This window comes from Homo sapiens, chromosome 9 (genome assembly GCF_000001405.40).
Source record: "Homo sapiens chromosome 9, GRCh38.p14 Primary Assembly".
Taxonomy (NCBI): domain Eukaryota; kingdom Metazoa; phylum Chordata; class Mammalia; order Primates; family Hominidae; genus Homo; species Homo sapiens.
In genome coordinates this window covers 118,768,953-119,057,310 of record NC_000009.12, presented here as the reverse complement: position 1 = coordinate 119,057,310, position 288,358 = coordinate 118,768,953, and the positions used below count along the sequence as shown (strand labels likewise).

Genomic DNA, 288,358 nt, shown 5'->3' with positions numbered 1-288,358 from the left:
GAGGGACATCTTGACCTCCTGAGCCTCATATTCATTGATCCTTTAGCTTCAGTTTTGAAAGCTAGCTGCCATATCAATAAAATCTCTACTATTATTTGGTTTTTCACTAAGTCATCATAACAGTGGGCGATCAAGATGGAAGACAGGTTTTAGGTTAGAATCAACAGGACTTGGTGCTTGATAAGAGGGTAAGGAAGACACTGAAGGAAACACAAGAACCTAAGGTGACTGTGTATGGTTTGTTTTACACAAGACAGGGACAAACAGCATAATTAATAATAATGGTGATGATCGATAGACAGGTGACATTTATTGAGAGCTTACTACATATGAGGTCTTATTTTAAGAACTTTAATGTATTAACTAATTTGAATCTTATACTAACTCTTTAAGAAAATTATTAGCATTCTCATTTTACACTTGCAGAAATTGACATAGGGGAGACGAAGCCACCTGCCTGGGGCAGAAGATTAAAAAGAGAGTAATCAAGAGTCTAGTTTTGTGTTTGAGTTCCAGGGAGTGGTAGGATACCCAGCTGGAGTTCCCTAAAGCACTTGTGCATGTTCAATTACACATAGTTGAAGGAAGTGTGAACTGGTAAACGTGCATCAGCTCTAGTATTTCCCTGAACACTAGCCTTTTGACCTGAAACCTTCCTGAACTGCAAAACAGGATTAATAATTAAATTATGATGCTCTGAAGTATCCCCAAATCTCAATAAGGTAAAGTAAATGAAACGCCTAGCCTCTTGTAGATTTATGGCCAATGCTTCCTTCCTCCTGCATTCTCTTTTCCCCTTCATCCCTCCTTCACAGGAGTACCTGTGAGAATCAAATAAATAATGATTATAAAAGTGATATATCAATATTGATACGATTTTGCTGTGTCCCCACCCAAATCTCATCTTGAATTGTAGCTCCCACAGTTCTCACGTGTCTCATGGGAGGGAGCTGGTGGGATGTAATTGAATCATGGGGGTGGGTATTTCCTGTGCTGTTCTCATGATAATGAGTAAGTCTCATGAGATCTGTGGTTTTATAAAGGGGAGCTTCCCTGCTCAAATTCTTTCTTCCCTTCCACCAGGTGAAACATGCCTTTCATCTTCTGCCATGATTGTGAAGTCTCCCCAGTCATGGAGAGCTGTGAGTTAATTAAACCTCTTTTGCTTCATAAATTACCCAGTCTAAGATATGTCTTTATCAGCAGTGTGAAAAGGAACTAATACACATATATACTTACTTACCTACAGAACTTTTTAGATTGCAGAAGTAAAACTATTTCCCAATGCACATAAAAAAGTAGAAAGGAAGAGATGAAATCGTGTTCAATACTATTAGTCAAATACAACAGCTCTTACCTAGGTGAGACTGTAAGTTCCCTGAAGGCATCGTCCACACCTGTATCTACTAAGTGATGTATTGCCAGCATCTAGAATAATGCCTGGCACAGAGTAGGAACTCAGTACAGATTTGATGAACAAATGAATATAACTGCAGGTGTTTTATTACACATTAGAAAGGTTTCTTCAGCACCCACCATGTTCCTAACCTGATATTTCTTACTGTTATAATTCTAGTGTTTCATTTTCTTAGCTTGTGTGGGTGTGCATTTCCGTTGTAGATATAAGATGCACTATAATAGATGTAATCCATTCCCTACTGTGGATCATTCGGTTCCTCCTTTTTTTTTGGTTTATTTAATTAATTTATTTATTTTTGAGCAAAGTCTCACTGTGTTGTCCAGGCTGCAGTGCAGTAGTGCGATCTTGGCTCACTGCAACCTCCGCCTCCCAGATTCAAGAGATTTTGCTGCCTCAGCCTCTCGAGTAGCTGGGATTACAGGCACACTCCACCACACCCAGCTAATTTTTGTATTTTTAGTAGAGACGTGGTTTCACCCTGTTGGCCAGGCTGGTCTCAAACTCCTGACCTCAAGTGATCTGCCTTCCTCGGCCTCCCAAATTGTATTTTATTTTATTTTAAATAATGCTAGTATAGTCAGAGGCATTTGAACCAGAGCCACTCCATCTTCGATACAGTCTGGTTAAAATGAGGCTGAGAACCACTGGGCCACATTCCCAGAAGGTTAGGCATTCTCAGTCATAGGATGAGATAGGAGGTCGGCACAAGATACAGGTCACAAGACCTTGCTGATAAAGCAGGTTGTGGTAAAGAAACTAGCCAAAACCCACCAAAACCAAGATGATGAAAGTGATCTCTTGTCATCCTCACTTCTCACTGTATGCTAATTATAATACATTAGCTTCCAAAAGACACTCCCACCAGTGCCATGACCATTTACAAATGGCATGGCAACATCAGGAAGTTACTCTATATGGTCTAAAAAGGTGGGGGGGACCCTCAGTTCTGGGAATTGCCCACCCCCTTCCCAGGAAACTCATAAATAATCCACCCCTTGTTTAGCATATAATCAAGAAATAGCTATAAGTCTAATCAGTTGAGCAGCCTGCACCACTGCTGTGCCTCTGGAGTAGCCATTCTTTTGTTTCTTTACTTCACTAATAAACTTGCTTTCACTTTACTCTATAGACTTGCCCCAAATTCTTGCTTGAATGAGATCTAAGAACCCTTTCTTGGGGTCTGGATCGGGACCCCTTTCCGGTAACTGTACTACTGTGCTGCTTCTAGTGATCCTTGATACGTTTGTGATTATTTCTTCAAGGTAAATTCTCAGAAGTAGAATCGCTAGGTCAAAGAGTCTGTGCATTTTCTAAGATTTTGACATGTATTTCCAACTTACCTTCCAGGAACTTTTCTTTATCCACCTAACTAACATATATGACATTTAAAAAATGTTTTGTTTCATTTGCTTGTTGTCATCTCTTATAAATTGTTTCTGTCCTTTACAACTCTTAGGGCTGTGTTATATACCATGAGAAGCCTCAGAGAACAATAAACATGCAAGTAGAAAATTTACCTTTTTTATATTCATAACAGAAGAAAAAAATTCTTACAATATTGTATGAGAAGATAAAAAAGGGTGACTTGAAACAGAGTAATAATTTTGAAATCTACAGTGGGCTCTTATATAGGAGAAGGCTATAAAATATTCTGCCAAAATGCTAAAATTGGAGAAGAAAGAAAAGTGGATATGGAATTTAGTTATCAAAAATGGCTTTCTGGTTATAAAGAATTTGCTCATTCAAAAAGTTTGCTGAATATATTAAAGAACCTCTTTTTTGAGGTGTTTTTTTTTCAGTTCCCCAGAAGTCTAGGTTTTTTCCTGTTTGGGACATTAGAAGCTATATTCCACTTAAACACAGAGAAAAGGATGGCTTGAGTTGTTGGATCAGGTCTGTGTCAAATTTCCTGTGTGAGATTGGGCTACCTGCTTGCCTGTTCTGGGCCTCAGTTTACCCATTTCTAAGATGAAACACATGGCTTGTCTGGTCCTGCTCACTTGCCCCATCAGCTCCCTTGCTCTATGTATAGTGGCTGTCTTTATCTTCCTAAAACTTGTCAGCCTTATTTATAGCTTAGGACCCAGGGTGCTCACCCCAATCCAACTGGTTTGACTCATTTTCACTGTCTTTCAGTTCTCTTTCTCTGAGAGACCCTTTGGTATATTATTTCTTCATCCTAATTCCTAACCATTAAGCATCTTGCCCTTTTTCTTAGCATGATCCACATTGAAATTAAATAATTATTTATGATTTAAAAAATTGACCACTTTTACTGCATTCTAAGCTCTGTGAGACAACAACCACATGGTCATTTCCCTTATTGTCTTCAAGCAGCTGCTCCTATGTCCAGTATGAGCTAGATTCTCAATGTTGCTGAGGGAAAGAATAAATAAATGAACGAATGAATGGGCTGATTCACATCATTTTAACACCTGAACTATCCCTTGAGTCCATGCCATGACCGCTAAAGGCTAGTCCTAGTGGCTCTTACACTTAGGACACAAGATTTCCAGTAAAGAATATTTTTCTCAACTTCCCCTTTGCAATTCACCAAAACTTGTAAACAAACTTCTGGCCAGCAAACCCCAGGCAAGTAAAATATTACTAAACTCCTTCAAAGGGACTTAGCTGCTGGTGGTTGACACATCCTCTCAGGAATGGAGCAAGAGGCTCTCTCTAGTCCTGTGGGGCTGCAGGAAGAGGAAAGGTGGGAAAAAGCAAGACTAACTTCTGCAAAGTTAGGGCTGGTATACAAACACACAGACAGACACACACTCACACAGGTGACCATTGAGTGATTTTTCTTTCTTAAACAGTAGCAGAAATATAGTGAAAGACAGGGATGCACACATTCTTTGGGCGATTTATGGAAGCATGAACAGTGTCCCCCAACCTAGCATAAGATGTAAGGAAGCAAGAGCCATAGTGATTTCAAGAGTTGCCCCACTTGCTGTCTTAGGTGAAGGGCTGCTGTAGCTCACTTCAAGTGGAGGATGGGTTAGCCTGCCTTACGACTGCCCTACTTCAATCTAAACTCCTAGGGGGGTTATTCTAAAGACTCCAGCAAGGCAGCATAATAATTCCTCTGCATTGCTGCTGCTCCTTCCTCCGCTGCGCAGGATGCAAGCAGGGTTCTGTCTCTGCTTGTCCCTGCTCCTCTAGTAGTTCACTTTTCAAATGGCGGAGGTTAGTTGGAAGATAGAAAAGTTCACCTAGCCATTTTTTCCCCTCCCTGTCCCGCTTTCTCACCCTTCCTGGCTCTTTGGAATGCAGCCAGGTTTGAGAAACAGCAGTACGCAGAATTGAGGTGCTGCCAGGTGCCCCGAGGCTTCCGTAAACTGGGTTCTGGGCCTCTGGCAAATCGCCCTCAAGCAGCTAAACTTAGATCATCATAACTTCTCTATGAGTTCACCCTTCCCTCCCCTGCTCCAATTTTATTCCCCCACTAAAAGACAGTTTTAAAGTGCCCTCCTTCACTGTCCAACTTTATGCATCATCTAATACTTCTTTTCTCAATGTCATGTGGACCTCCTGTGATTTACCCCATTTCCTTGCTTAAAATACTGTGATGTTGGCTCATGGACTATAGACTAAAGCCCACACAATTTAATATGGTAAGCCCTGTTTCCTACTTTCTTTATTTACTTTTCTAGCCTCACCTTCTGTCCTCGTCTTTTCATTTAGAATGTCTTGCAGTTCTTGAAATGTATCATATTATTTATTCTTTTCAGATACTTGTGCAGTCTCATTTGCTGGTAATGCCCTGTACTCCCTCCGTCCACAGCTTTTATGTGGCCCACTCCACCTGTTCTTCAGGTCTTATTATGGGCCTTGCTTTTTCATTGACCCCTATTCACAGCAAGAATAATTGTCCATGGTCTATCTCCCAAGTCCATCATACATGTTCATGAGGGCAGGGGCCATGTCTATCCTTTACACTGTTGTCTGTTGAGTATAGTTCTTATGGCAAAGAATGCTAATTGTTCACCAATATCTATTCTCCCCTTATTTAGCAGTGTATATGGACATCCTAAATTTTAGCAGTGTATATGGTCACCCAATTACAGACTATATATTCTAGCTACTCTTGTAGCTTGTTACTGTCAAATGATTAAATAGTAGTCATTAGAATGTAAGTAGAAATAATGCATATCATATAAAATAAATAGTTGCATACCACCTTGACTTTTAACACTTCCTTGATGGCCAGAAAGGGATGAGAGCTGAAAAGTCACTTTAGACCCAGAGATTATATTATGCATAGTTTATATGTAAATATAAATTATATGTACATATGTACACATGTAGATATCATATACACACAGGTATCTGATATAATACATATATATTTAGAGAGAGAGAGAGAGACGGGGAGAGATGAAATAATAGTAAACTTTTATTATATTCTAGTTATCAAGATATCAAAGTGATAGGCATTGCTCTAGGGACTTTACATGCATTAATTCATTGAATCCTTACAAACATTTTATGAATAGGTACTATTAATATCCTCATTTTACAAATGGGGACATTGAGGGCCAGAGAGGGAAGTGACTCACCTGAAGTTAAATACAGGTGTGATACTTTAAACCCACATAGTCTGATTCAGAGCCTAAATTCTTAATCATTGTGCCACACTGTCTTCTGAAGAACAAAAATCACCAAAAACATAGAATGTCAGAGTCAAAATAACATTAGAAAATACCTAGTCCAATTTCTTCATTTTACAGATGAGGAAACCGAGCCCTAGTGAGAAGAAATGATTTCTTCATAGTGACACAACTAGAAAGAGATTTTTTATTTCCCAGAACAATAATTAATTCCAGGGGTAGCATTTCCATCAGTTGCACATTGAAAATAAGCAAGGAAAGAGTGCCATGACAGGAGGAGTGATGCATGCCAGGGGTAGAGAGGAATGAATGGCAGAAGGCACATATGCTACATTGGATATTTGGTCCCAAATCTTCACTTCTCTGTTACAGAATTATACATTTGTACCTTTCATCACACCTTTCATCATACAAGTTTATGGTGCTCTCCTACTGTGTACAAGAGTACTGTCCTATGCTATAGATAGTGAGCTTGGTTATGTAATCTGTTTTGGTCAATGGAGTGTTAGCAGACATGCTTTGAGAAAAGGTAAAAATGTGCTTCTGTATGCTGACTTGTTCACTTGCACTCCTTTGATTTACCCTGAGAAACACATGCCTCACAATTCTGATTCAAGGAGAGGACAGAGGTACATGGAGTAGACCAAAATGGAACCTGAATCCTGGGAATGAATCCACTGGACCTGGACACTAAAACAAAGCTTCCAGAGCCACCCACAAACCCACAGGCAAGAAAAAGAAATTCTTGTTGTCATCAGCCACTGAGATTTGGGGTGGTTCATTATTACATCATTATTATGGCAATAGCTAACTAATGCAGTATGATTCATCTTTGCCATCTGTGCCTAAACACTACACCATTTTATAACCATTGCACATTCTCTTGATATCAGTTTACTTGCTAGAGCTTCCAGAATTTTGAAACTTTTGAAAGAAGATGAGTATTATCCAATGTGCTTTTATAAACTTGTAAAAATTTGGAGGGATGTGGAAAGTAGAGACTGGGAGAAGTTTTGAACACCTTCTCCTTTAGAGAGCATGGAAACTCTTTTAAAGGCCATGGGACAAATAGCTGTTATCCTATGGGATTTCCAAATATGGAATATAAGGAACATAATAGTGCAGCCTATAGAGGAAGCAGCATGGAAAACTCACGTGTTCTTTAAGATCATTCATGTAATAATCTGGTTGAATACACCATTGCTAATTCTTATCACTCTTTATGTACTTTGTTCACTGTGATGTAATTTTTGTGTTCAAGGCTGTCTCCATGACTAGCAAGTCAACTAGGTAAGGGCTTAGACTTATTTCTTTGAAATAAAGGTTAAAATCTTGGTAGTATCAGATGATGTTAGGGTCAGAAATCTCAGAATCCCTGATCTCTGTTGTGCTAATCACTGCTGCTTCTATGGGATCCCAAGGAGCTAGTAAATAAACAAGTCATAACACAACAGGATTAATAATTACCTAAGCACCTGATACTGCAGCACAGCACTCTAGGTAAAGACTGGGCTGGTGCACATGACTTTCGTTTAAGGTCTAAACAGGGAATTTACTTCTCTTATTGCACACACTCTCTCCATTATAAATCTTGACATCTGCTGATTTTCTGAGAGCTGCTTGAAAGAAGTATAATGGAGGGTGGGTAACAACGTGGCTAGGCTTGAGGAGTAGAGTGTGACTCAGTTTACCTACTCTACCATGGGGTGTAGAAAGCAAAGCACAAAAGATTAGACTTGATTGCCCTAAGGATGCTACTTTTTGTCTAAGTATGTACATGAGAAGCATGAAATGCTGTATTTAAGGCATAGTAATCTCACACCTTAGAGAATGTGGCCTCTGCTCCCATCAATCAGATGACTCTTCTTTCTTTGCTGAGTGTCCCAGGCAGGATTGACATAAAGATAAGGGACTGAAGCTTTGCCTCTCCTATGCTGTGAATCACTATACCTCATCATTGATGTTAGGTCCAAGTAGATTGTAGCCACACAAGTGTATTTGTTGAACAAATGAAGAGTTGTGCTAGAGACAGTGGAGTCCAGCAAAAAGTAAATAACAATTCACAAACTGAAAGAACTGATAATCTATGAGGAAAGATTAGAAATGCTCCAATATCAGTTGGTCAACACACATCTGTTATGTTCTCTGTGCTAAAATTTGGGAATACAAAAGCAAATGAGATTGAATGTCTGCCCTCAATAAATTCATGGTCTGGGGAAGAACATAATTACATTGATAACTCTGGCAAAAGCCATGATAGAGCTAATAGAGGAATCTATGGGATGACAGAGAGATAGATGAACTTCACATCACACAAGTGAGGACTTTGTTTTTGAAGATGAGGAGGTGAAATCTAAGCTGGTTTTAGAGAGTTAATTAAAATAAGAAAGGAAGACAGGTAAGCAGACAAACCAAGAAGGCTTGTGTCTTAGTCCGTTCAGGCTGCTATGGCATGAATTCCTAAGGTTCCACTTCTTAATACTATTGCATTAGGGATTAGTTTTCAACAATTGATTTTGTGTGTCTGTGTGTGTGTCGGGGGGTGGGTAACAAATATGGAGACCATAGTAGCTTGCAAAATCCTGGCATGTTTGAAGAATGAATGTAAAATTCTGTATGATTAGATTGTAGGTTGTATACGTATATGTTGGGGTTTTGGTCTGGAAGAGGGTATAACAAGCTGGACAGTTAGAAAGTGGCAAATGATGTTCAGAAAGTCTATGAACAAGATCAGATAAGTGCAGTAGAAGGTTGGCATGAGGTTGTAGAGTAAAAAAGAAATTGTTTATGAGTGAGACAGTATTATTCATATTGTTTATGAATAATAACAAAAATAGACAAAGCCACGACTCTTGCATCTTTAATATGTGCTAAATATTTTATATATACCATCTCATTATATCCTCACTATCTCTTTGCAATAGATATATTTGTTTTCCACTTTTTAATAGAAGAAAACACAGCTCAGAGAGGTTATATGACTTGCCCAAATCACACGGCAGCAACTCCAGCCCATGCCTGTCTGCTCCTAAAACATATGATCCTAACCTTCAGCTCCTGTAACTGTGAAATGCATTTTAATGACGGGCAAGATGTGGGAGGCAGAGATGGGGATTATACATTTTATATAAAGACTACAGCATTGGCCACCTCCAGAGTTCTGAGGTACTGGGCCCCACAGGGAGCCTGAGAAATTACAAAGATTATGAAATGGATCCCCAGGTGTCAGCACTTACCTCCCCAATGCATTATCCCAGAAGAGTCTGCTGTCGTCTATTACAAGAGACACATATTCACCCTGAACTTGTAAAGAGCAATTTATAAAATGTGCACCAAAAAAAGTAAAACCTAGTACTGGAAGCTGACACTTGGACAAACTAGGGCAGAGAATAGTTTATTATTATGCTTTAATTTTCCAAAAAGAGAGTGCAGAGTTTTATCCTATTTATAATAAAAGTCACTGATATAATAAAAGCATCTCATCACATCAGCAGTCATTTCTACAAATAGAGCATTGACGGTTTAGATATTAACATGTGTTATAAATGTCATTGATATATTAAGACATTTTAGACTGTCTATCTAAAAATAGAAGGAAAGCCATGGGGAGGGAGAGGAGGACACAGAACTAATTCAATCAGAATATGGAGAACCTATTCTTGCACAATTAAGTCTTATATTTGTGAGCAATGCAAGTAAACACCTGAATCTGACTGATGATTTGAATTTGATTTGCCAGCAAAGTGTGATGCAGATAGGGGAAAAAAGGCAGGGAGAGAGGAAACAGAGAGTGGGGGACAAAAATATGTGGAATCAAATAATTTTAATATTGAAAAAGACTCAGTTTTATATTCTTCAATCATATTCCTTTGCAGCTGTTGAAACTGAGTCTTGGGAAGGTTATGCAATTCATCCTAGGTCAGAATTTCGTGGTGAAAGTCTTCTTAAATCTGACCTGCATGTCAAATCTTAAAGGGGGTAATAGGTATTTTTCTCTAATGAAAACCGGAAAGCTCTGCGGGTCAGGGAGAAAACAACTGAAAAGGTGTGGGCATAAGAATTAAGAAGAAAGAGAAGCGGAACATCAACGATATTTCGTACCTACAATCTGATGAAAGTATTTCATATAATATCCAATTTGATATTCAAAACACCCTTGGAAAGGAGGGCAATTAGATTCATTTATGAAGACACTCATTTTATTCATGAAGGCTCAGAGAAGTTAAGTCATACGCTCATGGATTGATAATTAAACTGGCATCACTGATTCCTGTCACCTGAGGTGCCAGGCTCATTCTTGACTGTCGAGTCCAAGGACAGAGTTCCTGCTTTACATTTCAACCTAAGCCTTGACCTTGGCTTCTCAGTGCCCTAGAGTGACAGGGCAATCACCTGCACTGCCGCCTCACTGCACAGGAGGCAAGGCTGAAGGTCAGAGGGGAAGGGCTTTCTTGAGGTCTCACAGAACCCAGTTAGGAGTTCTGTTTTCTCTGCCTGGCACAAATCTTTAGCATTGTCTCCTTTCCTTCTTTCCCTTGGATACAACTGTAGGACAGGTCAATTCTTGTCCTGCATTAAAATTTCCAAACTGTCCAAAAACAGGAAAAAAGTAAGAGGACAGGGAAAGTGCTGGATGGGTGGCCTAATTAAATTAAATTTTACTTTATTTTATTTATTTCTTGAGACGGAGTTTTGTTCTTGTTGCCCAGGCTGGAGTGCAATGGCGTGACCTCAGCTCACTGCAACCTCCGCCTCCTGGCTTCAAGCGATACTCCGGCCTCAGCCTTTGGAGTAGCTTGGATTACAGGTGCCCGCAACCATGCTCAGCTAATTTTTTTGTATTTTTAGTATGGATGGGTTTCACCATGTTGGCCAGGCTGGTCTAGAACTCCTGACCTCAGGTGATCCGCCCACCTTGGCCTCCCAAAGTGCTGGGATTACAGGTGTGAGCCACCGTACCTGGCCTGCCTAATTTAATTTTAAAAGAATAGAAACCAGTTATTGTACAATTAAGTCTTGTATTGGTGAACTATATAAAAAACTAAAAGTCTAGTTTATGCCTTGAATGCAACTCATTATCACAGTATGTTTTTAAGCAGGTTGAGAGATGCCACCTGGCGTGGGGAAGGGCACATGGGAAGAGGGAAGGAAAGAAGTAGAGAAAATAGAGATTTTGTGGGATTTAAAAATAAATGCTATGATCATTATAGTTGTAGTTTGCTAGTGTAAACTAGTGTTGTTCCTGTTGTTATTATTTTAGGCTCCTCTTAAGCTTTCCTGGAACTCTATAGCCATAAAAAAGCAAAGGAGGCTTTTTCTGCTCCTCCTCCTCTTCCTCTTTCTTCCACTTCTTTCTCTGCCTCTATATCCTCTTTAACCTTAGCCTTGCCTTCCTTTTTTTCACTTACCTGGTCATTAAAATTATAAATATGTATATATTATATTTCCCCTACGTGGAAGACTTAGCTCGATAGCTTAAAATGCCTACCAAAGCATTTCACCTCTGCATTTTATTTTTTCTAAATACAAATTACTTTTCTGATAAAGACAATACTTGCTTAATGTGAAAATAAACTAAACAAAATGAAGGCCTATACCACAGAAAGTGAACGCTCTTCAATGATGTTTACAGGCTGTATAGAAGCAGCACTCAGTGGTGAACCCCACTGCTCTGCCTTCCTTCCACCTGGGTCTATTTCTCAACTTTACCACTTTCCCCGTGTGACTTTGGGAAAGTCACTTAACTTCTTGAGACTCAGTTTCCTTAGGTGAAAAAATTGGGACTCAACCTCATAACCTGCCTCTCAGGATTACTTGTGAAGATTAAGTACAATAAGACACGTTAGCACAATGGCTGACAAATGGTGGAAACTCTCACATGTTAGCTACTCCAGTGAATCCCTCCAGATATGCAAATGCATGTGAGCAATAGGCTAATTTTAAGTATTGTATGCAATGAATGCTTTTTCCTCCTAAAATATTACATGGCCTCTCCCGATGTCTGTAGACAGGTCTCATTTTAAAAAATATTTAGTTCATTTTGTAGCTATACCTACTCAGTTCCTCAATGACAGTAATGGAGAAGATATGCTTTGTAACTTGGTTTTCTTTTGTAAGCAATGTTGCAGAAAACGTGCTAACTCAAGCATCTGAAAACTACTCAATTCTATCACTTAATTGGTCTGGTTGTTGTATGAGGCCTGCTGGGTTGCATAATCCCTTTTGAAAGGGGAAAAGATTTCCACAGTTCTTTTGCTTGGACTTTCCCTGACTGGGCCTCCCAAGACAACTCATTCAGCAAACATTTATCAGGACATCCCATGTATTTGAAGACAAACCCAGAACAGTTCTGGGTGTGGAGACTCACAGTCTGATGGAGGAATGAGATGAGATACTATAGAGACACTGAGAAATTAAACAGCAAAAACAAACTTGAAGTTATCTCCCAATTCTGATAGAAAATGGTCAGAATTTACATTATGATTGTTCTATAACTATCTCCCAGATTTTTGGCTACTCTTGAGGTTCTTTGAAAAGGATAATTTGGCCTCAGGATCCCTGGGGCCTGAGGATGACCTGGGTCTCAGAAGAGTCTGGCTGGGTTTATCTAATTCTTGTCTTTGTCCTGTTTCCTTGGTCCCCATTACAACCACAACCAAAGGGCGCTATTAGAGACCTCTGATTTTCTACTTCTCAGCAGCTAAACTCTGCTGTGCTTAGGGAAATATTTCCTTCAAACTTTTCTATTTCAAAATACCGCAGGCAAAACCTCTGAGACTTGGGTCTGTAGCAGTGACTGGAAGGAAAACCAGAGAAAACAATAACTAGGGAGAGGAAAGGGAAGAGCTGACATTTTCTTTGAGACTGAATAATGCATTTGAATGTTTCATTTTGCTGTAGATTGAAAGGGGCTTAAGGGGGAAAGAGGTGACAGGGGGAAAGAATGAGAAAGACAGAGAGATGCAAAAGCCCCAAGAGATGGGCATTGCAATCTAGAAAGTTATTTCTCAGCTGTGCTTAGTTCTAAAGTTCACCACTGAATTATGTGTTGGATGTTTGGAGACTTATCCCTGGTGTACTTGCAACACCTGTAATAGAATATTCTGGGTGTGGAATGATTCTTCCACTTCAGGACATATTGCAACTTGTTCAGTTTCCTTCTGTGGGTTTTGTTTCTTTTTTTGTAACTCTTATTTAATTTCCCGTCTCTTTTTTTATCATTATAGTTATTTTTAAGTTATAGCATAGAGGCTTAGAAAATGTTTTCTTACAAACATTTGAACATCCCCTTTCTGTAATAGAAATTATTATTATTATTATTATTATTATTTTTTTTTTTTTGAGACGAGTCTCGTTCTGTCGCCCAGGCGGGAGTGCTGTGGCGCGATCTCCGCTCCCTGCAAGCTCCGCCTTCCGGGTTCACGCCATTCTCCTGCCTCAGCCTCCCGAGTAGCTGGGACTACAGGCGCCCACCACTGAGCCCGGCTAATTTTTTGTATTTTTAGTAGAGACGGGGTTTCACCGTGGTCTCGATCTCCTGACCTCGTGATCCGCCCGCCTTGGCCTCCCAAAGTGCTGTGTAATAGAAATTATTTAAAACAATAAGACTAGATTTCCATTATACTAAAAATACTTCAGACAACGTGTAATCCCTGTGGAACAAAATATGCTTTAATTTATCCCAAATGATTATTTTTAAAAGGTATATGAAGAAAGTCTTCATTTACTTAGTCAGAGTCTCTCATATATTATGAAAATGTTCTTTCGGGAAAATAAGAGGTCAGAGGTGGATGAAAATTACAGTTACTTCTGTAAACCTTCTTAAGTAGGTTATAATATAAAGAAAAATATTAATTTATCAATTTGATTTTAACGACACAAAATCAGTTACAAAATATAAATGCAAGGTAGAAGAAAACATTTCTTAATTCTGGCACAATGGCTTAAAGACTTGAAAGGGGAAAAATGCAATGGCAACTTAAGCAAAATATAGTGAGAATGAAGACCCTATTTCAGCTTCTAGCAAAACTTAGCTCATCATGGATGCTCTAAATTTGTGGTGAGGAGGGAAAGAAGAAGGACAGAAAGGAGTAAAGAAGAAAAGGCATAAAATGAAGAAAGGGAGAGAATGAAGGATTGGGAAGGGAAAGAAAGACAAGAGTGCAGAACAAGTAGATGAAAGTAAATAATTGCCTTGACTTCCTTATTTGGATTGAAAAAGCAAAGGAGAAAATATTCATTGTGAATTGGTGCTAGGAGAAACCGCTAAAGAGAGTCCAAAGGAAAATTACTTGAAAATCTGTAAGATTATGGCCACGTCAACAGCAGGAAGTAAAGGGGAGTGTTTCAGGGCCTGGCTTAATTAACCACCTTCAATATCAGACTAGACTGTGGTTCCTTTCCCAGTTTTTCTATTTACTAAATGCAGGGACTTGGACCAGTTATTCAACTTCCCTGTGCCTCAGTTTCCTCAAATATAAAATGGGACTCATAATACTTAGTGCCATAGAAAGAATGAAATGCTGAGAGTTTAGTACAACATCTGTGCAGATTAAGTGTCCCTTCTTGATATTATTATTTATTTATTATTATTACCCTTTTGGAAAGCAATGGCTCAATATGTAGAAAAAGCCCTTCATGTATTTATTCACTTCGCCCCAGGAATCCCCTTCCTGGAAATAAATCCCAAGAAAATAATACAACACAAAGATAAAGTGCTGAGTGACGATCACTATACCATTAGCATAATTGCCTCCCAAAATGAAACAACTTAAATGTCCATCAATAAGGGAATAATTTATAGTAAATTATGATATATCAACATTATAGGATATTATGTGACCATTACGATGATAATTATGATGACAATGTAGTGTCACGAGCAAATGCTTATAATTTAATGGTAAGTGAAAAAATGACATATATCATACAATTGTAGCTTTGTAAAAATATGCATACATATGGGCAAATACTGGCATCTTACAAGCAAAAATTGAAATAATTATGTATGTGTGTACACTTAAATTTTTTTTCTCTTTACAGATTGTTTTTTAATATTGTTTGGAAATCATCTATTCAATAATAAAAACATGCAGCAGGAGATGACTAAATAGAGAGGCATACTTGTTTTAACTCACATCAGCGAATTAATGGTAAAAACAGATTTGCTTAGAGAGACACATACAAGGGCTTTGGGACATTTGCGTGGAAATATGAATAAATAATAAGCAAATAGCTAACACATATAATTTTTACTCTGTGCCAGGCACTAGTCTGAGTGCTTAATTCATTTTACACTCTGAATTTTCCCAAAGATGCTATTTTACAGATAAGAAAACTAAGACACAGTGTGGTTGAGAAACTGGCTAGAAGTCGCATAGCTATTAAATAATGGCCTGGGATTTGAATACAGGCAGTCATATTCCAATATCCATGCTCCTAAGGTTGCACACACAGCCTTCAGCTATGGCTAGCTTCACGGGTGTGCAGCACAGGGCTCTGCACTCACAAGGTTTGCATACATGGGGTTTCATGCTCTGCTGTTGCTGTCCTCAAATTGTTAATTTTGTCTTTGAAATTGCTTTTTGGAAGTGAAGTGTGATGGGACAGTAGAGCACATGCTGAGCTCTGAGAGCCACTGCTCACATGTGGCTCTGCTTCCTTGGGATGTACTCAGCTCCTAGTCTCCATTCCTGGCGACCTGGGCCCTGCCCAGCCTCCATCTCCCTACCTCCACACCATGGCTACTGCCATTTTCAATCCAGAGTGGCAACCAGATCACACTGGTAGGATGGAGACTGAGTTCCACCATCAGCCTCTTTCTCAGTGGAGCTCTGGCATATTCCCTGGGCACCTTGGGGTGGGGTGAGGTGGTGGGCATCTTTGCCTCCACCTGGCATCACTGTGATGCATTTAGTGGGTAACTCAGCAGCAGCCTCTTGCCTACGTCTTATCTAGATACTGAAAGTGTGCTGTTGTATTCAGAGGTTGTAATACCTGGGGTGTTGCCTGTCTGCAGTGGGTTAGGATAGTGAACCTGTGTGAACTTGGTATTCTCACCCCTCATCAAGACCTAATAGAACTTTGTTGCACTGGTTCCTACAAATTGCAGAGCTCTTCCTACTTCCATCATTATTTTATGAAAAAAACAAAAACAAAAACGTGAATATGGTTCAAAGGTCGACTCCTAGGCTTGGCCTACCACAAATCAGAGGGCACAAAAGAGGGGAGAATTACAGAAATGACACTTCCGCCAGTGCCCTGAAATCACATGTTTGCATAACTTTATTCTGATGATATGACTTAACCCATGGCTAGAAGTTATATTATCTTAGCTGTCTCAAAAGCCAGAAGTTGGCAGTAAGTTTTGGCAGCCACTGTGTCATCAGGAGGCAATACTGCTCCATGGTTAACACCTATGCTTCTCACCATTGTCTTTGTGTTGACATCCCAGGTATATCATAACTGTGTTACCTGAGTGACATTTAATTTGCCACTTTATTCATACAAAAGGGATAAGATTACCTTCTCACAGACTAGTTCTGAGGAGCAAAGCAGATAATGACTGTAGAGGAGCTCTTAGCATAGTGCCTGACACAGAGTGACCACTCAGCAAATGTGACTTTTTATCCAGAGCTGAAGCTTATACAGCACTGCAAGCATGAAAGGAATAACACTGTGCTTCAGATGTCACATGAAGGAGGGGACAGTGGTGGTTGGCATGCTGCTAGGAAAGTTTAAGAACCAGATAACCAGATATTTCAATGTTCCCATAAGTTAAACACAGATGAACAGCAGGTTCTAACAGGTATACATACATACATATGTGCATATATATACACACACACATATATACCTGTTAGAACATATATAATGTATATATATACACACACAAACACATATATATATACACATATATATGTGTATATATACCTGTTAGAACATATATACATACACACACACACACACACATGCACACACACTCACACACATGCACACACACACAAACTTTTTTCCTTCAGAAATATGTTTTGAATGCTTTCAGGTACTTTTGAACAATTGCTTCAAAGAGAATAAAATACCTAGGAATCCAACTTACAAGGGACGTGAAGGACCTCTTCAAGGAGAACTACAAACCACTGCTCAATGAAATAAAAGAGGATACAAATGAATGGAAGAACATTCCATGCTCATGGGTAGGAAGAATCAATATCGTCAAAAAGGCCATACTGCCCAAGGTAAATTATAGATTCAATGCCATCCCAATCAAGCTACCAATGACTTTCTTCACAGAATTGGAAAAAATGACTTTAAAGTTCGTATGGAACCAAAAAAGAGCCCGCATTGCCAAGTCAATCCTACGCCAAAAGAACAAAGCTGGAGGCATCACACTACCTGACTTCAAACTATACTACAAGGCTACAGTAACCAAAACAGCATGGTACTGGTACCAAAACAGAGATATAGACCAATGGAACAGAACAGAGCCCTCAGAAATAATGCCACATATCTACAACTATCTGATCTTTGAGAAACCTGACAAAAACAAGAAATGGGGAAAGGATTCCCTATTTAATAAATGGTGCTGAGAAAACTGACTAGCCATATGTAGAAAGCTGAAACTGGATCCCTTCCTTACACCTTACACAAAAATTAATTCAAGATGGATTAAAGACTTACATGTTAGACCTAAAACCATAAAAACCCTAGAAGAAAACCTAGGCAATACCATTCAGGACATAGGCATGGGCAAGGTCTTCATGTCTAAAACACCAAAAGCAATGGCAACAAAAGCCAAAAGTGACAAATGGGATCTAATTAAACTAAAGAGCTTCTGCACAGCAAAAGAAACTACCATCAGAGTGAACAGGCAACCTACAGAATGGGAGAAAATTTTTGCAATCTACTCATCTGACAAAGGACTAATATCCAGAATCTACAATGAAATTTTACAATTTCATTTACAAACAAATTTACAAGAAAAAAACAAACAACCCCATCAAAAAGTGGGCAAATGATATGAACAGACACTTCTCAAAAGAAGACATTTATGCAGCCAAAAGACACATGAAAAAATGCTCATCATCACTGGACATCAGAGAAATGCAAATCAAAACCATAATGAGATACCATCTCACACCAGTTAGAATGGCGATCATTAAAAAGTCAGGAAACAACAGGTGCTGGAGAGGATGTGGAGAAATAGGAACACTTTTACACTGTTGGTGGGACTGTAAACTTGTTCAACCATTGTGGAAGGCAGTGTGGCAATTCCTCAGGGATCTAGAACTAGAAATACCATTTGACCCAGCCATCCCATTACTGGGCATATACCCAAAGGACTATAAATCATGCTGCTATAAAGACACATGCACACATATGTTTATTGCAGCACTATTCACAATAGCAAAGACTTGGAACCAAGCCAAATGTCCAACAATGATAGACTGGATTAAGAAAATGTGGCACATATACACCATGGAATACTATGCAGCCATAAAAAAGGATGAGTTCATGTCCTTTGTAGGGACATGGATGAAGCTGGAAACCATCATTCTCAGCAAACTATCACAAGGACAAAAAACCAAACACCGCATGTTCTCACTCATAGGTGGGAATTGAACAATGAGAACACACAGACACAGGAAGGGGAACATCACACACCAGGGCCTGTTATGGGGTAGGGGGAAGGGGGAGGAATAGCATTGGGAGATATACCTAATGTTAAATGACGAGTTACTGGGTGCAGCACACCAACATGGCACATGTATACATATGTAACAAACCTGCACATTGTGCACATGTACCCTAAAACTTAAAGTATAATAAAAACAAAATAATAAAAAAATAAAAGGCTTGGTTGAATTCCCAGTCATATGAAATGCCACATCAGGGGGCAATTTTGATTTGACAAATCAGAGCAAATGCTTGGTCATCCTTTTGTCCATTAAAAAAACCAAAAACTTAGCATTTCCACATGGATTTGGACAGTTTCATAATTTCACGTAGATTATTAAACTCACAATCGCGGGAGGCTTTTTCTAGCCCCTTCTAATGAGTAAGTAAACAATGAGATAGCTAAGACTATGAGGGAAGAAAGGGGATGTTGTTGACAACATTTAATGTGATAAAATCTTTGTATATGCTTTAAAATCAGTTTTATTGAGGCATAATTTACACACAGTAAGATAAATGTGTTCATTTTAAGTACTCTATACAATTCAATGAGTTTTAATTATGTGTACATACCTATGATCACCACCTTGGTTAAAATAGAGACTACATCCATCATCCCCGAAAGATCCATTGTGTCCTTTGCCACTGAATTCCCCACCCCTGACTCCAGGCAATCAGTAATCTGATTTCTATTACTCTAGATTAATTTACCTATTCTAAAACTACGTGTAAGTAGAGTCATACAGCATCTCCTCCTAAGTCTAGTAACTCTTGTTCAGTGTAATGTCTCTGAGATGCACTGACACTGCAGATACTAATAGTTTATTAGTATTGCTGAGTAGTACTGCGTAGTAGGGATATATCATATTTTGTTCCTTCATTCTACTGTTGATGGACATGTTTCCAGTCTTTAGTGATTTAAGATAAAGGTGCATGAACATTCCTATATAAGTCTTTTTTGTGCATACATATTTTCATTTCTTTGGGGCAAAGAGACATTTTCATTTCTATTGAGGAGATTGTTGAGTCATGGCATAGGTGTATATTTGTACACACCTCTATGAGAATCTTTATAAGGGCTTGCCCCACTGCTTTTCAAAGTACTTATACCATTTGATACTTCTACCAGCAATGCTCAATAAAGATTTGTTAAATTAATACATTATTTCTTAATTAAATACTTTATTAATAATGAGGAAAGGAATCAGAGGACTTCAATTTTCCACCCAGCATCTCTGTGAGAAATTGTTTCCTTTTTCTTAATAGTGTAACAAGAATCACCATACATATCAAATTTATACCTGCACCAGTTAGGGCTATTCCAGAAAAGTACCATAGACCAGGTGGTAGATAAACAATAGAATTTATTTATCCCAGTGCTGAAGGCTGGGAGCCCCAGATCAGGGTGCTAGCATGGTCTGTTCTAAGAGGGCCCTCTTCTGGGTACAGACTGCCATCTTCTAGTTGTATCCTCATATGGTGGAAAGAGGATGAGAGAGAGCACTCTGGGGTCCTTTTTGTAAGGCATTAATCCCATTCACGAGGGCTCTACACTCAAGACTTAATTACCTCCCAAAGGCCCTGTGTTCTACTACCGTCACATTGGGAGTTAGAATTTCAACATATGAATTTTGGGGGGACAAAAACATTTGGTCCACAATAATAACCAAACTGTTTTTAGAAATAAGAAGTCCTCAGATGTTATGCATGCTTTAAACATTGATTTTGGCATAATGCTATATATAGACAGTTTAGCATATCAGTTTGACAAAAAAGATTCAGAGTGAGCAATACAGGTAGTATATTATTAAGCAAGAGAAGCTGTTTATATTTCAACTGCAAATAACCAACTTTGGATATATACCGCTTTTGTCCTCTGTGATGTGTTAGTAGGATCTTATTCTCTGTTACAGAAAATCATACCCCCTCTCATGGGGGCTGGCTATATCACATATTGTAGTTGTGTTTGCACTGTCCATGAAACGCAAAAAAAAAAAAAAATAGAGAATGATTATAGAAATGCAACCAGTGCTAATTAACATTTTAATATTTGCCGTCATAGTTTTCTTGCATAGACCCAAAGAGGCAGAAAGCCCTCAGAGAATGATTGTATTCACCTTTGCATCTTCCATATTCAGGAGACCTAGGTGCTCAATACTCAGTAGGAGCATAGCATATGAAATTAAACTGATTTTTATATCCAGCAGGTCATCATGAGCTCAAGTCATAGTGGCATGCAAATACTAACCTTTGCATAACACTTTATGGGCCCCCTTTGTTCCTTATGGTCTGATGTGATTGTACAAACCTTCTGGAAAGTCTGCAGAACAGAAATTCTTATTATCTTTACTTCCAGATCTATTGCACTGCATGGTGACGACACTTAATAATAATGTATTGTATTTTTCAAAATTGCTAAAAGAATAGATTTTTAATGTTCTTGCCACAAAGAAGTTGGTGAGGTGAGGAATATGTTAATTAGCTTCCTTGAATCTTTCTACAATGTAGGCATAGATCAAGACATCACATTGTACCCCATACATATACACAATTATTATTTTTCAGTTAAAAATAAATTGATAAGAAGTTGATGTTTAGGGAGTTTAACATGCTTGCCCAAGGCCACACGGACAACAGCACTGCTGTAACTTGGTGTCAATGGCAGGTCGAAGACCTTTATCTTCTGTCCTCAACTCCAGCACTCCTTGGGTGACCATCACTCTACAAACTGAATTCTGTATGTCAAGAATATTTCCCTTTTTGCTCCATAGGAGAAAATTCATGATCTGAATCATAATATCATCCTTTTTTATCTTTCTGATAGCCTTTGTACCAGTAGCCTGAGGTCCATTGTGAAGGTGTGAATTGAACTTACAACTTCTGATGACAAAATTCCCTGGGCCACGCACAAGGCTGTGTTTATACTTAATAATCTCATCAGGGGTTGTAAGGCCTAATTAATTACTGTTGGTACAGCAGCCTGATATATGAAACTGAAAGATTTTACCAGAGTGCACAATATTCATAGTATAACTGTAGCATGTATAGAACTAACACAAATGTCACATAGTCAGTGAGGCAGAGAGAGTCAGTGGGAGGACCTAATCAGTGGAGCGCATGTAACATCCTGTGAGATTCCTGGGAACCACAAGTTTAAATCCCAGAAGCTAAACTCTAGTCTCTTCATCTTCTGATTATAGTCAGATGAATGAACTAATGATGGAACTTAGTGGTAGCTTGGATTTGACCTTGGAGTCTGACTGCCTATGTCTTTCATTTTGACGGACTGTGTTTGTAGAAGACAGATCAATGGGATAATAGTTTCATGGTCATTTTCATTTATAAGATCACACTTGGAGATGTCTTTTATCTTTTAAGAAGAATGAGTACTCTCTTGAAAAGAATATTTAAACTGTTGTAAGGAATTGTGGTTGAGACGTAGGCTTGGGGTCAGATCTGGGTTTAAATTCCTACTCCTTGCTAGTTGGATTAACTTGGCCTAGTTACTTAACCTCTTGAGCCCTCATTTACCTCATCCGTAAAAGTGTCTGTTGCAAATGAGAAAGTTAAATTAACACTTACTGGAATTTCTGGCACATTGAGACTATTCTACCAATGAGAGCTTTAATAATTCAGAACAAAGACCTCCTAACACCCCCTAACACTTTCTAACTTCACTGTTTAGAAGATGAGGAGTCTCAGAGAAAGAAAGTTGTTTACTGGAGAGAGAGACAAGTCTAAATCTTGGGAAACTATATTTCTCAACCCAAGCTTTGCCTCCTACACTATGAAAACACCAAGATGTATTAAGAGGAAGTGGGCTTCTCATGATTATAAGAGTTTACAGAGAGCTTGAATTATTTTATTATATAATTTTTTATTTTTTAAAAATCAGTCTTGAAATGTATCTGGACTTCTAAGCCAGAAAGACTGGGGTCTATAACTCACTCTACTCACTCACTGTGTAACCTTGGGCTATGTCAGAGCCTTAGTATCCTCTTCTGTAAGAATCAGGATTGCATATTGTTATGGACTGAATGTTTGTGTCTTACCCCAAATTCATATGTTGAAACTTTAAGCCCCAATATGGTGGTATGATGAGGCGGGGCCTTTAGGAGACAATTAGGTTTAGATGAGGTCACAAGGATGGGGCCCCACCATAGGATTAGTGTCCTCATAAGAAGAAGAAGAGACTAGAACTCTCTCACTCTGCATCATGTGAAGACACAGGGAGAGGATGGTTGCCTGTAAGCCAGGAAGAGATTCCTTGTCAGAACTAGACTATTCTAGCACTGTGATCTGGGACTTCCTTCCACTAACCTTTGCATAACACTTTATGGGCCCCCAAACACTTTGTTCCTTATGGTCTGATGTGATTGAACAAACCTTCTGGAAAGTCTGCAGAACAGAAATTCTTATTATCTTTACTTCCAGATCTATTGCACTGCATGGTGACGACAGTTAATAATAATGCGTCGTATATTTCAAAATTGCTAAAAGAATAGATGAGTGAGAAATCAATTTCTGTTGAACAGTGAGAAATCAATTTCTGTTGTTAATGCTACCCATTCTATGGGATTTTGTTATGGTAGCCTGAGATGCCATATTATTAGTACTATTTTATAAATAGTATGCATAAATTATGTGTGTGGGTATATACACGCAATCATTTTGAAGGTCAGATAAGTCTAATAACCTAACTCAGTGTTAATGTGATGAAGTCACAATAGACACTACTTCTCATCTTCTCTTTACTTTTATTGTAAAAGTCAGTAACTTAGCTCTAGTTCTTGGCTGAATGACCTTCCTGGTTCTTGGATAACAGAATTGGATGCTTGACAATCGTTCCAGATGCTAACGTGTTTTAGTATTAAGGAGGGAAACCTCCAAATGAAAAGTGTATTTGTATCTGCAATTCCATTATTATTATTGTTTCCCTGCAATCAGAGAGCTGCTGGTAAGACAGAATTGCCAGCAGGTTAGCAGGGTTGTGATTTATTGGTCTCTTCCCTTTAGTAGGAGTTGAAGTGAACTCTTATTTTTTGGAACAAAACTGCAAGAGACTATGATTTCCTCTAACTGGCAAGCTGAGACAATAGGAGGGGTTAATGTATTTCACAATGAATTCTGATTTATAAAATATGCCTAGCAGCTTATGAATATGGATATGATTTCTGCAAACAAAAGGTCACATGGCTAACAACTGGTGGAAACAATATTTATGAATGCAATGCCATAGCAAGGACTAAGGTTAGAAAAGAAAGACATTTAAGAAGGGAGATACAGGAGTCCAAGAGGATGTGCAGGTTGGCAAAGATAGATAGATAAAAATCCAAAAGAAGGCAGCAAACAGAGGCTGCACTAATGCAATAGAGAGATTGGCCAAGGAAAGTATGAAAGGTCAATCAAGAGAAGTATGAAGAGGTGAGAAAGGTAACGTGGGGGCTCAAAGCAGTTAGGGTAGAGTAGAGAAGAAACAGGTCAAGGCCACCTTGAAGTATTAATGTCTTCAGAGCGAATGAAAAAAATCTTAATAATGGATTGGGGAAAATTTTTTGAAAGTCTTTCTCCTATGGCATTTAAACTAATAAATATGTAAAACTCTGAGGAACTGTATGGTGTGTGGTATATGGAAGCACAGCTATTTTTGATGTATTCAATTAAAGAATACTCAGTAGAATATAGTTAGGCATCCTATAGTACTGAGTTCATGACCATGCTTAAAGAACTTTTTTGAGTGCTTGGGGATTTGATTTAGATTCTAAGAATTGATACCTGGATTGATATTTAGGTGTTAACAGGGCTTCCCAAATTGTTTGATTGGCTCACTAAGACACTAAAATAGCATAGAAGGAGTGACAAAGGAAAGGAGTTGACATTTCATGAGGATCTCTTATGGCCAGGACCCTGTACACAACCATCTAACTTACATTTTCCAAAAAGTGTTGTGTCTTTGTTTCATTTGAAGTTCAATCCAAAAGGAGAGGGTATGATTCTATAGCATACATCCTGTAATTCCTAACTTATGTGTTTCCATTTTGAAAACAGGATGCCAAAATTATTCAATTCCTACTCTTAATTGATGTAGGTAATATGGAAATTATTTTATCTTTTTTTTTTTGAAAAAAAAAAACAAAAAACAAAAAAACTCGCTCTGTCGCCCAGGCTGGAGTGCAGTGGTGCCATCTCGGCTCACTGCAAGCTCTGCCTCCCAGGTACACGCCATTCTCCTGCCTCAGCCTCCCGAGTAGCTGGCACTACAGGCGCCCACCACCACGCCCGACTAATTTTTTGTGTTTTTTTTAGTAGAGACGGGGTTTCACCGTGTTAGCCAGGATGGTCTCCATCTCCTGACCTCGTGATCTGCCTGCCTCGGCCTCCCAAAGTGCTGGGATTACAGGCATGAGCCACCGCACCCGGCCCTGGAAATGATTTTATCTTAAGGTCCAGAGATAGATATATTTAATCAGAGCATTGTATCAATCTGACTATAATCATCATTGGTTAGTTCAGAGATGGGTAAAGGACCCAATACTGTAATAACAGAATAAAAACTTGACAATAATTAGAACCCAGAAATAAACAGGGACTCAGTCTTAATGACTGTGTTTGAACTTCTGAATCTAGGCCCTTCTTTAAAAGAAAAAAATACATATATATTCATTCATTCTCTCTCTCTCTGTCTCTCTCTGTCTCTCTCTCTCTGTCTCTCTCTCTCTCTCTCTCTCTCTCTCTCTCCTGCTTCCACCCTGCCTCCCTATTCTGAGTTTGGCTCTATTGCCTGTAAATAAGAACCTGGCTACCAATGATTTCATTATCAATATTTTTGGAAGACATTGGATCCACATATTTCTTTGATTAATGTTTTTGGGAGACATTAAATCTTACATATCTTCTCTAGAGATTCATAATTTATATTAACATATAGAAGTTTTACAAAGTTCTACCTGAAATAAATCTGTTTAATTTTGTTTAATACAGCAATTCCCAAATACATTTGACCATGACATTTTTTTCCCCAGAATACTTATTATATTTTCTGTAATAAACATTTTACAGAATATTCTTAAGAATCTGCTGGTCTAGATGAATCCTCACAAAAATTATAAGGAAGATATTCTTCTTTTTATATAATAAACTAAGGCTTAAAGAGCTGACTTACTTGATCTAAGTCTCAGAGTAAATGGCAAAGTTGAGAGATGGAACAGGAACTCAGTTCTCATAGAAACTCAACTCTAAAGAGCCTTGAAGCCAAAGGGAGCCTAAGGAAATAGGTAAGAGATCAGAGCCCACGCCTCATTTATTTGTAGTGTCCAGAGGTTAAACAAAGAATATTTGATAAGGTTTCCGTGGAATCGCTACCAAATATTCAATCCTATTGAAGCTGGACCCAATGAATGCACAGAGGGTCCTTCTTCATTTAGTATCCATTGGATATATGTTGGTAACTTCTGGCCACATCCTGTTGCCTGCTTTCCAGAAGTTTAAACTCTAGCTTTTTCATTATCACTCAGAAAACAGGTAAAGAAGTTGGGGTTCTAATTTATACATGTCTGAAAAAGTATATATATATATATACATATACTTTGAATAACTCTCATCTATTTCCTCCTTGAAACTGAGGTAAGAAATATATAGCTATAGCTTTTTTTCTAATGAGTCATGTGAAGAGGTGTTAATGGAAGATGGTCAAAAGATGTGCAGAGGAGTTCAGAGGAGGAAGTGCTTAGTTTAGGCTGAAAAGGATCACAAATAATTTCACACAGAGGTAGCTTTTGAGTTGGGTTTTAAGAGATGGGTGGAATGTTGACTGAGATCATCTCCATATACTGCTTTATTTATCTTGGGCAATGAAGAACTGACATCAAGTTTGGAATCTGTTAACCGGTGAGCATCTTTTCCTAAAGGAATGGCTGGCAGAGACTAATGCTCAGTTACATTCTTAAAAGGGTTTCTCAGTTAAACTACCCTTGACCCAAGGACGCTTACAATTCTAAGAGAGAAGATTGACAGATGCACAAAAATTATAGAAAAGTATCATTTTGGATGGTCCTGGTCAGGAGGAAGGACCTGCCCCGGAGGATAAGAGTCTCACAAACTGTCTAGGGAATGGGTCCCAGCTTCGAGTATCATTTCACTCAATAAACAACACCTAAATGAATATAGGAGAACTCGGATGTCCACATTAGGATGTAGGTAAAGGTGCTTTTGTAATAATTGCTGGTATTTACTTAGTCCTTATGAGTCAGTTACATTGTGCACATGATATCCATCCATTATCTCAATGAATCTCATAAAACATATGCCACTATCAACTCCCATTTTCCAGATAAGTAAATTAAGCTTCAAAGATTAATTACCATACCCAAAACTACACAGTTAAATGCAGATCTTGGATTTGAACTCAGGGTCTCCAAATCCAATTTGTTTTGAATTTTTCTGCTTTATTTCCTTCCAAATGCCTCCTCCTCTCCATATGTCACTGCAGCTGATAGGCACAGAGGCTTCGAGCCGCACAGTGAGTCACAAACTTTCCAACTAGTGCTTATGCTGAGTAACGTGGAACAAATTTTCCTTAGTATTTCAGATCACATTGGAGGTGGCTAGAAAGTAGGAATTAATGACAAGTCAGTTTTATAGTACTTTAAAAAAACAGAATTGTATCAAATACGGGTACATCTTACGTCCCTTTAAAGAGTGTAGAGAAACAATAAAAGGCAGTTATTTGAATTGAGTTGAAAAATTGCTACTTTAACTAGGTCTATGAAGGACCTGCTTTAATAATTATCTAAAATTATGTGTAACTATCATATAGATTCAGAAACACTGCATCTGCCTCAGGGGTTGGTTCCATAGCCAGTGTGTAAAGCAAAAATTGTCTATGTTCTAAACTACCTTTGAAAATTTCTCAAATAATAACAATTACAACCACTACATATATAGTACTTACTATGTGCCAAATACTTTATATAGTAATGCATTCAATCTTATGAGGAAGTCCAACGATCAGCCCCATTTTGTAGATGAGTAAAGTGAGTCACTGAAATGTTAAGTCCCTTCTCTAGTGTCCTATTGTTAACAAGTGGCAGTTACAGGAGTTGAAACTGATCCATTTGGCTCCAAAATGCCATGTTCTTCATTACTATGCTCCATTGCCTGCTATAGGTAATAACACAATGCCATTCCTTATCTCCTTTGCTGACTTGATTTAGGAGCCATGGTGTACAGTTATTTATTTCTTTAAACATCAGAAACACCTCATCATGGCAAGGTGCTCAAACCATGCTTCAAGAACAGCTGATTCAGACTTTTCATACATAGCATAGGCCCTCTGGAGTGTACACACATGAATGGACTGTTGAGACAATTTCCTAAAGTAAATATATTTTTATAATCTCTTTCTTGCTCTCTTATAAAGTTAGTATTTGAGTAAATTTAATGCGTTTAGTTGTACACTTATTATTGCAGAAAGGACTCATCATCCTCTTCACACCATCACTAGAATTCTCTCCAAGTCAAGTATGTTTAGGTTGCAGCTTACTCTATTTTGTGAATTTTTCTCATCCTACTGAAGACTAATAATAAACTGATTCCAAAATTCTTCTTAAAACATTCTATTTTCCTCCTCGGTTTAAAAACCCTGGCTTTATCTTTGAATATGATTAGCTTTCCTATAAACAGACTTGAGCTACTGATATCTCCACTAGAAACTGCAAGCTACTGACGTCTGAATTACAGAGTTAACTTTACTACTGTCTCCTGAATCAATCCATCAAATATCTGCAACACCCTGTCCACTCAGGTGAGTGCAGCCAGTGATAAAATGGATCCATATGACAGTCCTTACCCTTAAGGAGGGACAAGATTTACAAACATGGATTAATTAGTGAATAACAAAATACATGCATTTTGTTGTACTGACTTCAACATGCATAATGCAGGTGATTTGTCGGAAAAAGAGGGGATTACCAATCAACTTTTGCAGGAAATTCTCTTTAGACGGGGTGAGAAACGGGACAAAGTAGAAGCCGACATTTTTGAATATCTACAATAACAGTGATAATTGCATCAGTAATGATAATAGATTTTTCTGAGCACCTATTATGCTCAGTCAGCATTGTGCCAGTCCATGCTTTACCTGCATTGCCCTTATCAGATATGTGATCTCATTTGTCTCATCCATGTATATTTTGAATAGGCAGAAAAATAATCTTAGCTCAATTTTGTAGATAACAAAAGATTGAGAAAATAAATACAAACTGCCCAAATTCACGTTCATTCATTCAAAACTATTCACGCAATGTACTCCGTGAAAAGCCAGGACTATGTGTTCAGCAAACATATAATGGTTGCCCTCTCAGAACACAGAATCCTTCATATATTAATTATGTTATAATAGAAATAAGAATATAGAGGCAAGCTGGGATAAGTGCTACACAGGAAAAGTTGAAGTGTCATGAACATGTAATAGTAACAGAGACTAACCCACTTTGAGAAACTGAGGCAGATGCCCCTGGTGGAGGGTCCTGTGAACTGCTGTCTGCAGGAAGGGGATAGAATTAATTAGTTGGGAGTGGGGTAAGGTAAGCAGGGAAGAATGGGGTTTCTTGAGACTTTCCTGGCAGAGGGAAGACATTGTATGAATAGACTGAAGTTAGGAGAAAATGTTTCCCAAAGACAGAAAGCATCTTTGGAGCTCAGGGGCAAAAGGGAGTATTGTAAAGACTAGACAAAAAAGTCCAGATTATGCAGAGTTCTATGAGTTGTGTTAAGACATTTGTTTTTTTACTGTAGAGAAATGAGGAGCCCTAGATAAGTTTTAAGCAGAGGAATGACTTTTGCATTAAAAAAATCCCTTTGGTTGTAGAGTGGAGAACATATTAATGAGAGCTGGAGTAGAGACAGGGTGCTGGAAGGAGGATCTTCCAGGAGTGAAGAGGGGCGTGGTGGTCTGACCTAGGTGGTGTCAAAGGGACTGGAAAGAAGTCAGTGGGTATGAGAGATTTTTAAGACATAAAGTTAACAAAGCTTGAAGATTGATTGGCATGGGGGTGGAGAAGAGGCTAAGAAATGGCAGAGCCAGTCATCTCAGATTCAAGTCTAGGGCTCTACACAATGTGACAAGGCCTGCTGGAGCCAGGGACCTGTTCTTAATTTAGATCTTAACTATATCTGGGCAATGAACAGTGAGTGTCGGAACTAGGGATACAGAGACTGGTTAGGAAATGAGGCCACTTCCCAAGCTCTGCTGTGGTATTTTGGATGCTGGAGTTGTGGGAATCTGTGGAGGAGGGGTGTGTGTGTGTGTGTGTGTGTGTGTGTGTGTGTGTGTGTGTCAGAGAGAGAGAGAGTTAAGTTTTCTCTCCTGCCCCAGTTTCTATGAGCTGCTCTGTCTTTTGTGTTCTTTGCCAAGAGGAAAGAAAACAGATTGTTCTTGCTTAGAGCATTCAGCTGACTCAACTGATGCCAAACCAAAAAAAGCCCTAAGAACATAATAATAATTGCTCATGTGTACACATCACTTTACAGTTTACCAAGGGCTCCACATTACACTTATAAAACTGCAAAGCCTATGAGGCAAGCACTCTGCCATTAATTCTACTTCAATTTGAAAGAGACAAAGAATGTTCAGAGAGGTTAAAATGACTGGTTTCAGCCATGTAGCATATTTTCATAATCCAGATCTTCTGACTTTACACTGAGGTCTTCTTCCATTAGCTGTAGCAGGCTTGGGTTCACTGTGAAGGGGCCACCAATGACATGAAGGATTCTGTGTAGTCCTTTCTCATTTACAAAGTCCTTCTATATTGGACATTTTACTTTTATTATCACAACAAGACTCAGGTTTTTGGTCTCATCCTATATGAGAAAACAAGGTACCCAAGGTCAAACACAGATACCCAAGGTCAAATAGTCAGCAAGTAGTACAGCTGGAAATTGAGCCCAGTTCTTCTTATTTCATTGCCCATTTTTGCCTCCCAGAACTACTGTTAAGCTAAGGTGCATGAGATCTTAGGTTCAGAGAGAGAGACTTAAATAATTCAGATAAGATGTGTGTTGGGGATGCTCTCACAAATCCAGAGTCCAGGTTAAAGCTCTCCACTGAATGAGGCCAGGTTAGCAGCAGTGAGGAGTGGTTGGGTTAAGAGCAGCTGTCGCTGCTATCTCCTAATTGGAAATAATTGGGATTCTGTCTCAAACCACAGAGCCCTGATTTAGCCAACTCAGCCTCAACCAGGAAGCATCTGTTGCCATCTCCAATGGCAACAGTTCAATCCCCACTCCAGCGCACCATTCTTCCCTGCCAACTGGCAGGCAGTGACTACTCACAGCCTGCCGGCTTCTAGACCCAGCCCTGAGGCCCCGGGAAGAATCAAGTTAGGTCAACATCTCAAGTTAGGATAAAGTGAAGAGGTGGAGGCTGGGAAAGGCTTAGTAGCACAATGCTAAATGACTATCTTGGGAAAAGGGAACTAAGATTTCTGAGGATGTATCAGACACTGTTCTGGGAGACTGACACATGCAAATCTATGTCATGTATAGATTCACAGGATAATGCCATTTTACAGAGGAAGAGACAGACTCACAGAGGTTATACTGTTGGTCCAAGGTCACAGAGCTGGTGAGTGGTAGAGCTAGGATTAGATCTCTTGTCCCTCCTGTGCTAATGGTCTTTCCACATTTCTACTCAAGTTCTTGTTTTGTCGTTTCTATTGCTTTTAGACTCTATCTGGAGTGTTCCTGGTCTCATTTCTACCTCTATCTCAAAGCAGAGATTAAGAGCCACCTGCTTTTTGAAAATGTCCCTTTCCCCTCAGATAAAGGCATGGGCAGCAAGTAGAATCCCAACACTAAAAAAGCTAGGAGAGGACCTTGGGAAAAGAACCCACAAGTTGCTGAGCAGCAAATGATGTTTGTTGTTATCATTACCTTGCTTGTGTGATACTGGAAACAGACTTCTGTTTATTATGTTAATGAATCCTCTGTGATTCTCCATTGCTTGTGCATAATTAAGATGGCCTTTTAAAAAATACCTTCCTCTGAAGTTTGGGAAAACTAAAGTGTTTGTTTGGATTGGTAATAACTAGTAACAAAAAAATATGGCAACTGCTTCCAAAGGAACTGCAGGAAATGAGCTATCTGCTAGCAGAAGGAGGATGCTGAGGAGGACCCAATGACCATAACTCTGTAGGGGTGCAGGATTAGGGAGGCAATTACCTATTCTTCTCCAGTCAACCAACTTTAAGGGATTCTTGTGCCACATTTTAGGAAAAAATTGATAATTGGAATGGGTCCAAACAAGAGTCTCCAGATGGCAAAAAGGCTTGGGATACTTCCACATAGGGCTTGGTAAGATGGATAAACTCCTCTGAAGCTCATTTTTCTCATTTTAAAGATGAGCAAATTTGAGGCAATTGGTGTTTCTCAGTTTTACTTTTTTGTTTGCTGTTTATCGTTTGTTGTTTGTTTAATGTGGATGGAGTGGAGTAATGGATCACAGATCACTCTGAGAATCTACCTAGCAAATATATATTGAGCACCTACAATATGCCTGCTACAATCCCAACTACTCAGAATACATCCATAAACACAGGCCTGTGTGGGATGAAAGAAGCAAATAAACCAACATATGGAGAAGATAATTCTAGACTATGATAGGGGATGTCAAGAAAACAAAACAGAATAATGAGGGTAATGTAACCAACAAGGAATGGAAAAGTTAATACTTTGGATGTGAAGAAGGTACTAGTTAGTTCAAGTTTAGGATTGAATGGTCAGACAGAATCAACCAGGCACAGATCTGGAAGCAAGGTGTTTCAGCAGGGGTAACAGCTAATGCAGATTCCCTGCAGCAGAAGTCAGTTTGCTGTCTTTTTGGAATACAAATAGGCCTGGAGTAGCTGTGGTTCAGTGACTAAGAGGGAGAGGAGAAAAGATGAGGGCAGAGAATAACCAGCGGTCAGATCACATAGGACCCACCATAAGAATGTGTTCTCTTTCAAGTACAATGTGAGGAAGTCTTTTGAGGGTTTCTGTAAAGTAGTGCATGATATTTATGTAATGATATATATGGACTCTCTCCATAATTAAATGTGCATAATCACAAATTCAATTATTGTTTTAGAGGTTCCCTGCTCTCCCTAAATCCCATTCATGCTCCCCCCTATTTGAGAAGATTCTTAGGCTCTTTCTAGTTCTTACATGATGTGAGTCTATATAATGCACATTTGAAGGAATTAGCATTGCCTAGCTAAAAGGCAGTAATTGACAACAATGTTTGATAATATAAAGAATGCTGAGCAAGAGAGGGTTTGTATTTATTAAATGGAATGCTGCAGTAGTTTGCACTGCTGGCTCCCATTTCACACTCCTCCCTGCGTGCCCTTTTCCACTCACTGCTGCATTGCTGTGTTGAGAGTTAACTACTGGATGAAAAGACACAAGTCCTAACTGGGACCAATATTTAGAAAAGACAGGAAAGGAGCGTGTACCTCCTTTTATTCAAATCCTAACATTCTTACTATCTCTTTCACGAAATCTTTCCAAATACTTACATATTTATTTGTAAATATGTTTTGTTTCTTCAGCTTGAATGTAAGCTCCTAGAGTGCTGTATGCTGCATGATTTATATTTAGATAGGGTCTTGCCTCTCCCACTAGCCTGAAAAGATTTCAAAAATAGAGACCGTATTTTCATATTTTTTAAAAATATGCAACACAGTGTATTGTGGGCTGAATAAATTGTGTCTCCCTGCCCCCAGATTCCAAATTCATAAGTTGAAGTTCTAGCCCCAGTATCTCAGAATGTGACTGTATTTGGAGATAGGGCATTCAAAGAGGTTATTAAGGTAAAATGAGGTCATATGAGTGAGCCCTTATCTAATATTACTGGTGCTCCTGTAAGAAAAGTTGGGCAGATCGCCTGAAGTCGGGAGTTTGAGACCAGCCTGGCCAACATGGTGAAACCCAATCTCTACTAAAAATATAAAAATATTAGCTGGGCATGGTTGTGGGTGCCTATAATCCCAGCTACTTGGGAGGCTGAGGCAGGAGAATCACTTGAACCCAGGAGGTAGAGGTTGCAGTGAGCCAAGATTGCACCACTGCACTCTAGCCTGGGTGACAGAGCGAGACTCTGTCTCAAAAAAAAACCCAAAAAACAAAAAAACAAAACAAAAAACAAAAAAAAGGTGGTGGTGGGATTAGGACACAGACATGCACATACACAGAGAAAAGACATCTGAGGACACAGCAAGCCAAGAAGAGAGGTCTCAAAAGAAACCAAACCTGCTTGATATTGGACTCCTAGCCTCCGGAACAGTGAGAAAATAAATTTCTGTTGTTTAAACTACCCAGTCTGTGGTATTTTGTTATGGCAGCCCTGGAAAACTAATACAGCCTGCCATAGTGTGTGTGTGTGTGTGTTTGTGTGTGTGTGTGTGTGTGTACATAGGTGAAACCACTCGCTATTCCAGAAGTTAAATGCCCTAATATTATTGTAAGCTTTGTGAGGGAGACTGTATTTCTTCCTTTCATCGCTACATCTAGTTTAGCACTTAGCACATTGCAGGCATTCAAAGGTATGTTTGTTTAGTCATCAAATGAACCGAGATTTCCTGAAGCTAGAAGGGATCTTCAAGGTCATTTAGGCCAGTAGTTATTAAACTGCTTTGTTCCGGTAGTATCTTTCTGAAAAACAAAATCTTATATGAAGGGCTACTATATAAGGTGGTTAAGAATAGAGCTGCTGTGGTTGAAGAGAGAGTTGATAGACCAGGAGGCCTGGCCTCTCCTCAGCTGACTTGTGGACATTCTTGGGTAACTACGATTGATCTAGAGGCAAGATCAGCTAACTTTTCCCATAAAGGGCCCATAAAGGGCCAGTGAGTAAATACATAGGATTTCTTTATAACTATTCAATGTTACCATTTACCAGAGGTACAGTCATGAGCAGTGTATATAAAAGTGATAGTGACTACATTCCAATAACACTTCATTAACAAAAACAGGAAGGAGGTCAGATTTGGCCCATGGACCATAATGTGCCAACCTCTGATCTAGAGCAACCTAACTATTTCACAAGTGAGGAAATGAGCCCCAGAAAGGACATTGGATGGCTGCATTTATTAAGGCTCTGCTACCAGTTTAATTTCCTGCATTCTATAATAAGAGGTATCATTTTTTTAGGACATACATGATCATATCTCTCCTTAGTTTGTTCAAACTCTGCAAGACTCCCCAACTCCAACGGGAAAAAGTCTCAATTCCATAGACAGGCAAGAAAGTTATTTGTGGGTTGACTGCTAATTCTTCGCATCTCCTCTTCTCTCACTTCTCTATACCATCAGCGGCCTCCACTCCCATTCACATCAGGAGCATTCTGAATTATCCTTTTTCATGTCTCTGGATCTTTTAATAAGCTATTTTCTTTATCTGGAATTATTTTCCTATTTCTCATCATCCTGGATATTCTTTCCTATTATTCAAGACTTTGTGCAAATGTTAATCCCTTCTCTAACATGAAACCATGTATTAGTTAGGGTACAGGATAAGGGCTATAATAACAGAGAGAACCCAAGACAATAGTTCAAACATTTGCTTTCCTGTCCAGAGATAAGTGGTCTAGTCTCAGTTCTATGAGGTCATACAATGGCCCAGGTTACCTCCAAATTATTGCCCCACTGTTCCCTGGGAGTATTTATCTCCCCCAAGCAATTAAGCCTGGCTCACCAGCATCTTGTATTCATTAGGACATGATGGGGTAGGAGGAAGACAGTTCATTGAGGACAGAAATTGTATTTTTAAAGATCACGACCCCACAGTTGGATATATCACTTCCATTCACATCTGTTAATCAGAACTAAGCCCCATGCCTATGACAAGGGGCAGGGGTCATGCAGCCAGCGAAATCTTGGCAGCTTCCATTGTTAAAAAGAAGGGAAGACTGGATGAATCCTGAGGGAATATTAGCTATCTCCACTACATTACCTGTTTAGCCTTAATCTCTTCTTCTCCCACATCATAGACATGCCTTTATTCCCAACCTTATCACCTTGTTTCACAATGAATTCTAAATTTGTCTAGATTGTAAGAACTTCAAGGGCAGCTGTTTTCCCTTACTCAGCTTTGTGACCAAGGTTTTTATCACTAGGCTTAGCACCAAGTGAATGAATCCAAACAATAAAAATGGCAGGCCCAGAGAGCTTAAGTGATGCTTCCAGTTGAGTCAGTACCAGCAGAAGAGCCTGGCTCTTTCCTGCCCTGATTTGTAGAGATCATAAAGAGATGGTTATAAAAGTCAGATTTCAGGTAACAGAGCTAAGGTTTTAGGAAGCACCAATAACAGCTACCAGGAGAGGCTCAAGTCAGTTCACAGGGACAAATGAGGCTCACCCACGCTGCAATGTGTGTACTTGAGGGAGATTGCTCAGTCCCCATATGGCAGATGGGGACAGTTGTGTCCCTCTCTCCATGCCAGCTAGCCACTCTGTGCCCACTTCCTAGCTCTCTTCAAAGGCAGGAAGTTGTTTATCTAACTGGTCAAGTCTGAATGATTAATTGGGCCACAGAAGGAGAGTCGACAGGCTTACTATGCCTGGAAAATCAGAAATCAGATATTAGCACTTTTCTTGCATGTCCTCTACCTCCTCTAGAGGCAGAAAGCACAAGCTAAACCAGCGTCCCCATGGGGAAAAAGCAAAGTCTTTCTCCCTTGGGCAGGCTTGAGTGTGCTAGGGCAAGTTAGACTTCAGGAGCAGGAGAATATACATTTAAGCTTTAACGCTAAGCATCAGCTCCAACCAAGCTCTTTACCAAAGAGCTCAGCATTGTTTTCCTAGACACTTGCACAAGTATTCACACAAAGTGGGACATTTGATTTTCACGGAATCATTGTTCCTTTATCTTCAAAACATAATGCATGGATTAGTGCAGGCTTCAGGTCCCTCTTCATCCAAACCCTCTCTTCAGCTATCCTATCACCTCACAGCCCCAAAGGCTCTCAACATCACCCGAGCTCCGTGATGTTTGCACAGAGACAGTTGGGCTGCAAGTCTGTGGGCGGTTTAAGATCCTGTGAATTACGCAAATCCTGGCTTTTATATCATCAATTATTCTGGTCCTTCGTGTGGGCCTGCGTGGGCTGCAATAGTGCGATTTCTGGTTCTCGCCCTGCAGGGACACTTAGCAGCCTGACCTTTTGAGTCACTTCTTTACTGAATTGCTTTCCTTATTTGTAATGCCCCCGCTCCCACCTTTCTCTACTTGACACCCTTTTTGACTAGCACACTGATTCCTAACTTGCACAATTGTTGTTCTCAGGTTCTCTTTCTCCCTTTTGGGTGTAGAGTTCATTATCTACCTGAAAAAAAAAATGAAGTGCAAATGTTTCCCCTTTAGTTTCCTGATCATTTTAAAGCAATGGTTTGTTTCCAAAAATAATGAGGACAGGGCGATGTTCTACAAGGTTAATAGGGAAAATAAAACAAAACAAAAAACCTTTCTTGTCTTGAGCACTGAATTCGCTTTTGCTTTTAAAATTATATGTATGTGTATATATATACACAATACATATATATATAGAGAGAGAGGCATAAACATATATATCTTACTTAAAGAATAGTTTTCACATCAGAAAAAAATAGTTATCGGAGATAAAATAAAATATATAAATAATATAAATGTGTATATGGGTATAGATGCAATTTTATACCACAGTCTACTGGCAGAAATAGCCTCCTGAGGGTGGCTGCTCTGGGCATTTCATACCCACTTTTTTTGTTGGTTGGTTGGTTTGTTTTTTTAGACAGGGTCTTGCTCTGTCTCCCAGGCTGGAGTGCAGTGGTGGCATGATCTTGACTCACTGCAACCTCTGGCTCCTGGGTTCAAGTGATTCGCCTGTCTTAGCCTCCTGAGTAGCTGGGATTACAGTCACGTGCTACCACACCTGGCTATTTTTTTTTTTTTTGATTTTAGTAGAGACGGGTTTTCACCAAAATGGCCAGTCTGGTCTCAAATTCCTGACCTCAAGCAATCCCTCCTGCCTTGGCCTCACAAAGTGCTGGGATTACAGGGGTGGGTCACTGTGCCCAGCATCATTCTCATTCTAATAGAGATCCAGTGGTACTTACACAGCAATGTGCCACCAGATAACTGCTGCTGTTGCTTCATTTCTATAGTTCTCTGAAGCCAGAATAATGTTACCATCTCTAAAAGCTAGAATCCGGGAGTAGGGGTACACAGGTTGCTAAGTACCCCTTCTCCCAAAACCCTGGATGAGATAGCTGCTGAAACCATGGGGATGAGCAAGTCCCACAACACACATTGGCTTCCCAGCCTGTCCATGTGTGGAAGGATCATACTGCCTAGCTGGTCAGCTGAAATGTGGTCTGGCCCACACTTAACCACACTCACCAATAAAAATCTTTGCAAATCATGGGGTTAAACTTCTGCATCTATATAGATTTAATCATAATTGGCATTCTTTACTTGTAAGTTTCTCTCCTGAATATGCAGATATCAAATAATAATGAAATGCATTAAAATAACGTTTCTCTCCAAAAACCCCCTGAGTATATCACACTGTGGAGAAATCTATATTTAGAATTTGTCTATAAGGCCACCTCCTTGGCTAATACACTGTTTACTCCAGTAGCAGTTTAACCGATATATAATTGGGGCTTTTCTAGATTACTGATTTCTTATATAATTCAATTTATTTAAAGTCTGTACTCTGTAAGATATTGATTTTGTAAAATTTATTGAGACTAATTTAATAATCCAGCATATGGTCTATCTTGGCGCACATCCCATAAACACTAGAAAAGTTTCTATTCTTGGTAGTTTCTAGGTGTAAGGTGGCAAAATTGTCAATTACATCAATAGATCTAAAAGTGTTACTCATGTCTATATCATTACTGATTTTTTTTAGTTATCTATTAATCATTGAAGAGGGGCATTATGATATTCAATTACGATTATGGATTTGTCTTTTTTTGCCTTTAATTCTGTCGGTTTTGCTTCATGTTTTTTCAATAAGGCATGTATATATTTATGATTACTATGTCTTCCCAATGAATTGGCCATTTTTCAGTCTCAATTGTTGTTCTTTATACCTGGTTCTTTATACCTCTTGGCTTTCATTTGGCAACCACCATAGTAATAATTGCTTCAGTAAGCATCATCTATGATTGCTAAAACAGGTAGGTGAAAGTTTAATGAGAACTAGGATATTTTCCTGTTGTCAAAGTATCTCCCAATAAGATACTTCTTATTGACAAAACAAAAATAGTAACCTTAGAGAAAAAACTTGGCAGGAAACACCTTAATCAAGTGACTAAAGTTAATGACCAGAAATAGGACAAATTGATACAATTTTCTTCTGGATGTTTTGCAGTGAAAAAGACACAGTATTACTCCCAAGGTACTCCTGCCAAAAATGCATAACCTCAGACTAATCATAAGGAAACATCGCGTAGGCCTAATTTGAGGAATATTCTACCAAAGAAGGCCTGTGATTTCCCCAAACCTTAAGGCCATGAAAGACAGGCTGAGGGAACCATTCCACAATAAAGGAAAATAAAAGGGCATGACAACTAAGAGCAACATTTAATCTGGGATTAAATTCTGAACTAGAAGAATTATTTTTACTATAAAAAAAGCTTAGTGATATAATTGGGAAAAATTAAATGGGATCTGTAGGTTAGACACTACTATGTTATCAATGTTAATTTCCTGATTTTGATTTTTGTATTGGTGTCTATGTAATGTCCTGGTTTTTCAGAAACATATAATGAAATATTTAAGCATGAAAAGGAATTATGTATGCAGCATATTCTCAAATGGCACAGAAAAAAATCTGCCGGCATATGTGTGTGTTTGTGTGTGTGTGTGTATGTGTGTATGTATGTGTACAGATCTACACAGATAAAGACAGAAAAGGAGAGGGAATTGGAGGGAGGCAGAGATATGCAGTGAGAAATGCGGAGAAATGTGGTAAATGTTAATATTTGGTGAACCTGAGTAGACAGCATATGAAAATTATTGCAACTCTTTTGCAGCTTTTCTGTATATTTGGAATATTTTAAAAATAACATTAAATACTCTTGTCTTAAAGTCTATTTTGTCTGATATTAATACAGTTATTCAGCTTTGTTAATCTTATTGTTCACATGGTATTTTTTTTTTTTTTTTTGAGATGGAGTCTCGCTCTTTCACCCAGGCTGGAGTGCAGCGGTGTGATCGCGGTTCACTGCAACCTCCACCTCCCAGGTTCAAGCGATTCTCATGCCTCAGCCTCCTGAGTAGCTGGGATTGCAGGCAGGCACCACCATGCCTGGCTAACTTTTTTTTGTATTTTTATTAGAGACGGGTTTTCACCATGTTGGTCAGCCTGGTCTCGAACTCCTGACCTCATGATCCACCCATCTCAGCCTCCCAAAGTGTTGGGATTACAGGCGTTAGCCACTGCGCCCAGCCCACATGGTATTTTTAATTCCATCCTTTCACTTTCAAACTGTTACTTCATATTTAAAGTACCATGCAGTGACATTACACCTTACTGTTTTTTTTCTCTTAATCTATCTTAACCTTTTAATTGTAGGGTTGAGTTTATTTAGATTTAATATTATTATTCACATAGTTGGATTTAGGTCTACAATTTTCTTATTATTCTGCAGTTTGTCTTTCTGTCTTCATTTGGGTTAATCAAATATTTTCCAGCATTTCATTTTAATTCCTCTATTGGCTTTTCAGCTGTACTTCATATTTTTTTAATGGTTGCCTTAGGGATTCCAATATGCATCCTTGTTATTACAGGCTACTTAGTGTTAATGTCAGTATTTCTATTTCTAGAAAGTAAAAGAGCTTTGCAACCTTACAGTTCTATTTATCATCCTCTTTTTTATGGTGTCATGTCTTCTATATCTGCAATATATATGCAATATTGTAATTTTTGCTCTAATCAAATGCATTTTAAGTAAAATAATAAAATATAAATATACATTTTATATATACTCCTATGCTTACCACTTCTGGTGCTTGTTTTTTTTTTAACTTTTATATTAAGTTCGGGGGTACAAATGCAGGTTAGTTACATAGATAAACTTGTGTCATGGGGGTTTGTTGTACTGATTATTTAATCACTCAGGTATTAAGCCTAGTACCCATTAGTTATTTTTCCTGAACTTCTCCCTCCTTCCACTCTCCATCCTCTGAAAGGCTTCAGTGTGTGTTATTCCCCTCTATGTCTCCATGTGTTCTCATCATTTAGCTTCCACTTACAAGTGAGAACACAAAGACTTAAGTGTAAAACCCAAAACTGTAAAAATCCTGGAAGATGATCTAGGCAGTGCCATTCGGGACACAAGTACAGGCAAAGATTTCATGATCAGGACACCAAAAGCAATTGCAACAAAAGCAAAAATTGACCAATGGGATCTAGTTAAATTAAAGAGCTTCTGCACAGCTAAATAAACTATCAAGAGAATAAACAGACAACCTACAGAGTGGGAGAAAATTTTTGCCAACTATGTATCTGACAAAGGTCTAATATCCAGCATCTATAAGGAACTTAAACAAATTTACAAGAAAAAAGCAAACAACCCCATTATAAAGTGGGCAAAGCCACTTTTCAAAAGAAAACATACATGTGGCCGACAATCATATAAAAAAAAGTTCAACATCACTGATCATCAAAGAAATACAAATGAAACCTACAATGAGATACCATCTAACACCAGTGAGAATGGCTATTATTAAAAAGGTAAACAATAACAGATACTGGCGAGGTTGTGGAGAAAAAGGAACGCTTATACACTGTTGGTGCGAGTATAAATTAGTTCAGCCATTGTGGAAATCAGTGTGGTGATTCCTAGGCGCTTGTGATTATCTTTCTGCAGATCTGTGAATACCTTTTAGCATGAAGAATTACCTTCTGTATTTCCTATAATTCCAGTCTTTTGGAAACAAATTTTCTTATTTTTACAAATCTAAAAATGTTTTGATTTGTATTTATTTGTCTATGTACATTTTTGTTGGATATGGAATTCTAGGTTGACAGATTTTTGTATGCCCACCCCACAGTACTTAAAAAATGTCATTTATTTGTCTTCTATCATCCACTGATTTTAAGAAATCAGCCATCACATACCATTGTTTTATTGATGTAAGGTATCATTTTCTTTGGCTTTATTCAACATTTTCTTCTAATTTTTGATTGACTATGATGTCTCTAAGTATAGTTGTCTTTGTTTTTCTCTTTCTTGAAGCTCACTACTGATGTTCTTGGACGTGTAAATTTTGTTTTCTACAAAATTTTTGGAGAATTTTATCATTATTTCTTTAATTATTTTTCTGTCCTCATTATCTGTCTCCTCTGTTTTTTGGACTCCAGTTATATGGATATTGTAGAGCTTGATACTGTCCCACAAGTCATCGAGGCTTTGCTATATTTTTTTCACCCTTTTATTTTCTCTGTACTTTATTTTGAATTGTTTCTTTTATTATAGCTTTTATCTGCTGACTTGTATCTGCTATTAAGTAAAATCAGTTAAATTTTCATTTTGGATATTATATTTTTCATTTCTAAAACTTTGGTGTTTATAGTTTTTTGTGCTATAGATTAACTTATTATGAACATACATTCCTTAAAGTCCTTGAAAATATTCATAATAACTTTTTTAAGATAGCTTTTTGCTAATCTCTATATCTGGGTTATCTCAGGGTCAGTTTACTGATTTGTGGCCACATTTTTGAGCTTCTTTACATGTCTAGGTATAGTATCATTATTATTATTGCTATAGTATGCTGAACATTATGGATTCTACATTATTGAGACTGGATTTTCTCGGCCTCCATTTATGGACAATTAATTTATTATAGAAAATGTCATCATCAGCATCCCTGTGAGATTGCCTCCCATCATTTGCTTGAACATGTCTTGCAATGGGGAGCTCACTACCTCCTTGAAGAAGCCTAAATCACTATTTGATGACTCTATTAAAAAGGTATATTTTTGTGTTTAATCGTAATGTGCTGTCTTTTTAATTTCACCAAAGACATGTCCGTTGCCTTTAAAAAAATGAAAGCACTTCTTATATCTAAAAACAGTGATCATATTTCCCATCACTCATTTTTGTAGCTTTTCATTTAGTCAACTGCTTTCCAGTTTCTTTTTTAACAGAGATTTCATGAAAAAACTTTTGAATATTGTTCAGCCCCTGAAATTGTGTGCCAAATTGAGATTGTTTACATACATGTGAGAAATTTTCTGGGAAAGGCTTTCACAACTTTCATCAGATTCTCAAAAACCTCAGTATAGTCTAGAACTTCATAGAATGCAGTTATTCAAATCTTTGCTCATCTTTGGATTATTTGAGACACTATACATAGAGCTTAAGAGAAAAGACTCTGGAGCCAAACTGTCTGGCTTCAAATCCAGCTCTGCTATGTTTCCTTAGACAAATTACATAATTTCTCTGTGCCTTAGTTTCCACACCTAAAATGATAATAATATTAATTACCTACTAATTGGACTGCTGTGAGGATTAAATAAATGGATATATGTAAAACTAATTAATAGTTCCTGGCATATAGTGTTTCATGAAGATCTATTATTATAGAATTAAAATTTCTTTTGGAAACATTTTGCAATATCAAGATAAGTGGATTGATCATGATCTACTTAACACAGAAATTATTTTTTCAACTGCTATGGAGAACAAGTGGATGACACACATTTTAAGGAGAAATCTGGGGCGATACCTGGGGTGGGGGGAAGGAGTGGGGTAGAGGCAGAAGGGGCAGATGTTGAAAAGCTCCCTATAACCTGTAAAAAGGCAAAGATCAGAACAGAGCTTGACCCGCTGTGGGTCCCAAACTGATTACATCAGAATGATCTGGGAAGTGTTTAAAAACTTTGTATTTCAGAGTCCCATCTCAGACCCACTAAATTAGAATCACTAGGATGGGCCCCTGGGAATCCACATTTTTAAACAAACATTCTCTTCCATTCCCCATCCCTCATGATTCTGAAACATCCTAGTGACACATGCCCATGAAGCAGTGTTCAGAGAACTGTAGGCAGATGATTCCTAAGGGCCATGTCAGCATGAGAGTGGATGCTTCTAGGTAAAGGCAGTGATTAGCAGCTCCTTTGTTTTACTGATGAATGCATGAAGAACGAGAAAGAAAAAGTGACTTGATTCTATTCACTCAAAAAATGGAAAGGTCAGTCCAAAAACTTAGGTCTACTGACTTCACAGCAGGTGCTTTCAGTGACACACAATTTTATCTAATGATTGTTTCAGTCGACCCAGAAGCTAGGCTTCTATCATCTGCCAAATGATCCGTCTTGATTTTCTGCTTTATGAGAGTCATTATTATATCAGTTTATCTCTCTCTAAAATTGGTACAGTCCTGACCTCCAGGAATTAGGATGCTGTGAAGTTTAATTAATGTCTTCTGAGCCCCCAGATGCCTGAGATGAAAGGTGCTGTACTGATGCAAAGTATTAGGATTATTATAGTTTACCAGTTGTCAGGGCCAGATCACCTGCTTGGCTGTGCATTGTGTCACATCTGAAAGAACAAGACAGAAACGCTCACATATCAGCCGCTGCCTGGAAATCCAACCTGACCTTGAGCTTGCCAATTCCTTATATTCCTTATACCTGAGCATGGAACCCATGTCATACCAACAGGGGGATGTGCAGCTTTCTATAGCTCCTAGAGAAAGCTTGTTGGGAAGCAATGGGATAAAAAGAAATGAGCTCCAGCTGCAGGGACAGAAGAGTACAGGTTTGGATCCTGGTCTCCTGCTCAGTAACTGAGTAACTACCAGGAACTCTTCACCTCCTCTTGATGTAATAAAGATAATGCCTAACTTTGACAGGCTACTTTAGGTGTGTAAATAAGGTAACATACGCAAACCACTTTAGGTAGCATGTGACGCTTACTAAAGGCTGCCTGCATGATGGATTCTAGAGGAAGAAACTAATGTAAAGATATCAGGAGAGAAAATAATAATGAAAGAGAAGAGCGGAATGCCAGACCATAGCCATTCTGTAAAGATTATATAGCTACATTGAGGCAACCAAGAAAATAATGTTAAGCTGATATTTTCAGACAAAATAAAGGCAGGTATAAGTTGATAAAATTATTCTGTTCTTATATCAACCCTGATAGGTGACTTTTACTGTCTTCATTTTACTGATGTGGTAATTGAAGTTCATAGACAGACCTGAGGTCACAGAAGTCAGGAATGGTGGAGATGTGCTACGAGCTGCATTCTTTTTGCTACATGACAGCTGCCTCTCACTCATATCCACATAGTGGACACAATGTGTGTGATTCATGGTCACATGTTTTGTTTTGATTTTATCCCAATACACGATTTAGTATTTGACAAAGTTACTTTTGCAAATCTTAATAAAACAAACGTAAGGGGTCATTTTAACATCTGAACATTAATTTTACTTTTCTCTCACAACTCAGCAAGGGAAACAGAATGGACATCATTTTTCCCATTTTACTCAACTGGAAACTGAGTCCCAGAGAGCATGAAGACCCAGGGAATTACCAATTAGCATAATTTATACAGAGATCAAACATCTCTAGGGAGCTTACATACATTTTGCTTCCCTATTTTGTTCCTAATCATATCATAAGATGAAATCAGCATTTCCTAAGGATTATTAGGCAGGGCATACATGTGAAAACAAACTCTCCTTTTTATCTCCCAAGAGTAGAAGCAGTCACCTTCTGCCTAAACTGAAAGAGGCTCTAGGAAATAAACACTTTCCCTCAACACAGGCACGGGAGCTCCCAAGTGGGATATTTCGTGTTCAAGATATTCAGCCCTCAGTTCCCCTGTCCCCCTGCTGTGTCCCTGAGCAGCAGTAACACACTATCTGCCATGGTGAATAACAGCCTTCTTCACTGTGCCCCTTAGGGTGGAAATGATTCAAGGGATCCTCAGAGGGCTTGATCCTGCAGGGTAGTTGCAGCTGAGCCTGAGACACGGCAAGGTTTACTGAGGTCTGGGGTTTTATTCTGCTTTTGCTCCCATCCTGATTAATATCACAGCTAATGACTCTCCAGACTTGGTGATATATGATGCTCCACTGAGGACAGAAAAAAATTTTGAGCTTTTACTAATTAAATAGAACATCTTCATATGCTGAAAGGTTTTGCAAACGAACGTAACTCACACAGAATTATGTTGGCAGGAGAGTCCCATGGAAAAAACTTTTAAGACCAGGGAGCAGTGAAACGAAGACCTAGCGTAGAAGAGAGGGAGGGAGACTTTTTTCTAAGGCAGAGGTAAAAAGCTAATGACATGTGTATATTTAGAGAAAAAGAGACACATAAAGGAAACATGTAGCTTAACATAAAGGGATAAAAGGCAAAGTAGAAATCTATACAAAGTCTGATATATATTAATGGCACACTTAATTATTTTAGTGAGTAGACTCATAGAGGTATTCAATAATATTCTGCTGACATTTTGAATACTTATGTCGTATCAAGATGTCTGCTAAACTTCTGTTTGTTCAACAAATGTTTATATCGAGCACCTTCTTTATGTAAGGTACTGTGCTAGAACCTGGAGATACAATGATAAGCCAAACAAACGCAAAACCTCCTCACTGAAGTTTTCACTGAAGTGAAAGACATTGATTAAGCAGAAGAATAGAAATAAATAAATAATTTTGAGGTTGCAGTTACAGTGATGGATAGATGTATGGGTGTAGAAAGACATGTCCAACAACTAAGTTCCATTAAAGTGTAATATAAGAAGGAAAGTAATAACAGAACATAAAATCTATTTTTCTCTTTATACAATTTTAAGGTTCAGATAAGTAGAAGGTTGATCAAATTCATTGAGAAATGTATCTATTACATCCATTTTAAGCAAATTAAACATTTTTGTTTAGAAATTAAATAATTGCGGAATAGCTCAAACATGTAGAAATGCATGGAACATGATACTTGAAATGGCCATTCATCACTGACTGCCATAATTTGGGCTATAATCTGTATATTCACGTCCTCCTGAAATTCATATGTTGAAATCTCAACACCAAAGGCAATAGGATTAGGAGGTGGAGTAAGAATTAGGAGGTGGAGTCTTTGCGAGGTGATTAGATTATGAAGGTAGAGAGTCCTCATGAACAGGATTACTGCCCTTATAAAAGAGGCCCCAGAGAGCTCGCCTAACCTGCCACCTACATGAGGACACAGCTTAAAGGCCTCATGTATGAGGAAACATGTTCTCACCAGATACTGAATCTGCTGGTGGCTTGAGCATGGACTTCTCAGCCTCCAGGATTATGAAAAATGATTTTTTGTCATTTATAAGCTACCAGCTTCCAATATTTTGTTATAGCAGCCCAAACAAAGACATTTCATAATTCTAAATTTCAATCACTTAGAAAAAGGAAAGAGGAAAACTGAGAGCCTTCTATCAGATACCTTACTTGCATTGTTTGATCTTCACAATCTCAAGATGCAAATATCACACCCTTTGTACAGATGAGATAACTGAGACTCAAAAGGTTAAGAAATTTTCCAAGCATGAAACCGTATAAGTGGTATAGTAAATAAAATTCTGCCCGGGCACGGTGGCTCACGCCTATAATCCCAGCACTTTGGCAAGGTGAAGTGGGTGGATCACCTGAGGTCAGGAGTTCGAGACCAGCCTGGCCAACATGGCAAAACCCCATCTCTACTGAAAATACAAAAATTATCCGGCTATGGTGGCGGGCGCCTGTAATCCCAGCTACTTGGGAGGCTGAGGCAGAAGAATCGCTTGAACCCGGGAGGTGGAAGTTGCAGTGAGCCGAGATCGCGCCACTGCACTCCAGCCTGGGTGACCAAGTGAGACTCCATCTCAAAAAAAAAAAAAAAATTCCACCTAGGGTTTGTTAATTTCATGCTCTTTCAGAAATGGCACACTGCTCTGAGTAAAGGGCAAAGAAAGACTAAAGAACGTTCAACCCTGATATTTGGAAACAGGACACCAGAATGCTTTCACTTTCTCTTCTGTCCTGCTTCCCCTCTTCTCATTTTATTGGCTAGGCGATTAGGAGACTTATTTCTGTTCCTTAAGGATTATTCACATGTTCACTCCCACTTCATCTCAGGCCTAAGGAATGTTGGCAGAAAAAGCAGCACACCTGTTCCTCCTTTTCCACTTCTTCCCTTCCTGTTCACATCAACATCTGAAGCTGCCATCCTTTGTTAACTCATTGCCATGATCCCTCACTGAAGGCAATATGCTGCCAACTCACGGGTGTTGCTATGGTGACTATGATGTCATAAGGTGAGGCTATGTGTTCCGGTGAGTGCAAGGATGAATTTTTTCTTAATCTAAGATATTAACTTCACAAATATAGAATGCTAGATATTAAAGTAGAAAGGAAACTGGGTTTTGCAGAAACCCAACATTAGTGTCTATTTTTCTTCTGAGTAATCAAGTTGGACTCAACAACCTCCATATGGTCTTTGCCTGCTCTAAGATTTTGTAATTATGGAAGTTGATGAATAATTACTTCTCTCAGACAGAAGCAGCCTCACTGGCCTAAGGTTGCAAGGGTTACGATTTAAATAGGATTCTCAGTTGAAGAGCAAGATTGTCTTCCGGAAAATCTTTAAGATCTGGGCTCACTTCCACATAGCATCCGCGAGGTCTTTCTTCCTCCTAGCCTCAGTTCTACCATCTGTTAAATAGAAATGAAAGCATCTAGTCTCAGGGAGCTACTGTAAAGACTGCATGAGAAAACATGGTCAAAGCACTTAGCACATAGTGGCTCTACATTGATGTTATTTTCTTTGCTTTAAATTCATTCAAGGCTATGTTACTTCACAGCATTAACTCACGCAAGTCATTCTATTTCTTTTAGGCATAACTATTTTATTGTTGTTTATAAAAATGAGGAAAGTTGGAGAAAATAAAGATAGAGGAGATACAAAAGGTGAAAAAAGAGAGTTATAATTTTATTAAAGTCCTCCTGATTCTAGACTCCACGATCTAGAATCTAAAGCAAATGATTCGAGGAAAAGAATAAATACATGTGTATTGTTCCTTTCATTTATGCAAACAAATCCAATTATTGCCAAATATAACAACTGATAAATGGAGTAAAATACTTGTCTTCTTAGTGAGTACTGATGAGTAGGATAATGCCCAGAAAAGGTGGCTGGGAACTTCAAACCTACTAGAATTATTGGTTGGACTGGGGATGTTGAAATTGAAGAGAGAGACGTTCCAGGGAGAGGCATGATTCTCATTCTCAACTCTTTGAAGGCATTTTATATCCTAAAGGTAGAAGACTTGCTTCATTTGGCCACAGAAGTTAGGAAAAGTGCCCCTGGATGAAAGTTAAAGATTATCAACTATAGGTAGAAATTCCTTATGATCAGACTTCAGCAGTTGATTACGAAAAATTCAGAGAGGCTGAATTCTCCCTTGCTGGAAATGTTTTTTTCAAGGTTAAGAAACATGTTGAGGTGATTTGAGGGACCTAATGCATTAGATGGAAGTGTACATGGCAGGAAGAAAGCTTAGGAAGCAGTGGACCAGAGACCTTCAAGACCAGTAGTCAATTATCTGATCTTAGAAGGACATTTTACTATGAATACATTGCATTTGTCTCAGGAAACAAATTTGGAATTGATACATAGACCATACATGCCTGCAATGGAAATTGCTGTATAAACGCATGTTTTTTTTTCCTCCAGCTTCAATTCAACTGCTAATGTCTTACATTTTGGGGGCATCTTTAAGAGATGAAATCTCTGGTTGACTATGAGAGATGGTTATTTATGAATGATGTAGGGGATAGTCAAGGAAGCAGCTGGACAATGCAAAAGTGAAATATAGTTCATCTTTGAGTAAAAGTAGTTCCATACAAATTCAGTAACTAGCCATGAACATGTAAGTCTCTATCTGTGGCTACCTCAAAGTATTCTGGTGATACTGGAGGCTAAACATGGGACATAAAATAAAATCATTCTAAAAAGAAACATCACAAATATCTTAGTCTAGAGGGATGGGCCTTATAAAGGGGGTTGATATGGTTTGGTTGTGTCCCCACCCAAATCTCATCTTATATTGTAGTTCCCATAATCCCCATGTGTTGTGGGAGAAAACTGGTGGGAGGTAACTGAATCATGGAGGAAGTTTCCCCCATATTGTTCTCATCGTAGTGAGTAAGTCTCACGAGATCTGATGGTTTTATAAACAGAAGCTCTTCTGCACAAGCTCTCTTGCCTGCCACCAGGTAAGATGTGCCTTTGCTTTTCTTTTGCCTTCCACCATGATTGTGAGACCTCCCCAGCATTGTGAACAGTGAGTCAATTAAACCTCTTTCCTTTATAAACTACCCAGTCTCAGGTATGTCTTTATTAGCAGCATGAGAACAGACTAATACAGGGGTTCAGGGTAGAGAGTAATGTTGGCCAAATGTGGTTGAATGGGAATTTTATGCATCATCAGTCATAGCCTTGCTCATCTGTGAAATGCCGTAATGTGTTTTTAAATTTTTATGAATAGTCATTACAAAAATAAGCACACTATTAAGGTGATCATCTCAAACTATAGGTCAGAAAAATACTGGTGGGCAAATAAAAGATAAGCATTTCAGGGTATTAGAAGTTCTGTTGTGATGATCCAATTTTGGGGGTGATTTTTTCATTTCAGGCTTCCTCTCTGTCAGGTGCATGTGTGACTGCAAGGATCAAAATTGCAGACTGTCAACAACTCAATGCTTCATCACGTATATGGGCTTGGGCAAACTTTTCTCTTCTTTGGGCTTTAGTTTCCTCTTCTGGCCATGGCCAGGTTGCTCACCATTTAGCAGGGAGCGTAAAACAGAAGCCAGAAGGAAATATTCTTTACCCTAAGATCAAGGATCACAATCTTTTACTCCGTGACCATTGTTGCTGGTTCTCTATCCTCTATGAATCTCCCTAGATGTAAGACCCCTGCTTCTTTCATCTCCTTTCACCAAATCTTGCAATGTCCTAAGACCAGATTGTTGATGCTGGCTATTTCTTCATTCATTTAACAAACATGTGCCAATAATCATTGAGCTAGGCTGGCCAACTTTTTCTGGAAAGGGCCAGATAGTAAATGTTTTAGGTTTTGTAGGCCTATGGTCTCTGCATCTACTACTCAGTTCTGCCATTGCAGGGCAAAAGCAGCCACAGACAATGCATAAGCCAGTGGGAATGACTGTGTTCCAATAAAACTTTATTTTCAAAAACAGGCAGAGGGCCAGTTTTGTGCCATGTGTTATAGTTGCACCCCTAAGTTAGATGCTGAGCGTTCTATGTTGAATAAAATCTGGTATTTGACAACAGAGTTCAAACTGTCTAGCCCATTCACTTTTGTATTATCCATAGCTGTTTTTTTTTTTTTTTTTTTTTTTTTTTTTTTGAGACGGAGTCTCGCTCTGTCGCCCAGGCTGGAGTGCAGTGGCGGGATCTCGGCTCACTGCAAGCTCCGCCTCCCGGGTTCACGCCATTCTCCTGCCTCAGCCTCCCAAGTAGCTGGGACTACAGGCGCCCGCCACTACGCCCGGCTAATTTTTTGTATTTTTAGTAGAGACGGGGTTTCACCGTTTTAGCCGGGACCATAGCTGTTTTTATGCAACATTGGCAGAGTTGAGTAGTTATGACAAAGGTCTTATGGCCCACAACGCCTAGAATATTTATTATCTTGTCCCTTGCAGAAAAATAGTTTGCCAACTTCTGGTTTAGAATACTAGAAGTGTTATTATTGGATAATAATTAAGAATAAGGAATTAAGAGTGAGATAGATACTGTTTCAAATTCAATAAAAATGCTATTAAAATAACAAAAATAACCATGTGTCAACTATGTGATAAGCATTTTACTAATAATTTCAAAAATTTCATTTAATGTGCTAATCACAGCAATTATATAACATAATTATTGTTGTACTCAATTTACAAATTCAGAGATAGTTTACCTGAGTCACACACCAATTAGAATGTAAGAATTCAAACCCAGCTCAATGTGTCTCCAAAGCTCAAGCTTAATTAATTTGGATCAGGAAGGATGAATAGGGAATTTGCCAAGCTGAGGGAGAGCATCTGAGGCAGAGAAAACAGCCCCTGCAAATGTGCTGAGGCATGAATGCATGTTCAAGAAACAGGAAGGAGCATTGGAATGCAGGAGGAGACTAGACTAGGAAGGGCAATGGACTGGGTAATGGAGAGGCTGGAATGCCAGGAGAGAGTTTGTCCTTGCAGTTTCTTTAGCCAGGACTGGCTGGTGTCGATAAGCTACTTAGTGATGGTGGAGAGTATTAAAGCCCTGGGACATGGATTTCTCCCACTTATGAAACTTTTTTTGTTGCATTATGACACTCTCTAGGAGGTCAAAGGTGACTCTTTACGGCATAACCATCCCTAGCTTATTGTTTAGATCTTTATCCTTTATTGGAGAGAACAGTGCCTCATCCTACTCAGGATGCTGCTCGTACATAGTTGCTCAATTCTGAAATTTACTCACAACAATTAAACAGAAAAAATATTAGCCTGCAGGAGATATAATGGAATTGGAGGCCTGGCTCATTTCAGAGATTGCAGATGCTATATTATTTTAAAAGAGGCGCAGGAATGCTGTAGGACACTGACTTCCAGGGCAAGGTCAAGTGCTCTAAAATGTCATAGCTCTGGGCTTCTGTTCACCAACTAGAACAGTCAACATTAGATATGACCAGTTTGCATTTTTCATGCTGTCCAGAAAAGGAGACTGGGGCACCATAAAAGGAATGGCCTTCCCTGGGTCACAGAACTGGTGGAATGCTGGCTTTGTGCCAGGAAGGTTGTGTAATTTGGATTCTACATGGTTCAGAGTAGCGAGTTGCACTGGTCAAATGATCTGAATATGACTGAGGAACCACTTGACTGCCCAGATAAAATCTGCTTCAAGACTTTGGCTGGACAAAGAGAGAATTATATCCTATTCTGAAAATTATGTTTAGTAAAAGGATTGGGCATTTACAACAGAGGGACTTTCAATATTTAGAGATGGAAGGAAAGGCAGATCTCAACTCAAAATATGGAAACACATTCTGTGAATTAGAAATGATAGTGAAATAATTTTAGTCAGATGATATTTGAGAGCTTGCTCATCACTTCTCCTCTCCCACAAAATTTTATGACACAAGGCCCTAAGTATGTATGCATAGGAATCTAAGGAAGTGTAGCTCGAAATGAATTCTAAAGGTACAAAATGGATTTAAAGTCCTGTTTTATGTTAACATCCCATGCAAACTTTGCATTAAATTGAGCAATATGTCTCTTTTTGTTTTAACACAGCTTTTGGAATACTTATTATCCTGTAACATTGATTCTTGGCACACCCCTGGAGGTATAGATGCTGTAATCTGAAAAGGAGCAACTGATATCATGTAATAATTAAGATAATAACATCCCACAGTTGAAATAGGCTCTTGGAATCACCCTTTCTGATTACTGTCCAGTGCAGATATTTGTGTGCAGGGTAATTTAAGGTCATCTGATGTCCCTTGTAATTCCGAGAGTCTATGAGCTCAGACTTCAATGAATCCCTACACCAATATATTCCCAAAAAGCTGATGTTCTCACCTCTTACATATTTCATATATTTTATATTAATAGTACTATACACATACACACACACATATCATGTTTCATAAAAAGACAAAACTTTAGATTATAGGCTTTGAAGTCAGGGAAATCTGGTTTCAAATTGTAATTCCATAGATTTGGTTAGTGCTGTGATTTCGGGTATGTTTCTTAACCCTGCTTGCCTCAGTTTCTTTATGGTAGAGTGGGAATAAAAACACCTTCCTCCCAGAGTTGGTGTATGTATTAAGAGGTAAGGAACAAAAACATTTTACCACAGTGCCTAGAATATACAACCTGTACAGCAAATGAAAGCTGGAGTTTGTGTGTGTGTGGGCAGGGGAGGTGGGTGTGTGAGTGTGTATGTGTCTACATGCATACCCATGCCTGTTTATGTGTGTGCTGTTTCTTATGGTGATGGGTAAAAACCAAATGATACACTTAATAAAAATGTGTGGACTTGAGCAGAGTTGAGTCACAGTTTGGGAATAGAGGGGTTTATGGATTCCAAGCCTAACATGTAAACTGAAAGAACAGTCCACTGAAAACATTTGTTCCTTTACTTCTTGGCTCCAGGAAGCTCCTGACATAAAAAATTCTGGAATTCAGTTCTGTAAAACTGAGAGTCTGAATTTCTTCTATGCTCAGACATATGCACTGCATCCCCAGACACAACAGATGGCCAGCTCTTTGCACACAAACCAGCTTTGTAGAAAGGCACTGGGCATAACAGGGAGGAGAGAATCTCTACACCAACATTACTCTCCTTGAATTGAAGAATACGTCTCTGTTACTTGTCTTCGTTGACGATGAGGAATTAACTGGACTTTTGGGATACCCTCTAAACCAAGAATTACCGGTGGATAGCACTGATGTCATTCAGTTTCTTCATTAAAATGTCTGCTCCCTAGCTCTAAATGTGAGCTTCAGATCAAGAAGACAGAGCTAATTATTTATTTTTCACTGGGAGAAGGATGGTGCCTGCAAGGTAGTGAATTTCAAAAGTCCTTTATCCACTCTAGGCAAAGGGAACTTCAAGTTATTGAGCTTGTGTGTAGTTCAACTCCCAAGAAAAACACTGTCTCTGGGCAGCTCACAGCAGGTACTCAGTCATCAAAGTGCTGGAAAAAATCTGTACTCCACATAAACTTGATGATATACACTAATAGGAGCTGTGTTATATACAGTGAATGTACATAAAAAATACAACTCTATTTATAAAATCTTTTTTCTGCTTTTTTTCCCCCAAGATGTTCCTTTTTCCAAATTGAGCAGATGGGGTCCTGTTTTTTACTTTGGCAGCTCTGAGACCCTTGGGAATTTCAAGGCATTTGCATATATGTGAATCCTTGTTATATACGTGTTTATTACTTAAGTTCAGTTAGTTATGATTGTGCTAATGTCTTCATTACACAAAAATATTCAATAAAACTATTGTTATAAAATTAACCTCTGCCGGCCGGGCGCGGTGGCTCACACCTGTAATCCCAGCACTTTGGGAGGCTGAGGCGTGCGGATCGTGAGATCAGGAGATCGAGACCATCCTGGCTAACACGGTGAAATCCTGTCTCTACTAAAAATATAAAAAATTAGCCGGGCATGGTGGCAGGCACCTGTAGTCGCAGCTACTTGGGAGGCTGAGGCAGGAGAATGGCGTGAACCCGGGAGGCAGAGATTGTAGTGAGCGGAGATCGCGCCATTGCACTCCAGCCTGGGCGACAGAGCGAGACTCCGTCTCAAAACAAAAACCAAAAAAAAAAAAAAAAAAAAATTAACCTCTGCCTAGGCGTCTACTCCATTTCTTCCCATCTGATAAAAAAACTTTTTGTTGTCGTTTAGGCTGTCATGATTTTATAAAATATTTTGAGCACTAGCATCATAATGAGAATACAATGCATTTCACTTGTAAAGTGAAATTGTAGTCCTGTGAAAGCTATACAATATCATGAAGTTGATGAAAGTGATGCTAAGATTTGCTAAAATCACATCCTAAGCCATTCGCAAATAAGGATTTGGCTGAGTTAAACCAATTAACAATTGAAAAAAAGAAAATCAACATGGAAGATGATTAGAAGCTTCAAAAGAGAAATATTTGAATATCAAAAGCTTAGGAGAAGGCTCAGAAGAAAAATGATGAATCTCTCAAATATTTTTACAAAAATTACCTTTTCTCCTAATTATGATATGAAAGTTAAATGCAAAGTGAAGGATTTCATTTCATTTGATCATACAATTTTGTCAGAAAAATTACTGTCAAAAAATCAAGGCCTGGTTCATTTTCTCATCATTTTATGAATTAGCTTTCAGTTAAAATTATTAAATAAATTCTGACTATATAAGTTAAATATATTAATGCATTTTAGTTTCAAATGCCAAACTGAACTTTTTGCATGCTTTTCGCTGGAATTATGTTTCTATGTAAGGTAGACTCACTTTCTAGTGGTTTTGATTTCAGAGAAGCATGCTGCGTGGTAATTAAGGTAGTTAAGACTGTGCACAGAATCTGGAGTCAGGATGCGAGGTTTTGAATTTAAGGTCTCGTACTTATTACACAACATGGGAAGGTTGTTCAACTTCCCTGTTCGACTTCCCCGTGTCTGGTATTCTTTGTCTTGAAGGTTGAATTAATAGCAGTCTTATTTGAGCAGAGGATTGGGAGTAAGGCAGACAGTATTATATTAAAATGCATCTGGACAGCCTTTGCAGTTGAGTGTGTCTGACTTCTCTGACTGTGGGGTCCATGCTTTCTATGAAGGAATGACTGATTTCATTCCTTTTTGCATCCCTCTCTGGAAACAATGTCCTGTTCCTCTTCTCCTAGTTACACCTTTTCTTCTTAGCTTTGTCATCAACTATTTCCCGAGGCCTTTCCTGACCATTTCTAATGCCATACAGATTAGGTGCCCCTTCACTGCAATCCTTATAAAATTAGTGAATATTTCTATACCTTCTCTGGTTCAATCCTTTTTTACTTCCCCAGTTTGCTGAGGGGTATATGTCTTTCTCAGCTATGAGTAAACATATACCACACAGACACTCACTCACACACAGATTTTCATCTCTGTTTTCCTAGTGCTTATCACAGGCCACCCCTAATCATTATCAATGAAAGAATGATTGTCTCAATGGGACAGGCTAGGGCAGCAAACAAACGAACACGAAAAACAACTCTAGAGTGAGAAGCACTGACCAGGTCTCCCTTGAGTTGCCCTGGAACTTTGAACAATTCATTTATTTATAAGCCTCAGTTTCCATGTACTCTAGAGTGAAGGAGCTAGATTAGTTAAATTCTGTGGGCTCATTCAGCTACAATGCCCTACGGTTTGGAGACATCCATAAAACTAAAGTGACAAACCTGAAAGGGGCTATGTTGATTTTTTTTCTCAACCTGTAAAAGGGAGTTGTCTTGAAATAGTGAATGAGGTCTCATTGCTGTGCTCTGTCTTTACCCATTGATGAATAGTTGAGCCCGGCAGTCTCTCAATTTAGATCAATCTGGGTATTCTCTGCTCTATTAGCAGAACTTCAGCTAAGGTAACGGGAGTCATTAATCCTTGCTTGGGGGCTTGTGCCTCTTGTCTGTGTATCCTAGTCATCCCCACCACCAACACCCCACCACTGGTACCCTTTGTTGTGAGCTACTGTCTTCCAGAAAATGTACTAAAAAAATGCTTTTTATACAATATCTCATTTAATCCATGCACAAACTCAGTGAGACTGACACTATTGTCCCTGCTTAATGATTTAGATCATTGAAGCTAGGAGGGATTAGAAAACATCTTGGAGGTTTCCTTGGCAGTAAATTACAAGGAGTCAAACCATCTCTCTAGCTTCAGAGCCCTTGCTTTTTACCACCACATTTCACAATCCCTTGAGTTGTATTCTATTGTGCCATTCTCTGACAACACCTTGTCATATGAATGTCTCTTCTTCCAGTTGACAAACCATTTGTTGCCTACATGTGTGCATTGTGGGTGCAACTGAATACATGTTGAATTTTTTGGTAAGTCTCCTAAAGGCCTATAGACATGAAAGATAGCAGATACAAGAGAGGCAGAACTTACCCAAGATCACCACTGACACAGCCATTGACAGCATAGGCTTTGAACTGCCAGCTTTGAAACCTAGGTCTGGCACTTGCTAGCTGGGTGGTCTTGGGAAAGTTACGTAACTGTTCATGCTTCAGTTTCCTCATCTGTAAAATGTGAATGTATTTCCTACCTCAAAAGGTTATTGTAAGAATTTAATGAGTCAATGTATGTGAAGTACTCAGAATCGTGTCTGGCATATACTAAATACAATATTTGTTAATACCATTACCTTATACAATTTTCTTTTTAAAATGGCCAGCACAGAGCTGATTTCCTTATCTTGTTGGCCTGATCTCGTGTCTCCTCCCCAGTCCTTTTAGTGAGGGGCAGGTGTAAATCTCTGGGTCATTTCTAATTTTTTTTCTCACAATAGCCTACCACTTTCTAGCTTTCCTGTTTCTAGGTGTTGTTCTTTAGGTATCACAGGCTTTTTAATACACTTTTGAGAGTACAATCAAATGATACTTTCCCCACATTTTTTCCTCTAAAACCCTCACATTTGATCCTCATTCTCTGGTATCTCATCTGAAAATTAAAAATGAACAAACAAATAAATATGAAAAACACCACCACAACCAAAATAACAACAAAATGCTACTAGATGATTTCATGTCCTGGTACTAAAAGTATTTTTTAATTCAATCTATCCCTCATTTCCATGTGTTACTCAGACCTCTGTGCCATAAATCTTCTTTTTGTAGGCTTTTTACTTATGTGCAAAACCAGTATTCTTTTTACTTCTACCTTGTCTTGGCTGCTAGAATGCTCAGAGTCATATTTTGTATCCATTTTAATAACTGGTAAGAACATAGGGTTCTTGCCTGATCTTGAATTTCCATACAAGTTTTAGATTCTCTTATTTTAATCAATTTGTATTTTTTCATTTTATTATGAATATTTTGATAAGCCTGTTCACATTCTCAAGGGAATAAAATAGAATATAATAATATAATAAAGACTATATTCATCTTTGAAATTGCAGTGACTAGCACTGCTTTATATACATAGTTTTAGGTTAAAGCATGTGAACATTCCAAAATATCCAACTATTTTTGACCTATATAAATAGTAGTTCGTGATGATTCAACCTAATTTTTGCCTTAATAAGTGTTTGTCTTATTGAAAATCAGCATAATTCTGATGTATTCGTAATAGAGGGTAAATGAATATATTTTCTTTACTTTTTAAAAAATCAAAATGACATTTCTTGATTGTTTGCCCTCCCCCTTTTCTGCTTGTCAATAGTAACTGTTTATTCAACAAATATTACGCTGTCTGCCTTGGCTCTAATGGGACATGTAGCTGATGCCTGGAACCACTGTTACTTCCAACTACATTCATATTTAATTTATTACACAACTCTCCATTACTGCTTTTATTGATGAACTGTATAGTGTAAAATGATTATATGTTAAATATTTCACAGTGTGTTTTTCTAACTTTATAGCTACCAAAAAATCCATCTCTCTGCAAAGGCATTTGAGAGGAAAAAAAATGCAAGATAAAGAACTTTGCAGATTAAGGATCTTCCCTGCTTACTCTCTTCATCCCCTGCTTCACATAAACAGAGTGGCCTTATTTTTCAAATAGACTTTCACTTAGGAAACAGATAAGAGGGATTCAGTTCATTTCCACCAATATTGGGAATCCATCATCAGTCAGGCTGATGATAAAGTGTTAAAAAATAATCCTGCTTCCTTACTACCAGTGAGGAGCAGGCTGTAGGTTTATGCAAGAGAAAGACACAAACATTTTTCAATGTGATGTCGTATGTGCTCAGTTTCTGATTTTTAACTGAAGTTTGTGTTTTCTTTTGATAAATACATGCTGTGACTAAACACAAAATTAATGACAATTTTATTAAAATGTATTTTTCCAACTAGCTCTGCCCAAGTCTCTGACGGGGTCCCTAAGAGGCAAGCCCCTTCTTCCTGGCCCATACCTTTTAACAATCACTGTAAGTGAGATAAACACAGAGGCCCTTTCAGAAGCTAGAAAAATATACGAATGTCACATTAAAAATAACTAAGAAAGAGTTAACTTTAGAGTGACTGGACTGCAACTCTTTGCATCCACTTATTCTATCTCAAATTCGAGATAGAATTTGAGATGTTGTGGTCACCAAAAACATGTGGTGTTTGTTGTCACAAATTTATGGACAGAATCATGGCCTTTGAGGCTTGAATGAAATCTTAGAGCCCACCTTGTATTAAACTTTGAGTTTACAGATAAAAGAAACTGAGGTTCAAAGAGCTATGAAGTCTTACCCAAGGTTAGGATCCAGGACTCTAAAAATCTAGTGCTCTTTTCATAGTCTCAGATATTTCCTTCCTACCACTGAGGAGCAGCCCATGGGTCTCAGATATCCCCTGAAAGCCTCCATAATTCCCCAGTTGTGACTTCATTGTCTGTATCCTACTCTAGCTTTATTTAATACATAAATAACTTTATTATTAATTATTATTATTTTAGACCTTTTTCTCTGTTTCGATGTCAGTTTAGTGCCCATTAGATTGCATAGTGATGTAAGAAAACATGTCTTGGGTGCTTTTGTCTTTGTGTGTCTCTCTCGCCTTCTCCCTCGTCACCATCTCCCCTGCTTCCATACTCCCCCAAATGGGAAGAAATTGATGGCATATGACAATGAAAGAGAAATGTTGCATGCTTCCTTCAACCAAAGGGCATAACAGACTCAATGTAGCTGTAGAGCTGAAGCAATGTAACAGCAGGACTCATATTTGTAAGCATCTTCGGCTTTCACTGAACCAGTCTAGGGTGGAGCTGACCTGGATGTAGAAGGCCTCCTTGTACAGGTGTGCTTTAATCAGTGAACTTTCAGAACATTCTTGCACATTGCTCCAAAAACAGCTCTAGAGGACAATATCTTGAGTCTGTTTTCAGAATACAACCATGAGTTATGATGATAAGACAATGTTAGAGATGAGGAAGAAGAGGAAGCCAAAGAGGAAGAGGATTCTTTCTCATGCACGTCCACATCTACAATGTTTCATAATTCACTGCAGCTTTTTATGGCCATCATCTTACCCAGTTTTTGCAACCAACTTGTAAAGCATGTAATTTCAAGCCCATAGCATGATTGAGATTGTTTGGCCAGAGTGGCCAGGAATCTCCCTGACAGTGACAAAGATGTAGACTGAACACTTATTCTGTCACTCAGTAAATATTTATTGGCCACTATGATGAAAACCCACAGGAAACAGCAGCAAACACTAGGGATAGGGTTTAACACTTAACTGATCTGAATTCAAGTTTAGAGTAGCTCCCTAGAGTTGCTGAACTAATGACAATCAGAAATGTAGTTGCATTTTAGAAGTTGTGACCAACATGAAGATTATCAAAGGGAATACCAACTTAAAGCTAGGGAAGTTTCACGGCACTTTAAATCTTTAGCTCAATCGTGTATCATTAAATATAGTTGGTGATTCTAGTAAATATAATATTGCTATATCTAAAAAAAGATGTATATTGTTATAGAAAAAAAGCATAACTCAGTAGAAAGACTCTTCAATGCAGATAACCACAATTCAGGAAAGCAAAATTATCAGGATCAAAGAGCAAAACCCAGGCACCCCCATCCATGTGGAAGCAGCTTAACATAGTCTTTGTACATAGAGTGATTAACAATAGCATCTGAAGGGCTAATCTTTCAAACTCAAACTTATAATTATGCAAACATCTCCCCAGGACACTAGTTCACTTAAAAAACAAAGATATTTTAAATATATCCTTTGACTTCTTTTGAAATAGCTTAAGGTGACTTAGCAGTTAAGGCAAGTAAGGAGAAATAACATATAAGGTTATTTGAAAATGCATTTGAGAAAAAGCAGATAGAATTGGCACTTTCAGACACTTCAGTTGACAAGATTATAGTACAACGACAATTAGTTTATTTTCTAGCAGCTAAGCTATAAAAAGAAACATTTGAAATTACACAATAACAGAAAACATACAAATTCATCAACAGAGACAATTCTTTCTGGATCTTAACCCAACCAGAAATTTAGCATGTACACCTATATGTAAAGGAAATACAAAGATAATTCAGTGCACTTTATCTACAACCAGAATTTTACAAAAGATATAGAAATATTCTTCTCTTGGGTGACTCACATACTAACCCTCCATAAAGGCAGAGGGTATGACATTAAATCATAACTCAGGCAGGCAATTTTGTGCAAAGCTGATATAATGGTGTCCAAGCACCGACTTTTTGATGCCCCAACTTAATGCTTGAATAAAACTTGGGAACTTGAGATGAATGGCTAGTTAGCATGTCTATTAGACTGCCTTTCTCAAAAAGAAGGTCTTTAAAGCAAGCTTCGGAAAAGGACTGTATCTCTTAAACTCTTCTGGAGCTATTTAGCAAGTGCTTGTTTTGCCACTATCCCATAACATTCATATAAGGGGATGTTGTGTCCGCTCTTTTGCTCACACATTCCAAGTATGGTTTAAAAATGAAAAGCCAGAGGATGGTAACAATTAATATTCGTATCATCATTTACTGTTTTAAACGTATGTTTTTGGTCCCAAGATAGACAAGCCAGTGACTATGATACCTGTTTAGTGTGATAAGAAAGACTGTTTATCCTAAAGCCTGCAATTCATTCATACCCTTTGCAATTCACCTTCATTCATTCACAACCTGTGCAATGTGGCTTTGTAGCCTCTCCCATCAAGAAATGTAATTCCTTCTACTGCATGAAAACTGTGTTGGCCTTGGGATTTGCTCTGGACAAATGTTTTATAGTTGAAATGACTGTGTTGGTTTTAAGCCTAGACCTCAAGAGGTCTTTTCCACTTCAGCTGGTCTCTTGGAACCCTGCTGCTACCCTGGGAATACAAAGTGGGGCTGTCCTTCTGGATCTAGATAGGCACTAGTCCTAGGCATCCCCATTGCTGCAGCCAATAGCCAGCCAACCTGCAGGAGCAGAGCTGCCTGAATGACCAGTCGCTTACCGCAGGTCTGTGAGGGAGCCTGGCCAATCCCAGAACTGCTCAGCTGAACCCACATCAATTTGCCGACCAACAGAATGGTGAGCTAAACTAATGGTTATTGTTTTAAGTCATTAGCTTTGGGTAGTTTATTTCACAACAATTGCTAACTGCTATATACGGCATTAAGAAATTACTAATACCTGAAATAACATCTTATATTTGTATAGAACTTTATTGCTAAAAGGTATTTGGCACATATTATCTGAGTTGCCTCCTATCCTGAATCTCGTATTAAATAAAGACACTTATCCACAGCTCCCTTACAGCGTTGTTGTGAGGCTTAATGGTAGCATCAGGGCTGCAACACAGTAGGTGCTCAAAGAATATTCCATCCCTGTTCTGTTTCATGGTTTCTCAACTTTTTTCATTACTATACCTCCTGAGGAGAAATTTTAGACTTTTTTTTCCTAATTGCCCCCCCTTTCTATAAAATTTTAATATCACAGATATGCTGAATATCTGTTTCTATGCATTATGCAAGTCCATGCTTTGTATATAAAAAGAGGAAGATTTTTTTTTCTTTTTATAAGAACCAATCATCACCCCCTTGGGGAAGCAGACTGTCTCACTGTCATTGAGAATGCATGCTCTGTTGGTGTCACAACGTGCTTTTTTTTTTTTTTTTTTGACCCTGAATCATGAACTGATTTGTAGTAGGTCATGTCGCTTAAAGACTGCAGGCCCCAAAGATTAACCCAGGGCATTTGACACCAAGCCGAGCACTCTAGGTACTCTATCAGAGTGCTTGGGTTCAAATGCGCATTTAATCTAAGAGGGGATAAATTGAATCATCTATCTTTACAACACTGGGGTGAAAACCAACTAATTAAACTGCTTGTAACTGTTATAGTGAAAGAGGGAAAAGCTCTATACATGCTTAATAATCACATTGACAGAATTGGAAGATGCTATTTGCTTCTCTGTGTATAGAGACTGTTCTTCAGATGAAGAGAATTCATTCTCTGGAGCCATCCATCCAGCCTCTCACTAAATTCACTCATACTACATTTCTTTAAGGATTTATAAGACAGAAAAGAAAATAGCAGTGAGACAGATGAAAACATTTCCTTGATACAGGCATAAAACTCGAAGGACTAAAAGCACGGAGGGGAGCCACAGACAGGGAAAGACTGGAGAAGATTAAGTGTGTATGTGTCACTAATCACCATATTCAACCTTTAGAAATGCTCTTTGTGAGGAAAGGCATTTGCAGAAAGAGCGCTCATAAAGAAATGTGAAACCGACCTCAGTCACAAAGTTCACAGGACGAAATGCAATAGTTATTGAGCTCTGAGTGGCTTGCAGCCAAATGCAGAGCTGTCCACGTCCAGTCCATTTAACCTGACCTTGGTTAAAGAAGCAGTTTTGCCTATGCATACGAGGAAGGGGCCTTGCCAGGAACTAAAATGTAAAAGCATCCAGAATCATCTCAACATCATCGTGTTTTTGTTTTAAGGACCTCAGAGTCTGACTAATTATTAAGCAATAACCAACACGTGTCTAAACTGGTTTCCTCCCAGAGCTCCTGGTTCTCTTTTTGAAGAGCCTCGCCCTTATTACCCAGGTAAAAGTAATTAAAAAAGAAGTGATTTTTCTACCCCCAGTGATTTCCCACAGTAAGAAGGAATGAAAGATGTTGTAAATATTTACAAAGGAGAAATAGAGACAAAATAAAGTAGGTTACGACTTCAAAAATCTTATAAAGCACTAGTATTTTATAGATAGGAAAACTGAGGCTTCAAGGCAGAAAGTGATTTCTCGCAAATCCACGGATAGAACTAAAAGCACAGCATATTCATCTAATGCACTTTGTACCACACCAGATCATACCTCCTATAAAACAGTGATGTGCTGCCCTCTCAAGTATGGATTTAATTCTTCTACAGTTACTTTAGGGAAACAAACAAAAGCTCTTCTGGAATTACCTGTTGCCGTTTTTCACTGAGGTTGATTTTCAAGAAGATCCCTCTTGCTACAGAGATAATTCCAGCCCTTCCCAGTTCTACCGTGAGCTCTTACTCAAGCTCAGAGATAATTCAGGGGAAGAAGCACCTGTGTGTTCTCTGTTCTCATTGGGCCAGAAGAGCAGGTCAGCCCACTAGACCACCCTTTCCTTTGCACCCTTTTAAAGGAAAACTCCTCTTCAAATAGCGCTTCTGATATCAACTGCTCTTTCTAAATTATCTTTCTTTCATATTATTTCTCGTGATTGCCTAGCGCACATGCTGCTGGTCTCACTGGCAATTTCTTTGTGAGATTCATTGATTCTGGAAGAACCCACAATTTCTCTCATTTTTCTCTCCCTTTCATTATCCTGCTTCATTTTTCCTGTCCTTGATATCCTTTCCTGTTTTTGGCTCTTTTGGAAATTCAGCTTGGCAATTTCATAGGGTTGACTTTCTTGCAGCATACATGGAGCTTTCTTGCTTAGTGGAACCTACAACTCCCTCTACACACCTGACCCTGCCTCACCTTGTGAGCATGGACCTCTTATGGTGGATCCAAGGAGTTCATGCACTCATGTACTTTCCTGCCTCTGGGGCTTTCTCATGCCTGGATTTTCCTCTTGATTTACTTCTGAACTCACTAGCATAGATTGAGCCTGAGGGATTTAGATCAAACATTACCTTCATGGTTTATTATGGCATAGCTGTGTCATGACCCCATCCCTGCTCCCTGAGCTTCTTCAGAAGACCTGCTTCTAGTTTTGGCACTATCATTCACTTGCAAAACATTTGGAAAATCTTTTCACTTATTGGCCTTAAGTGTTCTCACTTATAAATTAAAGAGAAGTGCTTCAATCTTTAGTCATTCATTTATTCATTCATCCATTCATTGACTCAGCAAACATATATTGAGCCCCAGCTGCTGGGAAGCTTAAAGATATTAGTTTGAGTGATCTCCAGGGTGCCTTCACAGAAAGCTCATATGAGGTTGCCTCCTTACCTTTTCCTACATAAGCCAGAGTGACTCATCCAAGACAGGCAGCACATCATCCCAGATCAGCCTGTGAAGGGTTGGAGCACCCTTATCTACAGGAATAAGCCAGAGTTGGAGTTGTGGTTTGCAGAAGGGGAGACCGAATTGGGGAAGGAAAGAATGAAGGAACAGCAAAGCTGCTGTTTCACAAGTCCTTCCTACGGCATCCTGTGGTTGAAAATAGACAGGGAGCAGAACAGAAATAGCAGCACCTGCTTAAACCCACAGTCTCTTACAACCTGAGCTTCCTGAATGGGCTCTGCCTGCGGTGAATGCCCCTGCCATGGGGAACTGCAGAAGAACAAGCTGGCCCTTAACATTCTTTCAATTATCCAGCTGCCTGCATTCCCTGGGCCTCTTGTTCCCCTTCCTCTCACAGATAGGGTGGCAGAGAGCACACTGGGAGAAGTATGGAATGGGGTTTGGCTTTGGCCTCAATTTGCTGAGAGACCTAGAGCAGGACTTCTGTTCTTCCTGAGCCTCAGTTTTCCCATCTATAAAATAAAAGATTGGTCTTGAAAATTCTCTGTAATTCTACAGCCTGGACCCAGTGGCTCCCCTCTGACCTACATTCTTTTCTTCTTTTCTTTCTCCTTAGTGTTATGCAATCCTTTCCACTGTTTTTGTTTTTTTTTTTTTTTTTTTTTTTTTTCAGGAAAGGCAGAGCTTTGTGTTCGCAGTGCTGATGTTGGCTAGACAGACCAACAGTGACGCCTCAGCTCACATCTCAGGCCTTGTATTACCTCTCTGTCTTGGGGACTTCAAGGGCCAGAGATGATGTTGGCTTCTGTGGAGAGGCCAGAGTCAGAGAAATCCAAGTTAAGTGCCTAAGTGGGCCAGTTTTGTAAAATCCACTGGGGCTCTTCATGGTTGCTATTTGATCCTGGGATCTCTCAACTGTGCTGCTTCTCCTTCCCTTTCTCATGGTCTCTTTGCATCTACTGTATCCGTTTCTTCCATAGCATACACTCAGACCTTTTAGTTCACCTGCAACTTTCTTACGTCTGCACGACCTTATCATCCTTGCCCACGCTGCTCATTAACTCACTGCCTCCATTCCTCACCTGGGGCCTGCCTTCTCCTAAGAACCAACTTCATTCTTCATTATGTTTCTTTCCTCTCTTCTCTTGCACACTTCCCATCCTCTCACCTTCTATTGATCTTCCCTCCCTTCTCCTCTTAGCAACATAGTGTAATGGAAAGACCATAGTCTTAGATGCAAGATGAACATGGATGGGTTCACATTCTGTGAATTTGAGAAAATTATCTAACTCAAATATGGAATTTACTCACATTCAGAATGTGTCAATAATAGCTATTACTCAATACTGCTGTGTTAATATGAGATAATATCTGTGAGAACCTAGATCAGGAGAGAGAACACTAAAGGCAGTGCCTTAAAAACAGACATTAGCTGTTATAATTATCATCATCATTTTCCTTATCTACATAAACCATGAGGAAATGTTAGTCTGCTCTTGCTTTGTTGTCTTTCCATTTCCTTAGTCTCTATCCCAACTCTAGTTTCTCCTGGAGGAGGTTAAGTGCCCCTATTGTGTGTTCTTGTAACCCCGAGTACCTCCTCTCAAAGGTTGTATCACACTGGCTTATAATTGCCTACTGACCTTCCTTCTGTTTTCTCCATTTGGAACGAGGGTTGTGTCTTGTTAAGCACTATGTCACCAGGGCCTGGGACAGTGCCAGAACATATTAGATACTAGGGCCAGGGCTACAGTGGATCATAACTCTCAAGGAGGTGCTCAGTCTCAGAGTCCTGCACCTATAATAGGTATTCAGTAAAAATGTATCAAAAGCCTGTAGTCCCAGCTCCTTGGGAGGTTGAAATGGGAGAATTGCTTGAGCCCAGGGGTTTGAGGCCATAGTGTGTTATTATGGCACCTGAGAATAGCCATAGCACTCCACCCTGGGCAACATAGTAAGACCCCCATCTCTAATATCTAACTAAATATAGAGAGTAGCAAACAGCCTAGTGGATTTTTTTTTTCTGTCTCCACTTACCCTACATTTTCTCAATCCCATCAGTCTTCTTTTTGTTCTGTCTCTCTTCACTCTGTCTCCCTTCTGTTAACTGCTGTCCTCACCCATGCTTTACATGGCCCAACTCTGTCCCTTGAATAGCATCAGTATTTTATCTCCTTTTCTCCCCCTACACTCCTGCCATCAGACCTTCCCCAGCCCTTGCTCCTTCTACTTGCTTGAATCTGGCAAACTCTCTTCTCACTGCCTCTTCCTTTATTGATTTATGTGAGGTTATTTTGTCCATGGAGGAAAAGGATTTCTTTGATGCTCTAAAGGATAAGACCAGGCACAAAAGCTACGGACAGCTTTTGTTTGATGTGGACAATTTTATTCCTATTCAGTTCGCTGGGTTTTCAAACGGCTGCAGATCTCTGAACTCAAAACATCTGAGCCAGTACATTCTCTCTCTCTCCTGAAAGTGCACAGGCATTTTAAAGTCTTTAACAACCTTTCCTGTATCTCACTGAACGGAGGTCATATCATTAGTTAGGCCTTGAGTTCATACTGAAAAGGTAAAATTGTCAAATTAAGAACAGATCTACGTATTTTAGAATAAAAGAGAAAGGCACCAGTACATATCTAACTACTTCCTTCTTCTTGTCATGCGTTTGTTGCACCCTCCACTTTCTAAGGTCAAAACCTTTTTGAACACTTACTTCTACCATTTAAGTGTTATTCACAATTAGCTGTGCAATTATGTCTCTAATTAGAATATTCCCCCAAATAAAATCACCTTAGAAAGTTTCAAAGGGTGTATATCAAATAGGGCACAGGTGGCTTTACAAATTCTGAGAGCTGATACGTAAGTTTGCAAAAAAAGTTTTTAGGAAAACTGAACAATACATGAGAGAGGGTATGCTTTATTCTCTGTGATATCTCCCACCCCAAATTCCTGTGACTCTCTAGAAGTTTACCATATATTGGCTAGCATACCCTATTTGTAATGCACAATACTGGATTCAATATTTGCTCTAGTAACTCAGGTATAAGGGATTAAATTCAAGGAGGTGAAAATGTAGATTCATGGGAAGCTCCACACTTTGGAGAAATTCTGTCTCCCTGCGGAAGAATAGACAGTGCTGAGCTGGGTGAAACCCAAGCAAAGAAGGAAAAAGGACCATCTTGAGCATAAGGAATGCCTAAGATTTGGTGGAAGGACAAGCTCCTGCATCCTCTCTGAAGAGAAATTTAGCAATATTTGGCAAAATTTTTAAATGCATATATGATTTGACTTCACATTCCCACTTCTAATAATACTGTTTACAAATATATTGGTACATCTAAGAAAGACACATATAAGGTAAATATTGAGGCATTGTTGGAAGTGAGAAAATGACTGGAAATAACATAAATGTCCATCACTAAAAGCAGTTATTACACATATGCCTTGAAATATCGTGTAGCTGCTAAAAAGAGTTTTTTATTTAATAGTATGATAAATCTTTCTGACACAAGACCAAGTACTAACATCACGTACAGCATGGCATCACTGGGATGCTTTTTGATGTAGCAACTTGGCTAGGCTAAGCCATGGTCCCAGGATGTACTTCATAATACATTTCTTATTAGGGACAACTGTAAGGAATATTCTATCAGGAGAGTCGGGAAATATAAAGAAAGCTGTGGCCACTTTTTGTAGCATACCCACACTTTCTTCCAACTATTCAATCAAACACTAATGTAGATGCTACTGTGAAGCGATTTCACAGGTGTGATTTTAGTCCCTAAGCAGCTGACTTTTAGTTAACTAAAAGGAAGATTACCCAGTGTGGCCCTGATTCAGTCACCTGGAAGGCCTTTAGAAAGAGTCTCATGAACTTCCTGAGGCAGATACTCCAAACAGCTGGGTCTATAGTTGTTCTTTCTTGATCTTCCTTCCTGACCACTGCCTGTGCACAATGGGTTTCATCTTGTGTTTGTGAAATTCCAGTTTGCATGTGATCTTCCCTTCCTACCTGTCCTACAGACTTCTGACTTGTTTAGTGAGCCCCCACAATTGGATAAACTAGTTTTGCCTAATAAATCTCTGCATATGCATGTCTGTGTGTATGCATGTATTAGTGTATGTGTGCATAAAAGTGTATGTGTGTCTCATACTGGTTCTCCTCTGATTGAATCCTGATACATCTTCAATGTAAAAAGACAAGAAACAAATATACACACACACACACACATACATGTTTTAGACTCTCTGAGAGGAAACACAGAAATCATTAACAGCTATTGTCTCTGTGGAGGAAATCTATGGATTTAGGAGACAGAAACAATGGTGGAGGATCAATGTATTTGTAAACTTTTATATTTAACCTTGTGCTCTAAGTTTTTGAAAAGGTCATGCTTATTTTTTTCTTTACTGTGGTTAACAAAACACGTTTTATAACATTTACCATCTTAAGCATTTTAAGTGTACAGTTCTCTAGTGTTAAGTGTATTCACACTGCTACGAAATAGCTCTCCAGAACTTTTTTAATCTTGTGAAACCGAAACTCTATACCCTTTAAATAGCAACTGTCCTTTTCCTCAACCTCCAATGACCTATCCCACTTTCTGTTTCTACAAATTGAACTACTTTAAATACCACATATAAGTTTAATCAGAACGCTTGTTGTCATATTTAATTTTAATACAATGTTTGAAAGTGCTGCAAAAGTACAGGGTTTATCCAGTAATAACTTTTCTCTCCAGGGTAAGACTCTCATGAGTATTGGTTGACTGCTTGATTAAATGTTGTCTGTCACTTAAACACAAAACTTACTTTATAGTTAACTTCCATTTATTCCACAAATATTCAATAACTGCCAAAAAGTCATTACCAATAAGCCACTGAGTCGGATAGCTCAGGATATGAAGATGAATAAGGGGAAATAATAAAAGTTTTATTGATCTTATGGGTTGTCTTTGGAGCTACTGAGATAATGGATGTAATGTGACCACCACAGTTGTGGTATTATTAGTAACAAGAGCTAAGGTAGAGACCAAGGAGGAAAATTTTTATACTCTACTGCAAATCTGCTGATTGAATCTGAGGAAGTCATTCACCACTCGTCTGGATGCTTGTAGAGATAGACATTAGAGCTATACACACATTGGGTTGCATTGATTGATAAGTCATGTGCTCTTGTATATAAACAATTGAGGTATGCATTTTACCTTCCTTTAGATAAAGGAAAAGACAGGACGAGAGTGCATAATGCACTAGAGGCTGGTTTATTCTTTGTTGTGTTTAATCCTGATTCTTTGGACAACTGAATATTTTAAAAATTCCCTTTGTTCTTCTTCTTTCATCGAAACAGGCTATTATTACTATTATCAAAATGATCATCTTATGAATGATAATTTTAGCCACTCATTGTGAATATACTCTGTTACAGATACTAGTCAAAGTCTTTACATGATATATTTATTTAGCCTTAACAAAACTCCTATAAAGTAGGTTAGTGTTATTGTACCCATTTTTTCCAATAAAGAAACCAAGGCTTAGAAATGTCATTAAATGTGCATTATGGTCATGCACAGTCCAGATCCTTTGTTACTGTATGTGCTGCTCTACCAGGTCATGTGTTATGGTGGGCAAGGGTGTATGGAGATGAGGAAGATCCAGCCTCTAACCTTGGAGATAAGTGGGAGGCAGCAAATATAAACAATGAATTATAAATCAAAGCAAGACGGCATCAGGGTCTCAAGAAACATGCAAGCAAAGGAAAGCACAACAGAGAAATGTCAGCTCTTGCTGACCTCCTATATGGGAAGCCACATGTGCTTATAACAAAGCTGTCATCATTCAAAACAGATGTCCTTTTGGCAAACACTTTTAGAATCAGTTTAAATTACACTGAATGCATACACACATGTGCAAATAAACACATTATTTGGTAACCTCCTGACCCTTCCAGTTCTATACTAGGATTACTTAGTTTTTCCACTCTCTGGTTCATATTGAGAGGTTATTCAATTAAAATTAAAGAATATATCTTAACAAATAGTATGGATTTTGGATTTCAGAAGATCTGAAATCAAATACTACTGCATGAGGAAGTTATTTAACTTCTTCAGTACTTAAGAGTCCTTGTTTATTAAAAAGGGAAATTACAGTGTGATACCAACCTTATGAAATAAGATAACTCAAACAACATTATTAGCATCATGGCTGGCACATAGCAAGTGCCCAGTAAATATATGCTATGTTTGAGTCCTTAATAAATGACCCAAGCACCTTTTGAAGGATTAAGCCAGTAGAGGTTAAAAAAAAAGCCTGTTATATAAAACCTTACTCCATTTTGTGTGTGTGTGTGTGTGTGTGTGTGTATGTGTGTGTGTAGAGAGAGAGAGAGAGAGGTGCTAAGCCATGTTTCTTTAAAATCTTACTCTGCAAAGTATAAGATACATGGGCTATGTAAATTTTGGATAAAAGCAAAGTAAGTCTGGTTTGTGTAATCCCTTTGTACATTCAGTGGGAAAGTGAGCTAAAAAATGAAACGGTATGTTGGTAAACTCTGAACTAAGTACCAAAGCTGAACTAATCCAAGTCTTCTATATACTCACAGCTTGGAGTTAACCTTGTCAGACCTCAGGATTTCAGCACTGACAAGTTTATTCCTATCTTTCATCAGCTATACCATACTCTCCAGCTGTGGGCATTGTATTCCTCCAAACTTCTCCTTCAGTCACTGATACAGAAGCGGGCTGCCAGGTTGTCAGTGGATGGCTTCTGAATTGGGATGAGGATCAGACATGCACATTCAAATCAACTTGCTTTTCGAAGCAATTTTCTCTCTGCCTTCCCCTCCCAGATGCAAGCTGGAGTCTGGAAACCGCTTGCATATTACGGCTGTTATAGAACCAAGCTATAATTTTCAGGCTAATGGAAGATGTATTGGCAAAAGTTGACATTAAGTGGAACTAATTGCACTGTAACTGCTAAATAACTAAGAAATAACTACCCTGTAATTTATGGTGCAGTGTGGACTATTCAGTAACTTTGGAGCTCTTCATATAGCAAGGAGCTCAGTGATGCATGAGCTGCCCAACTTTCCACCATTCAGAGGGCCTCAGAAGCTGAAGATTGTGTGTTGTGCAAACATGCAAGGCTGCAGTTTATAAAGACAGCCTGCCTTACTTAGGGATAATGGCTTCACTCCAGTACTTAGTGAATGAGAATTGTGCCTGAGAGAGTCTTAGTTGCAGGTCTATAGTAGGTTGAAATCCCAAGCCTAGTGCATACGTATACAGTATGCCTTTTATGCTGTGATTCTGCTAATGGATGGACATTCTTCCATGGACAAAATAAATTAAAGGAGAAAATAAGGGCAAGCGATGAGGCATAAAGGGTGTTACTCTCATCTAAACATGACAGCCCTCACGTCTAGTTCACAACCGTCTTCTAACCATAGCCCTAATACGTGACTCCATTAATTTTAACATTAACTATTGTGATAACCTTCTAACCGGTCCCTCATGACTCATTTGTCTTTCCCACTGCAGGTGTGTCCCCAGTCCATTTCTGCACAGTTACTACTTACCCTCTAAAATCGGACATATGCTCAGACCACTTCCTCTGTTTAACGTCCTTAAATGATCTCCTACTGTCTAAAATGTCATTTTTCAAAGCTGTGATCCATGTAACACTAATCACAAGAGATGCATTTCTAAAACAATATATATCTGGTTAAATATATTTTTAAAACGCTGAATACTATATTCTCCTCTTGGAAAATTACATCTTAAAGTTATAATAAGTCATGTAGTGAAGAATCTTGTTTAATTTTGGTAAGTTTGCTTTGCTCAAAGTCTGACCTCAGGAATCTGTGTGTATGCATAACTGCACACATGTGTGTGTGTCTGTGAGAGACAGTTTGTATATGTGTCTCCTCTAAATCTAATGTTGAAATCTGATTCCCATTGTTGGAGGTAGGGTCTGGTGGAAGGTGTTTGGGTCATGGAGGCAGATTCCTTATGAATGGCTTGGTGCCATCCCCAAGGTAAAGAGTGAGTTCTTTATTAGTTCACATGAGAGCTGGTGGTTTAAAGAAATCTGGCATCTCTCTTGCTCTCTCTCTTGCCAGCGTGACACGCCTGCTCCCCCTTCATCTTCTGCCATGAGCAAAAGCTTCCTGAGGGCCTCACCAGAAGCAGATGCTGGTGCTGTGCTTCTTGTACAGACGGCATAATTGTGAGCCAAATAAACCTCTTTTATTTATAAATTATCCAGCCTCAGGTGTTCTTCTATAACAATGTAAAACGGGTTAACAGTGTGTGTGTGTGTGTGTGTGTGTGTGTGCGCGCGCGCGCGCATGTGTGTTTAATACCTTTATAATCCTATGCCCCTATATACCTTGGTATTCCCTGGAAAGAACTTTCAAGAAATGCTGTCCCTATTTTAGATCCCAGCTTTTTAATGTACATTTTTCTTTGATGACTTTATTTGAATCTGTTCTTTCAGACACAGCCCATGGACACTGTCCCCATGAAACTTCTTCTTTCCTGCCCAGCCAGAGTTTGTTGCTCCTTTGGGTTCTAATAGGGATTTGTCTTGATCCATGCACTTGTTTTGTAATTATTTGCCCTCTTGAAGTAAGCCAAGATTTTACAATTTTGGTACTGTTGACATTTTGGACCTGAACATTTTTTATTGAAGGGAGCTATTCTTTGCATTCTATAATGTTTAACAACATCCCTGGTCTGTACTTTCTAGATGCCAATAACTCCAACACCAGCTCACCATCCCAGTATGACAATAACAAATATCTCCAGATATTGACAAATGTCCTCTGGTGGAGGTTGGGGGGAGCAAAATAACCCCTTGTTGAGAACCACTGGTGTCAGTTGTGAGCTCCTAGAGGCCAGAAGTTTTATCTTCCTCGTTCATGTATCTTTACACCTTATATGCACGGTTGGTTATATATAAATATTTAATGAACAGTTATTTTTCCCTAAATCTTTGCTAACTACAGAAACACTGACAATGAATTAAAAAATTACTTCATTACAATTGATGTCTGCATATAGCATTATAATAATCATTAAATTACTGTCATCCAGCCTCATTTTCAGAAGTTTACTTATTTTTGAGAGATTTATTGGAAAAAAACAAAAAGAAAAAGTGAAAGTATATTGTTGATATGGTAATAGTTGGAGCAAAATATTATGTAATAATAGCTCCTATGTTTAGTGCTTTTGCATTGATCAATTTACCTTCTTATCCTCAATTTCTTCATTTATAAAATTGATATTCTGCTACCTTCTCCATCAATCACAAATAGTTTCTCGGGAGATCAATTAAGACACATGTTTTAGAAAGACTTTGAATATTTTAGAATACTCAAGAAAAGAGATGATAATCTTTGTTTTATTCAACATGTCTGAGGACAAGAAGATGCTATCCTTCATAAGTTCATTTTTCTCCAGATAACTCAAATATAACTCCCTACAGACCAAAAATGGTTTTTAAATTTTAATTTAACAATTTTAGATAGAAGCTTCTGTGAGTTACTTTACTAATTTTCTATTTTTTAGTAATTGCATCATGTTACATGTAATTGAAGTATTATTTTATGAAATGGAATCATCATTACAAACATTCATGTGCATGCTGAATCATTTCAACCTCTTTCTAGAAGGCTCAGAATGCTGTAACTTCTACTATTATTCCTTAGTTCTATTTGTTTTGTATTTGTTTTGTATCATTCTTACTTTCACCCATTAGTTGCATACCTGGAGCAGTCCCTCTTATTGTTTTCATTGTGTATTTGCCTAAAACTTATCTTAAATAGTGCTGATTCTGCCTGTCTTCTATAACGATAAAAAACAAGTAACACAGATATGTTCCATTTACTTAAAAGTAAAGTGAAAATAAATAGGGTCTGAGGATATTTTCTAAAGAATATACATGAACATTACTGCACAGATACTAGGTACCAATTTTTAACTGCTCATAAGTCTTTTACTATTTCACCTTTTAAACTTTCAAGTAGTATTATTATAAGGAAATGACATTGTTGTTTGGGTGGGTAGCACAGGCAAAGTAGGGATTGTGTAATATTTCCTGTAGAGCCAGAAGCAGTGAGAGTAGGGAAGGATGGAAAAGAAGAAGACAAGAAAGGATTTAAAAAAGAATCAATGGAATATCAAAGTCAAATGAAAGGGAGGAGATTTTGGAAATGGATTTGCTCCTTTAGACGATTTATTCCACCTATATTATTATCATGTGGTAGAAAAATATTCTTCAAAGGAGGATTCTTTGAGAATGTGTAAGAACGTTTCTCAGGTGAAGAGGTTCTTTCTGTTTTTACTATTTTTAGCCAGACTAACATCTGGTATATCAAATAACGGTTATCTTGAAAAACAGAATGCCTGCATCCACATGTAACAGCACTTTCCTGGTATCAGAGACCCTCTCTGGAAGGAACTAATTGATTTTCTCTAGGGAGAAAAAAAAATGTAGACTCCAGTTCTTAGTTTTCCCATTGTTCTAGGTTAGGCTTCTGATAAGAAAGCCTTATCAGATACAGTTGTCCCTTGGTAGCTACAGGGGATAAGTTCTAAGACCCACTCCAGGATACCAAAATCTGGGGATGCTCAGGTCCCTTATATAAAATGACATAGTATTTGCATATGACCCATGCACATCATCTTGTACATTTAAATTATATCCAGATTACTTACAATACCTAATATAAATGCTATGTAAATAATTGTTAAGCTTTATTGTTTTTAAGATTTGTGTTGTTTTTTATTGTCATGTTTTTTTTTAAATTTTTGATCCAAAGTTGATTGAATCCACGAATGTGGAACCCATGGGTATGGGGGGCTGATTATATTCTCTTCTCCAGTATTCTCCATCTACTGTTGCAATGAGCTCAATGAAGCAGACAGTTAGTAATCATTAATACCCGCCTCTACCTTTGCTATACTTACTGTCCCAATTGCTTGACAAAACTTGAGAAGATCTTCACAATCTGAGCTGGAAAACTTTTTGTTTCTGAGGATTTTGATCTGTAACATAAGGGTAATCTTATCTAACTCAGTGTTTCTCATTTTAATATAAATAGGGATTAACTAGACATTTTGTTAAAATGTAGATTCTCATTTAACATCCCTGAGATGTGGCCAGATGCTGCATTCCTATCATTCTATTTAGTTCCTCTGTGTCACACACACACACAGAGGCAGAGAGAGAGAGAGAGAGAATTACTGTTATTTTCTAATAACATATACTAAAATAGAACACACAGAGTATAGATGAATTTTTTTTTAAGTATAAAGATGTTGGGATCTGAAAGTCTGGGTCCAGTCCTGTAATTTTAGGCAAATTACTTCCTTTCTTGAGTCACCACTTCCTGACCGATAGAATCAAAATGACTGCCCATATTACAAAAGTTAAATCAGAAAATGTATGTAAATGTCCTGGTATTGATTCCGGCAATCAATATATGACAATTTTATTATATTGTTACAAAAGGCACAAGATGCAGATAGTGGTATCTCATTTTATACAACATGTGTGTTCCAAGATGGTTTCCAATTAGATTCAGAAGACTCAAAGAGGAAAAAAAGCATAATGAGATAATTAGTATGATAAAATGGAAATGTTTTACTTGCAATCAGTACAAAAGACATTTGTGTCAAAGATGATATGGGAAGGAATTTGAGGATGTATAGCCCAACCTTCATTTACTTTCAATAAAAATAATAAAAGGAATATATTTTCATGCTTGTTAGAATTATGAAGTTAAAGTTTATAAATCCATATGTATTTTATTTATTCAGAATAGTTCAGACTGAATTGGGTGGAGGTCTTCCTTGGTGCTATTTATGAAAAAAAAAAAAAAAAAAAAACACGTTTTGCTGTGAAATTAAGAGTGTGAAGCACATCATACAGAGGAACAGGAGTACAGAGAGGGTGCAGAGAGAGAAATAGTTAACTGTTAGATTGAGTCATAGTTTACTGCTCACTCTTTTTATCCACATTAAACCATTTTCCTAGCAGCACATCCAAGCCACTGGATCAGAAGCTTTAAATGTAGCCTTTGCTATAGCAGGTAATATGTAAATGTATGCTCTAGAGCAGGGATTGATAAAGTATGACTGTAGGGCTAAATTTGGCCCTCTTTATCTTGTCATGAATTAGGTTTTATTGTAATATAGCCATGCTCATTAATTAATATATTGTCTATGGCTGCTTACACACTGCAACAGCAGAGTGGAATAGTTTCAATAGAGACTGTATAGACTGCAAAGTCTAAAATATTTGCTATCTAGCCCTTTTCAGAAAATGTTTGTTCAACTCTGCTCCAGAGCAAAATAAATCTAACATCTGTGAACTTCCTACTATATGCCGTGTACGTCATCCATGTAATTTTAATCAAGACCATTCTATAAAAATGTCCTGAATGACTTCTGTTTGCCAGGAAACATTGTGAATGCAGCAATAATCAGTAAGACACAGTTGTTGCTATCATGCATTTTGGAGGTGGGTAAAAGTAATGGCTCTTATTAATGTGAATTGTAGGGTGTTACGGACTCACATAGTTAGGATATGTAACTGATGTGGTCATGGAACACAATACAACTTGAGATAAATATTATCATCTCCATTTTAACAACAAAGAAACTGAGACTCAGAGAAGTTAGAAAATTGCCCAAAGCTAAGTAGCTAATATGTGTCAAAGCTATGTTTTCTTTTTTTTTAAGAAAAAATGTATATAACTAGAGACCCATGCTAATTGCCCAACTGATACCGTGCTTCTGGAGTTTGTCTCAGAATTGTTTTCTCCTTGGTGTCTTATGCCTCACCTTTTCTGCCTTGTTCTATTCTATGGTTTCAGGAAAATGGATTTAATTCTGACCATATTTCTGACATATTGTGATTCCTTAACTCCATTTTCTCTTTTGCATCTATGCTTTCCTAGTGCCCGACCCAACTGCCTTGACATTCTCACTGATATCTCATTTATGTGCCTCGATCTGAAGTTTGTGGTGATCCCTGGTTCTGCTTTGATCACATTTTTTTTTCTCTACTCAGGTTTTCCCTCCATATTTCAGAGCCAAAGGATCTGTGAGCCCCAGCTGTCAATCACTTTGGAACTAATAAATAAGTATTGAATATGTTGAGTCAATTTATCTTTGGGATACAGATGGAAACTACTGATTATAAAAGTCTTGCCTGTTTCTTTTGTAATTCCATAAGAAGTGATATTCTAAAATCATTACAGGGAAGATCCCCGGGCATGGAATTAGTAGATCTGAGTTTAGGTTCTACCTCTAGCATTGAGTGTTATTTTCTCATTTGTAAAATTTAGATAATTATAGGTATCTTACAACTTACTATGAAGTTAAAATAAGCCAACTTTTGTGATGAAACTTTGTATAAATACAGGTAATTGCACATATATAGGACAATGATAATAACATTCATTTTACCATTAGGTATTGTGTAAATGCATTTAAACTGTCATGCTAATTCTTTAATATTGCAATGTGATGAAGAGAAAAAAAATAAGAACATGGAAGATTAGAAGCAAGACTTGAATACAAAATTCTGTTTTAGGAGAAAGCAGTAGCTCTTGGAAGAGCCAAAAGACACAATGTCAGCAAACCTCTAATCCATGGGAAAATCAGGCACAAAGGAGAACATATCCCCTCATGCCCAACTCTTTCTTGAAGACCTAGAAGTCGTTTCTATAGCTCAAAGGAACTAAATGTTTCCTCTTTCCTAATGCATATGTTATTGTTTGTAAAATCAAATGTGTTTTATAAATAAAATAATGTTTTCTTTTTTTATCTGATTAGTTTTCATTAAATCAAAAGTGTAGACAATGACAATTAATGGGTATGGGTTTCTTTTGGGGGTGATAAAAATATTCTAAAATTGACTGTGATTATGGTGGCACAGCTCTGCAAATATGCTAAAAACCACTGAGTTGTATATTTTACACTGATTCACTGTGACACTCACCATGCTATTCACCACATATGTGCTGTAGTTCATTCATCTAGGCACATGGAAGAATTGCATTTTTTTACCACTTTGAAATTAGGCATGCCAGGTGACTTTCTTTGGCCAATGAACTATGAACGAGAGTGCACATGTCACTTAAAGATGGAGGCTTTCATAAGCCAGCATGTGATTTAATGTGTTTTATTTTTCTGCTTTGGTAATCATAGTTGAGAATGTTAAGATTAAGTCTCCATCAGGCTGTGTCTCTACTCACACTTGTTGGACAAGCAGTATAAGCAGAAGCAGAAGTTAAACCTTTATTTAAAATCTACTAGAATGTTGGTGTTGTTTGTTACCCAGCATAACCTAGCCAATCTGGACTGATAAATCTAGTCAGTTATAAACTAAACTGAAAGATCCCAAGCCTTTCTTGCAGAAGAGTTTGCAAGGCAAGTTTACCACCTACCAAAGAGCAGGTCAACATGTTAGGCACCTCTAAAAATAGTAGTAGTTTCAGGAGGGATGAAAAGTAGCAGACATTCTCAATTTCTTCTCTAAAATTCACCAATTAAATAAGCCACTCTTCCCTGAAAGAATAAAGAGAAAGGTCATGAGTTAGTCAAGTGAGAGTTCCATCATAGACACATGATTCCAGAGGAATTCTTCTGACATGGAGGTAATTCACCTGCACTCACTCAAGGGATGTGAGATATCTCAAGTGAGAAGTGTTACGACTCCCCCCACTCCTCTTCATTTCTACCATTCCTTATCCTCTCCTCTTTCGCCTCATGTTGTGAGGATTAAGTGAGGTGACATATAAAAACATGCTTTGTCAATTGCACAGTATTATATTACTATGAGTTATGACTTTCTGTTTTGTGAAATAAAAACAGTGTTCCCTGCCCTGTTAACCTTCCAGAATTACACAGAATCCCATTTGGATTGGTGCATGCAAACACAATAACCTCATAAATTTTAAATGACTACACATATCTAAACCATTAGTATTATTTTAATGTTTTCTTATTAATAATGTATGAATTTATTTGCTACCACACTGTACAAGTTACTAAATCTCTAATATTAAACTAGTGGCTCCTCTTTTGAGGAGTTTCTCTTTTCTGAAAAATGGGGAGAATATGGCATCTACATGTTAAGAACTAAATGAGAAGTTACATGTAAATTGCTCCACAGTGTCTAGAATTTTATCCTTAGTAAGTTATAGCTGTTACTGCTAGGCTTATCTTTATAAAAACTATACAACATTTTGAGTCAACACTCTGTAGATGTAACGTTATTTGCCATTGGCTGAAAGGTTATCTCATTAGCTGAGATAAGGCAGGGTTACACGTGAAGAAGACCACTGTGCATACACATGAAAGCCAATACCTCAATCCATCTTCTGTCTGTAGTAACAATGGTGTGTTCACCTTCTCTTGAATCGTGTTTCCACCTATCAATTTGTCTTCAAATTTCAAAATCAGGCTGGACCTTTTAGGGTCCAAAGTGAAGATTCCCTCTTCCAGTCCTTGTTGGATATGCAATATCAGCAGAAATTAAACTTTTTCTTTAGCCCACTGAATTGTTGTCATTGTTGCCCAATATAACCTATCACATCCTGAAAAATAAATTTAGCCAGTTATAGAGCAAGCTGGACAACTCAAAACCTCCTCTGCAGAAAAGTTTGTTTTGGAGAGGGTGGAAAAAAGAAATGTTACTTATTGACTTCCCAAATTTCCAATTCTTGGTTAATAGAGATGACTAAGATAACTTGAGGTTTGTATGTTTGGATCTTCTCAATTTGCCCATTGCTATTTGTAATACAAAATTCTGGTTAGACTTCTTGGTAGAGGCAATGATAAGAAAAAGGAAATGAATAACAATAGGATGAAGAAAATTAATTAACCTAGGGAATTTTAAGTCTGGAAACTACATGAGGTAGTGTTCAGTTTCATATGTCATACTTGGCAGCCACAGGTAGTGCTGTAACTGAGCTTAGATTTCTTTGCAACAAAGGGAAATAAAACCAATGCTACAAAAAATGTAGCTGCCCCCTCTTGCCACCAAATAAAAGAAATGGAGCTGACTAATCCAAATTCTTTTTGGATTTAACATCACTAGTTTGGTTTTTAATTTAAATTGTGACAAAGGTCAAAAACGTTGCATTTTTATATTCGTTTTTTGAAGTTCTCAGGCAAAAAAACCCTACAATTTTAAAGAAGGAACAACAACAAAAAAAGAACTCTAAGACATGAAGGGAGATTCATTACCTATAGAAAGAAACACAGGTGGGCTTGGGAAAACAAAGACAGAATTTGAACATTAAAACCAGAAAGGCAATAAAACAACTCCCATAAGAATGCATTTACTCAATGTGAAAAGTAAAGAAGATAGTAGAGGCTTTCAGAAATTAAAGTCAATCTACAATTTGTGACATGGCAAGGTAGAGGAGTCTAACATTTACTGAGCACCTACTGTGAGACAGTAATTGCACTACATTACTGTGAGCCTCATTTCCCCAGGAACATGTATTAAACACTTATTTGATGAGTACTTACCAATAATTTTACATACATAGCTTCATTTAATCTATTTTTTAAATTGCCAATCTGCTGACTTAATTTTTTCAGCTTTATTGATGTATAATTGAGAAATAAAAATAACATATTTTTTTAAGGTGTACAAAATAATTTGTTTTTTAAATTTTGTTTTTGGGGCATTTTCTTTGTGTTTTTGGATGTTTTTCTTTGAGACAGTGTCTCATTCTGTCATCCAGGCTGTAGTGCAGTGACAGGAGGATCATTGCTCACTGCAGAGTAGACCTCCTGGGTACAAGTGATCCTCTGGCCTCAGCCTCCAGAGTATCTGGGACTACAGGTGTGCACCACCACGCCTGACTAATTTTTGTATTTTTTGTACAGATGGAGTTTCACCATGTTGCCTGGTCTCGAACTCCTGGACTCAAGTGATCCTCCTGCCTTAGCTCCCAAAGTGCTGGGATTATAGGTATAAGCCACCATACCTGGCCCTTGATATACATATACACTGTGAAATGATTACTATGATCAAGCTAGCTAGCCTCACACAAATAATCTGTGTGTGTGTGTGTGTGTGTGTGTGTGTGTGTGTGTAGTAAGAATACTTAACATCTACTCTCTTAGAAAATTTCAAGTATATAACACATTCTTATTAACCGTAGCCACCATGCTATGCAATAGGTCTCCTGAACTTATTATTTACCTTTTATTAACCTCCCATTTCTCTTTCCTCCTGGCCCCTGGTAACCACCCTTCTATGAATTTGAATTTTTAGATCCCACATATAAATGAGATCATGTGTTATTTTTCTTTCTGTGTCTGGCTTATTTTACTTATCATAATGTCCTCCAGATTAATCCCTATTAAAATTCTAATAAAATTTTTATAGAAATAGAAAAAAATTAAATTATATGGAACTACAAAAGACCTCAAATAGCTAAAGCAATTTTGAGAAAAAACAAAGCTGAAGGCATCACACTTCCTGATTTCAAATTATATAACAAAACTATAGTAATGAAAACAGTATGATACAGGCATAAAAACAGACACATAGATCAATGAAACAGAAAAGAAAGCCCAGAAATAGGTCTATGCATATACCTCAACTAATCTTCAACAAAGATGCCAAGGAAAGGGAGAAAGGATGGTTTCTTTGATAATGGTGTTTTTAGTAAACTGAATATTCAGATGCAAAAAAAAGAAAATTGGATCATTACCTTATACCATACACAAAATTAAAATCAAAATGGATTAAAGATTTAAATGTAATACTCCAAATTGCAACACTTCTAGAAAAGATAGAGGAAAATCTTCATGACATTTGTCTTGGCAATGATTTTTTGGATATGACACCAAAAACAGAGGCAACAAAAGCAAAATTAAGCAACTAGGATCACATCAAATTAAAAGTTTGTTCATAGCAAAAGAAATAATTAACAAAATTAAAAGGCAACCTATGGAATAAGAGAAAATACTTGCAAACTGTGTATTCACTAAGGCTTACTATCCAAAATATACAAGGACTCATACAACTCAATAGTAAAAACACAAATTTTTTAAAAAAGAAAAACAGACAAAGAACCTGAATAGACATTTTTTAAAAAGATATAAAAAGGTATACAAATGGCTAACAGATATATTCAAAGGTGATCAATTTCTCTAATCATCAGAAAGACGTAAATCAAAACTACAATGAGATATGATTTCACACTGTTAGGATGGCTATTATCAAAAAGTCAAAAGCTAACAAGTGTTGGCAAGAATGTAGAGAAAAGGGAATCCTTTTATATTATTGTTGAGATCTAAAATTAGTACCAACCATTATAGGAAACCATATAGAAGTTTCTTAAAAAATTAAAAATAAAAATACCATATGATCCAGCAGTCTCACTATTGGGTATATATCCAAAGGGATGAAATCAATGTGTTGGAGAGTTATCTACTCTCCCATGTTCATTGCAGCAGTAATCACAATGGGCCAAAATATGTACACAACCTAAGTATCTACACACACACACACACACATATACACAAACACACACACACACGTGCAGGAATATTATCCATCCTTAAAAAACAGTAAATCATATCATTTAATCTTAACTACAACTCTAACTAGGCTGTTTTTATTTTCAGATGAGGAAAGATAAAGTTAAGTAAACTCCAATAGTCAGCCAGCCAATAACTTGGTGATGTTAAGATTTGAACCCTAATCTGATTAACCCCAAAGTTCAGGCAGTTTCCACAATGCAGAAGTGTCCCCCGAGCCTCTCTCGTCTCTTGTCCTCCATGGTTTATGAAGCTTATCCACAGCAGCCCTCTGCTGACATACCACTAAGACCAAGGCTAGCAATTTGTCCTGTAAAGCTGGATTCCACAGAATGTTTCCCCTTGAGCTGGAAGAGAATCAGATGCTTTGCAACTTCCATTCATTGGTATTAAAAGAGTCTTCTAAAACAACACAGAACAATAGTCATTTCTAGATTGAAAATAGCAATTTAGGCACTATTCAGTCTTCACTATAATATTTCTTGATCCTTCAAATCATTAGTTCAATGCTCCTTTAAATGTGATGGTTGTAAAGGGACTGTTCTCTGTTTTGTATAGAGAAAATGTGCTTATTTTCTTCTCATTCCCTGAGTACAGCATACAAATTTAAAAGTTTCACTATAAGATTCATAAAACAAATTCTCTATCACTTAAGACTCCTCTATTTATAATTATTTGCATTTCCCAATTGCGAAAGAAGTGATACAAGCTATAGTGAAAAAATGGCATTTAATTGACACACAGTGGAGGATAAAATGACATAATTATGTCCAACATGCATGAATATTTTAGAACTTTGCCCAGAGAATGTTAAATAAATCTCTTAACATTCTGCAACTGCAGCAAGCTTTTGGTTCCTCTCTCAATCTACTTTTGGCTCAGTGGCTTTTTAAGAGAATTTTGTCACTAGACTCATGAGGGCTATTCCTTATATTTAGTCATCTACTCCATTTCTATCATTCTCAAAGTAGCTTAATATATCTATTCCTTTGACTCTCATGGATTATTTATTAAACACAATTTTTAACTTGTGAATTTTAAAATTCATAATTTTGCTGTCTCCTACTTAGAGAAAGTAAAATTATTGTTTGAAGGGTAAACACAAATAGAATCATTTTTATTTTTCAAAAACACTCTTATTCTCATTGCACACCACATGACCACTGTAACTTAAGAGATATGTCCATACCTCCAGCTCTTTTGCAGAATGTTTAACATCCAAAAGACCCTCAATAAATATCTAATAATCAAACATAGTTATGAGAATTTCAAGGGAATTCCAATTGGCTATTTGCATGATGGGAAGGATGGGGCACGGACATGAACTTTTGAACCTTTGCATTTCTAACATTCAGTGATTTTCTTTTTTTTTTTAGATTTTTATTTTTTTATATATATTTTTATTATACTTTAAGTTCTAGGGTACATGTGCACAACGTGCAGGTTTGTTACATATGTATACATGTGCCATGTTGGTGTGCTGCACCCATTAACTCATCATTTACATTAGGTATATCTCCCAATGCTATCCCTCCCCCCTCCCCCCACCCCACAACAGGTCCCAGTGTGTGATGTTCCCTGCCCTGTGTCCAAGTGTTCTCATTGTCCGATTCCCACCTATGAGTGAGAACACGTGGTGTTTCGTTTTTTGTCCTTGCGGTAGTTTGCTGAGAATGATGGTTTCCAGCTTCATCCATGTCCATACAAAGGACATGAACTCATCATTTTTTATGGCTGCAAAGTATTCCACGGTGTATATATGCCACATCTTCTTACTCCAGTCTATCATTGATGGACATTTGGGTTGGTTCCAAGTCTTTGCTATTGTGAGTAGTGCATGTGTCTTTATAGCAGCATGATTTATAATCCTTTGGGTATATACACAGTAATGGGATGGCTGGGTCAAATGGTATTTCTAGTTCTAGATCCCTGAGGAATCGCCACACTGTCTTCCACAATGGTTGAACTAGTTTACAGTCCCACCAACAGTGTAAAAGTGTTCCTATTTCCCCACATCCTCTCCAGCACCTGTTGTTTCCTGACTTTTTAATGATCGCCATTCTAACTGGTGTGAGATGGTATCTCATTGTGGTTTTGATTTGCATTTCTCTGATGGCCAGTGATGATGAGCATTTTTTCATGTGTCTGTTGGCTGAAGGAACTTTGGCACTGTAAGTTTAGCCAATGGCTCTCTGTTGTTCTTCAGATACAATTTTAAAACTTTCGCAAAGCTTACAAGGCCTGGCATAAACTGGCTTCTGACTGTGTCTTCACCCCAACTCCTTTCATACTTGCTTCTGTTATATCCTCCCCTCTAGCCTTGTTTGAGGTTTACAAATAAGTTGAAGTAGTATACACCAGAGCTTTTGCACAGGCTGCTCTCTTCCTGCTTAGAATGCTTTTCCCCTCCCTTGGCTAACTCCCTCACTTCAATGTCACTTTCCTAGAGAGGCCTTCCCTGTATACTCCCAGCATAAGACCAAGCATATAGTGGATCCTCAATAGCAAAGGTCTGAATTATTAAATGTCCATTATCAAATATACCACCCACAACGTGTATTATCTTTACTTGACTGAGAGACATAAGAAATACCCTTGAAGAAGTTTTACATTAAGACTAAATTCAAAAGGATCTTTGCTTGTTTTGATGAAATAATTAGTATTGGGTATGTTCACACAGCACCTTTTCTTGAGGAGGAGCTAAGTTGTTTTTTTTTTTTTTTTTTTGAGATGGAGTCTTACTCTGTTGCCCAGGCTGGAGTGCAGTGGCATGATCTCGGCTCACTGCACCTTTCGCCTTCCCAGTTCAAGCGATTCTCCTGCCTCAGCCTCCCAAGTAGCTGGGACTACAGGCGTGTGCCACCATGCCCAGCTAATTTTTGTGCTTTTAGTAGAGATGGGGTTTCACCATATTGATCAGGCTGGTCTTGAACTCTTGACCTCGTGATCCACCCGCCTTGGCCTCCCAAAGTACTAGGATTACATGCGTGAGCCACCGCGCCTGGCAGGAGGAGCTAACTTCTTTTTTGAAGTCTTAGGATAGCAAATGAGGTTTGGACTACATGTAAATGAGCATGAGAACATATGACTTCTCATCCAAGTTACTTAGAGAACATTAGGGTTTATGTTTTGCTTGGAATAGCACCATGAGGTATGCAAGTCTTTTCTCATTATCCATCTTAATGGATGAGGGAACAAAGAAGTAATGAGGGAGATTACAAAGAAGTAATGAGGGAGAAATGGGATACAGAGGAGTCAGATAAGACGCAATTCTGCTGAATTTTTGGTTTCTGACTTTTTTAAAAAATATAATTATTATTACTCGTAAATAACTCAAGAAGGAGGACAGTGCCAGCTGCCTATAGCAACAAGGAAGCATGAAAGTGTTGCATTCTTCTTGTCTTCATGATGGAAATGGCTATAATCTCAATGAATAGCTGCCAGTCCAGGGTTTGAATTCAGTTTCAGGTGATGGATCACATTGATCAACCAGAGGAGCCCTACCTTATACCTTAAAGTAAAGGCCATTCTATCGTTATAGGAAAAGCATACCTGGAGTTAGGTAACACTAACTCATACCCATGATCAATGCAGAATAGGCAGGTTATGCTGAATTATTAACAACCCCCTAATTTCAGAGGCTGAAAACAACAGAACTTTATTTCTTTTGGAAAATACGTGTCCCTTGCAGGTCAGCAGAGTGCTCTGCTTATTATAGTTAATTAGGGAATCTGGTTGATAGAGGGTACATCCCTACACATATTTCTAGGATCACCAGAGCGCTACAGTGTTTCACCCTGACACTCTAATGTTTCCTCATCAAAATGACACACAGCATGTCTGTTCATATTTTTTGATCAAATCCAGTCGCATGACAATGTCTAACTTGAAGAAGGCAGGAAAATGTGATATTTTTCATGTGCCAGGAACGGAGAAAATCGAGAGTAGTTTTGAACAGTCCTAAAAACTATGGCAGTGTGCCTTTCTGGTGGCAAATATTTCTTTATTTCTTCTTCCTACTTGTAAAACAAATTCATTCCCAAGCCAAGAGTAACCACTTCAGAGACAGCTCATATAGCCAGGGTGACCAACTTGAAGTCCAGATCCCTGAATGGTTTCCTGTTGCTTCTTCATCATTTCCAGAGGTAGTTCCTTTTGGTTCAGAGATTTGAACAAAAAAAATTGAACCAAGAAGTTATATGATAAGCCAGGAAAACGTGCACAGGTTTACTGCAATGAACACTCCCAACCATAAATAGAGGTAATACAATCATTGGTCTATAAGCAATTCTGAAATCCTATGGAGAGATGTAACAAGGTCCTCCTGGGAGTAGAAATGTTCCCATAACTGTGCTCCATTCTGCTCCCTGGTTGGAGCTCCTGATTCTTCATTTCCTAGAGCCCATGATCCTGTCCTCTGGAGTTCTTCCATTTCCATTAGCATCCTTGGTCACATCAAAAGTTGGCATTAGAGAATATGCTCTCAGAGTGGCTGAGCATTGGTTTCAGCCTCTTTTCTGCTTAGGAGTTTGACAGCCCTAGTGTTATTTTAAATCACAAATAGTCACAGACTGTTTGTGATTTATTTGCAGCGCCACTCAACATGTTAGTAGGCTTCATATCTCTTTGGATCGAGTCATTTCTGTGTGCCAATACCACCCTCACTGTTCTTTCCTAGATTTGTTTCTTAGATTTGCTGTGTCTTTGTTTGCTTGCTTCCTTTCGCTCCACCCCTTGTAACCTAAATTACAGCAACTTTAACCTGCAAGGCTTCCATAGGCAAGCCGAGATTTTTGTCTGTCTTTCCCCGGCAGCATTTTGTGCAATTGAATGCATGTATTGGATATCAAGCTCTTAATTATACCTTTTCTCTGAAACACCTTAATTGACTGAGAAACTTAACAGTGGTTTTGATGGCCATTTCTTTCATTTGATTCTTGCTGCAAGTCTAACGGTTTTTTTTTTCTTTGGCTTTTGTTAAATTCAATAACATTCTCAATGATACCTTTTCATAGACTGGGTTTGAAAAAGTTACCTCTCTCAGTCCTACAAATTCCTGAACTTCTTAAATCTAGTCCCTTCTGCTTTTAGTCAATTATTTTCAGAACTCATTCTTTTCTAGTAATATATGGCCAAATGTTGCCAAAAACATCTACATCACATACCAAATCACATTAGAATGATGACGATGATGATGATGATGATGATGATGATGATGATGATGATGATAACAGCAAAAGCTCTTAAATCTCAATGCTTTAATACAAGTCCAGCTTGGGTAAGCAGAAATTCTCTGCTCATTGTCATCTCTTGGCCCAGGTAGTTAGAGTTACCACCTGGACACAGGCTTCCACTGTCACTGCAGAAACGCGAAGAGAACATAAGAGAGGATGTGCTGTCTTATAAAAGCTTCTGCAAAAAGAAAATACAGAATGCTTCTGTTCACATTTTATTAACACATCCCATGACCATGTCCAACTTCATATCAGTGAGGAAGCACAATACTAAGACATAGCTCACGGAAGGGGGAACCCAAAATATTTAGTGACCAGCATGAATAACCACAACACTCCATGCAGCTGAAGGATATTCTGGAATATGCTTTTTTTTTTTTCCTTTCTTCCTTTTTTTTTTTTTGGCTCAATGTACCAGGCAAGAATAATGAATTTAGAAGATCACTAGATGCTTCATTAAATTCATGCTTATAAATATAAAGAAATACGTTTAGAACAATGTAAGTGTTAGGTTAAATATTGCACAGCTGTGTTTGATTGTTCAAGTGAAATGGAGAGTGAATCAGTCGTATACAACCTTAGTAACTGATAAGGAACACTGCTATACTGAGTTAGCTTCACAAAATGGGAGAATCTGCCTTACCTCTGGGGCAGTCTGACACTATGGAATACTCTGGTCAGGCTGAACTGCCACAAAGGTTGGGTGGAACTTATTCTTTGATAGGCTGAGGGAAGATGACCCAGCACCTTTGGAGTAACTGATGAGGGATTTTTCTTTTTCTTTTTTTTACATATTGTTCATTCTGTTGGAATGCATTAGTTCTTTCTCTGTCCAGATGAGATTGTTTGGGGTTGGCCCACTAGCTAGATTTATTCTCCTTACTCCCACCTGAAACCTTGGAATTAGGGAGCACTGACATTTGGCAAATAAAAGTGCTCAATTGTGGATCCTGTCACAAAGCATAGTCTAAAATGAGGATGTTGAGACAGATCTATAACTATGGCTATTACCTGGCTAACGTTTTTTTGGCCATGACTGTAACTGTGACATTGGTAATTATGTGATCTTTAAAATACTATTAAATCATCTCCTGACTCTGTGGCCCCATCTTTAAGATAGTATGATTAATTACATCTACCTTGTAGAGTTTTTATGAAGATATTTATAACATACTAGTTGTATCAATTGCTGTACTAACATTAACACTTAGCATTGATTTCAGTAGTAATACTAATGTTGTTGTTGTTTATTGACTTTGCAGATCCACAAGGGAAACTCTCATGCATAGATGGAAGGAGAAATTAATATCACCATTCAAATTATTTCACCACTTCCATTTATGAATCAGTACAAACTGTACCAAGAATCAGCAATCTTGGGGGGATCACTTTGCTTGTGCACACTGCTAGAATTCACCTTTACCCTCCTGGTAGGGGTGGTGGTATCCATTTATTCTGGCCCAAATTCTAACATAAATATTTAGTATATAGGAGGATTTTCTGAAAATGATGACTGGTCATTATAATATGAAAGAGATTTTTGGAAAGCATTCTAGGTCTGGATAAAGTTGGTTATAGCCATCTGCCTGGAATGGTTTAAGTTCAAGCTTTAAGAAACAAAGTGAGTGGATATCTGTCAGAGCCCAGCAACAGATGGTACAAGTGATTCAAAACATTCCATGATTTTAAAATTATCACATTCTTATTTATCAGGGAAGCAAGATAAACTAGTGGTTTGGAGCATGGCAGCTGTATGAGGCTACCTCGGCTCACCTGACAACCTTATCAGTCACTAGCTGTGTGCTCTTGGGCACATTACTTAACTTCTGTTCCTGCATTTTTCTATTTCTACCATTTAGCATCATATCACCTGACTCATAGGGTTGTTGTAAGAATTAAATACCATTGTACATGTATAGTACTTAGAACAATACTGACACGGGACATAAATTTAAAAACTATTAACTACTTTTAATAGGATGGCACCTCAAATAGAGTATACTTTATGTGACTACATATTTGCTTTCTATATTTAGATAGCGAACAGCTTGGCGTTGGCTCAAGGTGTCACTTAGCACTGTTATAAAATAATATCAACAATGATAGTAGTAACAATGATAACGAGCATTGATTGAACATATACTATATCCTAAGAATTTTTAAGGTGATGCCTAAACATTATCTCATCTATTCTTGTTTTACCCTTGAAAAAATTGAGGTTTAGTCCATTTAAGAATTTTGTTTAGATGGGAAATCATAGGGCTTGACGGTTAACTTGGGTCTGTATGGTTGTAAATTCAATGCTGTTAACCAACAGGCTGTATTTATTCCATGACATACTCTACTGCTTCTTTTGAATTCTCAGCCCCCGCCGTAGCATCTACTTATTGAATGCTCCTTAAATGTTTGTAGAATTAAATGGGCTCTTAGTTTTGGGGAATGATGATTAAATATGATTGCTTAAGATTAAATTACCTGGGTACACTGAGCATATTTTAAAGAGTTCTTCATCCACTTGCCTCTCACTCTGTATTTCTTGTATTTTTTTTTTCTGAAATTTAATTCTGATCCTGTCTGTTCTTTCCTTGAAATCTTCCATAGCTCTCCATTTATTATAAGATAAAAGCCAATCTCTTAGTTTTGAGTGTTTTTTTTTCACAGTCTTTTTCCCTCTATTTCAGCTTCACAACAAAGCTGGTTAAGAAGAATAATGGTAACATGCATTCAATGTCAGCCAATGCTTTTATCTTGTTAAATTGCCCATTTAATTCTAAAATACCTAGTATGTAATCCAAGGGCTAGATGCTAATATTATTTCTGTTTCACAAGTGGGGCAAGTGAGGCACAGAGATATGGGTTAACTTGAAAGATGTCACATAACTAGTAAATGGTAAAGTGAAGTTCTAAACTCAGGGAATCTGGCTTCAGAGCCTGCAAACAGGACATTAGGTAACATTCTACAGTGTGGGATGGGAGCATATACAAATAAACCAATTCTTAATCTAGAAGCCAGAAAACTTGGCTGATGAAGTGTATCCAAAGAAGAATCTGTCATGAGTAGGCATTCATCAGTCAGAAAACACAGGAAATATCATTTTTGCTAGAGAGAACCACATTTGTGAAGACCTGGGAGAAAGAGAACAGGGAGAGATAGAGAACACAAGAAGAGAGAGACAGAGAGACCGCGAGTGTACACACATCTTTTTTAGAGAGCTTTGCAAACTATGTTAATGATAATGAAAAGACCCTGAGTTTTTAAGCAGAGAAAAGTAAGTGACATGTTGAGATTTGCAATGTTGGTAGCAATTCACCATGGCTGGAGAGAGGTTACAAGGACAGAAAGCCTGGAGGAAGGAAAATCAATTAGAAATGTGTGAAAGAAGGTGAGATGGATAGTGCCCTGGTCTTCAATAGTGATGGTGGAGATAAAAAATAGTGCTAGTGCAGATTTTAATGATATTTACAAAGTAGACTGACAAGACTGAATGTGGCAAGGAAGAGTTTAGAATTCAAGATGATTATGTGATATGGGTTGATCGTGTCCCCACTCAAATCTCATCCTGAATTGAGGTTCCCATAATCCCCGCCTGTCATGGGAGGGACCCGGTGGGAGGTAATTTAATCACGGGGTGGTTACCCTCATGCTGTTCATGCTGTTCTCATGATAGCGAGTGAGTTCTCAGAAGATCTGATGGTTTTATAAGGGGTGTCCCCCTTTATTCAGCTCTCATTCTTCTCCTTCCTGCTGCCATGTGAAGAAGGACATATTTGCTCCCCCTTCTGCCATAAGTGTAAATTTCCGGAGGCTTCCCCCGCCCTGTGAAACTGTGAATCAATTTAACCTCTTTCCTATATAAATTATGCAGTCTTGGCTATGTCCTTATAGCAGGGAGAGAATGGACTAATACATCATATTTGTTGGTTTTTACTTGAGCAACTATTTATTGAAAGGGTCATCAGGTTGAGGAGGAAGGTGGAAAATATGATGTGCAATAAATACGGTTTTGAACAAGTTGAGTTTGAGGAACTCTTAAAATGTCCATATGGAAAAATCTAACTAGGATTTATTCAGCATTCTCCCTCTCTCTATGTGAACAGGTTTCTTGTCTGTCTAATTCAGTCAATACTCAGATGCTAGAATTGGAGTGGTATCAGTCAGGTAGGCCACAGATATCTCAGAGGCTTTTACCAATGAAGTCTTTTGTTATGTTCATTTTCATATTCAGTGTGGGTGAGTGGGGCTCTGCTCTCTGTAACCACAGTAGTACTTCGACTAATGGAAGCTCCATTAAAACATAATTGTTCATAACCACTAAGCTGGCAAAAACTGACTCAAACACTATCTATTATTATTTGCACCTGAAAGTGACACATTTCATTTACCATAGCCGGTCACATGGCCACACCTAATTTTGACAGACAGGGAAGAAGGATCTTTGTTTAATATTACATTACTTGTTTTACAGTACTAATGATAATCATCAGTTACCAGTCTTAGTTGATAGCAAGATATATAAGTTGAATTATAAATATGAATATATTTACATTGATGTCTGGAGTTCAGAAGGCCAATCTGAGGTAGAGAGATTTTCGAGACTACTGAAATACCACATCTATGGTATTCACTTTGCTCGTCCTGTATCACCAAACCTGCCCCAGATTTAGCTCATGTGACCAGCTTTAGTGTCCACTATCTTTATAGCCTTATATTTAACTAACCTCATTATGTTTAATTACATGCTTTCATATGTAATTTTGCTATGTGACTGTAAGATCTGTGAAAGCAAGGTCCTTTCTCAGGCATCAATATATCCCAAGTCTTTGGAATAACAGCTAACTCAAGGCATCAAATTTCCATTTTTTTCTTTTCTTTTTTTAAGAGACAGATTTTGCTCTGTTGCCTAGGCTGGAGAGCAGTGGCACAATCATAGCTAATTACAGCCTCAACCTACTGGGCTCAAGGGATCCTCTTGCCTCAGCCTCCTGAGTGACTGGGAATATAGGAGCATGCCACCATGCCTAGTTAATTTTTGCAGAGATGGGGTCTTGCTATGTTTCCCAGGCTAGTCTCAAACTGCTGACTTCCAGCAATCCTCCCATCTTGGCCTCCAAAAGTGCTGGAACTACAGGAATGAGCCATTGTGCCCAGCCTAATACCTTTTTTTTTGGTAATTGAGGTATTTTTTTTTCTCTCCCTAATATTTCTCCCTTGATCAAAATGTGTACATGCACAGAGAAAATACATGCCCACGTAAATAATACCCCAACAACCTCACTGGGCCATCAAAATGGTCTGCTGAATTCGTATTGCATGTAAGTGGAAATCACCATGATAGTTCACAAGGGGGTATTGTGTACTCATTTTCATTTGAATAATCTGAATCATCTTTCTCTGTATCTTTCCAACACTTCAGCCTCTGCAATCTCCCAGCCACCGCTTCACCTCTTTTGCCTTCCAGATCTGGCTTCCTTCCTGACATTCCTTACGTTTATGCTCCACTGAGACAGAAAGACACAAATCCAGTTCCAGCAGAAAGCACAGATATGGAACAAGAGAAACATTTCAGTTAAACAGATTGAGTGTTACAGGGCCCAGAACCTATAAATGCATCTGTTCAACTGGTCTTTTTGTTGAATTAAAATTTGGTGAAGCTAGGTCAGCAAAATATAATGATGTCAGGACTTTCACAGAGATGAGGAAACTGCATTTCTAAACAAAAGCCTTCATTAGGTGATTTTTATTGAAGGGTTTATTTCTGCCTTTATGAACAAAAACATGTATATATCATATAGATATATTTAGTATCATTAATATTTCAATGTTGATCAGCCAAACTTATCAATAGCAACTATTGCCTCATAATAATAGGTACCACTCAATCAGTTGCTTTCTATGCATCAGACACTGTGCTGTTTTAAAATAAAGCCTTTATCCCTGGACTTCTCTATTTTCCGTGTGGATGAATTTCTACTCCAGTAACACTCCTGGCTTCCCATAGCAACCCTCATTCTAAGCTTCTCTCATAGCAGATAAGTGAGTCATCAACTGCTGGGTGACAGACATTGGTCTGTGTTTCCCAATTTGGTAGAGAGAGTTTATTACAACTCAGTGAATGCTAGGAATTCAGTCTCTTCCTTCCCTCTCCATCCAGTGATTCTGTAGGACATTGATTATGGATCACTTGACTGAGGACTTCACTTGTCCTTTTGATGCTATTGCAAGGCCTGAGGAGTATAGCAATGGGCTTTAGCCAGTCCATGTAGCCTCACACTAAACTAAACTGCACTGTTTGACAACTTTAAAAGTAATAAATGTAACATGTGATTTCAAACTGACTGGCTCCTTGATCTATTTCTGCCTGTGTCAGATTTAAGACAGACCTTCCTACACTATATATATATATATATATATATATATATATTTATGTGCTACATAAACATAGACATAGATATATAGGCATAGATATATTATATACTATATATACAACATCTTATATATTATATATACAATATATCCTATATATACATACTATGTATGCATATATACATTTATATATATATATATATATATCTCCTAAATTTATTATGGAGAATCAAATTATACATATCTGTTAGATATACATAATATATAGGTAATATCATGAATATATATCATCAGCTATAATAATAATCTTAAGAGGTATATATTGTTATCATTTTACAAATAGCCCTGCTTAAGCTAAGGGACCCGTAAGATCTTGTTTACAATTGTGCAACCATTTAGCTAATGTTTAAACTAAAGTTCATCTTAAATTAAAACTTAAGCTCGTAACCAAAAAAAATCACCTCTTAAAAATTATTTGGCATAGTTGGAGACCAGCCTGACCAACATGGAGAAACCCTGTCTCTACTAAAAACACAAAAATTAGCTGGGCGTGGTGGCACATGCCTGTAATCCCAGCTACTGGGGAAGCTGAAGCAGGAGAATCGCAGCCGGGCGCAGTGGCTCATGCCTGTAATCCCAGCACTTTGGGAGGCCGAGGCGGGCAGATCACGAGGTCAGGAGATCGAGACCAACCTGACTAACACGGTGAAACCCCGTCTCTACTAAAAATACAAAAAATCAGCCAGGTGTGGTGGTGGGTGCCTGTAGTCACAGCTACTTGGGAGACTGAGGCAGGAGAATGGTGTGAACCCAGGAGGCGGAGCTTGCAGTGAGCTGAGATCGCAGCACTGCACTCCAGCCTGGGTGACAGAGCGAGACTCCGTCTCAAAGAAAAAAAAAAAAAAAAAGAAGAATCGCTTGAACCCGGGAGGCGGAGGTTGCAGTGAGCCAAGACCGGGCCACTGCACTCCAGCCTGGGCAAGAAGAGTAAAACACCGCCTCAAAAAAAAAAAAAGTTATTTGACATCTTTTAGAATCCTGGATAAACTGTTTATGGATCTAGGAAACTAATTTAAATTCTGACTTTGTTATATTGCCTATATGTTTTGAGAACCATGAGAACTTAGACATACATTATGCAAAGAAAAAGAGAGGAAGGTTAAGACAACTGTGTAGGTTCTCAGTAATGAAAGTGCATAATGTTTATACAATAGTGAAAGATATAGTTTAATAGAACACACAGTTTTGGAGGATTGGGGACAGAGTTACTCCCGAGAAAGTGGCAGAGTTTAAGACTAGAAACTAAGGCTGGAACTTGACTATGAAAAATTTTGAATTCGACGCGAAGAACTTTGGACATTATATTTCCTTGTCAGTAGGAATAATAACCAAACAAATGACATTTGTTGAACATTATCCATCAAGTACTGTGTTAGGTTTTTTATATGTTATCTCTATTTTTTCAATAAACACTGAAATATAGCTTTAATTATTGGTGGGGAAACTGAGAATTAGAGGGATTCAGAACTTTTCTAGGAATTACAGAAGATCTGACAGGACAGCAATCACATCCTACTTTCAGAAAATGAGGTATCTTCATGGAAAATGAGACATTAGAGGTCAACCCTGAACAACTGGAAGTATTTGAACATAAGAATATGAGAAGACATAATTCTAGGCTAAGGGAACAACCTAAAAGAAACATAGACATAGAGAATTAATGAGGCACCTAAGAGTTTGGGGAGGACAGTAACCTAATATGTAACCCTGAAATTTCTTTGTAAGGTGAACTGCAAGATGAAAACTTGCTCAAATATATTCTTCTGAGTCTATATGCATTTCTTTTTTCCATCTTGCTGTATAGGCTTCATAGAGGAATTTAAACAAGATTTCCTATTACTGAATTGGATTAACATCTTTAAAAACAGCTGTATCTTTATCAAAAGACAACATAATATTAATTTCTCACTGGTCTTGGGAACTCATGTAAAATGTATAGGCTGATTTTTAATTTTCTCGAGTGCAGGTGGCATGCTGTGGTGGGGGTGGCAGTGTGGAAGGGGAGGAAATTTGTAGCAAAATCAGTTAAGTCACGCAGACCCATGCATGGAATGACCTTGCTTGTGTGCCAAACTTCAGGCAGAACGGTAATGAGAAGGTAGCAGAACTAATCAATTTGGAACAGGGCCCATTCCCTCCATCAGTCGGGCCACTTAGAATGCAGGCAGTGTCCTGAGATTTTCCCCAATCTTGCCCTTTGAACACAAACACAATGCCTTCTCTTACATAACTCAACAGAAAATGTAGATTTGCCATCTAAAATATAAGCAGAATTTGTGTCCATGCTAACGCAGCTATTTTTTTTTTTTTTTTTGTCATTACCCTTTTTCTTCTTCAACTTTCCCCCTTTTCAGACCTTATGGAAGATTTAGTGCATTGTGCTAAACCTAACTCCATGTCTTTGATGACCCCCAGAAACCAAGAGTACTTCAGGTATCCTTCTCATAGAATATTTGCATGTTTTCTCTGAAAAAGTATCAACTTTCCCTGATCCTCATTGTACTCATCTATGAAATGGAGACAAAACAGAGCTTTTATGCAGATTGAAAAAGAAAATGTATATAAGGTACCTATTAAGATTATTTATGAGTGTGTTTTAACCCTTCTCCCCAGATAGATCTGCATTTGAAACATAGTTTTAGCACTAACTTGCTAATCTTAGGCAAGTTTCCTCATCTTTTTGAGCCTTGATTTTTGCCCTTTATAAAATAACGATCATTATATCAATCTTGTGAAATTGCTGTATAGATTAAATGATATGATATTTATGACATAAATATTTAGTTGTTACTCACCTCTGTAATTTCTACAGCTCTTTTGAAAGTACATATGACTTGTACAATAGTGGGATATTAAGGAATGAAAACCAATTCAATAATTCCAAATTAAGGCCAAAGGCCTGAAGTCTGGAGTTTCTTTTAATATGTGCTGCTCCATCTCTCTTGTAGGTGAATATATATTTTCACTTTCATGAGTGCTTTTGTCATTGGTTCCATTGACAAAAGCCCAATAGAGCCCTCCTCCCTAGAATTTGCTTGAATCAGGGGCTTAAAGGATTCAGAATCTCTTATATTTAGATGGTATCAAGCATCTTCGGTTAATGGTTCTGTTCTGTCATGCCCAGACAGCTATAGCAAAGATTATAATTGTTCCCAAGATCAGCTAAGAAAATGCATTAGATTACAAATAGAGAAGCTCCTCTGCTTAAGGACTTTCTTTTTATTATGATTATTTTTCATTTCAACTATTTTTTTTTTTTTTTTTGGTTCAGGAGGTACACGTACAGGTTCATTCCATGGGTATATTGTGTGATGCTGAGGTTTGGGGTATGAATGATACTGTTATCTAGGCAGTGAGCATTGTACCCAACAGGTAGTTTTTCAACCCTCTCTCCTCTGGTAGTCCCCAATGTCTATTGTTCCCATTTTTATGGTGCTTAAGGACTCCCAAACTAGATAGGGAAAAAGTTTTGAATCAAAGTAAAAACAGATAATGTATTTGTCCACCACTAACGGTTGGAGTGTTAGCCTACACAGCATCAAATAAGGCTATGAACAAAAGAATGTTCTTTCAAACACAACACAGCTTTTGAGAGAGAAGTCTCAGTGCTTGTAAATTCTCTGGAAACACACAAACATACACATTTTCTGGATTTTCGTCAAGACAGTTGTGTCTCAATCATGCAGAAAATGACACTAACGTGCTTTTTTCATTTGCAGTTTTTTTCTGGACTACTTTCGAGCTAATGATAGAGAGGCTGATAAACTTTAAGAGACTGAGATGTCCCCTAAACACTAACACAGAAAGAAGTTATGGAACAAATGAATCATCATGTGTAGTTAATTAAGGAGAAATAAACCAGTACGCACTAAGTTTCTACCAGGCTCCTCTCTTTTGGGTTCTATGCCAGGTTCTTTTCACATTTATTCCATGTGATCATCACAACTCCATGAGGTCAGAATCTTTGTGGACATCTTATAAATGATGATTCAAATGCTTGAACCTTAGGTTAATGATGATTTGACTCATTGGGATTTGTTGTCCAAGCATAGAGATACAATGTGTACATCATTTTCTAAGGTTGATAAGTTCCGCTCATTAGAGGACCTTTTATTTAGCTGAATAACTGTGATGACTTTGGATGAGCACTATTGGAAACAAGAGATCATTCAGAGTTGAATTATGGCATCTAGTACAGGAAAGAATAATATAAAATGCCTAGAGAAAAATATTGGAGAGATGAGCTCTAAGTAAATTAGAATGATATTTTCTTGCATTCAAAAAGGAAAAAGAAAGCCCCAGTGATAACGAGTAGAAAAGAACTTCAGAGAAGTTGTATCTTTACATGGGGATATTTTTAAGTTGTCTGCTTAAAGATGTGTGATGTAATCTCATCCCTGTTCATTTTTCATACAATTTTTTTAGTTAAATATGTGCTGTTCACCAAATCTCTGGTACAAGTGAATCAGTTAAAGGATTTCAGGAGGGTCCAGTTTCTGAATACAATTGTGTTGCAAGATAAAACAGTATCTTCTGTGAAACATGCAGCCATGAAATAACACTTGTAGTTATGAAGCTAGGGTTCCAGGGGAAGACCTAACATGTGTGTGTCAGGGTTATATATTTTCAACATCTAGCACGTGGTTAAAAAATACAGCTCTCAAGATATATTGAGTTTAATTGAATTAAACAGATTTAAAAAACCTAGAAAGTGATGAAAATCAAGAATTCCATTCAAGAACAAAGAGGATGTTATTTAAACAACCATTAGAGTTCTTGCTTTCTTCATCAGTGAGATTAGATTTTTGGAAGATATGCTTTCAAAGACCCCCTTAGTTCTTACATCCTTTATTTCTATAGACATGTCAGTTTGTCTTCAGACGCAGGCAAGGTCATTAATCGCAGGGCCTTTTCCAATGTGGTAAGCAAGACACCAGAATTCCTTATTTTGCAGAAAGCACTATATTCTATATTTCCAGTATGAGTTGGAATTCTTATCTTGGCAGATCTGTTCATTGGTCCCAAAGACTATCCAAGGAGAAAGTGATATCTGTCAATGATTTCTTAATGCCAAATGTTATATCCCAGATATGGTTTGGCTGTGTCCCCAAGCAAATCTCATCTTGAATTGTAACTCTCACAATTTCCATGTGTCATGTGAGGAACCAGTAGGAGGTGATTAGATTATGGGGGCAGGTCTTTTCTGTGCTGTTCTCGTGATAGTGAATGAGTCTTACGAGATCTGATGGCCTTCCCTGCACAAGCTCTCTTCTCTTGTCTGTCACCTTGTGAGACATGCCTTTCACCTTCCACCATGATTCTGAGGCCTCCCTAGCCAAGTGGAACTGTATGCCCATTAAACCTCTTTTTTTTTTGTAAATTGCCCAATCTCGGGTATGTCTTTATCAGCAGCATGAAAATGGACTAATACAATCCCTCTCTTTTCCCCATAGTCAAATAAATATGCTGGTATCTTCAGCCATTCCTTTATTATTTTACTCAAACGTTTATTTTTTGAGTATGTATTATGTGCTAGGATCTAATCAAGACATAGAAGACTTAATAGTGAAGTGATAAAGACATTGTGCTCACAAAGCTTACAGTTCATGAGTATTGAAGACAAAAACAAAGTAAAGGAATGAATGAAAAAAAAATAGGCTCAGATCATTTTAAGTGCCCTCACACAGGGTGGTAAGATAGAGAGTGAGTAGAAGGGATTACTTCACATTGGGAGATCAGAGAAGGTCCCTCAAAGAGTTGACATCTGAGTTGAGACCTGAGTTTTGAGAAACTCATGAAAATACCTAGGTGATGGGTGTTCCTGGAGAGGGAACAGTAAGAGTAAATGCCTTAAAGTGAGACGTTATCCCTGACTCCTCTATTGACTTTCAAAACCCAGTACTGTCTACCACTTATTTTTGACCCTATTTATACTACTCTACTTTTTCCTTTCTGTTTCATAAAGGAATTGTCACTTTCTAACATGCTATACTCTTTATATTTCCATTTTCTTTATTGTTTCTCTCTCTCCCCTTTCTGGGATTTAAGTTCCAAGAAGATAGGAAGCTTGATCAGTTATGTTCACCGATCTATCTTCAACACCTAGGAGAGTTCCTAGACACACGTGTTGCTTAACTTTTTTTTTAGTGAATGCATGAAAAAATCAATAATAAGTGGTTAGTAATGGAAACTGTTTAGGAACAAAAAGAAAGGCAGTGTGACTGACACATTGTGAGTACAGGGAAATATGGTATGATAGGAAATAGAGATGGTAGAATAAATCATGCACAGCTGTGTAGACCATATCAAGGAGTCTGGTTCTTATTTTAAATGTGTTCATCCTCTACCAGAGAGTTTTGAGTGGGAGAATAAAGAGATTGAATTTACATTTTTAAAAGATCACTATGGGCACTGTATGAAGGATGAATTTTAAGGCATGAGGGGAGAAGCAGAGAGATCTTCTAGGGAGTGAAGACATCGTGATGCATAAGCCCATATCCTCAGGCTTAACGGATTGCTCACTGTGAGCTATTCTTCAAGTACAATTTGCATTAGCTTTACAGTAATGCATTATGGGGGATCTGCCAACTTCCCTTCTCCTGGCATGGTCAAAGGTAACAGCCTGGGGCTCAGTACAGAGCTAATCTGATAGAGCATCTTTTATGCCAAGAAAACATAAACATATGTCAGAGATGCAGCCTTGATTAAAAATACATGGACACTCTGTGGTTTTAAGCTGATAACATATGGCCTTTGATTGCCTGGCATTTTCAATTCATACAAGAACATTATGGTGCTGCATTATGGATTAGAAGACACATTTCACTATCTTAAACAGAGGGGCTTTATAAGTTTTTGTTCTTCCCATCCCCATCCTCCATCACTTCCCCCCACCATTTCTTGCTGGGAGATTGAACTGTTCAATTAAGTCCTGATTAACTGTACTTCCAATTTTGTCATGAGAGTGAGTTCCACAGCCTTGGCTGCTGCCTTTTTTAGTGAAAATGAGGGCTGGCTATGCAGTAAAGATGAAGTGTCCATGCCATCCAGCTCTGTTTGGTGGAAAGTTCTCTTCCATGTTTCCCTCACTATTCTCCACTGCAGCTTTAACATCCTCACTCCAATCAAGAAAAAGTGAATTAACCAAGTTTTATAAAAAGCATCTGCTATATGCATTTTCTGTTTTTGCTTAACACTCACCAAAATATTTATCTGCCTTTCTGATTATCAAAGGCAAGACAGGGTAGTGATCATGAATATGGACTCCATCATAAACACACACACACATATGCATACATAAACCACACACAAACATTGGAATTGTGGGTCTATCACAAACTAGCTCTGAGATCCTAGCTCAAGTAAATGGATACCTTTGATTCTCAATTCTCTTTTCAGTGATGGGAAGAATTATAGTTCCTTCTTGTTGAGAGGATACCAGGAGACCATGCCATGAGGTAATATTGTATAAAGGGCTTAGCACAGTGCCAGCGAAATAGTAACTCCATTAAAAGTTCTGGCTGCTATTATTCTTCAATATTTCTGTATGTGCTCTACACATATTAGGTGCTTAACTAACATTTTTTAAGTTAACCACTTAAGGGAAGTCATGATTCATTATTAGCTGTAGGTATGCCAATTCAATTCCTTCTCATCTGTGATTGCTTTCCATAACACACCAATCAAAAACAGTGTTTCTGTCCTTCTCTGGCTTATATTTCTGCATTCGTTGTGCACCCAAAATGGCATAGGAATTAACACCACCAGTGTGGAAGCCAAACTGCCTATGTTTGCATTTGGGCCAAAACACATTCTAGCTATGTGATGTGTTCTGAATGTTGGCATCCCCACAGCATTCATCTGTTGAAAATCAATTTCCAATGCAACAGTATTAAGAGGTGATGCCTCTGGGAGGTGATTAGGTCATGAGGGCTGTGCCCTCACGAATGGGATTTGTGCCCTAGTAAAAGAGGTTTTATAGAGCTTGTTTGTTCCCTGTGCTTGTGAGGCTACGTAGAAGGCACCGTCTCTAAAGCAGTCAGCCCTCATCAAACCCCAAATCTGCTGAAACCTTGATCTTGGACTTCCCCACTTCCCAAATGGTGATCCATACATTTCTATTGTTTATAAATTACCTCGTTTAAGGTAATATTTTATAGTAGCCCAAACAGAGATATTGTGAGACCTTGCAGAACTCCCATAACCTGCTTGAACTGTGATTTTTTCATCTAGAAAATGAAGGTAGGCCGGGCGCGGTGGCTCACGCCTGTAATCCCAGCACTTTGGGAGGCCGAGGCGGGTGGATCATGAGGTCAGGAGATCGAGACCATCCTGGCTAACAAGGTGAAACCCCGTCTCTACTAAAAATACAAAAAATTAGCCGGGCGCGGTGGCGGGCGCCTGTAGTCCCAGCTACTCGGGAGGCTGAGGCAGGAGAATGGCGTGAACCCGGGAAGCGGAGCTTGCAGTGAGCCAAGATTGCACCACTGCAGTCCGCAGTCTGGCCTGGGCGACAGAGCGAGACTCCGTCTCAAAAAAAAAAAAAAAAGAAAAGAAAATGAAGGTAATAGTGCCATTCACCATATATGCTTGCTGTGAGGATTAACTAGATAATAGCTGTAAAAGCCTTTGAACAGAAACTGGATTAAAGTAAGTGATCAATAAATATTCTCATTATTGTCATCATTATTATTTTCTATTTTTCCCTCTGATAGCTCCTATACAGACTTGAAGATGAGTATCATACTTTAAATGGGTTCTATTTCCTCTAAAAGAAGCTTGCACTTCTAATATATGTAATATTCTTGTGGTAACAGTAGGCATGTTCTGTTACCAGGGGCGACTGGGAAAAAGAGCGACCACCATGCTGGTTTGCTTATGTCTAAGTATTATCACTGAAAGTCCTACATTTCGGAAAATCCCTCCGTCCTGGGACAGCTACCCTGGTTAGTCATCTTGGCAGGCTGGAGGAGATTAGGGTTTATAAGTTGACCTATTTTACAAAGAAAAAATGGAACATGGGAAGAGGATGGCAATTGGACTCAAATGTGGAAGAGATAATAAATATTTGTTTATCAGGAAAGCAGAATGTGTGAGAGCTATGGTAATGGCAAACCATCTACTAGGTGAAACCTTGATTCTAGAAATGTAAGGAAGATAATCAGAGTAGTCCAAATAAAGGCAGAATAAGGGGATTAATGCTAATTGAACACTGCATCTTTACATATGTGAAATTAGGTCCATATGCTTCTAAACCAATCAAGATAAACCAATCAACAAGAAAATACTAATTGACCACATGTTATGTACCAGGCTTTTGCTGGGCTCTTCACATCATCTTAATAATTTTTCCTAACAATCCAGTGTACTTGTTAGAATACCAATATTACAGATCAGAATTTTTAAGGGTGAGACCCAAGCTTTAGTTTATTTTAAAGCTCCCCAAGTGATTCCAATATGTACCCTCGTAGGTTTCTAATTTAATTTATCTGAGGTGCAGCATGGGCACTGGGATTTTAAAAATATTCCCAGATGTAGTCAGTTGAATAATATTTCTCAAAAATTTATGTGCTCCTAGAACCCAGAAATTGACCTTATTTGGAAATAGGGTCTTTGCAGATGGAAACTTAAGATGTAGATGTTTTGCCTCGTAGATATTAATGTTAAGATAAGGTCATATTGAGTTAGAGTGGGTCCTAAATCCAATGACTGGTGTCTTTATAAGACAAACAGAGGACAAAGAAATACATACACAGGAAGGAGGCCATGTGACAATGGAGGCAGAGATTGGGGTGGTGTAGCTACCAGTAAAAAACAGCTAAGGATTGCCAGGAGCCACAAGAAGCTAGGGGCAAGGAAGGATTATTTTCTACAGTCTTTACAGAGAAAGCATAGCCCAGCTAACACTTCAAATTCAAATTTCTGGCCTTCCGAAGTGTGAAAGAATAGATTCCTGTTGTTTTAAGACAACCAGTTTGGGATAATTGGTTATGGCAACCATAGGAAACTAATAATATCAGGTAATTCTAATAACGACTGTTGTAGGTGGCTCACCTGAATCACATTAAGTTTGCCTTTTCCTCCTTCATCAGGGCATAAATTCCCTCTACAATGTCTCTCACAGCTGCCCTCAAACAGGGCACAACAGCTACTTTTAAAAGACCCCATATGACCCTTGTAGGGCAACATGGACACTTGCATTTCAGGAATCATGCACCCAATCCACATCTGCCCCTATAGATTTGTTCCCCTTTCTTTTAAAATACTCCCTCTATAAGTATTCCGAAGAGAAAATTTTCAAAGAGAAAAGCACAATCATTACAGTTGAGAAACTGCTCTTGAAACTTATTAGCTCGTGACTCATACTCATGAAAGGAGCTAATACCTTAATTTTATATTTCTCTGCTCAAATGCAGACCAAGGCGTAAACTGAAATGAAACTTTACACTAATGGCTTCTTAATTATACCCATCTAAAAGCAATTACCTGAGTTTTAGCAGATACAAAGTTAGGGTTGATGGGACCAGCAGATGAGAAATAAGATGAAAGGTCATCTGCAAAAAAAAAAAAAAAATCAGCGGAAAGGAGATAAAACACAATGAGGAGAAAAAAAAAATTGGAGATAAGTAAAGGTTGATAAATTCCTAACAATAGTTTTGCCTCTTTTCTGAAACAAGTTTGCCCCTCTGTCCCCTAACTCAGAAATGAGACAAAAGAAGAAATGTATTATTTCAAGGGAGAAACTGACTAGATAGGAGACCTTGATCTCTGAACTATGATTACTTCATGCCATATTTTGAACCAAAATTTACTAAATTGTAGAACCGGGATTTTAAGACTACAGTGATTGAATATACATTCTTAGTAATTTATTCATTAAAAAGGAGCACACATAACATGAGCCTAGTTTGCAAAATCATACGTAGCATTCATTGTGTGTTTATCATGTGTGTGCGTATGCACAGGCATAGAAGAATTTCACTAAAATTTTCAATTGTATTCTGAGTGGCAGATTTTGATGGTACTCTACTTTATGCCATATGCTCTTCTGTTTGAATTATTTACAATGAGCATACATTTATTGTGGATGAAAAGAAAATTCTAAAAATAACAATCAGATATAAGTAAGCCCAATGTAGTAGAAAGAAGTCAAGTTAAATTGATTTTATTTCTCTCCATTAAAAACTGAACTGACTCATCGATTTGAATCTAGGAGCAGGCTTGACACATTTCTCAACATAGAGCAGGGTCTCAAACTGAGGCCTGGGGGCCAGAATCCATTCCATAGGGCACATGTTTTATTTCAGTCTGCAAAGTCATCAAGCATTTTAAAATGTTAATGCTTTTGGATGTCCTCTTTAGTCTAATTTGTCCCCTTCCTTCCTTTTGTTCTATCTTCCTTCCTCCTTTCCATTTCTCTCTGTCTTTTACAAACACACTGAGTTCATTTCACTTACTTCTTTTCAGTTGCCTGACTCTTACTACTTGGGTTTGCAGCCCTCTACAGTAAGATGGAGTCTGACTGTCTATTCTCCTTTTGAGGAATAAAATCAATATAGGCATAAATGAAGCAGTCTTCAATAAGAGTGATAGGTCTTCCAGCCCTTCATAATTTTTCTACTTTTTCTCTCATACTTTAGTCATTTGAGCCATCTCTTCATTATTTTTATTTCAAAAGCTGACATTATACCTTCTCTGTAGCCAGAAACCAGTTATAGATGAAGCATCATGACCACGATACCAACTTCTAATTAATGATGCCCATTCAAAAACCTGCATTTTTTGCAATGTTTCTAGATTTAGAGTCAATAGTAAGAGTTGGTTTACAGTCAGATAAGATCCCATGTCCTATTGCAGCATTTAGATATTTTTCAACTTTGTGACAGAATTCAAAAGACACGAAAACTTTTCTATCAACACCAACAAAATTAAAAACAAAGCTAACATATGTTAGTTGCTTTCTATCCTCCCTATTCTATTAGTTGCTTTGTAAGTGATCATTAATTTTAATTTTCATAAGAATCCTCTGGAGCAAGTTTTATTCCTACTTTACAGATGAGGACATTGACACTTATCGAAATAAATAAAATTCTGACAACAGCACATCTTTAAGTGCTAGCAAAAAAAAAATCAACAACCTAAGTTAGTCTGATACCAAGGCATGAACAATTTCCCTAGGTAGACTCCTGAAACAGATCTTTGGAAAGTGGTGTGCTGGAGCTGGCTGGCCTTGGCTTACAAAATCTGATTATGTGCATCCATTCCCCAGTCCTCAGTTCAGTGATGTCATGTTGGTAGCTTGAAATTAGCCACGATGGGAGTATTTACAGCCTGGAAATTGGCACATGCTAAAAATCAGATTTTGCGGGGGAGAGGACTTGTCAAACACTTACTGGCATACCACTGCTTCTAAACTAGAATAAAGTTCCTTTCATTCACTGAGTTTTTTGCTAAGGCTCTACTGTTTGTCAGGCATATGATTGACACCAGAGAGATAAATGGTACTAAGATGACTCCCGATTTCAGAAATGCACAGGTTAGTAAAATTTGACATCAAAGAAAACCAAAGATCATGATATCAAACAAGCATCAAAGCAAGAAGTTAAAAGTAACCTCACTATGCCATAAAGAAAATAAGGATTAGAGATTTTTTAAAGTAAATTACAGATCGTAAGTAAAACTCTAATAAGAATTGTTAAGATGAATTCTACTTATTTACCTCTTTAACTTTCAAATTATATCATATCCAGTTCAAATTGACTGAAGCCATAAGGCTTTAGTCTTTTGTATTAAGACTTTTTTATTGCTGCTTTTTTGACTGTTTTTGTTGTTGTTTCTTAGTATGTAACATGTAGAAATATACACTAACTTTTTTCTTTGAAATGTTTTTTCTCTCTAAATAGATCTATTCTTTTATTTTCATCTTCTCTTTTAGTTATAAGAGTGAATATCATGTCCTCAGGAAGGAATTTTATGATCTTCCACATTAAGACATTCCCATAGTCACCTATTCTCATTTTGCTGTGTTATGGATAGAATTATATTACTTTCCCATCCTCTACCCCAAAATATGTTGAAGTTGGAACCTTCAGGGCCTCCAAATATGATCTTATTTGGAAATAATATTTTTGAAGATGTAATTAGTTAAGTTAAAATGAGCTCATTAGAGTGGGCCCTAATTCAATATGATGTTTTCTTTTTAAAGGGGAAGTTGGACCCAAAGACACATACACACAGAGGGAAGACAATGTGAAGACAAAGAGAAGACTGTCATGAAGGCAAAAACTGTGGTGATGAATTTACAAGCCAAGGAGTGCCGAAGATTGCCAGCAAACCACCAGCATCTAGGAGAGAGGCACGAAATAGATTCTCCCTCACAGCGCTCAGAAGGAAGCAAGTCTCCTGACACCTTGAACTCGGCCTTCTATCCTTCAGAACTGTGAGGCAATAAATGCCTGTTGTTTAAGATACCTACTTGGGGGTCCTTAGTTATGGCAGCCCTAGTAAACGCACATACTCTGTTTTAATTTTATCTTTCTGTCTACTTTCTTGTTTACTTACAGTCATGTGTCACTTAACAACCTGGATATGTCCTGAGAAATGCATCACTAGACAATTTTGTCATTGTAGGAACATCATAGAGCTTACTTTCACAAACCAACATGGTACGGCCTACTACACACTTAGGCTATATGGTACAGCCTATTGTTCCCTAGGCCACTAACCTGTACAGCATGTTATGATACTGAATACCGTAGGCAGTTGTAACACAATGATATTTGTATATCTAAACATCTGTAAACATAGAAAGAATGCTGTAGAAATATGGCATAAAGGATAAAAAATGATACAGTATATGGGACATTTATCACAAATGGAACCTGCAGGACTGGGAGTTGCTCTGCAAGAATAAATTATTAAGTTCTGAGTGAATATGAAGGCCTAGGACATTGCTGTACACTACTGCAGACTTTATACATGCTGTTCACTTAGGTTGCACTAAGTTTATTTAAAAATTAAGTAATTGCACTATAATGTGGGTATGGCTACACACTAGGCCAGAGGAATTTTTTTTAGCTCCATTATAGTCCTATGGGACCACCATTGTGTAGTTGACTGAAACGTTGTTATGCTGCTCATGACGATTTATTTTACTCTCTCCTCACCTTGGGTCGGGGGGACTTCTTGTTTAATGCCACACCTGGTCCTTGATCATTGTCTGCCACATGATTAATATTCAGAAAATGTTCTTGGAACCAATAAAAGGGAGTTTATTGATATAGCTTAAGGAAAAGCTAGAAATATATTTTTAGATTTGTAGGTAAGTTTTGATGAAGCAACTTGATGATGTCACCAAAATCTACTCTCTTTCTCTCTCTCTCTCTCTCTCTCTCTCTCTCTCCCTCTCAGTCTCCTGGATAGTGATATCAGCTTTGTCCTATGTCTGGCTTCTCTAGTGGAAACCAGATTGCTCCAACTGCTCCAGATTTTATTAGTCAGGATTTTTAGTTATAAGCAAAAGTGGCTAACTCTAAAATAAATCTTCTAAAATTAGAAAAGATTTCACACGATTTTTGGGGGAACCAAATACAATAGATAGTTGCTCCCTTGGGCTGCTTGCGTCCATGTTCAAATTCAGCAGAAGAGAAAACATGGACTTCTCTGCTAACACAAATGAAGATCTGGACCTCATTCTCACTTGCCTTCATTGGCTAGAATGAGGATGTCATGGGTTCATCCTGGGTCCAGTGACCATATTACTGTGGCCAGGCGCAAGGGGTAGAGCCTGAAGATGGGGTCATTGCCACCAAACTCAAAGACTTACACAGGCTAACTGGGGAGTTTCAGCCTGAAGACAAAACCGAAAATACTCTCCACATTTTCCAAATATAGAAAGACATTTAAAATGTTTTGAGCCACCAGCCACCACCAGCATTACATGCACCAAACAAACACTTACCAAGTCTGAACTGGTGTATTTTCTCTGCTTTTCTTCCAAGTTCTACTCTTCCAGATTAACTAACTACTTTGTTTACCCTGCAGAACCCAAATTCAAATTAAACTGACACTTGCATTACTTACATTCCTTTTTCAAAGTGTGGTGACTCAATAAATGGATTTGAATGGTTTGAAAAGATTTTCCACCTCTCAAAAGCACCCAACTGACCCTTTAAAGATACAAACCTCTGTTCAAAATGGATAGATACCTGAATGTGGGTCTTAATATATAAACCAACCATTAAACATGGTTCTATCTACAATTCAGAAGAGAGAAGACAGAACATTTCTCAATTTATTTTTTCTTATTGTTGTGGAGGGAGGATTATTCCCTTCACCAATTGGTTTCATGTTTTTAAGTTTTCTTGATTGATGCTCTGGGTAAAAGCTTCAAATGAACAAAATTTCTGCTAAAAGCTGTACTTATGTGATTCTCTCAAACCACTAGCATTTAAAGGCTAGAAAGCACTGGTTTCTGGGGTATAGAATAAAAGGATTTAAGAACACAATTAGTAACTTGTTCCAGCAATTAGAGCTGAGTTTAATTACAAACTAACCTCTTGATAGACCATTTGACAGTCAGTGTGAAGTGAGAAAGAGATCAGAAAACTGCTAGAAGCAGCAGCAAAAAAACTTTCCCACATATTTATTTTTGCTCACATTATCTCCAGGCCTGGTGTTGCTTTTATGAGAGAAAGGTAACAGATTTTGTTCTTTAAAATGTGTTTCTTTTTATTTTTTAAAAAAACTTGGCAACAGTGTTTTATTTTTGCATGCTTTCTCTTCCACCAATCCAAGAGCCAAGTCAGGACCCTGGATTTACTGCTCATCTCACACTAGTGGTACCCAATGTGTCCCCTCTCCATCCCCAGAGACATGTCTCCTTAGTGGGGAAGAGGGCAACAAGCCTACTCAGAGCTTAAGGTATTAAAGTTTAATGGGGCTTAGAGATTATCTGGCCCAACTGAGACATATTACAGATGTGCACTAATGAGTTCTGGAGAGGATGCACCCGGCTCAAGATCATGGGGCAGAGCTTGGGCTAAGTCCTCAACACATGATTCTATAGGCTAAGTGGGGCAAGGGCCACTCTTTGGAACAAAGATAGGGTTTATAGTTCCTGCGGCTGCTTTGGAGCTATTTATTTTCTTCCCGTTAGCATTTCCCAAAATGGGGCCCTCAAAAAGATAAATAGGAGGTCAATTGTACAACGGTGCACTTTTTTTTTCCCTTAAGTACCAGGACTCAGATCCATTTACTGAGCATGTTGCATTGCTACAGCTCTATGCAGAGCCGTGCTGGCTCTGTGCACACAGCCAGTTACATCAGAGGCAGAACCGAGCTAAGTGGGAGACAGCATGTGGTTAGAAATTAGGAGAATTGACATGATGTCCTATTCTGCTATTTTTTAGCCATAAGCAAGCCCTGTCACCTCACTTATATCATTTCCCTTGACTTCTGAATGGGAAAAAAATAATTTCTTACTCAACATTGCATGTGTTAAGCAAATATTACTGGGCACATACAATGTGCTAGATACTGTACTAGATTCTAGAAATATGATACAAATGAAACAAAGGCCCTGAACTCACAGAGCTTATCTTACAACCTGAGAAGGCCTCTGACAAGGTGACTGTTTCAGTAGAAGGATAAAGAAAGTAAGGGAATGTGTCATGTGACAAGTCAAAAGAGAAGCATTCAAAGCTGAGGGATTAGATTGTGCTAAGTTCCTGATGCTGGACACAGCAGGCATGACTGATGCAGAGCAAGAAATCCATAATTTTACATGAATCAAAGGCTGAGTGTATAAAATAAAAATGAAAAGTTTGTAAAAATCTATGCTAATAATATACAGTATAATTCTTATTAATGAAATCTATGTTCTGTTAAGATTATATACAAATGAGTCGTAGTTTTCTGATTTTTCTAATTCTCTGAAATGAATGCATAATACTTATATTATTTATTTATTTATTTTTGAGAATGAGTCTTGCTCTTTCACCAGGCTGGAGTACAGTGGCGCGATCTCAGCTCATTGCAACCTCTGCCTCCCAGGTTCAAGCAATTCTCCTGCCTCAGCCTCCCGAGTAACTGGGACTACAGGCACCCACCACCACGCCCGGCTAATTTTTGTATTTTTAGTAGAGATCGGGTTTCACCTGATCTACAGGATAGTCTGTATCTTTTGACTGTGTGATTAGCCTGCCTTGGCCTCCCAAAGTGCTGGGATTACAGTTGTAGCCACTGCGCCCGGCCTATATAATTTATTTCTTTAAGCAGTTGTTAAAATTGCAAAATATGAAACCAGTAAACACTGTGCTGGTTTGAACACTTTGAACACCAGCACTTTGGGATTTCAGGTGGAGGTGAGAGGATCGCTTAAGGTTCAAGACCAGTCTGGGAGATATACTGAGACCTCACCTGTACAAAAAATTAAAAAAAAAAATTCTCCAAGCATGTTGGCATGTGCCTGTAGTCTGAGCTACTTGGGAGAGTGAGGTGGGAGGATTGCCTGAGCCCAGGAGAGAGGATCACTTGAGCCCAGGAGGCTTCAGTGAGCCGAGATGGTGCCACCACACTCTACCCTGGCTAACAGGGCAAGACTCTTCCTCGAAACAAAGAAACAACAAACATTGGCCCCTAGTGTACTAATTTTATGTTTGGCAGAATCTTAGTTCCCTGTTCTCTTTGGCTAATTTACTGTTTATAGGATGGTTTAGCCTAATCTTCCCAGTGCTTGGGTTACTTTTAGCTAGGAGATTCTTTGAGCAAAGAAAGAGTTGGGAAGATCCTCCCTTACCTGCCCCCATCTCCTTTCCTAACTCTTAGTAGTTTCTGCCAAGGTTCCTGAGTTCCCAAAGGTTCTCCTGGGTCACACAGCCTGAAAAGATTTCTTGGGCTAAGCCTAGAGGCATTAGCTTGGTACATAGGCAGCAGAAAGCTGCACAGCTTATTTCCCTTTATTGTAATGACATTGTGATGGAATTACATATACAACTTCCACCAAATATTGTTTTTTGTTGTTGTTGTTGTTGACAGGGTCCTCCTCTGTTGCCTAGGTTGAGGGGCAATGGTGTGATCCCAGCTCACTGCAGACTTGACATCTCAGACCCAAGAAGTCCTCCCATCTCAGCCTCCCAAGTAGCTGGGACTACAGGTGTGCATTACCACATGCAGCTAATTTTTTAAATGTTCTGTAGAGAGAGAGAGAGTCTAGCTATGATGGCCAGGCTGGTCTCAAACTCTGGGTTCAAGTGATCCTCCTACCTCAGCCTCCCAAAGTGCTGGGATTACAAGTGTGAGCCACTACTCAGGACTGCTTGCTTGTTTTAATCTACTGCACATTATGTACTCTTTTTATTTTATTTTGTTACGTTTATATATCATCTGGTGGACACAAAATATCAAGATTTAGCTGCTACCCTCAATAAGTTTACAAGTAAATAAAATGATGCCTTATTAGCAGTAATGATATTATTTGCATTAATTACCATATTGATAATTTATAATCAAAGATGTCAAACATTTATTGAGAAATCAGGTTCCCTTTACATTCTTTAACTGAATTATCAAAGTAACTCCATGATGGGCATTGTAATGCTTAGATCACAGATGAGAATAATGAGGAAGAAACAGGGTAAGTAACTTGTCCAAAGTCACACACCTTCTAAGTGTAAATTTTCATAAATAAGAAAGTGTATTCTGGAACAGTTAAGTGACTTAAACACAAATTTACCCAGCAACAAGTGATAGACCCAGGATTCAAACACCAAAATCATGGCTTTAATTCAAGGGCGCACACACACACACACATACACACAAGCCTGGGGAAAAATGTGCAAAGAAAAATATAAATTAGAAAATTATGACTCAAGATATATAACGGAATAGTAATAAATTTTCCAGGTAGCTGAGAGATTATGGGAAGCACTTGGAACTCCAGAGATCTGAGATCTAATCAAGCCCCTGTCACTACGACTGTAACTACTTTCTTAAGCAGAAGGTTTGGGACATAACGGTACCTTATCTTAGCACCTCAGAGTCATGGTTATGAAAACTGACAATTGCTCTTGCTGTGATGCAGTGAAAACCTCAGGATCCACCAGTTTGTAGAAAGGTGTATATTCCTGTATTGAGTGGACTAAAATTTACCTGTTTTCTATGTTTTTTGCCTATTGGTTTTGTTTGCCTCAGTGTCCATCCTAGTTGCCAAATATTCTATAGTCACTTTTCATCTGTCAGAGCCAGGAGGGAAAGGAGACATTCCCCAGAGAACCTGAGGAAAAACTCTGTGTGTGTGTGTGTGTGTGTGTGTGTGTGCGTGCGTGTGTGTGTGTCAGAGAGAGAGAGATAGTTTGAAAAAAAGGATAAAAAATTGCCATTTTTATGATTTGTTGTCTCTTTGTTAAATTTTTTTGTTCCTTTAATTTTTTCCTGTGAAAGTATTTACTTTGACATTTGAAGTGCTATTAACCAAGATTATGAAATTTTTATGTCTATCCAAAGGGTAATATGGGTTTCAGGAAGACTGAGAAATATTGTTCCAAGATGGCATCCTTGTTTTTGTGCTAAATGTGTGGCTTGACTTTGTTGTGTGCTTCTCCCCGTCCTCTTGGTTCTCAGGAAATTGTGTGACCAGGAATGGGCCACAAGAACACCATTAAAAACAAGCTGCTTACGATATCAAAAATTCCTTCAGGGTTGAGAGTGGTGGCTCATACCTGTAATCCCAGCACTTTGGGAGGCTGAGGTGGGAGAATCACTTTAGTCCAGGAATTTGAGACCGGTCTGGGAAACATAGTAAGACCTTATCTCTACAAAACATTAATTTTTTTTTTAATTAGCCAGGCACAGTGGTGCACACCTGTAGTCACACACACACACACACGCGCACACACACACAGCTTCCTAGGAGTAGCTGAGGGACGATGGCTTGAGCCCAGGAGGTCGAGGCTGCAGTGAGCCTTGATTGCTCCACTGCACTCCAGCCTAGACAACAACACCCTATATCAAACAAACACAGACAGAAATCCTTCAGGTCTATTTGTGTTTATGTCTTGGTTCTTGACTGTTACTAAAGGTACTGAACCTTGGATTGAGTAAGGTTAACAATAGTAGAAGCCATAACAATCCCTTTAATATATGCTATTGCTAGGTTTCTGTTATCCAGGTGATCGTACTTGATCCTCATGGAAAACCTGGTAAAATACAACACACCTGATTTATCTTTCTACATTTGGTCTATTACTCCTTTGGGCAGATGTTTTTATTCACAAACTGATTTAAGGGACAGTTGTCAGGTCGATTGAAGAGTTGGCTCAACACCCATATGGTTTTTTATCATCTATGTAAATGCATTATGTAGGCTACTGTGCATTTAGATATGCTGTTTCCACAATCTTCTGGGATGCATTGCAGGGATTTTCTTTCACCTATGTAAAGGGTAAATGTACACATTTATCCTAAGTCTATCTCCTCACAACATTTTTATTCATTTTCAAGTGGGGAATGGACTAGGAATGGGGAGTATTATAGAATATATCCTACTTTATTTTCTAGTAGAGCTTATATTATTCCTTTTTTAAAAAAAAATGCCCTGTGATCATCACATTTTTTGCTACAGTGTGGAAATGAATATCTTTTCTCCTAAATCTATAGTACCTCATAAGGTTCATTTGTAAATATGCATTGGGTCATTGGGAATGACACACATGCCACTTCCTTTAGTAGATATAAAGTTCTTTGAGGGCAGGGAGCATTTACTTCCCCAACTTCTCTTGAGGGCAGATCATTTACTTCTCTTGCTTATTCCTTTATCCCAAGCCATGTACACCAATGGGCTCAAAGTTGGTTCTCTCATGATGACATATAGTCACTTTATTCACATCTTGCATTGTCATGCTAACCTGACTTTTATCCTCCCCTTGCTCTTCTCAGACTGCAGAGGCCATATTTGTTTCCCGTGTCAGGGAGGGATCTGGTGAATGAAATTAACATTACAAATCAGCTAAGCCTAGTGAACCATGCCAGATGCTTGCAGTTCTGCTATTTCATGGGGCAAGTGGAGTAGGGAGATTGAAATAGGCTCCAGAGCTTCAGTACATAGGTTTGAATGTTAATACCACTTATTAGCTCTGTGGTCTTGTCAAATTATTTAACCTGTTTGTACCTAACTCTTCCCATTTATAAAATAAGGGCACTAATTATGCCTACTTCATTAATAGTTAAGAGTATTAAAATAAATAAACCACATAAATTGCTTAGAATTCGTGCTGGGCATATAAAAAAGACTCAATAAGTATTAGCTCACGTAATTTTGTCCTAATACAACATTGCAAGATAAATGTTTACATATTAATACTGTTTACAAATGATAAAACTTAACACACATTAAGAAATGTAGTTAATAACTGATAGAAAAACACCATATGAACTCATTTCTAGAGGATGATAATAATAATATGAAAGAATTGAGAATAGCCATACAATTTAGTGTGTTTCATATGTGCCTTGCGGTGTGCTAAAAGCTTTGTAGACACCATCTCATTTAAACTGCAATAACACAGAGGCAGTTTCTATTACTGTCCAAATTTTACAAACGGTGATCTCTTGCCTTGTAAAGGTGACAATAAGTGTCCTAGACAAAACAGCCAGTTAGTGGCAGAGCCAGGTCTGTCTGATCCCAAAGCTCATATACTTTGCTTCAACTCTACCAAGGTGCCTGCCAAAATGGAAAGCCACTCTTTGCTCTAAAAGGTAAAGGTTCAAATAGTAGAGAGTGTGCATGTGTGTGTTGACAGGGAGTGGGGCGTGATGAATGAAGAGTGAGAGCTGGACGCTGGTAAAAGAATGAATATAAACAGCATTTTGAAAGCCATTTAGAAGCAAGATTACAGAATCTCTTTGAAGATTTTCCTAGAGGACACGTTAAAAAGATGGCTTGCACGCAACTTAACGAGAGGTTAGCTGAAACACACTGGGCTCTGTGTAGGCGAGATGCGCACCGAAAATTAAATCCACGTTGGAAATGTTAATAAATGCATACACATGTTCTTGTTTGTAATGTGCTCCTTGTTTTTCTCATTTTATTCATGCTAGAACAACGTGAGGACATCTCTGTTGGGTCTCCTGGGACCTGCCTTCCCCCCTCTGGTTGTTTTGCTTTCTCTCTCTGTCTCTCCCCATCCCACACCCATACCCCCTGAATGTGATTTCACAGACTGAGACATCCAGGACCCAAGAGGGTGTCTATGCAGCAGGAATGAAGAATGTGAGAGCAGATTCTTCGGTCTTCTAGACGACACATCACATGGTAGTCACAGTGATGTTAAAACCAACAATATCACATTACTCTCTCGATTAAAGATGTCTAAGGGTTTCCTGTGGCTTATACAACAAAGTTCAAAGGCTTCTGCAAGACGTTTAAGGCCTGAGGGAGTTGAACACACTCCAGCCCTACCTGGCTGTCCGGACCGTTCATGCCCTCTACATTTTCCCTGGCAGTCCCTTTCTACGCCAATCTTCTTCAGTCATATCTAATTCAAATTGTGGTCTTCTTTATCAAGCCTTCCATGCAGTTTCCCAGGGAAAGTCAGTGGCTCTGGGTTCTTGGTTTCTCTTGTACTTCATGTTCACCTTTTATGAGCCATTAATGTTAGTATTAATAACTAGCTTTCATTTATTAAATGCTTAACATGTAAGGATTGTTCCTAAACATGGTATATAACTTTTCTCATTTAGTTTACCTAATAAATGTGTTAGATACATTTAGCACATGCTTAAGGTCCTGTCACCAAGGGTGGCAGAGCCAGGATGAGTGCTCTAATTCCTTTGACTTCAACATCTGTACCATTAATAATTACCTTTGGCCAGTATTTTACAACAGTGAACAGTGATTACTCACATGTGAGACTCACTTTACCACTAGTCCTTAAAATACTTGAAAGTGGCACTGATTTCTTCATTTTCTGGAGGCAGCAGGGTGGAGTTAGTGAGAAGAACATATTTAATATTTTAGAGTTACTCCCACCTGGTTGAAACTGTAGCTCCTTTATTAGCTTTGTGAGTTTAAACAAGTTACTGAATCTTTGAAAATCAATCTCTACCTCTGTCTCTGAGAAATAGCAGTACCAATTATATAGAGCTGTGAAAAAGAGAGGTCACATTTTCATAATACTGATATTATTGCAGCCACTCACTATAAGCTAGTTCCTTTTTTCTTTTTTTTCATGTACCTGCCCAATATCCTGGCCTAGAGTAGACACCCAGTAAAGAATACAGCTAACCAGGGAGGTGAAAGATCTCTACAATAAAAATTACAAAACACTGCTCAAAGAAATGAGAGAAGATACCAACAAATGGAAAAACATCCCATGCTCATGGAAAGACTCAATATCATTAAAATGCCATACTGCCCAAAGCAATTTATAGGTACAATGCTATACCTATCAAACTACCAATGACATTCTTCACAGAACTAGAAAAAAATATTTTAAAATCAATATGGAACCAAAATCCCCAAATAAGGAAGGCAATCTTAAGCAAAAAGAATTAAGCCGAAGACATCTCGTCACCCAACTTCAAACTACACTACAGGGCTACAGAATTCAAAACAGCATGGTACTGGCACAAAAACAGGCACGTAGACCAATAGAACAGAATAGAGAGCCCAGAAACAAGGCAATACACCTACAATCATATGATCTTTGACAAAGCTTACAAAAACATGTAATGGTAAAAGACTTCCTATTCAATAAATGGTGCTGGGATAACTGGCTAGCCATATGCAAAAGATTGAAGCTGGATCTCTTACTTATGCCATATACAAAAATCAACTCAAGATGAGTTAAAGCCTTAAATGTAAAACTCAAAACTATAAACAAACAACCTAGAAGACAACCTAGACTATACAATCCTGGACATAGGAACAGGCAAAGATTTCATGACAAAGACATCAAAAGCAATCACAACAAAAGCAAAAATTGACAAATGCAATCTAGTTAAACTGAAGAGCCTCTGCACAGCAAAAGAAACTATCAACAGAGTAAACAGACAAGCTACAGAATGGGAGAAAGTTTTTGCAAACTAAGCATCTGACAAAGACCTAATATTCAGCATCTATAAGGAACTTAAACAAATTTGCAAGAGAAAAATAAACAGCCCCATTAAAAAGTGGGCAAAGAACATGAACAGACATTTTTCAAAAGAAGACATACATACAGCCAACAAGCATATGAAAAAAGCTCAACATCACTGACCATTAGGAAAATGCAAATCAAAACCACAATGAGATACCATCACATATCAGACAGGATAGCCATTATTATAAAGTAAAAAAACAACAGATGCTAGTGATGTTGCAGAGAAAAAGGAACACATACACTTTTGATGGGAGTGTAAATTAGTTCAGCCATTGTGGAAGACAGTGTGGTGATTCCTCAAATTGCTAAAAGCAGAACTTCCATTTGACCCAGCAATTCCATTACTGGGCATATCATCATAGGAATATAAATCATTCTACCATAAAGACACATGCATGCAAATGTTCATTGTAACACTATCTACAAGAAGAAAGACATGGAATCAACCTAAATGCCCATCAATGACAGATTGGATCAAGAAAATGTGGTACATATACACCATGGAATACTATGTAGCCATTAAAAAATGAGATTATGTCTTTTGATGGAACATGGATGGAGCTGAAGGCTATTACCCTTAGAAAACAAATGCAGGAAAGAAAAACAAATACTGCATGTTCTCACTTAAAAGTGGGAACTAAATAATGAGAATACATGGACATAAAAAAGGGAATGACAGACACCAGGCTCTAATTCAGGGTGGATGGTGGGAAGAGGGAGAGGAGCAGAAAAAAATAACTATTGGGCACTAGGCTTAATACCTGGGTGATGAAATAATCTGTACATGAAACCCCCATGTCATGAGCTTACTTATATAACAAACCTTCATATGTACCCTCAAATCTAAAATAAAAGTTAAAAAAATTTTGGGAAAAAGGGGGGTAGGGGAGAAAGTTAATTTTATTCTTAAAACTATGTCAAAAGTAAAATACTGCCACTGCTCTGATTCATCAACTGAATTATCTAAAAGCCCTGGCAAAGATTTGTCATTCAAGTAAGGGAGTAGAGAGGAATAGGAGATCCAAATGTTTTCAATAGGAAATATAAGAAGAGCTTAGACAGATGGGAAGGAAGGGAGGCAGAACATTCCTTAGGGAGAGTAGAAAGAAGTTAAACTAATTCCCAGAAAGCCATTCTTAGTGTTCCACACCACAATCTTGGTCCAAAAGACACTAGAGTGAAGATTTGCGTGTTGGTTCATCGTTGTGCAATGGCATTATCACTATGCAAAAGGTAAAGAGGAAGAGGGAAGTTATGAACTAGATTTCTGGAGCTTCAGTGAGATAGAGAGGAAAGTAAAATCTTTTAGTCCTGGATGTTAATCTTCACTCTGCCACTTGCCAGCTTCATGAATTTTTTTTCCTCCAGATAACGGGAGAAATAATACCTGCCTTGTCAGGCTCAAACGTCACACACACACACACACACACACACACACACACACCCTGTACCAAACACCTCACAAATCTTAAAGTATAAGGCTTAAATACAATGGGCACTCAATAGATATTTATTTCATTTTGCTTGTTTTGGTTTAGTTTTCCCACATACCTCACCACCTTTTTATATTTTCTTTTTAATCTCTTTCTTTCTTTCCTTCTTTCTTTCTTTCTCTCTCTCTCTCTCTCTCTGTGTCTCTCTCTCTCTTTCTTTCTTTCTGTCTTTCTTTCTTTCTTTCGAGACAGGGTCTTTCTCTGTCGTCCAGGCTGGAGTACAGTGATGTAATCATGGCTCACTGCAGCCTTGACCTCCCAGGGCTCTAGCTATCCTTCCACCTCAGCCTCCTGAGTAGCAGGGACTACAGGTGCATGCCACCACACCCAGATAATTTTTGTATTTTTTGTAGAGACAAGGTTTCACCATGTTGCCCAGGCTGGTCTCGAAATCGTGGGCTCAAGTAATCCTCCCGCCTTGGCCACTTAAAGTGTTAGAATTGCAGGTGTAAACCACTATACCTGGCCCACTTCCTTTCTTTAGAGAAAACTAAATGCACTAGTTTAGAGAATATAAATGCACTCGTTTAGAGAAATAACTAAATGCACTTGTTGTTCTATTTGAACTTATCCAGTTACCAACATACTCTCTGCCATCCTGCCCTCTCATGACACTTTCAGGAGTTGTGGACAACTTCAAGTCACCACTGTCCTACTCAAGGACAAAATACCCAAGTCTAGCTTCTCTTCCATTCCTGTTTCTTTTTTTTGGGTGTCAGCCAAGCACGGTACCACTCATAGCAGAGAACCAGTGAGGAAAAACAAAGAAACAGATACATCAGCAGCGTGACATATGCACTGGTTAACATTTATCTGCCCATTTTTAAATTCACCTATCATACCTACTCCATGAAAGGCCACACTGGGCCTTGTGGAGGAACATGATTCAAGTAAGATGTTTCTTATTTTTAAGCAGAAACAAGAAACAAGCTGTTTATACCCAGCTTGAAACCTTTCTCAGTAAACCTTTTCAATAAAATAAATGTCAGTTGTTGGCACAGTTTTTGGCACATAGTAACATTTAATAAATCAAAGTTGAAATAATGGGGTGTTGATAATAATTACAATAGAAGTAGTGGTGCTAGGATGATGATGATAATAATTACGGCCGGGCCCGGTGGCTCATGCCTGTAATCCCAGCACTTTGGGAGGCCAAGGTGGGCAGATCATGAGGTTGGGAGTGCGAGACAAGCCTGGCCAATCTGGCGAAACCCCGTCTCTAATAAAAATATAAAAATTAGCTGGACATGGTGGCACGTGCCTGTAGTTCCAGCTATTCAGGAGGCTGAGGCAGAAGAATTGCTTGAAACTGGCAGGCGGAGGTTGCAGTGAGCCGAGACCGCACCACTGCACTCCAGCCTGGGTGACAGAGCAAGACTCCATCTCAAATAATAATAATAATAATAATAATAATAACAACAACAACAACAACAACAATAGAAGTAGTGGTGCTAGTGATAATATAGATTGTCATTATGATTCTCCCCCATGTCTGTTGCTAATTTTGCTAGGCCTTCTTTTCTGGAAGTTTCAATGAGACAAGTAGCCTACTACTTAAAAGTATCACAGTAGATTGGAAAAGGAGTTACCATACATGACAGTCCTTCATTAAAAAAACAGAAGCCATCTGATTGGAGCCTCTTCACTTTATATTCACAAATCCACAAATCCACCTGCTTCTTTACCCATATTCTTCTATCAAAAGTCAGTCCCTGTATATGAACTTTAGATCCTAACAATTTTCATTTTTTCAAGGGCTTTTCCTTTACACATATTCCTTCTTTCCTCTCTTTTGCATCATCAGTCTCTCCCTTTCTGCTGAATCAGTCTCATGAGCATACATAACATATACTATTGCCCATTAAATCAAAGAAACTTTATTCTGACCTCATTTTTCCCTCTAGTTATCTTCACGTTTTCCCCCTCCTCAACATTGTTAACTTGATAGTTCAACTTCCTCATCTTTCATTTGTTCTTCAACTTGCTCCATTTCGATTTGTATCACCACCATGCTAGAATATATGTCATCAAAATCACCAATAACCTGATGTATGTTGTTCTTACCATCCTCAGGATCTTTTAACACAATCAATGACTCTCTCTGCTTTAGACACACTCTGTGTCTTCCATTTCCATAAACATCTCAAGGTTAAAGTGGATAAAACTGAACTTAACCGAATGTTTGGGGGAAACTGAGTAAGTTTTTCCCAAAATTGTTTTGTTTGTTTTTCCCCTCAGCCATCCTCTTTTGGAAAAATGAGTTCAGTACAGATCTGGGTTCTTAAGCCAAAAAAATAAAATCTCCTGTGATTCTAATTATCTTCTGTGTCTCTTTCCCCCTCTCTATCTCTGTCTTTCTGTTTTTTTTCTCCCTCTCTCATCACTAATAACCAATCCCTTATAAATCTATCTGTAAGTGTAGACTCTTTTCCAAAATGAATCATGAATCCTTTCATTTTTTTTTTTTTACCTACACTACCACTATCTTCATCTAGACCACCTTCAACTTTTGGTGGAATACTGCAACAATTCCTAACTGGTCTCCCATTTCTTTGCTAGTCTCTTTCTACCCGTTAACTACTTCCACTAAAATTTAGGTAAGTATGGTGGGGTCTTTTTGTATATTATTTAAAGTTTAACCTATTAGCCAGAATACAAGTACAAGCTCCTTAAAAAAGCATAGATTGGTTTTCATGATCTTTCTTCTTGACCGCTTTTTAAATCTCCTCTCTTGACACTTTTTGTTTACTACTTTATGTTCAGGCAACATGGATATGCTTAGGGTTCTTGAAATGTTCACCCTTTCTTCTTCATTAAATAAAACCTAGCTTCTCTCCAAAGAAATCCTCTGAGACCCTTTCCAAAAGCAGAGTACATCATTATTTTGCCTCTGCTACCTCTGTACTTTGTGCACATTTCTATTATTAATAATTTCTAGATATGTTTGTGTCCCGTAATAGAGTATTTCTCCAACTTGGCTGCACATTGGAATCACCTGAGAAGTTAAAACAAAACAAAACAAACAAACAAAGAAAAAACAAAACTATGGTCTGGGATTTTCCTACTCAGAGCTTCTGATTTAATTGGTGTGGAGTGTAGCCTGCGCTTTAAGAATTCATATATATTCCCAAGAATATATATAAATATGTGTGTGTATATATATATATATATATATATACACACACACATCCCAGTGATTCTAATATGCAGTGAAGTTAGAGACTCGCTCCTTGAGGCTAGGGATGATCTATTTTTATTTTTAATCCCTGTATCCCAGGTGTTCTAAATTCTGTTTGGCACATAGTTGGAATTAAATTTTATGTTGGTAAAAATGTACTCACCAATGAATAAAGAGCTTATGAAGCAATATAATTCCCAAGTGAAACAGGTAAAGTTAAGTTAAAGGAATGTGAATTTTCAGTAAGGTTTAAAAAATGTTAAATGCCTGGGATAGACTTGTAGTAGATAAGTAAAATGCTAAAATCAAAAAGAGGCAAATAGAAATAAATGCAATATATAAATAGAAACAGTCATCGTTGAGATTAAGTCTGAGATCATTTGCAAAGTGAATAGAAGAAACTGGAGAGGGAGAATTTGACAGCGAGATATTAAAAGTATGGTAGTGGTAACAAGAGGCCAAGGCAGGTATTCATGGAAGTTTTTTAGAGAAGGCGGCACTAAATTGACACAAGTATTTAAGAGAAAGACACGTTCTAATTGTGCAGCCCACTTTTCTAACTTCCAACAATTAATGAGGCTTTGAATTCAAGTGAACAAATAGAGTATTTTTTGTTACCAACTATTATGGTAATGATAACATCACAGTTGAAGAAGCTGAGATTATGTCCCAGTAAATAACATGAATTTTAGAGAAACATTACATGGTTTTGCCAACAGCTGTGTGGCTTTTGGCAAGTCACTTAACCTCTGTGACTCAAGTTTCATATGGGTAAAATGAGGATAACAATTATAACTTTTTCTTGTGGCAATTATTACCAATAAAGGTGATAATTTATGTAAAGTGCTCAGAAAAGCCTAGCACAGAGTAAGTAACAAAAAATGTTAGTTTTATCATTATAGATGTAGAAGTATCCATAATGTAGATAGATGTACACACTTATGTATAGATGTTTAAATTGCCCATGACTTAAACAATGTCAAGGCTAATATATAGTGTTAAAAAGGGAAAGTGAGATTGTGTTCATGTGTTTTATAAATGTAAAAGTTGATTTCTATTTTAGAACTAAATCCATATATACATGTATACAGAAGATGTATTTAATCTCACTCTGTTTATCTTTTAGACACATAGGCACACATGTACCACCTTACAATTGCAGTAAAATCGCCACATCAATGAACATTAAAATGATTCTCTCAAAACTCTTAGTTAATATCAAATTTGTATATAATCTATACATATATAATCTATACATAATATCAAATTTATATATAATCTATACATGGTCAGCATGAAAATGGGTTCATCTAAATTTCTTGAAGTGTTCTTGAGGTTACTATTCTCTTAGGTAGTTAATAGTCATATGATTCTGTTCATATGATTAATTAATTTGATTGAAAAACTTAAATATCTCAAGTTTTTATTTCTTTCTTATATTAGAAATTTTCTGTCCAAGTGATTACAAATTATCCTTAAAACAGGCCAAAATTACTAACTGTAAGTTTGAAGCTCAAACTTTTCTATAAGTCTCAATATTCCACTGATTCCACAAATTATCAGAGGCAACATATATATGTATTATTACCAAAGTCTCTGTTTTTAACTCTACCTTTTCTTCTCTATGTCTCCAAACGTACTTCAAGGCTGCCGTATGTCTCATCCTCTGTGGAGTTCATGGAATATTTCTCTTATTGGAGCTTCAGAAACACTCATGGTCTGAATCATATAGCTAAGTTTACAGAAAATAATAATAATAATAATAATAATTGATCTTGAAATACACAAAGAAATGCTTTAACTTAATTAAGCGTGGTTGAGGGCTCAGCTTTAGAGGATTCATTTTATGGATACATAAGAATGAGTTGTGATTAGTCTATATATATAGACTAATACATATATACATATATACTTATATATCTAAGACTATTAGATATATTAGCATATACACTAATATATATTTGTATGTATATTATTAATATGTACAAATACTAGTACAGTATATATATTAGTAATATATGTTAGTGGTCTCAAATTCATATGAGTCTGCAGCAACCTCAGTTCTACCTCCTCAGAAGAAAGAATTCAACCTAGGAGGCAGAAGGCAGAAGGAGAGACTGAGTCAAGTTTTAGAGCAGAAAGAAAATTTTATTAAAAAGCTTTAGAGTAGGAACAAAAGGAAGGAAAGCCCACTTGGAAGAGGACAAGGTGGTGGGCTTGAAAGACAAGTGCCTCATTTGACCTTTGACTTGGGATTTTATATGTTGGCATTCTTCTGGTGTCTTGCATTATTGTTACTTCTCCCCTGATTCTTCCCTTGGGGTGGGCTGTCTGCCTGCACAGTGGCCTGCCAGCACTTGGGAGGGGCCGCGTGCTCAGTGTGTTCACTGAAGTTGTATGCACACTCACTTGAGGCGTTCTTCCCTTACCAGTTGAATGTCCCTGAAAGCTCATATGCCAATTAAATGCCACAATTTTGCCTCTTAATGCACATGCTTGAGCCCACTTGTCAGATTCCTGAGATCTTATCAGGAAGCTGCTGCTCACCAGTTTCAAGATTTTTCCATCTATTGGGAGACTGTCTTTCACGGGCACCTGCTGGGACCAATTATTACTTTAGATAAACAGTGTAACAACCACCTTACCATCACCTGATGGTTGGCTCATATTCCTGGTGTCACAGGTGGAGCCCTCTCCTGCCCTGCTCATGCCTGACTAGCTATCTACTGTAATATATAAATACTAATATATACACTATATAAACCAATATATGCTAATGTAATATATACATTACAGTTTATTACATAAACACATTATTTATTATATAACACATATATACTATTGTTGCTGAGTTAAAATAAATGGATACTCTTCATTTATCTTTTTAGTCTCCCCAACCTGCACATTTATCCAGACCATGCCAACATTATTTTTCACCTCGAACTTAGTCAAAATATAACCTCATAATTAAAAACAGAGAAGGGCCGAGTGGTGTATCAGGGACAGCCTGTACTGGTTCACAAGCAGATTTATACATTTTCAGGAATTTTGCAAGCCAGCTGTTAATCTGAATCCTTAGTAAACATTAACTTATATAACTTATATACAGTTACAATTAAATAAATTATATTAAAAACAAAGTTAATAAATCCTTAAAACTCATTACTTGTTCATTATTTTCTACATTTTGCCATCATCTATGTTCTTGACTTTATTTATGTCTATTTTTATCTTTATGTGCAAGTACTACATAATCATGTGCTATTGTGCATGTCTTCTGACTCCAGTGTTCAGTGCTGTCTTGTCGGTAGATTGTAATGAGCCATGGTAGGAGTATTTATACCACAGAATTTAGCCAATGACTCAGGCTTAAGTCAGGGCCTTTTTTCTCCGCTGCAGTCAGATGTTAAACACTTGCCATCATACCCCTGGAAGAATCTATTACCTAGTATGCTGCATACTTTTCTTGGATACTTGAAGACTAGTAGCTAAATTAGATAGTTTTGAAAGAAAAGCAGAATTGGTATGTACATTACATATATATATATGTAATGAAGAAACTTTATATATATATAAAATATGTCTGACAACCCACATAAACCTAGTTAAATTACATCCAATAAAGAAAGAACAGAGAGTAGAGGGAAGATTTCCCTGGAAACTTCACAGAACACACGCATACATGCTTTTGAATAATGAATTTAATTTCCAAGTTTCACATAAAGCTCTTTCCTGCCTTTGCTCTCCCTTGCTCTCCCTTAACCTTTTCCTACTTCTTTTCCTTCATCCCTTTATCTGAACTTCTTAACGAGATGCAATTCTAACCTGTTCCCTCCCTCTCTATTATTCCACTAATCTGTCTCCACCCACCTAATTAAGGTGATCACCTCCTTCTTTCTCCTGCAAAGCAGCATTAATCACCCCTCAGTACTCTGGCAGAGTGACCTTCAGCCTACATGATCTGGGTAACAATCTTAGAGAGCCTTCCTGCACTGTCCCTGTGACTGCCCTCTTCTCTCTTCCCTCCTGGGAAGAGGTCAGGTCTGCTGCTTGGAAACCATTCTCCAACCTCTTAGCTATTCTCCACCCACTAAAGCTGTTTATCAGCTTCGGTCAGAAAATCAAATTTTTTTCTACCCATATTTTTCTCTAATTACTTTCTCCAGTCCTCTTATAGACTCCCAGAATACTGAATTAATCTTATCAAAAATCATTCCAGGAATAGCTGAAGGAGTTGTGGGTGTTAGCACATGCTAAAACAACTCGAACTCTTCAATTTCCCCAAAAATGGAAGAGAATTTGCTCTGTGAAACCCATGGAAGACAGAGCCAGGAACTGTAGATTTTATTTTTTTAAGTAAAATATAATTTCAGATTAAGACAGGACATTTCACTTTAAGCTGCCCTAAATAAGTATAGGCTGACGATCATGAGTGAGCTCCAGGTCTCAGGGATTATTTAAGAGCCATCACAGAAATGATGCCTGAGTAGAGTAGACGGTTGGATTAAAGCGTCTGTAAGTTTCCTTCTATTCTAAAACCAACTGGTTCCATGAACCTCTGAGTTGTAGCCTGAAACACTGGCCACGGGACCAATATTTTTGACTTGCATTCATCTCTTGCTCCTCACCCACCACCCCACCACCTCCTGATGCCTTGTACAATTTATAGCATAATTTCATATCCCTGCTTGAAAACAAAGCAAAGTTTCTTCATTACCAGATTCCCAATGGGTTTTGATCAGCTCCTCTTTGAAGTAAGCCTGCATTGCTTTCTTTCTTCAAATGGAACAAAAGGCTAAATTGTCTCCAGTGATATAGTGAAGTATTTCTCAAAGTAGAAAAAAATAAGACAAAGTAAAATAAACTGTTAAAGAGCCTTAATAAAGCATTTCAGAAACAGGATAAAACAGAAAAGGAAGAATGGGGACTTGAATATGCAGAGTTAATAGCGGTTCTTACAATGCCTTTCATCTCTGGCTCTTAAACATCATTCGAAGCAATATTATTGCCCTCATTTTTCATCTTATTATTATTTAGCATTTATATTTGCAAGGAGTTTAGGGTTCATTCTTATTATCAATCCCTCACAATCCCATGGTGGGAAAGGCAGAGACTTGAGTTCCCTCTGGTTCTGATAAGATAAATGGTCACAGAAGAATTAGAGGCTTTGATCTAGTACTGGCAGTGGATAGGGGCCAGGAAGAAACTGAAGAACTTGACCACCAAGTCCACATTCTGAACAGGGGACATTTAAGCTGCACATGTGGAAGGAAGCATACTGTGGTGGAAAGAATACTACTTTGGCCATGATTGATCTTACGAAATTTTTTTTTTCACTGAACCTTGGTTGTCTTTTCAGTAATATGCAGGAAGAATAAAACCTACACAACTAAATAGAATCACTTTGAGAATACATTAAGGTTAAACATTTGAAGCAGTAGTTGGTATTCTGTAAAACTCAGTTGCCTTTTACATCTCTTTTGATGTATGCTTAGAGTGTGATTGTGATTCTACAAGCTTGTCGTAACTTGCTGATTGAAACCCAGGCAGTAGGTTAAGTGGTTTGTACTGGGAAAGCAGAGATGTATACTGCCAGGTCCCTTCCTCTAAAAACCTGATTCCATAGATCCCAGAAACAGGGCATTAAAGATGGATGCATGTTTGTGCTACTTGTTTCATTGAGAGGTGGGCGTCTGATACCATTAAGAGGTAAAATCTCGTAGCATTAATGACTTGCTGAAACAAAAATGGAAGAAGTGATGCATTGCCAGTTCCAGTACTAGCCTGTAAGTAAACTGCCGATTTCCACCTTGCCTATTGCAGTTCTGACCTTAGAATTGTATATCTGCACACCAACTGACAGCCCCAGCTTAGCCCACACTTAGTAATTGACATAGGAGTAAAGCCATCTTGAATCTTCTGTAACAGCCCATCTGACAACCAAATACAGCCAAGTGATCTTTGTTGATGCCACATGGAAGAGAAGATTCAACCAACTGAGTCCTGCCCAAATTTCTGGACCAAGAAAAGAGTAGAGTAGAGTAGAATAGAGTAGAATAGAGTAGAGTAGAGTAGAGTAGAGTACAGTAGAGTAGAGTACAGTAGAGTAGAGTACAGTAGAGTAGAATAGAGTAGAGTAGAGTAGAGTAGAATAGAATATAGAATAGAATATAGAATAGAATAGAATAGAGAATAGAATAGAATAGAATAGAGAATAGAATAGAATAGAATAGAATAGAATTAGAATAGAATAGAATAGAATAGAATAGAATAGAATAGAATAGAATAGAATAGAAGGATTAATGTTTTATGTCATTATACTTTGGGTAGTTCATTATACAATAATGGATAACCAGAACACCAAGTAACTTCTTAATGTTTAACTGGAGCTCCAATCTGAGCCACTGTCTACATTTCCAACCCCAATTCCCTGAATACTGTGCACAACATGTGCTTCTCAGTAAATGAGTCCCCTCTCTAGAAGACATACCTCTGTATCCTCCCGGCCCTATGGAAATCTCACATCTTCACTGACTACCTTTTGATAATCTCTGTCAGGCAAGAGAAGTAATGCTGTCTGTTCTAAAATACAAAAATCTCAATGACATTGCATGAAAAACACTTTTATTTTTCTTATATTGCAGACTGACAAGGACTAGACTTTTCTCAGAGATGGCTCCTCTCCAAGAAGTATGACAGGTTTCAAATATTTTTACCATTTAGGGTTTCACTGTTTCCTTGGGTCTTCTTGATGGTCTCTGCTAGATCCCCTACATCAGGCCTGGTGAAAGAATATTATGCTTGGGCGAAGAATCTCATGAGAGATTGCAGAGGCTGCAACTGAGAGTGACATGTATGTTTTCGCCATATGCCATGATATAATACTAGTTACATGGCTCCAACCTAACTTTTATAAAAAGTAAAAAATATAGGCCTACTGTGCAACCAGAAAAATGAAAGTAACTGGTAAAATCCAATAGCAGGTGCCATTTTACAGGTGTCTTTTCCTCTACGCATAAAGAACGTTTAGCTGTTTAAGTCCAGATGTTACACTTGATTCAACATTAAGTAATTACTGTATACCAGGAGCTAGTCTACAGGCAGAGAGTTTTCTGGATCAAGTCCTGTTTTTGTGGATATAAAATAAACACTAAATAAAAATTGAAAACGACTAAGATTTACTCAGTCTCTGCTATACCACTCTTGTCAAACAATGCAGAACTATGATGATTATGAGTGTTTAAATCCATATTGGTTTCAGATTTATTCCATGTCATTTTTCTAGCTGTGTGAGCTGGACATATTATTTAACTTCTCTGAGTTTCAGTTGCAGTTGTAATGAGAATAACAATATCCATGCCATATAGTGAATAACATTAGTAAAATATAGTTTTCATAAAGATACTAAAAAATGCATTTTATTCTTTGTTCCAACACGCCACCTAAAATACTCTCTGATGGACAGTCTCTCCTCTGTTTTCTTGGCAGATATTGTTAATCAGTTATGACATTTTATTTTCTACTCATTCTGTTATTACCCTCAGAATTCTTCCTAGCATGTCTTTCCAAGCAGCCAAGGCCAATATATTAGAGTTAGTTTTTAAAACAGAATCTCATTTGTGATCTTTCATCTAACACATTCACTTGACAGAAAATCGTGCTGTTTGGTTTTTATGACTGTTATGTTTTTATATAGGCATGTTTGCTTCTCCAAAGGGCTGTTAACTCTTTGAGGAGCGCGATCCTGATTTTGTTGTCTTCTCCATGGTACCCAACCATAACACTCAGTACTTAACAGATTGTCTCTGAATTGAATATATAATACAGAAAATAATACTCTTTATTCCAAGTCTACTATGAGTTAAATGTGTGACATGCATAATTTTATTTAATGTTAATTAAAAAAAACCCTATGTGGAAAGAAATATTATTGTGCTGATTTTACTGATGAAGGAACAGAAGCTTAAAAAGCTTAAGCATTTAATAAAATTCAACATCCTTTCATGATAAAATCTTTAAATACACTGGATACAGAAGAAAAATACCTTAATATAATAAAGGTCATATATGACAAACCCACAGTTAACATCATCATACTGAATGAGGACAAATTGAAAGCCATTCCTGTAAGATCTACAACAAGACAAGGATGCCCACTCTCACCACTCATATGCAACAAAATACTGGAAGTACTAGCCAGAGCAATTAGGTAAGACAGAGAAATAAAGGACATCCAATTTGGAAAGGAGGATATAAAATTGTTCTTTTTTGATTACAAGATCTTATATTTAGAAAAACCTAAAGACACCACCATAACAATTTTCAGAGTTGATAAATGAATTCAATAAAATTTTAAGACACAAAATTAACATACAAAATTAGTAGAATATCTACACAGTGGCAGTGAATAATATGAAAAAGGAATCAAGAAAGCAATTCCACTTATAATAACTAGAAAAAAATAAAATACCTAGGAATAAATGTAAGCAGAGGTGAAAAATATTCACAACAAAAACTATAAAACATTACTCTAAAAAACTGAAGAGGACACAATAAATGGAAGCATATTTCATGTTCATTAGTTGGAAGAAATAATATTATTAAAATGTCCATACTACCCAAAGTGATTTACAGATTCAATGCAAACCCTATGACAATCTTCACAGAAATTGAAAAAAAGAAATTTTAAATTCATATGGAATCACAAAAGACCCTGAATAGCTAAAGGGATCCTGAGCAAAAGGAACCAAGCTGGAGACATCACAATACCTAACTTCAAAATACGCTACCAGAGGGTGGAGCAAGATGGTCAAATAGAAGCCTACACCATTCATTTCCCTGCAGGAATACCAAATTTTTACGAGTAACTAAACACAAAAAAAGCACCATCACAAGAACCAAAAATCAAGTGAACAATCAAAGTGCTTGTTTTTGTTTTGTTTTTTTTTATTATACTTTAAGTTTTAGGGTACATGTGAACAATGTGCAGGTTAGTTACATATGTATACATGTGCCATGTTGGTGTGCTGCACCCAGTAACTCGTCATTTAGCATTAGGTATATCTCCTAATGCTATCCCTCTCCCCTCCCCCACCCCACAACAGTCCCCAGAATGTGATGTTCCCCTTCCTGTGTCCATGTGTTCTCATTGTTCAATTCCCACCTATGAGTGAGAATATGCAGTGTTTGGTTTTTTGTCCTTGCAACAGTTTACTGAGAATGATGATTTCCAATTTCATCCATGTCCCTACAAAGGACATGAACTCATCATTTCTTATGGCTGCATAGTATTCCATGGTGTATATGTGCCACATTTTCTTAATCCTGTCTATCATTGTTGGACATTTGGGTTGGTTCCAAGTCTTTGCTATTGTGAGTAGTGCCGCAATAAACATATGTGTGCATGTGTCTTTATAGAAGCATGATTTATAGTCCTTTGGGTATATACCCAGCGATGGGATGGCTGGGTCAAATGGTATTTCTAGTTCTAGATCCCTGAGGAATCGCCACACTGACTTCCACAATGGTTGAACTAGTTTACAGTCCCACCAACAGTGTAAAAGTGTTCCTATTTCTCCACATCCTCTCCAGCACCTGTTGTTTCCTGACTTTTTAATGACTGCCATTCTAACTGGTGTGAGATGGTATCTCATTGTGGTTTTGATTTGCATTTCTCTGATGGCCAGTGATGGTAAGCATTTTTTCATGTGTTTTTTGGCTGCATAAATGTCTTCTTTTGAGAAGTGTCTGTTCATGTCCTTCGCCCACTTGTTGATGGGGTTGTTTTTTTCTTGTAAATTTGTTTGAGTTCATTGTAGATTCTGGATATTAGTCCTTTGTCAGATGAGTAGGTTGCAAAAATTTTCTCTCATTTTGTAGGTTGCCTGTTCACTCTGATGGTAGTTTCTTGTGCTGTGCAGAAGCTCTTTAGTTTAATTAGATCCCATTTGTCAATTTTGGCTTTTGTTGCCATTGCTTTTGGTGTTTTAGACATGAAGTCCTTGCCCATGCCTATGTCCTGAATGGTAATGCCTAGGTTTTCTTCTAGGGTTTTTATGGTTTTAGGTCTAACGTTTAAGTCTTTAATCCATCTTGAATTAATTTTCGTATAAGGTGTAAGGAAGGGATCCAGTTTCAGCTTTCTACATATGGCTAGCCAGTTTTCCCAGCACCATTTATTAAATAGGGAATCCTTTCCCCATTTCTTGTTTTTCTCAGGTTTGTCAAAGATCAGATAGTTGTAGATATGCAGCATTATTTCTGAGGGCTCTGTTCTGTTCCATTGATCTATATCTCTGTTTTGGTACCAGTACCATGCTGTTTTGGTTACTGTAGCCTTGTAGTATAGTTTGAAGTCAGGTAGCATGATGTCTCCAGCTTTGTTCTTTCAATGGAAGAACATTCCATGCTCATGGGTAGGAAGAATCAATATCGTGAAAATGGCCATACTGCCCAAGGTAATTTATAGATTCAATGCCATCCCCATCAAGCCACCAATGACTTTCTTCACAGAATTGGAAAAAACTACTTTAAAGTTCATATGGAACCAAAAAAGAGCCCGCATCGCCAAGTCAATCCTAAGCCAAAAGTGCTTGTTTTTAACTTCCTGTGGTGAAAGAGGCACTGAACAGGGTAGGAAAGATAGTACTGAATCACGGATACCATCCCACCCCCATCCCCCAGCAGCATGGAGACAGAATCTCTGTGCTTGGGGGAGGGCAAGCACAGTAACTGGTGAGCTTTACATTGGACTCAATGCTGTCCTGTCATAGTGGAGAGCAAAGCCATGCTGTGCTCAGCTGATGCCCACACATGCAGGGAGAATTTGGACCAGATCTAGCCAGAGAGGAATTACCCATCATAGCAGTTGGAACTTGTGTTTCTTGGCAGGCCTCACCACTGTGAGCCAAAGTGCTGTGAAGTTCTAGATAAACTTGAAAGGCAGTCTAGGACACAAGGACTCCAATTCCTAGGCAACTCCTAGTGCTGGGCTAGGCTTAGAGCTAGTGGACTAGGGTGGCATGTGACCTAGGGAGAAATCAGATGAGGTGGGTAAGGGAGTGCTTGCACCACTTCTTCCCCAACCCCAGCCAGTGGAGTGCACAACAACAAAAGTGACTCCTTTCTTCTGCCTGAGCAGAGGCAAGCAAAGAATAAAGAGAACTTTGTGTTGCACCTTTGATACCAGCTCAGCCACAGTAGGATAGGGTGCCAGGCAGAGTCAAGAGGCCCGCATTCCAAGCCCTAGCTCATGGACAACACTTCTAGACACAACTTGGGCCAAAAGGGAACCCACTGCCTTGAAGGGAAGGAACCATTCCTGACAAGATTCATTACCCACTGACTAAAGAACCCTTGGGCCCCAAATAACCAAGAGCAAAATCCCCGTAGTATGCCATGGGCCTTGGGCTCTCAGATATGCTGGCTTCAGGTGTGATCCAGCTCATTTCCAGCTGTGGTGGCTATGGTGAAAAACTCCTTCTGTTTGAAAAAAGGAGGAAAAATTAAAGGGGACTTTGTCTTGCATCCTATGCAAAAGCTCAGCCACCACAGTGGGGTGGAGCACCAAGCAGGTTCTTGGGGTCCCTGAGCCAAGGTCTAGGCTCTTGGATGACAGTTCTGGACCTGCCCTGGGCCAGAGATGAGCCCACTGCCCTGAAGGGTGAGTCCCAAGTGTGGCATCATTCACCACAAGCTGACTGAAGAGCCCTTGGGGTCTATGTGAACATCAGTTCACATGTGATGTGATAGAACTGATGTGACACATCACTTAGGGTGGCCTGGTGAATACCCTGTGGGCTGGTGGTGGTGGTGGCTACAGAAAGAGCCTCTTATGCCTGTGGAAATGGGAGGAAAGAGTAGGAAGTATTTTGTCTTGTAGTTTGAATGCCAGCTTAGCTGCAGTAGAATGGAACATCAAGTAAATTTCTAAGGTTTTTTTACTCTAACCCCTGCCTTCCAGATAGCATCTCTGGGCCCACCCAGGCCCTGGGAGAACTCACTTTCCTGAAGGGAGGGACACAAACGAGGCTGGCTTTGCCACTTGCTGATCACAGAGCCCTAGGGCCTTGAGTGAACATAGACGGTAGTTAGGTAGTGGTTATAGCAGGCCTTGGCTGGGACCTAGGGCTGTGCTCACTTCAGATCTGAACCAGTGGTGATGGCCTTGTGTCCTCCTCCCCAGTTCTAGGTGGTTCTTGTGTCCCCCTCCCCAGAGGTGCTTGTGTCCCCCTCCCCAGTTCTGGGTGGTTCAAACAGAGAGAGACAGACTATTTTGGGGGGAGGATGTAAAAGAAAATAACAAGAGTATCCGCCTGGTAATCCAAAGAATTCTACCATATCTTATCCAAGACAGTCAAGATAGTACCTCTTTGAGTCTGCAAAAACCATCTTCTCTGGAATTCCATCTTCTCTGGAATAAAACTAGAAATCAATAACAAGAGAAATAACAGCTTTATTGGGCTTGGGGCCCAAATCCCTTCGAATACTTGGAAAGCTTTCCCAAGAAGGATAGGCACAAACAAGTTTAGACTGTGAAAATCACAATAAATGCCCATCTCGTCAATGCCCAGACACTGACAAAGATCTACAAGCATCAAGAACAACCAGGAAAACAAGACCTCACCAAATGAACTAAATAAGTCACTAGAGACCAATTACAGAGACATACAGATATGTGTCATTTCAGACAATTACTTCAAAATAGTTGTGTTGAGGAAACTCAAAGAAATTCAAAATAACACAGAAAAGGAATCCAGCATTCTATCAAATAAATTCACCAAAAATTGAAATAATTAAAAAGACTCAAACAGAAATTCTAGAGGTGAAAAATGCAGTTGACCTGCTGAAGAATGCATCAATGTCTTAATAGCAAAATTGATCAAGCAGAGGAAAGAATTAGTGAGCTTGAAGACAGACTGTTTGAAAATGCATGGTCAGAGGAGGCAAAAAAAAAAAAAGGTTTTTTTTTTTTTTGAAAAGAAGCACATCTACAAGATCTAGAAAATAGCCTTAAAGGGGCAAATCTGAGTTATTGGCCTTAAACAGGAGATAGAAAAAGAGATAGGTTTAGAAAGTTTATCGAAAGGATAATATCAGAGAACTTTCCAAACCTAGAGAAAGATATCAATATTCAACTAGAAGAGGTTATAGAATACAAAACAGATTTAACCCAAAGAAGACTACTTCAAAGCATTTAATAATCAGACTCCTAAAGATCAAATATAAAGAAAGAATTCTAAAAGCAGCAGAAGAAAAAAAATAAATTACAAACAATGGAGCTCCAGTAATCTGGCAGCAGACTTATCAGTGGAAATCTTACAGGCCAGGAAAGAATGGTATGACATATTTAAAGTGCTTAAGAAAAAAAAACCTTTTACCTTAGAATAGTATATCTGGTGGTAATAACCTTCAAACATGAAGGAGAAAGAAGTGTCTTGACAGACTAACAAAAGTTGAGGGATTTCATCAACACCAAATATGTCCTACAAGAAATGCTAGAAGTTCTTCAATATGGAAAAAAAGGATGTTAATGAGCAATAAAATATCATCTGAAGGTACAAAACTCACTGGTAAAGCACACAGAAAAACAGAGATTATTAAAACCTGTAATTTGGTGTGTAAACTACTCTTAAGTAGAAAGGCTAAACTATGAACTAATAAAAATAATACCTGCAACTTTTCAAGACATAGTAAACTAAGACATAAAGTGAAACAACAAAAAGTTAAAAAGCAGGGGTACAAAGGTAGAGCACAGTTTTTATTAGTTTTCATTTTGCTTAGAAAGAAATAACGTGTTAGAAAACAACACTGTTTTCTATTTAAAACAGTGTTGTTATCAATTTAAAATAATATGTTATAAGATAGATTTTTAAGCTTCATGGTAACCTCAAATTGAAAAACATACAATAGATACATGAAAAATGAAAAGGAAGAAATTAAATCCTATGACCAGAGAAAATTATCTTCACTAAAAGGAAGAGAGGAAGGAAGGAAAGAAAAAGAGAAGACCACAAAACAACCAGAAAACAAATGACAAAATGGCATGACTAAGTCCTTATCAATAATAACATTGAATGTAGGGGACAAAACTCTTCAATCTAAAGATATAGAGTGGCCAAATAGATTAAAAAGCAAGACCCAGTGAGCGTTTGCCTACAAGAGATGTAATTCGCCTATAAAAATACGCATAGAGTAAAAATAAAGGAATTGAAAAAGATATTCCATGTCGATGAAAACCTAAAAGGAGCAGGAGTAGCTATACTTAGACAAAATATATTTAAAGACAAAAATGGTAAGAAGATACAAGGAAGATCATTATATAATGATAAAGGGGTCAATTCAGCAAGAGATTATAATAATTGTAAATATATATGCACCCAATGCTGAAGCACCTGGATGTATGAATCAAAAACCATTAGAGCTAAAGAGAGAAATAGGCAACAATAGCTGGAGACTTCAACATCCCACTTTCAGCACTGGACAGATCTTCCAGATAGAAAATCAACAAAGAAACATCAGACTTAACATGCATTATGGACCAAATGGACCTAATGGATATTTATAGAACATTTTATCCAATGGCTACAGAATACACATTCTTCTCAGTACATGGAACACTCTCAAGGATAAATCATATGTTAGGTCAAAAAACAAGTCTTAAAACATGTGAAATAAATGAAATAATATCAAACATCTTATCTGGAGTAAAATTAGAAATTAATAACAAGATACATTTTAGAAATTATACAAATGCATGGAATTAAACAATATGCTCCTGAATAACGTGTGTCAAGGAAGAAATTAAGAAGGTAATTGAAAAATTTTTTGAAACAAATACTGATGGAAACACAACATACCAAAACCTATGGAATACAGCAAAAGCAGTAAAGAGAGGGAAGCTTATAGCTGTAAGTGCCTACGTCAAAAAATAAAACTTCAAATAAATAACCTAATGATTTACCTTAAAGAACTAGAAAAGCAAGATCAAACCAAACCCAAAATTAGAAGAAAAAAAATAAAAAAGATCAGAAGAGAAATAAATGAAATAAATGAAGAAAACAATACAGAAGTTCAATAAAATGAAAAGATAAATAAAATTAACAAATCTTTAGCCATGCTAAGAAAAACAGAGAGTACACTCAAATAAGTAAAATTAGAGATTAAAAAGGAGACATTACAACTGATACTGCAGAAATTCAGAGTATCATTAGTGGCTACTATAAGCAAAGATATTTCAATAAATTGGAAACTCTAGAGGAAATGTATAAATTTCTAGACACATACAACCAAACAAGATTGAACCATGAAGAAATTGAAAACCTGAAAAGACCAATAACGAGTAATGAGATCAAAGCCATAATAAAATTTCTCCCAGTAAAGAAAAGCCCACGGACCTGATGGCTTCACTGCTGAATTCTACCAAACATTTAAAAAATAACTAATACCAATTCTCCTCAAAATACTCTGAAAATGGGGGAGAAAACTTATGAACTCATTCTACAAAGCCAGTATTAACCTATCAAAACCAGAAAAAGACATATCAAAAAAAGGAAACTACCGGCCAGTATCTCTGACGAATATTGATGTAAAAATCCCCAACAAATTACTAGCAAACTGAATTCAACACCACCATTAAAAAGACCATTCACAATGATTAAGTGGGGTTTATCCTAGGGATATAAGCATGGTACAACATTTGCAAATCAATCAGTATGTTACATCATATTAACAAACTGAAGGACAAAAAAAACACGTGATCATTTCAATCGCTGCCGAAAAAGCATTTGATAAAGTTCAACACCCCTTCATGATAAAAAAAACTCTTAAAAAACTGAGTATAGAAGGAACATACCTCAATGTAATAAAAGTCATATATGACAGACACACAGCTAGTATCACACTGAGTGGGGAAAAATTGAAAGTCTTTTCTCTAAGATCTGGAACACAACAAGGATGTCCACTTTCACCCCGTTATTCAACAGAGTACTAGTAGTCTTACTAGAGTAACCAGACAAGAAAAAGACATAAAGGACATCCAAATTGGAAAGGAAGAAGTCAAATTATCCTTGTTTACAGATAATATGATCCTATATTTGGAAAAACCTAAAGACTACACAGAAAAAATATTAGAACTGAAAAGCAAATTCAATGAAGTTTCAGTATATGATATCGACATACAAAGATTAGTAACATTTCTATATGGCAACAGTGATAAATCTGAAAAAGGAATAAAAACGTAATCAAATTTACAATAGCCACAAGTAAAATTAAATACCTAGAAATTAACCAAATAAGTGAAACATCTCTATAATGAAAACTATAAAACACTGATGAAATGAAAAAGGAGAACAAAAAATGGAAAGATATTCTACATTAATGGATTAGAAGAATCAACACAGTTAAGCTGTCCAAACTACCCAAAGCAATCTACAGAATCAATGCAATCTCTGCCAAAATACCAATGGCACTCTTAAGAGAAATAGAAAAATAATCCTCAAATTTTTATGATACCACAAAGACCCAGAATAGCAAAGCTATCCAGAGCAAAAACAAACAAACAACAACAGCAACAACAACAACAACAAAACTGGAGGAATCATTACCTGAATTCAAATTAGACTACAGAGCTATAACCAAAACCCAAAACAGCATGATATTGGCATAACAACAGACATATAGACCAATGGAACAGAATAGAGAGCCCAGAAACAAGTCCATGCACCTGCAGTGAACTCATTTTCTTTCCTTCTTTCTCTCTTTCTTTTTCTTTCTTTCTCTCTCTCTCTTCCTTCCTTCCTTTTCTCTCTCTCTCTGTCTTTCTCTTTCTTTCTTTCTTTCTTTCTTTCTTTCTTTCTTTCTTTCTTTCTTTCTGTCTTTCTCTCTCTCTCTTTCTTTTTTTTTTTAAGATGGGAGTCTCACTCTGTCACCCATGCTGGAGTGCAGTGGTGTGATCTTGGCTCACTGCAACCTCCACCTCCTGGGTTCACGTAATTCTCTTGTCTCAGCCTCCTGAGTAGCTGGGACTACAGGTGGGTACCACCACGTCCGGCTAATTTTTGTATTTTTGGTAGAGACTGGGTTGCTCTGTTGGCCAGGCTGGTCTTGAACTCCTGACCTCAGGTAATCCACCCGCCTCGGCCTCCCAAACTGCTGGGATTTCAGGCATGAGACAGGGTGCCAGGCCTAGTGAATTAATTTTCAACAAAAGTGCCAAGAAGATACATGGGGGAAAAGGTAGTATTTTCAATAAATGGTGCTGGAAAGATTGGGTATCTATATGCAGAAAAATAAATCTGACTCCTGTATCTCACCATATACAAAAAAACAACAACACATCAAAATTGGTTAAAGACTTAAATCTAAGAACTCACACCTTGAAACTACTACAAGAAAACATTGGGGAAACTCTCCAGGATATTGATCTGGGCAAAGATTTCCTGAGTTATACTGCACAAGCAGAGGCAACCAAAGCAAACATAGACAAATGGTATCACATCAAGTTAAAAGGCTTCTTCTGTACAGCAAAAGAAGTAGTCAACAAAGTGAAGAGACACCACACAGAATGGGAGAAAATATTTGCAAACTACTCATATGACAAGGGATTAATAACTACAATATGTAAGGAGCTCATACAAGTTTATAGGAAATAATAAAATAATCTAATTTAAAAAATGGGCAAAAGATTTGAATAGACGTTTATCAAAAGAAGACATACAAATGGCAAATAAGCATATGAAAAGGTGTGCAACATCGTTAATCATCAGAGAAATGCAGATCAAAACTATAATGAGATAGTGTCTCATCCCAGCTAAAATCGCTTATATTCAAAAGACAGGCAATAACAAATGCCAGGGAGGATGTGGAGAAAAGAACCTTCATATATTTTTGCAATATTGATGGGAATTAGTACAACCACTATGGAGAATAGTTTGGAGGTTCCTTAAAGAACTAAAAATTGAGCTACCATATGATCCAGCAATCCCACTGCTGGGTATGTACCCGAAAGAGACGAAATTAGTATATTGAAAAGGTATCTGCACTCCCATGTTTGTTGCAGCACTGTTCACAATAGCTAAGATTTGGACCCAACCTACATGTGCAGCAACAGATGAATGGATTAAAAAATGTGGAACACATGCATAATGAAGTACTATTTAGCTATAAAAAAGAAGATTCTGTCATTTGCAACAACATGGATGGACCTGGAGGTCATTATTTTAAGTGATAAAAGTCAGGCACAGAAAGACAAACTTCACATGTTTTTCACATGTTATTTGTGGGAGCTAAAAATCAAAACAATTGAACTTATGGAGATAGAGAGTAGAAGGATGGTTAACAGAGGCTGGGAACAGAAGTAGGTGAGAAAGAAGGAAAGTGGGGATGGTTAGTGGGTACAAAAGAAACAGAAAGAATGAATAAGACCTAGCATTTGATGACACAAGAGTCCATAATAATTGTACATTTTACAATAACTAAAAGAGTAAAATTGGATTGTTTGTAACACAAAGGATAAATGCTTGAGGGGATAAATACTCCATTTTCCATGATGTGATTATTACACATTGCATGCCTGTATCAAAGTATCTCATGTACCCCATAAATATATACACTTACTATGTACCCAGAACAAATAAAAATTAAAAATTAAAAAATATATACACTACAAAACTATAGTAACCACAACAGCATGGTACTGGCATAAAAACAGACACATATCCAAAAGAAAGTAAATCACTATGTCAAAAAGATATCTGCACTTCTATGTTTATTGTAGCACTGTTCACCATAACCAAGAAATGGAATAAATCTAAATGTCCATTTATGGATGAATGGATAAAGAAAATATGGAATAGATATACACAAAGGAATATTATTCACTCAAAAAAAGAATGAAACCTTTTGTTTGCCGCAACATGGATGAGTCTGAAGGACACAGTGTTAAGTGAAATAAGCCAGGCACAGAAAGACAAATATCACATGTTCTCACTCATATTGGAGCTAAAAGCATTGATCCCATGGAAGAAGAGAGTAGTTTGGTGATTAGCACTGTTTGGGAAGAAAGGGAGGAGTGTGGATAAAGAGAAACTGGATAAGTGGTACAAAAATATCATTAGAAGGAATAAAGTATAGTGTTCAATAGCAAAGTAGGGGAACTAAAATTAACAATAATGTATTTTATATTTCAAAGTTTCTCAAAAGAAAGATTTGGAATGTTCCCAACACAAAAAAATGATAAATGATTGAGGTGATGGATCTTCCACTTACCCTGTGTATTAGTCTGTTCTCGCACTGCTATAAAGAACTACCTAAGACTGAATAATTAATAAAGAAAAGAGGTTTAATTGACTCACAGTTCTGCAGGCTGTACAGGAAGCATGGCTGGGAGGCCTTAGGAAACTTACAATCATGGTGGAAGGCAAAGGGGAAGCAAGTCTATCTTACGTGGCCAGAGAAGGAGGAAGAGAAAGCAGTGGAAGGTGCTACACGTTTGAACAACCAGATCTCGTGAGAACTCATTCACTATCACGAGAACAGCAAGGAGAGATCCACCTCCATGATTCAATCACACCCCACCAAGCTTTCCTCCAACACTGGGAATTAACAGTTCAACATGAGATTTGCACAGGGACATAAATCTAAACCATGTCACCCTGATTTGATCATTATACATTGTATGCATGTTCTAAAATATCACATGTACCACATAAATATGTACAATTATCATTTTTTAAATGTTAAGTACCTTTCCAATATTATTAGCTAATAAATAAGAGAAACTGGATTGAAATCCAGAGCTCTCTGGTTCCAAAGCCTATGTCCCTGATCACAGTCCTACACCATCATCAACTCTACCTGTGTTTTTTTCCACCTTTCAAGATCACTCTTGATTGTTGAGAGAGAAAAACTGATTCAAAGGACAGGAAGAAAAAAAAAAGAAACGTAGTGGTGGAAATAGGTTAGACAGGGAAAATGAGGAAACGAGGGCAGATAAGGGAGACAGATTATTATGAATAAACAGAAGAGGAAGTTTGCATAAAAAAAGGCAGAATAAAAGAGGAGAAGGTGAAAAGGAGACATTTGATTACAGTTTGGGGCCTGCATAGTTTGCCTTAGACTAATAGAAATGGATTATTAAAGGAAGAAGAAATGTTACAAACAAGTGTTTGTTAACAAACTTGAGTACTCTATTTGAAAAGGCTTTCTGCCACTATGATTTCTTTACTTGATATTTCTTCTTTGTGCTTGCAAAACAATGACAGGAAACGAAAGTGGTTTTTTGAGTGTTAGGTGTCAGACACAGAGGTAAATACTTTTTGTATATTGGTTTATTTAGTTTCCAAGAAAACTCTGAAGGGCTATTGGCCCTATCCAGTTCCACAAATGATAAAACCTGAGGCTCAAGGAGAGTTCACTCATGCAATATTCACAGCTAGTTAGTGGGAGATTCATGTTTTGTGTAAGACCAAAGGTGTTTTTTGCTTTTTTCCCATACATGACTGTTTTCTTTAATATCGGTATCCATAGCCATTATATGATTATACATTATTTGTTTACTGCTTACTTTGTATTTGCAGAAGCAGGACTTCAACTGGAATGCTGTGTATAGAACAACTGGTATATGGTAAGTATTTGATGTTGATTCAAGTGAACACAACATCCAGACATAAATGGCTAAACCTTTGTTATGCATAGAGAAATACCTGTAAAATGCCACCTGCTATTGGCTCTGAAGATGATACTAGAAGTGGGACTGCTAGTAGGGAGTAAAGAGAAATTTCCTGTAGTTTACTACTTCTAACTGTTCAAATATATATATATATATATATATATATATATATATACACACACTGTCCTTTATCAGTTAGTTTGTAGTGTAGGTTCATGCTGTTTCCGCATATTACTTTAGGACTTTCTGTTTCCTCCTGTGCTTCTGCATGCTTCAAAAATGGAAGGGCAGTGCAATAAGAAATGATTAAAGAACTGGAAATGGAAACTTGGGATGCAAGATTAAAGGGATTCAGCCTGGAGAAGAGAAAGATGCCGAGCTGATTTAACAGTCTTCAAGTGCCTAAGAGGATAGTATAAGAAGGAAGGTGACCAAGTTCACATCAGAAAAGAAGAACCTGGCTTAGATTACAGTTTTCAAAACTAAGAGGGAAATTAACGCAGAACTGTTCGGCTACAGGTCCTTAGGCACAAAAGCAAGCTACATGGAGGAAACTGTCTTTTTTCCTTCCTAGATGGAATCATTAAGTGAATAAATGTTTTTATGCCTTCTATTGAAGTAGTCTGTAATAAATTCATTAATTACTTGTGCCTCTGCTATATGTCAGACATCGTGATAAACACTTCTTCTTGCTATTCACTCAGAAAGGGAAGGCCATACCCATTTTTACAAATGAAAAAACTGAGACTCAGAAGTGGAAAGTAATTTTCTCTAAGTCAGACCACTAATAAATGGCAGGGTCAGGATTGCAGGCTGGGTCGATTTGGCTACAAAAAATAAAACAATGAAAACAATTGTAACAATAAACATACATAGATGACTTCATCTTTGGAAGGCACACTGTATTAAGAACCTTTGTACATTATATTATTTGAACCTTCCAACAACCTGACTTAGAAAGATTTTAAGTTAGCCTGGCGTGGTGGCTCACACCTGTAATCCCAGCCCTTTGGGAGGCCAAGGCAGGTGGATCACGAGGTCAGGAGTTCATGACCAGCCTGGCCAACATGGTGAAACCCCGTCTCTACTAAAAATACAAAAAACTAGCCAGGCGTGGTGACAGGCACCTGTAATCTCAGCTACTCGGGAGGCTGAGGCAGGAGAATTGCTTGAACCCAGGGCACGGAGGTTGCAGTGAACCGAGACTGTGCCACTGCACTCCAGCCTGGGCAACAGAATGAGACTCGGTCTCAAAAAAAAAAAAAAAAAAAAAAAGGGTTTTAAGTCCCTGATTCTCAAGTGAAGAAGCACTGCAGAGTGGTAATGTTACCTGGCCAAAGTAATATATTTAGTAAGTGATAAAGCCAGGATGTAAACTAAGATGTGTCTCATTCTGAAGACCCTGGCCTTCCCTCTATATCATGACACAATTGCCTCCCAAAATTTTATATTAAGAGAGTTAAGAGTATCCAATAAATCTTAAATTAGTATTTGTCATATAATAGAGAGATTATAAATGTCATAGGAAGAAGACAAGTTGAAACAAGTATGATAGGATGAGCAGATAGGGTATCATGGTAGAAGTGACATTTTAATGGGGTCTTTTAGGATGGTTAGGGTTCCCTCTCAGACATAAGTAGAAAAAAAGTGAGATAGGTTAAAGAAGAAGAAAAAATGTGCAAAATTAACAATTAAGAAATGCAGGAAACATAAGGAAATGGAAAGAATATAAAATATGTTGCCATGAACCATTTCCAGCAATTTTGGGCACAGAGTATAGAAAGCTTCCAAGTGACTGCTGTGCATAAGACAGTGGTGTATATGTTTTATTTTATTCCTAGGCATAAAGAAAGCCCATATTTTCCAACCCCCTTTGTGTCTCAGTATGATAAGGTGACTGTGTTCTGGTGGGTGGAATGGTGGGAAGAAGTGCCCGAGCGATTCACCCAACTAAGAACTTTCATGAGTGAGAAAGCAGCCATTAAGTTATCAGTGCTGGCAGTGAAAGAAGTACTCCTAGCTTGGGACTATACCTTTTAGACGGGCATCTTCCAAAGCGTATTTGTCATAACATTTATCCATAGAAATGCTCCATTATAATGGATTTTTGTTAAATATGCCTGAATATTCATATTCTGCATATTATATCCCCTCTGAGAGACTCGTAATAAATACCAGGTTATTGAGGACTGTGAGAAGTCATGTAGTACAGCAACCTAGTAAAGTGTTTAACTTGATATTTTTCAAACACATTTTCCCCGGGTAACTTATCCTAGTAACATCTACAATATCTTGGGAAACTCATGATTTATAAAACACAGCGTGGGAAATCATGCTGTTGTCAATGTGGATCCACTGAAAATGTTTCACCAGAGAAGCAACAGTTCGTTCTTTCTCCCTAAGTCATGAAATTTCACCCTGTGATTGCTTTTACATTAACTCATCAACTTTTCTTTAAGGTAAGAGGAACTGCTAATCTGAGTCAGAGTTCAACATCTTGTTTGGGCTATACTCACTTATAACTGTCACTGTGCATTTAAAGTCCACATGAACTGGCTCTTCCCATACAGTTCTTGCTTCTTACACTAACATGGTTTCACTTCTGGGTCAAATGACAAAACTAACTCTCTCTCTCTCTTTTTCTCTCTTTCTTTCTCTCTTTCCACTTTCTCATTTTGGCATAATTCCCTAGAATCCTAATTTTGAGATTTGTATTTTGAAAGAAATTGAATAGGTGAAAGCAGGAAGTACTTCCCAGGCTTCAAATTTATGCTACTTCTTCCAACTCTATTTCACCTCAGGGTATAACATTCGCCTTAATTCTCTGCATGTAGCTTCCTCAAACCTTGCAAGGAAGGATTCTTTTGCAGGTAAAGGGGGCCAATTGCTTCCAGTCCCCTGCATGAGACATCACTGCATTTGAATTACACTTGAATCTCCATCTCAGAGCAACCCAGAGTTGAGAGTAAAATCATAGCAATTAAGCAGTACTTAATGTATCTTTAGTACTTTGAAGAATCAATTTTTCATGAAATAATTATAATCTTAAGGGAGATATATCTGAATATTAAATATGATCCTTTTGTTAAAAAAAAAGGAAGTTGTGGTCCAGAGAAGTAAAATATCTGCTCCAAAGAAACTGAGTAAGTTGATGAACTCCGTCATCCTAACCCTACTCCTCTAAAGTTCCCTCCAAGGGCAACCACTATGACTCTGTACATGGTCACAATAATACAATGTTTCCCTCAGGGACTAAACAAGCTATCAGTTTCCTCCTTTAGCAATACTAATTCCCATAAGATTATAGTAGCCATCAAATAAAAGATTATTTTATCATTATTATTTTTATCATTAATGTTTTCAGATATTCAACTCACAATGTTCTTGCCTGCTTTGAAATAAAGCAAGTTTTCCTTTTGAGATATGTCCAATGATAAAGTAAATTGGAAGAATCATAGTCTACATATCAGTCCCTTGAGTTACATGTTTACAAGAGGTACATGTTTACAAGACGTGATATAATGTTTTCAGTTTTACAGTTTTAAAGTACAAGCTATTATGAGGTATATTAAGAAATATTATGGAGATTTATGTATTAGTAGAGACTAAACTATCTAACAATAATAGCTTACATTTGCAAAGCACTTTCACCTACGTTATTTCCTCTGAGCCTAAGATTAACCTCTGAAACTGGAAGAGCAGGGAATCCTATCCCTTTTTCTACAAATGAGAACATCTATACACTGTAAGATACAATAATTTTCCCAAGGTCACAAAGTCAGTAAGGGGTTGAGCAAAAACACACAGTCAGGCCCTTTCTTAGATTCATGCTCTTATTTCACCATCATATCTTTGATGTGATGAGGACAGTAGAGAAAAAACAGATTTTGGTGTATAATAGGTCTGCGTATAAACTCTCTGGCTCCAGTTATTCTAGCTCTGTGCCCAAAAAGAAGTCATTTCACCTCTCTGAGCCCTCACTCACTTAATGTAAAATCAGGTAAAGCATACTTACTTTCATTGTTTCCAGTATTGAGACATCATCTGTCAACTCTTTGGAACATAGAAAGTTCTCAGCACATATTAGTTCTCTTGAAATGCTATGAGTCTAAGATTGTCTTTTGGAGAATTCTGATTTCAATTTTAAAGGGAAATGAGCCTCACTATCTCAGGTTGGTGCTATGAGGACAAAGATATTCTGTTACCTAACATCTTTATCTTCATTGCCTGCTATTGAGCATGATGCATATGAGGTGTTTGGCAAATATTATTTTTGAAGAATGAATAAAGAAATAGTGGTCGTCTCTTCTTTAATATTTGTTTGGCTTTCTACACATATAATGCATGGTCCAAGGAGCATTGTGAATTTCTGGTATGAAACAAGGTCCTTGGCCTCAGAGCCCTCCCAAAGAGCACATGATGAGTTGCAGTATAAAGGTACTCAAAGGCATGTACCCAAGAGAAAGAGACTGACCCAACAGGAACCCAGGGCATGGCAATTCAGCAGTTTAGCCATTTCTGTTCCTGGATGCACCAGAAAAATTTGCCTTTCAAGAGACCTTGTCTGTCAAAATTTTTGGCCTATTACCCTGGCAGCTATTTCTACGACCCAGCCTCTTATTCCAAAAGTAAGTTAAGGACCTCAGCATTCCAGTCCTTGATAAATAAGCCCCTCTCTCTGAGAGCCTCAGTGACAGATAAATCTGTCCACCCAAGGGCATTTCCCAAGCAGGATGGGCTGTTTAAACTCCTTACCAGATTGCAGCTGGCACCCGCCACGTTGATTTTTCTCTCTCCTTATAATCATAATGGGATCTCAGCAATAAAGATGGATTTGTTAATTTCCATCCCCTTCTCACTTTCTCTTTTAATCACTGTCGAGCATAAATTAATTTCAGCTTAAAGAGCTTTCAACGAGATTCCGTCATTGTCTAGGGCACCTAAAGGTCAAAAAACAGGAGCCTCTGAAAACACTCATCAGCTGTTAGCCAGGAATAAACTTTTAGTTATTGACACTTCATTATTTCTATTTTGTCCATGGCAAGCTGGAGTCAGGAGAGAGAGAGAGAGAGAAACCAATCTGATCACCCACCTGCTATGTTGAGTGTCACGTTTTTTTCCAAAGTCTGATGAAGTGGACTAAAGTTTCAATATCAGGCTTGATATCACTTGCATATTTCTTCAGGGTAAGATATAGAGTCAAGTTTTTGGGTCACCAGGCCTGTTTAAATTCCAATTCTGCTATTTATCAACTGGGGTGCCTGGGGAAAAATACATAACTTCTGAATTTTTGTCAGCTAAGATGTCAATAATTGTGTTCATCTTATGGAATCATTGTGTGAAATTGATGAGAGAGACTGTAAAGAATGGAGTGTTGGCCTAGAATGTCATAGGTATCTCACAAAATGTAGCCACAATCAATAGCATTTCCCTTACATGTCTACCATATGAAAGTTTATTGTGAGACAGACACTTTGATAAAGGGAAAAAAATTAGAGAAACATATAGTATCACTAAGGAATGCTTCTTGTGTCTTACCATGGACAAGGGTCAGTAATGTGGTATGGAAAAACCTTTCTAAGTGACTTGTAAATATAAACAATCTTCCATGCTCTTTGCTGGACACTGGAGTAAAGTTTGGTGTTACTCAGATCAAGCTTATGTCTCACTTCTGCTACTTACTAACTATGTGTGATCTTGGCAAATTAATTCCATCTGTGAGCCTTAGTTATCTCAACTGTACAATGGGTAAAGCACTTCCCGTATTTGATTATTCATGAACATCAAATGACATGATATATGCAATTAATAAACAGACAGATTTAGGAATATCAATAATAGGTCTGCTTTGTAATCTACATGTCACTAAACAAAATGATAAAAACACTAGTAGTAATATTTAATACATATAGCACATTCTACATGCTAGCAACTTTTCTAAACTCTTTATATAATTTATCTAACTCTCACTCAAAACCACATAATGGAAGTGTCAGTGTTGTCTTCGTCTTACACATGTGAAAACAGAGGTCAGAGGAATCATTTAACTTTCCCGCTGTTAAATATTTAATAAGTAGTGAAATCGGGATTGAAAATCTGTGTAATCTGCATTCAGAATCTGAGCTCTTAAGGATTTTGTACCCTGCTTTGGTTGGATCAGGGAAGAAGATGCTAGTCTACCTAACTAGCTACTAATAACGTGGTATGTCATTACCATTCTGGTTTTTCTTTTATAGCATTCATTTATTCTACATGTATTTATTGAATGTCTACTGTGTTCTAGGTATTAGTTAAGTTGTTGGAAGTACAGTAGGAAACTAAACAGACAAACCCCTCTGTTTTTGCAGAGTTTATATCCACTGGTGTTAATGGCTAGAAAAGGCAGACGTGGAATAATAATAAAAAGGCATGGATTAGGAACTTCTGGGGCCTGATCATAATAGCAGTGCAACACTCTGGAGACACTTCAGTTCTCAAAACCTTATATAGACCTCTTACAACTGCAGGCTAAGAATTGTGTGATTTCATGCTCATGACAACCCTGGGAGACAGGTACTGCTAATACCTGCATTTTGCGTATAAGGAAATAGCTGCATAAAGGGATCAAGTCACTTGTATAAGAACATACACAGGAAGTATTAAAGCCAGACTTTGGATGCAGGTTTGCATAAGACAGGACCTGAAAGTTCTATCCCAAAGTCCTGGCTAAATGGACTCTGATTTAAATGCAGTATTTATTTAAACAAAAGCAGCGCAGACAAGAGGATTCTTTTAGAATAATTTTTCTCAAGCCTTTAAAAACACATTTTGTCTTTCTAACATTTTGTCTCCTTTTCCTCCTCAACCTTAGCTCCATTCTAACCACTGCACACACCCCAAATTTGTAAATTCCGGAGTAAGCCATTTCAAAACTATTTCTAATTGTGCTCTCAACTAAAAAATGTCAGCTATATGCATGATTTCTCCCAAGGACTTGTAAATAAGGATATGAGGTGTGGTATATATTACTCTGAAGCTGGTGGGGCTGCAGAGGTCAAAATAAAGTGAAGACAAAGGGTTCAGAAAATGAAATTTAATTACTATTTGGTCATTTTGAGTGTGATGTATTTTGATTCTGGACTTGGGCTGCTTTCATTAAACCAGCATCCACAAGAGAAGTCTTTAACCTTTCGTTTGTTTGTTTGCTTTTTCTTTTTTGAGACAGTCTCACTCTGTCGCCCAGACTGGAGTGCAGTGGTGCGATCTGAGCTCACTGCAACCTCCGCCTCCTGGGTTCAAGTGATTCTCCTGCCTCAGCCTCCCAAGTAGCTGCGATTACAGGCACATGCTACCACACCCAGCTAATTTTTGTATTTCTTGTAGAGGCGGGGTTTCACCATGTTGCCCAGGTTGGTCTCGAACTCCTGGGCTCAAGTGACCCACCCATCTCAGCCTCCCAAAGTGCTGGGATTACAGGCATGAGCCACCGTGCCCACCCGCCTTTAATATTTTTAACACATATTATAGAAATTACATTTGGCTCAGTCCAGTATGTCCAGGCTTCTATTCCGGATATTAAAGGAGAGTTTGGGTGATAGCCATGTCTTAGATTTCTAAAGATGGCAAATACTGGTAAAAATTTTTAAGGTTTAAAACCCATGTTTACATACATTATCTTATATTGGATCATCCTTAAGACAATCTTGTTGGTCGTTCATTATCACCTCTGCTTTGTCAATGAAGAATGAGAAAATTGAGTTTTTTATGGACTTTTGTTTTTCCCCAAAATATACTCTGATGAACATTAGACATTGTGCTAAGCCACTCCAGGGGCCACTGAGGAAGAACAGGAGGGACTTAGCTGGAAGTCTCCCACTCCAGTCTCAACCAGAGCAAACTTGCTTTAGGACTCATGCAATATTTATTGAGTGTCTACCATATCATAGCCACTGTGTAGGGTGGTTCAGACAGACTTTTGACCAAGACAGACTTGTAGGCCCTTTCCTCTTGACTTCTTTGTAGCAGGGCGTCAGATAAATGCACTAACCATTATTTAATTATATTTCTGACAAGTGCTACAAAGAAACAGATCAAGCTGTATAATAAGAGCTGATCTGTATAGCATGGGGGCATCGATCATCAATGAGATTTAACTTTCACAGAGTGGTTCATGTCTTTAACGAGTTTGAAAGCCATTATATTAAGAAAACAACCCCACATTTATTTACTTATTATTATTTTTAAAAATAATCCCACATTTAATGAGATCTCAGGTAATTCCCAGAAAAATAGAAACTTTGTTGAATCTCATTTTAGCACCTACAGTGGACTGCTTATAAACAACAGAGATTTATTTTTCACAGTTTTGGAGGCTGGGAAGTTCAAGATCAAGGAAACAGCAGATTTAGCATCTGGAAAAAGACTGTGTTCGAATTCATAGGTGGTGCCTTCTAGCAGTGTCCTCATATAGCAAAAGAGGCCACTGAGCTCCCTCAGACCTTTTCTTATAAGGGCTCTAATTCTATTCATGAGGGTTCCTCCATGACGTAGTCACCTCCTAAAGACCTCTCTTACTGCCCATCACCTTGGCAGGGGGGTGGGGGGGCCGGTGGTAGGATTTTAACATATGAATTTTGAGAGGATGCAAACATTCATATCATAGCAGATACCAAATGTGCAATAAAGGTTTTTTTTTCCTCAATCATGATTTTTTTTAAATTGTGTAAGGATTCCTTTTAAAATAAATTTTGTTGTGTATAATTAAGGTATACACCATGTTATAGGATACACATGGATAGTAAAATGGTTACTATAGTGAAGCAAATTAACGTATTTCACATAGTTACACATTTTGTTTGTTTTGGTGGCAAGAGCAGGTAAAATCTATTTATTCAGTATGAATCCCATACACAGCACAGCTTTATTACCTAGAGTCCTCATGTTGTATATTAGATCTCCACACTTATTCTTTCCACATATCTGCTACTTGGATTCTATTCTATTTATTTGGTCTGTCAAAATAACAGGACATTAAAAAAATTAGAGTTTTTAAAAACTACTAATAATGACAATGACTCGATTTATTATATCAAAATATAAAACAATAAAAGTCTATTTAAAAAGTAGAACTTATCACACAAGCACTTCCTTCTACTATTAAATTCTATATTGATAATAAGATTTCAAGAGGAACAACTTAGTATTGACAATTGTTTTGGTTTTGGTTTCAGTATGTTTTTTGTGTTTCGTTAATAAGTTTGGTTCGGTGGTATACATGTACAAGCACTATTTTAAGAAGTACGTACTTAGATTTACACTTGAGTAATGTTATAATGAAAATAATTAAAACCTTCATGGGTGGTCCACAAACGATTGTTTACTCTTTAAATGAGAACTTTGTATTACATTAATTTGCAGTTGATGAAGGAAACACTGAAGCGGTTTTGACTGAGAAAAGGGCAAAATAAGATCTATATTGAAAAAATATTTATCCACCACAGACAGAATGGATTGGAAAGGAACTAGGCGGGCAGGGAGACCAGACAGGAATTTTATTTCATGGGAGAGACAGTACGAAAGCCTGAATCAATATAGATATATTTTGGTGCAATAATAAACTCTTGTTATTGGTAATGATGATGATCATTTAGCAGCACAGAAGTTGCACCTCTGTGCCAAATACTTACAAGGTCTGTAGATTTCAGGCCAGAAATTAGTAAAGGGGCATTTTGTCAAGCTTATTTCCTTGTAATAGTTGTCCTCAACGGCCATTTGTGGATTTGACTTGATTACTTTGTGTGCATTACAACCCAATTAAATCCAAGCCATGTCTTCACAGAGAGCCAGGTCTACAAAGACAACATAACAAGGACAATCTTTAGAACATCCCTACCCTACTTCATCCTCATAATTCCAGGCAAGACATCTGATTCAGAAAACTGCAGTTAGGAAGGTGACAGAAAGGATTGCTTAGTAGGAAATCCTTAGTAGGAAAATGACCAGCCAGAATTTTATTTCTTCTAATGCTATCAGGTCTGAGAACTACAAAGGGAGAGAAATGACCAAAGGGAGAGATTGTTCCCTCTTCACAAATATAAATGAGTAAATGGCAATTCCTGTTCATTAAAATTCTATGCAGATAAAGAATGAAAATTTGTAGATAATTAGCCGATTTCTCTATTTGCAGAAACTCGGTTGAGCATAAATAAAGAATGGCCCGCCTATCCATGCATGTGGTCATCGTCTACAAATGGAAAAATCTGCTCATCACCATTATATAAAATTTTTCATGTCATTTGCTTTGAAGCATTAACAAAAAGAAATATACAATTAGAAGAATGAATGCTGCTTCTCTATTCATTGCCCCTGACTTTTGCCTCAAATACAGCACAATCAGAAATGATGCCATTGTCTCCAATTCTGAAAACACAGTGGCAAGAGTACCGAGATCCCCACCTTGATATCTTCTAAAGACCATATGCTTATTACTAGGTCTCAGGACCAGCATGAACCCCACAACAAAGTGAGATCTCATTAATTTCTATCTAATCTCAGATTTGTAAAATGTCATGCACATTTCCCATCATACCATAATCATGCCATGTATCATAATCAAATCTTCAAAGCCAAGAGGGGCTTTTTTAATTCTGTGAGGGTCCACGCTCTTTGTGTCTTGCTTTTGTTTCTCCTCTAGCCATGAATGACTCAAATTGATATTGGGCTCCTCCTGAGTCTTTAGCCTCAATCACATCAAAATGATGTATTTTATTCAAAAACACCTATTATATACCTTTTAGGGTTAATCATTACTTTCTCTGCACTCTCAAAACTTCCAGATTTGTTCAGATTACTTCTAATTTATTGTCATCATTATAATTAATCTTGTCTGATAAGAGACTGAAGATCATGATTGTACTTTGTCTTTTTTTTTTTTTATCCTTTTCTTGGACTCTTCCAGTACACTGGACAAAGTAAGTCTCCAAAAACTTAAAAAGTTTTCCAGCTAACACGAGCCTTTCATATAGCCTTTGCTTCCTTTGATTTTCTCAAGTACTTTATGATTTATTCTAACTTAATAATTGAGGCATAGGAGTCTTGAAATAATGTTACAGAGATCCTCAATCACACAATGTATGGGTGATATGGTTGAATAACAATTAAATTTATATGAGGCCAAGATACCAGGACTCTTTGCTCTACACCATTTGTGGAAAGTTGAAAACATGAGTTCCAAAACACCACAAATTTGGGACTCAGTTTATCTTTCATCAAGTGTTTTCCAGCTCTACTACTCAGAAAGTTCAGAGGTCTTTTTGTTATGCAAAAGGAGATATTTAATCCATGTGTGTCGGCGACACTTTCTTTACCTTAGAGTAAGAGGTGGCATGTGTGTATTTAAGAATACAAGGGGCTGGCCGGGCGTGGTGGCTCACGCCTGTAATCCTAGCACTTTGGGACGCCGAGGCGGGCGGATCACGAGGTCAGGCGACCGAGACCATCCTGGCTAACATGGTGAAACCCCGTCTCTACTAAAAATACAAAAAATTAGCCGGGCGTGGTGGCGGACGCCTGTAGTCCCAGCTACTCCGGAGGCTGAGGCAGGAGAATGGCGTGAACCCAGGAGGCGGAGCTTGCAGTGAGCTGAGATCGTGCCATGCGCTCCAGCCTGGGCGATAGAGCGAGATTCCGTTTCAAAAAATGCAGAACATCCATCCACATTGTAAAGGCGTTTTCAGAATCGATTGGGATAACATTGATAAAGTACTTTTCCTGTTATCTGCACATAGTGGGCACTTTATACAGCTCATTGTGTAGTCTCCGTGCTCTTGTTTTAGTAATGGTGGCAATGGGTGTCTCCTCTACTTTCTCTTCCTTCTCTACTTATTCTTTACACCTTTCACTTCTTAAAACTTAATCAGGAAATATACTTTCTTTGATGAGAATTGTAGCATCAAAGACCGAGTGAGGCATCCAATTAGGTGTTCAAGAATTTCTTAGTAAATTTTAATTGGATTTTCCATCAGTAGCAATTGTCATTACCACTCCCTTTCACCTCAGAGTAGACACTAGCCAATATGCCCAGAACTTTAGTAATTTTACACTCAATTGGTTAAATATTGCCACCTTTACTAGGATTATATGGGCTGGTTCTTCTATACATGTTAAAAAGAAACAAATCAACCTTAAAATTCAGCAAGGTGCAAGGAACAGAAGGAGACAGTGAGTTGTACATTTTTCCCTTCTTTTTCCCTCCATTCACTCGCTGCTCACTTCTGCAATGTATAATCATTCTGGGTTCTTCTTTTTCTCCTATCTAAACCCATCACATACACACACACAAAATTTATTAACTATTTTAAGTTAACTTAGTATCTCTTGTGTAGTTTTATCTATTATTCCCAAGAAGGCAAATTCTGACCAGTGTCCATACCATCTTCTAGATGTCTCTTTTATTCCTTTCTATTTAGGACTAATGGCATGTTTAACTAGAATGAACCTCTTCTCTCTCACTCTTTTTTTTTTTTGTTCTCTTCATAGCAGCTTTCAACTTTATACAGTAAGTGTAGTGTCATGGAATACTAGGTAAAATTTAGATTAAGGTAAAGAGAACTGGAATCTTACTCTAGTATTTGAAGTCTAGAGCTTATGAATTTTCAAGGGCTCTGCTATGGCCTGAATGCTTGTGTTCCCCCACAGTTCACATGTTGGAATCCTAATCCCCAATGTGACAGTATTAGAGTGTGAGGGCTTTTGAAGGTAGTTAAGTCATGAGGATGGAGCCCTCATGAATGGGAGACTGTCATTATAAAAGAGACACAAGAGAGACTTGTAACCCATGTGAGAACATAGCAAGAAAGTACTGTCCAAGAACCAGTAAGTAAGCCCTCAGCTGGCAGATGCTGAATCTGCTGGTGTCTTGATCTTGGACTTCCAAGCTTCCAGAACTTTAAGAAGTAAATTTCTGTTATTTATAAGCCACCCATGTTACGGTAGTTCATTACAGCAGCCCAATAAACTAAGACAATCTCTGTAAGTAATTTATTTTCAGGGCCATCCATTTGCAAGTACATTTGGCCCTTAAACAACACAGGTTTGAACTGTGAAAGCGTACTTCTACTTGGATTTTCTTCTGCCTCTGCTACTCCTGAGACAGCAAGACCAATCCCTTCTCTTCCTTCTCTTCCTCTGTCTAATCAGTATAAAGACAATGAGGATGAAGATCTTTAGGATGACCCACTTCCACTTAAAAAATAATAAATGTATTTTCTCTTCCTTGTGATTTTCTTAATAACATTTTATATTCTCTAGCTTACTTTATTGTAAGATTTCAGTATATAATAAATATATATAACAGAATATTTATTGACTGTTTATGTTGTTAGTATGGCTTCCAGTCAACAATACCTTATTAGTAGTTGTTTTGGGGAAATCAATTATATATGGATTTTTCAACTACACAGGGGAGTCCATTCCCCAAACCCCTGCGTTGTTCAAAGGCCAATTGTACATATTTCTGTTAACTCACTTCCTCTATGCCATAATGTCAAGGCTTCATTTATTTCACACTGCAAGATAATAACTATCTGCCTTGTGATATTTAAAATAGTTTGATTCCAAGAGACCCCATATGCCAATTAAGGGCATCTTCAATCAATTAATGATTGTCATCTTTCCCATACATTTTCTCTTTTCCATAATCTACAGCAAAACAATTGACAAAGAGTAGGTTTCTAATAAAAGTTTCATAATGAATGTATATATAAATTAATATATATTGTGGACAAGAAAATTCAACAAGCTGCATGCCTCCATGGTTCTCTTGCAGTGGTGTGGGTATGGAAGGATCTCCCAAAACAAAGTGATCAAACTGAGATTAGAGAATCATCTCCCAGAAAACGCATATAATCCTGTCATATTTAATTCTCAAATTATAGAGCACAACTCATTGGTAGGTTACCAAAGTACTTTGGTGGGTTGTGAATTAAAATTTAAAAATTGCATTTATTTTGCCATTGTTTAGTATTTCAAGGTGAATTATGAAGAAATTTATATTTTTATAAAATTTATTTATGAATTATCTTCTAAGAAAGATACTGGTTGTCACCAACATCAGATATCAATAAATTAAAAATTAATACCAAGCTAAAATTTACTGAGGACTCTATTTCCTTGCTGTAATAAAGTTTCTGGTGTCATTTCACTTTTGGCAATGGTGAAAATCTCCCATGTATATTTGCAAACCTGAGAGCTGGAGTCTCCAGAGTTTTAAAGCGAGATATCTTTGTATCATTTGTGCCATCTTAGATCAGCTGTGTTTTCCAACTGCTGCTATATGTACATTTCAATTTGAGTTATTTTTTGGTTTATCCCAACAATGATGAAAGTAATTGCTGTGAGTTTTTGGCTATCATTACATGGTACACATTGATACCACCATCTATTTAGTCATGCATTCATTGTGATTTAAATAAGATTGTTCATTTAATTCTTAAAATAATTGGTATATTCTTTGCATAATCTTTCACCCCCTACATATTTTCTATGCAACTGACCTTCCAGCTGGTTCCCTGGTGTGGATTTCCCAAAGATGGGATGAGAAAATTTTACCTGACATAAGTAGATATAATCGAGTATCTGTGAGAACTTTCTCTATCACTAGGTATTTAGCTTTCTTGGAGCAATCATATTGTCTATTTCTTGATGCATCCTTAGTGTTTAGAACAGCATTTAGCCCATAGTAGGTGTTCAAAAAATTTTTATTACATAAATTAATATATAGTTTTAAAAAATCATACAGATTAAATAATCATACATATTTAAATACACATTTTAAAATTATATGTTATTACATAATATTTTCACACTTAAAACTTCTTCCAATCCTCCCAGTAATATTAGGTAGTAAGCAAGGCAGCTAATGCTATGATTTTATATGTTTGCAGGTGATGAAATTGAGGGCTGAGAATACTTCCCCAACATTAAGAATCCACAGGGAGAACTTTTTTAAAGGATATAAAGTTACAGATAGTGAAGAGGAATAAGTTCTAATACTCTATGCCCTTGTAGGATGACTATAGTTAATAATAGTATATTATATAGTTTCAGACAGCTAGAATATTGAGTGTTCCCAACACAAAGAAGTGATAACTATTTGAAATGATGGATATGCTAATTACCATGATCTAATTATTATACATTACATATATTTAAATATCACTATGTACTCCATAAATATATACAATTATTTTTGTTATATAAAAAATTAAAATTAAAATAAAATTATAATTACAAAATTAAAAATTTATAAAATTAAATTTTATAAATTAAAAAATATTAAAATTTTTAAATTTATAAAAATTAAAAGATTAAAATTTTTAAATTTTATAAAAATTAAAAAATAAAATGAGTTTATTTATTTAAAAAATCTATTTAGTGACAGAACTGGTGTTCAAACTCATACTGCCCCATTCTTACTCTGGTGGCTTTTTTCTATAGCTTCCTCCCAACTCTTAGATTTCACGATTCAAAGTGAAAGCCATGATGGCCATACTTCCCTCTCTCTGGTTCCCTTCAGAGACATCCTAGGCTACTGCATAGCTTTCTCTCACCAAAGCATCCCTAAGTGCTGAAAACACAGCACCGCTGAGCCTACTCATCAGCCAGTTGGCACTTTTCCAAATGAGCCACTGAATGGCAAATGCACAGATAACACTGGGATAAAATGAGCTCCTCTTATTGATTTTCCAAACCAATATGGCACGGGTGCTCCCTCTTTGTGCCATCTCCTCCCTCTGCCCAGAGGCATTCTCTGCCCGTCCATCATTTTAATTAGACATTACACCTGGCACAAATGCTGAGTTGATTAACCTTAAAGGAGCTGAATAGGTTCTCTGATCGTTAACACGAGGCCCCTGACATATTATAACTCATGTTAACATGTGCTGCTGCACAAACTCAGTTTCTTCAGCCCACTTTCCAAAGCCGCCGTGCCGGGTAATAGCATCTACAGAGAGCTCTTTGTGAAGCGCGCTCCCATAATGATGCCGTGAAAAGCAAGATTTAAAAGATGGATTGGTGTGGACTCTGCAGATACCACTTTTTAATGTTTATATAAATGCACCTTCAGTGTCAAGGGGGTTCTCAGGGATGGTACTTCGTGGTAGGATGTCGTAAAAAAAGCGAACACTACTTTTGGAACCGGAAGGCGCAGGATTTCATCCTGTGCTGACTGTGATCTTAGAACAGTCTTAATTTCTCTAGGTTTCGAACTGCTCCTATGGAAAATAGAGATCCAAAAGAACGTGAAGGTTTCCTTGCCTTGTCCATTACTACCACCCACCAACTTACCTCTCACCTAGCATGGTACACAGAGAACATTTCAGTGAACCCTTATTCTTTTTTTTTTTTTTTTTTTTTTTTAGAAGGAATCTCCCTCTGTCTCCCAGGCTGGAGTGCAGTGGCGCGATCTGGGCTCACTGAAAGCTCCGCCTCGTGGGTTTACGCCATTCTCTTGCCTCAGCCTCCGGAGCAGCTGGGACTACAGGCGCCCGCCACCACGCCCGGCTAATTTTTGGTATTTTTAGTAGAGACGGGGTTTCACGGTGTTAGCCAGGATGGTCTCGATCTCCTAACCTCGTGATCCGCCCGCCTCGGCCTCCGAAAGTGCTGGGATTACAGGCGTGAGCCACCGCGCCCGGCCGAATCTTTATTCTTTAATGCTTGTTAAATAGACTTTCTGCCTCAAATAATTTATCCTTTGTTGATGAGGTAGGCTGTCTTAGAGATGTCAAAGAACCCTCTTTTGCCCTCCGTAAGCCCCCAGATAAATCACTCAAATCAGTTGTTATGTATTTTTCCCGTAGGCCTCAACTTAATGTTCTGTCTCCTCCAGAGTTAAAAAGAAAAAAAAAACAAAAACAAAAAAAAACAAACCTTTTTAAATAATATCTTCATAAAGAAAGCTGCCTCTGGACCTGACATGCTATTATAACCCAATGGGGAGAGAGAAAAAAATTAAGGCAATGAAAATGAAGAAGAGAATTTTAGTTATCATTTCCCTTTTTCACAGAAGCTTCCTCCTTTTGGTTTAAGGAAAGGATCATTTTTCTTTTTTTTCCTTTTTTTTTAAATTATACTTTAAGTTATGGGGTATATGTGCAGAACTTGCAGGTTTGTTACATAGGTATACATGTGCCATGGTGGTTTGCTGCACCCATCAACCTGTCACCTACATTAGGTATTTCTCCTAATGCTATCCCTCCCCTAGCCCCCCAACCGCTGACAGGCCCCAGTGTGTGATGTTCCCCTCCCTGTGTCCATGTGTTCTCATTGTTCAACTCCCACTTATGAGTGAGAACATGTGATGTTTGGTTTTTTGTTCTAGTGTTTGTTTGCTGAGAATGATGGTTTCCAGCTTCATCCATGTCCCTGCAAAGGACATGAACTCATCCTTTTTTATAGCTGCACAGTATTCCATGGTGTATATGTGCCACATTTCTTTATCCAGTCTATCATTGATGGATATTTGGGTTGGTTCCAAGACTTTGCTATTGTGAATAGTGCTGCAATAAACATACATGTGCATGTGTCTTTATAGGAGAATGATTTATAATCCTTTGGGTACATACCCAGTAAAGATATTGCTGGGTCAAATGGTATTTCTAGTTCTACATCCTTGAGGAATTGCCACACTGTCTTCCACAATGGTCGAACTAATTTACATTCCCACCAACAGTGTAAGTGTTCCTATTTCTCCACATCCTCTCCAGCATCTGTTGTTTCCTGACTTTTTAATGATTGCCATTCTAACTGGCGTGAGATGGTATCTCATTGTGGTTTTGATTTGCATTTCTCTAATGACCAGTGATGATGAACTTTTTTTCCTGTGTTTGTTGGCTGCATAAATGTCTTCTTTTGAGAAGTGTCTGTTCATAGGAAAGGATGATTTTTCCACAGCAGGTCTGGAATTGAAGTCATGGATCTATTCCTCTGCTCTCCCCTGAAGATGAAAATAACTGGTAAATTAGACTTTGAGCTTCGTGATAGTAGAGACCAAAATTAACCGATATTTGGTATCTCTAATGCTAAGAACAATGCCATATACATAGTAGAAATGAAACACATCTTAATTGAATTGTGTGAAATAGTGGAAATTTCCAGCACAAGCAAAGACTAATATGGAAACATGTTTTTGTCTGAATGACATTTTCATTTCTGAAACAGCATTATTTTGGTGGCAAAGTATTCTAATTTACCTTTGGCCAAATACTTGAATTATAAAGGGGAGAAGGGTTATCGTAAAGGAGAAAGAACTTGCATCTTTCAGAGGCAAGCTATTCCACTAGTTTGGCCTGTAATCTGGTAATAGATATATATATATTTTTTTCTTGTTGTTTAGACACTGTGTGAATTTGGTCAAGTTACGTGTCTCTTCTGAGCCCTATTTTCTTTCATATTTAGTTGTGAAAACTAAATGAGCTAATATATGTACAGCTTGCACCACAGAGTTATGCAGTCAGTACTAAGTAAGCAGCACTTATTAATCATTTCAACATACCACAAAGAGAGAGAGAGACAGAAGGAGAAAAAAAGATAAAATTCTGAGAGTTTCTGTCAATCATTCTATAAATAAAGAGAAGCTAAAAAAGGGGGAAATTCTCATGCTTTGCCTTAAAATGTAGGTAGAAATTAGGCTCTTTGGAAATTCCTGGAAATGAGAATTTGTGTTCTGACACAATAATCTTATTTCTCATATCCTTGTCTGGGAATCAAAGGCAGGGCCAGAAAGAAAGACCGATGAGCACCTCTTTTTATCTCCTGAAACTTAAGGACTTCAAAGGTGACCCACTTAAACAAAATCCCTGACCTCTAATCCTTGTCCATTTCTGTAGAAAGGTCAACATCTCTCTGGTTCATGGCTCATGGCAAAAGGAGAAATATTTAGCTTCACAGGGCAGCTTCATAGATTGAGGCCTACATTGTGATGAGTTAATAGGCTTCATCTTCAAGAAGTAGAGTATCTGGAATTTTTTAAAGCGCTTTCATCATGCTACAATCCTGCTAAAGAAAGGTCTATTTTTCCTCAATTACTACAGGACACAGACAGGACCACAGTTCCAATGTCACCAACCCTTTGGCACCTACGCTGACCCTCCTAGGTAGCATGCTCCAGTGCTCTCCATAGCATGATGTTTACCTCTGTTATAGGACATGCCATTTGCCTGTACTCATCTGGCTACTTCTTGCATCCCTGACTTAACTGTGTATTTTGTTAATCTTTGCCCTACCAAGCACAGTGCTTGCTATTGGTAAGGCTTTCAAGAATTGAATTTTTTGAATAATTAAATGGATGAACAAATTAACCAATGAAACAAGATGGCCCATTGAAAATAAAACATACTTTCCATTGAAGGAGAGCTGAGTTCACACACTGGCCCTTCCCTGAACTGACTGTGTGGCCTATGCAAGCCATCTGGTCTCTTTAAATCATAGGGTTGTCATAAGTAAAGTGAGTACAAACCTACAAACTATACTAGCTATTCAGCAATTGCCTCTCAACACCAAACCTACATTTCTGCACTATATATTTGTTTTCTTTATCATCTGGGGAATGCTGAAGTGAGGCTTCAAGACAAGAGATGAAGGAAAAGACACACTCCATCCTACTATGTTTTTATCTCTATCAGTGTAACTCAGCCAGGCTTATTCACCCAGGCAGCTGCAGTGCATTTCTGTAGCAGCAGGTGGTTCTGGGTTGCAGTTTTCTCAACACCTTCAGAAGCCACCTCATACATCTCCTCGGAGACACAAGACACTCTTCCTTCTCAGAGACCTGAATCCCAGTTCCCTGGAGGCTTTCCTCCAACCTTTTCAGTTTTAATAATTCTCATTTCTTTCATTTTGCTCCTGACCTAGAAGGGATACCACTATCCTTTTTTTTTTTAATCCTGTTTTCAGCTTTTCAATTCTCTGTAATATGGTTAACCGTTTTTACTTTAAATATTATCTTTGCAAGTAACTGGTGCCGTTTTCGCCTTCTGATTAGACAAGCACTGATACATCAACCTTGTAGGATTGTGGTTTATGTGAGACAGCACATTCATAAGGTCCTGCATGCAATGCTCTTCCTTTAGGGGTGGCTTTTTACGGAAAATTTACCATTTTAACCACTTTTGAGTGTACAGTTCAGTGGCAACAAGTGTGTTGACAACATTATGTAACCATCGCTACTATTTCTTTCAAGAATGTTTTCGTTTTTCTAAACTAAAACACAATACCCACTAAACAATAGCTTCCCATTCTCCCCTCACTCCAGCCCCCTGGTAACCACAATTCCACTTTCTTTATCTATACAGTTGACAATTCTACATACTAAAATAAGTGGAGAATACAATATTTATCTTTTTGTGTCTGTCTTACTTTGATTACCCTAATATTTTTAAAGTGTATCAAATTTGAAGCATGTATCAGAATTTCATTCATTTTTATGGCTGAATAATTTTCTATTGCAGCGGCGCCCAACCTTTTTGGCACCAAGGACCAGTTTCCTGGAAGACAGTTTTTCCACGGACCTAGGGGGTCGGGGAGGATGGTTTCAGGATGAAACAGCTCCACCTCAGATCATCAGGCATTAGTTAGATCCTCATAAAGAGCGTGCAACCTAGATCCCTCACATGCGCAGTTTGCAAGAGGGTTCACACTCCTAAGGGAATCTAATGGATAGATTAGAGTCTATCTGCTGCTGCTGTGACAGGAGGCGTAGCTCAGGCAGTAATGTGAGCGGTGGGGAGCAGCAGTAAACACAGATGAAGCTTCACTTGCTCACCCGCTGCTCACCTCCTGCTGTGAGGCCTGTTTCCTAACAGGCCACAGACCAGAACCAGTCCATGGTCGGGGGGTTGGGAACCCCTGTTCTATTGTATGAAGATATGACTTTTTGTTCATCTATTCATACATCAATGGACACTTGAGTTGTTTCTACCTTTTGGTTATTACAAACAATGCTGCTATGAACATGAGTGTACAAATATCTATTAAAGTCATTGTTTTCCATTCTTTTGGGTATATGCCTTGTCTTACCATTAGGCTGCTATAACAAAAATACCACAGATGGGGTGGCTTAAACAACAAACACTTGTCTTACAGTTCTGGGGGCTGTCTAAGATAAAGGCACTGAGAGATTCGGTGTTTGGTGAGGGCCTGCTCCCTTGTTCATAGACAGCCATCTTCTTGCTAGGTCCTCATGTGTTGGAAGGGACAAGGAAGCAGCTTTCTGGGGTCTCTTTTACAAAAGCACTAATCCCATTCACGAGGTTATGCCTTCATTACCTAATTATCTCCAAATGCCTCACTTCTAAATACCTAACATTTAGATTAGGTTTCAACATAGGGGGGAATAAACATTCAGTCTATGGCGCACTAACAGTGGAATTCTTGGATCACATGGTAATGCTATGTTTAAGTCTTTGATTGGCTGCCATACTGCACTGCACATGATTTTACATTCCCACCAGAAATACACAAGGGACTTAATTTACCCACAGCCTTGCCAATGCTTCAACATTTCTGGTTTTTTCTACATATTAGCTATCCTAATATGTAAAGTGGTTTCTGATTGTATTATTATTATTAATGTATAAACATGTATAATGGAACAAATCTCCAATTTTAGAACTATGCATGGATACTGTCATTTTGGCATTAAAAAGACTCAATAGGTAAAGAGGGGTGGCTTAATTGATAGTTTTCTCATTTTAATTCTGACACTACGACCACCATTATTATGTTTGGGATGGCAAAAACCTTTTCTTTTTGTTGCTTTTACATAACACAGATAAGCTAGACTAAAAAAAAGTCTGGTAAATTTGGAAGGAAAGCATAAGAAAATAGACTAAAAATGTGAGGGGCAAGATAAATCATCTAACTTCTATTAATAGTTGATTTTATAGTTTTTATCTTACTTGGCTAGGTTCAGTTTGGTCTGGTAAAAGTTATTGAGCATCTAAAAAATGTTCCAGGTTCCATTTTATGCACTAGAGACATAGACTGAATTAAACAAAAACTTTGCCCACCCTCCCACGCCTGTCCAAGAAGATCACTACCGGCTAGTATCAGTCAGAGAGTTTTAATCTATTAAAGTATATTGAGGATAAATCATTACACAGCTCACAGGCTGTGCCACTCTACTATCTGGATTTCAGCCTTAAAATATGTTTTAATATATCTGGGTACCTCTTCCCAGCCTGACTCAACCTGTCAGGTCCTGTGCTACTTAATCTGGGTCTTGAGGAGATGATCAGTGGGGTGAAACTATCTGTTTAAAAGTAGCTTCAAAAATCTTTGGAGAGAGGAAACTGTCTTTGTCTAGGAAAATGCATTGAAAACCTTCCTGGGGTGGTTGATGCCATCCTGAAAATATGGATTAAATGGGTCTAGGAAAGAAACAGCTAAACCCATCTAGCAGAAATTTGGGGATGAAAAGAAAAATAAAAAACACAGAACAGAGATGGACAGAGAGGAAATGGGACAAAAGAAGACCTGAAATGTGCTAGAAGGATGAACATTGAGAAATGGAAACAATTAATGGACTTTCAGAGGCAGAATTGAGGTTTTACGTTTTGTGTGTGTATGTGTGTGTGTGTGTTGTCTCAGCATGAATCACTTTCTACCATTTAATTCTTCAATAAAGTCATCTACCCAGGTATAAGCCTGTCAATTTTTGTTTGTTCGTTTTTTACTTCTTTTTGGAAATCAAAGAAGGAAGACCTTGGCTTCCACATCTAAGTTGATCCAGTGTAGAACAGAAAGGTATCACAGCACTGAATGAGAAAATATTCCGAAGTGGTTTCACTGGAAGAAGCTCACAGCCAAAGGAGGTTCTGAGAAAAGAAGACTGAAAAATTCACAGAAAATATTGAAAAACTACTAGAATTGCTTCAATTTATGGCATGGATATTGGAATTATTCATAATTTGGTTTTAAAGACCAAGATGACTATGTGCAACTAGAATATCTAAGAACATTTGAAATCCACAACTGGAATATCAAAGAACATTTGAAATCCCAATAAAATGTGTTGCATAAAGTAGTAACTGGAAGCCGAGGCCTTAGATTCAGTCAGAATGAAGTTCATTTCTTATTTCTGCTTAAGTGTTTTGGGCATGTTACCCCTCTGAGTTTCAGTTTTCTCACTAGCTACATTGATAATAATGTCAAACTCATGGAGTGTTTTGAAGATTGAGTAAAATGATGCAAATCAAGCCTAGACTTCACCAATAAATCATAGATGTTATTCCAGACTCTTTTTGGTACATTCACAATAGGATTTATGTTACAAAATTCTGTTGACTTTCATCCTACCAGGGATATAAAAACTTGCTGAAAAAAACAAGTTTTACCTAGACATTACTGCGGCTATACTGCCAGCATTTTCTTAAGTGTTTATCTCCCTACTAGACTGTGAGCTCCCTGGGGCATGGCAGTACCTTATACACCTATGTAGCGTCAGTACTTGTCAAAGTCTATTGCTTAAATAGATGCCCACCATATATATGCTAAATGGATGACAGACGAATGGATGGATAGATGGATGAAGATGGATAGATGAATGGATGAAAAAAATTAATTACTGCTGATACAGGATCATCTAGTGCCAGTGTTCCAGAGAAATTCTAGGAAGAGACTAACCCAGAGACTTCTAAGCACAGACTTCAAAACCCTTCATGCACGCCCTCTGAGCTTAGTCTCCTATAACCTTTCTCCATTGTTTTATTTTCGATTAATTCTGATGTCATGGAAATAACAGGCATTTTAGATGCCTTCTCAGCTTTTATGTCTCCCCTCTCCAGTAGTCCCAAGTTTCGCTTGTGGTTCCCAGTGGTTCTGGGTCACAGTGTTTTGTTTTTCAGTTCAGTGTCCAAATTAAGCCTGCCATTGCAGGGTGAATCATATTTTTTCTTACAAAACTGGAAGACAGAACAAACTTTTCTCCTTTCTCTGGACTCTGTAGTATATCAATATGAGGCTGTAAGGTGTTATGGCCAACCTTACTATCATGAGAAAAGCCAGGTTGAAGACAGACAAGGAGGGAAATCTTCAGCATCATGGAGAGAAATGGTGCCAAAGCCATAATGGCATCATGAAACTCTGAATCAAACTATTCCTGAAGTCAACACCCCATCTCGTTTATTACACTATATGATAAAACAGACTTGGCCTATAATTATATTGTTATTTGAGTCAGCTGAAAATGGACATTCTATAACTGATAGAGGAAGGCTGTTTTTTAATTCTGAACAAACTTTCTTTCAACAATTTTTTTTCTGGTAATAGTAGGTTGGTGCAAAAGTAATTATGGTTTTTGCCATTAATTTCAATAATAGAATACCTATTTTTATTTTGGCGACTGTTTTTCCCTATGGCCTTGTGAATTTTGTCCCACCTCCTTCACAGCTAGGGCAAATCAGAGTTTTTCTGAAAGTCCAACATATAAACTGAGGATGAGGTATCATCCTGAGAATTGCTAACTAGATAGATAATGGAAACCTGGAGCTTTTCCATGGTTCTTTTTGGACTACAAGAAGATAACCCATGTAATAATTAGGCTAAAAAGACTAAAACAACATTGAATATAGTATAAGGCCTTGATGACATCATTTGAACACTTAGATACAACCATGCCTGAAGGTCCATCCACCAATTGCAAGTCTTGTCTATAAAATCAGTGAAAAGATTCTCAAAGAGATTTCATGGAGTTTCCATAACTTGTAGCTAGAACAGTGCTAATGAGAACATTGAACCTCTCATAGATCCTTTAAGTTCTCTTGATGAGTCCTGCTTCAGTGTTCTTGCATATGCTACTCTGACTCTCTGGAAAGTGATCTCTAAACATTTAGTTTTTGCCAGCCAATGATCCACTCCAAAATTTAGTGGCTTGAAACAATATCCATTCATTTGCCTCATGATTTTATGGCTGAGAAATTTGGAATAAGCAAGCTAGATGGCTCTTCCAGCCATGGCTGGGATCACTGATGCAGCTCTTTAGCTAGGCTCTCTGCTTTTGGAGTTTGCTGGCACTTGTCTGGAGTGACAGCAGTGACTGGGTCACATGGCTTTTCTCATCCAGCAAGCTAGCCTACATACATTTGGTTGTACGGTGGTCATAGGATTTCAAAGAAAGAGTAGAAGTATACAGAGCCTCTTGATGTTGAAATTTAGAACTGCCACAACATTGCTTATTGCTTCTACTGCACTCTTTTAGCCAAAGCAAGTCACATGTGACTATCCTAGATCTATGGAGCGAGAGAATAAGTAAGGAAGAGGTGGACTTTGCCCTTTCATGAGAAGAGATACAGAGTCTAATTTCACAGAAGCTTGGATACAGAGAAAAAGATAACTGCAGCAGATTTGGTAAACATCTTTCACAGTGTTCAACTAGCAAATTTTCTTCACCCTTCAAAACACGGCTTGGGTGCGACTCTGTCTTCAAAACCTTTCCAGATCTTGCCTGATTGCACATGTGGGCAAAACTCATCTTCATTTTAAACACATAGTAGCTATTCATGAAATATTTGTTAATAAGTGAATGGATTTCTTCTCTATAAAAACTTAATAATATAGTTTTTATTGTATATTTTACCATTCACTGAAGTTGTCTGTCTTCCCTTTGGGCTGGCAACCTCTTTAATTTTTTTTTTTTTTTGAGCTGTATCTTTCTCATCTTTCTATCCCCAGTGCTTAGCACTGTTGTGTGTAGGGCAAGCATACAAATGTGTCAATGAACATCTTTCTGCCCAGAGTGAACTTTACCTTCTTTCTTACAAAAAAAAAAAAAAAAAAAAAAAAGACTTCAAATGTAGGTCAGAGACTCTGCTCACTGACAACACTGACAAATTGGATTGCATTAGAGGTTCGGAACCACAAAAAGAACAAAACTCACAGTAGATAGTTAATCGTAATGAAATTAGTTCAGTGAATCTCCACCTAAATCAAATCAAATATCCGTTTTACGGGCTTATGAACAGATAGAATCATTCTTGCAACTGAAAGACAGTTAGGAAGACAGTAAGTGCCAGCAACGATGTGAGAGGGCTCATGTGCCTTTTTGTGTCACCTGGGACTGAGAGGTAAAAAAAAGAAAAACAAAAACAAATGAAGGCCCACATAAATAAATCGTAGTGGTTTAATATCACCAAATCAATTTGCAAATGGGTACAAGACGAAATTCAGTAGGCTGTTCCAGAGAACACATAGAAGTAAATTAATTATTTTATTACAGATGGAGAAATTATCAAAGATATATGGAATCTGATGAGAGACCCAGCTAACAATTTTTAGCAATATATTTTCTGTTAGCTTATTGTCCTATGTGTGCATATATGTATGTGTGTATACACACACTAATAATTTAAACAAACATTTTTACATGATTTTAAATTGGGTTTCTAATTAGGCATTTATCCAACATGAAAAAGATGCTTCAAAGAGTCCCTATATTTTTGGTCATCTTTATGGGAAAATGACAGGGTGGAAATTAGAAGTCGAGAAAAGAGATTAAAAAATGGATGTTTGAAGAAATTTTAGACGAGAAAACAGAGGTGGTTTCAGATATCAATTGTGCTTAGTAAAGATAATTTATTTAGCACTTACTATGCGCTACTCATTTTTTAGTATCAAGGCTATTTAATAGATCTCAGCTAATTTCTTTCAGACTTGAGGATTATGCCACTATGACCTTTGCTTTTTAGTAGGCTGCCAACACAGAAATCTGGGGTAATGGTGCTAATGTTAGTAGTACCCCAACTTTATCACCCACACTGGCACTTTTATTAATTTTAAGAATTATAATGATAATAACTAGAATCATCACTTCATGGCTTATCAAATCTTATAAATGTTATTGTACTGTAATGCTTATGTTGTATCAGATTGAAATCAATATATTTATTTTACAGATCAGAAAAAAATGTGGCTAATTGACATGACAAAGATCACAGAACTACATTTATGAAAATACTGATTCACACCACAAGCTGCTTTAATTAGTGTAGATGTCCCCTGCTAAACACATTTCAGCATTAAAAAAAAAGAGTAGGTTGGGATATTAGAACAGATGTCCTTCAAAAGTATGTTTCTCTACAATTTGTTTTTTATCAGTACAATTCAATGAAATACAATGGAACTAAAAGTTTATGAATATAGATTGGATTCCTTGCTACCATCTCTTAACCCTTCCTCTAATTCATTCTCTGTTGCCACAGTGGTCTTTCCAAAATGCCAATTTGATCGTTATTCTCCACCGATTAAAAATATTCAGTGGCTTCCAATTAATTTTCTACAGTTCAGTAATTCAATTTTCCTTGCAGAACATTTAGTTTCCTTCATTACTTCCTATTTCCACACTAGTCATACCATTTCTCACTTTCTTGATTTTGGAAGCTTCATCTCTCTCTTGTCCACTGGGAAAATATCTAAGCTTCTTTAAGGTTTATCATTGAAAAATACATTCATGCACTCATTCACTAAATCATTTACATATTCACAACTTATTTACTCCTTCATTCATTAAACTAGTATTTCTTAAACACTGACTATATACCAGGCACCCTGGTCATTACAGGGATATAGTGATAAAGTAGAATGATACAGTCTGGGATATTTTAAAACTACCCTCTCAAACTGTCCTTGATTCCTGCTGACCACAGTCACTTCAGTCTCTCTACTCTTGTAACTTCCCCTTTTAAACACCGTAAACCTAATGATTATTAACATATTTTACTACACAGCAGATATTTTCTATGAATATATTTCTCCAACTCCACACTGTAGGTAATTCAAAGGACAAAATTAAGCCTGATTCGCCTGTTAAGCATCCTCACTACCCAGCATTGGGCTTTGTGTGTATTAGGAGTTATATAAATATTCACTGAATAAATTAGTGCATGACTTGAGATTTTGAGAGAATGACACTGGTGTTATACGTTAAGTTCCTCAAGTGGGGCATCAGGTGGCTAGAGGCTCAGGCTTTAAGTTGAGGAATCCTAGGTTCAAATCCTGCCTCATCCGTCTACTATTTGCATGACCTTTACTATGTTATTTAACCAAAGTAAACCTCATTATTTTTATCTAGAAAGCAGGAGGAAATGGTGCCTTCTTGTAATTATGTTATGCAGATTAAATAAGCTATTCAATATGTTTTTTTACCAGCATGTCTGACATATAATACACATGAAATAGATAGTATCTAATATTATCAAAAATGAAGCCATTGATGCACTATCACAAGACAGATTTTAAAATAGGAGTTGCTAAATATCAAGCATGTGGGTGAGAAGTAGAAACATTCAGATTTTAGATTTTCACACAAGCAAAGCTTTTGTTTTTTCTTCTCACATTCGTGTTCTGGCTCTGTATATCTACTGAAGACTGAAAACTCTTAGTATCCATGGGAGTCTTCCACATACCCCTCCTCCTGCCCCACCCTCATTTCCGTAACCCAGTTTTAAGAGACTCATCTTAAATGCCATGAGACAGTCAGCAGAGTGATGGAAGTAGGTCTCATTAGCAGAATGGTCCAATTATGTCCAGCCTTCCCCACACCTTAAAAGCAGCTGTTCCCGTTTCAAGGGCTGTACAGAGATGCAGGGTTTTTCAGGGTTACAATGAAGGTATTTATGTTCAGGGTCATTGGAAGATTCTTTAAATGGGAAATATCAAAAGGAGATAAGTCTGTGAAAGCATTTCCCTTGCAGTATCCTTGGGCTTCTGCTAAATGATGACTTTGTGTAATTAAAATGAACAAAGTAAGTAGCAATGTTCTGTCTTCACAATCACAGCACTTTCTCTCTCCCTTTGTTTAACTGCTTTGTTCATCTGAAACTGATGTTAAAAAAAATAACAGAAATAGAAGTTGAACGTATTCCTGCAGGGCTGTATTTTTAGTAGCTCATCACTTTGTGGAAGGGACCTGAGGTTGCAGAGTCTAATTATGAACCTAAGAAGATGGCACTGGGGAGAAAAGGGACATTGGGTGGGAGTGGGAAGAAAGAAAGCGGAGGGGGCAGTTAATGGGTAGGCTGCTTCCTGCTAAACTCCAACCAGAACTAATCATGAGCTCCCTGGTATGGGGGAGAATAAATTATATCAGAAAACAAAAAGACACCCTGGGTTTAAACGTCACCAACACAAGTTTTTGATGTACAAGTTTTCCAACTGGTTGTGAGAAGAAACGCAACCTCTCCTCTAAACCACCTCCAAAATGACATTCCATGGTAAAATGCTTCCAGAATGAGATGAATCAAACTAAAGCAGACCGTCAGAGAGACAGTAAACAGAATGATGACTAATAGCGCAGGAAGCTGCATGGAGGTGCTGAGAGGTTAACCACAGAGAGGATGTTGGGGATGAACTTTTTATATCTTTATTGATGATCACAAAGAATTAAATAGCACTTGAATGCAATTTATTATTGGTATTGATTTATGGGTGAGCATGTATATTTATAACTCTTTCATATCTGCCAAGTTCTTTTCCATCATCATTTTCAGTGTTTTATGACTCAAAGCTGCGATAAGGAAAATATCCTGGCAGATGGTGAGGGGTAGGTGCCATTCATCATGTTAAAACTTTGTCTAACGGTAAACTGAGGCACTTGAATAAGATGGGTCACAGGGAGATTCTAAATTAAGAATTTGGACAGAAATAAACTAGGCCAAATAGAAGAGCGAGAGAAAAAAAGTTAGCTATATTGATCTAAAAGGACAGAAATAGGCCCTGAGAAATGTGCAAGAGATGCAGGAAAATGAACCAAGTTACAACTGGACAAAAAGGTGAAGAAACCCAGGTATTGAATTGGTGAGCAGGTTTTGCTCAGAGCAGCCAATAAGACTTGATAAATTCAGCAAGCGTGTTTTTTTAATGCAAGATGATAAAGGTGCCTTATTTAAAGACAGTACCACTTTGGCCTACTGTCTCTAGCTTATTCTAAAGTAAGCAAATGCTTCATTATAACACACAGTATTTAGACCCAAAATTATTACTTCTTTTTCAACCAATTACAAGCATCACCTCTGAGTAAACATTAATCAGATGATTACTGAATAAACAAATGATGCAAGAAACTAAATGGATACCATGGAATAAAATATGTGTTTTTGCTGTTGTTTTCTTGGTGTATCACTTATTTATTGTTGCATCACAAGCCAATCTAAGGAAATTAATAGCTTAAAGTAACCATCATTTAACATTGCTCATGAGTCTATGGATTAATTGAGTGGATCTGTTCTTCTGGGTCAGCTTGATTGATCTCAAGTGGGTTTGCTCATGTGCATGTGATCAGCTGGTGGCTTGGCAAAAAGGGGCTAGTCCAAGGCCTCACACACGTTTGGCAATGACAGGCAATGACTGGCTGCTACAAGGGTGACTGGGGCACATGGCTCTTATCCTGCAAGTTAGCCCAGATTGTTCACGGGGCAGTGGCAGTAGACCAAGAGAGAGTGGATGTGTTCAAGGTCTCTTGATGTGTGGGCTCAGAACTGGTGCAACATAAATTCTTTTACATTCTTTGCTCACAGTAAGTCACAAAGACAGCTTAGATTGAAGAGGAATGCAAATAGACTTCACCTCCTGGTGGAAATTGCTGCAAAATCACCTGGCAATGAGGTGAAGAGAGAAATGATTGCTGTCTTTTTGCAAACAATCTACCACACCTGAATTAAATTTGATTCTCAAGTGCTGATAATGATCATTCTCAAAAAACATCTGTATGTGGCACAAACAGAAAGTTAGACTGAGCCAAATTAATGCATCAACTGAGTTACATAATACTCTAATATGATTTATGCATGTAGTATAATATGAAGTATACAATTATGTCCCATTGAGGTAGAATATGCAAGGTTACATGCACAGTATTTATAGTCCTACAGCTTAAATTTGTTTTCTTACTTTACCACTCACTAATTCTTACTTATTCTAACATTTTTTAATCTAAAAATGGTCATCACACTAGTGTCTATCAAATGGGACTACCATGGAGCATTGCCTAAGCTAATACCAATATGTTTTTAAGCACCATGCCTTAACCAGAGTGGCCAATATATATTGGCTCTTGCTATCATCTGTAAGAATCATACTTTAGTGGGCATATACAATTCTTATGGGTTCTAATAAGAGTAAGGTAATTATCTGCCTTATTGTAATTTTATTGTAAATCACCTTAGTGATTTACATATCAAGCAAGACAAAACTTCTTTAGATATTTCTAAGATAAACCTCATCAACATACAAAATCACATGCTCCTCATATATGGAATCCAAATATAAGAACCCTCATATATGGAATATATGAAACTCCTCATATATGGAAACCAAATATAAGAAACCCATATAAGGCCTGTGATCACTTTCCTTAACCTTACCAAATTGATAACATCCTGGAGAGAGCAAAACTGTCTCTTACAAAGTTTGTGATGATGTTTTCCCACCCCAGCCTATAGATGTATCGGATTGTAGGGGAGAATGAGAACTGTTCTGTAGATCTTAAACCAGATCCTTTTGTGTTTCTGGACTATTTATTTGCTTTATGGGATGTGACTTCCTGGTTCCACAAGAAGAGCAGGCACATTGAAGGGGCTGAGATCCCATCTGCCCACAAGGCTGATAGCAGAAAAAACAGAAGGAAAGGAGGAAGAAGAGGGCATCACTGAAGATTTGAACCATAGTGAGAATGATACTGTTTTCCTATTTGTTCTTCTATAGTCCCTGATTCCAAGATGCACATACATTTTGGAAAAAAACAACCTTTAAGTTTTCTATTTTAATATATAAAACTTAATTATTTAACAAAAATAGAATCTGTAATGTTAAGTAACTTAAAGAAAATAAGCCAAATCTGTGGCAGAACCAAGTTCCTATAAATCCAGGGTATCAAAATTCAATCAGAGAAAACATCAAATTAAGAAAAATCAAAGTTAAAGAAATTCACCTTTTTATTTCCTTGTAATTGCAGAGCTTTTAGCAATGCTTTGGATGACAGTCTCTATCTTACTGTATACACATGCATGTATGTATTTGTGGAGTGTGCGTGTGTGTGTGTGTGTGTGTGTGTGTGTGTGTGTGTGTGTGTGTGTTTGAGAGATTGACTTCCTAACTGGAGTATAATTGAAAGTACAAGACTTGGGGGTCTATCTAGCTCTACAACTTACCAGATTTACCATTTTAGATAATTACCTTGACCAGTCTTACCTTCACATTCCTTTGTGAATGAAGAAGAGGTGGGTGAGTGAACTTATTTTCTTTATCTTTTATTTATGTACATTTCATCTTCTTGCCCTTACAAGTTTTCTATAATATTATTACTTCTTTATATTTTTGAGAGAGAGTGAATGTACATGAAGATTTTGTGTAAACCACAAGAGCCAATCAAAAGGAAATGGTGATTTTGGTCTATATTCTTACTAATCAAAGTACAACCTGTGGATTTTGGCATAATCTAGGGCTTACTAATGACCCAGACCTTTAAGCCCCACCTCAAAACACTGAATTATAATATCTTCATTTTAACAAGATTTACAAGTAGTTATTACGTATGAAATTTTGGGGGGCACTGGTGTATACTACATAGATGAGATTTATGATACTTTAAATGAACACTTAAAACTGTATGCACATCCCCATTGGTACATGAACTCTTTCTGGCTAAAAAGCCTATTGCATTCATATGATTTCAGAGATAGAGGAAGAAAAATGTACTGAAAAACTAAACATTCATTATTTTTCAATTGTATGCAAATGTTCTTAGTGCTATAGTTTTGATATTTGACCCCTCCAAACCTCATGTTGAAACTTGATCTCCAATTCTGCTGGTAGGACATGGAGGTGTTTGGGTTTTGGGGACAGATCCCTCATGAATGACTTGGTGCCATTCTCACCATAGCAGGCGAGTTCTTGCTGTATTAGTTCCCATAAAAGCTGGTTGTTCAAAAGAGGCTGGCACCTCTCCACTCACTCTTTGATGCTTCTTCTATTACCATGTGATCTCTGCACATGCTGGCTCCATTTAACCTTCTGTCACTGGTGGAAGAAGCCTAAGTCCCTCACCAGAAGCCAAGCAGATGCTGGTGCCATGCTTCCTGTAAAGCCCACAGAACCATGAGCCAAATATCATTTCTTTATAAATGACTCAGCCTCAGGTATTCCTTTATAGCAACACAAAACAGACTAAGACATTTAGTACCAGAAAAAAATGTAAATTTGCTCAATATTTAATGGAAAATGTCACACAAAAGCAACATAAGAAGAAGAGTGAAAAGTAGAATGATGAGAAGAAAGAGGAGGAGAATAAGTAAGATTTGGAGAAGGAAGGGGAGAGGGAGGGAGAGGAAGAGAAGGGGATGAGGGGGATAGGAACGAGAACCAAAGGAAAGGAGGAGAGAAAAAGTAAGAGGAAAACCCAAGTAATCAACCTCAGACCTTGAAGAGATGGTCAATATAACGGGATTTATTTGAAAGGTTACAGGAATGGAAACCTGAAGGTCTGGCTTTGAGTCTTGCCTTCAAGCAAAAATCTCTGTGTAACACTGGGGGAAGTCCCCTCTCTATCTTGAACTTAAATCTCCACTTCTGCAAGATGAGGATAGTTAGCTATGTTCTTTCTAAGGTCACTTTTAGTTTTAGGATTCTGTTCATAATTTATACTCTTATCATGTTTTGGACCAAATCTCCAGTACAGAAGCCAGAGATCTGGTCTCTTCCCACTGCTAGAACAAAGACAGAAAGACTGCTTCTCCCAGAATTTGATTATGAAATTGGAGCATCTATATTTTAAGTATATTTTGGATAACATAATGTTTTTCACAGACTAGAAAGGTAAAAACTTGAAGGTTTAACCTTCAAGTTAAAAAAAGTTAAAGTGGGCTGGGTGTGGTGGCTCATGCCTGTAATCCTAGCACTTTGGGAGGCTGAGGCGGGCAGATCACGAGGTCAGGAAATCGAGACCATCCTGCCTAATACAGTGAAACCCGTCTCTACAAAAAATACAAAAAAATTATCCGGGCGTGGTGGCGGGCGCCTGTAGTCCCAGCTACCCAGGAGGCTGAGGCAGGAGAATGGTGTGAACCCGGGAGGTGGAGGTTGCAGTGAGCCAAGATCGTGCCACTGCACTCCAGCCTGGGCGACAGAGAGAGACTCCGTCGCAAAAAAAAAAAAAAAAAAGAAAAAGAAAAAGTGAAAGTGGAAGTCTTTTAAATTAAGGGAAAACATGGAGGAGGGTGTTAGCCTTACGCATTCAACTGTAATAGAAGAAAATAATAAAACGTCTCCTTGGGGTTTGAAATGTTTTCAGATTTGCAACAAGCAGACCAACTCAATAATCATTAGCATGGGGTTATCAAGGTATATATCAAAAAACACTAATTCTCAATAGCACTTGGTGAGAAAATATTCCTACAGTCAAATTTTCAGAAAATGGAGTTAAAGCAATTGAAATAGCTTCATTTTTTTCTGCAGGATTTCTCAAAAGCTTTGATATGCAATATTAATTGTTCAGCATCAGTTATTCTACGAAATAGAATATGCAGCTTTTTGTAAGCTGATTTCATCACAAGCACTGCTTCATTTGTCAATGTTGTACTTAAGCAGAACTTAGTTTGAGAAATGTTATATGACTTTAGGAAAGTCACTTCTCTCTGTGTTATTTTCTCCTTCTGTACAAATGAGGAGGTTGGATTAAAAATCACTAATGTTCTTTCCAGGTATAAAATGGAACAGTTAAATAAAGCCTAAAGATATCATTAGTTGAATTTGAGACAATAATGAGTCAGTGCAAGATACAGAACAGGATAATAAGTCTGCCAATTTGTGTGGTACAGATGATCAATGCTACGGAAGATCAGGAAGGCTAGATATTAGTGTGGGCTCAAGCTGTTAGAACAGACTGGGCTTCTGAGCAAGGGAGGACAGGGAGGGGTGTTTTAAGGGGCTAGTGCTTTGAATTGAGGTGTCGGGAAAGGGAAAATTTTACCATCCGAATATTCTTGGACCTCAGAGGCAGAACCCAGTTGAACCAGCTTAGGCAGAAAGGATAATTTATTGGAAGATAAAGGATATGACCGTGGACAAGACAGAATGAAGATGGCCTTGGTGACAATTAGAACCAGGAACTGAATCACCATCAGAAAGTTTGTTCTTTCCTCTCTATATACCAGATTTATATTCTCTTTTGTATATTCTCTTCCTCTGACTAGAAGGAAACATAGCCTGCAGCAAACCCTGAGTCTCACGTTGTTTCTCTTACTACCAGAAAAAGACTGGTGTTCTTCCTTTATTTCCAGGTCAGATTCTTCTGAGGAATGCATCTGATTCGCCTGTTTGGCTCAGGTTCCTCCCTGGATTAGTTATTTATGGACAGACTATTAGGATCTCCTAACACAGACATGGCAGCTGAGGCTGTGGTTCTCATAGATGGAAAAAAAAATTACTATGAGCTGGGACTTGATCCACATAATCTACATTGAAACACTGATGAGATGGCCAAGACTTTGCCTAAGATATGTTCAGGCAGCTAGGAGGCAAAAGTAGGGAAGGTCCATTAAGTCCAAATTTTGTAGATGTTTTAATGCTAAGACCAAGGGTTCTTATTTTATCTGTATATTGTTTTCATCCAGTGGTTCTAAAAGTCCAGGCCAGCATCAGGCGGCCTATATATGAATTACTTGAGGGATGAGACAGGGAGGAGGAGAATATTAAATAAAATTAAATAAAATAAAAATTGTCATTATGGGCCCATCCTTAGTTACTCTGATTCAGTAGATTGGATTGGAACATGAGAATCTGTATTTATTAAAAATTCCCAGCCCGGCATGGTGGCTCACGCCTGTAATCCCAGCACTTTGGGAGGCCGAGGCGGGCGGATCATGAGGTCAGGAGATCGAGACCATCCTGGCTAATACGGTGAAACCCCGTCTCTACTAAAAATACAAAAAATTAGCCGAGAGTTGTGGCAGGCGCCTGTAGTCCCAGCTACTTGGGAGGCTGAGGCAGGAGAATGGCGTGAACCCGGGAGGCGGAGCTTGCAGTGAGCCGAGATCCCGCCATTGCACTACAGCCTGGGCGAAAGAGCGAGACTCTGCCTCAAAAAAATAAAATAAAATAAAAATTCCCTAGGTGGTGTTGATAATCAGCTAGTTTTAGGAGTCACTGATTAATCCAGTATAAATTTATTATGAACCTACTAAGTAGATTAATTGCTGTGAGTTTCTGAAAGACACAATTTACTAGTTTCTGGGAAACAGATTCACAACACATTCATCCATTACTTAAGAACTTTTGACTCTATTAGGGAATATATATCTTGGGCATAAATAGCCATAAAAGATAAAAAAAACTTAAGAGTCCAGAGGTATTATTGGAACTGGAGATGGAATGACATTAGGAGAGACTTGGTTGAGGGAGGGAGATTTAAGATGGGTTCTTGAACAATAGATTGATTTTGAATATTCATAGGAGGAAATTTATTCCAGGTGAAAAAAACAGCATAAAAAATACCTGAAGAAGGAGTATCTACAGTTGGGTTTCTTGATCTGTAGTCCAAGGATACTCCAAGGGATCAGTAAATATGTATTATAAAATATTTCATTTTTACCAACATTGAATGGAAATTTAGTAAATCTCAATCTGACAACCAAGAGTGGAGTTTAGCGATACTTGAAAATTTGTCACCAATACAAATCAGATGTTTTGTATTCGATTAATATTGTGATATTCAGCCTTATCATATTTTGCTCATCAATATTTTAAAATTATGGTAGTCATAGACCTGATCATAGCTCTTATTTAATGAGTTAACAATAAATGAGTTTAATGAGTAAAATTAAATTTATTTTAAAAATATTTTATAACTATTTCAATATACATTTTCTTTGTAATTTTACACATTTTATTCCATGCATTTAAAAACATTATTCTGAGAAAGTGTTCTTGTTAGCTATTGCTAGGTAAAAAATTACCCTAACATTTAGAAAATTACAATAACCCTTTATTTCCTCATGATTTTGTGGGTCAGGAATCTGAGAAGGGTCCCACCAAGCAACTGTCATATGTGATCTCTCACATGGTTATAGTTCAATGATTGCTATGATTTCACTCATGAAAACCACAAGCACCTTTTCAGGTGCTTTTTGGTTGCTGGACATCCAAGATGATTAGGAGTTCAGATGGGGCTGACCACCAGAACATCTACCTCCCCTTGTAACATGAAATTCTTGCACCATGGTGGCTGAGTTCTGAGAAGGAGCACATCAAGAGGTAGTATTCAGGAAGAGAGTGTGCTGAGAGACCAAAGAAGAAGCAACCCGCCTTCTCTGACCTTACTTCACATGTCATGCAGTGTCACCTCTACTTTCTCTTGGTTACAAATGAACAACTAAGACAAGCCCAAATTCAACAGAAGGCAAAAATATTTCCCTCCTCTTGTGGAAATACATGTCGAAAAATTGTGACCACCTCTAATTTGTCACAGAACAATTCCACAGACTTCACTGGAGTATCAATGATGTTCATGGCATAGTTAGCAATACTGTATTGTATATTTCAAAATAGCTAGAAGAGAGGATTTTGAATGTTTCCATCACAAAGAAATGATAAATGTTTCAGGAATGGGTATGCTAATTACCCTTATTTGATCATTACATAGCATATACATATATTACACTGTACCTCATAAATATGTACAATTGTTATGCATCAATTACAAACAATATAAAACTTGAAAGAATTTCAAATGTTAAGGACATTTGCCCTGGAGTACATGCTTAAGCAAAGAATGTATTCAGCAAAAGAGGAAAAGTGTTCCTAATTAATATTAATATTAGCTTTAGAGGGTGTCCAAGGTTGCTGGTAGTCAGCTACTAAGCCAAGATGTATAGATTTTCCAAGTCATATTGTTCTGATGTCTGTTAGAGACAAAAGAAAGAAAGAAATGAAAAACAAAGTTTACTTAACCTTGATAGGTCAAAAATGACAAAATGAAGCTTTGCCCTCAAACCAGAAAGAATGAGCAAATAGTTTCATAATGCTGAAAGCATCTTGCTTATGGGGAGATAAGGCTTGTCTTTCTCTGTTGAATGTAATTAAAAGAGATGGAAAAGAAACGTGAAGAGGTCCTCTATCCCCTCTCAGACATGCTGCAGTGATGGATCAAAGAGATGGGAACTGACACCTCTCATCTCCAGGACACCCGGAGTAGAAATACAGTCAATAAGATGACATGTTCATTGATGTGCAAGTCCTCTTCCCCTATCAGAGGGAGAAAGATGAAACTTGACAGTCCTCTTCTCACTAATTCCTTACTTCTTTTCACCTCACCTCTTTCCACAGGTAGAAGAAACTTCTGGATGAGAAAGACTTGACGTTTGTGTGTATGGGATCTTTGGGTGGGATTTTTATCTAAGTCTTTAGTCAAGGACATAAACATGTTCACTTACAGCCTCCAGCTAGAATATGGCTAGGGGAGTTATTATCAAGTGAAGAAAGCAACTCCTTAAATTCAAAGACTTACAGGCACAAGAACCTGATGAATCTTGTTTCAATTAGGAGATGTCTCCTTAATGGATCACAGTCCACTGAGGGTCAGGGAAACACATAGCTCAGGATTCTTATATGTATTCTGGGAGCCTAATTTGGGATACTGAGTATTTGGGATTTTAAATAATAACTGTAAGCCACTTAAAGGCAAAAATAACCTTAATCATTTTTGCATCTCTAGTTTTATCTGTGTCTGCTATATACTACTGATGATTGACAAATGAATAAATGATAGTGGAATGAAACTATTCAGAGGTCTGAGAACTCTATGTAGGTTCCTAGAAATTAAAATACAGGCCAGGTGCAGTGGCTCATGCCTGTAATCCCAGCACTTTGGGAAGCCGAGGCAGGCAGATCACGGGGCCAGGAGTTTGAGACCAGCCTGGCCAACACAGTGAAACCCCGTCCTACTAAAAATACAAAGAATTAGCCAGGCGTGGTGGTGGGCGCCTGTAATCCCAGCTACTTGGGAGGCTGAGACAGGAGAATTGCTTGAACCTGGGAGGCAGACGTTGCAGTGAGCCAAGATCACACCACTGCCCTCCAGCCCAGGTGACAGTGAGAGACTGTCTCAAAAAAATAAAATAAAATACAGGATATCTGACTACTTATAAGGCCCTATGTTTTCTGCCCTCTGACTAGTTGTCTAATCCAATCTCTCATGACTCTTTTTTTTACTTACCAAACAATGAAACTACAGTTGTATGTCTTAATGTCTTTGCCTGTGCTGCTCCAACTCTTAAGATGTGGACAAGGATAATCTAGGTAGATGGTAATATAAATTCCTCTGTAAGAAGGTAATCTTTGAGCAGAGGCCCAAAGGATAAGACAGAGTCAGCCACATGAAGTTCTGGAAGTGAAAGTGGATAGCATAATCTAAGCTGTGGGAAATGCAAGTATAAAGAAATGAGTTTGAGTTTTCTTCTAACAGCAAGGCAGCTAGTGTGGCTGCAGGTTAGTGAATGAAGACTTAGAACTGCACAAGATAATTTCAAAGATGAAACGTTTGGGCAAGGGCTGGGTCACATAGAACCTTGAAGGCCACAGTAAGGAGCTTAAATTTTGCTATAAGTGGAATGGTAGGTCATTCAACTGTATTAAGCAGGAGTGGGGCATTATCAGATTTTTTTTTTAAGAAGAGAATCACCTGCAGGAAGATAAGTGTGTATTCAGGGAGTCCAATTAGAAGGTGATTACAGCAGCTCATATGAAACAGTGGTTCAGATTAGGGTGATAGCAGTAATGTTTAGGGAGAGAAGTGAAAAGATTTTATGCATATTCTATCTGATGGGATGGAGGGATAAAATTTGATAATCAATTAATTAGAAAAGTATTTACATTTACTGGTAAAAAAAAAAAACATATAAATAAAAAAAACCCGAAATGTTTTTTTCTCCTATCAAATTGACAAGTGCTTTTTAAAAATGGTAAGATCTCAAAACTTTGTGAGTTTTTAAAAATCAACCAAATTGTCCAACAATAGGGATAAGTTAATACATTATAGGGCACACATATGCTTAAATGCTCCATGGCCATTACAAATGATGCTGTGGAGGAACACTTAATGACATGGAAAATGTTCTAGGAAAGTTTTATCTGTTCAACAACCAGCTGTTAGGGTTCATGCTTCTTGTTAAATATCAGATGGATTTGTAATGAAGGAAAATGTTAATATCTTTTAAACTTGCTGCTCAATTTCCCAATGGGAGGAGACTCTCATTTTATATGAAATATGCCTGGCAAATTTCTCGGGGTGAAAGCAAGACCCTAAGGACATATATCATCATGATACAAGGTTAACCGAAGAGGTCACCAAACTTCCTTACTGGAGAAATAAATAGAAATGTTGGGAAAGACAAATAATGTGGGCCATTGTCCCTTGCTGTGGAGTTTGAACAGGTGGCTGTGTTATTTTTGGTCTGCAGCAATGCAGAATGGACTAGAGTCCACACAGGCAGAATGACAAGGCAAGTCAGAAACTGAATTATAATGGCCGTGAGAAAATCGTTCTCTCCCATTTCATAATCTAACCGCTTTAGGAATTTTCAAAAACCAGAAAGGGCTTTTAACTTCTGTATATGGTGTGTCGTTCTCAACTAATATTTCAAATTTCTCAATGCAGTCATTAAAAATGGTAACCCATTAGTTAGCTCCCACTTATAAGTGAGAACATGTGGTGTTTGGTGTTCTGTTTCTGTGTTAGTTTGCTAAAGATAATGGCCTCCAGCTCCTTTCATGTCCCTGCAAAGGACATGATCTTATTCTTTTTTTATGGCTGCATAGTATTCTATGGTGTATTTGTACCACATTTTCTTTACCAAGTCTATCATTGATGGACATTTAGGTTTATACCCATGTCTTTGCTATTGTGAATAGTGCTGCAATGAACATAAACGTGCATCTGTTTCTATAATAGAATGATTTGTTTTTGTTTACAGTACCTAGTAATGGGATTGCTGGATAGAATCATTTTTTTGGAGGGTGAAGGGTGGGAGGAGGGAGAGGATCAGAAAAAACAAGTAATGGGTACTAGGCTTAATACCTGAGTGATAATCTGTACAACAAACCCCCATTACATAAATTTAACTAAGTAACAAACCTGCACTTGTACACCTGAACTTAACATAAAAGTTAAAAAAAATCAAAGATACAGCCCCAGATATTAAAGGTTTGCGAAAGACCTGATTTAGAAATTTACAAGGTGCTCAGTGTTTGGTGTTGGAAGGTACTCGGTGACTATTGGTTTATGTCATACAGAGTGGTTATGGAAGAATGATGACATTCAAGTATTTGCTATCCAGGGTCATTTTAAGAAAGATTTGGAGTAAAGAGACTAGGAAATGCACTTTTTATGTGGTTATACATAAGATAAAGAGGTGGATGATTTTTCTCTTCCCAGTTAAAACCCTGACCAAAATCTGCAACATAAATAAACATAAATGATTTTCTCACACTTAAAAAATGGTATCCCAGGTTAGGAACGTAATTAGATTCCAAGGATAAAAACTTAGGCAACCAGTATGGAGGAAGGTCCTTTGAAGAACATATAATCCAATCTAATAATAAAAGAGAAAACTGAGGTCCCCATAAAGATACACTACAAAAAGTTCTCATAGATGTTTGTCCACAGATTAACTCTAAACATGAAACTTTAAACGCATAAAGTTGATTTCAAAGTGAGATAGACTGTCTGTCACTCAGTACCCAGGCTCACCATTGCTAACAGATAGTAGAAAACTCATTACTCACTCTCCATGTGTAGACTTTTGCAAACTCACGGAAAGAACTGTGGAATTTGTTTTCGAGTTGCTATTTTCATTCTTTGTATTGCCTGTGGTTCCAGCAGCCCTGAAACACAAAGCCTGTGGCTCAGTTATTATTTCATTTCAGAGGTACCATCATGTGCTGGTACCCTGCCACTGCTGCAAGATGAATATCATTGCTGGCTGTCATTTCTAGTCATCATGCTTGAGGGAGGCAGCAGGGTGCACTTGAAGGCAAAATCATGGCTTAGTCATGCTTGAGTTTGGTGCACTTGGACAAAACCCTCAAAGTCACAGTCCTTAGTTTCTTCATTTGAAAATAAGAATAATAAATAAACTTGTCCAGCTTGGGAGTATTTATTTAATAGCAAAATATGTGTGAAATATCTATGTGGGCATTTAAATGCCTGCATATATAAAATAATGTTATTAAGCCTAGGGGCCTCCGTCCTTTAAGCCACTAATCTTTGCCATGAAAACTCCTCCTGCACACTCCTGATGCTCATCACTGTGACACAAACTCCATACAATCTGCATTGTTAAACATAAAGTCTCCCCATTTCTTTCTCCACTGGGGCCTACTGTATTCCACTCACCCACTTACTCCTTTAAGTGGGAAGTTTTTCGTGCCCTGATTTCCCAAGATACAATACTTGAATAGCTTCTTTAAATTAGCATTTTTTCAAAATGTGTCATAGTTGTGTACCATAGAAACAGCAATCAGGCATTGTGTTGAGATTTCACATGCATTATCTCATTTAATCCATAACTGCTTTAGAAGGCAGATATCACATGCTTTATATCTCCAGTGATGCAGGTGATTGATTGGTTGTGTCCCCACTCAAATTTCACCTTGAATTGTAATAATCCCCATGTGTCAAGTGGGGGGGCTGCAGGTGAAGATAATTGGGGTGGTTTCCCCCATGTTTTTCATGGGGTGGTTTCCCCCATATTTTTCTAATGGTAGTGAATAAGTCTCAAGAGATCTGATAAGTGGGAGTTCCACTGCATAAGCTTGCTTGCCTGCCACCATGTAAGACATGACTTTGCTCCTCATTTGCCTTCAACCATGATTGTGAAGCCTCTCCACCTATGTGGAACTGTGAGTCAATAAACCTCTTTCCTTTATAAATTACCCAGTCTCGGGTATGTCTTTATTAGCAGCATGAGAACAGACTAATACTCAGGAGTTCTATGAAGACAAAGTTAGGGTATAATTTATCGTCATTTCTTCAGCATGATCAAAATAGAACTCAATGAATGCATTATTATTACTACTATTACTATTCATTAAGTTTCTATAATACTGACATATTGGAAACTATGCTAAGCATTTTTCATGCATTGTCTCAGGCATGGTTATCCCCTTTTCAAACATGAGGATGCAGCCATAAAAAAGAATGAAATCATGTCCTTTGCAACAACAGGGATGAAGTTGGAGGCCATTATTCTAAGTGAGCTAACTCACAAGCAGAAAATCAAATATTGCATGTTTTCACTTATAAGTGGGAGTTAAACAAAGGGTACACATGGACATAAAGATGGAGAGAATAGTCTATGGGGACTCCAAAAGAAGGGAAAGTGAGGGGTGAGGGTTGAAAAATTGTCAATGAATAAAATGTCCAATATTTGGGTGATAGTAAACCAGAAACCCAACCCCACCATTACACATGTAATACCAGTGTAACAAACAAGTATATGTACCCACTGAATATAAATTTTTTAAAAATGGAACAGAAAAAATATATAATACAAATACATTTTCATTAAACAATGATCCCTCCCTCTAAACAATGAGGAACCTTGTACTCAAAGCAATAAAGCTATTTTCACAAAGTCACTAATGACAGAATCAGAATTTTGATACCAGACCGCCTGAACTTAAAACTAGTGTTCTCAACTGCCACCCTTCACTGGCTCATTTGAAAACATCGGGGAAGAATCTTGGACCATTTTTATCAAATGGAATGATCTTGGTGCAAATTTATTAATTAGACAGTCATATCAAGATACAGTTTCCTTTGCCCCACGGAATGACATCCGCCTTGTGACACCCCCAAATCATGTTTGCTCTTTGAACTCCATAGAGGAGTCTCAGACTACCACCATCTGCCACATGCCCTGTCTGGAGGTTTGCTGCTGGAGAAGAAATGAAGAAAGCAAATGCATCTCTTTTACTAGAAAGCAGTTCACAGTAGATTGAAATCGTATTTATATGTGAATACTCCCATCTCTGGTACACTTTTAAATACACCAAAAAATAAAGCAACTCATGGATATCTTGGCTATTCCAGAAAACTGGCGCTTCTCCTGATCACTGGCTTTGAAGAGGATGGTCAACATGGCAGGACACATGGCAGTGGTTAGCCTGAAGCTTCCTGGTTCTAACGTTCCCAGCATCAGCTGGTCAACACAGTCTAGCTGCTATTATGCACTCTCAAGAGAAAGAAGAACTTTACCCTTAAGATGAGCCCAGAAACTGGAGTGAGAAAAACAGGTCTTATTCTAGGAGAAACCAGAAAAAGAAAGTGTCATCAGGAACACAGAGAAATTAATGAAAAATAAAACTGATCCAAAAGTATTAAGTTGTCTGGGAGGAATAGTTTTCCACGCCTGAAACTAGCATATGTACTATAAAATAAAGCTAATTTAGAACAGTGATTGCCTTTTCATATACAAGAATCAGTTAACTACGCTGGTCAAAACTCTTCATTTTGCATAGATAGTCCATTTTTTTTTAACTCAGCAAAAGATAGGAGAAGAATTATAGGTCTGACCACTCAATCATTAATTCATTGATTCATGAAACCATTCATTAATGTATTCCTTCATTATGCCACTCATTTCTAAAGAGAATTTGACCAGCTTGCAATAGGAACCTACACTTAATAAAATCAGATTTCAAAAGGAAACAAATGTAAGAATCAGTAAATAAAAGCTATAGGAACAGAGCATAAGGGTTACCACATTCTTGACCAGGAGCCAAAGAGTAAATGGAAATAACATACTAAAGTCGATTGGGAATTATTTTTCTAAAGATACACGTTTCTTTGTCATAAAAAGAACATTCCTTTGCTGAGAAGTGTAACAGAAGCATTGGGAGAAAGTAATTTAGAAACTCTTGCATGATTTCAATATTTGTCCTCATGAAAAACAGTGGGTTAAAGGAAGGGTACAGAAATTATGCACAATGCCTAACTTTGAGCTTTTTAGAGGTGACAATAAAAAGAAAAACCCAATATGATATAAAAGGAAATTGAAAATTTTAAATTTCTTTCTTAGAAAAAAAATAGTTTATGTTGCTTTGAATTTAGGAAGAAATTGATTACTCAAGCACTTAAGCATCTAAAGGACATCCAATAATTAGTAAAACAGGGTAAAAGAGAGACAGTAATTTAATTTTAATTTTTTTTTTGAGACAAGATCTGGCTCTATCACCCAGGCTGGAGTGCAGTGGCACGATCATGGCTCACTGCAGCCTCGATCTTCAGGCCCAAGTGATCCTCTCATCTCAGCCTCCCAAGCAGGTGCGCATCATCACACCTGGCTAATTTTTGTATTTTTTGTAGAGACAGGGTTCCATCACGTTGCCCAGGAGGCTGTTCTCAAACTCATGAGGTCAAGCTATCTGGCTGCCTAGTCTTTCCAACTTGCTGGGATTGCTGGTGTGAGCCAATTCATCGGGCCTAATTTTTAAATTTAGTTTTCACCATGCCTGTAGAAAATTGACAGGATAGTGTAACCAACATCGATATAATTATCCTCCAGATTTGATCATTTTAACTTTTTGTTATATTTAATTTGCCTGATGCTTGCTTAAATGTGCTAAAGTATAATAAAGATAATATCATTTCATTTTAGCACTAATTTTAGTACACATTTCTAAAAACATAGAGCATTTTCTACGAGTGCTGAATACCATTATCAAACCCAATAAAATGGTAAAATAATCCTTAAATTTTCATCAAATACCATCTGTATTCAGAGTCAAACATTGTCCCCAAAATGATATAGCTGGCATGTTCAAAACAGGATCCAATATCATATCAAGGAACATGCCTAGGTCGACTTTACAATATTTGGGTTACCAAAATATAGGACCTTGATAATTAAGAATAATTACCAAGGGTAGAAATCTCCTAACCTGTTAAATATGGCAGAATCTACTTAGGAAGTTGTGGGAGGTAAATGGGAAATATAACTTTAGGGTTTTTAAAAAATATACATAAGTAATATGTTTTTTGTTCTTTTTTTATAATTAACAAATTTTAGATAAAATGAACAAGTGTGAAAATCAGTGGGTTTTGACAAAGATAAACTCCCTTGTTACCACCATCCCAATCAAGCCAGAAGCTGTTTACAACACTCCAGAAAATTTTATCATACCCATTTGGTGTCATCTCATACTCAATACACAAAATGTATCTCTAAGATGATAGAAAAGTGTTGCCTGTGTTTCGACTTCATAGCACATGGCATCATACAGCATGTATTCCTTGGTATCCTGCAAGTATTTTTTTTCAGCTTAGTATAATACTATTGAAGTACATTCATGCTTTAATATGTATCAGAAGTTTGGTTCTTTTATTGCTGCATATTATTCCACTGTATGAATGTATCACCATTTGTGATTTTGGTTGATACACATTTGGATTATGATGAGCCTTTTGCTCTTATGAATAAAGCTGCTATGGATATTTTTATACGAATAGTTTTGCACATGTACATTTTTATCTATTTTGGTTAAATGCCAAGGAATGAATTCACTGCATGTGTGTGTTTAACTTTATATGAAACTGCAAAATTGTTTTCAAAGTGGTTGAAACCATTTTACACTCCCACCTACAATGAACCAGAATTTCAATAATTCTATATTACTATGTACATCTAGCAGTGCCAGTCATTTTGATTTTAGTCATTATAGTGGGTGTATAGTGGTATCTCAGTGGTGTGGTTGAATATATTTTCACTTCTTTTTTTTAAAAAAAAACTCATGTTCATTTTATTGAGTTATTTATCTTTCACTATTGAGCTGTAGGAATTCTTCTTATATTCTAGATACAAGTATTTTAAAGTGAATATTTACTCCCAATGAAATGGCTGGCATTTTCATTTTTTAAAATAATGTTCTCTTGGAATCAACCTAAATGCCCATCAATGATAGACTGGATAAAGAAAATGTGGTACATATACACCATGGAATACTATGCAGCCATAAAAAAGAACAAGATCATGTCCTTGGCAAGAACATAGATGGAGCTGGAGGCCACTATCCTTAGCAAACTAACACAGGAATAGAAAACCAGCTGCATCTTCTCATTTGTAAGTATGAATGAAATGATGAGAACACATGAACACAAAGAGGGGAACAATAGAAACTGAGCCTACCTAAGGCAGGAGGGTAGGAGGAGGGAGAGGAGCAGAAAAATCACTATTGGGTACTAGGCTTAGTACCTAGGTGACAAAATAATCTGTTCAACAAACCCTTGTGACATGAGTTTAACTATGTAACAAACTTGCACATGTACTCCTGAACCTAAAAGTCAGAAAAACATAAAGTCTTTTAAAGACAAAAGAATTTTTAATTTAATAAAATGTAATGTATCTTTTTAAAATAATTAACACTTTTGGCGTCCAGAAAATTTTTGCTTACTCAAGATCATGAAGGAACTCTCTTATATTCTCCTATAACATTTTTTAGTTTTAGTTTTATGTTTAGGTTTATGAACTATCTCAAATTAATTTTTGTTCATGATCTGAGGTAGAGATCAAGGTTCATTTTTTTCCCTAATGGATATGCCATTGCTCTAACACTGTAGTTAAATATTGTTTTCTCAATGAATTACTTAAGTGGCTTTAATACCTAGACATTCTGAAAAAATCAATTGTCCAAATATGTGCAGATTTATTCTAGATTTCCTGGGTGTTTCATCAATTTATTTATCTATTCCCAATAGAAAAGCATCTTGATTATTGTAAATTTATAGTAAATGTTGAAATTAGCCACTGTAAATCCTCCACAGCAGTTCTTTAAGATTTTGTTGGCAATTCAACATCTTTTACCTATATATATTTTATAATGAACTTATTGATCCAATATGGTGTTGAATCTATATAGTTGTGTTTAGGAAAAATGGATATCTCAGGAACGTTAAATATTTAAATTAAAGGTCATGTTTTATCTCTAATTTGTTAGGTTGTTCTTAATTTCTTTCTGCAGTGTGTTTTTGTTTTTGATAGTTCAGTTTTGGTATCTCAGGAACATTAAATATTTAAATTAAAGGTCACGTTATATCTCTACATTTGTTAAGTTGTTCTTTATTTCTGCAGTGTGTTTTTGTTTTTGATAGGTCTTACATAGTTTTCATTAAATTTATCTTAATTATTTTATAGTTTGAGGCTAATTATAAACAATCTTCTAAAATTCACTTCCTCTTGTTACTTGTTGCTGTCATTTAAAAATACTTTTTCCTCACGCCTGTAATCCCAGCACTTTGGGAGGCTGAGGCAGGTGGATAACCAGGTCAGGAGATCAAGACCATCCTGGCCAACATGGTGAAACCCCGTCTCTACTAAAAATACAAAAATTAGCTGGGTGGGGTGGCGCATGCCTATAGTCTCTGCTACTCAGGAGGCCTAAGGCAGGAGAATTGCTTGAACCTGGGAGGTGGAGGCTGCAGTGAGCCGAGATTGTGCCACTGCACTCCAGCCTGGGTGACAGAGCAAGACTCCATCTCAAAAAAAAAAAAAAAAAAAATGTCCAGAGTTTTCAAAGTTTTGGGTTTTACATTTAAGTCTTTAATCTACCTTGAGTCAATTTTTGTATATGGTGTAAGAAAGGGGTCCAGTTTCCATCTTCTGCATATGGCTAGCCAGTTATCCCAACACCATTTATTGAATAAGGAATCCTTTCTCCATTGCTTGTTTTTGTCAGGTTTGTTGAAGATCAAATAGGTCTAAGTGTGTGGTCTTATTACCGGGTTCTCTATTCTGTTCCACTGGTCTATGTGTCTGGTCGTGTACCAGTTCCATGCTGTTTTGGTTACTGTAGCCCTGTAGTATAGTTTGAAGTCAGGTAGGATGAAGCCTCCAGGTTTTTTTTGTTTTGTTTTGTTTTGTTTTTGCTTAGTATTGCCTTGGCTCTTTTTTGGATCCATATGAATTTTAAAGTAATTTTTTCTAGTTCTGTGAAGAATCTCAATGGTAGTTTAATAGGAAGAGCCTTTTCCTTTGAGCAGTATGGCCATTTTAATGATATTGATTCTTCCTATCCATGAGCATGGAATGTTTTTCCATTTGTTTGTGTCAGCTCTGATTTCTTTGAGCAGTGTTTTGTAGCTCTCCTTGTAGAGATCTTCTACCCCCCTAAGTTAGCTGCATTCCTAGGTATTTCATTCTTTTTGTGAGAATTGTGAATGGGAACACTTTTAACCTATCAGGACATAAGCACAGGCAAAGATGTCATGACGAAGATGCCAAAAGCAACTACAACACAAGTGAAACTCGACAAATAGAATCTAATTGAATTTCTGCACACAAAAGAAACTATCATGAGAGTAAACAGCCTATAGAATGGGAGAGAACTTCTGCAAACTATGCATCTGACAAAGGTCTAATATCTGTAAGAACTTAAGCAAATTTACAGGAAAAAAAACAGCTTTCATTAAAAAGCAGACAAAGGGCGTGAATAGGCACTTTTCCAAAGACATACATGTAGCCATCAATCATATGAAAAAAAGCTCAGCATCACTGATCTGAGAATTGCAAATCAAAACCAAGATCATGTCTTTTACAGGGCTATGGGTAGAACTGGAGGCCATTATCTTTAGCAAACTAACACAGGAACAGAAAACCAAATACTGCATGTTCTCACTTGTAAGTGGGAGCTAAATGGTGAGAACACATGGACAAAAAGAAGAATCAACAAACACTTGGCTCTATTGAAGTGTGGAAGGTGAAAGGAGGAAGAGGATCGAAAAAATAACCAATGAGTACTAGGCTTAATACCTGGGTGAGGAAATAGTCTGTACAAGAAACCCCATGACACAAGTTTACCTATGTAACAAACCTGCACTTGTACCCTTGAACTTAAAAGTTAAATAAATAATTTTTTGTATATTGACCCCATATCCTGCAAAATTGCCTAATTCTAGAAATGTATATGTGCCCAAGTTCTAGAAACTTAAAGTCTTTAAGATTTTTCTGTTAATACCATTTCCTCTATGAACAAAAAGACTTCTGTTTTCTAAGTTCTGTGCTTTTCATTTTTCATGCTTTAAGTCATAATATAAGATATCCAGTACAAGTCTACATAGAAGCAGTAAAAACATATATCTTTGACTTGTTCTCAGTCACAGGGAGTATGTGTTCAATATTTCACCACTATGATGATAGTTCTTTGTTTTCCATGTAGGCCCTTACTCAAATTGAGAAATTTGCTTTCCATTTCTATTTTGGTAAAAGCTGTCTTCATGGCTTGTGTTTAAATTTTGCCAAATTGTATTTTCTGCATACAAATAAGATAAACATGTATATTTTTGGGTTTTTATCTTTTAGTGTGAGAAATTATACTGATTATTATTATTATTTTATTTAGTTTTTAACTTTAAGTTCTAAGATACATGTGCAGAACATGCAGGTTTGTTACATAGGTATAAGTGTGCCATGGTGGCTTCCTGCACCTATCTTCACGTCACCTAGGTCTTGAGCCCCATATGCATTAGCTATTTGTCTTGATACTCTCCCTCCCCTTGACCCCACCCCCAACAAGCCCCAGTGTGTGTTGTTCTCCTCCCTGTGTCCATGTGTTCTCATTGTTCAACTCCCACTTATGAGTGAGAACATGTACTGTCTGGATTTCTGTTCCTGTGTTAGTTTGCTGAGAATGATGGCTTCCGGCTTCGTCCATGTCTCTGCAAAGGACATGATCTCATTCCTTTTTATGGCCGCATGGTATTCCATGGTGTATATTTACCATATTTTCTTTATCAAGTCTATCATTGATGGGCATTTGGATTGGTCCATGTCACTGCTATTGTGAATAGTGCTGCAATAAACATACATATGCATGTATCTTTATAATACAATGATTTATATTCCTTTGGGTATATACCCAATAATGGGATTACTGGGTCAAATGGTATTTCTGGTTCTAGATCTTTCAGGAATTGCAACACTGTCTTCCACAATGGTTGAACTAATCTATATTCCCACCAACAGTGTAAAAGTGTTCCTATTTCTCCACAGCCTCACCAGCATCTGTTTCCTGACTTTTTAATAATTGTCATTCTGACTGGTGTGAGATGGTATCTCATTGTGGTTTTGATGTGAATTTATCTAATGATCAATGATGCTGAGTTTTTTTTTTCATATGTTTGTTGGCCACATAAATGTCTTCTTTTGAGAAGTGTCTGTTCATATCCTTCACCCACTTTTTGATGGGGTTGTTTTTTTCTTGAAAATTTGTTTAGGTTCCTTGTAAATTCTGGATATAAGACCTTTGTTAGATGGATAGATTGCAAAAATTTTCTCCCATTCTGTAGGTTGCCTGTTTGTTCTGATGATAGTTTCTTCTGCTATGCAGAGCTCTTTAGTTTAGTTAGAACCCATTTGTCAATTTTTGCTTTTGTTGTCATTGCTTTTGGCAACATTACAAAATCTATGCCCATGCCTATGTCCTGAATGGTATTGCCTAGGTTTTCTTCTAGGGTTTTTATGGTTTGGGGTTTTACATTTATGTCTTTAATCCATCTTGAGTTAATTTTTGTATAAGGTGTAAGGAAGGGGTCCAGTTTCAGTTTTCTGCATGTGGTTAGCCAGTTTCCCCAGCACCATTTATTAAATAGGGAATCCTTTCCCCATTGCTTGTTTTTGTTAGGGTTGTCAAAGATCAGATGGTTGTAGATGTGTGGTCTCATTTCTGAGGTCTCTATTGTTCCATTGGTCTATATGTCTGTTTTGGTACCAGTATCATGCAGTTTTGGTTACTGTAGCCTTGTAGTATAGTTTGAAGTTAGGTAGCATGATGCCTCCAGCTTTGTTCTTTTTGCTTAGTATTGTCTTGGCTATGTGGGCTCTTTTTTGGTTCCATATGAATTTTAAAGTAGTTTTTTCTAATTCTGTGAAGAATGTGCATGGTAGTTTGATGGGAATAGTAGTGAATCTATAAATTACTTTGGGCAGTATGGCCATTTTCATGATATTGATTCTTCCTATCTATAAGGATGGGATGTTTTTCCATTTGTTTGTGTCCTTTCTTATTTCCTTGAGCAGTGGTTTGTAGTTCTCCTTGAAGAGGTCCCTCATGTCTCTTTTTAGCTGTATTCCTAAGGTATTTTATTCTCTTTATGGCAATTGTGAATGGGAGTTCATTCATGATCTGGCTCTCTGCTATTCTGTTGTTGGTTATAGCAATGCTTGTGATTTTTGCACATTCATTTTGTATCCGGAGACTTTGCTGAAGTTGCTTATTAGCCTAAGGAGATTTGGTGCTGAGACAATGGGGTTTCTAAATACAGTATCTTGTCATCTGCAAACAGAGACAATTTGACTTCCTCTCTTCCTATTTGAATACCCTTCATTTTTTTCTCTTTCCTGATTGCCTTGGCCAAAATTTTCAATACTATGCTGAATAGGAGTGTTGACAGAGGGCATCCTTGTGTTGTGCCAGTTCTCAAAGGGAATGCTTCCAGCTTTTGCCCATTCAGTATGATATTGGCTGTGGGTTTGTCATAAATAGCTCTTATTACTTTGAGATACGTTCCATCAGTACATGGTTTATTGAGAGTTTTTAGGATGAAGCTGTGCTGAATTTTATCAAAGGCCTTTTCGGCATCTATTGAGACAATCGTGGTTTTTCTCATTGGTTCTGCTTATGTGATGATTACGTTTATTGATTTGCATATGTTGAACCAGACTTGCATCCTAGAGATGAAGTCAACTTGATCATGGTGGATAAGTTTTGTGATGTGCTGCTGGATTCGGTTTGCCTGTATTTTATTGAGGATTTCTGCATCAAAATTCATCAGGGATATTGGCCTGAAGTTCTCTTTTTTTGTGTGTGTTTTTCTGCCAGGTTTTGGTATCAGGATGAGGCTGGCCTCATAAAATGAGTTAAGGAGGAGTCCCTCCTTTTCAATGGTTTGGAATATTTTCTGAAGGAATGGTACCAGCTCCTTTTTGTACCTCTAGTAGAATTTGGCTGTGAATCCATCTGGTCCTGGGCATTTTTTGGTTGGTAGGCTATTTATTAATGCCTCAATTTCAGAACTTGTTATTGTTCTATTCAAGGATTCCATTTCTTCCTGGTTTAGTCTTGGGAGGGTGTATGTGTCCAGGAATTTATCTGTTTCTTCTAGATTTTCTAGTTTATTTGTGTAGATGTGTTTATAGTATTCCCTGATGGTAGTTTGTATTTCTCTGGGGTCAGTGGTGGGTGATAGCTCCTTTATCATTTTTTATTGTGTCTATTTGATTCTTCTCTTTTTTCTTCTTTATTATTCTTGCAAGCAGTATATTTTATTACTTTTTTCAAAAAACGAACTCCTAGATTCATTCATTTTTTTGAAGGATTTTTGTGTCTCTACCTCCTTCAGTTCTGCTCTAATCTTCGTTATTTCTTATCTTCTGCTAGATTATGAATTTGTTTGCTCTTGCTTCTCTAGTTCTTTTAATTTTGATGTTAGGGTGTTGATTTGAGATCTTTCTAGCTTTCTGATGTTGAGCATTTAGTGCTATAAATTTCCCTCTTAACACTGCTTTAGCTGCATCCCAGAGATTCTAATACATTGTCTTTTTGTTCTCATTGGTTTCAAAGAACTTCTTGATTTCTGTCTTTTCATTATTTACCCAGGAGTCATTCAAGAGGAAGTTGTTCAATTTCCATGTATTTGTGTGGTTTTGAGTGAATTTCTTAATCCTGAGTTCTAATTTGATTGCACTGTAGTCTGAGAGACTCTGTTATGATTTCAGTTCTTTTGCATTTGCTGAGGAGTGTTTTACTTCCAATTTTGTGATTGATTTTAGAGTAAGTGCCATGTGGTACTTAGAAAAATGTATATTTTATTGTTTTGGAGTGGAGATATCTATTAGTGCAGGTATTTATTAGGTCCACTTGATCCAAAGCTGAGTTCAAGTCATGAATATCCTTGTTATCATGAATATCCTTGTTAATTTTCTGTCTCATTTATCTGTCTAATATTGACAGTGGGGTGATAAAGTCTCCCACTATTATCTTGTGGGAGTATAAGTCTCTTTGTAGGTCTCTAAGAACTTGTTTTATGAGTCTGGGTGCTCCTGTATTGGGTGCATATGTATTTAGGACAGTTAGCTCTTCTTGTTGAATTGATGCCTTTACCATTATGCAATGCTTTTTTTGTCTTTTTTGATCTTTGTTGGTTTAAAGTATGTTTTGTCAGAGACTAGGATTGCAACCCCTGTTTTCTTCGGCTTTCCATTTGCTAGACAAATTTTCCTCTGTCCCTTTATTTTAAGCCTATGTGTGTCTCTACACGTGAGATGGGTCTCTTGAATACAGCACACTGATGGGTCTTGACTCTTTATCCAATTTGCCATTCTGTGTCTTTTAATTGGGGCATTTAGCCCATTTACATTTAAGGTTAATATTGTTATGTGTGAATTTGATCCAGTCATCATGATGCTAGCTGGTTATTTTGCACACTTGTTGATGCCGTTCCTTCATAGTGTCATTAGTCTTCACATTTTCGTGTGTTTTCCAGTGGCTGGTACTGGTTTTTCCTTTCCATATTTAGTGCTTCCTTCGTGAGCTTTTGCCAGGCAGGCCTGGTAGTAATGAATTCCATCAGCATATGCTTATCTGAAAAGCATTTTATTTCTCCTTCACTTATGAAACTTAGTTTGGCTGGATATGAAATTCTGGGTTGAAAATTCTTTTCTTTAAGAATGTTGAATATTGGCCCCTACTCTCTTCTGACTTGTAAGGTTTCTGCTGAGAGATCTGCTGTTAGTCTGATGGGCTTCCCCGTGTAGGTGACCTCGCCTTTCTGTCTACCCTTAACATTTTTTCCTTCATTTCGACCTTAGTGAATCTGATGATTATGTGTCTTGGGGTTGACCCTCTCGTGCAGTATCTTAGTGAGGTTCTCTATATTTCCTGAATTTGAATGTTGGCCTGTCTTGCTAGATTGGGCAAGTTCTCCTGGATAATATCCTGAAGTGTGTTTTCCAACTTGGTTGCATTTTCTCCATTTCTTTCAGGTACTCCAATCAGTCAGAGGTTGGGTCTGTTTACACAGTCCCACATTTCTTGGAGGTTTTGTTTCCTCTTTTACATTCCTTTTTCTCTAATCTTGTCTGCCTGCATTGTTTCAACAAGATAGTCTTCCATCTCTAATATTCTTTCTTCCTCTTAATCGATTTGGCTATCGATACTTGTGTATACTTTACAAAGTTCTCATGCTGTGTTTTTCTCCATCAGGTCATTAATTTCCCCTATAAACCAGTTATTCTGGTTAGCAACAACTCTAACATTTTCTCAAGGTTCTTAGCTTCTTTGCATTGAGTTAGAACATGTTCCTTTACCTCAGCAAAGTTTGTTATTACCTGCCTTCTGAAGCCTGCTTCTGTCAATTCACCCATCTCACCCTCCGTCCAGTTCTGTGTCCCTGCTGGAGAGGTGTTGTGATCATTTGGAGAAGAGGCACTCTGGCCTTTTGGGTTTTCAGCGTTTTTTCATTGATTCTTTATTATCTTCATGAGTTTGTCTAGTTTTGATCTTTGCTGCTGCTGACCCTTGGATGAGATTTTTGTGGGTACTTTTTGCATTGATGCTGTCTTTGTTGCTTTCTGTTTGTTTTTCTTTCAAAAGTCAGGTCCCTCTCCTGTAGAGTTGCTGCGGTTTGCTGGGGGTTCACTTCAGGCCCTATTCATCTGGTTTGCTCCTGTGCCTGGAGATGTCACTCAAGGAGGCTGGGGAACAGCAAAGATGGGTGCCTGCTCTTTTCTCTGGGATCTCTGAGCTTGAGGGGCACTGACTTGATGCCAGTAGGGATGCTGCTGTACAGATGTCTGACAACCCCTGTTGTTGCGGGGGTTTCACCTGGATGGGTGGCACGGGAAGCAGGACTCTTTTAATGAAGCACTTTGGCTGTCCCTTAGTAGAGGTGGTGTGCTGTGCTGGGGGGCAATTCGCTCATCTGGGCTGCCTGGAATCCTCAGAGCTAGCAGAGGGAAACACTAAGTCTGCTGGTCCATAGAGACTACAGCCACTCCTGCTGCTAGGGGCTCAGGCCCAGGGAGATCAGAGTTTTTGTCCCAGAGCCCCTGGCTGGAGTTGGAATCCCTTCAGGGAGGCCCTGCAGCTGCAGTGCTGGCTGCTGCCCCTCCTGCAAAGAGCTCAGATGGCTTAGACAGCAGGCAGCTTGCATCAGTGGTGATGGTCCCACCTCTCCTTGGGAACCTGGCTTAGGCTGCTTCTACCAGAGTTAGAATCTGTGTGGCTTTCTAATAGGGACCCAAGGCCCTGGTGGTGTGGGCTCACAAGTGGGATATTTCAATCCGGGGGTTGCATAGTTCTGTGAAAAAAGCAGTTTCCCAGGCTGGGTAGCAGGCTCACTCACTACCTCCCTTGGCCAAGGGTAGGGGCTCCCCAGCCCTGTGTGGCTTTCAGGTGGGCCACTGCACCACACTGTCCTTCCTTCCTTTCCATGGGTCACACCAGCTGCCTAGTCAGTCCTAATGACAGAACCTGGATGCCTTGGTTACCAGTGCAGGATTTGCACGGCTTTGAATCTTTTCCATGGGAGCCTCTGATTGCCACTGCTTCTAGTCAGCCATCTTGGTTCTGCCCCCACCAATCTGTTTATTATTTTTTTTAACATTGAACCAAACTTACATTCCTTAGAAAAAACACAGTTGGTCATGCTGTTTTATCCTTTAAAAAATATTTTCTGAGGTAGGTTTGACATTCTGATAAGCATTTTTACATCCATATTAAGGATGGATATTAGTCTATAATTTATTTTGTGTATTTGATATCTAATTTTGTTCTTAAGTTTAAAGTGATCTCATTAAGCAATTCTCTATTTTAGAAAATAATTTATGTAACTTTGGCATTATTTCTCATGCAATGATTGATAAAAATAAATAATGAATCTATTTGTACCTGGCACTTTATGACATACATTTTAATTATTAATTATGTTTATCTATATAAATAAAAAGGCAAAAAAGTATTTTATATAAATAAAACATTGTTTATTGTTAGTGTTTGAAGTCTTGATTGATTCATCAAATTAATTGGCCTAGTTAAAGTAGGGCTTTCTAATTTTATTCATTTTTTAAACAACACATTTTAGGCTTTGTGAATTTATAGTTTGCTTTCTATTTCATTGTCTTTATATTTTATCTTTAATATTTACTGTCTTGCACTTGCTATCAGTTTTTCTTTTGCTAGATTCTTAATTTGGAAAATTAGATAATGTATTGAAATCTTTCTCCTTTGTAACAGTGGTATTTAAAAGTGTATGTTTCCCATTACACTTTACCTGTATCCCACAACTTTTGATATATTACTATTCAGTGAAAAATATTTTTTTATTTTTATTGTGATTTCTTATTTGACATATAGGTATTTAGAAATGAGTTGCCTAATTTGAAATATTTATAAATTTTCTAGGTATTTTATTGTTTTTTGATTTATAATTTTATCCTGTTGTCTTCAGGAAACAGAGTATGTTTTGAAATTCATGAATACCTGTTTTATGCCTCAACATTGAGTCTACTGTAGTGACCATTCCACGGACACTTGAGAAAAGTGTTTGTCCTGCAGTTTTTGAATGAGTACTGTTGTCATATCAAATTGGTTTATACTGTAGTTCTAATCTTCTGTATTTTTATTAATCTTTTCTCTGCTTTTCCTTTTAATTACAAAAATAGAAGTACTGAAATCTCCAATTATGGCTAAGTTTTAATGTATTTGTCCCATACTTCTATAAAAATTCTTTCATTAATTTAATATTTGCAATTTTGATTAATTGACACCTACCATGGTGAAGTGATTTACTTTATCTCTGCTAAAAATTATTTTCTTGCATTTTGTTTTGTCCTGATAGTAACCAAGACACATCAGCTTTCATATGCTTATTTTTGCAAAAGTATATTTTCCATTTAATTTCTTCCAGTGCTTCTGTCTTCATACATAGAATGTATCTGTTGCAGCATAGAGCTATAAATTAAATGACTAGGCTCATGTTTAAATATAGCATTTTGCTGTCTGTTTTCTATTTTACCCTTTTAGCTTCCCATTTTAAATGTACCTATGTGTGTATTACATATAATTTAACCATTTTAATTGTACAGTTTAGTGGTACCAAGTACACTCAAATTGTTATGCAGCCATTATGCCCATCCATCTTCTAGAGCTCTCTACATCTTAAGCTAAAAGTCTGTACTATTAAAACAATGCCATTTTCCACCCCCACTGCCAGTACCTGGAAACCACTATATATTTTTAAATGTTTCATCTCTCTGCTCTTTTGGCCTCATGTATACAGAGAGAGATAAGTATACAAATATGTGTATCTTGTATTTTCTTTGATATTATATATGCATTTTCACTTATGACAGTGTAACTTTATTTATATGTGACTTTACATATAATATATTATAGAAGAATACATCTATTTATTACCTCTTTCATCCCTTTGCTAGTCTTGCCATACATTGTTTCTCAGTTTAGTCAATTAACTTCATAAGAAATTAAGTAGCACGCACTTTTACATTGACTTACATGTTTACTATTTCTAGCACTAATCTTTTCATATTATAGATCTCCATTTCCTTGTAACTTCATATGCCTTAAGTCTAAATAATTTCAATATTTCTTGCAGTGTGTATCTGCTACAAGATTTTTTTGTTTATCTGAAAATGTCTTTATTTTGTCTTCATTTTTGAAATATATTTTTGCTGTGTGTGGAATGATAGGCTGACAGTGTTTTTTGTTTTTCTCTCAGCATTTTAAGATGTCATTTCATTATCTTTTAGCCTCTTTTTTGTATGATGAAATGTCAGCTTTCATTATTATTTTTATAATCTTATATATAATGTCTCATTTTTCCTCTCTTTCCTCCGTCTTTTAAGGCTTTTCTTTTTTCAACAGACAAATCCTGTCCAGTTTCTGTCTGCTTTTGACTGCTTTCTATTGTCTTCAAACTATTACCATTTTTTCCCAGTTTTTCTTCCTCATCATCTGGACATTTAGTCTTATATAAGGTACTCTGCCATTACTAGAAAATAGAACTCAAGTTTGTATGTTTCTAATATTTACCCATTTATGTGCTATTTCTGGGAAGCTTCATTCTTTTGTGTGAACGCATGTTTTGTCATATCATTTTCCTTTTGTCTAAAACAATTTTAAGTATTTCTTTTGGATCACATTAGCTGATGACAAAATGTTCTCACCTTTCATTATTTAAAAAAGTATTTCACCTTTATTTTCAAAGATGTCTTCTCTCGGTATTGAATTCTTACTGTCTCTCTCTCTCTTATCTCTGTGAGATGAGAGAGAGAGACAGTAAGAATTCTATCTAGCTATCGTAAGAATTCAATACCTAGAGAAGACATGTTATATATGTTATATTGATTATATGTATATAATCAATACTTCAAAGAGATTGTTTCATTATAGTCTAGATTGTAAATCTTCAGGTAAGAAGTCTCTGGGCATTGTTATTTTCTGTGTAATATTTTTGTTCTCTCTGGTTGATTTTAAGAATTTTCTCTTCATCTGTGGCTTTCAGGAATGTGATTATTATATGCCTTTGTGTGGTTTTCTTTGTGTTTAGCCTTCTTAAGTCTTCTTGAGCATCTTGGATATATCAGTTTGTATTTCTCCTAACATGTTGAGAATTTTCAGCCATTATTTCTTCAAATACTTTTTCTGCAACTTTCTCTTATTTGAAGACTTGTATAAGAGGCTGCTTGATATACTCCAACAGGTCACGTTGACACTGTTTATATTTTCAATAACTTTTTTTCTCCATGTGCGCTATGGTTTGAATGTGTCCCTCCCAAAATTTGTGATGCAACTTAATTCTCCTTGCTGTGGTTTTACAAGGTGGAGACTTCTGTGAGGTGACTTACCCTTGAGGTCTTCTGCCTCATGAATGGGATTAATGCCCTTATATAAAACATGTGAGGGAACTGTTCAGCCCTTTTTACCTTCCTCCTGGAGGACACAGCATTTGTTCTCTCTGGAGGGCACAGCAGAGAGCAGCCCTCAGCAGACCGGACCCTGCTGGTACCTTGATTTCGGACTTCTCAGCTTCCAGAACTGTAAGAAATACATTTCTGTTATTTATAAATTACCCAGTCTTGAACATTTTGTTACAGCAGCATGAACATATGAAGATAACATGCTTTCTTAAACTTAGTTTCTGATACTTGAATTGAAGTTCTCTGATCTTTTCTGTCCCTAGTGGTATTTAATCTGCTTTAATCCCATCCATATATTTACTTTTCTGATACTGTATTTTTCATGTGGGAATTCATATTTGGTCCTTTTCTCATATCTTATATTTCCTTCATCATTGTGTTCACATTGTCCTTGAAATCCTTGCAAACATTGAACAGATTTACAATAGCTGTTTTAAAATCCTTATCTGCTAATTCAATCATTTTGTTTATTCATAGATTTTTTATTTACTAATTTATTTCCAGCTTAAGTGTCACATTTTCCTGCTGTGAGATTGAATAATTCATACTTAAAGCTGTTGAAGTTTTAACTTATTCTGAGCCTTGAAAGGAATGTGGCTATGTGACCTGACATAGCCAGGTCATGTGACATGCAGCTAAAAGTTCTGCATTTTTTCCTATAAATAATTAGGAAGACCACATAGAAGACTCTCTCAGATCACTGTCCCTCCTCCAGAATAATCAAGTAATGTTTTTTGGAATGTAGCCATCTGTAACCAATCAAATCACTGCAATGTACGCACTGGTCTTGAACAAAAAATGTTGTAATTCTACAAAAATTTCTCTGTCTTTGCCTATATAGGTGAAGCCTTAACTTTCCACTTTGGAGCACTGACCTCATTCATTTGGGGTTGGTGCTTCCCAGGTAGCTACCCTCAAGTTTTGCCCTCAAATAAACTCTATACTTAATCATATTTTCTGAATCTCATTATTTACGTTTGACACTGTTCTTGCCAGGATAATAATTTTTCATGGGATGCTTTACACTGTCAACTTTAGATCATAAAGTGCTGGATATTTTATACTGTTGTTTTGAAAAGAATTTGTTTTTTAAAGTAATAGTAGGTACACAGTAAAACTGAGAGGAAGGTATACAAAGACGTCCCGTATACCCCTTTCCTCACACATATGTAGCCTCCACCATTATTACCATCCCCCACCAGAGGAGTATATGTATTATAATCAATGAACCTAGACTGACACATCTTCATTACACAAAGTTCATAGTTTATACTTTAGGGCTCACTGTTGATATTGCTCATTATATGGGTTTTGAAAAATGTGTAATGACATATTTCCACTTTTATAGTATCATACAAAATAGTTTTCTGCCTTAAAGACACCCGATGTTGGGCTTATTCATTCCTCTCTCCCTCATAACCTATGGCAACCACTGATCTTATCTTTTTTACTGTCCTCATAGTTTTGCCTTTTTCAAACTGTCATATACTTGAAATCATACAATGTCCAACCTTTTCAGATTGGCCCCTTTCACTAAGTAATATGCATTTAATTTTTCTCCATCATGTCTTTTCATGGCTTAGTAGCTTACTTCTATTTAACACTGAATAATACTCTATTGTCTGGATGTACCACAGTTTATTTTTCCATTCACCTACTAAGAATATCTTGGTGGTTTCCAAGTTTTGACAATTATATGTAGTATTCTTTTGAAGTGTATTGGACTTTGTGCTTCAGCCCATTAAGTTACTCATGGAATATATTGATCTTGAATCATTTTCTTTTAAGAATTTTGAATTTGGGCATAAAGTAGACTTTTATTCCAGGACTATTTTAGCCCTATTACTAATGTGTTTTCTACCTGTGTTATCCATTGAATATCTATGCGTTCAATATATTTTATTTACTTTGACCAATCAGAGCCTGACTCTCTTTCATCCTTTGTAAGCTCCAGGAACTGTTCACCTCACAGCCCATCTCTGCCTCCCCATTCATTCTTCTCTTGGACTTTCGCCCTCTGCATGCATATCTTACTATTCAGCAAAAGACAATGAAGCCCACATACAGATTTCTGAAGTAATTTTTCTTTACACTGATCCTCCTCTTCTTCTGTATTTTGCTTTATAAATTCTAACCACTTCAGTCTTCCCTGACTATGATGTACATCTTCTCCCATGAGTTTTCTGAACTCATTTTTGTGACACTGCTTCCCCACCAGCTTCATGCACCTGCTAACCACAAAGTGTTTCCAAGTAGAAAGCTCATCATAAGGCTCACTTAATCTGCTCCCCTTGTTTCAGGGGACACACTCCTCCTCAGCCTAATGCCATACTTTTCTAGTGCTGTCATTTTTACAGTGGGAGGATGTTCAATCCTAGATACCCCACCTTTGTCAGAAAGAGAAGTTCTCTGTTATTTACTTATTTTTTAAACTCTCTGTTTGTCTTCTCTTAGTCTTTTCAATAGTTGATTTTGAGAGTTGTAATAGACTTAAAAGTTGAAATATTGATGTATCTCACATGAATCTCTTAGAATTATTCACCAACTTTGATGTAAACATTTAATGCAGCACAGATCTCACTGCATCTCAATAAGTCTATTTCTTTTAGAACATTCCAATTGTTTAAAAATTCCTACTTATTATTAGCTGAATTTAATATCTAAAGCCATCTGCTAAGCTAGGTAGTGTTAAATTTATTTTACAAATTCAAAAACAGATAAATTTGCTGTTTTCCTCAAATGTATACAGTTAGCAAATATAAGATTTGAGATTCTAATACCAATCATTCCGAATCCAAAATCTATGCAGGTACAACAATAATTTCTAGCTTCCAGCCTACTTAGAATTAAAAAGTAGGTATTGGTATTGACCATTTCTGTCTGGTTGTAAAGGTTGAACCATGTGTTTTTAGTAGGAAAATGCAGTCATTTAACACTGTATTTCAACCTACCATCTCTCTAAATAATCTATTTTTGTTAAAATGATAACGTGTTATTTAACTTCTAAAGAAGAGTGTTGTCCCAAAGATATAGCCAGATTACGAACAGATAAATACCTTTATAAGAAAAGTTAATTACTATCAATGATTACTTACTAACTTATTTATTTGTTTGCTTTTAAGCAGTGAAATGAGTAATATTTTGGAAATGTTTTTAGAATTTTTAATCAAGTAAACATACTCCGAACATATAAAGTCTGTGGTTAGTAATGGATTGGCCCATTACCTACTTTAGTAATAAAGTTTTATTGAAACACTAATTTGTTTATGTATAATCTATGGTGCTACAATAGCAGAATATGATCATTGAAGCAGAAATATTTACTTTTCAGCCTTTGACAGAAAAAAAATTACCAATACCTGGAATAGATCATAAGAATGTCTAAAGGGATAAGTTAATTGTTTAAAGTAGTAACAGAAACAGATTGAACTTCATATGGGAAAGATCCATGAGTGAATTGAGTGGGTTACAGAAAATATATGCAATGGTTGCTTATTTCAACAAATTAGCTAAGGATTGATTATTATTCACAAAAGACTCATGTGGAGACTCCGAGAAGAGGATATAAGTGGGTCAGCTTATGGTGAGGCATGTCATGGCAATGCATGTATCCAAGACCGTTTTAAGAATGAAAATTATATCAACTGCTGGAACTTAAATATGTCTGGGCACATCTAGTGCAGCAGTGGATTTGCCTTGACTTTCCTTCCTATAGAGAAGGAAAAAAACATTTTTTTCTTCTACTCTTCTGAGTTCTTAGCGGGGACCCCTGAACACCACCACCACATTATCAAGAGAAAAAACAAACAGAAGTTTAGTAACATGTATTTATATCTAATAGAAAATTCAGGGAAAGAGTCACTCTTAAAAGAATTGGCTTAGAACACTGGCATATATAGTATCTTAAACAAAGAACAATGCATTTTTAGAGAAATGACAAGACAAAGGTAAAGGATCTTGAGTCTCTAGGGGCAGCAAATTGTGAGGAAACAAATACATGGGAAATCAAAGGTAGATAAAGGTTAATCAGTAAAGTTTGTTAACCTATAATAGATTCTGCTGGTGCCGCCTCCAGGCTGATAAGGGTCTAAGATAGGTCCTCTCCAGGGATCAGCCTTTGTTTTTCATGATAGAGTTAGGAAGAAAACCTTTATAAATGTATGTCCTGCTTTTAGGCAAATAAGGGAAGAGCAGAGAGCTTTTCTTGTATCTGCTTCTTCTCAATTGGCTTCAGCTCAAAATAATCCTTATGCAACGTGGCATACTTTGGGTGGGGGCGTATTCTGCTACACTTCAATTCTAACAGAAGAAAGAGCAAGACATGGAGAACTTGATCCACAAAAAAAGTCGCTGTAATAATCAGCAATGAGATGAGAAGGATTGTAGCATAGTGTTTGACATTTGGGATGGTTGCCTAGCCTAATACCCATTGGGTTTCTGTCTGAATTTGATGAGGGCTGGTGAGATAGGGTTAGAGCTTGGTTCAATGTATATTATTTAAATTACAATAAAATACAACATAATAAAATAAGACCCAAGTAATCAACTCAGTGAATGATCTATCGGAAATACATTAAGCGTCAGAATGAGATGAGAATCTAGGCTGATTTTTTTTCTCTCAAATGGAAAGCATGACGACCATCATTTATTGACTATTCCATTTTATTTTTTCAAACCATGGATTTAACTATCTTTTGAAATTTTTAAATCTCAGTACACCCTAGTGTCTACTTTTGTAAGTTCTAAATTTCTTTATGTTTCTCTGTCTATATCCCAATAGAGGAACATATCTTACTTATTGTAGCTCTGAAATATCCTTAATACCCATGGGAGGTAACTCCTCTCTGAATATTCTTTTTTTTTTAACTTTTATTTTAAGTGTACAAGTGCAGGTTTGTTACATGTATGCATTTCTATTATACATTCCAAAGAAATTTGGGGATAATCTTAATAACATTATTCTAAAGTTCACCTGGAAAATTAACTATGCAACACTGATTAAATTATTCTTAAAAATAATATTTACATCTTCCAGATGAACTTTAGAATAATTCTATTAAGATTCCTCCAAAAATTCTTTGGAATCTATAGCAGAAATGTATATATTTCTAGAATTTAAGAAAAATTCCAAAGCTTTAAAATACGTCTTTCCATTCAAGCCATTTTTTCTTTTCCTGTTTAGAGTTTTTCTTCTTTAGCTATACATATAGCTATATATATATATATATATATATATACACACACACACACACACACACATATACATACTTATTATTTTTATTTTTACTTATTTATTTTTGAGACGGAGTCGCACTCTGTTGCTGTGACTGGAGTATAGTGGAGTGATCTTGGCTCACTGCAAACTCCGCCTCCCGGGTTTAAGCAATTCTCCTGCCTCAGCCTGCCAAGTAGCTAGGATTACAGGTGCCCACCACTATGCCCAGCTAATTTTTTGTATTTTTAGTAGAGATGGGGTTTCACCATGTTGGCCAGGCTGCTCTTGAACTCCTGACCTCGTGATTCGCCCGCCTCAGCCTCCCAAAGTGCTGGGATTACAGACGTGAGCCACTGCACCCGGCCAGCTATAATTATTTTAGAGATTCTGCTTTTTTTCTTGTTATATTTATTATTATACCTTTAAGTGCTCATGTCACAATTATACTTCAAATTATTTCTTTAATTATATATTCTCTTTGTTACATTTATTCATGGAATGATTAACTTTTGTGTATTAATTATAATTTTGATAGTTTGATTAATATTGAGTAATATTTTTGAATAAACGAATGAAGATAAATTAAGTAAAAAGGAATAATCTTGATTCTATGGAAGAAATTGAATGAGGATCTACCAAAATACCACCAGTATATTTTCTGACCTCTCATAATACTTGCTTTTTGCCATGATTTTTAAAAACAGAGTACTTTCACATTATTTGCCCCATTTGATCTTTACTTTCATTTTAGGGATATGAAATCTGAGACTGAGAGATGACAGGACATAACCAGAAATTCTGAATAACAGGAAGGCTTAGTCTGGATTTAGTGCCTTTTCCAACATACTCTACTGCACCTCATCATATGTCTGCCTCCTTTGAAGATTTATTCTGGCATTATCCAACTAAAAATTGTAATAGTCTATGTGACTTCTTTTTGAGATTATGTTAATGATACTTTTCAGAAGTGGAACAAAGACAGTCTTGAAAGTGCTGCCTCAGTTGATGTTCAGCACCCAGGAAGGGAAAAAGAAGGATCAGGAAGCATAGTGAGATGCCATTATGCCATATAAACTAGTAGAGACGAGGTGCATCTCATGTGTCCAGCTGTGTTGAAGGACCTGCCACTCACATGTTGGTTTATGTGGTAAAGGTAAGTTAATTCAAGTTAATATGCAGAAATGTTTCTAATAACAACCTGCCAAGGGTGGAGATGGCCTTGTTAGGAGAGAGACATGAGAAGAGAGAAGAAATACCAGAAAATAACTGAGAAATTAAGGGAACAGAACAATTTTCCATTATAATCATAAGGCAGGTGGCCAGAATTACTTTCTTACTAGCTATTCATCTTTGAGTTAGTAATGCTGTGTATTTAAGAAATCGAACTATGAAATTACATATAGTAACTCAGGAATAGAAAACCAAACATCATATTTTCTCACTCGTAACTGGGAGCTAAGCTATGAGGATGCAAAGTCATAAGGCTGATACAATAAACTTTGGGGACTCGAGGGAAAGGGTGGGAGGGGTGTGAGGGATAAAAAACTACACATTGGGTACAGTGGACACTGCTCTGGTGATGGATACACCAAAAATCTCAGAAATTACCAGTAAAGAACATATTCATGTAACCAAACATCACCTGTTCCCCCAAAACATACTGAAATAAAAACAACAACAACAAGAAAGGCTCAAACAGGGCATAAAAAAAATTAAATATACCTGAGTTCATATCCCACTTATAACACTTAACCTTTCTAAATACCAGTTTATTTTTCCTTAAGATGAAAATAATGATATCTAATATAATTGAGATACTGTGAAGATTTAAGATAATACACGTATTTAAAATATGTATAACAATAATATATATAACAATAACTATAAGATGTTCAAGGGATTGGAGTGGTAGATGTTATCTGTGTAATCTATCTACAATGATGAAAAATTCAATTATGTTATAATGGAGAGACATGCTGGCCTTAAAATTAAGTGGAGAAATGCTATGATGATAAATATTAATGACCAAAAGAATATGAGGAATCCATTCATTCATTCATACATTCAACAAACATTCTTTATTTGGTTCTTTTATCTATTTTGCACTAGTCACTTTTAGGGATATGTGAAAAAAAATCACATATTTGACCCAAGTAATTCACAATCTTAAAAGCACAACATTTGAAATAAGGTTGAAAGAAGTGGGAGGTAAGCCTAGATACAAAAAGACTCAGAGGGAACAGTGTGTCTGGCTTCATATAATTCAGAGAAAGACAGTGCCATATTCTGAATGTCCCACAGGCAGAGAAGCGTATTCTAATTCAGAAAATTTTTTAAAGTTAGAGCTTAAAGTATATATATATGTAAAAAAAAAAAGTTAGAGCTGCCCAAAGATGACATAGCAATAATACTAGTATATGCCTAGAATTTACTGCATGCTGTGGTCTTTCCAAGGTAAGAGGTTGGCCCTATCTTATTTGATCTTAAAAATAATCGTATGAGATATATATTATTTTTTCTACAGGTCAGTAAGAAATCTGAAACCCAAGGATGATATGTAGCTTACTCAATGTCACAGTTAACACTTACGGAGCCAGTATTCATAATTTTCTTAAACCAAAGATCAGAATTTTATTTTCCAGTGTATACATTTTCATTTCAAAAAATGAACAATTTGGCCAGGCGCAGTGGCTCATGCCTGTAATCCCAGCACTTTGGGAGGCCAAGGCAGGTGGATCACAAGGTCAGGAGTTTGAGACCAGCCTGACCAACATGGTGAAACTCCATCTCTACTAAAAATACAAAATTAGCCAGACATGGTGGGGCACGCCTGTAATCCCAGTTACTCGGGAGGCTGAGGTGGGAGAATTGCTTGAACCCAGGAGGCCAAGTTTGCAGCATGCCGAGATCGCACCACTGCACTCCAGCCTGGGCAACAGAGTGAGACTCCGTCTCAAAAAAAAAAAAAAAAAAAAAAAAGATTTCTTCCAAAATGAAAATTTTAAGATGGTATGCCTAAAATGCATGGCTTACTTACATTTAATGCTTCATGAACTTAGGAAAGTAACTTTATCTCCTTGAGACTTATCATTCATCTATAAAATGGGGAATAATATTGCCTCTAGGATTTCTTTAATGCATGGAACAATGACTATTAATTGCTCTTGTGTACTCATGCTGTGCTGAAAGAAGCCCTGATAAAACATGAATCATGAATATAATGTGTTTAACATACAATAGCACTGAGTAAATGTTTGTTAGTATTTGTCACTTTTTTATTACTAGGGAATTTACCTCATAATAATATGAAAGTATAAGCTCAATCTATTGAAATGTGTAGAAAATACTGACAGAAAGGAACCCAACTTCATGTTTCCATGAGCTCATAAATATGAAATGATTGGGTCTGAATATATACCATCACTGGGTAAACATCTTACTGGAATTATTAATCATTCCATGGTTCGAATCAGTATCCAAACTCAAGCAAAAGATTAACATGCTTGATGTTATCTGAAAAGTATAAATTAAACAACTATTTACCCATACCTAGTAATCATTTGATTTATTCTTAAGAAAGCACCACTGCATTTAATTTGAAAAATGTGGTCTTTTCAACAACTAGAATTTGAATAATTAGACATCTATAGGGAAAAGATAGACCTTGACCTCTGCCTCATATCATGTACAAAAATTGGTTTGAGATACATTATGGGCCTAAATGTGAAAGACTGGGTCTTCTAGAAAATGTAGGATAGGTTAAAATAAATGCTCTATAGGTGGAGTTGTCTAAAATAGGACTCAAAAAGCACTAACAATAAAATAAAATAAAACTTTAAGTGAAAAAAACTTCTGTTTGTCAAATAACAGTATTAACAAAGTAAAATCACAAGTCACAGACTGGAAGTAACTATTTGAAATACCTATATCTGAGAAGGATTTATATTTAGGTTATATAACAAACTTCTATAAATAAAAAATCATACTAAAAACTCAATTTAAAAATAAACAAATGACTCAAATAGACACTACACACAAAAAAGATATGTGAACAGCCAATAGATGTTAAAAGGCATTTAACGGCATTGACTATCAGAGAAAAGCAAATTAAACCACAAGGCGATATCTCTTTGCAATCAGAAAGATACGTCTGAACAGGCATCATGATTAATGTGAAAAGGACAGACAACATGAAGTGTGGGCTAGGATGAGGAGTAACTGGAACTCTCTTACACTGCTGGTAGAATTATAAGATCGTAAAACCAGCTTTGGAAAATGAGATGTCAGTTTCCACTAAAGCTAAAAGCAAATGCCTAATTTATAGCTGAATACTTCCACTCCTCAGTATATACCAGATAGAAAGGAGTTCAGGTGTCCACACAACACTGTGTAAACAATCTTTGCAGATTTCTTCATAATAGACACAGTCTATAAACAAAACCAATCTCCTTTTACAGCACAATAGATGAAGTATGGTATACTTATTTAATGAAATGCTGCAGAGCAATAAAAATAACAATTTATTGATAATAAACATAAGACCCAAAAATATGTGAGTGAAAGAAGACAGACAAAAGAACAACACATATGATTTCATTTATCAAATTCAAGGACAAAACTAATTTATGATGCTAGAAATCAAAATAGTGGTTACCTTTTGTGGTAGGCAGAATAATAATCCCCCAAATATATTTCATGTCCTAATCCCAGAGCATTTGCATATGTTAGATTACATGGCAAGGGGGAATGAAGGTTGGCGATGGAATTGAAGTCACTAATCAAGTGACCTTTAAATAGAGAGAGTGTGCTGGATTATCTAGGCAGTCCCCGTGTAATCACAAGGGTCCTTAAAAGTGAAAGAGGGAGGCAGAAGCAGGGTCAGCGGGAGATATGACTATAAAAGCAACTTCAGAGAGGTGCAATGTTCCTGGCTCTGAAGATGGAACAAGGAGGTCATGACCTAAGGAACATGGCAGACTCTTAAATCTGAAAAACACAGGGTAACAGAGTCTCCCCTAAAATCTCCAGAAAGGAATCAAGTTCTACCAATACTTTGATCTTAGCCTTATGAGACTAGTGTTGAACTTCTGACTCTAAGATAATAAATTTGTACTGTTTACATCACTAAGTTTGAGGCAATTTGTTACAGCAACAATAGAATACAAAATACGCTAGAAAGGGTCATAAAAGATCCTCATGGGGATCTAGAACTAGAAATACCATTTGACCCAGCGATCTCATTATTGCGTATATACCTAAAGAATTATAAATCATTCTACTATAGAGACATATGCACACATGTTTTTTGCAGCACTATTCACAATTTTTCTTGTCTTCCACAGTTGCTTATCCCAAGAGCATTTCCTAATTTAACCTCACCCATGCTAATCTGCATCTTAGAGTCTGCTTGCTGGGGAACCCCATCTGTAATTGATGACCTCCTGGTTCTCTTTCATTTATTACACTTCATATCCCATGCATACATATTTAATCTTAATGTAAAATCTCCAACAGCAAGAACTTGTTAGGCTGAGTGTGTATGCATAAACAACTATTACAAATAATCCTTCTCATCCTATAGCCTTTTGCAAATAAAAGCCATAATTTTAATACAAGTAAATGTTTGCTGTGATTTTTAGTGAAATGCAACCTAGAAATACTAAATGACCACACTTCACCACTGGCATATTAATAGTAATTTTTCCTTGTTAAGTATGTTGCTGCTATTAATTCACTGCAAGTGAATAGAGGATATAATTCTCCATATTTAACAAATGGGGACATTGAGCCTCAAATACTTTTCATGGCTCCTATAAGTCAATAACTAAAGAAGCTAGAACTAGTATTAATTTGTTCCTATTTTAACTTCACAGTTTTTTCCACCATATGGTAGACAAATAGGTTCAAAACTATTTAGGTAAATTCTTAAATGATTGTATCATAATGATTAATTATTTTCAACTTGACTTCAAGAAGGACAACCATGTTCTGCTTACATAAGATTCTATTCATCTTAAGATGCAAGACACTTTGGATTCAGTTAAGTAATTTGGAGTTGGAAGGAACTGCAAAAGCTATTTATTACAGAGAATGCATATAAGCTCTTTTTCACATGCCAACTGTATTCTATTGGTAAGTGCTTGCTGCAGCATCCTGTGGAGAAGAATATTAATGCTACACCTGGCTAGGTGAAAAAAAAAAGTGTGGTGATTGATTAGTGATGTCTGCCATGAGCACAGGAATCAGCATTAATGGCTCCAATGCCACGTGTTTTTAATCTTGTTCCTAGTGAAATCTGTTGGTCTATTAATAGGAAAATTTAGTCACAGACAGAGTAGACATTGCAGGAAGAGTATATATATACATATATATATGTGTGTGTATATATATGTGTATATATGTATATATGTATGTATATATGTATATATATAAAAACATAAACACACATATATATAAAATATACAATTATATATAATATACAACAGCATATGTATAATATACAATATATTATGTACTATATTATATAACATGTATAATAATTAAATTATATATAATATACATTATATATTATATTGTGTGTAGTATACAATGCATATATATTTATTATGTATTAGTATATACTATATATTTCTATATATCTCTAACATACATGTGCGCATGCACACACACACACACATCCCCCATAGGTAGGGTTGAAACTAGAGTTTAAGTTGCATGACTCAGAGAACAATGCCATTTCTTTATTGCCTGTATTGTTCAATATAATATCCACTACCCACATGAAGCTATTTAAATTTAACTTACTTAAAATTAAATTTATAAATTCTTGAATCTTTCAGGCTAGATGCAGTAAGAGATAGCACAAAGAATATATTCATCATCAGTGAAAATCCTGTTGGACAGAGCTGCAATACCAATGGGTCTCTGCAGTTATGCTTATATTTATATTTTCCCACAACTTAGTGAACACTCAACAAAAATTAATTGAGAGTGATAACTGAAGTTAAGAGAAATCTAAAAGTTCTTTAGCTTATTCATAGACTGCATCAAAGTTATATATCCCCGGGACAATTTCTGTCCAAGGTTAACTTTTTGTGTTTTCAAAGTACGTAGAGTAAGTGCTAGTTTTTCAACTTATTGTTTACCATATGCCTTGTAATACATCCAGTGTCTTTCTACTGTAAACTCATAAGAGTCAGAGTGAAACTTTCATGGACATTTCTCCACATTGTAAGGAAAATGCCAGTCAGTACGCTATTGGAAGGAAAATGCCAGTCACACACATACACATGCATGCACACATTTATAAAGTTGTTTTACTTATTAATTTTAATATTGATCATAACCTTATATAGATGAATATATATGAGCCATTTCTATGAACATAAGGGCATATACATAGGAATTTCTAAGTTTAAATCTGCAGTGTAAAACAAATTTCCCTTTCTAAATGTTATCATTTAACGAGTAAGCACTGTTAGCTCCAATTACACAATTAATCCTCATAATGACCCAGAGTGATAGTATTGTTTTTCCTTTGTGGATAAGAAAATTGAAATTTAAAAAGTAATGTTTATAAAGACACAAAAGTGGTAAATGTCATGGAATATGACCTCATAGATAGCTCTATGCCTGTCTTCAAAGCTCATGGTATAAGTTGTCATTCTGTCCTGTCTGACAGGATAACCCATGCGCAAATTGACCAATTATTGATCTTTAAATAATTTTGGAGAAAACTATTGCCAAAGTAAGTAACAAACAAAGAGAAGCTCTCTAAAAGAAATGTGCTTAAGAATAACATGTTGCAGTGGGAATACACATGTGATAGTAAACTATATGCATTTCCAGGTAGGTAATGGAAGAGTATGATTTTCAAATTAAAAAATAAGGATTACATAATTGTTTTGAAATAATTATTCTTGGCCACCAAGATCAATAACAAGGGTGACACTAATACAAAATTGGACAGACAGTTGCTGGGCATATGTCCTTGAAGAAGATACTCTGTGTAAGGTTGCAATGGCCTTTGTGCAAGGTTTTGTGGTCTTTGTTGATGTTATCAGGCATACAAACATGATAACCCTCTCTTCATGGCCTTCCCTGGTTCTATTTGTTATTTTCTTAGCATCAGTGACTCTGTTTTGATTGACAACTTCCTCACGATTTTTTGAGAGTCACTGCTGAAAATACTGAATATGGATTTTGGATGCATTATTTGAACCATGTAAGGGGCTCAGCTTCTAATGTAGCCTTTAAGTGTGCCCATATTTTCACCAAAGGCTATGTGATGAATTAATTATTTATCAGTGGACCCACTCAGATTATGAGATAAAGAACACTGGGCATAGCGTCCTAGGATCTGATTTAAACCCTGTTTTTGTTTTTGTTTTTAACTGGCCAAACATTATTAAATAAATCACTTCCTTTCCCTAAACCTCAATTATCTTTATACAAACAAGATGGATTCCTGTGAGGGTTGAGAATGTATACAAAAGTACCTAACAGGCTTTCTAGCACAGCACTGGTACTTAGTATATGTGCACTCATTTGCTGTAGGACAGACAATCTTTTGTTCTGGAACCAACTTCAGAGCTTATCTGACTCTAAATATCATTGAACTGTGGTTTCTTCATCTGCAGTATGGTAATTCCTAAGCTACCTCAGAGGGTTTTTGTGAGGATTAAGTGAAATAATGTAAATGAAACCTGCAAATAACATAGAATTAAAGGGAGGTGATAACAGCTAATTTTACAAAGGCTTAGTATGTTCCAGGCCCTATATTAATCATCTTAGAGGCATTATCTTATTAAATCATTCCAATGATCCTATCAAATAGGCACTATTATTATCTCCAATATTTAGATGATAAAACTGAGTTCTACAACTTGAATACAGTAAAGACAAGATTCAAAACCAGACTAAGTGCATAGCCAGCACTCTTAACTATTATATAACACAGCCTCCATTGCATAGGGTGATATGCATGAAGGTATGTAGTAAAGAGGATCTTCAATTTGCTGTTGAACATTTTTAAATATTCTCCAGAGACAATGGGTGAGGCTTCTTCAAGCCAGGCTCCACCTTCCATTCCACTCTCGGAACACAAAGGCTCGTTTCCTCATCCATCATTTCCTTTTTAATAACACCCTCCCATTCATCTATCCTTCCTTCTTCACACCCCCTGGCATGTTGACAGTGGCTAGAGTTTCCCATTAAACCAGTCATTCTTGTAGAAAAGGGAGCTGACATGATTAATGTCATTCAGTGACAAAAGGCAGCATTATGCATTGCTGCACTCAGGTAATTGGAAGAATGGCATGTCCCAAATATATCTGGAATAATTTCCAAAAGTTTCCTGTAAAAGGAACAGATCCTATTCTACCATTTCAGCCTTTCTTTCACATGTATTATGGTTCAGGGAATGCTATTATCTAGAATCAAGAGAATGTTAAAATTGCCAATGGCATTTGAAATTGTCTAGTCATTTAATGGGCAGAGAGAAATGAGATTCAGAGAGGGAGAGTAACTTGCCCAAGGTCATTCAGATATTTCAGTGCAACAGGCAGGATAAGAATCTGCTTCTCATAATTTCAACCATTGCCTCCCTGATTTTTCATTATAAATCTTATTCGGCTACTTCTCCATCTGCCTCCACTGGGATCAGAAATGAGGTTGAATTGACTTCCATAAGTGAGTTCTCCATTTCACCCTAGAGTGAAGCTCCTTAGGTATCTTGCTGATAGAATATTTAATAAGTATCTCCTTTTAAAAAGACCCACTTCTTTTCTTGCCCAACATCTTTCTGCTGGTCCCCTGTGAACAGACCATTCCAGCTGGCTCCAGAGTCTCTCTCTGCCTCACTGCTCCACTGCATTCTTTAACTTTCTCCTTCCAAAGGCACAAGGCAGTATCATGCCCTGAATTTAGAGTGGAAAATAGAAACTATCTGGGCGATTGGACAAAATGACAAGCAGGAAAAAAAGAAAGGTCCCTCTGTCATGCCTGCTTTTTCAGAAACAAAGTAAAAAATCATCTTTGCATTCACCTGGGAATGGAATTCACAACGTAGACAGAGTCCTTTAGGGCCCCTCCTGTCTAGTCCTTTTAAATATAGTCTTATTACATGAAACTAAAGTGGAAAGCAAACAAAACATCCCAAGGACTCCACATTTCCCATTTTAATCTGTATACATACTACGTTGTGTGTTTTTCATGCGTAGCCTACTAGTTGACTTTGGACAAATCACTTCACCTCTTTCATCTGTACCCTGTTGAAGAATTGATATTGTCCAACCTCTCTTAGGGTCTCATAAGTTAAAACTGCATGTGTCAACATACCCTGCATGTCACAATAACTTTTCTTCATCAGGATTCAAGTGTTTAAGGAAGAAATAAGAAGAAAAGATGAGATGAGGGTAAAAGGAAGGAGATGGCAAGGAGGAAAAGCAGAGACATTATTCCACAGTAACAGGGTAAAAGCCAAGGTAAAGAGGAAAAGGCATTTTTCCATGGTGCCTTCTTTCATCATTCAAAGATCAATTAGTCTTCAATTTTATAGTCCTGAGATTGGTCAGTGTGAGCTGGACCAGGAGGACATATTTTTGACTTAATATATGCATGACTGTATTAGTCCATTTTCACGCCACTGATAAAAGACATATTCAAGACTGGGCAATTTACAAAAGAAAGAGGTTTAATTGGACTTACAGTTCCACGTGGCTGGGGAAGCCTCACAATCATGGCAGAAGGCAAGAAGGAGCAAGTCACGTCTTACATGGAAGGCAGCAAGCAAAGAGAGAGCTTGTGCAGGGGAACTTCTCTTTATGAAACCATCAGATCTCATGAGACTTATTCACTATCACGAAAACAGCACAGGAAAGACCCACCCCCATGATCCAATTACCTCCTACCAGGTTCCTCCCATGAAACATGGAAATTGTGGGAGTTACAATTCAAGATGAGATTTGGGTGGGGACAAAGCCAAACCATATCAATTACTTTTCTCTTTTTCACAGATATCCAGGGCAGCAATTGGATATCCAAAGGAAAAAGCCATCCCTGATCAAAAAAATATTCAAGCAGAAACAAGGTAGTGTTTTGCCAGATACATTCAGCAGGAACTTGTGATTTCAAAAGTTAATTCTTAGTGCTATTCAAGAAATGCATAACTTGGTGGTTTATGAGTCTGTGAGTCTTTGATTTCTAAAAATATATGATTCCTTAAATCTATAATCTTATGATTCAATCACTATGGTTCTATGTGCTGTGTCCCACCTAGTGTGCACCAAATCCAATTCAATTTTCATTATGTTACATTTTGTTTTGTTTGCTGTGACCCTTAACTGAAGAATACTAAAGTGCATTTTCTTTGTAGCTATTCAAATCCTGTATGCATGGTTTTGATTTCATCTTTGAAAACAGAATAATATTAACAAAAAAGCTAACTTTTATTAGATGCTTAATGTATACTCAATATATGTCCATGCATTACTGATGAATTATGTAATTGATTATAATAACTCCTTAAAGTTAATGCTACTGCACTGTTATCCTCTCTTTATAATGACATCCCTAAACACTGTGTAGGTGAGAGTTCAGTAGAGATGAAGAGAGTGATAGCAAGCTCTAGAATAACACTGTTATCACATTCTCATCAAATTTACCTTCATAATACTATTTATGAGAAGCATTAGAGTACAAATAAAGGCCTTAGCATGAATTTAAGCCCTGGTTCTTCCACTAATTAAGTAGCAACCTTGATAGTGACTTTACCTGTTTGAACCTCAGTTTCCCCATCTGTGAAGTGAGAATAAGTATGTATTCCTATTTATAATTATTGTAAAAATTCATCAGGATAATAGAAGTAAAAGTCAATAGTATATTGTAGACTATTATTTCAAACTATTATGCTGCTATAATGTTATTGTCATATACTTATGGCTTAAAAATATATGATTCCATTTTTAAGAAGGGGACTGGGGAGGTATTGGTCAAAGGGTACAAAGTTTCAGTTAGAAGGAATAAGTTTTTGAAATCTATTGCACAGCAAGGTGACTTTATAGTTAATAATAATGTAATGTATGTTTCAAAATTGCTAAGAGAGCAGATTTTAAATGTTCATACCACAAAAGAAAATAAATATCTGAGGTAATGATATGTTGATTAGCTTGATTTAATCATTCTACAACACAAATTTATCAAAACATCACTTTGTATTCTATACATATATAAGCAATTATTTTCCATTAAAATTAAAAATAGAAAGAATGCCCATTCCATTTAATTTGACCCAATGGCTTCTGACTGCTCACATTGTTAACTCTCTTCTGTATAAATCCTATGAATATTTGAAATATGGTCAGCATGTCATTTTTGAAAGCATATTCAGGGGCAGGATATGTAAGTTCAAAGCCTCTTCACTATTTGTCTACTCTATCTTGGTCAAATGACTTACGAGTGTCTAAAGCCATATATTTCTGTTAATTTCTTAAAAAAATAATAATAAAGTATATATTTAGAGTTGGAATAAAAGTTAATTTAAATTATATAAGCAAAATGTTAATCATACTGTGTGGGATAAATATTCAATCCTTCTGATCATCATCATTGTAATCATCAACAACAGTATTTTCATGAATATATTATAGAAGTATTTTTGTCCCAGTAATACACAGCCTACATTTTTATGTCTTTGTCTTGCATACAACATGACCCTTATAGGGGAACCAATAAAATTTTGCTTGAACGTTTTTTAATATTCGAATAAGTTCTACATTAAAAAATCTTAGTGTTTCAGAATTTGAAGAAATCTTGGTCTCTGTATTTCAATCTAGCACTTAAATTTTTTACAGTAATATTACCTACAACTTTATAGGTCCTTTGAGGACCTCTAAGTCCCCAAAATTTCAAAACAAACAATGGGTTTAACCTATATACTCTTATGAGGACCTGTAAGTTCCCAAAATTTCAAAACAATTGGTTTAACCTATATACTCTTAAGCTGAGTAAATAAAGAATTTCCATTACTTTGTTTGATGACCAGGAGGTCATCCTAAGTTTCAGACTCACATATTATATGTATTATATATAATATGACCACTAAATCAGCTACAGAAAGGAGAACTGCAATTATCATGAATATTTCTTCCTTTTTTGGTATGAATATGTGCATAACAAAATAAGAAATAAAGCATTATAAAAATAAGGAAGAAATATGGAGGGCCTTTACAGACCTTATTTCTGTCACTGGTCACATGGTCCTACCTGGTATTTATAACTACCTCTTTTACTACCCTCTCTGCATTTTCTTTTCCTTCAGCAAACAACTAAACTGATTATGGTTCTTTACCTTGTAGGGAAGCCCAAATCTTCATTCCTCCAGAAACTGGGGCTTTAGGAGTTCTGCCTGAATTTGGATTGGGTTGTTGTAGTTTTCCATTGATCTTCATCCCAGGGATGTTATTACTAAGATACATCCTAATGAATCTCCTGTATTCCAGACATACTCTCCTTACCTACATTATCCAACATCCCTTGATAGGCAGGATCAATACACTGGCAAGCAGAGTAATTCCCTTCTTTGCCTGTTAATTCAAGAGCATGAGAATTCCAAAGTTGCTGGTTGGCAGCCTTAATTTACAGTTAAATAAAAATCATTGTCAGATCTCCTGATGGAAACATTCCTCCTCTTGGAGCTTGAATCTCTAGGCCAGTAGAGCATAAAGTGTATGCACAGGAAGGAAAAATTTTGCTAGTGAGTCACTAGCAGTAATAATGAGTGGTGGAGGCTGAGGTGGGTGGATCACGAGGTCAGGAGATCGAGACCATCCTGGCCAACATGGTGAAACCCTGTCTCTACTAAAATACAAAAAATTAGCCGGGCATGGTGGTGCATGCCTGTAGTCCCAGCTACTCGGGAGGCTGAGGCAGGGGAATTGCTAGAACCTGGGAGGCAGAGGTTGCAGTGATCCGAGATTGTGCCACTGCAGTCCAGCCTGGCAACAGAGCAAGACTCCGTCTAAAAAAAAAAGAGGGGGTACCACTCCCATTTCCACCCATTGATTCCTGGACTCATTAATCTTGGATATGGAAGAATCAACATCATATATTGGACACAATTTAGAGTACATCCAGCCTTCTGGAGAACCTTACACCAGCCCTACAAGATGTTGCAAGAACAGTCTTCAAAACGCCATTCCACGTTTCCATCAAGTCAACTGCTTCAGGCTAGTAGGGAACATGGTAAGGTGTATGAGTTCCGTAAGTGTTGACCCATAGCCACACTTTTTTTTTGCTATGAAGTCAGTCACTTGTTCAGAAGCAATGTTGTGTGGAATAACACGATAGTGGATGCAGCACTCTGTTAAGTCCACAGATGGCAGTTTTGGCAGAAACATTACATGCAGATAAGGCAAATCTGTATTCAAAGTGTCTATTCCAGTAAGAATGAAATGCTTCCCCCTTCCACGATGAAAGCAATCCAGTGTAATCCATCTGCCACTACATAGATAATTTCCTTGGGGAATGGTGTAATATTGTGGACTTAGTATTGTTCTCCACTTCTGGAAGGCTGGGCATGCAGTGGTGACCACAGCCAGGCTGGCCTCGGTGAGTGCAAGTCTATGTTACTGAGACAACATAGACTTGCCACCATATCACTTTCTTCATGGACTCGTTGGGTGAGGACAGGAGTGTTTGGGAAGAAGGATGGCCGGGATTCACAGAATGGATCATGTTATCCACTTGATTATTAAAATTTCCTACTGAGGTTCCTCTTCGGTAGACATTCATATGAGACACAAATATCTTCATGTTTTTCAACATTGTGCCAACTGGGAGGAATTCCCTTTACCACCATCCTTCAGGAATATCCCACTAAGGGGCTGCAGTGCTGCAGCTGTCCACTTTCAGGTGATGGTGCTTTCATATCAAGCAGAACCATCTCTAAATCAGGTCCAATTATTCTCTTTCTCTGGAACTGACTATAGGGAACTCCTTATAGACCAGAGGTGCAATCTGGGAGAAAGAAGGTAGTGTAGCAACAGTGGAATCCATGGATATTTGGCCCACTTGTTTATGCAATTTACTTGTGTCTTCAGGGTCTGCTTGGGCTCGGTCATGTGTACACCACTTCCATTTGATGACAGAGTACTGCCATGCATGCCCAACTTTATGACTTCATGGATTAGATAATCTTCAGTTTGTGATGAACAGTTTGGTGGCCATGTTAAAGTATTCAGTCTCTACTAGGGTCCAGTCAGAAACAGACCAAGATCTATTTCTCAAAAGGTGAGTAGTTATCTGTGCAGGATGACAGGGATTTGCTCCAAAATCTTGAGGGCCTGCATTGCATTTCACCTGTCAAAAGTTCTAAGGAGCATACATACTGCCACTGACATTTGAAGCACATTTAAATCTGCTGGATCTTATGGTCTATATGGCTGATATTAGTATAGGCCTAAGCTGGTCATGGTTCTTCACCTTGTAGGGTGACCCTAATCTTTATTCCTCCAGCTGTTTTTGGTTACTAATGGCATAAAATATTTTTCCATACTTTACTGTCAATGTATGTGTGTCTTTGGATCTAATACTAACCTCTTGAAGGTAGCAAATAGTAGAAGTATGTTTTCTTTTAAATCTATTCTGCTAATCTCTACTTTTTCTTTGAGATTTTAATCCATTTACATTTAAAGTTAACTATTGATAAGGAAGTAATTACTTCTGTTACTTTAGTATTTGTTTTCTGTAGGTCTCATACCTAAACTTTATGTATGAAACATAGTATCTCATAGCTTTTTTTGGTCCCTTATTTCCTCCACTAATGTATTCTTTTTTGTTTAGTTAATTTATTTACACTGGAGTATTTTTATTTCCTTCTCAATTTCTAGTACAGATATTCTTTAGACATTTTCTTTGCAGTTATCACAAGGATTATATTTAATATCCTAAAATTATAGCAGTCTAATTTGAATTGGTATCAACTTAGCTTCAATAGCATGCAAAACTCTGGTTCTATACAACTGTAGCCCCTTACCACCACTGTTAAATTACTAATGTCATTCATAAATTTATTTTTACAAATTATGGGCTCAATATCATAGATTTATAAATTTAATGTATTTTTCTTTCAAATTATGTTGAAAATTAAAATTAGAGTTACAAACCAAAAATACTGTAATATTGTATTTTGTATCTGTCCATCTATTTACCATAATTAAAGATTTTTTTTATATGTTTTCAGTTACTCTCTAGGGTTCTTTCATTTCAACCTGAAGGACTTCTTTTAGCATTTCTTATAGAACAAGTCTAGTAGAGATAAACTCTCTTAGCCTTTGTTGATCTGGAAATGTCTTAAATTTCTCCCTCAGTTTTGAAAGTTAGTTTAGTCAGATACAGATAATTTTTTTTCTTACAGTACTTTAAATACATCATCACACTGCCTCAAAACCACTACTTTTTTTTTTATGAGAAAGCAGCTATTGAACTTATTGAGACACCCTTACATGAGGTGAGACATTTTTCTCTTGATGATTTCAAGACTATGTTATGTCTTTGGCTTTTGACAGTTTGAGCACAACATGTCTCAGTGTGAATCTTTTTGAGTTTTTCCTGCTAGAAGTTTATTAGGCTTCTTAGATTTGTATATTCATGTGCCTTATCAAATTTAGAAAGTTTTAAAATACAGATTATATAATCTATCCATATATGTAAAATATTTATTACCTCTTCTTTCTTCCCTTTCTGCTCTCTTCTTCTGGTACTCCTATAATGTTTGTATTGGTTCACCTGATGGTGTCTCACAGCTCCCTTAGACTATGATTACTTTTCTTTATTCTTTTTATTTTTTTCTGTTTCTCAGGTTCAATAATTCCAATGGTTGTCAGTTGATCACATAAACATTTTGTACTAAGAACACTTTATTTGCAATGCAAAGAAAACAATTAGTATTTCCAAAGAGTATTCTTGGTAAATTACATCCTTTAATAATAAGGTCAAATAATATTGAAAGCAATGTATACCTTTATCCCATTTTGAAGATGTGCAAGACATATAAACTCGTTATAAATTCTAAGAAGCCCTATAGTAAATATACAACTAAAGTTAGCATTTATTTATTTATTTACTTACAGAATTTTGTCCTTTTGTTCTCATTCCTCAAGGAATGTCTATTTAGAATTTCTTGAAACAAAACATGGCTAATTCAGTAAAAATCCAACCCCAAATATCTTATACAAAGGTTCAAAAAAGAGTTTAGTTTTCTTCTAGAGTAAGTCAACTTCTATTCAGAAAAAAGTATAAAAAATTTAATAATTTACATATTGTACTGCCTCACTGCTTGTTTATTTCTTTCTGTATGTGAAATTTTATACTTTGTCCAAGGAGGAAGTTTCATTAGAGCCATTGTGCACCACTACTGACATCTGGTGGTTTTATATTCTTAAGTAGCAGGTCTGACCCAGCTAAACTCCCAATGGGAAGTGTTGGGCATAAAGGTAGACTGATGATTAATTGGGGTCACCTAGAGGCTGTGTTTGCCATATGCATTTTCTTCTTAGCCTCCACATACAAAATCTGTGGATGTAACAGCAGAAGAGTCATTCTTTATATTCTTTATTCTCACTTGGTGGTTTACTCTGTGATCTTACCCTTGTCACCCATGGGATGAATTATCCAGACTAACTAATTTCACAGTCAGTAAATTACAGACATAGCCATCAAATCTCCATCTCATTAGGGAAGGTTAATTTAAGTAGACAATCAACAAAAATACAGGAGAAAAGCCCAGCTTGAATAGAAGAGGTCTCTACATCTAGGGCAAGCAATGAATTCACAACCTCAACATCTGCCATCATCAGAGAAAACACTTAAAAAAAAAAGAAAGAAAAGACAATTGACTCATTGTGATTTCCTCTGATGAATGGTGAATTTCCAATTAGCATTTTAATTACTCAATCCAGACTCTCAGCTGTCTTCAAGATAACAACAAAACTCAACAGCAGTTTTTATATTAGTTCTGAGAAGGAAACTTGGCCCCTGACTTTGGAGCACCATCACTCAGGTTTAGTCTATCCCTCTCCACATAAGTTACCTGATGAAGTGTTCAATGAAAGCTTTCAACATTTTATTAACTTGCTGCAGCACTATTTTGTGTAAGTGTTCCAGAAAACACAGTCTACTCTCTTACTTACTATATGCCATTGGACAAGACGCTAGAAACATTTGGGCCCACAATTAAAGATATGAAACAATAGAACTATTGGGGAAGTAATATTGAATGGTCAACTGGTAACCTTCCATTGAGGTTTCCATGATGTCTTCAGTCTGTTTCTTGAGGTCAGGCTATAGACTTTCCAATAGTAGAAACATTCAAATGTCTTTTGGCTCACCCTGCTGCCTTTGCATGTCTGAACAATTGAAAAAGGATAAGTTTTATTCATTTTCTGAAGGCCTCATTAAACAAAAATTCCATAAACACTCACAGAACTGATTCCAGTTCTACATAACTCCCATCCATTTCTTCACCTTTCTAAAGCATTCTTTGTTCAATTATAATGAGTAAAAGAAGATGTTCAAATTACTGAACTGGAAAAGACCACTATATTTTATACTGTTCATACCAAAAATGAACTGTGTTCAGTTGATATACTCATGAGCGCATACCTGGGGGAGAGTATTTAGGTTGGTAAAGGTTTGTGAAGTTTGCTTTATGAGGAAAATAGAACTGGTGATAATTAGCTCAGGGCAGGATTGATTAAGAAAGAAAAAGCAGGGGCAATAGCTAAGTTTAATAATATAAACATATTTTAGCAGGCAAAAGACAGAGGGGAAAATCTGACTTAATTTCCTCACAATTAGAGCTATCATCTTTGAATGACAATATTCAGCATAATCTGCCTGCTTATCAGCCAGGGAAGTTAAATACAGTACTTCTACACTGGATAGGAGATGAGAGTAGACAGTTTCTGACATTTTTTGCCTCTCTAAAATATTGTGATTTCTAATTATGCTCCAATTAAAAATGATGATGCAAATCTCTATTTATTGACATGGAAGGATGCCCATGACACATTGCTGTGTAAAAAAAAAAAACAGATTTTAGAACAGTATGTTCAGTATTATTCCATTTATATAAAATCTTGTACATATTTTTATATATATTTGTAGAGAAATGCTTAACGGAATGATCACCCGAACATTAACTGGTTTCCTCTGGAAGGAGGACATAATGGTTATTTTTTCTCTTTATATTTACATGTTTTGAATATATGTAATAAACATATTAATTGTTTTAAAGACAAAATTATTCTCAAATCAAAGGAAAATGTATTAGGTAACTGAAATTTCTTGACGACATTTCTGGATTAGAACAAACTATTAATGACTGTAACGGATTTAGAATCAAGGTAGCCTGAATTGCCTATCCATTGCTCTCTGTATGGCTTCGGGAAAATAATTTTTTTACCTCTCTGAGTTTTAGTTTTCTTTTCTGTAAAATGATGAATAAACACTACCAAGTAGTCTTATGGTGAGGATTGATTAAGGTAAAACATTAAATGACCTCAATTAGTTCAAGTACATGTAGATACTTAACAAATATGAAGTGCTTTGTGATTGATAAGTGTTTCCTTGTTTCATAAACATTAAGTATTTTTGTTTTATTAACAATAATGTGATTTTCAGATTCATTCAAAAATTTTATTAAGCCTGTCAGAGGAATTGGTGTTTACAGCAATGAAGAACTCTTTTTTACTTCATGGACTATTTTTGTTCAGGTGCTAGGAGCTTCTTTTTAATATACCCCTGCAAAATAAGTTCTTGGTTCATTAACCAATGGACAGACCTGCTCAATATCAATTTTCTTTTCTCAAAGGCCCAAACTATAGATACCCCATTCTCCATTCCCAACATGCAAATTTTTTATGGGGAGGTAAATGCAGAGTCAGAGGCATAATTATGTCTTTTGCATGTCCTTCAGGCCTCAAACTGAGGCCTCTTTTACCTGCAGGTGTTTTGTGTGTGTGTGTGCGTGTGTGCGTGTCTGTGTGTTTGTGTGAATGACAAACATTAACCATGATGAAATGACATCTTGAAGACATAAATTACAACTGGAGAAATACGGGGCCTGCTAAGGCTTTGCATCAAACCCTCTCAGTAGTCTCGCACCTTCTTGAACATGGTGTCTTTTCTTCTACTATGGTCTCTCAAATTTCATCATCACTTCTGCTCATGATAAAAATTTTTCAGAGCCAGTAAGAGGAGCCTTTTGCTTCTACACTCTCTTAACAGAGTGGGGACACAGTAAGTTTTATTACACCATAAATTAGATGAGGAAAAGGTAATGTACTTTACATATCTGTGACATACAAAACACACACACACATGCATACAATCACAGTAATCCTTACAGTGTAGTTCCCCATTGCACACCTGTCACTTTGGTTATTGGGTTATGATATGTCAGAAGTATATACTGTTAGATGCAACTCTGAGATATGAGAGCAAAGTATAGTGCCCATTAGAGGATGGCCTCAGCACAGAGGTGGCTTCTCAAGGCAGGTAAGTGCCAGGTTTCTCAAGGCACTACCCCATGGCATAGAGGGGAATTCTCCAAATGGAACAGATGGGAGGTCAGAGTCCATTGGTTAATGAACCAAAACATGTGCTAATATTTCCTAATTCCTGGGAGAGAGCAATGTTCCCTTCAAGAAAGACCTTGAAGTCTAGACTTAACTTTTTCAGAGTGACACTACTTAGCAGATACAGGCAATGTCAGGCCCCAAGATTTTTTTTCTGCCTAGCCTCAGGGCATAAGGATAGCTTTTTTTCTGGTGTAGTTTGATGCACTTTGTATGGATTTGGAGAGGTTCTTTCATTTATACATCAGTATGTCCTTATTCTGGGTCTGTGTGTCTGGTAGTGACTCAGTCCTGGAAATTCAGAGACAAAGTAAGACAAATTCCTGTCCTCAGAAAGCTCATATCCTTGTGAGGAAGATAAGTCTTCCATCACCATGCAATATAGAAATTACTAGTACTTCTGCTGTGTAGGATGAAATGGAACAACAGATACAAGCAGTCTTAATTTCACTCGGAGAATCAGAGAATCTTACCAAAACAATATTATGGTCAAGTTGAAATTTTAAAGAGATATTAAATTTTTCCTGGTGGATAAGAAGAGGACATTCCACGGAGAGGAAACAGGATATTCAAAATATCAGAGATGGCATACAATTTGGGGAAAGCCACATAATTGGTTCAGCATGATTATGATATAAAAATGATAAAGAAGTTACCTTGAAGAAAAATGTAAAGCAAAGAGTTTCCTCACAACAATCAATTTATGCTTCTGAAAACTGGCCCTGAGAGAGGGAACTGGATGAAGACTAACTTTCTGCAAAGACAGCAACACTTTGTTTAAATCATAGTTCTAATTTTCTGTGACATTGGATAAACTGTTTAACCTCTTTTAAGTTTCAGTTTTCTTACTTATTAAGTGGTGATGATAACATGAACCTCAAAAGGATTTTATTATGATTAAATCAGATAGCATGTCTATACATCTAATACAATTCAGAACATAAATAGGAACTCATCATATATCTGCTAAAACTTCATGTTAAACTTGAGCTCTTTCCTTCAGCTTCATGAAACCATCTACCTGTTGTTCCATTATTTTTGACAAACAGCATAAAAATACATCAAGACTATTGGCATAATTATTAATTATTTAGATTTTCCCTACATAGTCAAAAATTAGCACAAAGATTATATATACAAGGGTTTTGGAAGAAGGGAAAAGAAGGATAAGAAGTATTGAACATTTTGGCACCCTGTATAAATCAAGCTCTTTACCTACATTTTCCCATTGGTTCTTCATAACCCTGTGGAATAGGTGTTATTAATTTCATTATTTTTATTTACTCATATAAAAACCTTGGAGTTTTTCTTGCTTCATCTCTTTCTCTCCAAACTTCGTTAAAGAGATCAGCATATCCCTTGGCACTGTCTTTACTTTTCTCGTTTGTTTTTAAATTTTTAAAATTAAGGTAAAATATGCATAAAAATTTACCATGTTTACCATTTTTAAATGTACAATTCAGTGGTGATTAATGAATTTATATTATTTTTTCCCTTCATTCTCCCACATCCTCTGCCCTTTCTGGCCCCTGACAATCACCAACCCACCCTCTAGCTTCATGAGATTGTTTTTATAGCCCACATATGAGTAAGAACATGTAATATTTGTCTTCCTGTGCTTGGCTTATTTTATAATACTTAATGACCTTTAGTTTCATCCATGTTGCTGCAAATGACAGGATTTCATTTGTTTTCACGACAATAATATTCCATTTTGTATATATACCACATTTTCTTCATCTGTTCATTTGTTGATGAGCACTTAGGTTTATTCTGTATTTTTGAGTATTGCAAATAACACTCTAATAAACATGGAAGTGTAGATTGAGGAGATATGTGGCACCTTCTTTGAAACAGCTCAGATTCCATCCCCTTCTCACCATCTACAAGTCTTCAAACATGACCCAAGCCACCATCATTTCTCTTTAAAATAATAACTAGTTTGTATGCTCCTAGTTTGCTTTTCTTCAGTCAATTTTCTATTAAAAAGTTGGATCCTGTGAATATATGTCAGATTGTGACATTTCTATTATTGCCTTACTCACAGTAAATAAATAAATGTGTGTGTGTGTGTGTGTGTGTGTGTGTGTATATATATATATATGTATATATATATTTACCATAACTCCAAGACTCTATGTCCTACTCTCCTCCCCATCAGTATTTCAGTTAAGGCCACACTGGCCCTCTTGCTCTTACTCTTAGAGAATGGACAAGTTCCTGCCTCAAAAAAAGAAAAAAACAATAGCAGCTTAATGGTGAAAAATGAAAACCTTTCCCACTAAAATCAGGTAAAAGGAAAGAATGTCTCTTATTATTACTGCTTTTGATCACTGTACTCGAAATCTTAGCTAATGCAGTAGGACAAGAACATAAAATAGAAGGGCTACAGATTGGGAAGAAATAAATAAGCTGTCTTTGTTCACAGATAAAATAATCATCTGTGTGGAAAATCTGAAAGTATATTTAAAAAAATGGAACTAACGAGCAATTATACCAGTTTTAGGATACAAGGTGAATATACAAAAGAAAATAACTTTTCTATATACCAACAATAAACAGGTGGAACTTGACATTTAAAAAACACAAAAAAATTTACATTAGTACTCCTAAAAATGAAATAAATATTTAGGCATAAATCTAGCAAAATATATAAAGGTATATATAAGGAAAACTGCAAAATATGAAAAAGGACTATACTAAAGATATCCCACGTTCATGAATAGGAAGACAACATTGTCAATATGATAGTCTTTCCAATATGATCTAAGATTCAATACAATCCCATTCCAGCAAGTTAGATATTGACAAATTGATTCTAACATTTATACATGGAAAAGTAGAAAAATAAAAACAAAGCAAAACAAAAAACCCAGAAAACAGAATATCCAACTCACTACTGGAGAAGAACAAAGTTGGTGAATTGACACTATCCTACTTTAAGACATACTATATAGCTACAGTAATCAAGAGGGTGTGGTATTGGCAAAACTATTCCAGTAGATTAATGGAATAGAATTTGAAAGCTCCAAATAGAACCACATAAATGCAGTCCCCTGACTTGACAAAGGAGCAAAGCAATGCAATGGAGCAAAAATAATCTTCAGCAAATGGTCTTGGAACACCTGGATATCCACAAGCAAAATAAATCAAATTTAGATATAGAACTTCCTCATATCCTTCAGAAAAAATAACTTAAATTGGACCATAGACCTAAATTACAAAACTATAAAACACCTAGAAGATAACAGAAAAAAATCTAGATGACCTTGGCTATGGCACTGACTTTTTAAAAATACAACACCCAAGGCATAATCCAGGAAAGAAATTATTAATAGCAAGACTTCATTAAAATTAAACATTTCTGCTTCACAATGATTCTGAAGACAATTCCAAGAGAATAAGAAGATAGATGAGCCACAGACTAGGAGAACATACTTGCAAAAGACACATCTGATAAAGGGCTGGTATTTAAAATATACAAATAAATTTTAAAATGCAACAATGAGAAAATAAACACCCCAATTAAAAAATGGGCAAAAGACCTAAACAGACACCTCACCAAAGAAAATATATGGAAAGTAATTCAGCATCTGAAGACATGTTCAACACTGTGTGTCATTAGGGAACTGCCCATTAAAAAACAATGAGAAAGCACTACACATCTATTAGAATAGTTGAAATCCAAAATATTGACATCAGATGTTGGTGAGGAAATGGAGCAACAGGAACTCTCATTCATTTCTGGTGGAAATGCAAAATAGTACAGCCACTTTGGAAGATAGTTTGACAGTTTTTTACAAAACTAAACCTTCTCTTAACATATGAATCAGCAATTATATTCCTTAGTATTTACCCACAGGAGTCGAAAACTTTTGTCCACACAGATATCTACTTTATTCATAATTGCCAAAACTTGGAAGCAACAAGACATCCTTTAATAGGTGAGCACATAAATAAACTATAGTATATCCAGATAATATATTATGCAGCACTAAAAATAGATGAGCTATCAAGCTATGAAAAGGCACAGAGGAAACTTAAGTGTTTATTATCACGTGAAAGAAACCAATCTTAAAAAGGCTTAATACTATTTAACTATATGATATTCTGGAAAAACAAAACTATGGAGACAGTAAAAAGATTAGTGGTTGCCAAGGGATGAGGGAAGGGAGGGATGAATAGGCAGAGCATAGAGGGTTTGGGGCTGTGTAAACTATTCTTTAATATGCTTAATAGTGAATACATGTTATATACTTACACACTTGTCAAAACCCATGGAATGCACAACACCAATAGTGAATAAACTTTAATGTAAACTATGGACTTTGGTTGATAATAAAGTGAGATGTAAGTTCATCAATTGTAACAAATGTACCACTCTGGTACAGGATATTGATAGTGGGGTAGGCTGTACATGTATGGAAACAGGAGGTAAACGGGAACTATCTGTACTTTCTGCTTAATTTTCTGTGAACCAAACCTTCTCTAAAAATAAATTTTATTAATTAAAAAAAATAGCATTTTAAAATATATATTTATTGACAGACAAGTTCTGTTGTATTTGTGTATAAATATATTTAAAACTTTTTGAAAGCATAAAACACTTTTAAAAATAAAAATGGCATGCATTCATGTATTTAAATTTAAAAATGTTTTAAACATTTTTTCTATTTGATTAGCTGAGCATTAAATTGGAATAACCATAATAATTATTCTTGGCACATATTCGTGTACTTTAATCAGTTTCTTAAACATACGTATTTCTCTCACTGTGTCACTGCTATTGTTTTTCTCTGAAGAATACACTCTTCAATATGGTCTTATTGTTTTTCTCATAAATAAAGTTTGTAATCTTTTTCAAAGTTTCATGTTATAGTTAACATATTTAAAGTTTCTGACATCATCTATGGACCACATGCTCTGTTTTATAATTTCAGTTGAGAACATATTCTCTCTGTGGATGTGAAATAACTCTAAGCCAAGGGCAAATTCTTAAAAATGGAGTATATTCTTATATTTTTGATGTTAAAATGTATAAATATTTCAGTCCAAATATTTTCATAGCTATTGTCTTTTTCCTTCTATTCAGAGAATTTTACTGACAAGTATTTCAGAAGACAAAACTTGTCAGTTATTGCTTTATATATCTTTTTTTAATACTTTGCTAAATCTGGTTGCTGCAAAATTGAGGGCTTTCTTCAAGTCATTGCATTCCAGTACAGAATATATTTTAGATACTCTGAAAGTTAAAAATCTGATAAATTTTTGGCATTCATACCATTGAATATTGTGCAAAATATTTTAAACATGCAGCCAAAATTTAAAAGCCTCATTTGAAAAAAAAATAGTTTACTATCATTTTTAAAACATTCAGATTGATATACAAAATAATTTTTCCAGAGCTCAAATACTTCTAAATTTGATTTATGATGAGCATCAAAGTGCTAAGTGTGCACTGCTATTCTAATGAATATTTTTGTAACTTCTTGGAAATAATGAATTATGAGGGCATCAACAGCAATTTCTAGCATATTTCTTCACTGTAGGCCTCTTAATTTAGTAAAAATATAGTTTTCACCATGATGTGCTCTATGAAGTTTGTATTCATATTATCACTACAAAAACAGCTAATTTTATTTTCAATGCTGAACTTTCATCTGAATTTACAAAGCATTCCCTAAAATTTCAAATGTTTCACTCAACAAAATGAACTTATAAAAGCTGTATTTTGATTTTAATCACCATAATCAAAGTCATAATCATAATAATCATCATTATCAAACCATTATTAGAATTAGCTAATTTTACATTTATAGCATCTGGTAATACCAACACAAAACTCACTTTATACACCTAGCTGTGAAGCTTTTCCAGTAGTAATGGAACCAGTGTGTTAACAGCTATCACTTCACTTTATATTTGAAGGAAAAAAATCCTTCAAATAAAAAAAAATGAAAGAAAATGGAACAATCATTTGATCTCAATGAAAAGTCATGCTTTGCAAATGGATATAGAAACATTTTCTACTGCAGTCTCATGGATTAAACAATTGTTTGAGGATGAATCTTATGGAAACTAACTGCTAATTTGAAGTAAATCTGATTCTTCTTTAAAATGTGCATGTCTGCTTTTTATGGTCGATGATACCATTATGTTCTTTTATGACAGATGATAATGCTTACAAATATTTTTGAAGATGATACTCATCACCAAGTTTCTTTAGTAACTGAAATTCAGTAGTAATTTTTAATTAACCATTTGCTTTCTAAAAGCTCATTTCTTTAATAAAAACATTTATAAAAAAGAAATAAAACGGTTATAGGACATTAAAATCAATAGAATTTTTAAAAAAACTACTGTAGTGAGTGTGGTCAGATGCATTTGTACTCTGTCACAATTCCATGTACCTATGAACTACAGTCTCTCAGATTGCCCATTGATCCTGGCTACTAGGTCCTGAGAAATTTCCAGCATCTTGTAGGCCACTCTGTTGGGTACAGTGCAGATGGCTATTATATTAATAGTAAATGGCCCACAGGGCAACAGCGGTACCTTCCCCACCACAATCTAACATCTAAGTGCCTAAGTGCATTTCTTTTTTTTTTTTTTTTTTTTTTTTGAGACGGAGTCTCGCTCTGTCGCCCAGGCTGGAGTGCAGTGGCAGGATCTCGGCTCACTGCACTAAGTGCATTTCTTCAAGTCCTTAAAGAAGAGCACTGTAATATAACATCTGCAAATTATCTAAAAAAGAATGATAAATTATTGCTGGTCATTCTACATGTGTAGTCACTGGTTAAAGTAAAATTTCTGTTAATTGTGCATGTATCCAACATGCTGTTACTTGAGATAATGACAGAAATTACAAGTACAAAATAGAGGTTCCCATTCTTGCTTGTTTTAATGCAACAATTAGTGATAATATTTTGTTATAAATGAAAAAATAATCCAGAGCAACTTCTAAATTGGATGGGAAACCAAGGAGTCAAGCATAAAGCATGACCAGGCCCTATAAACCAGGAGATGTAGATTCCTCAACTATACACCAGTGAAAAATAGGGAGTATAAAATATAAGAGGTACTGCACGTCATAAAAAATAATTTTTTTTTCTTTTCTTCTCTTTTTTGAGATGGAGTTTTGCTCTTATTGCACAGGCTGGAGTGCAATGGTGCAATCTCGGCTCACCGCAACCTCTGCCTCTTGCGTCCAAGCAATTGTCCTGCCTCAGCCTCCCAAGTAGCTGGGATTACAGGCATGCACCACCACACCTGGCAAATTTTGTATTTTTAGTGGAGACGGGGTTTCTTCATGTTGGTCAGGCTAGTCTCGAACTCCCGACCTCAGGCGATCTGCCCACCTCGGCTTCCTAAAGTTTTGGGATTACAAGTGTGAGCCACTGAGCCCGGCCAAAAAAGAATTTTTTAAAACATCAGGCAGCCCTGTCTTAGCCTATTTAGGCTGCTGTAACAAAACAGCATTAAACTGGGTAGCTTGTAAAATAACACAGAAATTTACTTTTTATTATTCTGAGGCTGGGAAGTTAAACACCAAGTCATTGGCAGATTTGGTATCTGATGAGGGTCCATTTTCTGGCTCATAGATGACACCTTCTCACTGGTTTTGCATGAAAAAAGGGCAAGGCAGCTCTCTGGAGCCTGATTTGCAAGGGCACTAATTCCATTCATAGGTTCTGACTTGCAACTGGTCGGGAAGAGGTAGTCTTGGGGACTGAGCCTTCAACCTGCGGGATCTGATGCTATCTCCAGGTAGATAGTGTTGGAATTGAACTAGAGGACACGCACCTGGTGTCTGCTGCTTGGAGCGTGGGGAAAATTTCTCTGCATATTTGGTCACAGAGAAATCTGTGTTGATTGTTATGGTGTTAGAGTAGAGGAGAAACATTGTTTGAAAGAGTTTTTTCCCTGACAAAATTGGTGTCAGAGGTAGGATTTGATGGACAAGCCCTGGCTTCTGGAAATATGTGGTTTGGGAAGAGAAAGAATAAAAGAGTGGAGACGAGGAACCTTTGATTCCTGAGTGGCCATGTGGTCACCCATGCTATGGAGCCACAACCATGTTGTACTACTTACTAAAGGTAAAAGTTACCAGTGGAATTTAGAAATGGACCTAATTCCTATGGAGTTGGTTCACTGGATGCATAAAGAGATGCAAACAAATAAGAAAAAGTGAAATATTCAATCCCTTGGTTATTGTTATACGTACTAGCCAAAATCAAATTAAAAGAGAATGCTGGGTCAGACCTTAATGCTAGACCAAGCTTAGATTTTAGTCTATCTGAGCTCAGGCAACTAGCCACAAAGTAACCCACAAATGAGAAAATTATGTAGGGACAACAGAAAGTATCTCTGAGGACCTGTGGTTACCAAGAAGGCAGTCAATGTGGGGAAAGGGCACAACCAAGTAACTATTGAAATCAGAGGGTATAGTGTAAAGGAAGTGTTCCCTTTTATAGATTGGCATCGTCAGCTTGCTGAGGAACCTTTACTAAAATGGATTATGACAGTAACTAATTTAGGGACAGTATCTTTCATTTTAAACGCTGCAGAGTGTAAGAGCATGCTTAGGTTGATGCAGGACACATAGCTCATTACTGAATAATCACAGATGGGTATATATGATCCAGACACACAGGAACTTATTCCTGAGGCACCAGCCAGGCTGGTGGACTGGAAAAAAGCCACTGTAAGGTTTGTTTTTCCTGAGATGGAGGCTTTCCAACTCCACTTATAAATACCAAGTGGAACACCCCAGATGAGGGAGCTACTATATGAAGCAATGCATAAATAGTTGGGTATGCTAGTCATGTGGGACTAGTTTTATGATGACAGGGATATTCACCCTCTAAATAAGCCCATTACTCAAGTCATGGTAAATGCTGTGGTTGAAGAGGCCCCTTCTACATGAGCACCCCACATGACATTACTCCTGCCTAATAGAACAACTGTTCTAGGCTGGGTGCGGTGGCTAATGCGTGTAATCCCAGCACTTTGGGAGGCCGAGATGGGTGGATCACGAGGTCAGGAGATCCAGACCATCCTGGCTAACACGGTGAAACTCCGTCTCTACTAAAAATACAAAAAATTAGCGGGACGTGGTGGCGGGCACCTGTAGTCCCAGCTACTCGGGAGGCTGAGGCAGGAGAATGGTGTGAACCCGGGAGGCGGAGCTTGCAGTGAGCCAAGATTGCGCCACTGCACTCCAGCCTGGGGGACAGAGCGAGACTCCGTCTCCAAAAAAAAAAAAGAACAACTGTTCAACTGTTCTTTGAGACGCTTTATCAAATTTGCGGTCTCAGCTTTGCCTTATGGATCTTACACAGGCTCATGAAAACATTATGTTAACTTACAACAGAAAGAAGAAAGGCAAAAGAGAGAGTCAAAGGACTCATCCCAGGAGGGTGGAAATTTTTTAATGGTTACTAAGAAATAAGATGAATAAAGAAAACATTGATAGTGACAAAGAAGTTAGGAAGAAATTACTTAGGCAGATAGTGAAGGCATGGAAGTCCTCGGTAAGGTTTTCCTTTTAATGAAAAGCTGACCCAAATTATTTTCTTTTCTAACTAAGAGCAGCCTGTAAAGTCAAACTGCAGACATAGATGCCAGCAGTTGTGCCAATCATGTTCAAGATGGTGGCTCCATCTTCCCTTCTCTTTGTCAGCCACCCGTACAGTAGGAGCAGACAAGTAGCGCAGGGCAAGGGGAAACTTCATTTGCATAATAAGATTAGGGTGGGGTGGCCAGCCTTCCCAGGTGCCATGTAACCATCATACCTGATCAAATCAATCGTAAGCCCTATGTAAATCAGACACCACCTTCACAAACCTGACTATAAAATCCAGCAGGTCTGCCACCTGCCAGCCTTTCCTCTCAGAAGTCGCCTCTCTCTCACTAGAGAGAGAGTTGTTTTCCTTTCTTTCTCTTCCCTATTAAACCTCCGCTCCTAAACTCCTCGTGTGTGTCTGTGTCCTAAATTTTCCTGGCATGAGAAGACGAACCCTGAGTATTTAACCCAGACAACATAGCTGCTTCAAAAGTAGTAAAACCAAGAAGAAAAAGAAAGGGGAGAGTCATGGACAAATTCCAAGTAGTATGGAAATCTTCAGATGGTTATTAAAACATTGAATGAATAAAGAGGAAATTCCATAAAGTTAAAACAAATGTCTTTTTTTTTCTCTTCACAGAGCCTTGGTCTGTCACCCGGGCTGGAGTGCAGTCAGTGACCTTGACTCACTGCAACCCCCACCTCCCAGGTTCCAGCGATTCTCCTGCCTCAGCCTCCCAAGTAGCTGAGATCACAGTGCCCACCACCACTCCTGGCTAATTTTTTTTTTTTTTTTAGTAGTGATGGGATTTCACCATGTTGGCCAGGCTGGTCTCCCGACCTCAAATAATCTGCCTGTCTTGGCCTCCCAAAGTGCTGGGATTACAGGCAAGAGCCATCACATCTGGTCAAAACAAATGTGTTAATACAAGCATTGAGGGTTGCGTGAACCAAAGGAAACCCATCTAGTCCCCAAAAGGCCCCAAACCAGATTGCTGTATTTATTCCAGTTTGGAGAACTTTAAAAAGTTAAAAAGGCAGAGATATCAATGAAAATCTGATCTGAAATTGCCTAGGGTAGTAGTTGGGCAGATTAATCAAGATAAAGATTGACAAGGGGGCCAGGCTCCTTTGGCTCAACCCTTGGCTGGGAACCCAAAGCCTTTTGCTCAAGGGAGGGTAAAATGGTCTGAGAGTTAAGAGAAGTTCCTGGAACTACAACATGAAAATGTAAGGGTTGACAGAACTTTAAAAGTTGGTATATTTGAATATATTTTATGTGAAGTGGTTGTGTCTTTTTTTCCCGATTACATCCTTGAAATGAATATTGTACCTGATTGGGAAATGTTTTCTTTACGTTGTACCATAAAACAGAAGGCATGTAAATCTGCTCTTTAAGCAATGTTAATTGGACATGCTAAATTGGAATCAGTAAGATTGCCCAAGTCCACACAGTGCAGAGTAAAAGCCAATCAGAACAAATTCTCCATTTGGCAGCTCTTCATGGAGTGTTTTCTGGGGCTTATGGCAACGGCCTATGAGCATTTCACAACAACACCTACTAGGACTTTCGACCAGAGAATTTCCATTTGATGGGCATTTACTACTTCATTATGGGATGTTAACTGAAGCTACCCTATGACTGGGGAACATATAATGATTTTGACACCTGAAATACCTATGCTGTCTCAGATGATGTCAGGGGAACAGTCTAATCCAAGCTTGTCCAACCCGTGGTCAGTGGGCCACATTTGGCACAGGATGGCTGTGAATGCAGCCCAACACAAATTTGTAAACTTTCTTAAAACATTATGAGATTTTTTTACAGTTTTTTTTTTTTTAGCTCATTAGTTATTGTTAGTATTAGTGTATTTTATGTATGGCTCAAGACAATTCTTCTTCCAATGTGGACCAGGGAAGCCAAAAGATTGGGCACTCCTGATCTAATGAGAATGGCAGTGTTCAGAAGTGTTTTACAACAAAATGGAAATGGTTATACAGATATGTGCCACCTGAAGAACACAAGAAGATATTCACAAGCAAGGAGCCCCTTTACCCCTGGGATTGACTCTGGCAATAAATTCTATGAACACTTGGACAGTGTCCTATGAACTACTCTCAACTGATCAACAAGGAGCTGCTTAGTTTACAAATGGCAGTTCCAAGGTGAATGGACCCTCTCTTGTTTGGAAAGCTGCTATTTTGATCAAAAAAGGTAAAAACAGATCAGTTCGGTGGACTGGATTGCATGTTTTTCTAACAGTAATGGAAGAATTGAACAGTGGTAGGAACCCCTGCGTTTGGGTTTTTACTAACTCACAGGTAGTGGTCCAGGGCCTTGCCATACATTAAGGTGAGAATCCAATGAAAACCTAGCCTATTAAAAGGATGCCCATAAGGGTCACAGCCCTATGGAGACTTGAGGGGTGCATTAAAGTAGAACAAGTCAATGCCTATCAGAAGAACTTCCTTCCAGTTTCAGTGGTTCACTGGAATCGACAAGCAGACATCCCTGTGTGCTCCTTTAAGGTGGCCACCTGGGTCCATGAGTGGGTATGAAGGTACTGCAGCAGTGCAGAGATGGGCTGAATTTACACGTGTTCCTCTTTCACCCTTTCAAGCACATGATGCCAATACGAACTGTTTTGTTTCTCAGCAAGAGAGAGAGATTGCTGATGGCTATAGGGCCAATTCCCTGATGGGAAGGCCCTCATAGCTGGGAAGTGAGACTGATGCTGGCAGCCACGGAGGGCTACAAATGGGTCTTGACAGGAATAGACACTGACTCTGGAGTGAACTTTGCTTACCCAGTGGCAGATGCAAATGTTCAGAGTGCCATTTAAAAAACAAAACAAAATAATAAATAATAAAAACAGAAGAGAAGATAGAGAAGAAGTGGCATGAATTTGGATGTCTTGGATGGCTGGCTGTCATTTCATCAGACCAAGGAACACACTGTACTGCCCATAATGTCCAAAAATGGGCTGAGATATCCTTCTTAGAGAGAGAATTTGATAGAAAAGTAGAACAGGCAATTTTAAACACTGGTTGTCTAAAACAAGGGCAGATGAAAGTATAAAGAGTTGGCTTACACATTTTCATAAGTGTGTGCTCACACTCAACATGAATGGGTCTAAAGGAGTGTCCCTTCTAGATTTTTCTGTTTTTCTGTTTGATCTGGGGAAGAGGGAGTGGGGCGGGTGCTAGTATGACTATGTAATTCTTACCAAGGGAGGAGTACACTGGTATAACAACTATAACTTTTCCTTCCCCAAATCACCACACATGCAAAAAAAAAAAAAAGTTTCTTCTTCTCCCCTACCTGATAGAGTGATCCTAAGACCAGGGCTGCAACTACAGGTGCTGAAAGCAGAGATGGCTTCTAAACAAGAAACTAACTGTGGTTTAAAAACTTGTGTCAGAATTCCAAATGCCCTGATGCGGGTGGATTGTGTTCCACCCTATTAAGCAAAATGGTGGTAAGAGTGAATGCAGCTATGTTGCCTGGTGGTAAAAATAGCTCCCTAGGAGCCGAGATCGCGCCACTGCACTCCAGCCTGGGCGACAGAGCGAGACTCCGTCTCAAAAAAAAAAAAAAAAAAATAGCTCACTAGTTCTGCACCTATATAACCTTACCTTATCCAAATAGGAGTGGACTGAGGAGGGGGTACTTGGTAGACTTGTATTGCTGCCTGCAATCTAGACCAGCATAGTGGCAATTCTAATGTCCCCTGCAAAGGTGAAAAAGTTTGGGTATTAATGAAGAGAAGGAGGAACAGTAGCTTAAGGAAATGAATAGATGGGTTGTTAATTGAGGAAAATTCAATACTAACAACTCAAAATAGTCTCAGAACAAGAAATGATATTGTCTCAGCTCAATTATTACAGATGTTTGAAAGCTGAAAGAGTGAAGCTGCATATCTGAAAAGACCGCTCCTGCTTCTGGAATCTGACAAGAGTGAAAGGAAACCTGCAAATCTGAGTGCTCTCACCCTGGGAAACATTCATACAATATGATGGACAGAACTATTAATGACTACGCATATTCTTTTGATGTAATGGATCCTAGGTCAAAAACTAGGGTGTGGCCTATGGAGTTATGATATATACAGGTAGTGTTTTTATTGACGATTCCTGGCTCATAACTCTCATATCCCTTAATACAGTCTTTTCTTATAATGTTGGGTGTGTTAGGCCTTGGGTGTAGACCTCAGGTAACAGAATCTCTTCTCCGGCTTTCCCTTCACTTGCCCCAAGTCAGGACTCTAGTTTTCCATGTATTTCTAATTGTGAGTCTTAAGACTCTCCCCTGAGAAGGCCGTGTATCCTACCATGGGGGAAAGAAGAGTTCTACAAAAACCCAAGAGGACTGGGTTTGGGGAGTTTCCAGATAGCTGAACATATGGAGGTTCCTGGAAGGTGGCTCACCTGGAGAAGGCATGGAAGTTCAATGCCCATTCCTTGATAACTCACCCTATGCATGTGTATTAGTCCATTTTCACACTGCTATAGAGATACTATATGAGACGGTAATTTATAAATAAAAGGGGTTTAATTGACTCACAGTTCCACATGGCTAGGGAGGCCTCAGGAAACTTACAATCATGGTGAAAGGTGAAGGAGAAGCAAGTACCTTCTTCACAAGGTGGTAGGAGAGAGAGAGAGAGAGCATGCAGGGGAAATGTCAGACACTTATCATACAACCAGATCTCATGAGAATTCCCTCACTATCATGAGAACAGCATGGGGGAAGCTGTCTCCATGATGCAATCACCTCACACCAGTGATAGTCACAGGAGACAGACAAATTCCTAGGCAGACAGAGATGAGGCCCTAGCAAAACCCAACTTTCAAGCCAAGGACAGTTTAAAGCCTGCAAACCAAGCTGCCCGTTCTGGCTAGAGTCCATGACCAGAGTGAGAACTTCCATCCCCATCTTACCCACTCTCTCTCAATTGGTTCCTTCCGAATGATAGCTTTCAACCAATCAAATGGTGCCTTTCCAAGACCACCCACAGACCAATCAGCACACACTCCCCCATTCTAAGCCCATAAAACCCCAGACTCAGCCTCACAGATGCCAACCCACTTTTGGGTCCCCTCTCCCTGCTGAGAGCTTTCTGTCCCTCAATAAGATTTTACTCTGACTTACTCTCTAGTGTTTGTGTACCTTATTTCTCTTGGTTGAGGGACAAGAACCCAGAACTTGCCAAACCGAGGGAGCAAAAAACTTGTAATGCACCTGCTCTCCAATCTGTGTGCAGCAGGAGTGAAAGAGTGGCAACTCTCCCTCCTGCTCAGTGAACAACAAGAGAGAAGAAACAAAGCCACTGGATGCCACTCCCTCCCACTTGCTGAACTACAGGCCGCAACACTAAGTTCCTCCCTCAACATGTGGGGATTACAATTTGAGATGAACTTTGGGTGGGGACACAGAGCCAAACCATATCAGCATGTCTTCATCTGTATACTCTGCAATATTCTGTATAATAAACCAGTAAATATAACTGTTTCCTTGAGTTCTGTGTGTCACTCCAGCAGATTAAACAAACACAAAGACGGGTTCATAGAAACCCCTACTTGAAGCCAGTGCATCAGAAGTTTTGGGGGCCCAGACTTGTGACTGCTGGAGGAGAGACAGTCTAGGGGACTGGGGCCTCAACCCATGGGATCTGATGCTATCTCCTGATAGCTGGTGTCAAAATTGAACTGAATAAGAAGACACCCAGCTGTTGTCCACTGCTTGGTGTGTGGCAAAAATTCCTCTACACATTTGGTGACAGAAATCCTCTGTGTTGATTCTTGTGGTGTGAGAGTAGAGGAAAAACACAGTTTGAGAGTTTTTTTCTTTGACAAAAATAGCAAATAGAAATTAATAAAATAATAATGAAAATTAGTTTGGTACTGCGTTGTGGTATGTTGCAGAAATACCTACAACTTATTATTTTCTCTCTACCCATGCATTTTGTTAGGACTCTTTCTTGGACCTTGTGACCTGCTTTGGACAATATTACATTGATCCAGGTCTCATAAGCAGAGGTTTATAAAGTACTTGCACATAGGAGCTTGCTTTCTTGCTGCTCTTGGGAGCCCCGTGGCTACTGTACTGTGATGCTTACCCTGGCAAGTTTGCTGGAGAATGCGTAACATGTGACCAATTGATCCCCATCACTTCAGTGACACGAAGCCTACTAATAGATACACAAATGAGGCCCTAGTTGAGCCAACTAGGCTGAGCCAGTCCAGGTCATAAGAGCCACTAACAAACTCTCAAAATGCTTCTTCTTTTACAATGCTTAGTTTTGGGGTGATTTGTTACATAGCAATCAGTAATGGATTCACTGACACTTAAAAAATAAGGCAAGACAGTGCAAAGGTTTAAGAAGACAAATATAATGCCCTCCCTCCCACCCACCACTATTCCTCACCACCACCATCTCCACCTTTGCCACTGCTGGAATCAACATTTATATATATATATATATATTTATATTCCCTTCTCCTTTAAATACATGCATTTAACAACTTATTTGGAACTTTATTTCACCCAGAGAGTGCTACTCTACTTGTTAGTCTGCAACTTCATTTTATTTCTTTTCAATCTGGTACCATATCACAAAAGGTATAAGCTAGTCAATACAGCTTTATACTATTTGTGTTTCTTCTGTAATTACCTCATCTCTATATATACATACATAGATATTAAGGAGGATTATATAAGGCCTTTTGTACAGTCTTTTCACTTGGTCTATTTTTATTTGTCCCACCTCCACCTTGCTTTCTCAAGATAATATGTATAACCATATATGCCAGATAAACTTGAATGCTTTATTCATGTTTAAGTATCATGTACCGATATACATACACTAATATACATCTGTGTCCCTATGTATATACACAAATAGATGAGGATTTTACCAGTTTTCCTTTTTTAAATGAAGCCTTATTTTACACTTTAATTTTGTTACCTTACTATTGAGAGGTGACAGCATGCTGGCAGCGCTCACAGCCCTCGCTCGCTCTCGGGGCCTCCTCGGCCTTAGCGCCCACTCTGGCCGTGCTTGAGGAGCTCTTCAGCCCGCCGCTGCACTGTAGGAGCCCCTTTCTGGGCTGGCCAAGGCCGGAGCCGGCTCCCTCAGCTTGCAGGGAGGTGTGGAGGGAGAGGCGCGGGCGGGAATCGGGGCTGCGCGCGGCGCTTGCGGGCCAGCGCGAGTTCCGGGTAGGCGTGGGCTCGGCGGGCCTCGCACTCGGAGTGGCCGGCGGGCCCCGCCGACCCGGGGAGTGAGGGGCTTAGCACATGGGCCGACAGCTGCTGTGCTCGATTTCTCGCCGGGCCTTAGCTGCCTCCCCGCGGGGCAGAGCTCGGGACCTGCAGCCCGCCGTGCCTGAGCCTCCCCAGCCCGCCGTGGGCTCCTGCGCGGCCCGAGCTTTCCCAACGAGCGCCGCCCCCTGCTCCACGGAGCCCAGTCCCATCCACCGCCCAAGGGCTGAGGAGTGCCGGCGCACCGCCCAGGACTGGCCGGCAGCTCCACCTGCCGCCCAGGTGCGGGATCCACTGGGTGAAGACAGCTGAGCTTCTGAGTCTGGTGGGGAACTTGGAGAATCTTTATGTCTAGCTAAGGGATGTAAATACACCAATCGGCACTCTGTATCTAGCTCAAGGCTTGTAAATGCACCAATCAGCACTCTGTGTCTAGCTCAGGGTTTGTAAATACGCCAATGAACACTCTGTATCTAGCTAATCTAGTGGGGACATGGAGAACTTCTGTGTCTAGCTCAGGGATTGTAAATGCACCAATCAGCACCCTGCCTAAACGGACCAATCAGCTCTCAGTAAAACAGACCAATCGGCTCTCTGTAAAATGGACCAATCAGCAGGATGTGGATGGGGCCAGATAAGAGAATAAAAGCAAGCTGCCCCAGCCAGTTGTGACAACCCCCTCCGCTCTCCTTTGGCGTTGTGGAAGGTTTGTTGTTTCACTCTGCAATAAATCCTGCTACTGCTCACTTGTTTGGGTCCACGCTGGTTTTATGAGCTGTAATACTCACCGCGAAGCTCTGCAGCTTCACTCTTGAAGCCAGCGAGACCATGAACCCACCGGGAGGAACAAACAACTCCAGACCTGCTGCCTTAAGAGCTGTAACACTCACGGCGAAGGTCTGCAGCTTCACTCCTGAACCAGCGAGACCACGAACCCACCAGAAGGCTAAACACATCCAAACATCAGAAGGAACAAACTGTGGACACGCCGCCTTTAAGAACTGTAACACTCACCGCGAGGGTCCGTGGCTTTATTCTTGAAGTCAGTGAGACCAAGAACCCACCAATTCCAGACACACTATTTCCTACTTTAATTTTCTAACCAATAATACTTTATAAGATTCTGTTTTGTCAGTTAGCATGGTTCTAATCCATTATTTTTAATAGCTGTAAAATAGTTCCTTGGTATAAATGTGCTATAATTTATTTCACCATTTTTCCTCTTTGTCAATTTGCTGTTACTTTCTACCTCTACGAATCAACATCTGTATCCATAGGTCTCTATATCATTAGTCTACTTTGTGGGATAGACCTCAAGTAAGAAATGCTGTGTCAAAGGTTAAGTATATTTAAAATTTTAATAGCTATTGCTATATTGTTTCACAAAAGATTGTAACAATTATTATGCTTACCTGCATTGGTGAAATACATAGGCATCTAATTAACATGAAGTGATATGTTATTGTTTGATCACTTTTTGTGACTTCAACTCTCAGCAAGTTCCTGCATCTTTTTGTGCTTCTAGTAACCATTTGCGTTGGTCCAATGGGAAACAATGATATAAAGCCATTTTTTTTTTCTACTGGATACCTTCCCCTTTTTTTCAGTTTGAAAGAATCTTTCTGTTGAATAAATATTAGTCATCTGTCGTGTGTTGTATTTTTTTGCAATTCAATTATTTGTCTTTGACTTCATTTATGGTAACTGATCACTAAACTCAATACCATTAAGATATTCACAAACCCCAGAAAGTATGTATATATATTCTGGATTCTCCAATAAGGTACATCTTTTAAATTTAACTTTTTAATTACATAAAAATTTTATTAATGCAAAAATATTTGACTTTTTTTCTTCTATGTGAACAAACAGTTGTGTCAGCACCATTTATTATATAAACCATCATTGTACCAATGAATTAAAATATCACATTCATTCTATACTAAGTTGTCATAAAACATGTATGTTCTGGTCTAATGAACTATTTATTAATGACTATGGCACCACCATATTGACTTATTAACACTGACTTTATGGCATTTTCTCTAATGGGCAGGCATATCATTCTGAACTACCCTTTGTACAGAGATTTCTTTGTTCTTCTAGGCCATTTTTTTTTCTTTTTAAACAAATAATTTATATTGTGAAGTGTATTTCATATAAAAAGTATTAAATCTGCAGTATAACATAAATAATAAATTACCAGCTCATACCTACAAGAGTTAAAGAAATAGTACCATTCATTTTAAAGTTTTTGGTGTACCCTCGGCTGGTGGAAATTTCTGTCCTATTCCCTGCACAAGAAGCCACTATGATTAACTTTATTAGAAGAGGACAAATTGTTTTCCAAAACAAAAGGACCAATTTACACACTCCCTTGTGATGAATGAGAATCTTTTTCTGTTTTACGTCCTTACTAGTATTTGGTATTGCTAGACCGCTTAGATTTTCTTACTGTTGTGGGCATGAAAAAGCAGTTCATTGTACTCATACAGTGTTGTTTTTTTTTTTTTTTTACTTTTATTTTAGATGCAGCAGGTACATGTGCAGGTTTATTACGTAGGGATATTGCATAATCCTGAGGTTTGGGATACAAATGATCTTTTGATCTAGGTACTGAGCATAGTACCCAATAGTTAGCTTTTCAACCGTTGTTCCTGCCCTCTCTTCACCGTCTAGTAGTCCCAGTTTCTATCATTGCCATCTTTATTTCCTTGGGTACCCAATATTTATCTCCCAATTACAAGTGAGAACATGCAGTGTTTGGTTTCCTGTTCCTACATTAATTTGCTGAACATAATGGCCTCCAGCTGCATCTATATTCCTGCAAAGGACATTATTTCCTTCTTTTTTATAGCTGTATAGTATTCCATGATGTATATGTACTACATTTTTAAAATCCAGTCACCATTGATGGGCACCTAGGGTGATTCTATGTCTTTATTACTGTGCTGTGATGAACATGCAAGTGCATTTGTCTTTTTGATAGAAAGATTTGTTTTCTTTTAGATACCATATCAAGTAATGGGATTGCTGCATCAAATGGTAGTTCATTTAGATGTTCTTCGAGAAATCTCCACATTGCTTTCCACAGTGGCTGAACTAATTTACATTCCGACCAACAGTGTGTAAGAATTCCCTTTCCTCAACAACCTCATGAGCATCTGTTGTTTATTGACTTTTTAGTAATAGCCATTCTGACTGGTTTAAAATGATATCTCACTGTGGTTTTAATTTACATTTCTCTGATGATTAGTGATGTGAAGCATTTTTTCACATTTGTTGGCTGCGTGCATCTTTTGAGAACTAATGGTTCATGTCTTTTTCTATTTTTAAGTGAGGTTTTTTTGTTTCTTGTTCAATTGTTTAAATTCATTATAGATTCTGGATATTATACCTTTTTGGATGCATGCTTTGTGAACATTTTCTCGCCTTCTGTAGATTGTCTATTTACTCTGTTGATAGTTTCTTTTGCTGTGCAGATCTTAATTTAGGTCCCATTTGTCAAATTTTGTTTGTATTGCAATTGCTTTCGAGGACTTAGTCATAAATGCTTTCTGAAGGCCTATGTCTAGATTGGAGTTTCCTAGGTTTTCTTGTAGGAATCTTATAGTTTTAGGTCTTACATTTAAATATTTAATCCATCTTGAGTTAATCTTTCATATATGGTGAAAGGTAGGGGTCTATTTTCATTCTTTTGCATATGGCTAGCCAGCTATTCCAGCATGATTTATTAAGTAGGAAGTCCTTTCTCCATTGTTTGTTATTGTTGACTTTGTCAAAGATCAGGGAGTTATAGGTGTGCGGCTTTATTTCTGAGTTCTATATTCTGTTCCACTGGTCTGTTTTTATACCAGTGCCATGTTGTCTTGGCTACTGTAGCCTCATAGTGTAATTTGAGGTATGATAATGGGTACTTTCATCTTTGTTCTTTTTGCTTAGGATGGCTTTGGCTATTCAGGCTCTTTTTTTTGGTTCCATATGAATTTTAGAATAGTGTTTTCTAGTTCTATGAAAAATAATGTTGGTAGTTTGATAGGAATAGCCTTGAATCTGTAGATTGCTTTGGGCAGTACGGACATTTTGACAATATTGGTTCTTCCAATTCATTAATATGGAATGTTTCTTTTCATTTGTTTGTGTTATCTATAATTCATTTAAGCAATATTTTGTAATTCTCCTTGTAGAGATTTTTCACTTCTTTGGTTAGATGTATTACTAGGTATTTGTATGCATGTGTGTGTATGTATGGCTGTTGTAAATGAAATTGCATTCTTAATTAGGCTGTCAGCTTAATCATTACTGTTGTATAGACATGCTACTAATTTTTGTACATTGATTTTGTATCTTGAAACTTTACCGAAGTTCTTTATCATTTCCAGGAGCATTTTGGTGGAGTCTTCAGGGTTTTCTTGGTATAGAATCAGATTGCCCATGAAGAGTGATCATTTGACTTTTTCTTTTCCTATTTTGATGCCCTTTATTTCTCTCTTTTGCCGGGTTTCTCTGGCTATCATTTTACTACTATCTTGAAAGGGAGTGGTGAGAGTGGGCATCCTTGTCTTATTCTGATTCTCAAAGGAGTGGCTCCAGCCTTTGCCCATTTAGTATGATGTTGGCTGTTGTCATAAGTGGCTATTATGATTTTGAGGTATGTTCGTTCAATTCCTAGTTTCTTGAGAGTTTTTATCATGAAGGAATGTTGGATTTTATAGAAAGATTTTTCTGTGTCTATGTCTAGTAAAATGGTCATATGGTTTTTGTATTTAATTCTGTTTATGTGGCGAATCATATTTATTGATTTGCTTATGTTGAAGCAATCTTACACCACAGGAATAAAGCCAATTTCATCATGGTGGATTAACTTATTGATATGTTATTGTGTTTGGTTAGCTAGTAGTTTGTATTTCTACAGAATTGGTTGTAATGTCACCTTTGTTGTTTCTCATTGTGCTTATTTGGATATTCTCTGTTTTTTCTTTGTTAATTTATTAATAGCTAGTGGTTTGTTAATATTGTTTGTCACTTCAAATAATAAAGTTTTGATTTTGTTGATTTTTTTGTATGGAATTTTGGGTCCCAATTTCATATTCCACTTTAATTTTAATTATTCCTTTTCTTCTGCTATCTTTGGGGTTAGTTTGTTCTTGTTTTTCTGGTTCCTCTGGATTTGATATAAGGCTATTAATTTAAGATTTTTTTAGCTTTTAGAGGTAGGTGTTTAGCACTACAAACTTTCCTCAACACTGTGTTTGTTGCATCCCAGAGATTTTGGTATGTTTTGTCTATTTTCATTTATTTCAATTTTTTTTTATTTCTGCTGTCAGTGGGGTGTTGAAATTTCTCATTATTATTGTGTAGCTGTCTAATGTATTCATAAGTCTAGAAGGACTTGTCTTATGAATCTGGTTGCTCCAATGTTGGGTGTGTATATGTTTATAATAGTTAAGTCTTCTTGCTGGACTGAGCCCTTTTTCATTATGTAGTGCACTCCTTTGTACTTTTTTATTGATTTTGGTTTAACATCTGTTTATTTGATATAAGAATAGTGATCCTGCTCTTTTTTGTTTTCCATTTGCATGATAGATCTTTTTCCAACCCTTTACTTTAAGCCTATGGATGTCATTACTTGTGAGATGGGTCTCTTGAAGACAGCAAATGGATAGGTCTTTTTCTTTTTTTAATCCAACTTGCCACTCTGTAAATTTTAAGTGGGGCTTTTAAACATTCAAGGTAAATATTGGTATGTGAAGTTTTGATCCTATCATAAAGTTGTTAGCTAGTTGCTTGTAGTTTATATTATGTGGTTACTTTATAGGCTTTGCGAGCTATGTTTTTAAGTGTGTTTTTGTGGTAGCAGGTATTACTCTTTTGGTTGCATGTTTAGAACTCTCTTAGTGATCTCTTGTAAGGCTGGCCTAGTGGTAACAAATTCTCTTTGTGCTTCACCTGCCTGGAGATTTTATTTCTGCTATGCTTATGAAGCTTAGTTTGATGGGATCTGAAATTCTTGGTTGGAATTTATTTTCTTTAAGAATACTTAAAATAGTCTGGGCACGGTGGCTCACACCTGTAATCCCAGCACTTTGGGAAGCCGAGGTGGGTGGATCCCCTGAGGTCAGGAGTTCAAGACCGGCCTGGCCAACATAGTGAAACCCTGTCTCTACAAAAATCAGCCTGGTGTAGTGGCACACACCTGTAATCCCAGCTACTAGGGAAGCTGAGGCAGGAGAATCTCTTAAACTGGGAGGCAGATGTTGCAGTGAGTCGAGATCACGCCACTGCACTCCAGCCTCGGTGACAGAGCAAGACGCTGTCTCAAAAAATAAAATACTTAGAATAGGCAACCAATCTCTCTGGCTTGTAAAATGCCTGCTGAGAAGTCCACTGGTAGCCTAATGGAATTTCTTTTGTTTGTAATCTGACATTTTTTTCTAGCTTCTTTTAAAATTTTTGCTTTAGCATTGATCTTGTACAGTCTGGTGACTATATGTATTGGTGATGTTCATTTTATATAGTATTGTACAAGGGTTCTCTAGATCTCTTATATCTGTCTGTATGCCTCTCTAGGAAGATTAGGGACATTTTTTCAAATTATCTCCTCAAATATGTTTTCCTGGTTGTTTACTCTTTCTCCTTCTCTCCCAGGAATGACAGTAATTCTTAGGTTTCTTCACATTAATCCCATATTTCTTGAAGACTTTGTTCATTTTTTAAAATTCTTTTTTCTTTATTTGTGTCTGACTGGATTAGACCAGTCTTCAAGCTCTGGAAGTCTTTGTTTTTCTTTTTATGTTGCTTGGTCCAGTTTCCAGTTTATTGATAAAGCTTTGAATTTTGTTTTGAAATTCCTTAAGTGCAGGGTTTTTTTTTTTTTTTCCAATTGCAGAAGCTCCAATTGATGTCTTTTTAAGATGTTTACCTCTTCCTTCATTTCCTGGGTTGCTTTAAAAGTTTCTTTACGTTAACTTTCTACATTGTCTTGGATCTCATTGTACTTCCTTGAAATCCATGCTTTGAATTCTTTACCTGTCACTTCTGAGTTTCCATTTTGGTTAGGGAACATTGCTGGAGAGCAAGCGTGATCCTCGTATTTCTGATGCAGTGACTATCTTGTCAAATGTTGTAGGCCAGCCACATTTCCTTTGTAGTAGAATTCAGAATCACATATTTTGCTCATGTTACCCCCTTTTAAATTTGAGGTTTGTCTTTTTGTTATTGATTTTTGAGAAATATTTTTATGTTCTGCACGATAAACCTTTGTCATTTATGTGATTGCAAATGTCTTTTGCCAGTTTGTGACTTGTCTTTTCCACATCTTTATAGAATCTTATAATGAATAAATTTTCTAATACTAATGAAGTCAAAATTATATTTTTATTTATGTTTTATTCTTTTGCTTTTTGTTTAAGAAATTATTCCTTTATCTGAAGACATAAAGATAGTATCCAATTCAGTGGAGGGGAGCGAAGGGGAAAGTTTTATTTATTTAGCTATGATATTTTTGTCTTTAAATTATCTGGATATGATTTTAGCTTATGATGCAGGATGAGTATTCCTTGCATTTTTTTTCCCCATTTGGAGAACTGGTTTTCTCAGCAGCACTGTTGAGTAAACAGAGTATAATTTTGTTCCTAATTTGCTTTGCCAGTAGTGTTATGTAGCAGCCTTCGTATAGGTTTCTTTCTATTATGTTTCTCTGGTAGACTTTTTAAAACTATCTTTTCTCCAGTGAAGAAAGTTCTCTTTTTTTTCATAGTTCACTAAAAGTTTTTATTATAAATAATTACCAAGTTCATTGAATGTTTTTCATAATTTCATTGTAATTTTTTTCTATTTGGTGAAATAATATGATTGAATAAATGTATAGATTTTCTAATATTAATCATTCCTAGAACAACCTCACATTTGTCATAATGTATTTTTTTAAAATTCATTATTGAATGACATTTATTAACATTTCATTTTGAAGTTTTACATGTTCATGAGTTTTTTTTTCTCACATATTCTTATTGCCTAGTGTTGGTTTTGAGGTTATGTAATCTTTAAAAATAAACAAGTTGAGAAGTGACTTCCCCATTTATTTTACTCTTTGAAAGATATTGTAAGATTGGAATTATTTGTTTCTTAGATATTTTATGTAACTTTCTTGTAAACTTATCTGGTCTGTTGTTTTGTTTGTGAGAATATATTAAAATATTGTTTCAATATCATTAATGTTTATAAGGATCATTCAGATTTTGTACCTCTTTTTGAGTCAGGACTAGTAAACTATCTTTTTGAGGACGAGATTCCTATAAGTGCTTTTTCAATGTATCAGAAACTTTTTATTATACACATTGCCTTTTATTTCTATTAATTATTATTAAAATTGTAGGTATGCCCCCTTCTTTTCTTAACCTTGCTCTCTATGCCTTCTCTCTCTTTTCCTCTCTTCTCTCTCTTTCTCTTACACACACACACATACACACGCACACAAACATACTTTTGTCTCCATTATTAAATCCCCACTTTGTTAGTTTTTTTCTTCTATTCTTTTACTATTTTTTAAGTTAGTTAATTTTACCATTTTCATTTTGAATATAAAGATTTTGAAACTATAACTGGCCATCAAGTATAACTTTACGGCAGGACAAAGGTTTTAATAGATAAGATTTCCCTAGTTGTTTAAATATTTTCTAATGTCCATTATGATTTCTCCTCTCTGCATGAGTAATTTAGAATGTTATTTTATTTAAATTTCTGAAGATATGGGATTTTTCTGAATATATGCTTGTTTGTCAGAGTATGTACATGCATACATATTTATGTTTACTTTTCATATTTTTTATATTGACATCTAACTTAATTTTATTTTGGTTAATAAATTTAGCAAAGTAATATTCATTCTGTTAAATTTATTGATAAATGTTTTTGAAATAGTAAATGGTCAATTATTGATAAGAGAAAAGAAGTGTTGCAGCAGTATTTCACTAATCAAGCTTGCTACTTATGTTAAGTCCTCTACATTCTCTATTAATTCCTGAGAAATGTATTAAAATTTCTCACCATGATGTGGATTTGTCATTTTTTTGCAGTACCATTTATTCTTTTATTTTACATAATTATAAACTGTATGATTGGGTGCTTATATACATAAAATTTTAATATTTTCTTAGTAAATTGAATCTGTTTTCTCAGTAGAGAAAAGACCTCTCTTTTTAACCTTATTTCCAAAATTGTCTGAAATTTTAACAGCAATGTTAAGCTATAAGGCTATTAATATTTTCCTGTTATATTTTTCCATTATGGCCTTTCAATCTGTGGATACATTTGTTTTGTAGGTTTTTTCTTGTAAACAGTGTACAGGTGGAGTTTTTAAAAATACATTTTATACATTTTAAATTATTAAATGCAAAGAGAAATCTATTTACATTGATTATGATTACTGAAGCAGTTAAAGTCATACCTATTTTATTGTTTTCCATTTATCCCAATTTTCTATACTTTTATTTCTTTTTTTCTTCTTTCTTTTAGAATGAGGTCATTTTTCTACTTTACTAAGTTAAAAGTTATACAGTCTTCTGTTCTTTTAGTGGTTATCTAAGAAATTACAACATTCATATTTAAGTTAACAAAGTATAATCAATATATTCACTTCTCTGAGGAAAAAAATGATCCCTGAAGCATATTAATGAACTTTAATTCTGATCACAACCCTTCTGATTTATTATATTTTGATGGACAAGATGTAGACATCAATATAGATGTGGTTTTGAACCTCTCAAAGATCTCTGTGGATAATTTTCCTTCTGGTTCATCCAGTGATTGTTGTTTCTTTTTAAGTTCTTGTCTTAATTCAGATGATGTATTTATCCTCACAGGACTAAACTTTAGGCTTTTTTCTTTTCTTTAGCTCAAAAGTTCCCTTAAAACTCAGGGTTTAAGTCTCCAGTAAATGGCAGATGGTTTTAGTAAAAAATTGTCTATAATGCTCTCATTTACCCTTTTAATTTTTACTTTTGCATATCTCAGGCCTCTGAATCTTTTTCTGATCTTTTGTAGGTACATTTTAAAAAAATCAGTGTAGGAGGTTTTGTGTACTGACTGAGGCATCTGTGGCCACTTAGTCTGTGACACTGCCAAAGATGTATGTCCTTGGCCTTTTATATTCCATGTGAAATACATTATCATTGTACCTAATTCTAAAATAAAATAAAATAGGATTAAACAAAATAAAATAAATTGTTTGGATTATAACTGATGATCAATTAATATATTACTACCTTTCGTGTAACGTGACAAATTTATAATATTGTTTTCCCAGTTTTTTGTTTCATTTCTGGAATTGAGAGGCATTGACAACTGATTGAATAGTAAGCTACTAAGATGTGTAGATTAATAAGCACTTTAATGAATTTACCTACATTGAATCCCTGAACTCTAAAGCTTTTTCTTGCTTGGAAACACAGAAGCCTTCACAAATAAACATAAAAAAAACTAAATTAGATTTTCAATCATTGGGCAGATAATTAAACATTGGAATCCTTGGTCTTTCTCCTCATGTTTATTAAATGCTCTTCCTCAATCAGACACTGAACTGATGGGCTCCATCACTATCAGCTTATGGGGCTCCCTGGACAGCCTTTGCTCCTGGTGTGAGCAATTTCACAGGGGAAATACCCCTGGGAACTTTCTTGCCTTGGTCTCCTTGCGTTAGAAACCATGCCAAGCTGTCCTCCCCAAGTACTGTCTCTCTATAGTGACATAAGATTAAAAGGTGTCATTTTAGCCATATTTGAATTTTAGTCCCAGTTCTGCCCTTTTAAGCCATGTGACCACAAATGATTCTTCCCTCTATGAGTATGTCTCCTTTTCTTTAAGATGTGCTTGCTGTCCTGATTGACACCTAATTTTGTTTTAATCTAGGAGCAAGAAGTTAGGACAGCCATGAGTCAGCAAAGGGAAGTCATCCAATTCATGAAATATATGATGATTTTCTTGGATTATCTCCTTGGTGAATGAAAAACATAGAACAGTGAAGAAAGAAGTTCCAACCTCTTATACATTTGTTGAGGACTTCCAAGCCCCAGATTGTAAAAACTCATCTTGTCACAACATATGTCTCGTGAGCCTGGGAAAGAAAATAAAATATATAATGTATCTCTCATATTCTAGCAGATAAAACATCTAATGACATTCTTGCCCAAACCATTTGAGATAGGCATTCTTTCTACTGTTTTGCAGATGAGAAAAAACAAGGCTCAGAAAAGATAATCACTCTGAACTTAATGAAATGGCTAGCACATAGCACTGTCAGGGTGGGAATAATGTGTCACTGATAGTCATTTTGTGTCTATCACTTTTCACTGCATATGGACTTGAGTTCTGGTCCTGCATCTATCATTGAGTGGTACTGAGTGTCAGGGAGGACCATACATCTTTCCTGTCCTCAGTTCTCTCAAAAATCAAAGATGTATGAGGGTGTTATTTTTCCCAATATTAATTTTGTTGTTGTTGTTGTTATGGAATTTCACTCTTGTCACCCAGGCTGGAGTGCAATGGCACGATCTCGGCTCACTGCAACCTCCACCACTTGGGTTCAAATGATTCTCCTGCCTCAGCCTCCTGAGTAGCTAGGATTACAATCATTAAACTAAATAATAGATGGACAAACTCTTTGAAATGTTTAAATGCATAATAATAAAGCTCATACCTTGGAGATGCATCTTGGAATCATAGTACTACCATGGTGTGAATATTAAGGACACACATTCTGAAGCCAGACCACCCCAGTTAGAATACTGGATCACCTACCTATTCCCTCACCTGCAAAATGAGGATAATAAGAGCAAGTACATGATAAGGTTGTAGTCAGGATTAAAAGAGTAAATACATGTAAACACTTGGAACTAAACCTAGCATGTAGTAAATGTTCAGTAACACTAGCTGTTATGAGTACCACTCTATGTCTGGCTGTGGAGAGTATTTTAATAGAACTCTGTGCCTGTCTCCTCATATACAGAACTATTTACACATGGTCATGAGCACTTGACTCTTTCAAGAACTTAATATATTCCCTGGAAGAGATAAGTGGTCCATAACCCTTCCTTTTGTCCTCTCCTCTTCCTTTGTAAATACACTTATTTATTGCAGCTTTCAACACATAGTAATCAAGTGCCTACCTACCTACTGCGTGCAGAAATTTCAGATGGTAACTTGGTAAAGTGAGAAGAAGGGAGTCAAATGGGAGAAGTGAAGAAGAAGACAATTTCCCGAAATAGGAGATGGCCTTCTTTCCACTAAAGAAGGTACCTTGTGATGAGGGCAGGACAGTGTGCAGCAAATGAGTTTTGTTCTTGGCAGAAGAAAAGCCCCCAGGGAATTCCCCCACAAAGCTTCTCTTTTCCTTTTAATGGAGTTCTGTGCTGGAGCTATAAACCCTCCAAATGAGTTGAGATCATTAGGGAAGTTCGAATGATCACTGGTGAAAAAATATAACAATTAAAACCAGAAGCCTTGGAGCGGAAAGCTTGGGGAGGTGAGCAGGGGAGGAGAAAGGAACAGGAATGGCTCTTACTGCTTTATAAAAAATACTAATAATAGCAGAGAATTGAGTACTAATTAAAAGTTTCTAAAAAGAGAGATTGAAATAGATAAAGGAATTCATCCATAATATTTTGCCTGCCTGGAATCAGAAAGAACTGTGGCTTAGGGAGGGGAGTGAAGGACATGGAGTCTGGCATCTGGGTTCAAGGACTGGTCTTGGGTAACACGAGTGACCTTGGCAAGCATCTTCATCTCTCTAAGCCTTAGGCTTCTCATCTGTGAAATGGTGCCTAACTTTCTCTCTCGCTTAGTTTAGTAAGTAATAAATGTGAACTTGATCGCACTACATAACACAAACAAGTTGCTGTCTTTCCTCCAAAGGGAGGCATTGCTTAAGAGTTGTTATAAATGACCTCAAAGTCCTTTGCAACTTCATAATTTTATGTTCCCACTAAAAAAATATATTTTCTGAACTGATGTTTCAAATAGGTAATGGAACTGCGAGTTTAAATGACATTCTTGAAGGACTTTTGCCTCCAAATATCCCTACTGCCGATATGTAATAATCTTTGATTTTTTCCTATTAGGCATTCATTTTTTTATGTGTTCCTTCATGCCTTCATCTTTCTCTAATGAAAGTGCCACTGGATGATAAAGTCATCTCCTGCTACTAACCATGAACACCACATTAGCTGGTAAGTGCTTTCCTTAGGAGATAGTTGTATGTAAGAAAATAAAATAATTGGCTGGGCACGGTGGCTTATGTCTGTAATCCAGCACTTTGGGAGGCCGAGGTGGGCAGATCACGAGGTCAGGAGTTCGAGACCAGCCTGGCCAATATACTGAAACCCCGTCTCTACTAAAAATACAAAAATTAGCCGGGCACGGTGGCAGGCGCCTGTAATCCCAGCTACTCAGGAGGCTGAGGCAGGACAATTGCTTGAACCCAGGAGGCAGGGGTTACAGTAAGCCGAGATCATGCCACTACACTCCAGCCTGGGTGATAGAGCAAGACTCTGTCTCAAAAAAAAAAAAAAAAAAAAAGAAAAGAAATAATTGACAAACTGGAAGTTCATAACAGCTGGTATAATACAAGCCTGGGCAGGGAGAGAATTGGCATTGGCAATGGAATCCACCTGAAAAATGTGACTGGTTGCAAAGCATCATAAGCAGAAAAAAAAACAAAAGACTATTGAATAACTACTGTGTGTTCACTTTAGATGTGTTGCTCACTTAACGTGCATAAAAATAAAAGAGAAAAATATCTTACAGACAGAAAAAATCAAATGCAGAGAAAATACATAACTCATCCCAAATCAAAATGAGAATTAAAAGGCAGAGGCAGGAATTGACTTCAGAGACATGTTCCTTGCATTCTACCATGCTGACTTCTCTCCTTTCCCTGCTCCCTGGCCCAAGAATTCCAGAACAGATGATGAATGATTTGACAGCCCTAAAAATGAATCTAGAAACAGACTATTGATGGAATCACATGATTTTTCCAATTTGTGTTTTCAAAGCTGCCTCATTTCTTTGCAAATCCACACTCAACACCTTTCATCTCCTATCTCACTTTAAACTCCCTAATAACATTAGTTAACAGGTGCCTCTCACAAGGTTTTCTGAGGCAGCAGGGGGAATTTATTTTGTGAGTCAAGAATCTCCTTACTATGCAGCCATAAAAAAGAAGATCATGTCTTTTGCAGAAACATGGATGGAAGTGGAGGCCTTTATCCTTAGCCAACTAATGCAGGAACAGGAAACCAAATACTGCATGTTCTCACTTGTAAGTGGGAGCTAAATGGTGAAAACTCATGGACACAAAGAAGGGAACAACAGACACTGGGATCTACCTGAGAGTGGAGGGTGGGAGAGGAAGAGAAGCAGAAAAATAACCAATGGATACTAAGCTTAATACCTGGGTGATGAAATAATCTGTACAACAAACCCCCATGACATGAGTTTACCTATGTAACAAACCTTCACATGTGTCCCCGAATTTAAAATAAAAGTAAAAAAAAATCATCATTATTAATATTCATTTTCACAAACTTAAAAAAAAAAAGAACTACTTTACCACTTTTTAGAAAGGAAGATCCTGGCTGGGCATGGTGGCTCATGCCTTTAATCCCAGCATTTTGGGAGGCCGAAGCAAGCAGATCACTTTAGGTCAGATCAAGATCAGCCTGCCCAACATATTGAAACCTCATCTATACTAAAAATATAAAAATTAGCCAGGTATGGTGGTGCACACCTGTAGTCCCAGCTACTTAGGTGGCTGAGGCAGGAGATTCGCTTGAACCCAAGAGGCGGAGTTTGCAGTGAGATTGTGCCACTGCACTGTAGCCTGGGTGACAGTGTGAGACTCCATTAAAATAAAACTAAATTAAAATTAAAAAGAAGATGCCAAGGCCCCTTACCTCAGAGATTCTGATTCAGTGGTTAGTAGATGGTCCCATATCTGGACTTAAAAAAAAAAAGCACCTCTCCACCCCATCATAGGCAATTCTGACACCATTAATTCAGAGACCATTCCTGGAACACAGAAGAGCCTGAGGCAGGTGTTAGATGAAACTTGAGTTTAATTCCTGGGTCCTGCCATTCACTATTTCTGTGAACATAATACATTCCTTCAAACTGCCTCTGAGACCCAGTGGTATCATTTGTAAAACAATTGGGAAAAATATCTGCCTCATAGTATAGCCTTGAAAACAAAACTCTCCTCATCAAGAGAAAGTGATTTATAGTCATGGGAGCAGAGAAACAGAGAGGTGCAGAAGTGGAGGAATGCTGGAGACAGGCTGCTGGGGTTCAGATCCTGGTTGAAATGTTTCCTAACTTTCAGTTTGAAGTGAATTATTTAACCTCTCTCTGCTTTAGTTTTCTCATCTGGAAAATGAGAATATCATGGTACTAATGTAAATACTATGTACAAAATGAGAATATCACAGTACTTTATTGACTACATCATTATGAATGTTAAATACAATGATTCCTACAATCAGCTTGAAACCCCGACTGGCACTGACTTTTATTATTGCAATTTAATAAATAATAGTTTTCTGAGGATAGAGAACTCTTCTGGTTCTCCAAGCATGGAGCCTAGTGTTACGAGCAAAGCAGTTGTGAACAAGCACTGCTAATTTTTTTTTTAAAGGATCAGTGCTGAGAGTCTGGGGAAGGTGGCCCACTGGGAGACTAATTTTAGATGATGTCAGTGTTCCTGAAATCAAACACACCTCTGGTACAGCATTCTCTAGAAACATGTCCTTTCTTCTGAAACTGAAGTATATTCCAAGTGGAATTTAATCCATACGCTTCTCATTTAGTCATTTACTCTTTAATCATCCAAATATTATTGGATAAAACTATGTGATGTCTAAAAAGAAATATGAGAGATTCACAACATGATTTCTTAAAAAGCTCTTTTCTGCCAGACAAGAAACCACAAGTTGGTAAACAAACATGTCAACCAAAATGAAGTGATGGATATTGCCATTTTAATTTATTTCCACTACCCTAGAGTCTTAATGTGTATTTCAAACATTTTCACTCCATTTTTCTTTTTCCTTTCTTTAGTCTGTACTTTTTTTTTTCTTTTTTATTTCAACAACACATTGAGGGTAGGTAGACTGTGCTCTGCAATTTTGCAGTAAAGGAAAATGATTCTCAAGTTTGTTTCTGTACGTTTTGTAGGAAGAATACCAGGCGGAGTTCTGGTATTCATAGGCAGATAATTGCGTATTTCAAAGATTCAAATAACAGATCTTATCTTGCTGTTTTCATTAGGAACTTTTAGCAGAAATGTGGCACAAGAGGGAAGTCCTTTGATTGATGGATATATACAATCACCTGCACATGTAAAATTCCCCTATTTTGAGTTGGTGGTGAGTCGGATTGACAATTACCTCTATAATACAAGGCAGAAAGAGGTGAGGATAGAAGAGAGGGACAAATATTATACAGAAATGCAGAGAAAGAAGGGATTGGTTTTAATGGGGTTTTTAAATTAAATGTTTTAAGCAAAAGACAAGTGTGAGAGGTTTTATATAGAATGGGTAGAAATTTTATGTACACAATCTGGGTGGGCAATGGATTGGTAGAATAACCAGACTAAAGATCCAGAGGCAACACATAATGGAAAATATTTAGGAAATAATATTTTTCTGTTGATTCAGAACAAACTTTTTGAAAGAAATTTCTGAATTAAAATCAAGTTTTAAGTGATATAAAAGTCACCCAAGAGATAGAATGTGTGGCTTAAGTCCTGTCTCCAGTGGCTCCAGCCAAAAGGGTCCTCCTATTTCCAAATTTAGCTTGATCGCCTCTAGTGATGGGAAATTACCTGATTCAATAGTTCAAGACGTGTTTGAAAATCTGTGATTATTACTTGGAAAAAACTTTCACTTCCAGTTGATACTTTTTCTAATCCACTGGGTTACACAAAACAAACACAAATTGTCTTTTCTTACAACGCTAAAGATATTTAAGGAAAATAAAATGTACTTATTCATTATCAACTCATTGATTTTATGTCCCAGGTTCTGACCTAATCACTGGAAGGGTGATGGCGATAAAACAGCTTCAAACTCTGCTCTCATACAACATGTAGGGGGTACAGAAAAAATGACAACTCATAGTGATTGGTGAATGGTGAGGGAAGTCTCAGGCACTGAGGAGTTACATCACAGAGGCATGTAATCCTAATTTGGGGAAGGTGACATCATCATGGTCTCCATAATTATACTGTCTCTTCTTTGGACTGTATCTCAAATTTCTTCAATACTTTTCTTCACCATCTTGTTCCCTCTTCCCTGATCACATTCTCTAATCTGTCTTCTCTTCCTAAAATTTGGAAATGGTGCTGCGAGTCCCAACTGAATAGGCAGCATTTTTCAACTGCCTCCTTTTACATGCTAAGTTTCTATATATGAACTTTCAATTTGTAGCAAACATTCATGTTAAGTGGCCATCTTACCTTATTCTAATATTTCATTCTTACTATCAACTAAAACTCCAAAATGTTATTACCTAGGCACACACACACAGCACACACACACAAAAACACCTACGTGCATAAACATATTTGTAATCATATATATTCTTTGTAATTGATTGTAGCTTCTATTTCCAGGGATTTCCTTTTATATTACTACATTTTCCCACTTTAGACAAAGTTCATTTCTCCAGGCTGTTCAAATGACTTTGAATTCTGCTTCTGTCATTCAAAATATTCCTACCGTCATGTCACCTACATATTTGATGATCATGAGCTCTCACTCTTCATTCAAGACATTGATAGAAATGTTGAACAGGGCAGGACAAACAATAGAGCCTACAGGCTATATCCAGCCCCTGTCCTCAAGGTTGGCATTGATCCATTAATTAGCACTCCTGGGGACCATCTTTCAACTGGTTACAAAACCAGTCTGTCATACCTCCATCAAGCCCCCATTGCTCACTCTTTTCTACAAAGACATCAGGGAAGACTTCGTGAAATGGCTCATGGAAAGCTAAATATGCTGTATTGACTTCCTTTCCCTAATTTACCATCCTAGACTATAGCTCTCCTAGAGTGAAATGAGGTCAGACTGATTTGACTTACTCTTCAAGAGCTCAAAGTGAAAGTGGTACTCTTTTTGTATGATTAGAACTTCAGAATTGGGGAGTTGTAAAGGATTTTAGAGATTATCTTGTCCAGCCTCATCATTCCACAAGTGAGTCTCAATTTTGAAATAACTTTGCTCATGGTCGCACAGCTAGTCAGAGCTTGAAATAGTAGTTATAACTTATATTCCTCTTTTCACACTTAGGAAGAGTGGAATTGACATTAGAAAAGCATTTCTCAAAATTTATTCCATGAAATATTACTCCCAGGCTTTAAAAAAAAAAAGTTTCCCTGTTCAAATGCATTTGAAAAACCCAATACATTGTCATGTTAGTGACTATATAATCATTTAATAAATATTTACTAATTGTCTCCTATGCATCAGACACATGCTAGGCATGGGGGAATGATGATAAATAAACAAGAGTTTTTTATCTCTTTTAGATTTTCTTTTACAGGGAGAGAAACACACATTAAATCTCTAACTACCCAAATGGAAATATTGCTATAAATTGTGACTTGCTATGAAGGGAATCTGTCAGGTTTTCTAAGAGATGAGAGGAGTGAGAAAAAAGGCCTACCTGAGAATATAAAATTTAAGTATGTAAGAAAACACAGAGAGGAAATATCTTGGCATATTCAACAACATGAAAGAATGTGAAACAGTTGTCAGCCATGGTTTTGAGAAGAACACATAACAGGTAAAGAGGGTTTTGTTGGGAATGTTAGAAAAATAATACATAAATATAAATACAAGATTGATGTACTTTCAGCAGAAGAGTGTGCTAAACTCATTAGCATTTTAAAAATATTATACTTGCTGCTCTGTAGAGACAGTGTAGTTGGAGGTAAGAGTGCAAGCAGGGGGACCTGTTAGGAAATGTTGGCAGATTTGGAGAGAGAAGATGGCCTCAAAAATAATGACCTATTGTAAAAAATTAAAATTGCGCAAATCACTAACCTCTTGATTTTCTCCCAGCCTTTTCTCAGTTCACTTGGCCACAAAACTGTTAAGTAATATCTATTTTACTCCACTAAATTCTGAAGAATGCATACTAATCAATGCTGCTTTGGGATCTCTCAGGCTAAAATACCATTCTAGGCTTTTCTCCAGTGACAACAGAGCCTGCCATTTGCTTGATTTCTGCTTTGGAGAGTTTTATTAGTTTGTTTTCTTTTTCTGGTAGGTGATTCATTTGTTTATGACGGTCACCCTAGTGCTGGTTGGCTTACTTTTGTTCAAATTGCCAGGTGTCAGGCTTAAAGAAATACAAGCCCACATAGTAACCCCAATATATAACCATGTTTACTTGTGTATCCTTTTATTCCTCACCTCCCTCTGCTCACCCTCAACACAAAATATCGTCTGTTTTCAGAATAGAATTCTAATTGCTCATTAATATTTAGGAACACTAACTCCTACATAAAAATTACCTTTCAGACTAATTAGCAAGCAATGAATTACAGATTCTGGTACATTTCCATAGGCTGATGAAATCTTATTTTTAAATATGGAGTGAAGAATAAGAGGACTACAAGGACCACAAGGAGCTACCAACGACTCAATAATAAAATAATAATAAAATTCAGCGTGAATAGCATGATTCCCATTCATCAGCTGTTTCAATCATCACAGTATGACAGGGTTCCTCACACTTTAATGTGCACATAGGTCATCTTAGGACTTGGTTGAATGAAGATGTTGATTCAGTAGGTCTGGATAGAGCCTGACATTTTGCACTTCTAGCAAGCTCTTGAGTGACGCTTCCAAACCTTGGACCATGTTTATGAGCCTCAGGGTCACTTGGAGTGTGCTGAGCCTGTGCATAGATCAGGCTGGAAATGCCCAGAGTTGAAGTCTTAAGGAGCAACTGTCAATAAGTGAGGGGTGGGAGCTAAAATTCAAGGCCCCTCATTTCTTAACAGATAAATTCTGAGTTCTACAGATGGTCTTCAGTAGTAAAATCCCCCAGTGGCACACTGGCCTATTAATTCAACTTTGGTGACTTTCTTTGATTCCTCATCTCACATGACTCCTTCACAGAGATTCCTAGGATCATGTCTCCATAAACTACTTGCACTTATATCTTCATTTTAGTTTCTGCTTGTGGGGGAAAGAGTTAAAGTATAACAATCAAACCAACAGGGGAATGGAAATGTGCGTACCCCAATTCGCTTAGAGGGATGGTTCAAAAAGTGTGGACCATGGAACAGCAATACAGCATCGCCTAGCAACTAGTTAGAAATGCAAATTCTAGGGTTCTTCCACAAGCCAACAGGATCAGAATCTCTGGGGCTAAAGCCCAGAAATCTGTGTTTTAACAAGGGAGTAGAAGTTGCACAAAGCCTCAGAATTAGAAAATGGGAGGCCGGGCGCAGTGGCTCATGCCTGTAATCCCAGAACTTTGGGAGGTCGAGGTGGGCAGATCATGAGGTCAAGAAATCGAGACCAGCCTGGCCAACATAGTGAAACCCTGTCTCTACTAAAAATACAAAAATTAGCCGGGCATGTTTGCATGTGCCTGTAGTTTCAGCTATTTGGGAGGCTGAGGCAGGAGAATCACTTGAACCCGGGAGGTAGAGGTTGCAGTGAGCCAAGATCGCGCCACTGCACTCCAGCCTGGGCAACAAGAGTGAAATTCCGTTTCAAAAAAATAAAAAAGAAAAGAAAACGGGAGAACCAAATTTTTGAACTCTGGCTTAGGGCAACAGACAGAGTGTTCCTTTCCTGTTTTCTTTCACGCTGTGGTCTCTGAGGAACCTTGGGCAGAGTGGAGAAAAAAAAATGCCACTGAGGACTAGGTTTCCCTTGCCAGAAGTCTTAGCATGTGTTCCTTCAGTATCAATAAATCTCATGAAAATGCAGACAGATAAAGCATTCTGACATTTATATCCAGCATGAAATACATGAGAATAATAAGAGGAGAGGATAATAGTGCATCATGAAGCTTTCATTAATGTTAGACTAACTCTGTAGGGGAGATGGTTCATTTTATTGCTTTAATGTCAGGCTCTTTTCCTCCAATGGGCATAGCACTGGGGCTGCCCCTGATTTTCAATCAGTAGATGAGAAAGCAGGTATTTTGTACCTCAGGGGTGTCAAGAAGTGCTGTATGAACCATGGGGATTTCTAGGAACATACAAAACACGGACCTCCCTAAGAGCTCATGATCTGCTTGAAGAAACAACACAAATAGAGAATTCAGATTTAACATTTGTTAAGTGATCAAGATGTTCCAGAAACTATATTGTGTGGCTTTACACATATCATTTTATTTAAAAATACACACAAGCTAATAAGCTAACACAATAAGGCAGAGTATAATCAGTTACTAAATTTGTGTTCAATATGGATTTTGAGAAGTAAAAGAGCATCAGGAATTATAGCTCTGTCATTAATTTGCTGTGTGATCTTCATTAACTCACTTCCATTTTTATAACTTTGCTTCTTCATCTGTAAAATGAAGGCATTGAGCACATCTCAAAATTGTATCCTACAGAAAGTTCCTCTTTAGGATATTAATAAATGTGCAACATTGAAAACAGAAACAAAAACAAAACAGTGTGGGGAGAGAAGACAAAAATGTTTTAGAAACACCACTTTCAACAAAATTAAGCAGGTTTCTTCCCTGAAGGACCTCTCAGAACTTTGAAGATGCTTCTTTATTTTGTGAATCTATAAGAGCAAAGTCTTTTTTGTAGCATTTCATAAAATGGTTTTACTACAAAAGCTACTATTGTGTGGCACTGAGTAACATCCCTTAGAATGCTCTCCCAGACCCAATGTGGAAAATGCTGGAAATCACGTCTGAAAACTCTTCCAGCTCTATGGTCCTTAGCCATGGCGATGAGGTCAGTTCACTTAGGCAATTTTTAAAGCATGGTTCAGGTCTGATTCAATGAACACCAAGAGAATTTGCAGGGGAGATAACAGCATAAAGAAAACCTCTGGGGTAATGTCTTCCTTCACTGGGACTATAGAAAAGCAATATACCTTACGTTTGTCTAGTAAATTTACAATGTGTTTTCAAATGCATTCATTAATTTAAACCCCCTGCAACCCACATTTAGCTTTTTGTATTCCTCTTTTTATTTTCAGTGAGATAACTGAAGCTTCTAATGGTGGCATCTGACTTTCTCAATGTCACCTTCCCTGTGCCCTCCTCCCCGATCCTTTCATTTCATAATAAGCACTCATTTGCTTATCAAGATTTCTGTGAGTGTGCTTCCCCTGCACACAGCATCCTGCTATGTTATCTAGAGTCCAGCCCTGGCCTTCAAGGGCCCGGCCACAAGCAGGGAGGTCACTCAGATGGAAAACTGGGATGCTCTTCAGAACGTATCACCTTGGGTTTGGCCCTGGTGATACTTCTGGCCAGCCACCAGCCCTCAGCCTGGTATCTGCAGTTAAACACCCCAAACTGTGTGAGTTAATTAGGTGCATGTTTATAGAGAAATCAAAGCTCTGCCTGGTACAGAGGGTGCTCTGAAGGGAGAAGTCTAATGGGAAAAGCAGGAAGGTCAGAGCTAAGAAACCAGCTGTCTGGGCTCAGTCCCAGGCTCTGTACCTTCTTCCTGGGTGATGCTGAGCAAGCCACACCTCCTATTTCAGTCTTTTTGTCTCTTTAGATTTTTTAAAAAGAGCTTTCTAAGGATCCTTTCAGCTCTCACATACATTTATTTTTTAATGTGAATTGACCAAGTCAAACTTAGCAATCAATGAGGTGACTAATGTCACATCAGATAGCCCTCATGGTCATTATTTGAATAGGGGCACTTGTAACCTTCCCAACCCCCTTCTCCTGCCACCAAAGATGAAAGTGTCATTTCTGACCTCAGCAGTGACCTTTGCCTTGAACTTTGCAGTTTCTTTCTTATTTCCATTTCCAGCTGGATCTTTGCCCCCTGGCGAGACCAGACTTTTCTGAAAGAGTATAAACTTCTCTGAATGATATTTGAAAATAAAGTATAATTGATTTCACAGCTCCTTGAACTTCTATCAGAAATTGATTTTTCCCCTCTTTTGTTTTACCCACTAGAAAGTTATTTGAGTGATGACAGATAGAAACTCCAATGCATAAATGCTCTTTGTCCTTTCTCCCTTCCTCTTCAAGATTGCTACTGAGAAAAGAGTGTGTGGAGGGGTATTTGTCAAATGTCCTTTCACATGTATTTGTATCTGTATTTGCCTGTGTTTATATGAGTTCTTGAATCTGCATGCATGGTACGTGAGCTTTTGTTTCCCAATGTCTGTGTGTCTGTGTTTACCCACGTATGTACAAATGCATTTGTTTATGGATGTGTGCTTCCTGTATATGTCTATCCAAATGCAAGTTTGTATCTGTGTGTTTACAAGCAAGTACATTCACATGAGTGTTTTGCATACATATATGCCAGTTTATGTGTCTGTGGTTTGTGGCTTTATCAGCCTATATATGAAGATGCGGTTTTCTTTCTAGGTGTTTGTGCAAGTATGTTTATCCATACACATAGGCATATGTGTGTGCGTGTTATTAAGTATTAAGTAGTTAGACTGACATTCTAAAGCACACCTATCCTTGCCATTCCCTCTGTTCCCCAAAGAGAGAATAAATAAAGCTCAACTTTTCTTGGCTGCACTGGACAGATCCTGCTGATTTGGACAGTTATGATGAACCATGGCGTGCACTCCGCTGCCAGCCCAGTATTAGCTGTCACTTCCTCGGGCAGAACAAAGTCACCCAACTGGACTGTGTCCTAATTATCTGGCAAGAGAAAGAGGTGTGGCAGCTGCCTCTGATAGACCTGGTAACCCCTCTCTCTGTAGCGGCCCAGGGACTCGTTTGGCTCCCTAGAAACCACCCACCCCTAGGGCTATTTTGAGTGGCACACGGGCTGTGTTAACATGGTGCTGATTGAAATGTTGGTGTGGCAGAAGCTGTCGGTGCCAGACAGGTGCAGCACACCTATTTTCCATCCCTTGCCTGCCTGGATATGTGTGAACGGCAGATCTGTGCTTCCTGTCAGTCAACCCATCTGCTTTGAGCTGGCAGCACTGCCAAAGTGGTCAGTTGTGACAGTGATGGTTGGTAGGGGAAAAATTGGGCTCATGTTCAAATAGACCTTTAGCTTCCTTTAGCAGGAAGAAGGAGCCCCCACATGGGGACTTATGCCATTACCTAGGAAAATAAATGCAGATACTTCTATTACTTGAAGGTAGAGTAAGATGTCCAGACTCCCTACAGATGCTGAGGATAAAGTGGGCATTCATAGTCTGGGGAATGGGGGTGAGAAAATATAATAAATAAAAGCATACTAGTTTGGTAGTATAGAGACTTAGGCTGAAGTACCCATTCTTCTACTAGAGGGCTGCAAGCTTATGCAAGTGATTTTAGAGGAATCTCAGGAAAAGGTTGGATTTATTCTCAAAATAATGATAGGCTTGCCCCATTCTGGTATAATGGAAAGAATCTTAGTTTCAGTTCCTGCAAGAAAATTTAGTCCAATAGGCAGACTCTGTTAGGATATTGCTTGGTCAATGACAAAAGTTACAGTCCAAGATCAACAAAACCCTATTTGAAAAGATTAAAATTCAGCCTTTTCCTGCTTTCTAGGTTTCTGTTTTACTATTCACTGATTACCCCCACTTGGGTATTTTAAGTTATTACACATTCAAGATATCCAAAAACAACTTCATCCATCTATTCTACAAACTGCCGTGGCAATCACATGCAAATTGTTACCTACTCCAAACCAAAGAATTAACTTTCACCTCTTTCACCCATTCCCAATCAATCAACGAATTCTGTAAGCTCACTTTGTAAGTATCACTTGAGTCTATCTCCACTGCCAAAACCCCAGTTCAGCCTGACAAGCATCTTCTCTTGCCTGGATTTTGCAATGCCCTCCTAAATGGCCTCCCTGACTCTACTTCTGTCCCTTTCAAATCCATTCCCAGACTGAAGCCAGAGTGGCCATTTAAAACTACAACTTTGTTCATGTTTTGCTTTCATGATCTTTTTATCATCCTGAGGATAATGTACGGATCCATTAGGATGGCCTGTGAGGATCTCTGTAATCAGACCTATGACCACAGGCTTATGTTTTCACATTCTGCTCCTTCTGGTGTATACTAACCATTATCAGTTTCTTTTACGCACTAGAATAAGTCCTGCTTCCGCTCACTTCTCAGCCTCTCTGATACTATCCCTCCAGCTGAAACAGTTTTCTATTCTTTCTATCTGACCAACTCCTATCTGTTCAGCTTAACTATAATTCCTCTGAGTGAACTTTTATGTAGCCCAATGCAGATGAAACTCTCTTGCCAAATCATCCCTAGCAAATTCCACTTCCCTTGCATAAAACACATTACATCCTACTGGAATGAATTTCTTAATTGACAGTCATCCTTATTAGAATTCCAGCTGTTTTAGGGCAGAAAGCAGGTTTGAAATATTCACCTGTGGATCACTGTTGCCTGGTACAGTACTTAGCAAAACATGAAAAATGTCCCATAAATGTTTGCAAAATAAACAAATAAATAAATATCAACTAATAATGCTTTAAGTGTAATTATGTTAAATTGCTGTATGTGAGGAACTTTATAAATACAGTGCAACCTTGAATGTTAGTTTCTGAGAGTAGGGACTTGTTTCTTACATCATTGTGCCCCCCTTCACCCTAAGAAAAATGTTTGGTATGGGGGGGTAATCGATTAATAATTCATAAATTGTCATAATTTAAAATAAATAGTTATTTCATATTATGCTATGCCCATAGGTGTGATACAGTGTTTCTCAGCTTTGCCTACCTAAATACCCCTAACCTTAAGGAAGCATGTATATGTACCCTTAGAGCATCTGGAAATGTAAGCCAAAATGGCATGCTGTAAGAAAAATCTTTTTCAAGTCTTGAGTTATATCTCAAAATCCATGCAAATTCCCTATTTTATACCACAGCCTGTCCATGTTTGCTTTAATATCAAAATAAGGTTTTAAATTACTTGCTATGAGCAGAACTAATAATTGAGAAATTTATGCCATGCATATCATCTGGTTTTGCACTTTCTGGCACATAGCCAATAAGCTTGTTCTACTTTGAGAGTGAATGAAACCCCCGTGGCTAACTCAAAAGCCACAGTGTTGCCAGAGATATGCTGTGAAGCTGGTGGTCTGCCAAATACCAAAAACTCATTTGAGGACGCAGTTTTGGGGATTTCACTCTAGAATTCTATACATGGGAGGTCTCCTATACACTAATCCAGGCTTTAACCCAGACAGAAATAATTGTTCACTGCTATCTCACAGCTATTTGAGCCCATCTCTTTCTCCTGCTACAATTGCCCTCTCTCTGCTATCCACTCTGTGACCCAGAAGCCTCCCTTCTGCCCTTTTTCTATCTGCCAGATGTTAGTTGCACACACGACTCATGCCCTTTCAGTTTCTCAAGCGTAGAATGCAAAGCTTTTGAGGCCTTTTGCATTTATCCCTTATCCTCACATACCCTCACTATTGAATACCATCTGCAAATTTAATTAGCCGGCAATTTATTCTCTTTGCCTAATCATTGGTGAAGTTGAACAACTTGATGAAAAGGGAAAAGAAGAAACATTCTCATATACTGTGTACAGAACACAAAATTTCAGTCTTTTAAAAAATTTTTCTTATCTCTTCAGCTTACTATAAGGGACTTCTCAGGTGATGGGAGTCCAAGCCAATCAGAAATCAGAGATATAAAAACATAATGGGATACAATGGGAATTTTTAAAGTAGCTCTAGAAAAAGAAAAACCAAGGAGCTTATCTAGAACAACACAGTTGTTTGTGGCACAGAGCTGTTCAATTCATTTCAGAATATTGTTTTTCCCTCTAAATACTAGGTAAGCAATTTTCAAAATGACTTAGCCATTTGTGTGGCATCTGCTTATTGTCATTCTTTGGGAGCTGCCCCTGAAGAATCTAGATTTCTGCTTTGATTGCCATGGCCTCAAAACCACTTTTCTTTCACTGATTTCAGATTTTTTTTTTCCTCTCATAATCAGCAAGGCAATTAGTTAACCTGGTCCTATTTCCAGCTGCGACTCCTTGGGAAACTTCTTCTGACCTTAGGGAAATCATCCAGTCCATGGCATCAGAGAGAAGGTTATCCTTATCTCATTTTCATGTATTGCTCCAGATTGTTTGAAACAACAAGGATGGTCACACAACACCTTGGCCAGTGTCAGATGCTACCTTGGTGAATTCTGCTGAGTTTCAGGCTCTTAGAGAAAACAGCATCCATCAAGAAATCCAGTGAATTTTTGCATTTAGTGCCATCTCTCCTACCATCACGTATTTTCACTTTAAAGTGTTATTCTAAAGCATAAATGGATGTATATGGATTATGCCACTAACACATACAGTGCTATAAGGCAGTGGAAAGAATGCTGACAGTGACATTGGGACAAGTGGGCCCTTCTATTAATTAACTGTGTGGTTTTTGCCCATTAATTCCTTTCTCTGTGCCTTCTTTTCTTAAATGAAATAATATCATTTATATATTTCGCCCAACAAAACCTCGAACTAGGTAAGGACAAAGGCTGCAGTTTACTGATTTTTGTATAAAAAGAACCTACTATAATACCCATACTTGAGAATCAGATAGTGTTTATCAGTTAGAATTTGTAGGGTCATTGTGAGGCTGACTTGAGAAAATGCATAAAATTATTAGATGAGTGTAGATTATGAGTAATCATCACCATTATTACTAATTACTACTGCTGAGGGAATAACCTTAACTGAGAGGACTGTAGAATATCTAGAAAGTTTCAATTTAGTAAATATTTCTAAAATATGGGCCAACATTCTTTTTTATGAGTTTATTCTGGTTCGTCTAAAATGAATATTTAGTTCTAGTTAAGTATGTCACAAAAACTCAGCATTGTGATTAAAACTGTTTACAATTTTTGTACAGGAGTGCAGACTATTGTTGCTGAGTACAGAATTGTGGCCCTATATAGACATTTCATCAACCAAAGATAATCAGATGAGTGCCATTAACGGAAGCAAAAAAAAAATGTCTTGCATATTCCTTGTTTTACCAAGACTCACTGTGTGGTAGTAAGAATTCTGAAATGGTCCTCAAGGTTTCCATTCTGTGGTTTGCACACCTTGTATAATTCCTTCCGTCCCTATATGTGGGTGAGACTTTTGACTATGAGGAGATGTTTTCGTAATTAGGTTACCTTATACGGCAAAGGTAAAGGGATTTTTCAGATGCTAGTAATGTCCTTAAGGAATTGAGAATAAGTTAATCAAAAGAGAAAGTAGTCTGAGTGGGCCTGCCTTAATCAGTTGAGCCCTTAAAAAAATGGCCCTTTCTTTGTGTTATAAACAATCCAATTATACTCTTTTAGTTTAAAATGTAAAATAAGTTATTGTTGACTGTAGTAATAATTTACTGCAGCAATACTAATTTATCATACATTTTAAACTAACTAAAAGAGTATAATTGGGTTGTCTGTAACACAAAGAAAGGATAAATGCTTGGAGTCATGGATTCCCCATTACCATGATATGATTATTACACATTGTATGTCTGTATCAAAATATGTACCTCCTGAATATATACACCTATAATTTATCCCCAAATTTTTTTAAAAAATGAAAAAAAAGTTGTCTAGAAATCAGAAAGTCAAAGTAGCATAGATGCTCTTTTTCTGGCCTTGAAGTAGTGAAGTGTCACATGTGGAGACAGTCATATGACAGGGTATCAGGGGCAGGCTCTAGGAGCTGAGGTCCTCAGTCCTACAACCACAAGCAACTGAATTCTGCCAACAACCAGCAAACACTGAAGAGGACCCAGAGCTTCAGATAAGGTCACAGTCCTGACTGCATTTTAGCTTGTTAGACCCTGAGCAGAGGAACAGCTAACCCACACCCAGGCTCCTGGCTGGGGATAATAAAAGTGTGTTGTTTTAAGCTACTAAGTTGGTGGTAATTTGTTACATAGCAATAGAAAACTCATACTCATACACTTTGTGTATTATTCAGGATTCTCTAGAGAGACAGGACTAATAGGATAGATGTATATATGAAAGGGAGTTTGTTTAGGAGTATTGACTCACACAATCACAAGGTGAAGTACCACAATAGGCCATCTGCAAGCTGAGGAGCAAGGAAACCAGTCCAAGTCTCAAAACCTCAAAAGTAGGGAAGCTGACAGAGCAGCCTTCAGTCTGTGGCCAAAGGCTTGAGAGACCCTGGCAAACCACTGGTGTAAGTCCAAGAGTCCAAAAGCTGAAGAATTTGGAGTCTGATGTTTGAAGACAGGAAGCATCCAGCATGGGAGAAAAATGGAGACCAGAAGACTTAGCCAGGCTAGTCCTTCCACGCTCCTTTGCCTGCTCTTATCTTAGCTGCACTGGCAGTTGATTAGATGGTTCCCACCCAGATTAAGGGTGGGTCTGCCTCTCCTAATCCAATGACTCAAATGTGAATTTCCTTTGGCAACACCCTCACAGACACATCCAGGAACAATACTTTGCATCCTTCAATCCAATCAAGTTGACACTCAATATTAACCATCAATCTTTGGATAATTGTTACTCTGGATTTCTCACTATTGAAAAGAGTCCAGAATGCAACCTTTTAAAAAGTTTTTCAATGTCTGAGAATGAGCCCAATGCAGAATATACTCATTATTTGCATTCTTCAAGATTTTGCTTAAATCCCTTTTTTCCCCAGATCAACTTAACATATACTAAGTTAAGCTTTTCACTTGCCTCCTCCTTATTCTGATTCCCGGTCGACTTTACTGCATATGGTTCATCTCTTGGTTAATAGTCTTACCAGCTACCCAGTACTCAAGACTAGAAGCCTCAGAGCCATTCTCTATTCTTTCCTCTTGATTGATTCTCTAATCAGATCAATTGTCATCTAGTCTGAGAGACTTCCCTTAGCTCTGGCCTCTCATATGCTCCCTAGTATTCATCTAGACAATTACTATGTGTGCCACATGCAACTGTCACTTCCATTTGGTCCATTTTTTCATTGCCATAGAATGGTCTTTATAAAGAGAAAGCCGCTTTATTTACTCATCTGCTGAAGCATGCCTGAGGGCTTCCCACATGGCATGCTGTGTTCTTTACAATCTGGCTCCAGCCTTCTCCTCTCCCTTCTCAACATGTTCCCTATATTTCTTTTACACTTTCCATGAACGTTGTGGATTGCATTGTGCCCCTTCTCCAAAGAAAAAAGGAAGGTATGTTCTAGTTCTAATCCCTGGTACCTGTGAACATGCCCTTGTTTGGCAATAGGGTCTTTGTAGATGTAATTAAGTTGAGAGTATTAGGTTGAGCCCTAATCCAATAGGATTGATGTCATTATAAAAAGAGGAATTTTTGGACATAGACACACATACAGAGGAGGAATATTGCTGATCACATCTAGCATTCAGATTTAAACCCCATCTATATGCTGACCATTCTCTAGTGTGCATCAATAGCCTTGGCCTTCTTCCTGAAAATAAGCTTTCTGTATTTCGCCTTATTCTCCTTATTATTGTTATAATAACAATTTTACTTGCAGAAGAGAATGAGATGTGAAGACAGAGACAAATAGGGAGAAGACAACCAAGTGAAGGAGGCAAAGATTGGAGTGATACTTACGTGAGCCAAGAAACGCTTGGGGTGAACAGAAGCTGTAAGGGGCAAACAGAAGGAGTAAGAGGCAAGGAAAGATCCTCTCCTAGGAATTTTACAAGGGAGTGAGGCCCTGTCAACATCTTGACTTTAGACTTTTAGCCCCCAGAACTGTGACAATAAATTTCACTTGCTGTAAGCATCAGTTTGTGCTGCTTTGTTATGGCAGCTCCATGAAACTAATGCAGTGGATATGCCCACCCTTTTCACTGTTTCATGACTTTAAACAAGCCGCTTTCTTTGCATGAAGTGGAAATTTCTCTAAACATGTTAGAGGACCCAGCGAGTAATCCACACTTTTAGTAAAAACCTTCTAGGAGAGCCTCAGACCAAGTTTTGTTCTCGCTTCCTGATTCTCTTACAACAAATTATCCGATCTCTGTTCTATTGCTCTTATTGAGTTGTTCAGTTACAATTTTGAGCTCAACAGTTGCAGTGTCTTTGACTGGATGGAAAACTTCTCAAGGGCAGGGATTATGGCATACAGCTCTTCAGTGTATACTTGTTGAATTAAAAAAACAAACAAAAATAAAAATAAAACCTTCACTAGTCTCATGTATCTGGTGAGACCTAAGTTTGAAAATAAAATATTCTTTAAAAACTGTATAAAGTAAGATTTCTATTCTCAGTTCATAGGTGAGGCTCAATAAATGTTGGTCCATGTACTACTTTTGCTCCCATGAGATTAACAAGCCTTAGAAGCCAGAGACTGGGTATCAAGTCTCGCCCAGATTTCATTATTCCACATGACTTTTGGGAGCTGTGTAATATTTTGATGATGGTGTGGCTGATCAGCTGATGGAAGTTATAAAAAGAATTAAAAAATAAAATTAAAAAGGCTTGAGGAAAAATATGTGAAAAGATCCTTGTGAGTAATTCCTGCATTTATCACCATTTCTTTGACATGGTGAATGAATTATATATAACCTTTATAATGATGTAATATCTCACAGTCCTCGATGGCTTGTGGAATTGAATGGCCTGGCTGGGTTTATGGAAGAAAAAGAGGAACAAGAATGAACTCAAAGTCATTTGGCATGCTGTTCAGGATTTCCATCAGCTGCAATTTCCTTGTATTACTGAAATTGTTTAAATTCAATGTATTATAAGAACCATATATTCACTTGGATGTTGAAGAAATACCTGAAGAGAAATAAATTCATTTTTAAAAACATAGGTATTTATTTTCTTCTTTGTTTTTTCCTTGACAAGGTTCCAATCTTTCTCTTTCCCTGTCTCTCTTTTTATCAATGTTTCAACCTTTACAAATCACTCAATCCAATTGAGTACCATTTTCCAACTTGCAGATTGGTGATCAGGGAGCTATAAACTTGTGTATAATATGCCATTAGTATGTTGACATGGGAAAATATGATCATCTATTCTGTTGCCCCCTGAAGATAGATGGAGTTAATGCTTTCTTTTCTCATATAAATGACTTTATGGTCCATGAAGCTGAAGTGGAAGAATGAAAGTGAACATAGCTTGTCCAACATCAGTCTTCTGAGTATAAGTTCAGTATGCAGTAGACATATAAGAAATGTTGGATGAATTATGATTTTCTTTTTTCACATATCCCCTGGTACATAAAGAAAGGTGTGCCAAAGCAAACTTTAGGTCATTATGACCATCAAGACATAATAATAATAATAATAATAATAGTAATGATAAACAATAATCATTACAATAAAACAATAATTGCAACAAAATAATAGGTAATAATTACCAAGAACTTAAAATTTGTGGGTCCTTTTTATGTACAAAACTAATTTTGTAATTCCAAATGTGAGCTGAGAGTAGGGTCTTTTTTTAGAATTTACTGGACTCTTACATTGAACGCACAGGCCCTTTCCCTCCTCCAGATAAAACAAAAGCATGCCTTATTGTCATCTCCCACCACCTCATTGGTGAGAAACGGGAAGACCCTTTTTCCAGGGGAGAATAGGGCTAATTCATTCCATTCTGAATGTGCTGATACTGATGAAGGAAGCAAATACTTTCCATCTTCTAGAGAGCTTGTGATTTCCCAATACATTTTGAGCAAGCTGTGGTCAGTTGGTTAGTATAGTTACAGAAATTCCAGCACGTACAACAGAAAGAGAGCAGGCATGGTGCTACTCATATTAGACCAGATCAGGCTGCAGTAACCAATGACCCCAAAGGTTCAGTGTTTTGAAACAAAAAAGTTTATTTTTTCACTCACAGCATATAAACATTATACATTTTGTTTTCGAGACAGGGTCTTTCTCTATTACCCAGGCTGGAGTGCAATGGCGGGATCACAGCTCACTGCAGCTTCAATCCCTTGGCCTCAAGTGATCCTTCCACCTCAGCCTCCTGAGTAGCTGGGACTAATGGCACACACCAACACACCTTACTAATTTTTGTATTTTTTGTAGAGATGAGGTTTCGCCATGCCGCCCAGGCTGATCTCAAACTCCTAGGCTCAAGCAATCTACCTGCCTTGGCCTCCCAATGTGCTGGGATTACAGGCATGAGCCAACATGCCAGCAACATTACACATTTGTGGAGGATTTCTGTTTCATATTGAACCACAGCTAATGAAGTTCTCACTACATAGAACATTGCCAACAGCAGCACAAAGAAGAAAGAGATAATCACACACCAGATTTTCATGCTTCTGCTTGGAATGGATACATGCCACTTCTGCCGATAACTCATTTGAGAAAGCAAAACAAAGAGCTATACCTAATTTCAAGACAGAGAAGAAAGGTGATCCTCTTGGATGCTTGAAGGAGCATTTCTTCAGAATTGTTGGTGAGTCACATTGTTGTCTGCCATCACTGAAACATCATGCTATTAATGAAAAGAGGCAAGTGAGAGCTCTATAGTCGTGGTCTCGGGTTAGTCTACCACTATTCTGCTGTGCCCACTCTAACAAGGCTTTCACTGACACAGCTCCAGCAAAACCATTCTTGTCAAGGTCAGCAGCAACTTCTGAATTGCTAAATGCAGTAGCCACTGCCAGTTTGTTCAGTCATTTCAGTTGACCTATGAGCATTATTTGAAAAGGTCTATTTCTCCCACCCCTTTATGTACGTTAATACTAGGTGAGCACAGCCTTCTGGGTTTTTTTTTTTTTTCTACCACTGGCTGTTTGTTATCAGTCTCTTTTGTGAGTTCTTCCTTATCTTCCTGACCTCTTAATCTCTACAGCAATATCAATAGATTTCTTCTCTTTTCTATCTAAACTCAGGCACTTGTTGATCACATCCAGTGTTCAGGTTTTAGATCCCATCTATATGCTGACCATTCAACAGTCTTGGCCTTCTTCCTTAAATTAAGCTTCCTATAGTTACCTATATATTTGATATTTGTAATATCTATGGGGTCTAAACCACAATTCTTGATTTTCCATTGCCAACATGTTCTTATTTCAGTCTTTCAACAAACTTTGTTGTCTTTATCTTCAAAATATACCCAGACTGCATTTTGTCACATACACTCATAGTGACCTAGTCCAGGCCACCACATTTGCACTGTTGCATTAGTATCCTAATTGGTCTCACTTTTTCTATCCTTGATTAACCCATTCCTTTCAGTCTCTCCTATCACATCAACCAGAGTTAATGTGCAGAATTTTATAGTGATTTTCCATCTCAGTCTCTCTAATTCCAAAGACAATGGTCCTAAAATCCCACATAGTCTGGCCTTCAATTATCTCTCTGACTTTATTTCTTAATCTTCTCTCTATTCATTCAATTCCAATCACACCAGCTTCTGAGTGTTCACACTCAAGGCATGCTCCTGGCTTGGAGCCTTTAAACATTTTGTTTCCTCTTCTTGGAAGGCTCATTTCTGCATATATGCACAGTTCTCTTCTCAAACTTTTGTTCAGATGTTTTCTTCTTAATGTGGCCTTGACTGAGCAATCTACTGAAAAGTTTAAACCCTCCTTTCTGCCCCAATAATCTACATGCTTCTTTCTGTTTTTCAACTTTTTTCTCTGTAATTTATTACCTTTGCAGTAATATATAATTCAATTATTAATGTGTTATTGCTAGTCTCTCCTACTAGCATTTAAGAGTGCTGTTTTGTTGACTTGTGGGTCTCCAATACTTAGAAAAATGCTTAAAACCAAGTTGACCGTCAATAAACTTTTGGGAATTGAATGAACGATAAATGAATGAATAAATAAATAAACAAATAAGGTTAATTTGATGTGGTTTGGGCTCTTAGCAAGAACAATCTGAATTAAAGGACTAGTCTGCCAATGTACAAATAATTCATCAATCTTCTTAAGTATCTTCACTAAAACCCAATTTCCCTGTCATTATTCAAGCATAGCATATGCAGTGAAATTCAAACTACTATGCATTAGTACAATCCTATCATATTGTATCTAATGTCTACAGGTTAAATATATTTGGGAAACAGTTTAGTGACCACAGGAAGATGCCTCCTCTCAAGGTACTATTTTATTTGAGGATTCAGATTACAGAAAAGGGACTCTCTTAACGACCATTATTAACACAATCTAGGTTTTTGCCATGCCTAATTTTTCCTCAAATAACCCCAAATGTAGAGTTCTAGAAAGCTTTTTGTTAAATATCTTCTTATGTTTCCCCTGAAAGTGCTCACTAATACTTACTATCCAGTTAAAACCTGTTTTCTCTCTTTGAGGGTAAACATGGAGATGAGATGAGCAAAGTTACCAACTAAGAGGAAGGCAGAAAGATCTGTATATTCAGTCCTAAAAATAAAAACCACATGTATTAAAAAAACAAAAGAAAATAAAGAACATACAATGCTTACCATGTTCCTGTGAGAACACTATTTCTAGAAAATACCAGCTTACTTGCTGATAATGTGGCTATTAGAGAACAGAGAGAGACTTGCATTATAAAACTGCTGCCACTGATGGAATAAGTTGGAGTTTTTAGGGATTCCACAATTAACACTCAGCTCTTATTTTCCTGAGTATGGTTATCATCAGACAGACAACAAAATGTCAGTGTTATTAGCAATAAAGTTGTATTAAAATAGATAACCTCATCGGCAACCACAGCTGGGTTTTTTGATAGCTTATCCTTTAAAATATTTACCATCCCCTGAGAGGTTCAAGGTCTTATCCATCACTCAATCTCCTATAAGCTTAGGACACAAATGAACAGAGTCTATGCATTGACTCTCTGAAAGAGCTGCAAGAAGGTCCTGGGATGATCATGGTGAATTCCTTCCCTTAATCCTATCAATTGGAGAATTTACTTCTTCCTTGATAATGAGGGAGAAATCAGAAACATTTCCAACTTTTGTTCCCTAAAAGAGAAAATTTTGTCTCATCTATGGGAATGTAAAAATAGGTGATCTTTTTTCTTTTCTAGCAAAGAGAATTAAACTTAGCTCTTATCAAAGCTCATTATTTGTTACCTACAGGAGAGATAATAAGACAAGAGAAAAAAATTCTCAACTAACAAGTAGTTGTTCAAGTGCAACAGAACGCTTTGTGCCTGACGACTTAACACTTAAAAATATGTGTGTATAAATGGTGGGGATAACTGTAACACTTGGATTTTTAATAAAAAAGAAATGTTAGCAAAGAGATGAAACCACATGAGCAGAAGAGTTAAAGCTTGTATGATATCTAGAGGTTTTCAGATAGCTTGTAGTGGAGAATTAAGTATAATTACAAAATACTTTGTCAGTCAGTACCTGTCATTTGGTGCCCTAAAAAGTATGTTTCCTTGTTTATTATAAAGAATAAAAATTAAACCCATCTAAGTAGACACCCCCATCTTAATTTTGCAAAGATATACAAGAGGTGGATTTAGGTATTATCCCATTTAACATGCCAGGGGATTGAAGCTGAGATTTGCCAATTTACTGAAGGACTCAGAGTTGTCTAACAGCAGATCCAAGACCCAAATCTCCACACTTGACTCCAATCTTCTAACCACTTTTTTTCCACCTGTCTTTATTGCTCAAAACTTTCCTATTAATATTTAAATATATAGGATGATAGGTGTGGCAAATGTACAAATGTCCTTTGCAAGCACAATAGTGGAAAAAGACATAGTATGTTTTAATTTCATACATAAAGAGCTGAAAGCAGTCAACGATATCATTCTGTTGAGTCATTAAAGCAATAAGTACAGTTGCCCCTCAGTATCCATGAGAGGCTGGTTTTAGTATTCACTCCCCCCACACCACCTCCCACCCTTAAGGATGCCAGAATTTAGTGGAGGTTCAAATCTCTTATATAAAATGGAGTAGTTTGCATATAACCTACGCACATCCTTCAGTATACTTTGACTCATCTCTAGATTACTTATAATGCATAAGATAATGTACATGCTATGTAAATAGTTGTTATGCTGTTTTTTATTTAAATTACTTTTTGTGGTTGCATTGTTATTTTTTTCTGAATATTTTCAGTTTGTGGTTGATTGAATCTGTAGATGTGCGTGGATATGGAGGGTAGACTGTATAAGATAAATTCCTTGAGCATGGGAACTTAATTCACACTGCCTAACACAGCACTACTTGGATAGTAGATCTCTAATAAGTACTTTTTAAAGGAATGACTGATAATTCTGCTTTGGATACAATTTTGGTTTGTGATGGTGTGAGACGTGTTAAGTTTTGTAAGACGGTTGCTTTAATATCTTCATCTATTTCACCTCTTAGAAGAATCTCTCTCTTTATTCAACTCTAATTTTCCCCTACGATGGAGAGCTTGATTAAAACACATGGACAAGTTTGAAAACCTAGTTTTATCACTTACTTTTTCTGCCACTGAAATCCACCATTTCTTTATTGCCTCCTATTCAAATGTTGTTCTTATTTTGGAATGAATAGGGAAAAAAAATCTGCTAGGTAACTTTTGCTGTGAGTTAGTGCATGGGTACAGGCACTTGGCCTTAAAAAAAGAGAAAATCAGATGGTCCTATCCATGACTGACTCTTAAAGGATTGATGGAGAGATGCAGAGATGGTAAAAAGATTATTCATTTTGGTGGCAGCATTAAGAATCCTGTGGTGGTGAGGACCCAGTGGCAAATGGTGATATCCAGAGTCCCGCTACTGGCTGCACTGTGAGTTGTCAGTGTGTACAGAGAAGTAGTGAATTTCCTGCTTCCTAGCCTCTCTTGGTTCCTGCTTATTTTCAGGGCCTGATTGATTAGTCTATTGTTGATTTTGTAAGTTACCCAATATCTTTCCAATAAATTGTGTTTCTCACCAAAGTATCTGTTCCCTTTCTGTTGCTTGCAACCAAAACCATGACTGATACCCAGAGTGGTCCCAGGAAGTGGGATATAGTCAATGGTTCCCAAGAAGAAAAAAAGTGAGAAATAGAAGGATGATAGCTACTAGCAAGAAAAATAACATGTGATCTCAACTTTCAGTTCTTACCATGGAATTGAATTTTTTTTATATCAGTTATGTTTTTCTTCTTAAAGTAGAAGATGTTTCAAAAGGCCTTTTGGAAAGAGGCACCAGTGGTTTTATAGCTCTGGAGATACAATGGGAATTGCTGACAACTTGATAACAACTGTCCTTCCTTTGGTATGCACAGTTTCAGGGAATTGCTAAAGTGGGAAATGGTGCCACTGTCTGACTTCCTTGGCCTCCCAGGGGCATTTGTTCAGCGGATCATGGCAATAATGAGGAGAATGAAATTTCATAAGAAAGAGAAACATGGGGCTTATTTTCAATTACGGGTCCAGAACTTGGACTGTATAATATACTTAATTTTTCGTGAAATCTATTTTTTTCACTGTCTTAAGGTAAATTGCAAGGCTAGAAGAAACTCTGAATATATGAAATCCAAATTCCTCCAGAGAATTTTGCAAACCATACAAGCTAATTATAAACTCTGATTTTGTATTTTTTGTAATACTATATGTTCTAATCAATGAGGAAGAGTAATGTTTCTGCTGTTTATTAACCATAGTAAAAGAATGATGATAATGATAGTAGAAATGTTTTTGAGTGTAGCTGTGTCAAACATTGTGCTAGCATTTTACATCTTTGAGCACATTACTAAGATAAGTGCTTTTTGTCCCATTTCTTATATAAGGAATTCTCCCCTCCCTCACAAAAATGCCTCTCTTTCTTGGAGTGGTGTTTAAATCCTACGCTCATTTTACAGAACAGCCCAAATGTCACCCACTCACCTTCACTGATTTAACTGAGCAACATTTGTTGAGCCCTTTTTTATATATCAGGCACTGTGCAAGACACACAGTATACTTGTGGGTGAAGAAAAAGTTATTTATTTCTAACCATATAAAAACCATAATCTAATGAAAAAAACAAGCGATAAAGTAAACAAGCAAATAAATATGTGATTAAAATGACAATATGTAATATGAAGGGAATAAACTGGATCCCGTAGTCAGAGCAGGGGACTGAGGAATGAACTTTCAATCCTTCATTATATCTGCTGAGGACCTTTCTGCAAATTAGAAAAAGCCATCTCTTGCTTAAGCTTCCTCATTTATAACTGCCATCAAATCATAATAAATACACCAACCACAGATGACTAGCAATGTGAACAGCACCCCCTTGGATTTTCAGTATATAACCTACAAAACTATGCAGCAGCCTTGAGAAGATAACAAATAAAACAAATTGTCAAGGGTGAGAATGTGTCAGATACTCAAAGATAGCAGAAGGAGAATCCTCTAGATGGAGGAATTAGTAGGTATTATGAAAGGAAAATAAATCTTGGGGCCCCCAAATCACTAAGCTAAAGGGAAAAGTCAAGCTGGTAACTGTGGCAAACCTGTCTTCCATTCTATTCAAAGTCACCCCTCTGCTCACTGAGATAAATGCATATCTGATTGCCTCCTTTGGAGAGGCTCATCAGAAACTCAAAGGCAGGCAATCATTTGTCTCTTATCTACCTATGACCTAGAAGTCCGCTCCCCGCTTGGAGTCATCCTGCCTTTGCTTTGAGTTATCCTGCCTTTCCAAACCAAACCAATGTTCATCTTACCTATGTTGATTGATGTCTCATGTCTCCCTAAAATGTATAAAACCAAACTGTGCTTTGACCACCTTAGACACATGTCGTCAGGACCTCCTGAAGCAGTGTCATGGGTGCGCATCCTCAACCTTGGCCAAACAAACTTTCTAAATTAACTGAAGCCTTTCTCAGATTTTTGGAGTTCACAGTTTTAAGAATTTGAGATAGGGAAGAGCCCATGGGCTTGAGAGACTGAAAACAGGTCAGTGTTACTAAGGCATTATACATTGAAAGAAATGATACAGAGGAAATAGGCAAGAGCTAAATAAGGAACTGGGGCTTTATTTCAACTGTTATCAGGCTTCACTAAGAGATTTTTTTTTTTTTTTGAAATGGAGTCTCGCTATGTTGCCCAGGCTGGAGTGCAGCGGTGTGATCTTGGCTCGCTGCAACCTCCGCCTCCTGGGTTCAAGTGATTCTCCTGCCTCAGCCTCCTGAGTAGCTGGGATTACAGGTGCATGCCACCATGCCTGGCTAATTTTTTGTATTTTTTAGTAGAGATGGGGTTTCACCATGTTGGCCAGGCTGGTCACAAACTTCTGACCTCAGATGATCCACCTCCCTCAGCCTCCTAAAGTGCTGGGATTATAGGCGTGAGCCACAGCGCCCACTTGGCCCACTAAGAGATTTTAAGCCAAGAAGTAACATGATCAGACTTGGGTTTTGTTTTGTTTTTGTTTTTGTTTTTGTTTTTTTGAGACGGAGTTTTGCTCTGTACCCAGGCTGGAGTGCAGTGGCGCTATCTGGGCTCACTGCAA

At 37.4% G+C, this 288,358-nt stretch overlaps 1 long non-coding RNA gene across 1 annotated transcript, besides 2 other annotated features; it reads right to left on the bottom strand.

Moving 5' to 3' along the window:
* Window positions 1-76,881: 76,881 nt before the first annotated feature.
* On the bottom strand, window positions 76,882-205,257 carry LOC101928849 (uncharacterized). The gene is made up of 8 exons (XR_001746918.2): window positions 205,146-205,257; window positions 154,794-154,955; window positions 150,221-150,389; window positions 149,884-150,068; window positions 106,138-106,205; window positions 80,798-81,026; window positions 79,875-79,995; window positions 76,882-77,007 (listed from the first exon to the last, which is right to left on the bottom strand). It is a non-coding gene; the product is annotated as an uncharacterized LOC101928849 (long non-coding RNA).
* Window positions 95,126-95,420: a silencer, noted in NCBI's record as "tiled region #1311; HepG2 Repressive non-DNase unmatched - State 24:Quies". NCBI's record gives its function as "represses a minimal TATA promoter and a strong SV40 promoter by Sharpr-MPRA in HepG2 cells {active_cell/tissue: HepG2}" and the evidence as "EXISTENCE:reporter gene assay evidence [ECO:0000049][PMID:27701403]".
* Window positions 128,143-128,708: an enhancer, noted in NCBI's record as "OCT4-NANOG hESC enhancer chr9:121690881-121691446 (GRCh37/hg19 assembly coordinates)". NCBI's record gives its function as "activates a minimal SCP1, AML or CMV promoter by ChIP-STARR-seq in primed H9 embryonic stem cells {active_cell/tissue: H9 hESC(primed)}" and the evidence as "EXISTENCE:reporter gene assay evidence [ECO:0000049][PMID:30033119]".
* Window positions 205,258-288,358: the final 83,101 nt, after the last annotated feature.